Here is a 243793-nt window from a genome sequence, read left to right as displayed (position 1 = left end):
TCTGGGTGGCGCCAGCTCCCTACACTCAGATGGGGCACCCTGCCTGAAGCACCCTGGGCCAGCTCCAGTCCTCCCAGGGACCCTGTGGCCTTGCATCAGGGATGTATTTGTCCCTGGGCTGTCTGCAGGGCAAAAAAGTATGGCCAGGTTGTGCCTACAACCCGGGGATAAGACATTCAGGCCCTCCACCCCCTGAAAAGGTGCATGGTGGGGAATGCCTCTGGAGAGAGGCAGATGGCAGCCGCTCGGGACCTCGGGTTGCAAGGACCAGCGGCTCACTCTTGGCTTGGCATCCCATTCTGCTCCACCCTTGTGATGTCACTGGCGTTGGGTTACAAGGGGGTGACATCACAAGGTGAGGCAGGATGTGTCAGCCGTGCCCCTGGCTCACGTACCAGCTTCTTAGGCACCCCTCACCTGTGCAGTGATGCCTGTTTTCCTATGGGGAGTTTCCAGGTATCTGGGCCTTGCTGGGTATCTGTGTGTCAGGGGGGTTTAAGCCTCCTCCAGAGATGCTGGGTGCTGGTTGCAGATGGGGACCAGGCTATGCCAATGCTCCTGCTGGCACCAACCCCACAGGGTCCTGGATAGAGGGTCTTGCTCCTCCGCCCAGGGTCAGACTGATGTTGCATTCGGAGGCAGGAAGAGATTTCCCCCCCAGTCAGATCAGTATGGATTGGGGGGGTTGCCTCCCTCTGTAGTGGGGGCACAGCGTCTGCAAGGGGGGGGTCTCTTGAGAGTCTACTAACAACCTTTTATAGCAGCAGGATATTGGCTGCCATGGTCCCCCTGGGGCAGGTTGGGGTGCGAGGTCCGCATTGTGCCAGGGTTGATGGTAGTTTTATGCAGAGTTTAGATTATGGATTTGTATAGGATGGTTGGATAGGGATCGAGTCCTAGAGAAGTGGGGCTGGCAGGGACCTCTGGAGGTCACGGCTAGTCCAACTGTCTGCCTGCAGCAGAATCAGCCCAAAAAATCATCCCTAACCACACCTCAGGCAGGGAGTTGGGCTAGAGACCTGGAGAACGTGATTTTTGAGGCAAAGCAGAGGGAACCGGGTTTATTTAGTCTGGAGAAGACTGAGACTGGGATTTGATAGCAGCCTTCAACTATCTACCCAACACCCTCTCCACCTGGGTAGCTCCCCTGCTACTTACGGATTAAAACTAAACAGGATTTGCTCCAGAGCTGGACGCTTTAATGCCACACATTATAAAACTGGCTTTAAAGGACAGTGCCATATGTGTGTGTGGCGATGCACCAGACTGCTGACCACCTGGTCCGGTGATGAACACCTGGCAAGCATCAAGGATAAAGCAGTTGTGTGGCTCCACCACATGAATGATGTGTAAAGGGGGAAATGAAGTATAGGAGAGAAGAACTCCCTGCAGAGGGTTGCAAAGAGGATGGAGCTGGGCTGGTCTCAGTGGGGGCACAAGACAAGGAGCAATGGGCTCCAGCTGCAGCAAGGGAAGTTGAGGTTGGATATTAGGGAAAACTTTCTCTGAAGAGGCTGACAGGCTGCCCGGAGAGGTGGTGGCATCTCCATCCTTGGAGGTGTTAAAGCCTTGGCTGGGCTGATGTAGTTGGGGCTGGTTCTGCTTGGAGATGTGAGCTCCTTCCCAACCCTCCTTCTCTATGGCTGTGTCTAGATGTGACCTCCGGGGGTCCCTTCCAGCCCCGCTTTGAATCACAGAAGAGTGGGGTGGAAGGGATCTCGCATCCAGACCAATGTCATCACCCCCTTGCACAGCTCAGACACAAGCAGGCATGTGCCCGCGGGCAGGGACCGGGAGCGGCGGCCGGGGGAGGGACGGGGCGGGCGGGCCGTCGAGGCGGGGCAGGGCTGGGCTTGCAGCACGCAGAGGAAGTGGAGGGGGGAAAACTTCGTGTCTCGGAGGAGGCTGCGGGGGAAGTCGGCGCAGAAGCTGCCTCGCCCGCTCGCAGCCGCCTCGCTCCCTCCTGCAGCCCGCCCGCAGCGCCTCCAGCCCCCGAGATATGAGCCCAGGTGAGTGCCCGGACCTGGGTGTGCAATGCACCCTGGAAGGGGGGCTGCTGCGAGCTGGGTGTGCAATGCATCCTGGAAGGGGGTCTGCTGGGAGCTGGGTGTGCAATGCACCCTGGAAGGGGGTCTGCTGGGAGCTGGGTGTGCAATGCACCCTGGAAGGGGTTCTGCTGGGAGCTGGGTGTGCAGTGCATCCTGGAAGGGGTTCAGCTGGGAGCTGGGTGTGCAATGCACCCTGGAAAGGGGTCTGCTGGGAGCTGGGTGTGCAATGCACCCTGGAAGGGGTTCAGCTGGGAGCTGGGTGTGCAGTGCATCCTGGAAGGGGTTCAGCTGGGAGCTAGCTGGGTGTGCAATGCACCCTGGAAGGGGGTCTGCTGGGAGCGGGGTATGCAGTGCACCCTGGAAGGGGTTCTGCTGGGAGCTGGGTGTGCAATGCACCCTGGAAGGGGGTCTGCTGGGAGCTGGGTGTGCAATGCATCCTGGAAGGGGTTCTGCTGGGAGCTGGGTGTGCAGTGTACCCTGGAAGGGGGTCTGCTGGGAGCTGGGTGTGTAATGCACCCTGGAAGGGGTTCAGCTGGGAGCTGGGTGTGCAATGCACCCTGGAAGGGGTTCAGCTGGGAGCTGGGTGTGCAATGCACCCTGGAAGGGGTTCAGCTGGGAGCTGGGTGTGCAATGCACCCTGGAAGGGGGTCTGCTGGGAGCTGGGTGTGTGCAATGCACCCCGGAAAGGGATCTGCTGGGAGCTGGGTGTGTGTAGTGCACCCCGGAGCTGGGAGCTGGGTGTGCAGTGCACTCTGGAGAGCAGATCTGGGTGTGTAGTGCACCTTGGAGAGGGGATGTGCTGGGAGCTGGGTGTGCAATGCACCCTGGAGAGGGGAGCTGGGTGTGTAGCACACCTTGGAGAGGGGATCTACTGGGAGCTGGGTATGTGCAGTGCATCCTGGAGTGGTGGGGTCCCATTCAGCAGGATGGGTGCAGTGGTGGAAAGGGGCTCAGGACCCCACCCCGCTCCCCAGGAAAAGCCAGGGAGGGCTTGGGGGATGCTTGGACGGGAAGGAGAGGAGAACTTTTTACCTGGGGCACCCATGGCTGGGCCTAGGGAAGGAGCCAGGCTGGGCTGGGCCTTGCAGAGATACTTGGGATGCGTCTGCTTCTGGGGGTCCTGGGATGGGAGCTCCTTGTTCTGCCCCTAGCCCTTAGCACGGGTTCCCTCCCTCGGGCTCAGCTCGTTGCCTCTCCCCTGGTCCAGTGGTGTTGGGATTTGCCTGGTGGGAACTGTGCTGGGCTGAACCAGGCCAGGCTAACCTACCCCACACTGTCCTGGGTTCAGCTGAGCCTGCTTGACCCGAGCTGGGCTGAGAGTGGCTGGGCCGGCTGGGTCAGTGACAGGCGGCAGGGAGCCCTCCTGACCTTGGGGAGCCCTCCGTGTCCGGCCTCGAGAGCTGGGGCACAGGCTTCCTCTGTTTTGGTTACTGGGGCTGCTCCTCTGCGTCCAGAAAGACCATGTCAGGCTGGCCCCAGGCCTGGCTTTGCTCTGGGTGTGGAGGGAGGAGGGAAGGGAAGCTGCTCTCTCTGGCTGCGGTTGCATTTCTCAGTGTGGTCCCCACCCCAGCCCTTCTGCCTTATTTCAGAGCAGGGGATTTCTTCGGAAAGGAGGTTTTCAGCCTGTGTCGCTCTTGAGCCCCAAACCGCACTGGGTTGCTGTCCCGGGGCAGGAGGGTCCCAGCAGCAGGGAATCGAACAGCCCAGGAGCTGAGCTCACTGCAGGGACAGCGGGGCAGCTCTACCCATCAGGGAGGCCTTAAGCCTCTTCCTCCTGAGCTAAAAGAGAACTGACCGTCTCCTGGTGCAGTACAGGGCATATGACACAGTTTAGAGGTTCTGATTCTCTCCATCAGAGGGCAGTGGGGTGTGTGTCACACGTCTCTGTGCGTGTGCACGCGTGCACGGAGGACTTAGATGCACCGCGATATGATTTATGCATGTGTATCTACCCATGCGTGTGGCATCACAAGCTATTTAAGACCCGGTGCGGGTTTTTTTCAGGCACATTGAACCCCATCAAGTGCATTTTTTAGCAGTTGAAGTTAAGTTTTTAATGTGGGAAAAAAAGAAAAAAAAAGCAAGAAAGGAAGCCAGACCAATTCTCACGGGTCTGGGTGAGTAACTGGCTTTGCAAGCCTTTCCTCCCTGGTTTACATCCAGCAGGGATGGGTGTGCAGGGTTAGGGGTGATCAGAAGAGCGCTGGAGGCAGGCCAGAGGGAGGAGAGCGCCTTTCTGTCAGCTGAAAATGTGGTGAATGCAGCTGAAGGGGAAAAAAAATGAGGCCAACCCCTTTCTCACCTCCCAAGCCCCCATCCTATCCCACAAACAGCTGGGCTGTTTTGTTGCTGAGCCTGTTTGGTTGTTAAAGACGGTGGTCACAGGAAGGTGTCAGTGGGGTAGACAGCGATGAGACGGTTCCCACCATTGGATCATGTCATGTCTCTGTTTGGTGCGGGGGCCAGTCCTGCCTCTGTCCTTTCCCTCCCTTTCCCGCGGGGAGCAAGGACTCGGTGTGTCATAATCAGACCATGTGCAATGTCTAAACAGTCAGAAACAAACTCCTGATACAGCTAATGAGACGTCACACATCTGTGCTCAAAGCTGTGCATACACATCCTGAGCTCAGGAAATCAATCATAGCCGCTTCTCTCCGGTTGCACCGGGCCTCTCACCTGCCGTCTACCTTTCCTAGAATCGTAGATCATCCTTTCCAAGCTTGCAGGGGTTAAAATTGTGACGGGTAAAAAAAAGGTGGAATCTAGTGAATTGTTTCAGCTGGAAAAAAAAAAAAATCCCAGGGCAAAAAACACCCAGAAATGTGGAAATGCCGTGATGGCCTGAAAGTGAAAGAGCAGTAGCTTCACAAGAAGGCTTGGGCATCGTTCATAGGACTGAAGAAGCAGTGCCCCCTCCACAGCTAGTCGTTGAGGCACTTTCCGGGGGTAGGGGATGCTGGGATAGTGCTCTGCAGTGGGTTTCCCTCCATCTCCCCTGCTGTCAAGTCTCCCACTTTGCATGTATATAAATGTTGTTTGAGGCTGGCCCTGCAACCCAGGTGAGCGCCATAACCAGCAACCTCGTTCCCTGGCCCCAGGAATGGAGAATTTGTCATGCACAGTGGACAACCTCCAGCTGGAGGGATTGTGAGAAACCTCCCCCAGTGCCTGCTGGTAGGGAAAAGCCACGTTCAGGTCCTTGAGTAGGGATGAAATAGAGATTTGAACATCATTCACTCCAAAATTTTCTGGTTTTTATCCTTAGGCTGTTGTGTTTCAGCTCGGTCGTCTCCAAACTCACTTCCTTTTAACTACATCCGTTCTCTAACACCGAGCAGTAGCATGTCATGGCAAAAGCCGTGCTCCTAGCCGACTGCACAGTGTTATTAGGCTAATGCACAGTAAATGTCACTAAATAACCGTGCACCAGTGCTACTGCACAATAACTCTAGGTACTGCGCATTGAGTTAGTACTTTATTAAGGAAGTACTAATCTAAATGTTCAGTGTCTAGGGCACATCAATGAACATGTAGATGTGCCCTTTGTAATGTTTTCTTCCTGAGCTTTTTCACCCAAGTGCTCGTCGTCTGGCCCCAGATTGGGGTCGCACTCTAGCATTGTTATGCTTTTATGAAAAGGGCAATGTGGAAACACTGGAGAGACATCAAAGTCAGGTCACAAAAGCTGGCCAGGGCTTGGGAAACAAGGCATTCTGCGCGAGGAACTTGACCCCACCAGACTGGCTTATTGATGAGAGGACCGAGAGGTGTTTTAATTGTTTTGTCTCTGTCCTGGCACACGTGGAAGAGATCTGCTGACGTGGAGAGTGGGCGAGGGCTTTCAGTCTTGCTGGCAGAGACATAGTGAGATCCAGTGGTTGGAAGATGAAGTGAGGCTGATTCAGGCTGGCTAATAAGATGCAGTTTCATAGAATCACAGACATCGAAGGCTGGCAGGGACCTCAGGAGGTCACATCTAGTCCAACCCCCTGCTCAAAGCGGGACCAGCCCCAACTGCACCATCCCAGCCAAGGCTTTGTCTACCAGGGTCTTCAAAACCTCCAAGGATGGAGACTGCACCACCTCTCTGCATAACCTGTTCCAGTGTTTCACCACCCTTCTGGTGAGAAAGTTTGTCCTAATATCCAACCTCAACTTCTCTTGCTGCAACTTGAGCCCATTGCCCCAGCAGACTTCCTGCCTATGGCATGGGGGCTGGACTCCATGATCTGGCAAGGTCCCTTCTAGCCCCTAATATCTATGAATCTATGACTCTGCACCCACTGAGAGCAGCCCAGCCCCATGCTCTTTGCAACCCCCCTACAGGGACTTGAAGGCTGCTATTCGGTCTTCTCTTCTCCAAACTAAATCAGCCCCGTTCCCTCAGCCTCTCCTCACCAGTCCTGTCCCCCAGCCCCACAGCCATTTTCATTGCCCTCCACTGGGCTCTCTGCAATGTGTCTACATCTGTTCTGTAGTGGGGGGCCCACAGCTGGACACACGACTCCAGATGTGGCCTCCCCAGTGCTGAATAGAGGGGAAGAATCACTTCCCTTCATTTGCTGGCATCGCTCCTACCAATGCAGCCCAGGATGCCGATCACTTCATTTCCTAGCACTGAGGGCAATGGAAGAACAGCAGAGCAGGGGAAATGGCAAACTCACCATAGCTTATAGACATTAAGGCAGATGATTACATTACTTTCCAGAGAACAGGCTTTTATCCATCTTCTGGGAGGAGTCCTATAGCCTGTGGGGAGCGCCAGGTGTCAGGCAAGCTACTTGGGGTCGTCTCATCTGGCCTTGGGGTCTGTGCCCCTTTCAATCCCCCTGTTCAGTCGTGGGCCACAGCATGCTCAGGACACTTGCAGCACTGCATTAAGGCAATGGCTCTCATCCTTCAGGGCTTCAGCCTGTCCCCTGCAGGGGTCAGGAAGGACGGTTTTTTCCTACCGATGCACAGTTGGCCAGATTGATGCATTTTGGGTTTTCTTTTGCTTTTCTCTGAAAGATTAGAAATGTTGGCTTCTCCTAGGATGGATACTAGGGTGTGATCCATCTCTCCCCTAATCGATGCCTTGGCATGGCTGAGCCTTTGCATTTGTTTTCTTCACCTTTGTGTCACCACCTTTCAGTCTCCAAAGGCCTGAAATGCTTGAATCTACCCTGAGCAATGGTGCTTAACGGCGGGAGCAGCTATGGGGAGAGTCAGGCTTGGCAGTCTGAAGAGCTCTTCTAAACTTAAACTGGAGATCTTGAATCTAGTCTTACCCACAGATATTGGAAGTGATGTGTCTCACCTATCGCTTAACCTCACTGTGGCTTTGGTCTGCTTTTAACCTTTTGCCTGCCCTTTTCCAAGCGTGTTTGTAACGTGGCTGGGAACACGGGGACTGTGTGAGTAGGTGGTGACTGGCTTCTGGGACCCCCCCGCGAGTAGCAGATCTTGTCTGACGTTTAGTAAGCACTGGGGAGAAGCCTGCACTCGGTGCCATCGTTGATGGCAGTGATGTGGAGGAGGCATAAGTGAGAGTTCCTGGAAGTGCCATGTAGGTCACCGGGTTGGATGTCAGGTGCAGTGCAGGCAGGGCGGCCGGCTCGGCTACAGAGCCCCTTGTGCAGCACCGTCTGGATGGGGAGAAATGACGGGGCTCAATGCCTGGATAAAACAAATTGTGGGGTGGGGAGGAGCAGGGGAGCGCATGCATTTTGAGGAACAGAGGGTTTGTGCAGAAGGGAGAGGCTCCACTTGAACCGCAGCAGATCTAGGCTGCCAGCACTGAAAAGCACCTTAGCTCAGGTGGGTCTGGCAATGGGAGAAGAGAGGAGCCAGCAGGTGTCTGGTAGTGATACCAGTGGAAGAAAGGTGCTTCTGTATCTATCCAGTGAAGATAGGAGAGAAATCTATCTGCATTTATCTATAGCTGTCCAGTGGAGATAGGAGAGATATCTATCTGCATCTATATCTATATCTATCTGCATCTGTATCTATACCTATATCTATCTGCATCTATCTATATCCAGTGGAGATAGGAGAGATATCTATCTGCATCTATATCTATATCTATACCTATATCTATCTGCATCTATCTATACCCAGTGGAGATAGGAGAGATAGCAGGCTGAGAGTGGGGTGATTTCCAGGGCAGCAATAGAGAACCCAACTCAGGATGTATCATCATCATCATCATTGTTATTGTTGTTGCCCAACTCAGGATGTATCATCATCATCATCATCATTATTATTGTTGTTGTTGTTAACAACAGTAATATCATCATTATTATTGTTGTTGTTAACAACAATAATATCATCGTCATTATTACTGTTATTACTATTATTATTATTATTGCTAGTATGATTACTACTATTTGTATTATTGTTGTTATTATGGCATTTCTTTACGTGGGCAGCTGACAGCCTCGGCAGAGGTCAGAGCCGGTGAGCACTGAGAGTCTGTAGTCTAGCTAAAGAGACAAATGACGGGAGGAGAAACAGAGGCACAATGAGGGAGAGTGACTTGCCCATGGCGGTGCACTCAGTCAGTGGCAGGACCAGGAAGAGAAGCTGCCTGTCCTAAGTCCTGGTCTGGTTTCCCAAATTACCAGATCGCCCTGCTTCTGCAGCTGTCTCGTTCCTTAAGTGAGAAGCTTAAGATGAGACATGAATCCCAGCAGTGGGAGAGGAGACTGGTCTAGCAGCAGTGCAGATATCCAGGAGGGTTATTCCACCAGACGCCAGATCAGGACACAGATAGCAGGGGCACAGATTAAACCCAACCCAGCCTAGCACAGCGGTCCGACGGCTCCCATAGAAAGCAATCCAGTGTCACAAGACGACGAGGTTTGCAGAACTGCCTGCGTCTTCGAAGCGCCCGGCAGACCTGGGCCTCAGTACCACCCGGGAGATGCTTGCGAAGGACCTCTAGCAAAGCCGTTAAGTAATAGAGACCACAACAGAATTGAATTCAACATCCTCTGTGTGGGGAGAGGTGACAAAAATAAAACGAGGAAGTTAGTCACAAAGCCGCTGCCGTTGAAACTGAGGAAAATTGAAATCCCAAGGCTCGGTGCAGAAGTTATTTTAGCAGCGAGGACAGCATCCCAGGGGGCCTGCATGCCCCAGAGCATGAAAGGAAGCAGTGGGGCAAGAACAGGAGCCCAGGTGGCTTAACGAAATGTTCGGAGAAGCTACTAAAACGGCTGCGGCATCCTTCAGAAAATGGAGATCCTTTCCATGGGACCCGGGAGGGCGGGAGCAAAAGCTGGGACATATGACATGTGAGGTGGGATAAGAGGAAAAGAGCGCAAGAGGCAGAAATAGATCTCCAGGCATTTTTTGAATTAGTCAGAAGCAGGAAGCACGTGAGAAAAACAGTGAGCCTGCCGGGGGTAATCGCCGGCGCGGCTGGATGGTATCTGTGTGTCTGCCGTCCACGCAAAACCAACAGCCGTGGAGCCGATCACAGAGACTATCCCTCTTGTTAGTGGTTAAAACAGCTGCACGTGGGGTTTTCTTTTTGTGCGTCCTTAGATTGTGTTACTTTCCGCCCTTTCATTCTTTGGTGGGTAGGAGCTGAAGGAGCGTCAGCGTTGCGAGCCTGGTTCCCTGGCTAAAAAGGCCTTCTCAAAGAGAAGGAAAGCTTTGAAACGTTTCCTAGCGGGGGGCAGTCTCTGAAGTTCGCTCCTTGTCCGTGGACGCCGTGTCCGCGGGGCTCGTCTGCTTTGCCCCGTGCACCTTGTCCCAGAGGAGCGCCGCAGTCACAGGGCTCCTAGACCAAAACGGGGGTCTTTATAGCTGCGGCTTGCTTGGTTTGAAAGTTGGGACCGAGTTTCAGAAGCTGGGCTGGGACGAGAGCAAAGGCCTGAGGGACTCCCAGCAGCTTGCGTCACAGGGAAGACAGGCAGGTCTATTTTGGGCCAGCTGGGGTGGGCACGCAGCACGTTCCCATTCGGCTCTAGATGCAGCAAGCCCTGGCAATCCAGCCGTTCACGGGGGCCGAGTCTGAGTCCAGCAAGAGGTTCATCCTGAGCTGGGATTTGGAGGAACCAGTGCTGCTTAACGAGGAATCCTAAAGGACCCCGAACAAGACGACAGGCTGTTTGCCTTCAGTGCAGGCAATGTGCAAGCTTTCCTTGCTTCTGACCAGCACCTGGGTAAAGCATGAGCCAGCTGCTTGCCAACCAAAGACCTGAGCCATCCCGACATGTAGCAGGGCTGGCATCTGCTGGAGAAGGAGATGGACAGGGCAGTGTTAGCAGCAGGCTGCGTCCCCCTTCCACCCCCCACGATCTCAGGCAGATATTGTGGAGAAACAGGGATAGTCCAGATGCCCGTGGGACCCCTCAGGTGAGGGGTTTTGGAGCAGAGGACCAAGTACCCTTCACTAATCTGAGCTATGCCGGCATGAAGCACTTCAAGGCATTGCAGCACCAGTCCATCTATTCCTCTGTGCCATGCAGGCAGCTTCGCAGGACCTGTGGGCTACTGTAAAAGGCAGCAGAGATATCTGGTGTATAAACACAGCAATCCTGATGGTCCTAGGTAGGCTGCCTCTTAGCACTGCCAGACCAGCCTCTGTGCTGCACCCAGATCCCACCCCTGACGGCAGGAGCCTGGCTGACATCGCATTGCAGGGCTTGGGTGGTTGCGCCTTTCTTTAATTGCTGTAAATGGGGGGCCAGAGGCAGGCTGGGCTTCAGGGGTGGGTGTTGGTATTGTGTTTTTCAAGGAGGCGTGCACTGGAAGGTGTTCCTTACTGGGTTTTGCACTTGCTGGTTGTACTGGGTTGGAGACAGCAATGCTCTGGGCCTGCGCGAGCATCCTTCTTCCAGAGCTGGGAAGAAGCTCGGGTTCCCCATCCACTTTTCCGCCTGCAACACGCTCCCTCCCAGTGCCTATCACAGGATTTACTAGTCCTAACTACCAGTTCCCCTTTCGAGCCAGGAGACATCCCACATGGAGAAAGAATCGGCTTCTAGCCATCACAGGCTGCAACTGTCCTGTATGCAGCAGACGTGAGGCACCCGGCACAGAGATCCTGATCTTCAAAGCAGGGCATTGCAATGCTGCTGCAGTTGCAATAGTATTATTAGTAGTATTAGTATTAATATCGTTATTGTTATTCGTATGAGTATTATTAGTACTATTAATATTATTATTAGACAAAGAGTAGTCCTGATCATAGGAATGATGATGATGGAGTATTAATATTATTATCGTTATTATTATTTATTATTATTGCTTCTCGGCCTCTTGAAGAGTCAGCTCAAGTGTAGTATTATTAGCATTAATATTATATAAATAGTAGTAGTCATGATAATATGACTGTTGAGGATGCAGGGGAGGAGGTCTGACACCTCTCGTCCTGGTCTGATGGGTTTCCATTCGAGCAGCTGTTAGCATTCCTGGTGTCCTTTGAAGACGCTTTCTGTGCCCTCCAGGCAGGTGACCTGCAATGAGGGCTTTTGCCCGGTCTTGTCAGCGACATGGGGTGGGTTTTAGTCCTGGCTTTGACACAGAGGGATGGAGGAAGAGCGACTTGCTCTGCAGCTGGCAGCGCTGTTGCCTCCCAGGGGTCTGGCTAGGATTTCATGCTCCCTCGGAGGTGAGACCTTTCGGGGTTTTCAGGCCGAGCGCTGCGCCCATATCCAACCCCTGGCAGCCCCAACAGGTGCTCGGTTGTTGCCGGTCTGTTGTTTGCTGGTGACGTGCCAGCGCTGAACAGCTGGTATCTAACTTTCCCCGTCTCCCCAGTGGAAAAACCCTGCTGGAAAGGGGTGTTTTGGGGGGGGGGAGGGGGAGGAATTTTCTATGCGTGAGAAACAGAGAGAAGGTTTTGCTTCCCTTTTCGGGTGACGGGGAGATGAATCGTTGTCCCTTCTCCGGGGGTGAGGGGCAATTATGAATCATCTGCCAGCCAGGCCCGTGATGTCCCACTCAAGCTTCCTCTTGCTGAAGCAGCAGCGCCGGGTGAGAACCGCTGTTGCACGGACCCAGGGAGGGTCCCCGTGTGCGCCGGTCAGGGATGTAGAGTGGGGGGGGTGCCCTGTCCCAAGGTGGATACCTGGCCCAGCGACTCTTGTGTGCAAGGCCTCTGTTTGGCCCAGCACAATTGTGTGGGCGTGCATGCATTTGTGCAAGGGGTGCGTGCTAGATGTGGGGTAGCGCAGCGCACAGGGAGTTAGCAGGGTGCTTGTGACGGGATGCTGGAGCAGGTGGTGGGTTTTGTGGGAAGGGGCTGGGAGAGGGGATAGCCATGGGGCTGGGGGTGAGGAGGGGCGCAGCGTGGGTGTTGTGTGTGTGTGTGTGTGGAGGGCAGGGTGCTGGGAGCTGGGCCTGGGCTGCATGTGGCAGGGGGTTGTGTGGGGCTCTGGGGGTGTCAGGAGCAGGGTGTGTTGTGAGGAAAGGGGCTGCGTGTGTGTGTCAAGGGATGGCTGTCGGTGACAAAGGCAGTGTGTGTTGTGCGGGGTGGGTGCTATTTGTGCATGTGCGTGTGTGTGCGAGGGGAAGGCAGTGCACAGTGTGGATGGCTGTGAGTGATGGCGGCAGTGTGTTGTCAGAGAAAAGTGGGTGTGTGCATGCGTGCATGTGCATGTGTGTGCGAGGGGAAGGCAGTGCACAGTGTGGATGGCTGTGAGTGATGGCGGCAGTGTGCGTTGTCAGAGAAAAGTGGGTGTGTGCATGTGTGCATGTGTGTGTGTGTGCGAGGGGAAGGCAGTGCACAGTGTGGATGGCTGTGAGTGATGGCGGCAGTGTGTGTTGTCCGAGAAAAGTGGGTGTGGGCATGCGTGCATGTGTGTGTATATGTGTGTGTGCGAGGGGAAGGCCGTGCGAGGTGGGGCAGCCAGCGTGGTGGTGCAGGGAGCTGCATGGGGCCGGCGAGTGCAGGGAAGGAGGGGCAGGATGCATCCCTGGGGCTCGGTTTGTTGGCTTCCTGTCGCTGTCTCAGGCCTTGCAGATGCCATTTCCCCCAAGGCCCGTACGACGCAGCCCTTCCTGATCTCTGCGGGTCTGGCGGCCTCTTTCCTTTGAGGGACTTAGGCCGGAAGGATCTTCCTCAAAACACTGTGGAGCCAGTGGCTAGCAGTCCCCCACTCCCTTCGCCTTGGGAAATGGGCCGGCGAGGGGCAGAGGCGATCAGGGCAGAAGCAAAGCAAAGCAAAGCAAAACCCCTCTGATTTTCAGATGAAGTGCACGGGAATCCCGAGTGCTTGACACGTCCTTCATTTAGAGAAGTTTATTGTGAACAAACCAGGGGGGTCTAAAAAGTTTCTCATCACCATCACGCTCCTGCCCAACTAATCCCACCAAGTCACAGGTCTTTAGCGTGCTTTGCAGCATCAGCCTGGGAACGCCTTAGCTCGTTCGGAGAAGCAGGGTCAATTAGCTCAGCCAGCATGCAGGTGGGCATACAATTTCCAATACCTGAGCTAGCTCAAGTTTCTCTACATGCCACTAGGTTATACCATACAGGCATAACATTATTATTATTAGCAGTAGCATTACTATTCTTATATCTGCATCTATATCCTGCCCTATGCAGAAAGGCTCCGAGTAGCTCCCAATAAATGACAAGAATCCCATAGATAAGAAACTGCAACCCCAAATTTAGCTCTCTTTAAATACAACCTGAGTCTTAGACCGTGTCTGAAGTATTCCATTTTTTATGGGAAGTTCACTAAAATAATAAAATCAAGGCTGTGTCCCTAACTACAGATATGCAGATGAATACAGTCATTCGGTAAACCAAACGATATGCATCTGGCTAGCTGTAGCACTTCTCATATCGTCCCTGATGCTGTAGCATAGCAGCACCACAGCCGGCAGCATCCTTTCCCTCCCTCTATCCAGGATGCAGGGCTCTGTTGTCATCTCCGTAGCATAGATGGGAGCTGAGACCGAGAGCTTGAGGTATTCGCCCAATGTGGCCCAAGGTCTCCCAAGCCCAAGCACCGGTTTGACCTTTTGCAACACGAGGTATATCTCCCTGTGAGCCACTTCCACTCCTGCCCTTTCCCATCAGGCTGGTGAATCTCACCCAACAGGCAACATGAAGGGGTTGCACTTTCCACCTGGTTGTGAGATTGCCACTGGCCGTGGTGAAGCCCACTTTTGCTTCTCTTCACAAACAAACCCCGCTATGCCTATCCTGAAGAGAGGCGAGCGGGCCCATCCCATCCCTGCCCCTCTGTAGTGTCAGTGCCAACAAGAGCAGGGAGTATATAGGGTGCCCCAAACTGGGCACGGAGCTGTATAGAGCGGCCTGAAGAGTCTCAATGGGGGACCTGGGGATGCGAGCGTGCAAAAGTAACTTCAGGAAGCGTTTCCTGGTGCGGACATCCGTTGAGCTGTGGTCTCGCTTCCCAGGGGACAGGCTAGAAACTTTGCTGCTGGAGCAGTTGTTCGGGGCGGACTCCACAAATCCTGGAGGATTGACTTGGAGGGCGAGACGTGATTGCAGGAGGGGCATGGCTTGGCGCATGCAGAATACACCGGGACCCTGGAGAGGCTTGTTTGCATTCCCTAAAGCACCCACCTGCCCCTATTCCCTCCGGCTGGGTCAAGAGGTCTTTACCTCTGAGGGGAAGAGGCAGGGTCTGGAAAACAGCCCGTCAGCTCTTTCCAGGGTCAGGCAGGGAAGAAAGGGCTCTTGTGATGCAAGGGATCTCTATTCATATCCAGGGCATCTGACTGCCTCCGTCCCCTTGCACTGTGGTGTGCATGAGCGTGGGGCAGGTCTGCTTTAGGCCAGACTGGCCAACACGAGGGAGATGTGCACCTTTGTAGACTAACTAAAGGTATACAGATAAAGAGAGAAAGAGATAGCACAAGCTTCTATGAAGCCAAGTTCACTTCAGCGCTGTGCAAGGATGTGCAAAAAGCTGAGTGTGAGAGAGAAGTTAGAATATGAAAGGCAAGGGAGGAGGGGAAAGAGAGACCAACAGGACTGACTACCTCTCTCTGCTCAGGGATAGCACCAAGGAGGCTAAGTGAGCCTAGGCACTATCTTTTATTAGACCAGCTAAATAAAAAACATTTCTTTCTTTGCTACCGAGTGGGCAAGGAGCTCACGGTCTTGGGTGGGTTCCCGGGGGCTCATTGCTGCATCCCTGCCTATTCCTAGACAGATGGCTCTCTGCCCAAGACCTCCCCTAGCACCACCCACATGGTTTAGGGGGTGGCAGGCAGCCCCCCACCCCTGTCTGTAGCATTTCCAGTAACGGGAGCATCTGGGCATGCTCATCGTGGGCAGCCACTGGTTCTGAGCTCGGTTGCAACAGCTCTCCCTGGTCATCGCTGCAACGAGGCCCTTGAAAACCCACAGGCCCTTGTCAGAGCAGCCAGCCTCAGGAGGCCTTGAGCAGAACTGAGAAGGGTTTCTCCCATCCTGCCTAGAAGAAGAGAGACCTGCCCTGCCTCCCACACCTGCTCCTCGTGCTGCTGCCAGGGCCCCTCTGCAAGTCCCTCCTGGGCAAGCAACCGCCTCTGCAGCTGGGCTCGGAGACCAGGACGGTGGGCGGCTCGGTTACGGGGCAAAGAAATCCTTGCGATCCCAAAGTTGGCTCTTAGCAGCCTTGCTTCTGGTCCCCTGCATGCTCTGGGCTGTGCCAATGATCCTGCTGGGACTCAAACCTACAGGGTCTTGCCCCGCCGCTCAGGGTCAGACCGATCGCCAGATTTGGGGTCAGGAAGGAGTTTTGCCCAGTGGCCAGACTCTGGGATGGTTTGGACAGAGATGGTCCCATCTCAGGCAGGGTTAGATGGGCTAGACCTCCAAAGGTCCCTCCCATCTGGACTTCTCCAGGATTGCCACCTATATACCCCATACCAGTGTGCATACAGTGTACACAGAGGTCTCCCATTACTGTGGTCTCCCAGTGCCTCCCAACCTGCCGTGGATTTACCCTCCCAGCACCCTTCCCTGGGAGGAGAGTGTCTTCATCTCAGTTTTGCAGACAGGGAAGTGAAGAACAGAGAGATTAAGTGACTTTCCGCTGTGCTCTGACCACTCTCCAGGCTGAGACGTCCAACCCCAGGGTGCAACGTAGCCAGCGTTTGCAACTGTCTGCCCTTCTCCATTTGCTCTCCAGTGTTTCCAGTTCATAGCAACACCTATTTGAGGTATAAGGGTAGGGTTTAACCCCTGTGCCAGGGACCTGGGCATGAGTACCCCTTTAACAACTGGAGGGAGTTAGCAGAACAAAGCATATCTAATCACCAGGTTGTCTGCAGATTGCCACAGATTTCCACCCGATGAGGAAGGAGCCTGGCCTTGGACCGATATTTTCTGCTGGAAATTGTTTCCATTTTTCTTTGTCTTGGCTTATGGCTGGTATGGCTTAGGCAGAATTAACTTATCAGAGCTTAGTCAAGCCAGGATGAATACTGCCTGCAATTTGCATTGCTCCTCATTTAGGGGCTGGTCAGTCAACAGTACTAAACAACGGCTTATGACTTCTGATGGGGAGTGTATGCTGAAGCCAATCAGAAACCAAGATCTAAATGCAAATATCCTCAGTAGGAAGAGACAGTCCTTGGACAATACAGCCGATAGAAACAGACTTGTTTCTACCTCGAAAGTTTTTGCATAATGCTTTTATAACTTAGGTCTCTGATGGAGGTAGGATATGAACCACAATAGCCAGACCTCACGCCAGAAGGCAAGCCCAGGGACCAGCTGCTGTGCTCTCATTTCGAGCAGGAAGTCAGCAAAACTATAGGTCAGCTCTGCTAGGGAACTTGTTGTCTCATGCTGGCTAAGTCCCCTCACCCCGGGGGGCTCAGTTTCTCCATTTGTTTGTTGAGGATAATGACCCCGAGATCATCCCTTTAAAGTCCTAGCCCCTAATTCTGCAGAGAGTCCCGGGTGCAGCCTCAGTGACAGCCCTGGGCGAGTACCTGGAGCAATCACTACAAGGTGTTATCACTTGAGGGTGGGCATGGATGCTTGCAAGGCTGTCTGGACCCTTTATCAGCCCCCGGTGCAGGGAGATGACAAGGACAATGCAAGTCAACAAGCAATGCTCCACTCCCAGAGTGCAAATAAGCGACTCGCCTTCCCCATCAGAAGGGTGGATTTGGGCAAAGCAGCCTGGGCTGGGTCCTGGATGAATTCCTGTTGTCCCAGCATCCCAAAAGCCCCTGCCAGGCCGTGTTCGGGCGGCTTGGAGAGGCTGCAGCGGCTGCTTTCCCAGTTGTGGGCAGGAGGAAATCGGTGTTGGGTGACTTGCCAAAGTGTGTCAGCTTCCCCCCTCCCTGGGAATTGTGTCTGCACGCGCGCGTGTGTGTGTGTGCCTGTGCATGTGTGTCAGCTCTCCAAGGTTCCTCCTCTGGCCACCCTGGCTGATAGCCTCATGTTTTCCGACGTGGGTTTCCCCGACCGCTGGCTCTGTCATCCCTGCCTGGAGCGTGCTCCTGCTGCCGTTCCAGACAGGCCGACCCAGGCAGCGCTGCACGAGGACAGCTCGGCTTCCCTGCCCCTCCGACATCGCTCCGGCTTGATACCCTGGCCGGCGCCTTCTTTGAGATGCACGTTAAAGGGCCAATACCGCTGCGAGGGAGTCGAATCCCGACTCGGGAGTTCAGTTCCCAGCTCTTGATCCAGAGCCTGGTGAAGTTACAGGGGTGCTGCGCAGTTTCATGGGTTTGGGATTAAGGCCGTTAACCTCTTCTGGGCCAGGGTGTAGTTCCCTTCACCCACCCCTCCTTAACGAGGGTGATAACGCTGATCTTCCTCCCTTGGCAGTACCCTCAGGGCTGCCCAGGCACTGGTGGTGGGCGCTGCAGGAGGAAGCTGAGATAACAGACCAGCATGTCACAAGTCCCTTCATCCTGAGTCTCTCCAAGCACCTGAGAGGTATCAGTGAGCAAAACCCCTCAACAGCTGCAAGCCGTGCCCCTGTCGCTCTTAGGGATGGCTTCAGGACACACCCTGGCACTCTCCCTATGCCTGAAGAAGGGCGTTTGTGCCCAAAAGCTTGCAAAGAACATTTTTTCCCCAAATATTTAGTCGGTCTAAGGCAAGATATCACATTTACCCAATGTGATATCTTAGCCAGCATCTGCCTTCTGGCAGGGGAGACGCTGCTCTCCCCGGAGCAGCGCTTGTGGCTCTGGGCTGGTTGCCTTGGGGTTTGCAAATAGCCCCTGCGCTCCGTCTGTCCTCTGGCATGTCCTTCTCTCCGCCACTGCCTTGCGGAGCCTGCCAGTTTGGATGGCCTGCCTTTGGACCCGGGCCCTGGTCTCAGCCTGCTGGCAGACGGGAAGGAGAGTGTCGCTCTCGGGGCTCGCTCTGCTTCGCGCTGGCCCGGTGCCCTCCCCAGCGCCGCAGCGTCAGGGCTTCCTCCGCTGGGCCGGTCATGCACTGGGCTTTCGGGAAGCAGGAGGGGCCAAGGCAGAAACTGAAGCAAGCTCTTGTTTACTGCAGAGGGTTGGCTTCCTGCATGTGTGCCGGCGCGGGAGACGGGAGAGCGAGCTCTCCGCCGGCCTGGGCACTGCCCCGAGAGGGGTGGCTTTAGACCCGAACCTGTCGAACTCCACTGAAACCTGACTTATTGCTCTTTAGCTTGGGCTTGGTCAAGATAAAAGGTGCAAGCCAGGACTTTAAAGCAGGCGTAGGTCTGAAGGTGGTCTAAGTGTCTGCAGAACTGCGCTGGTGCATCACTGTGATGTGGACCAGTAGCATAACTGGGAAGCGGTGGGGGGAAGTGGGACACCAGCCCTGGGCATTGACTATGAGGGGATTCAAGAAGTCTTCACCATGGCAGGGGCAGGTATAGGAGCCAGGCAGCACAGCCGTGCACCTAGTGGGGTATCTGCAGTGCAGGCGGGTGGGCAAGTGCAATGATGCTCCTGGTCTCACTCAGGTTTTTATCACAGTAGCCTCAGCCCAGTAATGTGTCCAGGTTGAGGAAGAGCAAATGGCATGCCAGGGGCAGCTCTCAGGGAGCCCACGCCACGGGGATACTGTCACTGGACTCCACCGCTTCTGCCCAGGTGCCACATAAGCTCGATCCACCGATGGTGTGGACGCAAGTGGGGAATGAGCCCCTAGATAATCATAAAAGCATTGCACTGGAAAGGACTGGTGCTGACCTTGGTCAGCATGCAAAGGTCAGTCTGCTCTGTTGGGGTATTGGGGGGGCTCCCAAAAGTCCTGGCTTGGCACCGGCTCAGTGGATTTCCTGGGGGATGTCTTTGGTCAGGGACCTCGAGGGGATGTTGCCAAGAGCTCTCCCACCGTTTTTGGGGGAGAAGCAGCATCTCTGAGCTCCGTGTTGGAGACCTCCAGGGCTTGGAGCTGCCACGCTGCTGCCATTTCTGCCGGAAAGGTTCATTCTTGCTACCTTAAAAACCAGGGGCACTAATGGCAGCTTGGCCTCGTTCCCTCCTCTCTGTTACCCCTCTTCGTTACTCCTCCAGTGCTGCAGCCTGCAGCAGAGACCCTCAGTGCTGCTCCCAAGGGCCAGGCAAGTTGGCAGCACGCAGCAGGGCTGCGCTTGGCCTGCTCCGTTTGCTGCGTGGCCAGTGTGGACGTGTGTGCAATGCTAAACAGGCATAGACTTGGCTGGTACTTGGATGGGAACCCCCCTTGGGGTTGTAGGCTCCAGCCTAGGAGCTGTGGGTGAAACTTGGTGGATGCTATTGTGGAAGCTGATGGAGTGTGAATTCAACCTTGCAGATGGGACTAGAAGTGGAGGGGACCTCAGGAGGTCACATCTAGCTCAACCTCCTGCTGCAAGCAGGACCAGCCCCAACTACATCATCCCAGACAAGACTTTGTCTTAAAAACCTCCGAGGATGGAGACTCCCCCACCTCCTTGGGTAACCTGTTCAGTGTTTCACTACCCTCCTAGTGAGGACATTTTTCCTAATATCCAACCTAAACCTCCTTTGTTGCAACTTGAGAGCATTGCTCCTTGCTCTGTCTTGCTCTTCGTTCTGTTGGCGAAATGCAGATCGGTGCCCGTGAGATCCTGGGGGGAGGTGGGGCTCTGTAGACAGGCCAGGTAGCGCCCCTTCCAAGTCCACCTGCACCCCAAGGGGGGGAGTAGGTTCAATCTGTGACCCAGGAGCGTGACCCAAACGCTCCCCAAGCAGGAGACCCATCACCCCAGGCATGGAGGGGATCAGTCTTGCAGAGCTGGGTATAACCAGCCCCTGCAGAGGAGGGGTTTGACGGCAGCTACAGAAGGGCTGGGCTCCCTTCCTACCTGCTCCATCAGCACTGGCCACACACTGCCAGCGTGACCCGATGGGATGGACCCAGCCCACCGGACCGGCCTTCAGGGACCACAAGAAGCCCGGCAGTGCCCCGGGAGAGGGAGAGGCCCCCCACCCTGCTGAGAAACAGGAAACGCTGTAGCGGAAGCTGGAAGTTGCTTGTGACAGGGGAAGGGACTTCCTCTTCCCTGCCCTGCGCCCGGCCCTCTCGGTGCAGCCAGGGTGCAGGAGCCTGCCCTGCACTTACCCCATGGACAGCCTGGCCCGTGGCAGAGAAACTCCTCCTGAAGCCGCGTTGTGTGGCCCCGAGCCACCCTTTTCCCCACCTGTGTCCAGTTGTGTCCACAGAAAGGATGTGGGCACATTGGAGAGAGGCTAGTGGAGGGCCATACAAATGGTTGTGGGGCATGACTTGTGAGGAGAGGGAAATGGGCTGATTTAGACTGCAGAAAAGAAGACCGAGGGGGGGATTTGATAGCAGCCTTCAACTCCCCGCAGGGGGGCTGCAAAGAGGATGGAGCTGGACTGGTCTCAATGGGGGCAGATGACGGGACAAGGAGCAATGGGCTCAAGCTGCAGCAAGGGAAGTCGAGGTTGGATATTGGGAAAAACTTTCTCACCAGGAGGGTGGTGAAACGCTGGAACAGGTCACCCAGAGAGGTGGTGCAGTCTCCATCCTTGGAGGTTTTGAAGACCCAGGTAGACAAAGCCTTGGCTGGGATGATGTAGTTGGGGCTGGTCCTGCTTGGAGCAGGGGGTTGGACTAGATGTGACCTCCTGAGCTCCCTTCCACCCTCATTGTCTGTGAGTCTATGATTGGGTGTGACTCAGTAGTGCACTTGCTATATATAGTGTGCACCGCTCCCCTGTGCTGGGTGGGAGCAGGCCCGCTCAGCCACAGGCCATGGCCCCTCTGCTGCTGCTAGATTCCCCTTCAGCTTCGGTGGTTGGGGCCTGCTTTTGGATCAAGAGGGTCCCATAATAGACCCTTCTTTCTCACACCCAAACACCATCTCTCTCCTGTGCATCCCCCCGTGCCCCAAGCTATGTCTCCTGCAAGCTGGGAAGGCAAAGAGCTTATGGGCTGGCAGACACTGGCACCCTGTGGCGCTGGGTGCCACGAACCCCCAGTTATCCAGGAGTTTGCCCCGGCATTCATGTAGGGTTTGGCATGTTCGTAGCACTGTACAAACCCCCGGTGCAGGGCACCCCCAAAGTTGACGTGAGCCAGCATCGCTCTTGTTCTACAGGTGGGGAAACTGAGGCACGGCAAAGCGGAGGAGGGGAGGCCAGATCAAGCGTGCATCCAGTGAGCCCCCAAACAAGGGCCCTGATTCAGAGGAGTGGAGCATTTGCGGGGTGGGAGGGCTGCCAGGGGCTTCCCATGGAGCTGCGGGCGCCCGAGATGGCACAGGGCCTGGTAACACGTGTCCGGGTAGGTCCTTCGTAAACAAGCTCTGTTGCATCTTGTCGTGGCAGAGCGATCGAGCGTGTGTTTTTCTTGAAGCAAGCGGTAGGACTTCCTCACCAGATCCTATCTGCCTTCAAACATGGGAGCCGTCACGTTACGCGCCCCGATATAGAAACAGGGCTTCCTGGCTCGCTGATTCCCGTCGCCTGCTACCCCCAGGCACCTCGTCCAAAAAGCCCCCTCGCGCACCGGTCGCGCCCCATTGAAAACCGGTCCTGGTTGCTTCCAGGGGCAGCTTCTCCCGTACCGCGTGGCTCTGGGGGTGCAGACACTTTCCTCTCATTTCCAGGCGGGTTTAGCCCCATTTGTTCTCATGCTCAGCTTGTCTTGCAGCTGAAACAGCTCCTCTCCTCCCCAGGGAGCACGGCCTCCATGTATTTATAGGCAGCCTCGGACCCCCTCGCAGGCTTCCTTTTCCCAGGCGAAACAAGCCCGGCTTCCTGTCTCCTCTCCGCCGTCCCCCGGCCATCCCGGCAGCCCTTGTTTGCACCTGCTCAAGTCAAATTCACCCTCGCTCCAATACAGGCAGCCAGGCCTGGACACGCTGCTTTACTTAAGGCCTCGCTAGGGCCTGGCACACTGGCACGGATGCTTTGACACTGGAAATACTTTGCCTCCGAAGACAGCTTCTGCCTTTTTGGAAGATGCATCCTCTTTTTGGCCGCCAGTCACCTTGGGATCAGCTGTTACGGCGAGGTCTTTCCCCCATACTCTGGTTCCCAGCTGATGAGCCTCTAGCTCTTGGCAGACATCCGGGGTAGGACGCCCTAAGTTATGGACAGGAGCCGCTGGCAAGTGCTGCTGGGTCCTGGAGGGGCAGCCCCCGGACCTGCTGTCCCTTGCTTTGTGCTGCCTTTCCCCTCTGGCACCCTCGTCCAGCTAAGGCGTTGCAGATTATCCATGCCAAGGGGAGCTGGGGTCTGTCTGGAGCAGAGAGAGGGGCTGGGAAGAGCCAGGTCAGAGGGGACGCCCCGGAGAAACGTGGCCCAGGAAATCTGCAGCCCCCACGCAGGGAGGGCAGCCCAGGGGTTGGGCTCACGAGAGGCCCCCAGACAGCGCCGACTGCAGCAGATCTGGGATTTTGCAATGCGGGCGTGAAGAGGGAGGGTGCAGGGAGGGTGGGGGGGTGATTTACCAGTAGGCAAATGCCAAACCTTATGCAAATGAGGGTTATGCAAATGAGGGGGACATTTATGAGAGGCTGCGCGTTGCACAACATGCAGCGCCTTGCGCCAGCACCGAGCTGCATCTCCCATCCATTCGGGGCAGCTCGTTGGGCCACGTCTGGTCCCGTTCGCACCGGTGACAGACTCCCGCTGGCCTTGGGGGGAGTGGAGGGGAGCCCCGTCACACCTGCGCCGTACCGTTGCCCCTTGGTGCCCGCCCAGGGGGATGCTTCCCTCCACCCCGAGATCTCTACCATCTGGGTCTTTGCCCTGGCCCCTTGTCTCCGTCCCTGGCGCCTTTCTGCTTCCTGCCTTCCCCTGGATGCCTTGCTCCCGTCTCCTGAGGAGAGCTGAGGCGAGGGGACTTGCCCATGGTCACTCGGGGGGGTTAGTGGCGGAGCCTCATAGCCCAGAGTCCAGGTGACAGGGCCACCCCCCGCCCACAGCTTCCTGGTGGCCCTGGGACGCCGGGCCCCCCTCTCTGCAGGGCGCCGCGGCGGTCTGGTGGCAGTCACGAACGAGGCGTTTGGCGGGAGAGTATTTTTAAACGCGCGTTGCTTGCAAAGGAAACCGGCGCTCCCCTCCGCCCTTCCCCCTCGCGTTGCTGAGCCCCACGAGCTCGCTGCACCTCCTGCGTGCTCAGGCCCCCTTCCCACCGCAGCCCCAGCAGCGTCTGCCTCCCTCGGAGCGGGCTCCCGCCCTCTGCTTCCTGCCTCGAATCACGCAGGCGGGCTGGGGCCGCGGCTTCTCCTCCGGCAGCTTTCACTGCAGGGCCTTGCAGGCCCCCGCGCCCTGCCCGCTTGTCCCACCACGCCCGGCAGGACGAAATCCCGGGTAAACCCTCCGCAGGCACAGCTGCAGATGTGCTTGGCCCCTGCATTCGGCCCCTTGCTCCCAGCTGGGTTGCAGCCTTGCCCCCCGCGCCGCCCGGGTGGCCCCGGACCGGCAAGGCGCCCGAGCAGAGGTCGTGGGAGACGTCCGCAGCCAGAGCCAGAAAGGTTCGGGGGCTCTTCTTCTCGGAGAGGAGACGGACCAAAGGGGACGTCCTCAGAGGCAGCCCTAAATGGACAGGAAATGCCACGCTCTCCCTCCGACATAGTTTCCCCCTCGAAGGGATGCCGCTTTTAGCGTGAAAAAATAAGCATCCGGTTGGAAGCCCAAGGTTGTCCCTTCTCTGCTGCCCCGCATCCAAGCCCCCGTTGCCTTGAGGCCTGCGTGGTCAGCCTGTCCCAGCATTGCCTTGGCCTTTCCCATGCACCTGTAACTCCCTGGGGCTTGTTCGTAGCCCTGTATGAACCCCCAAAGTTGATGCGAGCCAGCATCGCTCCTGGTCTACAGGTGGGGAAACTGAGGCACGGCACAGCGGGGAGGGGAGGCCAGATCAAGCATGCATCCAGTGAGCCTCCAAACAAGCGCCCTGATCCAGGAGAGCAGGGACCAGGTCTTTGCGCTCCGTGTCGGTACAGCGCCTGGCACCGTGGGGCCCCGCTCCCTGCCTGGGACGTCTTCTAATTGCGGCCGTACAGATGAAAAGTGCTGCAAAGCTAGGGAGAAAAGAGCTTTCGATAGCTAGCAATCGCCGTTTCGATGGAAAAGTCAATGGAAGCAAAAAAGTATTTTTAGACAGTCGTCTTTCGAGCCAGAATAGATGAATACGAAGGAGGAAAGCGCAAGGCAGGTTGATCGGGGTCACTTCTTCACTCTGTCTCTCAACAGAAGGGACAAGGAGCTGCTCAAACGGGGGGAAAAGCCAACTCTGATCAAATCGATCTACATCGATTTGGACCTGGGGAACTCACTGCCGCAGGAAACGACCTGGGCTTAGCGCTTAGCAGGATTTCGACGTCTGATCGCTTTACGTGTCCGTCAAAGACGTCCGGAGCGAACAGGGCAGATCAGCTGGAGCCAAGAGCTTCATATCGGGCGGTGGTTTTCAACCTCCTTAGACTCGGGGAACCCCTGGGTGGGCTCACGGCCGCCCTTGGAAGATGCCGACTCTTTGTTTTCACTCTCGGGTTGGCTCCAGAGGAACAGTAGAGCAGGTTTTGCGCTGCAAAGAGCTCGGGGAGACCCGAAATCTCTGGGTAGCGAATCACGTTTGCAAACCTAACATTGCGGGGCAACCTGGCTGAGAATCGCTCGGGTCCTTACCCAGGAGGAATTGGTCCTCCTGGTTCAGGCATAAGCCGATTATTGGTTGGCGATTAGGAGGAAATTTCCCACGATCTCACACCTCTGCCCGCAGGCTTCACGCATGTTCCTGGCCTCGGCCCCTGTGGGCGACGGGACGGAGGGAGGGCGGATCGCAGTCGGGCAAGTCCTCCTTCTCCTTCCTCCAAACGTTAGGCTTGCGTGAGCCCGCATCCAAGGGCACCGCGGGCAGACCCCGACACCGGTTCGTGTGGGAACTTCCCTCCTGGGAGCTCTTCCCCAAAGTGGCATGAGGCAGAAGTGTTGCAAGCGCTGGCTTGCACAGGGGAATTCCTGGTCTCGACGTGCCAGGAGAAGGAGTTTGCTCGGACCTGGCGAGGGCAGGAGGGTGAGAAACGAGCCTACGTCGTACCCTTTGGTCTTTTGGCCCTGCTTTCGTCCAGCACCTGGCACCCTGGGGTGCTACCCTGGGATGCAGAACGCAGACAACAAGAGAAGATAATCAGAAAAAAGGCCCCCAGTTCGCGCCCGCCCAGGCTCTCAGCGGCTGTGAGTAGGACTCTGACCGTCGGCCACGCAGCCAGGCTGGGACGTGAGCTGGTGGTCCCGGGGCGGGAAGACATGGGGGAAAGGGTGGCGAGTGCATCGGGGGCACCGGGGCCCCCAGCTTCCCCGGGACACGCCAGGGGTCCTCCGGAGAAACAGGGCCGGGCAGCAGAGGACGTGACCACGTCCTCCCGGAGGCAGCGCCGGAGCGGATGCGAACGTGTTTCCTGGCCACGTGGGGTGGGGCCCTTCCCAGCCACATCTGTCACCGCAATGGATCTCGTGAGCTCGGCGCGGCGGGGCGGGGAGGGAGAGAGGCCTTCGTGCACGGCATCGTGCAGGGGCTGGTGGGGGTGGCGCTGCCCCATGCCCGCCACATACAGTCGCCCGGAGGTCCAGCGCTGTCTGCACGGGCGGAGGGGTGAGGCCCCGTGTCCCTGCTGGTCCAGTTTGGAGGGCTCTGTGCCTCAGTTTCCTTGCCTAGAAGATAGGCTGGGTGGCACTGGGGGCCTGGAGCGGACACGATCAGATCCCCCCCATGGGATTTCCAGGAGCCGCCGCATGCACCCAGCTCCCGGGCCCGTGGGAAACTGCAGGGCCGATGCTGCAGGCCACCGAGCACGCTTGGCACCCTGCGTGCCCAGGCTGCGTGCCTGGACAGCACGTCCCCCGGCTCGGTGCAAGGGACCTGGTGACGTGCTGGGTGGGCGATTGCGGGAGGGTTCCTGCTAGCTGTGTACCCCGCCAACCCCTGATCCCTGTTTATCCACCGGGTATGCCTGCGGACGGGTCACCCCAAGCAAAAAGACCCTATTTGAACTTGCAGAGCTTAGGAGGAAGCTTCCCCTGTGCTGGCGGGTCGTTGGAGCAGGGCAGGGAGCTGCTGGGCCCTCCCCGTCTTCTGTGTTCATACAGCGCCGAGCGCAGGGATGTCCTTGCCTGGCACCTGGAGCAGTGGCACAAAACCCCCCAGATGCCCCGCCGGGGTGGGGCTGTTTGTCCCTGCATGCAAGGAGGGGCAGGGTGACCCGGGCAAGGTGGATGTCGCTGCGGGGACAGGAAGATGGATTTCCCCACGGGCGTGGGCAGCGGCAGGTTGTTGGCAGTGCCCGGGGAGGCAAAAAAGAGGGTCAAGGGAGGCAAAAGGAGGCCAGGACACCTGGGTACTCCCAGAGGTGCCAGGCTTGGTGCGGCTCCCTCCCGGGTCTCCAGCCGGACCCACTTCGCGTGCAGGTCCCACGACACGGATCGGCAGTGCCCAATGCACGCGGCCGAATCATCTCCATCTTCTCCCGGGCCGGAGGTGGGGGCCGGGTTGTGTCAGCCTGATAAGAGGCCCGTTGCCCGTCCCGGCAGCTCCCGGGGGAGTTTTGCTTCTGCCCTCCGTATCGCCCCAGCGAGAGGCATGTGACGGAGGGCGAGATCCCCCGCCCCAGCCAGCACGATAAGCCTTATCAGCACCAGCGAGCACGGGCTCTCCTGATAACGCTGCGTTTCCCGGGTGTAATGCGGAGCCGGGCGATGCGGCCGCTGCCTCGTCCCGGGGGCTTTCCGCGAGGCGCGGGAGCAGCCGTGCCTGCACGCCGCGGTGCGGGCTTCCCAGGTTGCTGGGCCTTGCTGGCTGTCCTTTCCCTGTTTCTGCTGTACGTGTCAGGGTGGTTTTAAGCCGCCCTCAGAGACGCTGGGGATGGGTACCGTTGCTCTAGGATTTTTGTGATGTTGGATGGGGATAAGTCACTTAGGGATGAGAATGGGCCTTGCTCCTCCACAGATGCAACTTCAGCTCTTGTCCCCTGCAAGCACAGCGCCTGTCTGTCTGCCCAGCATCCAGGGATCGGGTACCATCGCCATCCCCCGCCCAGGCTGAGACTTTCCCCCCGTGGGCTCCTGTCCCAGGGGTGTCTTGGCACCTACGCTTTCCAGTCTGGCCCCGGTGCAGATGTGCTGAGGCCCCTGGGGGCTCAGCTTCCTGCCTGGCAGTTAACCTGCCCTGTATTGTTGTAATTGTTATGCACATTTATCTCCACAAATGCACCCTTGGATCCCCTGGGCTCAGAGGAGACGTGACGATGCCGGGCAGCGATGCCTCCTGAGACCCTCCCGGCTCTGCACGGCAAAGCTGGGGAGAGGGCAGGGGGCAGAGGAGGCGGAAGTAAAACAGCATCATCTTAGTGGTGAGATGCTTCCTCAGGCTTAAACCCTGCCTGACACCTGGAGCAGAAACAGGGAAGGGACAACTAGCAAAGCCCAGAAGTCTGGAAAATCCCCGTAGCAGAGCACAGGCATCGCTGCCCCTAGATCATCCCCGACCCGTGGTTGTCCAGCCTCCGCGGTGATGGAGAGCCCACCGCTGCCCTGGGCGTCCATTCCTCACCCCTCTAATGGGGCAGAAGTTTTTGCTGAGATCTGGTATAAACCCTTGTCCGTCTTGTCCGCAGGCCGCTGAGACTGAAGCGAGGGACGCCGAGCCGCCGGGATGCAGAGCATCAAGTGCGTGGTGGTGGGCGACGGAGCGGTGGGCAAGACCTGCCTGCTGATCTGCTACACGACCAACGCCTTCCCCAAGGAGTACATCCCCACCGTGTTCGACAACTACAGCGCCCAGAACACGGTGGACGGCAGGACTATTAACCTCAACCTGTGGGACACGGCCGGCCAGGAGGAGTACGACCGCCTCCGGACGCTGTCCTACCCCCAGACCAACGTCTTCATCATCTGCTTCTCCATCGCCAGCCCGCCCTCCTACGAGAACGTGAAGCACAAGTGGTACCCGGAGGTGTGCCACCACTGCCCCAACGTGCCCATCCTCCTCGTGGGCACCAAGAAGGATCTGAGGAACAACCCCGAGACCATGAAGAAGCTGAAGGAGCAGAACCAGGCGCCCGTCACCACCCAGCAAGGCATCACCCTCTCCAAGCAGATCCACGCCGTCAAGTACCTGGAGTGCTCCGCTCTCAACCAGGAAGGCATCAAGGACGTCTTCACGGAGGCCGTGCGGGCCGTCCTCAACCCCGCCCCGGCCAAGCCCAAAAAGTCCTGCGTCCTCTTGTGAAGGGGGAGACTTGGGGGGGTGGGGGGGGATCGGAGAGACACCTGAGAAACCTCGTCTTGGCCCCGCTGCCTCTCGCGACGCCAGAATGTACAGCCCCGAGCGCAGGGTGCGGCCAGGACTGCCCGCCTCCCCCTTTCCCGTCCGCCCCCCGCCGCGCGGCCTTCCCGTTCAGGAGCAGCTCCCCGCCCGGGTACCACGAACCCACGGCTGTTAGCGATAATAATAAAGCCCACGTTTGCACTGATGCCGAAGTTGTCTCAGGTCCCGTTTCTCGGGGGGGTCCCGTCCCCTGGCTCCCCCCCTCTCCTCTGGGGTGAAGCCCAGGACAGCCCCTCCATGCCCGAGCCTTGCAGCTCAGCCCGGCCGGAAGGAAACCAGCGCCTTACGACCCCACTGCCCCGCGAAGGCAGCCCTCGAGCCACCTGAGACCAGCTGCCCCGCGTCCCTCGTCTCGTCCCACGCCTTATCGGGACCGCAGGAAAGCAGGATCCGAGTTCGGGCCCGACACCTGGAGAAGCCCTGCCCTGCCGCCGGCTAACGGGTGCGGGTTCGGTGCTGCGGCAGCACTGGTTGGAGAGCGACGGCTCTCGGGCACCTCCGTTCTCGCCGCGTCGGAAAGGCTTTCTCCGAGCGCCGTCTCTGGGGCTTTTTACACACGCGTGGCTTCTTCTGACGGCACTGAAGCGGCCCCTTCCCGAGACACGAGGGCTGGAGTCTGGCCAGCGACCGGTTCCTTGCTGTACCCCGGCGCTTCTGGGCTCGCATGCAGAGACCCTGGACGAGCTCCCGCCGCGGACCCTCCTCCTGGGACCCAATGACTGTCGCAAGCTGCCGGCTTCCCTGCTCCATGCTGTGGTCCTGCTCCTGATTTAAGAGGCCACTGTTGCCCAGCAAAGCGGCTGTGCATCCTGACGTCCGGGGACCAGCGCGGCCCCGCTGCCTCCGGCTGCGTCTCGGGGCGGCCGCCAGCCTCGAGGCTCCCACGGTACTAGCCAGATCCCCGTCTCGCTGCGCCCTTGGATCCCCGCTGCCAGGCTCAGCACGAAGCAGGATCAGGCTCCTGGAGCGTTATCAGCCCCCCCGATACAGAAGGGAAAGGCCTGGTGGGGCGTCCTCGGCTTCGTCCTCTCGGATGACAGGGAGAGGGGAAGCTGTTGTCTGCCTTGGGGTTGGCAGCAGGAGGAGGGAAGAGGTCGTGGCTCCAGCCCCAGGCCCTTCACGTCCATCCTGGTGTGGTGATGGAGGAGGCTGCCTTCCCTGTGATGCCCGCTCCAGGTGGGGCGGAGGGGGCAGCAGGGTGCTGGGGCGCTGAGAAGCCATGCACAATGCCCGTGGGTCAGCCCCGGCGCGGGGCAGCAGGGGTGATGACCAGGAGCTCCCTGTCCCCGTGCCAAGGACGTGGCTGGAGCAGTCGCTCGGGCAGGAGCGATGCGTGCGGCTCCCGATCTCCTCGCCGGTGCTGCGCCGGGAGGAGCTCGCGAGTGGGGCGAGATCGGTGCCTTCCACTTTGCTTGTCCTTAATAAATGGATTTGCCCGGTGTCTCCGTGCCTGGCGGCTCCTTGTTCCTCTCCCCTGACCGCGGAGCATCAGCAAACCCAGCCCTGGGTACGAGCCTGGGGCCTGGTCCTGTGCGGCGCTGAGCAAATCCCCCTCAGTGCCTACCCGTGCCTCGGCCAGATGGGACAGCCTCGGCTCCAGGAGAACCCGGTGGGTGTCAAGACACCCCGCACCCACGTGGCCTCTGCTACTGCCTGGCTGAGCAGCCCTGGCCAGCTCCCTTTGCCTGCAGGCTGCCCTTCCCGCTGCAGCCCTGGGAGTGGGGGGTTAACTGGTGCTGGAGGAGCCCGGAGGCCGGGGCTGGACACCCCTTCCCCAGATCTGCTGAGGAGGCAGCAGCCTTGACCGGCTGGGTTTCCACACACAGGAATTTAATCTGCCTGGGGCTTGGCGCCGTGCCCTGCCCGCCCACGGCCCCTCCGCCAGGCGTGGAGGGATCTCACCCCAGCCTGGCAGAAGATGGCGAGCTGTGGAGACCCAGCTGGGGGTCCCTGGGCTTGCATCTCCCCTGAGGCCGAGCTCAGCTTTGCTAAGCAGGGAGCTGTGGGCAGGACCAAGAGGGGAGACAGGAGTGTGGCATGTCACACTCCCCCAGCTCTGCCACTGACCCGGCAGATGCCCCTGGGTGCATCACTTTGCCCTCCTTCCCCATGCTGGGGGCTGGACTCCAGCCACCCAGCGCCGCGGGCAGGAGCCGTCTCCTGCCCGTGGGCAGGAGGCGCGTGCTGGCTTGGCCTGGCCCCGAGCCAGCTGGGCCTTGCATTGCAGGGGCCTGGCTCCGTCCCGCCCCTGCTCGGCAATGCAAAGAGCCCTTTGTCCGGTGGCTCCGGGCAACAGAACCTCATTGTTCCCGGGGCCGAGGGATTTCACTAGCAAATCGGCCCGGGGAAGTGGGGCTGAGCCGGGGCGGGAGAGCGCTGGATCTGTGTGCAGAGCGGACTGGCGCTCCCTTCCAGCCCAGGGCAGGGCTGGCAGCACCACGTGCCACCCCTCGCTCCCGGCAGCAGGGCTACTGCAGGGTCTGAAGACCTGGATCCATCTCTGCCCGGCCTTGACTCCCTCCGGGATGCCTTGTGCCTCAGTTTCCCCAGTTGTACCTCGGTGCTAGGCTCTCAGGCGAGGGGTGGGGCGGCTGAGACAGGGCTCCTCGTGGATGTCCCAGCTCTGAACCCCTGTCAGCGCAGGAGGAGGGAGGAAAGCCTCAAGGAAGCTACTGCCATGCTGCTGCCCATCACCATGGCCTCTGGGCCCTGCCACACCTGCCCGGAAGCGGCAGGGCTGGGATGCTGGCAAGGGAGGGTGAGGGGGGCCGGCGGGGAGCGGCTCCCATGACCTCACTGGGTTTGCCCATTTCCAGCATCCAGAGATGAGGTCATGGCCAGCTGCGGGGTGGGGGGCTTCAATGCCTCCCAGCCGGCTCAGGCCAAGCCCTGCAGGCACACGCTAGCAGGAAGGGAAACTGAGGCACAGCGCTGGCCAGCCGGTGCGGCCATTGCAACCCAGGAGTCCTGGCTGCCGGGGGCTGGATCCCATCCGGGCAGCCAGGAGAGCCGCCCCTGATGTCCCATCCTGGAGTCAGGCCACGACGGACCCCAGCGCCCATCCCCATCTGGGTATGGGGCCGGGGTGCTTGGGTCCCTGGCAGGACACAGGCCCAGGTGGGAAGCGCTCGCCCTGGGGACCCCATGTCCTGGGCACGTGCTTCCCCCTGCCCTTCGCACCCTCCTTCTCCTCCTCTTCCCTGCCCCGTACCCCCAGTCTGCCCCGTGGGGGGCAGCGAGGCCCCCATCAAGGCGCCAGCCAAGGGAGCCTGCACAATGGGTGTCTGCGGAGGGTGGGACAGAGGCGGCTCCCCAACAAGGCGCCTGTGTGCGAGGCGGTGGCATGGGGCCAAAGGTCCCCCCCCCCACCCTGAGCCATGCTGCCCTCCAGCCCCGGGCCAGGCCAAGTGCCGGGAAGGTTGTGCCCCGGGGCAGCGGGTGGGAGCCACAATGGGGCCAGTGTGGCAGCCTGGAGGGGAGGGAGACCCAGGCAGGGGAGAGCAGGGCGCTGGCACCCAGCCGCGATTAACCCCTTCCTCTGCCCCACGGCATGGGTGGGGGGATGGCTGAGCCACTGAGGGTGCGCACCATCGTTGATGGGAGCCCCACGTGGGACCTCACGGACCCTGGGGCAGGGAGTCACCACCGCCAGCCCAAGCAGCCTGCAAAGGAGCTCACAAAAATACTCAGTGCTTTATTGCATCCTTGCAAAATATACATCTGGCTGTACAAGGGGCACGCGGGCCAGGCACACGCACACACACACACACGCGCGCACGCACACACACATCAACCAGGCAGGGAAAGCAGAGCGCCGACAGGGCTGTGCATGCAGGGTGCGCGCCGCGGTCCAGCGAGCTGCTGGGAGCCCCGGCTGCAATCAGTGCTGGGCAGACAGCTGGGGTGGCCTTGTGCTTGCTGGGCTCGGGAGCGGCCCGGCCCGGTGGGAGTCTCCCCTCTCTCCGAGTGGTCTCAGAGGCTCCCCGGAGTCAGACGGGGCAGGGGGCAGGCACCCATCGACCTGCCGGAGAAGGGGATCGTGTCCTGTCTGTGCTGCAGTCAGTGCTTGGGCCACCTCAATCAGCCCTGGGTCCTCCGAAACGGGTCCTGTGTCTGCCCCTACATGTACCCGGGGTCCCTGCTCCATCTGCTGCTGCCCCGGCCAGACCCCTCCTATCCCCTGGCTGCTGTGCTGAAGGAAGCTTCTCTAGCTTGAGCTTCTCCTGACAGCCCGTGCCCTCACCCAGGGGCTGCCCGCTGGGGTCTGGCCAGGGGGTCTGGCAGTGTGGGTCAAGAGAAGGGTGCATGAGGGGAACCCCCTGCTAGCTCCTAGCCAGCTGGATGCAGCAAACCAGGGGTTTACCTATGCCATGGTTGGCCAACGTGGGCTCCACAGGTGTCTGGACTCATGCCTCGCCACCCCACTGCAGGCCTGCTGCTGGCACGAGGCCTAAACCAGCATGTTTGGTCCCTCAGCTATGCACCCACCGCTCTGGCCCTCTGACCCATCCTTTCCGTGCTCTCCTCCTCGTGCCTGGAAGTCCCTGGAAACCTGGCACCCAGAGCCCGTGGGCAGTAACCGGCTTGGCTCCCAGCCCTCTGCTTTGCTGAGCTGCTGGGGCTAGCTCCGGCCCTTCAGTGCCCTGCCGTAGGGTCACTTTGTCCTGATCAGCAGGGCCCTGGTGGAAAACATCCGAGGGGTGATGTACCTGGGGCGTTCAGCTCCAGGTGATACAGCTGCTGGAGGGAGGCTGGGAGAGGGTGGCCACGCAGGTGGGGCCAGAAGCTGTCGAAATTCAGCAGTGCATTGGTACAGTGTACGCAGACCTCAGGAGCCATCGCCAAGCCCCCGCCTCGCTGCTGGGTGTCAGCCAGACGTGGCCCCACAAGGCACGGTGGTGGGGTAGCCGGAGGGGTCGGCACTGGGGCTCGTGCCCGGCACTTCCCACCTGTGCTGAATTCACAGGAGCAGGGGCGAGGGAGGTGGTCAGGAGGAGGAGCGTCGGTGGTGCTGTAGCTGATTCCCCTCTAAATAGTCCAGCTGCTCCTCCCCTACCAACTGGGCTCCAACCTGGGGCAAGAGCTGCTTCACTCAGCCCGGCAGAGCGAACCCAGGGTGCACGGGGGATCCAGCCCCCGGCTGCCCGTAACTTGGCCTGGAAGCTCAGGAGAGCAGCGAGGGGCATGCGGATGAGGATGTCGGCGAGACCAGGCTGATGCCAAGGTCAGGCCCTTTCCGGTGGTGCCGGCCAGGGCCTTCAGACCCCACAAGCAGATAGTCCTTCCTTGCAGGGGGTTTCCTCCAGCTTTCTTCCCCGCCATGGCCCAGATTGGGGACCTTGGACAGGCTGAGAGCTGGTAGGCAGGCAGCTCCAAGCAGCAAACCATGCTCACGGAGGATTCCCAGCCGGCCACTGGCTCTGCCCTTCAATTGGGGCCGCGATTGTTCCACGCTTGCAATGTTGTTGCAGAGGCTCAGATGCAGCGACGGGTCTGAGCAGCGTCTTTTGGGCAGGCACAACCCCCTGCCCCAGCCGGCTGTTTGGAGGCACCATTCACCATTGCAAACACAGCGGTGCCGCAAGCCTGCCAGAGACTCAGCCTGAATGCCCTCTTTGTTCTCCTGTCACGCCAGGGCTCTCCCCAGACGCCCGCTGCTCAGCACGGCAGTAGGAGTCCCATGGTCATCGTGGGCGCGGACAGTGCGGTTGTTGGGCGGGAAGCGTCAGCTAGAAGCGCTTGTCCTCCGGCACCGAGCTGACCACCAGCTCCTTGTTGCCGAAGTCCCAGAAGGCCGTCATGTGGAAGGCCATGTTGGAGAGGACCACCAGGTACTCCAGGAAGGCAAAGATGGTGTAGGCTGGGGGAGGAAGGAAAGACAAGGGGATGAAGGGGATGTCAGTGCAATGTCGGCTGGGGAGACAGCCTCGTCGCAGGAGGACTCCCTCCTCAGGGTCACAAGGCAAGTAAGACCCTCTCACCGAGGAGCCTGAAGAGGGTAGCAAGACACTCCTTTCCAGAGGGCCTATTTCAAACCCGGGCCGTGCTGGGAAGGGAGCTGTAACTGCCTCCTTCCAGGGCCCGGCAGGAGGCCTACCCGAAATGAATCGGGAGTCTCTGCTCATTGCTTCCACCAGCACCTGCCTCTCACCTGGCAACTTTCACCGAGGCCAGGCCCTGCGAGCAGGGCTCCAGGCTGGGGGCCGGATGCCAGCAGGGCAGGCCAACAGGGTGACCGAGTAAGCCAAGCGCTGCAGGCACAAGGCCAGGGTCAGGGCCATTACCTCCGGGCTGGCAGTACCAGTTGTGGTGGAAGTAGACGCACACGGCCAGGGTGAAAGTGAAGAGGTTGAAGACGAACAACAGCAGCTTCCACCTGTAGGACTTGCGCTCCTGGAAGAGAGCGAGGGAACAGGGTCACTTGCAAGCCTGGAGGCCCAGCCCCTGAGAGCGGTCCATGCCACAGCAGCCACATTGCAACCCATAACCCCAGCCTGTGAGCCTCCAACATCGGGGGAACAGGCCCCGCCGGCTGCTGACACGGCACGGCAGGGAAAGCCCCACGCTCAAAGGCAGCTCCTCCGTGCCAGACAGCTGGCAGATCCCCCCTGCAACCAATGTGCCTTCCCAGCAGCTATTGCCCCACCAGGCCAAAATGCAGGGTTGTCTGTCTCCCCGCTGGCTGCAGTGGGCTCAGAGACGGGGCTGCCCGGGTTCAACCCTGCCCCGACACCTGCTCACCAGGTGACCTTTGACAAGTCACTTATTCTACCCTGCAAAACAGGGATGAAATGCACAGGCTGGCACCGTGACACATGCTCTGTCAGATCTGCTCGGCCATGTGCCCTAGGCCTTCTGCTACCTTGCCCACGTACACACATGCCCGCCACGTGCTGCAGGCCTTCTGCGACCTGCACACACGGACATGCTCAGCCCAGGAGGAAACCACAGGGTTTGCCCCAGCTCAAATCACCCAGCGCAGAACCTGTCGGGCCCTCAATAGCTGCACAGACCCCCTGGCAAGGATGGCCCGTGCCAGGCAGCTGCTGTCTATGGGGCTGCTCCTGGCTTCAGGGAAGCCCAAGGCAGTTCGGGACCTGCCCGTTCTCAGGATCCTGCCTGTCCTATGCCACAGGCCATCGGTGGCTCCTGGACCAGGCTCTCCTGCTTTTCTGCCAACAGAAAGGGTCCCAGAGCCACCAAGCAGAGGCATCCTGGGGTCCATCCAGTGCTCCCTCCACCCCTGTATGGGAGCAAGTGTGCACCTCCTGCCCCCAATGCTCCTGCATCGGATCCCCCCCTTCCCCCTCCCCCCAAAAGCTGCCCACAGGCGCAAAGCCCTAGGCAAACACTTGGGCAGTCACTTCCCCATGGCATCGGCTGGGAGAAGGGATGGGAGCCACAGGCCCCAGGCTGGAGCTGGTTTTGGAGCTACACCCCTGCCCTCTGTGTGGGCAGCAACGCTGGGGCTAGGCAAGGAGCCTGCGTCCCGGGCAGGATGACAAGGGCAGAGGCCAGAGGGGAAAGGCTCCTTCTTACTCCTGCTCCTGGGCAGTGGGAGGGGGGTTTCCCCCAGTCTGACGCTGCAGAAACTTTGCTCCCCCGGGGCCGATGAGAAGGAGGAAGCTGCCAGCCGCCCCAGCAGTTTCCATCACCCCAGCGAAAGCGCGACTGGGTAGGCGCCAAAAGCAGCATGGGAACAGGCTGTCGCTGGAGGAAAACCCGGAGGGGAGGGCCAGCACCATGGCTCACACCCCAGCTGGGGATGCAGGCAGCTGAGGCTCGACCCCCAGCCCTGCCACTGCCTCCCCACATGGCCTTGGGCAAGACACATCACCCTCCTGCACCCTGCCTCCTCCTGCAGGTGGAGGTGAGGAGCGCTTCCCAGCGGGGACGGTCTGATACGGGCCTGCAATGGACACAGCCTGCCCGGCCTGAGAGAGGGGCTGGACCAGCTGGGGCACCGTGGCGGAGCTCAGCCAAGGCCCCTGACGCTCCGTTTCCCCGCCACGAAAGAGAGGAGCAAGCAGCTTAGGAAACCCAGCTCTTAACCCCTGCCCTACCCAAGGCCAGCCTCTGCCCACACCTGGCCGGGGGACACCCATTGGGCCTCCTCTCCAGCTGTTGTGCGGTGAGCGGGCCAGATGGCACCACTGCTGCTCTCCAGCAAGCGGAGGAAACGCTTGCTGGCTTCAGCCTGGCCCCGCCAAAGCCGGCGGGAGGATGCCGTGTCATGGCAAACCTGCCCTGGTGCCTGGGCCTGCGTGGGAAACGAGCCTGGGCGGGAGAGGCTGTTATGTCAGCTCTCGCACAGGAAAAAGCAGATCACCAACCACCTTGTTTTCATGCAGGTGGAAGAGCGCGCGAGAGCAAACAGCAGCGCTGCACTCCCGTGCCGAGGAGACGAGCTGCAGCCCGCGCCCCTTTGATCCCGGCGCCCGCCGGCTGCTCTGCCAGGGGCGCCGGTTGCTCCCCACATCCCTGCAGCAGGTACGGAGGTCTCTGGGAGGATGCAGGAGCCTGTCACGGCCTCCGAGACCTGCTCTGGCTCCGGCTGCAACAAGTGTCAGGGAAAGCTCTAACCCCCGAGACAGCCTGAGCTGCAAAGACCCCTGCCTCCAGCCCCGTCCCCAAGGTCAAGGGCATGCCTACAGAGGGGACTCCAGCCCTGAAGCCGGTGCTGGGACTAGCGCAGCCCGACGCCTCGGGCTCAGTGTGGAGCACGGCCTGCTGAGAAGCCCAGCTGGGCCTGGCTGTCTCCGGCGAGCTGCATGGGGCACATCAGGGGTGTCTGGCCTGGGAAGCCCCAGCCCCTCTATTTAGTCAGGCAGACAGTTGCCAGCCTCGAGGCGATGCATGACCTGTGCACTCGGGATTCAGGCGGCAGCCAGAGCTTCCTCCACAACACCCCCACCCTCCACAGCCAGCCCCTGCAGACTCTTAAGCCTCTCCAGGTATCTTCTACCATCCACTCAGCCATCCAGTTCTCCCCAGCAAGGCTTGGCTCGTACTCCCCCAGGACCAGGGAAGGACCCGACAGCCCGGCTGGGACTCGTGAGACCCTGAGCTGGTCATCCAGCTCCTCCCTGCCTCAGTGAACTGGTCTGTGGAGTGGGCACAGTCCCCACTTTGCCGGGGATGGGAAACTCAGAGAGCATTTGCAAAGCACGTAGTATCTCTGAGTGGGCAGCAGCGATTGCTTTCCCCCCCACGCCAGCCCCAGAGCAGGAAGGAGCCCTCAGAGCCCTGCAGAGGGAAGCTATTAACCCTTTTCCCCCAGACTTTTCAAGGACCTTTTCCTTCAGAGGCTTTCCCCCCAGAAACGTGCTGCTACCAGGAATTGCAGCATCCTGGGACTGTATCTGAGACCTCCACACTGCACAGGGCTGTGTCCCCAGCTCAGCATGTGCGTGCTCTGCTTCAGAGCCACATCTGAGGTTCCCACGCGGGGACAAGCACAGCCCCTGGGCTGAGAACAAAGTTTGTGGATATTTATAGCTGGCTCGTCCGAGTGACCAGCAGCAGCAGCAGCAGCAGAGCTGTGCTCTGCACTCGCAGAGCTCTGTGCATGCTGGAGGCACGAGGGAGGTTAATCTGGGGGAGGGTGTGAGCATGCTCGTGATTTGGGGCAGCCTCTCCTGGCTCCGAAACCAGCTAACAGCTTCAGCCTCGCTAGTGCGAATGGTGCAAACCCGCTTGCTGACGGCGAGCCCAGGGGTGGGGGGCAACAGCCACACACAGACTGCATGGACCGTGCTCCCTGCAAGCGCCAGGTGAGCCGAGGGCCTGATCAAATGTGGAAAAGGGTCACCCAGGACCCCTCGCAATGCAGCTTTGAGGCGAATGATTATCTTACGTGCTGCTGGTCCAAGGCACCAATGCAAACACGAATGCTAGGACCTGCTCTGCCCGCCACCTCTGGGGATGGACATGGTTAAATGCTTAAAAGCAGCGTAGAAATGAGCAAGTCAACGCAACCCCCAAATGCAAAAGCAGGGGGAAGCTCAGCTATGCTGACCTCACAGCAGGGGACCCAAACCCTTGGGAAAGGCCGTGCACCCTGTACATGAGAGGCAGCACCTCCACCCGCCTGCTGCTCTGGAGTCTCCTGTTCACACCACCCCGACCTGCTTCGTCCGAGAGCCCAGGCCGCAGCACGGGGGACAGTGAAATGGGTCTGCTGAGGGAACTGACCCGAGATAACCGTGCGCCCGGAGCTGCCCGGGGATCGGATGGTGGAAAGCGCGGAGCCCAGCGATGCCAGCTGCCACGAGAGTGAGACTGGTGTGTGCACAGGCAGGTTGATGAGACACAAACCCAGTGCCCTTCCTGGTGTTGGCTTCAACTCCCCTCAAGGCTGAGCCTGGGAACAGGGAAACGATAGAAGAGGGGGGGCTTCTGCACAGCCACCCCCAAGCACCTGGGGTCAGAGGGGCCCTGCCCGCCCCCACAATGGAGGCCAAGCTGCTGGCCGTGCCCCTGCTCCTCCGCCCGGCTCTCTCCTGCCCCGTTCTGCCTCTTTGGCCACTGCCCACTTCCTCCCACCCCCCACCCCGCTTTGCTGCAGCGCAGCTGGGTGCTGAACGCCAGTGGCTGGCACTTCTACTTCCCCATTGCGAGCAGACTCCCCAGCGCCTTCCTGCCCTTGCTCAAAGGCGGTTGCAACACACGCCGTGCAGAGTGCAACACTTTTGCAAGACGACAGATTCCTGTCACACACGCAGGCACACGTGTGGTGCAAACGCGGGGACAGCCGACGCGCTGCACCCCCCCTCGAACCAGCACTGCATTGGCCTGGAAACCAGACCCGGGGAGAATCCCTCGTGGCCCGTATGCCAGCCTCCCTGGAGCCCCTTCCCGATGGTCTCTACACACAGCAGACAGCAGCCATCAATGAGACACACGGCCCATCATCTACGGGAACAAACACCTTCTTGGGAGCCCCCTGGACTCGGCTCTGCAAACTTAGCAAAGGCGCAGGTTGCAGGCCCTGGGCTCAGCACTCGATCACGGAGGCCAGGATGAAACCAGGCTCGTTCCCGGTGCATAACACTGGCTAGTAATTAAGATTTCCACCAGTGGGGCTGCATGTTGGGGGTAGGGCTAAACTGGAACCCTTCCCTGGGGCCCCAAATGGGCTTGCTACCCTGCTTCCTTCCTGCTGGGAACTGCCTTCCGCCTCCTCTGCTGGACTCCCCCGCCCGGCTGCAGGGAGGTGGCAGGAAGGCGGCCAGCAAAGCGCCCAGCCCAGGGGCGGGAAAGGAGATAGGGGCGAGCGGTGTGCTGACATCACCCCCCACGACACTTCATTTGCCTCTGCCCCGAAATAATCCCCCCCACCCCCCCAACTCCCACGCTGAGAATTTCCCACCGGGTCAGCAACTGCTGCCCCAGCGTCTCTAATCACTGCTGAGACGGGCAGCCCAGCCTCGACGCTCTGCAGCTCGGCTCTGCAAGGAGGAGGGAGGAAGAGGAGGCGGCGGCAAGGCCACCGCTTGCTGCAGACAGGCAGAGTTCCCCTCCCCTCCCCCTCCGCCGCAAAATGCTCTTGATGCTGTAAGAGATGGGCCCGAGCCCTGGGTGCAGATGCAGCGGGGAACATGCAGGGCGCCGAGCAGCCTGGAGCCATGCTGGGTGCTCAGTCTCCCTCCCGGCTCCTCTCACCTGGGGGTTCGCAACCTCCGGCCTCAGCCCATTGTCCAGAAACCCTGCTGCACTGGATGCCTGAGCCCACCCCCCCATACTTCACCCAGCACAGCTGGGGGCACGTGGCCCTTCTCCAGGGCATCAGCAGGGTGCTGGGCAGAGCCAAGAGCCCTGGATGTCACTGGTGGGGCCTGCTAGGCTGGCGTGCAGGCGGGGGGTCTGTCCCTGCACAAATCAGGCTGCCTTGAGATATCCAAACAATAAGGGAGGGGCAAAAACCCCCCATGAGGTTTTGCCGTGAGGGACCCGTTTGCAGCAGGGCTGGAGGCACGACTGATCGGCGAGGGCAGGAGACTCCACCGCAGCCCCGCTCCCCTTTGCCCCAGATCAACGGCATTGGGCAGAGAAGCACGTGGGTCCCAAGAGACTTCTATCAGGAAAGCGACAGCACCACCTGCCTGCAGCCAGCAGCTCGCAACCCTCAACGCGGTCCAGAGAAATACGGGGACAGTAGAGAAGATGGACCGCAGGTGCTGGCAGGTACAGGAGACCAGCGCCAGGCTGCCCAGGTCCTTGTGCTAGCTCCATAGACCGTGGCCAAGCCACGTAACCACCCGGAGCATCAGTCCCCCCAGCTCTCAGGCAAAGCCGGTGCTGCTCCTCTGCTCCAAAGACGACTCTCAGTGCTTTCCCGCCCTGTGCTGGAAGGGAGCAGAGGGCTCAGCAGAGGCTGGGTCCATCCCTGGCACGCCTCATCCAGGCCCTGATGTGCAGAGCTAGTCAGCAGGATGGTTTCCAAGGCAGGAGGAGGAAGCGGCAGCCGTGACAGCAGCAGGCTCAGCCCAAGCCAACCCGTGGCATCCCCAGGACCCCTGGAGTGGGAACTTGGGGAGGCCAAAGGATGCTCCAGCCTGGCTGATGAGCGCTTGAATCGGCATGGCTAAGTGCAAGGCCTGAATCGACGCTGCAGCTGCTCAGGCACAGGATGACAGCAGCCCCTGCCTTGAACTGGAGGACCAGAGCCAGGCTCCGAGCTATTTAAACTGGTGGGACTTGCACAGCCAGCCAGCCAGGCACAACCAGCACACTGCAGAGGCGATGGGAGCCACTGCAACATGGGCTGGACACCGTGCCAACCCTGAGGAGAAGCAGCCCTTCATGTACCTGAGCCCAGCCATAGCCCAGGGCAGCTCTGGCCTCTCTCCATGTCTAGGCATCTACAAGGGCTCTGGGCTCAGCCTGGCCAAGCAGCCGGCAGCACCCCAATGCCCACTGCAGCAAGGCCCTCTGGGGTGCTGCTGGCTGCTTGGCCAGGTTGAGCCCAGCCCAGGGAGCAAGGCCCTTTGGGACCCGCCTTGTGTCTCCTATGGAGACACCCCAAGGGTCTTGGGTACCGGGAAATTGGGTACCGACCCCAGCCAACAGCACCAAGCACGGCACGCCCTACACTGCGCATGCATCCCAATGGGCCGGGTGAAATGTGAACGAGCCAGGGAAGGGATCAGTCCCGAGAAGGGGCCATTCAGTCACCCCTGTCTATACCCCCACCCCGCAGGGCTCTGAGCACCCTGCAACACAGGCAAGCCCTGCTGTTTACACCTCCCGAAATTCCCCTGCAGGTGGAAGGCGCCCGGCACAGTGCCCTCTATTCTGCAACTGCAGAACAAGCTTCTTGCTATCCACGTGCCTCAACCGCAGCCTGGAGGATGTGGCTGCATTACTGGACATATCTACAGGTCTCCCTGTCCACCCAGCTCTTGAGAATGGGAGCAGGGAACCTCATGGGGGGACTTCTGTCTCAAGGACCACTGCCGCTGCCCACCCCGAGCTCCCTGCATATCCAAATCAACCATCCCACTGGCTGCAGACGGCACAACAGGGCAGAAGCACATCCGGGGGTGAGGGTGAGAAGGAAGTTCTGGGCTCTATTTCTGACTGGACAGAAACCACAGACAAGTCGTGTCCCCTCGGTGCCTCCATTTACCAGCTGGAAAATGAGCTCAGCTCTTCCCCTTTGAAGAGTCCTCTGCAAAGTGAGTACGGATAGTGGGGAACAGCTCCAAGATCCTTAGGAACGGGTTTACGGCAGGACCGGGCACAGGTTGTCGCTTGGCCAACACTGCCCTCAGGTGGCGAGTTCCTTCCCCGCTTCCCCATACAAAACCAGGAGGCTTCACCCTTTCTCCAGACACCAGATCCCTGTCAGCAAAGCCACCAGACTCCCCCGTCAGAGGCAGGCAGACCCCCCCAGACCGAGTGCAGTAGGGGAGGGAAAACAGTTGGACACAGGAGACCTTAACCAGGTGCCGTCTTAAACACCGGCTCTGGTCTGTGGCCCAGAGTTTAGGAGAAGACAGGCCCTGAAAGCCTTCAGCCCTGCCCCGTTGACGTTTGTCAAGTGGGCGGATGCACGATTTTCATTCTCTGTAGTTCCTGCTGTTTTGCCAGCCTGCCCCGGCCCTTTCACACCCACAGAGAGACAGAGACAGAGCCACAAACCCTTCCCTCCACCAGGCAAGCGCCCGTCACCCCGCAGAAGCAGCAGCGATGGAAGTAGAGAAGAGAAAGGTTACTGTACCTCGGGACTTACTGTGTGTTTCTTAGTCATTCGCCACAGTATGCACGTCAGGAGCATATGACCCAAGGCCGAAGCAATAAAGAGGATGAAGGCGTTTTCGTGGACTGCTGCATCGGGGAGACATCAGATTTCCTGTTAGCTCTGAGCATGGGGAGAGGCCAGCAGCCCAGGCGAGCTCCCTGAGGAGCGCTGGCCTGGCGGGGCCGTCTGGCAGCTGAGTCGGACACGCTTCTGAACGTCCGCAGTGTAGCCCGGCGGCGAGCTGGGAACCGAGAGTCTGGGAGCTGGGAGGACTCCCCTGCCCCTCAAGGCTGGGTGCCTCCGGTGACAACCGAGCAGAAGGGAGACTCGGCGCTTGGAGCAGGATAAGGGGCACGGGTCTGAGAGCCTCCCTCTTTGGGGAGCCGTCGGTAACAGCACAGCTTAGTGGGACCAACTCCTAGGCTGGGGGGGTTAAAACAAGGCTGCTAGGCAGTGTCCTTGGATGAAATGGGGACACTGGGAATGGGAGGTCGAATGCCTTTGTGTCTATGGTATGCTCCGGATGCCTTAGTTAGGAGGGGGCAAAGAGTTATCAGCAGATTTTGCCTCCTAAACCCATCTGACTGCTGTATAAGTCTCAGGTCAGGGTCATTATCTCAATACCGCAACTGGGAAAACAGAGGTCTGAAGGGTGGCCTGCACAGATGGCCGGTGGTAGAAACCCACAGAGTCTCTGCTCCCAGTCCTTTGCTTTAACTATCAGACAACAGGTGAGAAGAGTGAAATCTGGTTAACTAGTCACCGGGACAAATCATCATCACTATGGTCTCGCTGGTCAGCACACTGAATTCCACTGATCTGTGCACAAAAAGCTTTGGAAAATTCATCATCTGTTAAAGCATAATTAGCTGTTTCCATACGTGCACACGTGCTAAAACACAATGCAATTTGCGCCTAATTAGTCAGCTGAGAAAGTCCTGACCCATGCCCTTCAGAGCCCCAGTCAAACTGCTCTATAACGAGAACCAGCACATGATTATCTGTATAATCGTATTGTTCTCACCGCAATGCCCAACGTTGACATTTAGCACTTGGTATGGTTGTAATATATGGCTTTTTTCTTCATGATAAATGTCTAACATCACTGTTTGTCACATCTCAACAGGGCAGGCAAAATAACTCTCAAGAAAGTTAAAAATGGAAAACTGCTGATAATTAGGCACCTCACCCAATCCCTAGACCTTGCTGTGCTAGCCTTGCAAACAAGAGCCAGGCTCTCTGGGCTCCTGATGGCATGCGGTTTCCAAGCTAGGCCAGAGAGATGCAGCCGGGTGGTCCTATGCTAGAACCCAGGAACTAAAGGTATTGTCATGCCTAGTAGCGAAGCCCCTGCAATTTTGAGGGTGCCATATTTCAATCTTAAACCTCCCTCACAAACTCACCCACCAGAAACCCGGCGCTCATCAGCAGCTCTATAAGCAGTGCCACCAAAGTACACTTGTTTCACGGAAGGAGAAGCTTGCAAATCTTCTTGACAAGGAACGATAACAAGGAAATAATCCCTTGTGAAAACAGCAGAGACAACTTGCCAGAGGCAATTAAATGAAGCTTTTTTTCGTTTCATGCTCCAATTAGATCCTGGAGCGGTCCCTTTGGCACTGGACCCTGCATTGGGAACAAGGAAGCTGATCAAGGCCAAAAAATCAGCTCGTAAAGAATGGGGCTGGGAGAACCGATGAGTGCTCCGGCGTGTCCCCTTAACTTTGCATGCATGGGCCTGCGATACCCCACTAGCTCTATGCTCTCAGTGCACTCGGGGACCAGCCTGAAGATGCAGCTGCAGGGAAGGTCAGATTTGGGTGGCAGGTGTGACAGAACAGGAACAGACTGTAGCAGCGATGGGGTCATTTGGTGTGATGGGAAAGTTAGTACTGGCCTGTTCCAAGACTTCGGGTACTTCAGGGAAGCAAGTATATCAATGCACTTCCAGTGCCAGCCCCACCCCTGGAGAGCTTCTGTGCAACAGTCACTGTTTTGGGGCATACACCGTCCTGATGCCTCTGAAGTAAGTGCCTCAGTGAGTTGAGGAGGGCACCTCAGATCAGCACACAGCTATTTCGGGGAGGAGCTAGCGAGTTCTGCTCCCCTGTTCCCCTGAGCGTGGTAAGAGTGAGGCGTGTCCATTCCTTCTCACCTTTCTCAACCCTTTCTCCCTCCAGGCTTGGAAAATCACCCACTTCCTATTGACAGCTGACACCTATATAAACTTCCTTCCCCTCCTAAAGAGAGCAGAGCGGTGGACCGCAAGCCCCAGAGCCTCCAGCCCTTTCTCTGGGGACCAGGAACAGCAGTTTCCTCTGTGAGCCTCACACCTGACCTGGAAGGCGTTTCTGGGAGAATTCAGTCTTGATGGCCCAAGCAGTCCCTGGTCCTCTGCCAAAGCTGCTAGCAACAGGGCCAACTCATGCCCTATTTAGGCAGCGTCTTTTGTTACATGGCAACTTGTCCAAAACCCGCAGGAATGAGACCCAACCACCTCATTCACAAAGGCCTCCTAACAAGTATCAGATGGCCACGGGGAGGGGACACTACAAGTGGGCACCAGCTTTTCAGGGCATCTTGGCATGAGCTGGGGAACCTGAATACGTACAGCATGCGAGTTCTGGTGGATTTGCAGAGCTAGGGAGCGGTTGCATGATTGCAGCAATTCGGGAGGTGCCTCCAGTCTGGCTGCCTATGGGAGGTGTCACAATTCTTCCAGAGGTGGCACAATGGAGTCGAATCTACCTACCCCTGTACCCCAGCTGGATAATGGGCAAGCTAAGCAGGGAAGCCATGTCCCTGGCCTGTCTACAAGGAGAGGAGAGAACTGACTAAACAGCATAATACACCCCCAGTGCTGATGGGGAGACGTAAAAGGACTCATAAGGACAAAAGGGGAAGCGTCACAGGGGTGCACAGGCAGTGCTGGGCAAGAGACTTGCACTCCTGCTGCGGTTAGCTGTAGGACCAGGCATGATCAGAGAAGGCAAGCTGGACTGGAAATACTCCCCTGTGCAGAAAGCAAGTTAGGAGCTATTCAGGAAGACTGTGAGCCTCCCCAGGACACCTGCCCGGGCCTGGACACCAATCCCGAGCAGTGAGGAAACTCAAGCTGGGAAACACCTGAAAGGGCATTATTTTTGTCTAGCCCTGTGTACTCAACTGCACGAGGAATGGAGGGCAATGGTGGCTTCACAACCCTCATGCAAAACCCTCAGCGGGACCATGGACTGAAGCTCCCAGAAGCATCTCCATCTGGAGGGCAAGTCGAGAGCCCACACCAGGGGTTGTTGCCAACTCTGTTCAGACTCCACAGCCCTAAAGGCCCATGAGACTGTGGATTGTGATCCCACACTCCCCTGCAGTGACCCAAGCCCAACCCGGAGCTGTTATAAACACGAGCCCACAATCGACATGCCTCTGCCTGACCCAGCACTGAGGTAAGCAGCAGCGTGAGGCTGAAGCAGGGAGGGGGTGTACATAGCACCTACTCAGCAACTGATGCGTGAGCAAAACATGACTCACTGGCATGCTCTGTGCACTGTAGAAGCACAGGTGGGGAAGGGAAAGGCTTGGGAAATAGTAAGAGCTTCTAGGGTGTGTTATTCACACCCTTCCCAAGTCATTTTTCCTGCTGACCCCTCCCCTTTGACACGCAAGGTGCAGTCTTTTCACATGCCCACTCGATAGCAAATGAAGACATGGGCTGCACTGCTCGTACCTGGCACGAAATCCTGCCCCCAACGAAGTCAACTCCAGGCCTTCCACTGAGTTCAGCAGGGCCAAGCTTTCACTTAGGGTGGAGAAGCTAACTCACTGCTTACATCATATATTCTTCCCCACTATGCTGGATGCCAAAAGCCTGGTTCCCTGGCCAGCTGCAGGAATATCACCAGCCCTCACCGGCTGCTTCCCTCACCAGAAAAGCGTAAAGGCAATGTGCTTCTCCCCGCTTCCCTCATCCTTGTCAGAGGAGACAGCATCAGGCTAGCAACCAGGTTGAGCTGCGTGTAGCTGCCTTGTACTCTGCAAAGGTATCTATGCAAAAAAAGGTGCCTTCTCTAACCCTCTGACCGCCCTCCGGCTTTCAATGCTGAGCAAAGACAGCTGTGGGAGAGGGCACGTCCTTCCATTCCCACTCAGGGCCTTCACAAACACCTCCCAACCATCAGGCCAAGCACGCCTGTTCAACCCAGCTGACAACAACGACTGGTTTCATCCCTGGTGGGATCCCAGGGGGATGAACTGGGCTCAGTGGGTTTGCAGTAGGTAGCTGGGGCTGTGAATTTGACTGACACCATCTGTCTAACTGGTGAGGATGTGCAAATGGGAAAGAACTCAGCTCAACCCAGCTTGGCTGGGATGATGGAGCTGGGGCTGGTCCTGCTCGGAGCAGGGGGTTGGACTAGATGTGCCCTCCTGAGGTCCCTCCCACCCTCATTTCTAGGAGTCTAGATTCAATTCTTAGACTCGGCCTGAGTAATGCGGAAAAAACATTCTTTCTCCCAGAACTAAGGAGCCCACTGCACTATCCCTGGACAGTCAGTATTTAGTCTAGATATGCACGTAACTGCTGGGCCTAGATCAGAGAATTAACTGTGTCAGCATAGTTACCACTTCTAAACACTTGTGATGAGAAAAGGCAGAAACACATCCTCAGGCTCAACATGCTTGAAGACTGCACAAAGTGTCTTAACAAAGCTCATTTTAACTCCACCTGAAGACTAACGTGGGAAATTTCATCCCAAAAGGAAACTAGTCAAGCAAAAGTTAAAACGTATGTTAGAACGGCAGCTAGAAGAGAAGACCCCACCTTACCAGCAGCAGGAGCGGGGAATTTTCATTTTCAGAAGTGCATCCCCAAAGGGATAAGATATGGTCTAGATGCAGGGACAGGAGCTAAGAAGCATCAAATTCAAACCCCATCTCTGACACCAGTGTCCTACTATGAGGCTTGACTAATTCATGCTTGCAAAATCCCTTGGTGACAGCTGCCTTCTATACAAGATCCAGATACTCTTATTATGGTGACATGAACCGCTGATTTTAAGGGAACGTGCGTGTGTGCGTGCACGTTTGCTGTGGGAAGGGAGAAACCTACCGTAATTTTCGGTTGAGGACACATATGTCAGAAGGAGGAGAGCAATGTTTTCAAGCAGGTTGAGCCCGAAGTTGAAGCGGCAGAGCCGAAGGTAGCGAGGGTGCGTGCAGTGGCAACTCTGGTAGTGGTTCCAGTACGCGATGGCCACCAAGATGCGTGGAGCCGAGTGCAGGCCGATACACAAACGCCACACATAACGCTGAGGGGTCTCACCTCCGATAGCTGCACTGATGGAGGGCAGGTAATTTGAGACCTAGGGAAGAAACAACAGTTTGTGGATCAGACATCAGGACTCTGTATTAGAAGGTCTCATTTACTGCTCTCTAAACTTTTACAGGCCAGATCCTGTCCTACCTATTAGGTGTCCAGATGGACTTAGGTGCCTAAGTGTGATGCTGTGCCACTGCTCAAATCCCTGAAAAGCTATTATACAAAAGTTGGCTTGTCCTCCTGCTTGCTGTTTTGTGTGACTTGGTCTTGAGGGGAAGAGGAAGTCGTGTTACAAACTTGGGTGCATTAAAGGTTTTTTTTCAGGTGAATGAGGATTGTGCACATAAGCACATAACAGGTGGAAGAGGATGAGTCCCTACCTTTTATAATCATAGAGAAAGACCCCCAGGTCTTCTAGTCCGACCCCCTGCTAAACCAGTGCAGCCAAATGTCAGTCTAACCTGCTGTGGAAAACGACCAGGGATAGAGACTCCACAGCCTCTCTAGGTATCTTATACAATGCTTTGCCACCCTCGTAGTGAGAAAGCTCTTTCTAATCTCTAACCTAAATTTCCCCTGCTGTAATGTGAGACCATTGCTCCTTGTCCTATCCCCTGCAGCCACAAAGAATAGTCCATCCCAATGCTCTGTAAAATCACCCTTTGAGTATCTGAAGGCTTATCACATCTGTTTTCTCCAGACTAAATAATCCCAGTGTTTCCAATTTTTCATACTGTGTTTCCCAGGCCTCTAATCGCTCGTGCTGCTCTCCACTGGATGCTTTCTGATTTGTACCCATCTTTTTTGAAATGCGGTGCCCAAAACCGGACACAATACTCCAAGGGAGGCCGCACCAACGCTGAACAGATGAGAAGTATCACTTCCCTGGACTTGCAAGAAACTATTCCATTAATATGGGCCAGTGTGCTATTGACTGTTTTTTTTCTTTTGCACCCAGAGCACACTGCTGGCTCACATTCAGATTCCAGTCCACAGTGAACCCCAAATCTTTGTCTGCAATCTGTAGCCTAGCCAGTCACTCCCCAGGCTATATCTGTACATGAGAGCCTTCCCTCCTACGTGTGGGACTTTGCACTTGTCCTTAATGGATTTCACTCGATTACTTTCAGACCATTGCTCCAGTCTATCCAGGTCATTCTGGATCCTAAATCCCTCCAAAGTTATGCAGCTCCACCTGACTTGGTGTCAGGTCCAAGGCATGAATGGAGATATCGAGTAATACCAGGCAAGCACAGACCCCTGGGAAACCCCCCTCAAAACCACCTCCCAATTAAAGTGAGTCATCAGGGGCTGCTCTTTGGAGCATGATGATCCAACCACTTATGTATCCACCTTCCAGTCTAGGTTAAACTACTGTATTTCCTTGGCTTACTAATGAGAATGAAAAATGCATAGCACAGAGGACATAATTATTCCTGTTTCACTGACGAGGAAACTGATAGAAGCAGAGAGTGATTTGTCTGAGATTACACGGCAAATCAGCAGGGGAGGCATGACACCAGATGTCCAGCCACCTACTCAAACCAGTAGACCACACCACCAATCCTAGCAGCCATACCTTTAACACACTTCCCTCTATGAGGGATTAGAGGGTCTGTAACTTACGCCACAGTGTGTAGCCGTCGTCTCCTGGAAATGGAACAGCAGAGACCAGATCACGCAGAAAAGAAACCCAAACAGCGGGCAACACACGGTCCCAACCGCCAGGGTGGTAAAGCGAAGTCGAAACAGGATCCCATCTCGATCCAGAGGCAGCGGTAACTGAAACATGTTGCTGGACCTAGAAGCAAAAAGCCAGTGTTTGACGGGTGCCCCTTCTCCCACAGGAGGACTTCCCAGCGCCGATGGCCACAGCAGATCCAAGCGATGCAAAAGGCCAAGGTGTGCAGCAAGTCGGCGCATGACCTTTCACATCCGAAACCCCAGGTTCAAACTCTGCATCGCCGGACTAAATACAAGCAACGTGAGTAACGGCTCAGATCTTCAGGCAGGTTGCAGTTTAGCTTCTGTGGGGGTTGAGGGGGGGAAGCTACAGCAGCGTTGATTCAGACAGACCCCCTAATCTAGGGGCAGGGTCAAGAACGGAGCGAGAAAGAGAGTCCCGCACGGACTAATCCGAAACGGTGCTGCACGTCAGTCGCTTCCATCACAGACAATCCTGAGAGCAACTCTCCGGATCAGGTCCGGAGGCTGCAGAGCTGGGACCCTGAACCAGCAAGGCTCGCCCGACCCTCCGGACCGTCTGGGGAAAACAGCGCAGCAGACGTTTCACAGCACGGATCCGGGCAAGTTCAGATCCTCAGCTTTTATCACCATCAGACGCTGAAATACATCAGAGGACAACGTTATCCCAGCACAATTTGAGCTACAAAAAAATTTGCCGGGTTGTGTCTAGACCCCTCTTTATTAACCAGGGTGCCTTGCCTCTCGCTCGAGCCTCGTGGCCCCCTTTTCCAGCCTGCAGACTAATATAGACTCATAGAAATCATAGAGAAGTGGGGCTGGAAGGCACCTCCAAAGAGTATGTAGTCTAACCCTCGGCCTGAGGCAGGATCATCCCAATCCAAGCCATAATCTAACCTCCTAGTAAAACTACCATCAACCCCGGCACGGCACAAGTCTGCACACCACGCACCTGCCACGAGCGAAGCAGGGCGACCACAACAGTCAGTGTCCTGCTTCTATAAAAGATAGTTAAAATACACTCGGGGCGATCCCACGAAAACGGACATTATCACAGAAAACGAGGGGGGGAAGGGACCTCCGGTCCAACCCCTTGCTCCAAGCAGGACCAGCCCCAATTATATATCATTGCAGGCTTACAAATCCCCTGACATACACAACAGAAGCAGGGGAGGCAACCAGCACGGCCCAGAAACCTGGGAAATCCCCATAGCCGAGCGCAGGCATCGCTACGCCTACTACGTTTTATCGAACCTCTCCTTGCGACGGAGCCCACAGCTTTCCGGAGAGGCGCCCGTCTATCCCGCTCCAACAACGAACACGCTGCCGCGAGATCCGACCGAAACCGAGTTTGCTGCCGCGGGGGGGCCGCGTCCTCCTCTTCGAGCTGGATTTGCCGAGAGCGCTCCCGCAAATCCCTCGGGGTCAGAGGCGGTCACGTGAAGCAGCACGGGCAGGTGTGCATCACGCATTGAACACGCGCGGGCTTGCACGGGGGGGGGGGGGGGGGGGATGACGACTCAGCGGGCATCGTGATTCGCACGCCCCGTCGTAACACCGAATCGCGCCGAATCCCAGCTCCCCCCCCCCCGTCGGCAAATGACAACCGCGCGCTCTCCCGGCGGACTTTGCTCGGAGCCGGCCTTGCCCCGGTTGCAACGCGGACACGCCGCGCCTCAAAGCACCCCCGTGCCCGTCTCCCCTCACCCCTCACACGCGCCTGGCACCAATAACCTGAAGTCTGCTCCCATTTGCACCGCTTTAATCCCCCCCCCCCACACTGCAAACGTGAGGTCACAAGATCTCCCGCACCCCCCCTGCCCCTGGGGACCCCCCCACGGGCCCCAGCACCCCTCCCAGTGCCCCCCACATGCCCCCAGTTGTCGTCAGCGCCCCCCCCCCCGGGACCCCTGAGGGAGGCGGGCGCGGGGGGGGGGACTCACGGCGCGCGGCGGCCGGGCCGGGCGGCGGGGCGGAGCCGGCGGCGCAGTCAGCCCAGCGGGCGGAGCCGGCCCGCCCCTCTGGATGCAGCTGCGCATCCCTCCCGCAAAACGGCTGCGGGGGGAGACTTCCCGTGGCGGGGTGCGGGGAGCCGCGCATGCGCACATCAACCCTGTGCCGGCGTGCGGACGTGTTTGGCGGCTCCCCCCCCCCTCACTATGGGAACCGCAGGCCGCCCCTCTGATTGGCCCCGCCCCGCCTTTCGGGCAGCGGTTCGAAAAGCCCCGGATGTCGGCTGGGCGCGAGGGGATTGCTGGGCCTTCCCCCCCTCGGCCAATCAGAACGCGACCCCGCGGCCCAATCAGCGCGGGGGAAGGCGCTCTTGCCCAATGAGAGCCGGGCAACTTCGGTTTCGAACCGCGGCGGCCAATGGGGCCGCGGCTGCAGGGCGGGCCAATGGGGCCGGGGCGGGGCGTGAGGGGAGTGTGACGCAGTTTCCCTCTCCTGCGAGGCGGCGGTAGCGGCGGCAGCGAGCGTCGTGGCGGCGGCGCTGGGCCCAGGCGCGGCCCAGGCTTCGGTAAGCGGGGCCGGGCCGCGGGGTGGAGGCCGCGCCGGGGTGTCCCCCCGCGGGCACGAGGGGCTGAGCGCGAGCGACCTGCGGGCTTTCCCCCGGCTCCGGCCGCCCGCCCGCCCCGCCGACGGCCCAGGCCTTCCGGGCGGACAGGCCGCATCCTGCTTCCTGGGCTCCATAGCAACCCCCTCCCCCGCCCGCCCTCTGACTCCTCTCCCCACCGCCCTCCTCTCCTTGTTATCCTATCTTATTTTCCTTTATTTATTTTTAGGTCTTGCCCTCATAGATTCATAGATGTTAGGGTCGGAAGGGACCTCAATAGATCATCGAGTCCGACCCCCTGCATAGGCAGGAAAGAGTGCTGGGTCTAGATGACCCCAGCTAGATACTCATCTAACCTCCTCTTGAAGACCCCCAGGGTAGGGGAGAGCACCACCTCCCTTGGGAGCCCGTTCCAGACCTTGGCCACTCGAACTGGGAAGAAGTTCTTCCTAATGTCCAATCTAAATCTGCTCTCTGCTAGCTTGTGGCCATTGTTTCTTGTAACCCCCGGGGGCGCCTTGGTGAATAAATCCTCACCAATTGCCTTCTGTGCCCCCGTGATGAACTTATAGGCAGCCACAAGGTCGCCTCTCAACCTTCTCTTGCGGAGGCTGAAAAGGTCCAGTTTCTCTAGTCTCTCCTCGTAGGGCTTGGTCTGCAGGCCCTTGACCATACGAGTTGCCCTTCTCTGGACCCTCTCCAGGTTATCCACATCCTTCTTGAAGTGTGGCGCCCAGAATTGCACACAGTACTCCAACTGCGGTCTGACCAGCGCCCGATAGAGGGGAAGTATCACCTCCCTGGACCTATTTGTCATGCATCTGCTGATGCACGATAAAGTGCCATTGGCTTTTCTGATGGCTTCGTCACACTGCCGGCTCATGTTCATCTTGGAGTCCACTAGGACTCCGAGATCCCTTTCCACTTCCGTGCCACCCAGCAGGTCATTCCCTAGGCTGTAGGTGTGCTGGACATTTTCAACGTCCACTCCGCGTGCCCGCGTTGTGAGCCATTGACTCCTGTCCCTATCCCCGTTTATTTCTTTTCATCATTATCATCATCATTATTATTATTACTATTATTATTATTAATGCGCACACAAATGTGCATATATGTGTGTGTGTGTGTATAATATATATAGAGAGAGACATATAGCCATGTATACACACACGTGTGAATCCATGAAATCACTTACGATTATAGATGAGTAGTATAGCTACATTGATGTATTTATATCGTAAACAGCGATCCTGTTGTTTTGGAAGGACTTTTTTGAGGTGACTTTAGACTTGTTGAAGGGCTCTTGGCCAGAGTCTCCCCCGGCTGCAGGGTTTTCTCGAGTCTTATCCGCTTTCTTAAAGCGTCCGAGGAAGTTTGGACAGATGTTTTCCAGGGAGGTGGGCGACGCAGCGACCTTGTTTGCTGGCGTGGTGTCGGATCGGGCATCGTAAAGTCGAAACGGGGTGTCGGTTTATAAACGTCGTTAAGTGCCGTTCGTTGCAACTCGAAACGTCATAAGTCGAGGGCTGCCTGTATGGTGAGAGGCCGTCAATAATGAACCCCTCTTGACTTTCTCTTTACCACTTAATATTTTGTAAACCTTTGTCCTGTCACCCCTCGGGTGTCTCTTCCTAAACTGAAGAGGCCTGGCCTCTTTAGTATCTCCTCCCTACCACTTATCTTTCTTGCCCTTCTCTAGACCAGTGTTTCCCAACTGCGTGTGGCACAAAAGTGTGCCATCAGAAACAAACAGGTGTGCCGCCGAACTTTGCCACGGCAATGAGTTACAATAGGCGTGAGGATGGGGGAATGTCTTAACAGGTGTGTCGCAGAAAATTTTTATTAAAGTAAGTGTGCCTTGGGCTGGAAAATGTTGGGAAACGCTGCTCTAGACCTCCTCCGGTTTTTTGGTATCTTGTTTGAGATAGGGAGACCAGAAATGGGCGCAGTATTCAAGGTGCGAATGCCCCAGGGATTTTTAAGGGAGCATCATGATACTTCCAGTTTTGTTTACAATTCCTTTCTTCGTAATCTCTAATGGTTTTGCTTGATGGCTGCTGAGCTCATGTTCTTAGTGAACTGTCACAGGTCGCTTTCCTTTGTGGCGACAGCCAAGGTGGAGCTGTCTCCTATCTAGTAGCAATGGTTCTAGAGCAGATTGCTAGAGAAGCAAGGGTTAGGTAAGAAGAGAGAGGGGAGAAACAGGGAAAGCAATAAACACCAATTATTCCTATTACATGGGGTGAGGAGTTGTCTTTATTTTTCCTAAGGGGTGGCAGTGGAGTCGTCTTCCTCTGACGTCCTGTCACCGTGCTCAAATTTGAGTCCAGAAATGGGCACGTACTATTGCGCTGCCTCGAGCTAATTTTTCACAGGAAAGAGAACTCTTGTCCAGCTCAAGCTTACTTTCAGGGGAGAAAGCCTTCAGTAGTTACCTGAGTGTAAAGCCAGTTGCTAGAGGAAATCCTCAAGGGTTGAATGCTGTTTGAGATTCCCCATCTGAATTTGCAGTCTACAGTAATAGAAGAAGCTCCTCTAATTGGATTGGAGTGAGGGGGATGGGAAATGGCTTGTAAGCCAGCTGTCAAAAGAGACCTCAAAAGTCAGTGGGTTACTTGCACCCTTCAGTAGCACAGGAAAGATGAATAAGGTTACGGAGTTAATTGCGCTATAACTACTTCTAGGAAAATACCTTGGCCATAGGAACTATTAAACTTCTGCATATCAGAACACAAATATACCTTTATCACGTGGATGTACTGCACTGTGAGGGTAGTAGTAGCCTTTGGATCTAGGAACCACGATGAATATTTTAGAATAATACCACAAATCTGTTAATGATATTTGTTTAATTTATTGGAACTTTTGAGGGCATACTTTTGTAATATAGCCTGAAGCAAGAAGTGGGTTTTTTTGTTTTGGCTTTTTTTACTATAAAAGACGTACCTGGAGCAAATAGTTTCGGAGAAAACTTGAATTTGAGTCCTGGCAACACAAGGAGACTTTCTGAAAAATTGCTCTCCTTGCAAACAGCAGTTCCGGTAGATACTGTTAAAAACATCGTAAGTATCTTAATATAGATAAGGCATTGGCTCTAGCCATCGTTCCAGGTATTACATTTACACCCTGGAGAATTACGCACCTGTGCAGTTCTGCGCATAAAAGGCATGACCATGCATAATTGCCTAATTTAACCCTGGCAGGCTCTGTGCCTCCACCTCTGCGGGGCTGCTGGGACTCCAACTGGGAGCCCCATGTGGAGGCACAGACTCATAAGACTGGGTAAATGGGGAGGGGAGCTCCTGCCTGCTGGAGGTGGGTAGGTGTGGGTGTGTGTGGGTGGGCATGGGCTTTGGGCCGAATGGGCTGGGGCTTCCAGCACTTCAGCGGGAAGCTGCATGTGGAGGTTAGGAGCCCACCTGGCTCAATGGCACGCGACTGGCTTCCACATGTGGCTTCTCATTAGAGTTCCTGCCCATCCCTGTGGTGCACGACTCCCAAGTCCACACGCCATCGGGCCAGACCAGACAGCTCCATGCCTCCCTGCGGGGCTTCTAGCACTCCAGCGAGAAGCTGCACGTGGAGGCATGGAACCAGCCCAGGAAGATATAGGTGGGAGCCATGTGTCAACGCTGCGAGCCCCACGTGGTGGCACAGAGCCAGCCCAGCCTGGTCCCAGGGTGTGTGCGGGCAGGCTGGGCTGGCTCTGTGCCAGCATGTGCAGATCCCAGGATTCAGCTGGAGGTGCGTGCCATCAGGGGCTCTGCCTGCTGTGCCGGGAGGGTCCCAAGGCTCACTGCCTGCTGCTGCTGAGCCCTGTGCCCCATGCGAGGGGGAGGTGGGGTGGGTGTAGGTGGGAGAGGCCACACCTACCCACAACACCCCCCACCCCACCCCACCTACAAACTGTTGCTATAAAATGTGTTATACAGTTGTATAAATACAAAATGCCTGCATATATTTCTAAAGACGGTTCAAATAGTGTTATATGTAGTTTAATTTGTTTGTAAAAATTGTAATTAATTTTGAATTTTTCAGTACTTAATTCCCTGGAGAATACTTATTGTATGTTCTGTTGGAGTGCGTCTTGATCAGCCTAGCACTTGAAATAGCAGCAGGAGCTTGCGAGCTGTTCATGCTGGTGGTCCCAATGTTGCTGACACAAGTTAGCAATGTATAGGAAATCTCCCATTAATGACCCTAAATAAATCTGTCAAGCTTCTTGTTGTGTTGTACTAAGCAATTCTCCTGACATTGTAAACTTCAGAAAAGTTACAGAGTAGCTAGCCATGTTAGTCTGAAATCAAGGAGAAGGTAGGGCAAGGCAGCACCATGGAGATTAAGTGGTTTAGGCATGAGTTTTTGTAGCAAGAGTCAACTTTGTCAGATGCTACTGTCACAACATCTGATGAAGTAGGTTGTTGCCTATGGAAGCTCTTGCCTCTAAACCAGTTAGTTTCTAAGGTGCTACCTTGCCCTGCCCTCTTAAGGTAAATTAGGAAGTCACAAGCTCTGATGCTTAAAGTTAGAAAATGAACAATCCTACATGCCAGTTTTTTGTTTTGTTTTTTTTAGAAGAATTTCTTAGTTGAAGGGTTTCTGAAATTTTTTGAGGTAGGATGTGAAGGCAGATTCAGGTATCTAGTCTAATGAAAAATACTTTGAAGCTAAATATGTTGGGATAATTCAGGACAGCATAACTAGACAACTTGAATCAACTAGAATGAAGTTTCTCAGGACTGAAAAGAATAATTTTTGCATGTTCAGAAGTAAGAGCTTGAGCTTGTCTATCTAAAGTACAGGGAGAAAATTTGTTGGAAGGAACCCCAGACCAAACTTAATGATCGACTGTCTCCAAAAGTATATTAAGAGGAAGGAAAAAGTTTGCAAGGAATAAGGACTAAACAGCAAAGAAAGCAAAGGCTTAGTAGCCAGTAAGTGTAGTGATAGCAAGAATGGCCCAAAGTCGAGCTGAGTTAGAACTGACAAAGGTTATTCAATAGTCAAGTTTTTCAGCCATATACATAGAGTGACAGCAATGCAAGCAGTGGAGTTACTGTGCATTAAGAATGTGGTAGAGATTAAAGATAATTTAGATATGGCCCAGAGTACTTGGCCTCTGTTTCCAATAAGGACGAAGTTTACTCATTCTACCGTTGCCCCTGTAATGTTGAGAATGAGGGTGCAGAGATGGAAACTACAGTTTGAAAGTGGATGTCAAAGTTTAGGAGTCTTGCACTTGTAACGTGGGGACTGGATAAGTTCTTCCTCACAACTATGAAAGAACAGGCGCATGAAATCACAGCTCTGAGAGCAGTGATGTCCAACAAATCTGTCACGTGAAGGAAAAGATCATATGACTGGATAATGGCAAATGTATTGCCTATATTTTAAGATGGAAAAAAGTTCTGGAACACTGCATACCTGTTAGACTGATATCACTAGTCTGCAGGTTTTGAAAACGGCTTTTGAAGAAAAGAATAAAGATGCAGCAGTAAACAAAATGGGATAAAATGCAACATGGACTTACAAGTGTAGAGAGTACCGGGTTGACTTGCTTTCATCTTTGATAAGATAAGCTATTGTCAAAATAGATGTGATCTCATCCTTCTGGATTTTGCCTAGAGCCTTTGATACAGTGTCACATGGGGAAATTATTGGTTAAGCTGGAGAAGAGTATAAAAATGGAAGGTGGGTAAGGAACTGGCTGAAGAGGAGACAACAGTGGGTTGTGCTGAAAGGGGAGTTGTTTTACTGGGATGTTAGTGGCACGCTTGTCAAGGTTGGATCTTGGGAGCAGTCTTGTTAGTTATGCTTGTTAATGATCTCAACACATGCAATAAAAGTGCAGATGAATTTTGATGCAAAGTTGGGAGGCACTGGTAACAGAGAATGGATCGGGATGTTACAGAGGAAGAATTGGCTGACCTGGAGGATGAGTAATAGAAATTGGATGAAATTTAATACTAAAATGACTAAACAAGATAAGACAGAGCTGAGTGGTGTTAGTCAATCCTTGGATGATTATGACCCGTCTCTGTGATGCAGTCATGAAAAAGGCATCCTAGGGTCACATTTGCATCAGTTGAGGAGTTTGGGGGTGGGTGGGAAGAGAGGTTTCAATGACATGATACAAAGGCTCTGAGATCTCATGTGAAACACTGCCCACAACTTGGGTCACTTCTGTTCAAGAAAGAAGAAATACCGCTGGAACTGGTGCAGAAAATGTGATTTTTAGTCATCGGACGAATAAGACCGCAGCACGGCCAGGCTAGTGCAGGACAGGCAACAATCCTAACTAGTTTTGAGGTGGATTTTGATCAGTCAGTGGAAGGCATTGTATAATGTTGTGGTCTGCGATAGCAAGGGGCTGGACTCTGACTTGAGGACCTTTCTTATTTCTGAGAGTTTCCTTTTCGGATAGGAGAATCCATATCAGCTGGATTCACGGTGGTAGCAGATTAAGGGAAACCTAGAAAAATTGTCTTTCTAAAATAAACATGTAAGGAGTTACTTTGCAGTAGTTATTCTGCTTTAAACTCATCCAGCCTTATTGCACAAGCCCAGAAAGCCTAAAGAAGTCAGTGAATTGGGAAGGGTTGTGTGCGCTAAGGTAATAAGTTCTTTTGCAGAACGCATTTCTTTACTTCTGCAGATACCGTTTGTTTTGCAAGCGCTTATTGGCATTCCAAATACCTTTCGGATTATGCTTCTTATAGCACTGCTGAATACTGGTTTAGTCTGAGCTGCCTCAACCAACACCAGTTTCAGATAACTGGGGCACAGCTTGTTGTGTAGTCCTCTGGTTGGCTGTTAGAAATCCAGAATTTATGACTTCTGGGGACTCTGGGATTGGTGTGCTTCACAAGGGGCTGTAGCTGAAGCAGTTTAGCATGGAAATACTAACTAAAGGGGACACATTTGGAAGGGGTCAAAACATGTCCAAGTCATGAGCTCACATGTCCTGCTGTACTTAACTGAAGGAGCTTTTGCTGGAAGAGCTCAATTCTCTAAAGCGGTTATGCAACCTTTTATTAGGAGGGCTAAGAAGACTACAGAGAAGCTAATACTTTGTATGCCTTCATCACACAGGATAATAGGAGGCTTGAGGTAAAAGGATGTTATCTGCAAAGAATAACCTGGGGATAGGCAAAGGTGAGACCTTCGGAGTTTATTTAAAGTATTGTGCAACAGCTTGAGAACTTGTCTTGGCAATTTATTGCTGGCTTGGATGCTAATTGCCCGTGGAAGTTTGAGAGAATTAAGGAAGGAAAGGCTGCTGAGTCTCCAACACATAGTTTCTCAAGGCATACCTAATCAGCATCTTGATAGAGTGATGGATGAAACTGTAAATACTAGAGATAATGCACAAATTTGAGGGGTTTCTGTAGGGAAAACAAAGCAGAGACACTGCATCATTATAGCTCAGTTAGCATTACTGTGGTGACTGTAATTTAGACCAGGGTGGCCGACCTGTGTCCTGTGTGCCACAAGTGGTACAGGCACCTTCCGTGTTGGGCACACAGCAGACTAGGGAGAGGACAGGGAGCAGGGTGGCAGATTGTGCAGGGAGCAAAAAGCAGAGCAGCTGATCAGTCGAGGAAGGGGAAGAGTGTCACTCCAGGAGGGTTTAGGGCTAAATTGTGGCATGCCAGCCAAAAAAAAAGCTGCCCCCCAATGATCTAGACCAGTGGTTCTCAACCTGTCTGCCATAGTGGGCTGCACCCACACAACTTAGTTCCTGTCTATCCATTTAAAAATATTTTTAGATGTCACATGAGCCTCAGCAGTGTGCTGATTGGGTCACGTGCGGGCCCTGGGTTGAAAGTCACTGATCTAGACTATATTCAGGCTCTTGGTAACATAGATCAAAACCCTTGCACCTTGTTTGCAGTTGGTACTGCTGATGCAGAAGAAAATTACTAGTAATTCTGCTGTGGATAAGATGGGGCTTGATGAACTTGCAGCAGCATAATAACGCTGAGAAAATGAAAATAATCTAGGGTTATTTTGGTGCTTGGGATAACTTAACCAAATGTATCAGTAAGTAAAAGGTAGGGGTGGCAATGCTAAGCCAGGGCTCTTTCTGTTCAGTGGTGAACACAACCATGTTTCTCATGAAGCTTTCCATAGTTTCTTTTTCCTAGCACCTCAATTTTAATGAAGTGAACTTTGTAAAGTGGGGTGAATAGTAAAAACCAAAACTCTCAGGAGTATCAGGTCTCACATGTCACCTCTGCACGCTGCCTTCCCGTTTTTTTTTTTTTTGTATCTTAAAATATTCAGCAAATTGAATGTTTAGAAATGGAAGAGTCTGGACTTTCTCTAGAATGAAGCTGGGGTGTTGCAAGGATTGGTAATATGACTAACACAAATGCATATTGTTTTGTATTTGGGGGGGTCTTCTCTCGTGGTATGTGGATAGCTGCAAATAAGCATGCTGGATATTGCCACGTCTGGATCTTGTACTTATACAACTAGGTTGGGGTGGGTGGTTAGTGTTGGATGTTAGTAGTGGACACGAACTTTGAAGGACTGAATGCAGGTGAGGTAAATAAATAGCAGAATGTTACTGGGTTAAAGCTGGAGTAAGGTCTTGGTCAAGGCCAAGAGTAATGTCCTGATAAAGTTTTAGTTGTAGCTCCCCTTAGATATAGGGAAAGGAGGTGTTGCCTGCTGGTGGTGGTGGTAGGGGGAGCATTGATCTTTTGGTATCAGTTTCTGAGCAGTGGCTGGAAGCTGAGGAGCTTCTCTTTTGGTTGCTTGAAAGAGAGTGAGGTCCTTCTACCCCCAAAGCTCTGTTACTCTTGTCCTTTCTTAGCCTTCACTTTTTGAGTTGTCTTGTCCTGCAAACTGCGACTGCTGAAGCTTGTGGCATTGACATAATTTGAGTTTTCTCATGCCCAGAGGGAACTAAATTAGATGACTTGTCAAAACTGTTCAGAGTCTTATTATCATTGTTTTCACAACGCTTTGAAGAGCAGCTAAGGCAGCAGGTTTTTGTCTCTAAACCAAGAAAAACACTGCATTAGTTACGCTTGTTTTGCACGTGTAAGGTTATCGGCAATGATAAACTAGAAACTTGATTAGAATTCATCAGCTGGTCTGAACTCCTGGGTTTAAGCTTCTTGGCTCACTGGAAGCTGTACACACAAGGATGGACAGGACCAATATTTAGCAGCTTTGAAATAGTCCTGTTCACTGCACTAACAGGATCAGCTCATGTACTTTCCAGTTTACCATATTTACTCAAATATAAAATGGCCCTGCTTATAAGATGACTGCCCTGTAATCTGATTCTGTATCCGGAAAATTTACAAGTTTGATATAATTTTCCAGATACAGAATCTGATTATTAGAGGTTTTGTCCTGAATTTTTCCCTTTTCCCACTGCCATAACAAGGGAAATAAATGGGGGATGAGGTAGCTCTTTTGCCCTCTGACTCCTCAGCTTCTTCCCCCCTGCAGTTTCTTCCCTCCCTCCTTACCATCAGACCCTGCTGTCCCTGAGCATATGGAAATGAGGAGCAAATCTGAAAAAAAAAAAAAATTACCTTGAAATAAATATAGCTGTAGTAATTTGCATATACTACCCATAGTTCATTCAAAAGAGGTCAAATGCACCAATTCTGGAACTGCTACAAACTTTAACACAGGCACTCCATAAACACTTTTAAAAGAGCATTTCTGTCACCTATTTACACATCATGCAAACTATATGTGATATTAGTCTAAAGCCAAAAGACTTCTGATTTACTATAGAGTTCTTTGGGCTGGGCCCCAGCAGAGTCAACAGCGTTTGAAACCGTGGTGACCCCGCAGCTCGGCAGTGCTTAGTATATATGTGTACTCCCGGCAGCTCGCCATAAAGCGTCCTCGTGTTAATTACTCCCTCCACTGCCCCGCCCCGCGGAAGTCTGCCAGCCTGCAAGGGAAAAGCATGGCTTCTCATGGTTTTCTCCTGTAAAAGAGAATTTATTTTTAAAGTTCGTTCGTGACTTTTCATATATTCTTATGACCCACATTTTGGGTCGTGACCCATGGGTTGAAAAACGCTGCCAATGGGAACCTACCACAAGGATAAGTTAGGGCATGTTTGCCCAGTATGTGCCATGTGTCTTATAGTCATGTTAAGTGTTGGCTGCATTGAATCAGCTTCATAGTTGCTTTCTGTTGCTGAGTGCATGCTGCTTTTAGCAGCAGTTCAAAGATAGATAATGTATTTAGTGAGATTTCCTCGTATGTGTATGTAAGACAAGGGGCTTTTTTCCCTGTGCTCATGGGGGTGGGGGGGAACGGGACAACGACTCGTATTTGAGTAAATACAGCTACTCCTTGCTTAATGTCATAGTTATGTTCTTGAAAAATGCAGCTTTAAGTGAAACAGCGTTAAGGAAATCCAGTTGCGTCACCGTAATTACCTACCAGCAGGCGGCGGCCGAACAAAGTTATAACTGAACATTGCCTGACGTTAAACGAGTATGTTTTCTAATAGATCAGCGACGTAATAACGTTGTCCCGGTTAACGCTGATTCATTAAGTGAGGAGTACCTGTAGTCTCTTTACTGATTTTTTTTTTTTTTGGATTGTATGTTTTGTTTTGTTTTGTTTATAGAGGCTATTTTCTGTAGAATATGCGTGGGGTGTCTTTCTTTTATTGTCTTAGTGAGATGTCTAGCTATACCCTCATGTTTCCTGATGGTAACATAGGTTTTCATTTTGGGCACTCCCAGTGCAAAATTCAGCGTTGGCGCAAATTGTCCGAACATCTAAGAAAACTTAGAAATAACTTCTCAAAGCTTGCTTTGTCCGAATCACTGAACTCTTCCTCTTTGCAGAAAACCTGATACGTCTTGAAAATGTTTAACAAATCATTTGGAACTCCATTTGGAGGCACTGCTGGCTTTGGGACTACTTCAACCTTTGGACAAAGTAAGTAATGCAACTCCCACTGTTATAGAATTAATGGAGATGGCAGTTGAAAGTATATTTGCACATTGGAAATGTCAGTTGCTGATTAAAGAATTGAATGTGGACAGAGATTACCTGGATGTGGTGAAATTTTAGAGTTTGGAGAACCATTGGATCCAGCTGACTTCTCTGCCAATGCTGGAAAATGGAATTTTGAGTCTGGTTCAGTTTAATTTACTTAATGTATACAGCCTTTACTAAGGGGTTCACCTAGTAGTTGTAGTGATTTTAATGCTCAGATGAGTCTGCCTCAGAGGGGCTCAGTTTGTCAGGGTCGAAGGACAGTGAACTAGGGTATACTGCTTTCTGACGCACAGATGTTTTCAGAATTTTTGAGACCTCCAAGAAGGCTGTAAAATACAACTATTATAAACAGGTCATACATCCCTTGAGGACTTCTAATACTTGTGTATTAGTCTAATGGCTAATGTAATTTACTGGTGTTTTTAAACATGTACAGTTAGGCTTCCTGTATTGTTTCCTGTCATTAAACTCTGGTATTCAGTTGTGGAATATAAACAACTTCACATTCAAACGAACAGTGGAAATTTTTTGCTTTCTGATACAGAAGGTTGACACAGGATAGTCTCAGATTTTTTCCCCAAAACTCTGTACAAGTATTCAATCTAGGTAGCAAAACAGGGCCTGAGATTTGTTCATTTTATGTATTAAGTTGGGAGTCCAGTAATAGAGCTTGGTCTACGGAAGTATGCCTAGAGTATGCAGTCTCATCCAAGTTATTTATCTGTCAGATGCCGGCTTTGGTACTACCAGTGGAGGAGCATTTGGAGCATCAGCCTTTGGGTCAAACAATAATACAGGAGGCCTCTTTGGGAGCACACAGACCAAACCAGGTATGGCTATTATAGTTTTTGTGCACTTACATTCTCGGTAGTTAGACTACATCATTCTAACAAGGTGGTTTTAAATAACTGTTTTAGTCTTAATCCTGTTGCATATTTCTTGCTTCAGGGGGATTGTTTGGTTCGACAACATTTAATCAACCAGCCACCTCCTCCACAAGCACTGGTTTTGGGTTTGGGACCTCAACTGGAACTTCAAACAGCTTATTTGGGACAACCAGCACTGGTGGAGGTCTCTTTTCATCCCAGAATAATGCCTTTGCACAGAATAAACCAGCTGGGTTTGGAAGTGAGTAGAAACTACACCATTTCGTACAATTCTGGTTACTTGTATTCCTGCCACCCTGCAAGCTGGGTGAAACTGTTTGGGATTCTCAGTCCATTATGTTCTGCTGTTGCGCTCGTGGCACAGGCTTTCTCTACCAATGCAGCTACCATTTGAGGTTGATATTGGGTTGTTGCATTGGTGCAGTAATTTAGAGCAACAGTCTTACGACACTGGTGCCTCAATATTTTAAAGAACCTTTTGGAACTGTCGTGAGAGATTAGAAACTTTGAAGATGTGAAGAACTTCCTAAACAGGTGATGGTCATTAAAGGCACAAAATGACACTTCTACTAGACCAGATTAAACTTGAAGCCTATATTATAACACTGAGGAATACTGCTGTACCATAGGTTAGGTTGTGACAGGTGCTTGATTGTGTTTGTATTCAATTTACCACAGTAAGAAATGTGCAGCCTTTTGAAAACTGTATATACTAGTAATTTCTCTGTCCATAAATCTTTTAAAACTATTGCTAATTGATCATTCAGTGAGCATTCTGCTTCACAGTGTTTTCTGGCCCCAAAAGTTTAACCTAAGGCTAGACCTAACTTGAACAAGTAACACGACACCAATTAGGAGAGAGTGTAATCAAAATAAATTTAGACTAGACTTTTGCCTTTCTTCACTTTGTTAACCCTGATTCATAGTTCCACCTAATTCATGAAACCCATTCAGACTTGGCTCTTGGAAAGTAAAATTGTCTGTTTCAGACTTGTAGGCAGCTCCTGCAGAGAGGAAAAGGACTCGGAGAACTGAAATTTAAATGCTTGTTTGTAGATATCTAACTTCCTTCTTCCTACCATGTAGTGAGAACAAAGTAACTGTGGGTTATTAAATTGTACTTTTTGAATGATGAATTTCCTGAATTTCAACTTGGTGTTCTTTCTTTCTCTTAGACTTTGGGACAAGTACCAGCAGTGGAGGTCTCTTTGGAACCACTAACACTACCTCCAATCCTTTTGGGAGTACATCTGGCTCTCTCTTTGGCCCAACTAGCTTTACCGCTGCTCCAACTGGCACAACTATTAAATTTAATGTAAGTTTTGTTTTCTTGGCTTAATCTGTTTTACCAGAGAGAATTCTTTTTTGCTGTTCTTGACATCAAATACTAGCTTGGTTAGGCTGCTTAAGTAAAATAACTGGTTTATATGCTGTTGTGGAATGTACTGCATTGGTTTAATCATGCACTCTTAACAAGAACTGTTGAAGTTGAAGCACATTGTGCATTTAATTGTCCAGAAACAATTGATATGGGGAAAGTCTTGAATTTTATAGGAAGTACAGGTGAAGTTCATCCTGGACATGTCAAAAGGTTAGGGCCACAGCAATATTTGAACTCATGGTAGGAGGATCTGTTGCGAGCCTTTAAATAAAATGGAATTTTCAGAGGGCTGACAAATGTTACAAAGTTCTACTATAATTCCTTTTATATAAATGAGACTAAATTATTAGCGATAACTGTGGGGACAAGAGGTGTATTGAAATAAACGATGAAGTGAGCGCAGTCCGCTTGCGAGTCAGTATGGCTGTAAAAGGATTTATTGAAATACTAGGAAGAACATTTTTGGATGAGTCCCCTTTAAGAAATGGATGGAATCGCTAATGCTAAAGGTTCTGTGGCAGTTGAAATGGAAAAATGATCCGAAAGGGGAGAGGCCACGTATATGGGGTAATGAAAAGTTTCACCTGCAGTGCCTGCTGCGGAGGGCAGCTGAGGACGGGAGCTCTGGGTTAGGGCTCTGTGCACTATCCTAATGACTGGAGGCCTATCACTGGAGTGGATTGAGCTTTACAGGATTGGGCTGAACGGTGAAGACTAATATTGCCGCAAGCAATGGTGTGGCATTCGTCGCTCAAAGGGAAGCAGTAGTGGGGATAACTAAACCGTTTGAGACCTTGAACTAATGTTAGAATTTGTTTGAAAGGAAATGTCTCCTAGTTGCATTGAGAAGATCACGTATTGCACTTCTCTGAGCATTACAATCAGGTACTCGCTGTACTGTTTGCTATTGTACACGTTCTGTCACTGAGTAAGACCTTGGCTGTGCATAAGCCAGGCTGCTTCACTTTAGTTTGCATATCAAGTTCATGGTTTTGCAGCATATATCTGAAAAGTAGAAATTCACATAGTTTAAAGGAGTACAGGTGGATGCAAACCTCAGCATCTTGACCTTTTTTCTTGCAGCCACCAACTGGCACAGATACTATGGTAAAATCTGGAGTTAGTACTAACATCAGCACCAAGCACCAATGTATTACTGCTATGAAGGAGTATGAAAGCAAATCCTTAGAGGTGGGTCAAATCAGACATTTAAACTTACTTTGTTTTTTGTTTTTGTCTTGCACGCTAAGTGTTTGGTTACTTCTCTTGTGTGCCCCTTGTGACAGGATATACAAGGATCTAAACTTTCAGATTTTAAGCCCATCTCTCCAAGGGTCTAACTTAGAAATTTCTTTGCTTGAAAAGCATCTTGTTCAAGTTGAAAAAACAAGTCTCTTAGAAAACCTACAAGACTTCTTGAAGTTTTAATGTGAACTATATGGGTGCACTTCGGGCGCCTGTACACGAGCGTGGAGGCTGCTGTGATGCACTGGAATTCGAGACAGAGATTAATCGAGTCTGGAGCATGGCCATTTACCATACTTTTAGCAGCCTCCTACATCTCATGTTACAGCATTCCCATGCTTAAACGTGGTCGGGGGGGTGCTTGAACTAAAGTTTGTTTGACAAGCTTTAGTTCAAGCACCCTGCCACCATTTTTAAGCATGGAAATGCTGAAACAAGACATGGCAGAGCTTTAATTACAGCAGCTCTTGGAGCTGCTCTAATTTGTGCCTCCCCTCCCACCCCCAGAGCACGTGTAAAAGTGCTCTTAGATTCCAGCACTAGAAAGTTGAGATCAAAGTTGAAGGTATTCTTGCATCCAAAACCCTTCTGGACTAGTAGAGTTAACATGCCCATTTCCGTACCCAAAAGCATGCAACAGTGTTGTTGCTAGCACCCTGTTGCGGGGGGCCAGATCAGGTACCTGCTTACAGCTAGGCCAGGTGGGGGAAGTGATAGTCTGTAGCTCTTAAAGCTGCAGTAAACTTCGAATGTGCCTTCGAATGTGTAAATGTTTCTGATCCTGCGTTTCAGCAGTTTACTTATAGCAGTTATTCAAGCTGGATTAATTCTCTCCCATGGAATGACTGGGTAAAGAGACAAGATTTTTTTTCTTAACTAGGAACTCCGTTTGGAAGATTACCAAGCAAACAGGAAAGGGCCCTCGAACCCAGTGGGAGCAGGAGCAACTGCAAGTTTATTTGGATCCTCTGCAGCCACATCAAGTGCTGCTACTGGACTGTTTGGCTCCACCACCACCAACACGGGCTTTTCCTACGGACAGAATAAAACTGGCTTTGGAACCAGTAAGTGCGGTCATTGCTGATATTACTGTTGCTGAACTTTGTTCATTCTTACAACAAAACGTTGTATTGGCTCTTCCTATCTTATTATTCAAATAATGTGAATTTACAACTCGATGACATTAGTTATGGGTTATCAGACTTCAGCTGTTTGCTAGCTATACTGCAAAAGTCTGTTGACTGTCTTCTCTTGTGCTAATGTAACTTGTTTCAACCAGTCTGCGTGGGGAGGATCTGCCTTGTTAAAAGGAAGCTTAATAGTCCTTGCATTTAAGCAGAGTTTTAACAGTGCACAACCTTCTTGTGGTGCTTGTAAAGTAATTTTAGCTCATTCTGTTAAATGGGAACACCCGTTTGCACATGCGTGTGTGTGTCTGCTCAGCAGTGAAAAACAAATGAGTCCCTTAGAAGAACAGGTCAAGGGTAGAATACCTTCTTGCACAGCACTTCCTATATTAGAGTGCACAGACCTAGTGCAGATGTGTATACAACCTACAGCATTGGTGACCATGAGCTAGTGGAGGAAACCTACAGCACAAGGCTCTGTAGGAGCATCCAGGAATGACTGTAACCTCAGGAGTACATCTTCTTTAGGCAAGCTAATACTTTCCTTTTTTTGCGAACATGAACTCGCATGGGAGTTATGTTCCAGGCAGAGTAATGGAATGGTCAGCGGGAGACTATCATGAGTACAAGACATTTTCATTGGTCCTAGAGAATGGAAATGTATCCTTTTATAAGTGATTGTGAACTTCACTGATCTCTGAACTAAGTACAAAACTGTTTTTAGCCTGATAAATTCTATTTTGTACCTACCATAACTCCCCCTTCAGCTACCTGATCGTGCCCAAATGATGCACCACAGTCTGAGAATGTAAAAAATTGATGGATGCGGTTAGATACTACTTTAGTATTGACTGTAAGCTGCTGCATCCTACTACAAGAATTTTCCTGGTTATGCAGCTATACATGCCTTGATATGTCACTTTTCATTGCAGGCATCTTTTTTTAAGATTAGTTTGTCTGTGTATTCCTGGGGATCTTTTCAGTGCCTGCATAAATACTCTAATTTTGACCTCCCATTTCTTTGCTCATCAGGTACAACTGGCTTTGGCACGGGAACAACTGGGGGTCTCTTTGGTCAGCAGCCTCAGACAACTAGTCTGTTCAATAAACCGTTTGGCCAGGCCACGACAACACAGAACACCGGTTTCTCTTTTGGGAACACCAGCACTCTTGGGCAGCCAAACACAAACACAATGGTAAGACAGTGGTAACTTGTCCTAAAACTTGGAGGGGTAGATTGTTTTGTAATGTAAGTGTTGACTTCTGGTTCTTAAAGAACATCAGGCTTACTAGTTCAGGGATTCGTCAACTAGTTGGTGGAAAAACTATATTGTAGGGTGTTGTAGAACTAGGATGTTCAGCTTTGAATGCTGGTGCCTCCCCATGTTTTGAATTGACAATTATTTTTCCTGTCAAAAGCATCACTATTCTGTCCGTTATAAAATGTTTTCTCCCACTCCCTCTTAGGGAGAGGTCAGCCTCCTTTTGAAGATGTTCAGGAATATTTGTGTTGCTGGATTGGATTGGTATTGTTGCTTTTCCTTTATGTGGCATCGCATTGACAAATGAAGTCTGAATTCTTGGAAAGGGTGCCATGCTTTCTGGTGGTACCGTGTAATTCCTTTGGCTGTACAAATGGTGTACTTGTCTGTTGGGTTTGGCTTGTTCAAGCTACACAACTGCAACCGATAATGTGGTTTCTGGCTTCTGAGTCAGTACACTATACAGTCCTTATTTTCATTATGCAAATCCTGGTGTCTGTACACTTAGAGAATGAAGGAAAATGTTCTGTTTTTCCCCTAAAACCTTCTTGAGGAAGAATTTAAGTCTCTTGCGTAAGAATTCTTGTCCCAGGCTTTACCTTTTTTTCAATTTGAGGAATTAAGTTTCTTCAGTCATGACGTAGCGTAGCATTGATCCTCGAACGAGCTGTGTGCCTTGCTTGTGTTTTCTGCTCGCCAGAACTGGAATCTATTTTCCACCCTGGTACTAATGGGTTTGCTTTGGTATCTTATTACTAACTTGAACTTTCAGTGGTGTGTCCTCTTGTAATGGTCTGACAAAACGCTAGAATTGTTCTTCAGCAGAGTAGCTGTTGCAGTGTTCTTCAGACAAGGGTTTATATTGCAGGGTTTATTCGGGGCAACCCAACCCACGCAATCAGGAGGCCTTTTTGGAACAACTGCCAACACAAATGCTGGTACTGGATTTGGAACTGGAACTGGTCTCTTTGGACAAGCCAACACAGGATTCGGTGTTGGGGGTTCGGTATGTCTGTACCTTAGAAAGCTTCTGATGTTAGTCAGATTTTTATTGTCATTTCTTTGAAACTGTAGCTGTTACGAACTGTGCTCTTTTAAAATAATGTTGTGATTTGAATCTTTAGGACAATCGTCATGAATTGGGGCTAGTGTGTGGAGTTTTAAGAACTAAATTCCAGTTAGCTGGAAATACTCGTTGCATGTTTTTATGGCTGTTCTAGAGATGCTTAATTATAGTGTGAAGCACTGATATGGCTAGGTAACTTTCAGTTCTGTCAGGGCCTAGAGTGTGGGTCTGCTAAGATCAAATTTTTATATGTCCTTTTGCATCACATGCCTACTTGTGTGAAACGGACGTGTGATGTTTCCTAAACAGCTTGCTCACATAGTATGTGCAGACTTCCAGCCTTTTTATTTTTTTATTTGGTTTTTAAATGATCCAAAGTGCAGCAGGAGTGATACAAAACATTGGGTTACTGAATGCCAAGTGTTTCTTAAGTGGTTAAAAAAATTTAGGCTGTCAGTACAGGGAGGAATACTCAAAGTGGACAAATACTTCAGCCTGGATACTCCTAGTGTGTGGAGTCTTGTACCTTGCCGACTGTGATCGTTTTAACTTGATTCAGCAGCACAACTGTTTTGTTCCTGGGGTGCTGACCACCTTATGAACCAGCCCCCCCTCCAATCTCGTACTTAATTTACAGCTGTTTATTAAGTGACTGATTTTTAAGGTTCCCTTAGCCTTAGCTCTGGCCTCTTGGGCATATAGGCCTTGTCTTGGTATTTCATTGTAACCCTAATGTGTTTGGAGGCTTTAAAAGTATCTTTCTCTTCTTTCAGACCCTGTTCGGTAACAAGCCTGCCACGTTTGGAACCACCACGACCAGTGCTCCTTCGTTTGGTACAACCACTGGCGGCGGGCTCTTTGGTAACAAACCAACCCTGACTTTAGGAACCAATACAAACACTTCCAATTTTGGTACATATAAAATGGGATTCAATCTCTTAAAGTTACACTGCGTATACCACACACCAGGCTGCTGAAACTCTTATATTTAATGATTGTGAATTATAAAATTGTCAGGTAAGCCATGCTTGATGCATGTTGCTGAAGGGGAAGGCTTAAAGTCTTGGATGCTGCTTTTTTTTTTTTTTTTTTACCTCTGTTGCTAGTAGTACTCTGAATCTATTGAGTACTAGTGTTTACTACCAGAGCAAATACAATGTTGAACACATTTATTTAAACAATATAAAGCTTGCAGAAAGAAAAGACAGGGTATAATTTACTATAAAGTTGTAAGTGTGTAGCAACTGAAAAGAAGTACTAGTGACAAAATGATACTGCTGTCAGTACAACTGATTGGCAAAGTACATGGTAATCTGAGATTTAGCGTAATGGTAGAATTTAACTACTGTGACAAACTAAGGACTCTTTTACCTGAACTAGTATCTTGCTTTGGATTAGCAGATTACAGCTGCCAGACTTTAAAAAGAATTGAGCACTTAACTAATGCTGGACTCAGCAGCAGTCAGTAAGTGAATAAGTGATCAAATTGGGGCATTGTGTACACAAGTCTCTAATCACAGATGTCACTTTTTACAGATTCAGAGAGAACTGCTATTTGGGGGATTTTAGCAGAGTTGAGACCAAAGAGGTTGCATGCCAAAATAGAGCAAAAGGCTGTTTTTAGAATCGTCAATGCTGAGTTTTTTTTCTTCTTGGGCTGAAAATATAATCCCTCTCCTGCTCATACTATCGAAGCGCAGTCAGATGAGCAGTCTAGGGAGCACAAAAGAGGTTTATGGTGGTCAGTCACAAATGAGGGCTCTCTGGCCGAGCTTCCTTTGATAAAGTCGCTCTATGTACTGCGTTCTAGTTTTTGTAGAAAAGTAACCAGCTCTCTGTTTCTGGGCTGTTGCAGTTGGTGTTGAAGAAGCACTTTCATGCTCTTCTACTGAAAGTATGCTCTTTAGTGTTGGCTGTAGCATGTTTTGTTACCTTGTTTGTGGTACTTGCATTGGTGTAACTTGTAGGAAAATTATAGTTCGGTATGGTGATACTTCTAGTGTTGGTCCCTAACTGTAGTTTTCTAGTCTTATTCTGTAGTTGTGTGTACTAACCACCCCCTTTTAATTGGATGATTTCACAATCTTCAATTTAATCACTAATTTGTGTAACATTAGATTTGATTGTATTTGACTTCAATTAGAGTTGGCATTTGAACTGCGCATACCTATGAAATGGAGTTGTGAACTGCTTTGCCAGTAAGCATCAGAGGAGTGTGTGTGGTATAAACAGTGTAAAATGGACTTATTCCTTCCAATCGGGTTTAAGAAGCTTTCATACATCTTATTCTGCTGCCAGGCTGAGGGCTATGAAGTCCCCTATTGTATTTAGTAAAACCTTAAGTCCTTGTATTTTCAACACATTTTAACTTGGAACAGTATTTTCTGCACTGGTGCTTTCACTTGAGTTTACAAACATGTATTGTATATCATTGAAATCCCTCATAGCTCTTAGATTCCAGCTGAATTACTGAAAACAACATGTGAAATTTTAATTTTATCACCATTAGCAAATTTGTCCTTAGCCAGACAGACATCACCTAGTCAGAATCCTCTATAGAAGTTAAATGTTACTTCTGAAATAGTGTACTAATTCTTCTGTATTCCTAGGTTTTGGTACAAACACTGCTGGCACTAGTCTGTTTGGGAATAAGCCTACAACTGGGTCTCTGGGAACTGGACTCGGAACTGGATTTGGGACAGGTAACAATGCTACCGGGGTAGTGTGGACCTGAGTGTTTGCAAAAAGACAGGCCTCTGTACTGGGATTGCTTGCCAATTCTAATACCTCACAGTCTGAAGGGACAGATTTGGAAATCCTGGCTCAGAGCAGAATGAAACTTGAGTTGTACATAATTTCTGTCTCTACATGGAATACTATAAGCTATTTAGTTAGCTACGAGTTTGTTAGGGAAATGACCAGACACGTTGTGCTAAACTTGGTCCTTCAGCATTCCTCTGGTTAATAAAGTTTTTTACTTATTTTTTTAATTTTTAAACCATGCCTAGTGGGGTTAGGCCTTCCTCATGTAAAGAGTGTTGAGTCACAGGCTCTGAATAGTTGTACCAAGAGTTAAGAACAAGCTTTGGTTGATAAAATGCACAGGATTAGATTTTTATAATGTGTTTTATGTGTAATTTTTAAAGGCTTTCTCCAATAGTGTTATCAAAACAGGTCATTATTTTCTTGACTCGTAAGAGTCTGTAGCACAGATTGGTACTATATCTTGCTGTCTAAAACAGTTCTGATAACTTACGGGATGAACTGGTTTGCAAACTCCTGAAGGAGCATCTTGTTGTAAGCTGCTGCTTTTCTCTCTGTAGCTCTTGGTGCAGGTCAGACTTCATTATTTGGGAACACCCAGCCTAAACTAGGTGGGACCCTGGGAACCGGAGCATTTGGAGCACCGGGATTCAACACGTCAACGGCTACTCTGGGCTTTGGAGCTCCTCAGCCTGCTGTGGGTAGGTGCATGCAGCTCACCATGTTTACTTGAATCTAAGGGAAGGAGGGATTAGCATCTAACCTGCTTGAACCAAGTTCAAGAGAGTCCACTCATCCAGTGATGGGAAGAACAAAGTGCTTGAAGCTGTTTACAGCAATGATTGGGAGGTGGTTGTGAAATATTAGTGTACATCCAATTAATGATGTTAACAGTAGTGTTTGTATGTTGAGTACACTGAATATTGTCTTGCAGTAGATTGCATCTTAGAGGTCACAGGTCATTTCTCTCATATGTTGCTATAATTATAAGCCAAGGCCAGTAGCAGTTGTTTACCTAAAAAAGTTAATTGGAAAGGCGTGTATGTCATCATGTCCTGTCCCCCGTCCGCCCCTTGTAACTCAGTATTTCAGAACAAGGGAAACTAGCAACATCTGAGTGGTGTGTAGTCTGTATCTTGGGTCAACAAATGGACTGCAGTTTGGACACCCACTAGGAATTATGAGTTGGGATACGCTTTTTCTGTTGTCTTGTACCTGTCTTTATTCTGCTTTGCAGAATTGGACATTTCAAGGCAGATTAACTAGATCTAATAAGCCATATCTCTAGATTGTGGAGGCTGAGTTCCAGGAAGACTCTTTAAGATTTAAAAACTGGAGTGCTTGTGAAGGAGTTTGATATATTCAAAAGTTTGTCAGTAATACTAGTGACAAAATAAAGCTTTAGGATTAGGAAAGTGTTCCCATAGCAAAGATTAAGACAGATCAAATTCTAGAATGCGTGAGCAGAGTTTTGTTTGACTGCTGTACCTTGTTTTTTGCACTCTGTTTTGTTTTTTTTTTAAAAGCCTTTGACTCCTTTAACCCAGTGCAAGTTGTAGTAGGTAGTAGCTTGGGCCTCATATGAATTTAGGAAGCGTACAAAAGACTTCACAGGTTCAAGCACCTATTCAGTTGAATAAGTGCTTGATCTAGCGTGCATCATTTGATTTAGATGCTGGTTCATAAGAACTCCTGTTTAAGTTTCTTCTGACAAACATGGTATTGCTTTTGATGGATTTTTAGCTTTTTCTGCACAAGTATCTGGTCTTAAAAAAATTTTGCTGTTAGAGAAACGGATTAGCTTTATGAAAGGTTCTTTAAATTTCAGAAAACTAATTAAGTTACAGTACTAACATTTAAATGCTAGCTGAGGTGAGAAGCTAAATGTATATGCGAAGGGGAGGACTTCCCAGTCAGAGCTAGAGGTGGCCTGGAGAAACAGGATGTAAAATTCAAGACTACAAGCTTGAAGACTGTTGCCTGCAGTAGTCTTTACAAGGATAGGAAACTGAGTCTTAAGTAAGTGCAAATTATGAGTAGATTGGTTGGCAGGCCAAAGTAGAGCCTCAGTCTCTGTCTAACTTGCATTTCCTTTAGCTTGGCGATTGATTAGAATTGGGTAACTCATTCTGGACTGACTAGTATCTGTCTTGCTTTCCATATAAGTATTGGTTGTATAGAGTTGGCAGTACCCAGGCTGAAAAAAGCCTGTAATTGAAGTCTGCAGATAATACTAAAAATGGCCCTGAAAAGGCTGGAGTATGGAGGTGTTGCTTTTGAAAATAGACTTGCCCCAAGAATTGTTTGTGTACATGCAGTGTGTATGGAATAGAATTTAACATTTCTTACTTTATGTAGCACTGACTGACCCCAATGCTTCAGCGGCCCAGCAAGCTGTCCTTCAGCAGCACCTCAACAGCTTGACCTATTCACCCTTCGGAGATTCTCCTCTCTTCAGAAACCCCATGTCAGACCCGAAAAAGAAAGAAGAGGTGAGGTTTTGAACACTTACTGTTATGTTTTAAGATGTGCATGTTTAATGTAATGAATTATACGATAATCCATATTATAATGCGGGCTTTGCTGTGATGCCTCGGTTGTTAACGCAGAGTAAAAAACGAAATGAGCGACACGCACACGTGGAAAATAAAGATGGAATAAATTATTGTGCGCTATGCCCAGATTGCTGTTAGGATTGTTTCCGACTTCTGGAGCCTGGCCTTTGGAGGTGCCAATAACCTGGGTGCTCAGAATCTTTAAGGATCAGGCCCTTAGTAATTTATGGTTAGCTTATACTTATAAACAATTTGTGTATCATCTCGTTGCAGCCTTGTTTCAGGGGGAAAGGATTCTGACACCTGTTAGCTTGGGGGAAATATTTCATTTGACTTAAACGCCATGGAAGCTGCACTATTAATTTTGTTCAGTAGTTGAAAATAAGAAACAAAAATGAAATTTTGCAACACACCCATGGAAAGCAGTAACAGGGGCTAAAAGAGCTATGTTTTGCTGATAAATTGAGAATAAAATTGGGCAGCTATCTGTGCTGTTTTAACATCCAGTTCTGAAACCTTTACTGCTGCAGCAGAGAATTTTTGTCCTAACTATGTTGATTCAGTTTATGTGAAAATGTAGAAAACTTAATTCTCTGTAACTGGTTGGCTTTGGAATCTATTCCTTCGGCCCTTTTGAGTTCTATGCTGCTTTTTCTCAGAGATTGAAACCAACCAACCCAGCGGCACAGAAGGCTTTGACTACACCCACTCACTACAAACTGACCCCTCGTCCTGCAACTCGAGTGAGACCCAAAGCTCTGCAGACTTCGGGCTCGGCCAAATCTCACCTCTTTGATGGTCTGGATGATGATGAGCCCTCCCTATCCAACGGTGCTTTCATGCCCAAGTGAGTCTTCTGATGTCCCTTCAGATCGCTTTGTCATCTCTTCCATTATGCTCAAGTGGTTAGCTCAACCGCTTTCACTCTTCTATTTTAATCTAGTGCAGTTACTATGTTGGTAAAGGTTGTGTTTTCTATTTCACATGAAGCTTCTTGTCAAAAATAAGAATATTTTCCTTGGCATCCAAGCTCCCCTTATTATTACATGAATATATTGTCTCAAATAGTATGAAATTAGAAGTTATAATCCCTATTCCATGATGATATCTTTGAGTTTTAACATATCTTAAATTAAAGCTATCTTCATATAGGTTTATTTTTTACAGCATCTTAACAAAAAAAATACAATTAAATTAAAAACAAACAAACCGAGTTTTAAAAAACATCCGGTGAAATTAAAAACAAAATTGTTGACTTGTCCGTGCAGCACTTTGTCAGCAATGAAAATAGCAATCTCCCTTGGCTTGTACTAGCACACCTAATGTGTTTTTTACTGAATGTCATTACTTGTGTCTTGACTTCTTTAATGCATCTAAAAACTAATACAGAGCCATTCACAAATGACCTGAAACTGTGGTGGTAGAAATGTACAGCCTCTTCTGTCTTCCATTCATGTAAGCCTCTCCAGGATACTAGTAATTTACTAATTGGCTTGAATATACAAAAATGCATATAGTAATAAAAGCTTTGGATCGAGGCTTTTGAAATGGTTGTGCTAAAACTTTCAATGATGAAGCATAAGAAATTAAGTTTCCTTTTGGTGTGAAAATTATCTTGTATATGTCCTGAAAATGCCCTCTTCTGCAACGGTGTGTTGATTTGTTCATTCGGAAAGAAAATTCCACCCGAAGGACTTAAGGGAGTTGAAATGTATGTCTTATTCCGCTTCTTATGTGTTGGCACAGATGTAAAGTTTTTAAAGTGCTTTAAAAATGGAAGCCTTATGATCATTTGTACAAGTCTTGACCTCTGCTGTATAGGTGGAAATCAAAACCAGCTCTCAATATTAGGCTAAGGCTGTAATTTTTAGATATAGCAGACTACTTGCATTATCCAAGTGGAAAAATAGCTTAGGTGTTCTCTAGTTCTTTGACCTATGGGATGAAAATGTAGGGCAGATCACTGGATTGTTGCTTTTATTGTCTTTTAGGAAGAGCATCAAGAAGCTGGTTTTGAAAAACCTCAGCAGCAGTAACCTGTTTTCTCCTGTCAGTCGCGAAGCTGAAGACTTGGCCTCTCCATCAGAGTATCCAGAGAACGGAGAGCGGTATGTTCATGCATAAAGGAGCTGAATATGCCTCTGGGAAACACAAATTTAGTTAGGTTCAGATTTACTGTATTTGCTTGACTTGAAGACAGCCCTGAACTTTTTTATGTGACTTTCTAGTAACTAGATGCTATACATGGAAAATTTTATCTAATTACTGGGGAGTCGTCTTAAATTTACCCCCCCTCATTTCCTACTTGCCACCCCCGCCCCCTCCACCTGCTGCATCAGGAAAAACAGAGGCAGGGGGCTTAACTCTGCCCCTTGCCCCCCTGTTGCCTCTGGCCCAAGCTGCTAAGGCACCACTGCTGCTACCATCCTGGGCTGGGGCTGGAGCCGACACCTCCTCTTTGCCCCAGGCTGGAGTGGGGATGGAGCCTGCGGCGCTGGAGCAAGGGTGGTGGGGGTGGTGTCAGGCAGCAGCTGCGGCGCTGGTCCCAACCCCTGTTGGGATGGAGCTGCAGCAGTTGCCTGTCCCACCACCACCTCATTGCAAGACAAGGGGCTTCCCCCTCCATGTTAAATTTGGGGTGGGGGACGGAGGGCCCTTGTCTTTAGAATTGAGTAAATACGGTAATATACTGTCCACAGACTCCCCAAGAACTAAAGCTTTTAAATTCATAAACTCATTGCTTGGAAATAAGTTCAGATGTCTGTATTTTCCATTAAGTCCAGTGGTTTAGGACTTCTGTAGGAGTTATTTTGATATTTTGGCAATGCCAGGTGCTTCTAAGTATCAAAATTATATAATCTGATAATTGAAGTCTTTTTTTTCCGAAAGAGCTTACGAGGATGCATCAGGCAGCTTAAGTTTCCCTGCTCTTATTTTTTTCAAAACACTGGAACAGTCTTTCCTGTTTTCTTATATACGAATAATGGTGCTGAGAGTGCTGCTGCTTTAAAATGGGTTTCTACTTGATTTTTGTTTTTTTTGTTTTTTCAGCTACTAAAACTCCAAAGTAGAAGTAGGCAACGTTTTTGGTCAGAGTGCCAAAAACACCTGCAACCTCCACTCGCACGATGGTGGTGTGCTAGGGGTGGATGGCATGGGAGCCCCAAGGGGTCTGATCTTTGTGACAGCGTAGACCTGGCCTCTTACCCACTGTCCTCCCCTAGGCACGCATGCCAAGCAAAATGCTTTTGTGCGCCACACTGGGACCCATGCCAAGGGTTGCCTATCCCTGCTCTAAACTGTATAAGCAGGTTTGTGTTAGTTGTCTAGAGGCAGAAGTCCTTTAACAATAGTACAGTCTGTGTTGCAAGCTTTCTCACCAGTGATTCTGTTAGTTGTGCAGAACACTATTATTCTGAGATTACAATTTGTCTTTCAAGTTGGGTGAGTCTCTTTAAATCTGACCAGTGATCCAGGAAAAAAAAATCCCCAAAACAAAGAACCAATAAAACCTCCAACTTCAGTGTGGATCAGTTTTGAGCTAGAATTTTTTTTGTTTAAGTTTTGTGTTATCTTGAACTTCTTCAAAGCCTAGTCTCTTTGAACCAAAAAATTGAGAGAAAAAAAAAGCATGTCAAACAAAGTACTTACATACCTTTTCCAATCTTTTTAAAATGAAAAACTATCAAAACTTACCTCTTCTTGCAAAAAACTATATGTTGGTGAATTGGCATTTTTAGGCTGCAAGAGTTTTTATCAAAGGGAAAAAATATTCCTGACCAGCTTAAGTCTTAAGCCTAACCTAAACTTTTCACTCTAAGAAGAATTAAGTGGCTTCACCCACTGAATCTTGACAGCCTATTCTGAGGCTACTAATTGTGGATTAAGCATCCCATAGTGTTCCCAGATTTAGTTTGATTGTGTGGGCTGTGAGGCCTAATCTCCTATGATTTTTTTTGTTGTTGTTTCGGGAAGCAAACGTGAAGTATATTTTGGGCACTAGTGTCTACAGTTATGTGCTTGCATCTTTGTGATGGAAATCTATGTGCTGTTATGGGATGAGAAGCTTGAGTTATGACACGGACATGCAGGATGTTTGACAGTGAGTGATGTTAGACTTTTCGTCTTCTAGGTTCAACTTTCTGTCCCGCTCTATTGATGAGAACCACAGACAGGATGGTGAGCCAGAGGAAGAGGACGATCATCACGAAGTGACTAGGTTTTACACAAACCCCATTGCCAAACCCATCCCACAGACCCCAGAGAACGCTGTGCACAAACACCAGAACAGTGTGGATGATACCATTGTGGCTCTGAATATGCGGGTTGCCTTGCGAAATGGACTGGAAGGCAGCAGTGAAGATGCCTCGTATCATGAAGAGTCTCTGCAGGATGACCGTGAAGATGAGACTGAGAACATGCATCATCTGCACCCAGCAGGTCAGATTAGCACTGCTCTGTGCTGGGGCAGCTCCAGCTCTTTTGGTCTTGATTTTTTTTCTGAACTCTTTCTGCTCCTGATCCTCTTGTTTTGGGCTTATTTCAGATTGCCCCAGAGCTCTGAATGGTCTGTTTTCCTTCCACCAAATGGCACTATTCAGAACCCAAACTTCTGATTTCTTTCACCTAACATGTGTTCTAGTTTTAAGATGCTTGCTCCAGGGGAAGCTTGATGCTCACTACTGAGATCTCTGGATCTTCGTAGGAAATAAGCATGACAATATTTGAGTTACTTTATTTCCTTGTCTGCTTTCTCTGAACTGATTCTGAGCTTCCACTTGGGGTCTGAAATTGTCTTAATCATCTTGTCATGGAAACAAAATTCAAGAATTAAATGCCGGTGTGATGCTTGCCCTCAACCATAATTCTCGTATTTTCTGTTGCAGGAATTGTTCTCACAAAAGTAGGCTACTATACCATCCCGTCTATGGAGGAGCTGGCCAAGCTTACCAATGACAGAGGAGAGTGCATCTTGACAGATTTCACCATAGGTCGTAAAGGTGAGTGGAGACGGTGTTTCTAGTAACATGCTGTCCTGCTCCTGGACCCAGGCTATTTTTATCTTCAGTATAAACGTATCCTAGACCTACATAAATCCATCCACACCCCCACACACAAGCTTTTATGACACTTAGCTGTTTAGATTTAAAACTTGGACTTGTTATTTATGCACACGTGTGCAGTTTGGAGACACAGCAGTCATTTGTGCTGTTCCCAACTCAAACGTAGTACTGTTTAAGAACCAAATTTGCAAGTAAGCTAGCTTTTTTTTTTTTTTTTGTCTAAGCTTGAGTGCTTTTCTTTACTAGTTTACCTTTTGCATTCCCAACTAGACTTATTAAAACTTAATAGTAAAATGTTACTGAAACCAGACTTCCCCCCCCCCCCACTTTACACCTGGTCCCCTTCAAAATGTTATGAAACTATTTGAAACTTGGATGCAACCATATAAGAAGCATGAGAATCCAAGCTGTACTGTTGTAAAACACTTATAGCTGAAGGAGCTGAATGTAAATCTACATTGGGAATGTAACTGCCTGAGATTTATTTTGCTGTTTTAACTGCACCTAAAATATTGCATGGCATTCTAGTTCAGGAAGGGGAGAAACTAATTCCTTCAGCCCTTAATAATCCCAGCGATGACTACTTGGAAAGTGTGACAGTCCAGGAAAATACATAAAAGCCCCAATTTATTTATGAGGAGCATTCATCATGCTGTGAGGTTTTTGTTTTTTTTCACACTATTCCCTTTAGGCAAACCAAGGTAGATGCTAATCCTCCTATAGCAAGCAGCTGAGCTGTGGAGTGTAGAACAATAAGTTTGAATAACAACTTGAGTAAACAGTGGACATTTTACTTTGGAAACTTCCCCACTGTCCGTCTATATCTTTTTTTTTTTTTTTTTTTTTTTAATTACACCATTGGAAAGTACAGGTTGGGTTTATACTATTATTTGGTCTGCTTTTCAGGTTATGGATCAATTTACTTTGAAGGAGAAGTGAACCTAACTAATTTAAATCTGGATGAGATTGTGCACATCCGTCGGAAAGAAGTTATTGTCTACCCTGATGATGAAAGGAAACCACCTGTTGGTGAAGGTTTAAATAGGTAATTTTAAACTTTACATGTGTGAAAGTGGGTCAGGGCTAGCATATGGCTTTTTGTATATCTATTTACAAAACTTACCCTTTTTTTTTGTGGTTCCACCAAACAGTCCACGTATGCCTTCAATTTGTTACTTTTGCTTGACTATATGGCACTTGCATAATTTAGTAACTAAACTTAGTACATTATTTTATTTAATGTTTAATCATATTCTAATAGTTCTTAATTTCATCTGTGGCTTTTTTTCAAAGTCTGGTGGTCTCATGCCTTTCTCTGACTAAATTGTTTTTAACAGGCGAGCAGAGGTTACGTTAGATGGAGTTTGGCCAACAGATAAGACATCTCGTTGCTTGATAAAGAGCCCTGAACGGCTAACGGATATGAATTATGAAGGCAGACTGGAGGCTGTATCTCGGAAACAGGGAGCTCAGTTCAAGGAGTACCGTCCAGAGACTGGTTCTTGGGTGTTTAAGGTAATGCTTACTTATACCTGATGGGTCATAAACATCTGGATGCAACTGAAATTAGAATCCCTTAATAAACCAGTGATTTATGCCAGCATCATAGCACTGTTTCTTCCCTTTGGAGTAATTGGTGTCATTTAGGAATTGTAGCACTACATTCATTGACAACAAAGATCATAAATTAGTACAGACTTTCCAAACCTGGTCAGAAGCATTTATTTGGTCCTTAAAACTTGTGCTTTTAGTTTTTTAATGTGTATGGTTATGCATGTAATCCATACAAGGATTGATCTGAATTTGGCATATGATAACTTGGGTATGCAGCTGTTAATTACGTAGATTTAGAGGGTTTAGACTTAGGCTTTTAAATGAACCAGTGGTTGGCATCCAGTTCCCATATCAAGTCAAGGGCAGCTTGTGTCACCAGCTGTCATTCATCCCTTTGACAATCCTTCCCCAAAATCTGTGGCCTGTTAGTAACAGTCTTGCTTTTGATCTTTGTGTAGGTGGCTCATTTCTCTAAATATGGCCTGCAAGACTCTGACGAGGAGGAAGAGGAAGAGCATTCTGCAAAAGCGGACACAAAGAAGTTAAAAACTGCTCCAGTGCCACCCCAGGGGCAGCCAGTGCCCCAGCAGATGGCCCTGAATGGGAAACCAGCCCCACCGTCTCAGGTAGAAAAAGGATAGAAACTTCGTTTTTTGTGAATTTCCATCAAGCCGGAGGGTAGCTGGCTGTCCTGGAGGCAGTGTTGTCACTATAACAAATGGCTTAGAAAAATGCAGAATCTTTCGAACTAAACTTGTATAAATTGGCAGATACAGCTGACTGCCTGATGGTTATATGTCTGAAAGATCTTGGTACGCTTTCTCCACTCCCCCCCACCCCGTGTACTTTTATTCCAAAACTTGGGCTTTTGTTGAAAAGGGCTTAAAACCAAAAATTAACTTTCCGTCTAGATCCTGGGCTCATAGGATGTGGTAATTTTTTACCTGTTGAAGAAAAGTCTTGGTTTTTTTGTTCGTTTGTTTTTTTCTCAAATGTGTGGTATGATGCTGGTCACTTATGCTGGTTTAAGCATCTGAAAAACAGCTTGTGCATTATTTCGCCTGTATCTTCAAACCTCGCTCTGTATGCAGACTTGTATACTAATATTTTAATGAATTTTTTGTGTATTAAAAAAGTGTATGTTTTTTTTTCCCCCCCAAACGTTGGGTATAAGTGTTTGGGGCGGGGTGGGGTATGAATGTACAAAAAGCTTCAGAATGGGATGCAAGTGTTAATGGATCATTGTATACATCTTGGAGAGAAAATGAAGGTGCAGCTATTTCCTGGCAACAGCCTAAGAAAGCAGTAATAAAATACTGAACTGTCATACTCAAATAAGATAACTGCGTTGTAAAGGAATATTTGTAATTTTTTTCACATAGGTTCAAAGTCTTGTCCCATATTCGGACATAACTTTAAACAAAGTATCTACGCGTGACTACAATGTGAACACTGTTTAAACTTGGATATAGCTTTTCCATAAAAAAAAAAAAAAAGTCACACAAGTAGTTTGGACACTAATGTAGAGCAGCTCTCTTGCAAAGACATGTTCATGGTAGTTAGGCAGTCAGATGCTTCTTTCAGGTGGTGATTGCCTTATTTCTACAAAGTGACCTTGTCATAAGATAGGGCTTGACTGACTTGAATACAAAATGTTGAAGACTTTCCAAAACCAGGGTTTGCAGTGCCCAGTCTTGAAATCTAGTCCTCAGTGTCCAGTTCTGCTTCTCTGTGCTTTTCTAGAGAAGATCATATCTGTATGTGCAGGAGGCTGGAACAAAAGGATGTCTGCTTTCAGCAGCTGGATTGCCTTTGCTAAAGGGGAAAGGCTTTTGTTTCAAGGCATAAGCAAACTTGTTTTTCTACCCTTCAGTAATCTGCAGTGAAAGCGGATCTGTAAGCTTGCAGTTTCCTGAGGCATTAGAGTGCAGTGAGCTTTTGCTTGGACAAGCAGATCAGTGGAAGAGAGCCATATTTAGCCAGTGGCCCAGCATGTCACTTCCCTATCTGTACCCCTTGGTGTAACAAGCATTGATACTGGGTGTTTGGGAAAATGCAGCCGGTGTGGCTCGCTGCTCATGTCAGTACCATTTTTCCCCTCTGATCCTGATGCATTGCTCCCAAGGATGCAGATGCTGGATAAGGAGACAGTGGGAAGGGTGCAGTCTTATTGGCTGTCCCCTGCTTTTGTTTTTTTCCCCCAAAAAAGTCAAAGATAAAGACAATGAAAGCAGTTCATCTGCAAGAGGCCCAAACCAACCCAGTGCACAGCCAGGTTGAGTTGCTCATTTGTATCTAGCTGTTCCTATCAATTCAAATGTAAGTGGCAAAAACTTGCCCACCCTGCTCAGTAGCAGCGACTCTTCGACTAGTAATTGAAATTTGTGTTTCACTATAATTTGAAACTGGAGCTGTATAAATGCCCCTGAAGTTTTTGTCTTTTTTAATGCAGGTAGTCCATGGAAATTGTGTAGTGCAGCTTTGGAGCCATGCAGAACATTGCAGCGGAGAGCCTGGAAACTCAGCTCTCGACTCCAAGGGGGGGATATTGGAAGAGGATGTGGGTTCAGTTTAAATTTTAGGTCACCTTTGCTCGGTCACAAACATGGTGCTTTAACTGCTGCAAAACTGGGATTTGAAAACCAGGTAGTTCTTTCTTTCTGTCTTGTGACTTCATCTCAGCTATTGCCTTCTGTACCCCAAATTTGCAGCTTAATCTGTCTGCAAACTAGGAAGATCCAACTTTTGTTTTTCCTTCCAGTATGGTGTTAATTCAACTGGGCTAGCAGCAGCAAAGGAGTAAAGCTGCATTAGTGAATTAGACAGCTGTGACTTGAAAAGTACAGAAGTAGATCTAGAATACAGATATGCTAGTGCTAGTAACTCTTCTAATTATTGTAAAACGCTTTTAAGGTCTGCAGGTACGTTTTCTATAAACACCAAAAAAAAAATAAAAAAAATCCCTCAACCTGCAGATCGAGCAGCAATACCAGCATTTGGTTTTTGCAGATCTTATTTGCACACTGTAAACTCTTCTTCCTCATTATTGCTGGGAAACTTATCACTAAAATACCTGCGCTGCTGACCTCTCAATCCTTTGCTCGGAAGAGGAATCTCTAAGTGAATTCTGTCAGTTCAACCTGTGACCTTTTTCATCATTTTAACACTTTGCCCCCGTCTGATCCTGATATACCATCAAACAGGTGTGTGGAATTGAACAAAAGTCCAGCCCCTTTGTTTCCCAGTAGCTTGCATAGGATCATGTGAAAATAGGGCTGGAAGAGGACTTCACGAGGTCAGGCATCTAGTTTAACCCCCTGCTCAGGACAGGGTCATCCCTGACTAAACCATCCTACTTGGGTCTGTCTAACATGCTTTTGAAAATACCCAGGGATTGATGTTTCACAGCTTCTCAAAGCAACCTGTTTTAATGCTTGACCCCCTTCCTAGTCATACCTTTCCTCCTAATCTCCAGCTTTAACTTCCCCTGCTGTAGTTTGAGGCCATTGCTCTTAGTCCTGTCCTCAGATAGCATTGCCTTCCATAATTGTAGCTGCTGTATTGCAACAAAAACCACTGCCACAAGTTTAATTGCTGAGGGTCTTAAAAACAGCGAGTTGCATGAACTTGGCAGGACCTTGCTTTTCTTATTTGATTTTGTCACCTTTTAATATAAGCTGATGGCAGCCAGCAAGGATAGCTTCAGACATGACTTGCAGTCTGCAGGCCACGTCTAGCTGCTAAAGGCAATAGCCCCCGTCTTGGAGCTCTAAAGAAAAAATCAGTTACCTGAAGTGTGCTTATAGCATGATGCACGCCAATCACTTCTGGGTGGTGAATAGCCCTGCACAGTTTGGCCATCTATTTAGCTGTGTACAGATGCTCGTGCTCGCTGACTACAAACCCTAAAATGGAAAGAAATAGGCTGCCGTTGCCCGAAAATGGTCTCCTGGCAACAAGATTGCACGCTATGTGCAACTTGCTCATTCTTGGCTACCTGCTAATGCTGGACTAGCTGTCAAGGCCTCCTGTGAACAGCGTGTTCTCTCCTGTGTGCTGTAGCGTGGGATAGAAATCACGATCTGGTCCCTTGCTGTCCTGCTGACCCTGGAATGTTTTTATCTTCCACAAAGGAGTTTAAACTGCAATTTATTCTCCCAGCAAACAGTGGCAGCTTGTAGGGCTAACTTAAAATGCCTAGTTGTTGTTGCAGGACTATTTGGAGACCCTGAATCTGGGTTCTAGTCCAGATGGCCTAAGCAGCTGTTACAGATGTTTCTGGCACTTGAGACCCATGTCAAAGGGTCAAACGATCTTAAAAGGTGACTGGCACTGGAGAAAAAATGAGGCTTGTTGCTGTCTTGGTGGTTTAGTGGGTTTTTACCTAGGAAAAATCAGGAATGTTCCCTCTAATCGTATTTCTCTAGCTGGTTGCTGCCAGGAGGCTGGCAAACTATTAATTCTGGATTGAACAGGGCTTGGCTCTGTTGTATATAGTCTTTATTGTAGCTGCTTAGACATTGAGAGACAGCAGACAGAAATTGCTTCCTCTCAGGTGAAATTGTACAGTTTCTTTTTAGACCAGACTACCTATTAAGCCATCTTGACAGGTCATTTTGAGAGTTCAGCAACCACGTGGATTTTTTGGGATTGTACAGTGTCCATGTGACAGTGCATTTTTTTTTTTTTTTTTATGCAGGCCAGTAACGAAATATTTTTTATTCTTTGCCACTTCAGCAGCTGCAGAAATGGAACTGGTATTAAGTAATTAATAGTCAGCGCAGGACTGATCGTTGGTCCAATAGATCACAGTTTAAGAAGTAGTTTTTTTTATAAACCCCAGTCCCCTTGTATCTGGAAGGAAACAGGATAAATAATGTCCAACTTTTCCACATAAAGTGTTTCTTAAGAAGAAAACTGGGCACACAAACTTTCCGTCTCCCCTTTAGCTGGTCACATTTGAAAATGAAAAGGAGTCCTGATTTGGGGCAGGGGAGTTTTTGCAGACTTTAGAGCAACCCAAATAAAGCCTTTTACTGTTGATGTGAAAGGTGATATGTGCTTAGCTTGTATTCTAACCCATGTTGAAAATAGTTGGTCACTGCTCCATTTTGCCAAAGAAGTGAGACCTGAAGACAATCCCTGAAAAGTCTCTTAATTGCACCCAAACAAGTGGGGAATGCTCCACTTTTATTTTTTTGCAGGTCATTATTGAGGCCATTGAATAATTTTGCTTTTCCTGTGAACTGCCTCAGTCTGGTGTCACCTAATATAGTGCTCCCCTCTTCTGCAGAGCCCAGAAGTGGAACAGCTGGGGAGGGTGGTCGAACTGGACAGCGATATGACCGACATCACCCAGGAACCTGCCCAGGACTCCATGCTAGAAGATGTTGTGACCGAAGATCAGGAACCCGTGCCTGCATCAACACACATTGCATCCTCACTGGGCATAAACCCCCACGTGTTGCAGGTGAATTCCTCAGTCTGTCCATCTAGGTGGGAGGACATGCTCTCACTCTCTGCTCAGCTTCTGTCAGATCTCTCAACCTGCTTCCAGAATTGAGCGTATGTATAGTCCAGCATGCTTAGTGCATCAAGAAACCAGGAGTGTCCCAGACTCTATGAATTCATTCCAGGAGGGGTGAACATTACATACTGTCACTAAAGCATTTTGTTGGGAGGCAGGAAATGCCATCTTTCCTGTTTAAACCAGGAAAAAATAGTCCTGTCACCGAATGGACTGGTATCCAGTCAGGAGGGGGTTTAGTACTCTGCTTTGTGAAAATCTGCAAGACCTCAGCTTCTCTTCTTGGGTGAAAGAACACAACACAAAATAGGGTCTTAGTACTTGGTAAGAGGAAAGCCTGGTGCTGCAGTCTTACTAGCTAGGATACCACCACTCTGATTCTGCAGATGCCTTGCTGATTGTTTTTAGTTCTCTTGCCACTATGCACCCATACTGCCATGAAATGAGGAGTTATCCGTACGTAACCCTTCCAGGGTGTTTTGGTCGATGGGAGGGGGAGCATTGCTAGTTAGATCTTGTAGCTGCCACTAATAAAGTATTACATTTTAGATCATGAAGGCTTCCTTGCTGGCTGATGAAGAGGATTTAGACTTGATCCTAGATCGTCATTTTGGCAAACAGTCTACGAAAATGGATACTTCTCAAGAAATCTGCTCTCCCAGACTTCCAATTTCAGCTTTGCAAGGACAGAAGAAGCGCTCCTCAGGTACCCCAAGGCCCTATGCGTACGGAGTACATGCACCACAGGATCTTGAGTGGGGGTATACTCTAAATGGCTTTTCCCCAATTAACATTAAGGTTTTGTTGGGGCAGCTTATCTCGTGAAGTACCCTGGACTTCTGCATGCTAGTTCTGAGCAGTGTTTGCCCAGGAGTCTTTAACAGTAGCTAAAGATTTTTAAGTGTCTAGCCCTGGGGATATGCACTTGTCTAGCAATGAGTTAGCATCTGTCTTTATTGAGGGACTTGCCAGTCCTTGTTGTCATGGTCTCAGATGCTAAGTTCTGGTCATCCTGCTACGGTCAAACTTTGCTGTTGCATCTTGGTGCAGTCAGCCTTGTGAAAACTGATATACTTAACTGCAAACACTGCTTTGAACGGTTCTGAAATTTCTGCAAACAATCTCATTCCTATCTGCTGTGTTTCATGCAGTTTAATCCGTTTTTTTTCCCCCTCTCAGTTGGTGGATTGCTGCAATCAAAATTTGCCAGTGTCTCTCTCCTTCCAAGTGCCTCTTTACAAGATTCTCGTGGACCAAGAACTTCCTCTTTTGGCAAAGCCCCTCCTCCAGCACCTTGGTCTGTGTTTTCCCCGCTTGCCTCTGTGTTCACCATCCCTGCTGCAGCCCCAGAGCCACAGATGAAGACAGTGGGTACCCGCAGGCAGCAGGGGCTGGTGCCTCTGGAGAAATCCATTACCTATGGAAAAGGAAAACTCTTGATAGACATGGCACTCTTCATGGGACGCTCGTTTCGGGTCGGCTGGGGACCCAGTTGGACTCTTATCAATTGTGGAGACCAAGTGAGCGAGGCAAAGCATCTTCGCAACACATCTATGGAATACGGGTTCTTGCCAGCTCCTGTCGCTCCCAAATCGTGAGTGGTGGCTTTATACCAAGTTTTCCCTTGCAGACAGGTTAAAGTCAAGACATATGTCCTCACCTGTTTTAAAGAGAATCTTGTAAAATAAGGGACTGTATTTGTCTGTTCTTGCCAATCTCGCTTCTCTGTTGCGTGCCAAGGGTACAGGTTGATGCTTACAAGGGGGAACACCGGGATGGCTCCAGTTCCTTTTAAATGATCAGATAATTTCCTGCAGGGTGCACTTCAGCCTTGCCACAGAATACATGGGGACTTGATTTTGGGCTATTGCTTTCTTGACACACCCATGTATATCGATGTGTGTGTTTCTCTAGGCACTGACTCCTTTCCACTCCATAGTTTGAATAGTTGTTTCAGGTGGGAGATTAACAGCTGTATTCAATAAAGGAGCAAGGTGTCTGTGCCCAAAGTACACTCAGCTGCTGCCTAGCCCTGGAGCCAACTAACAGTCCAGTGCCTTGCATGACTTCTACGGTCCATAGGTATCTAAAATACTGTTTCTGCACATGCCCAGGGCTGCACCGGTCTGAGCATCTGAGCACGTCTGCTTATGCAGGCATGTGAATCAAAAACTTGGTGCTCCTCCATGTGAACCTAAGTCCCCTGAAGGGCCTGATCCATTAGACATTCTTGTAGTGGGCCTAACACTCTGACAAGCTTGAGTCACACACTGAGCACAGTTATGCCCACTTCCTTTTAAAACACAGGCAGCGATGCTTGCTGTGTATACGCTAGTGTGGTGGTTAGAGCTGTTGACCAGGAATGGACACCAAGGGTGCCTTCCTTGATCATGCTGAGGGGTTGAAACTCAAGTCTCAGGAGAGAACTGTAACCACTGGACTATAGTCTGATATAGGAAGGGACACTTTCCACCCGTCCTGTTGAACCTGTGTAATAGGGAAGAGAGAATGAGGCAGCCTGACTTAACCAAAGTTGGAGCACTTGCCAGGAAAGGGGTTGGTTGAAGTTCTTATTCCTGCTCCTGGGACTGTCTTAAGCAGTAAGGTGTTTTGTTTTCATAGTAGCTAGGGTCAGGAGGGACCTGCGCAGATCATCTAGCCTGACACCCTGCCACAGTTTTGTTTTGTTTTTGTTTTGTGGGGGGCGGGAAGGGTTGGGATTTTTTTTTTTTTAATGTAGGCATGACAGCCTGTCGGCTAGATGCAGCTGGGTGGAGGGAAGGTAATATATGTCTCCGTTTCCTGGGGTAGCACAGGACCGTGGTATCTGGACTGCTGGGCTGCCTTGAGGGTCAGAAGTTTGGCAGCAGGGCAAGTGGTAGCGGTGTTAATTGTTGTGCATCTGGGAGGTGCAGCTTACGCCACTTCACAGCCAGGTTTCCGGCCCGTGGGCAGCTACACAGGCCAGATCCAGAGCACAGAGCCATGTCATCTGGCCACAAAGCTGTCTGCAGGGCCAGAAATTTGTCAGGGAGGCAAGCAGTGGTTGTTCAGACTCTGGGAGCCACAGCAGTGAACGCTGTTGCTGTTTGTATCACTGCCAAATTTCTGGCCCCTTTGGCACCCCTCCACCCCCCGGCCAGATGACATGGTCCTGTGCTACTCCAGGAAAGGGAGACCTAGGTTATCTTCCCTCCTCAGCTTGAGAGCTTGAAACTCGCCTCTTGCAGGAGAGTATCTTAACCTCCAGACTAGAGTATTTCCTGGAGTAGAGCTGTGCTGTGTCGTCCATGAGCTGGATACCTCTGGCTTCAAGCGAAATACAGGAGCGGTCCAGAGGACAATGGCTTGAATCCTAGACTCCCCCTGTGTGGTAAATGCTACACCTGCTAGGTCTGGATTTATGCTGTCTCTTCTCTTCCCTTCTTTCTGTTTTCATGACTGTTGGATTCATTTCCTGCGCAGCGTCAGTGGGTGTCCAAAAGGGGAGTGTTTGGGATAGCCTTTGAGGAGCATGTCTCTCCCCGTTTGCTGTTCAGGAAGCCTAAGGACATAATATCGGGTTTTGGATTGCATTGTATGGGTCGTGGGGGCAGGTGCCTTTAAAGTCCTGTATCGGTTCCAATCTTTCATTGTTTCTTCGTGTCCCAAGTTTGAGGCACGCTGCCCTTTTTGTAATGCAAACCGTTCTTTAATCACTGTGCCCACAATTTCCCCTTACGTGACATTCAGCTCAGGTCCCTGTTAAAGAAGTAGACATCTCAGCCACGTAGATGGATGGGTTTATTATTCTGGTTTATTATTCCACCAGCAATCAGGAGTGGGGGACCTGTCTTTATACCTAGAACAGGCTAACAGCTGCAGGGAAGATAACTGAGAAGGCTCCGTCCTGTTTTTCCAATACCAATCTTGTTTTCCCCAGGCTTTCAGAATCGTCCTTCAAGGTTCACATAGAGAAGCTGAACTTGGAACAGAAGGAGACGGAGGGTGACAAGCAATTATACCTCCTACCTCTGGAGATAAAACTGAAACACAGCACTGTCCATTTGGATGATTATTGTCCTTTCATCGCCCCCAACCCAGGAGTGGCTGCCATTCACGACTATGCTGACTGGGTTAGAGAGGTCTCTGGAGACCTTGCAGAAATTGAAAGTGAGTATCAAATTGAAAGCGAGTATAAAATTATACGTTCCAAAAGGAATGTAACATTTGGTCTGTAAAATGAGTTGGTAGAAATTCACTGTGTATTGCACCAGCACAGCAAAATCAGAGTACAAGGGCTGTTGGCAATGCCAAAGTACAGTTACCAGCTGTTCTGAAAAGTGGTTCTCCACTACAGAACGCTTATTTCACGTGATGGGAGTGGACAAATGATGCACCGACGGACACCTAAGTCTGTTGCTTGCTCCAGCTGCAGCTCCTTTGGCTTACTGGCTGCAAATGGTATGGCCAGAGGTGCATGTTAGACAGGTGCACTTAACGGGGTCAGGGGGAGCTAAGCAATTTATCACCAGCATAAACAGTTGGACAACCTATAAATGTATTGGTGCCTCTCCTTCTGTGGTGTTCTCCTGAATGTCCTTGTATGTATAAATGGTTCTCCTTTATGACTACTTGAAATTCCTGTCTTGCCAGACGTGGTGAAGCACTGGGGTCTGACGTGGACTCTGTGCGAGGCAATCTGGGGCAACCTGAAAGAGTTGGAAGCCAGTTTGGAGGATCCCAGTGAGTACATCCTGACCCTGGAGCGCAGGAAAGCCTTCTCGCGCTGGCTATCGCAGACCGCAGCCGGGAGGATCGAGGAGGAGGTCTCGCTCTCGCGGCACGATAACCACATTGAGGCTGTGTTTAGCTACCTCACTGGGAAGCGGATCAGCGAGGCTTGTAGGTTGGCACAACAGTCAGGTAAGAAGCTTACCCGTACCAGCTGACCGAGGGGGCGGGCTGGCTACACAAGGACTACAGTGTTGTCTTGCTATTTGCAAGGCACGGACAGAGGAACATCTTATATGAAGTCAAAAGGTGGGGGGTTGCTTTGCATCACTGTCTCTGTACCATTTCGTATGTCTGCTTGTACACTGCCGCAAGTGGGAGCTAAACTCAGCGGGGTAGCTTACCCCTGAGTGAAACAGGACAGAGGTGCAGTTTTATTTTTATCTAACAGTGATCCCATGAAATCGTCAGCCACTGCTCACTAAGTCTTTCCCTTTCCTCAGTATGACTTGTTTGTCCGCACACCAAGACGCGCGTTAGGGCGTGCTTTGCTGCAGGAATCCACGTGTGCTTGCTGAGAGGGGAGGCACGTGCATAAGCAGCGTACTGGATCCTTCTCTGCAAGACTCTTGGGAAGCAGAAAGGGGATGTTGTGCTGTCAGGGTATAATCCCATGTGAGGGAGTGACTGAGGTGACTTGACCTGAAGCGGCCTGCTTGCTTTGGGCTGAATGTCTGTCTGGAGAAATTCCTAGTTGGCTACGTGTTCCTTCGGTGCCACGATATAAGTGTTGTGCTCTTAGCTTGCGTTATCTTAGTGTTGTAGGATCTGCTTTGAATGGTGGAATAGCAAAGCTGTTGCTATTAGGCCAGTTGCTAGCTCTGCTTCTGTTCCAGATCGGTGTAGGTAAGGAAGCAAGGACTCTGCTGCAATCCACTGATTTTTACCCTTCCCTTCTTACAACACTCTAGTGCCTTCTGTGTGAAGGGCCCTGTAAGACGTGCTCTGTTCCTGCGTAGTGCAAATAGCAGTGGGCACTAGTGGCACGGGTTAGTGTTTCTCACTTGCAGTATTTTAAGCTTCTAGACTTGCATCGAAGAGCCTTTCAAATCCATGGTGGTTTGGTTCAGATAAGGGGATGTTTTTTGGAGCCATGCACTTTGATCAGACCGAGGTTTTTCTTGTCTTTCTCCTTGTTTGGGGGAACAGCCTTCTTAACTGGTTGCTTAGGTCACTGCTGGAAGTCCAGTGACTTCAGTTTCCTTTTGACTCAATGTCTTTCTCACGTTGTCTCGCTCTTAAATTCTCTTTGCTCATAACCGAGGTTGTTTTCCCTGAATCTTTAACTAAATGGTTGCAAAAAAGGCATTTTGCAAGCAACAAGGAAAGGACGTAGCTTTTTTTTACAAGCCAGCCTCATGGGGTTTCAGGTTTAGAGGCTGTTTGTTGTGGAGTTACGTCTGGTGGCCTTCCAGATGACTTGGCTGACGTGTCATCCTGTTTCCTGTAGGTGATTACAGGCTCGCTCTACTCCTCTCCCAGCTGGTGGGCAGCCAGGAGGTTCGGGAGCTCCTCACCATGCAGTTAGTGGACTGGCACAGGCTCCAGGCAGACTGCTTCATCCAGGAAGAGAGGTTACGCATCTTTGCTCTGCTTGCTGGAAAGCCGGTATGTCCTGTTCACGTCTTCTGTTTGTACCACTGGCAGTTTACCCTGTGCTAGAGTAAAGACTTAACTAGTACGCTTTGTATAGAAGTATGGCTGCCGCTGTTCAGGTGGGTGTTTATACTAGTAAGATTACAGTGCATAATTTAATATACGGAGACTAGACAGAAATACTTAATGTACTCTTACTAATGCAGCCTTTCAGTGGTGATCATCACTCTTGTGTAAATGTGTGCCTACAAAACCTAGGCTCTGCTAATTATTGCAACATTTGCTATGAATCTGGTCTAAGTTTGGCGATTTTGTTTTGTTCAGGTGTGGCAGTTATCTGAGAGGAAAAGCATTAATGTTTGCTCACAGCTGGACTGGAAGCGCTGTATAGCTATCCATCTCTGGTACCTGCTTCCACCTACAGCTTCCATTTCCAAGGCACTTGGCATGTATGAGGCAGCGTTCCAGGTACGTTATCTACACCTTTTTCTCAAAAGCATTTGTACCATTTAAGTTCATTGCCAGGCAGTGCAGAGAAATGGATGTCCAGTGAGTTAAGCTTTTGGCTGCTTTTGCATACTGGCTGAAAGGGACAAGCCTCTTTTTTTTGTGAGGTTTGATTCAGATGTCATCAGCTAGTGTGCCATGGTTCAGTCATCTATTTTGAGTTAAAGCACACTAGCAGTTACGCCCAAGTAAGAACCCCAGAAAATTGCATCATTGTTCTTACAAAGGCTTTTGCTTGGATTAAATAACAAATCACCCTGCAAGATTTATGATCTGAACACATACGTAGGTTACAGACTTGTACGCAGACTTTCAAACTCGTGACATACCATTTGTCCTGAGATGTTGAAAATATATCCTGTCCAGATGCCAACTTGTATAGTTAAAATTGCCCACGGTTTTCTATGAAGCTGCTGTTTCCCAGTCCCTGTTTGTAATTCGGCTAGGCTTTAACTCTTTAAGCTGAAATGTTTCATGCTCGCTTGTGCTTTTGGTTGAAAGGCTTGAAAACCTCAGGAAAGGGAGCAGTAGTTTTGCAGAATAAGTTTGAGGAGAAAACACACAAATCTGCCTCTGTCCTACCTGCTGGCTCTGAGATAGTGAGGAGGTAGAAGCCATCAGATGTGGATGGGCGAGGGGCAAGTCTTAGGGCTGATAAGTAGGGAGACAAATCAGAGACCAGCGAGTTGGTGGATGAATGGAACTGAGCCAGGGGTGGCTTGGAGCAAGGTCGGCTTCATTAGGGTATGGGGCTGAAAGGTCTCATAATATTTAACTGATGAGTTCGTTGCTTCTATACACAAAGCGCACAAAGGATTTTACATCTCCAGAGTCCAGCTTTTTAAACAAAACGAGCATGCCCCATCGGGATGTGTGCAGGTGTTTGTGGTGGTGTGGTCTTTTGTGTGATGTCATTAAGCTGAGCCAGGGGTCTGATGCTTTCTCTGCAGAACACGCTGGAGTCCGAGAAGTATGCCTGCTGTCCCCTTCCTCCGTATCTAGAGGGCTCAGGCTGCGCACTTGAGGAAGATGACAGCGCAAACAGGCCGCTGCGAGATGTCTGCTTTCATCTGTTAAAGCTCTACAGTGACAGGTACGTGACATTTTGGGGAAGGGTTTGTGGAGTCAGTAACTTGTTGCTGCAAGGAACAATATGGCCCTTGTTGTCTCTTCGTGCATGATCTCTCCTTGCATGCCAGACAATTGGGCAAACACAAGTAGAATTTAACTTGCTTAGAGGTCTCTGGGAAATCAGCTTCTTTCCACGCGTTGGTTTTCCTGTTTCGTAAAAGAAACAAGAGGCTCGGCGCTACCACCTTAGCTCTGTTCCCAAACTGCCCCAGGCTCTTCAAAAAAGGAGATGCTACATCTTCCTTGAGCGGCTTTGTTCTCCTATTGCTCTTACAGTTAGCAATCTTTTCTTTCCTGTGCTTTCACCTGGATCTGTTTTGCTGAAGTTTCAGCCTGTTGCCACGTGTCCTACCCTCTGACAAGGAGGAACAGTATCTCCCACTTCTGTGTCAGCCTTTCGTATATTTGAAGGGCATTGAATTGCTTTTTAATCTCCTTTTCTCCAAACTTTGAACATGTCTAGTTCATTGAACCTTTCCTCACATGGCTTGCATTTCCAATTCCTTATCGTCTTTGCTTGCCTGTGCATCCTCTCCATTTTTTCCCCTACATCCTTCAAAAGGTGCCCAAAACTGGACGCAGTACTCCAGCTAAGGCCCAGCTAGGGCAGAGGAGTTATGTCCTGAAAGGGCATGAGAAAAGGATAAGGCGATTTCACCTGAAGCTTTTCAAGGGGCTAATGAAGTCTTAGCAGGTGCATATCTCACAAAGAGGAAACATGGTCCCTCTGGGTGTGACCTCCTAACCGTGGGAGAAGGTCAACTATTGAACCAATGCTTACACCTGTATATTATACAAATCAGAGAAAGAAAGAGTGGAAGGGACCTACAAGATCATCAAGTCCAGTCCCCTGCCATGGGCAGGGGCTCAAATGAGCTCAGTGGGGTATTTGTCCAGCCTCCCCTTAAAGACTGCCAGAGATGGTGACTGCACACCTCTGCTGGGAGTGTGTCCAGATTCTCATTACGCATACAGAAAATACAGTTTTTCCTTGTGTCCAGCCAGAACTTTTCCCCAACTAGCTTAGCCCATTGGTCTGCGTCTTCCCCGGGGCTTTTCTGAAAAGTTGTTCACCTAGGTCCTGGTGGTCTCCCTTGACATATTTGTAGGTGGCTATCAAGTCACCTCGCAGCCTTTTGCTCATGCTGAACAGTCTCAGATCCCAAAGTCTCTCCCCCAGCCCCTTGATCATGCAGGTGGCCCTTCTCTGCACCTTTCGAGCTTGTCCACATCCTTGTTGAAGTGTGGTGCCCAGAACTGGACGCAGTACTCCAGCTGTACGTTTCCACTGGCATTCAGCAAAGGGCACTTGAGGAATTCATTTTTTATTATGTGAGCACAACCAGTTGCTTATGGTCTAAATGCTTCTCCCTACAGACATTACGATCTCCATCAGCTGCTGGACCCCAGGAGTATAACGTCTGACCCCTTGGACTACCGTCTCAGTTGGCACCTGTGGGAAGTGCTCAGAGCCCTGAATTACACACATTTATCGGGACAGTGTCAGGGAGTGCTGAATGCCAGCTATGCTGCCCAGCTGGAAAGCAAAGGGCTCTGGGAATGGGCCATCTTTGTGCTGTTGCATACCTCTAATGCACAGTAAGTACAATGGGAAGGCAGCTTACAGCAAGCAGATAACTTGATTAAAATGACTAAGCCTACGTTTAGTTTTTATTGTGCCCAAACGAGGTGGTACTATTTTTCCCCTCACATGACAAGGAAGAGGAGATCTGATTTCAGTATGAAATAGAGCAGGATGAGGTCTAAACGGACACTGCCAACTTGAAAATTGACGGTGACCAAACCGTGTGATCAGCTCCAGTTATGACATTCAAGATTATAGTCATCTTAACAGTAACCAGGAATACATGAAGCTTTTTAAAAAAAAGCATCTGGGATAGCTTCACTTTTCCAGAGCTGTTCCAGACAGTGACACCTACTTACTCATGCTTTGTGATTGGCATACTTAGCTGTCCACAGAGCAGCTTCGTTCCCCCCAAAGATGTCTGTGTTAAGAGTTGATGTGCAGTGAGCAGTAGCTGTGGCTAACAGTTGTTTGTGTGAAATTGGGAGACGTGGTGCTCCACTCCACTTCACATCACCTTTGTGGACCTCTTAACTGGGGTCCTAAGTTTCATATCCCAGATCATGCCTCTTCCCAGAGCTCCAGTTTCTCCAGAGCTAGCATGAAACTGTGATTGGTTGATGATTGCTTGCAACTGGAGAGGACTGGACTCCCAATAAACCAGGAGACCTTTCCTAGTCGTGTTCCTTTGAAATTGTTACCTGCCTAAATAGCTGCCTATGCTGTTTCCCACTAGCATGCGTGAAAAGGCAGTGCGTGAGCTCTTAACCCGCCACTGCGTGCTGCCCGAGACGCCAGAATCCTGGACAAAAGAAGCCTTCCTGACGCAAAAGCTCTGTGTTCCCCCAGAGTGGATTCACGAGGCAAAGGCCATTCGGGCAAGGATGGAGGGAGATAAGCATAAAGAGGCTCTCTACTTATTCAGAGCTGGGCACTGGAACCAGTGCCACAAGCTGGTCATCAGGCACTTAGCCTCAGGTGAGACTCTTCTCCTGGGTGTGTAGGCAGCAGTGGTGTGCCAGGGCATGGCCATCAATACCTGGGTACCCTGATACAGTGGTGGTCTCTACCAAGCAGAAAGTACAAGCCCAGCCCTTGGCACTTACCCTGATATGCAGTGTCTGCTTCCAAGGGCAAAGTAAGCAGTGGTCTCTGTTTCATTTGAGCTCATGGGATCTCTGGATGTCCCTTTTTTAGGACCAAAATTGGCACAGCAAACAAGACCACAAATCCAGTGACAGTTTCTGGTCATGGGAGTTTCGAGTTCAGATCCACTCGGGTGGTTAAATTTGCCATTTCTAGTCCTTGAGCCGCACCCTTGGCTTTCTGAAACCTGAGTCTTCCTGTATTGTGTGATCTGTGCTATGCAACGTTCACAGCAAAAGGTGTCTCTGTGTCTTGGCTGTTTTCTTCAGATGCCATTATCAACGAGAACTACAAGTACCTGAAAGGCTTCCTGGAAGATTTGTCCCCCCCAGAACGGAGTACGCTCATCCAGGACTGGGACACGGCAGGGCTGGTTTATTTGGACTATATCCGGGTCATTGAGATGCTCGACAGGATTCAGCAGGTATCAAAGGGTTAATCTCCCGTTTATGGAAGTCTCAATTTTATTAGTACATTTGCTATTTAGCATTATACTTGAGGGTTGATATCTTTTGCAGATACGATCGTGTAAAAAGTCTCTTGTATACTTTAAAACACAAATGTCCGAGGTATTTTACAAAATAAGGCACAGTCTGCCTAGGGGAGCAGGCAGTCTAAAGTCAGCACAGCTGTGAGGGCCGGGGTGAGCGCAGGGGTCAGTGCTTGCTCAGTGAAGCATCTGTTTATTTTCAAGGATGTGGTAATTTGCCTTTTCTCTCTCTGTTTATTGCACATGATGCAGCAAATGTTACTTTCTTCAGTTAATAGCCATTGTTATATGTGTTGAAAACTTAAACTCCTAAATTAACTGATTTTGGCTTGTCCTGTCACAGCAAAGAGCTTTTGATGTCATATTTTTTGCTTAAGATGCTTAGACGTTTTTGTTTGTTTGTCTGTGGTAGGGTAGGGTGGGCGCAAAGGGGTCCCAAACAACCTGTAGATAGTTGCCTTCCTCCCGTGTAACCAGCTCTTGTATTTGCTTTCAGCTGGATTGTTCCACGTATGAGTTGGAGAGATTACATACCAAAGTGACGTCGCTATGCAATAGGATAGAACAGATACAATGCCACAGCGCCAAGGACCGGTTGGCTCAGTCAGGTACGGTTATTTGTAGAGGGTGGAGAGTGCGGCTAACAGCGTGAACTGAGGGGGTTAGGCTTTGCGAGGCTGAGGTCCTACAACCTCGCCGAGCTGAGGCTGGCTTTCTCCAAAAAAGCTACTTCTTGGCTGTATCTTTGGCTTTGGCTCATGTTCTGTACTACAGGGCAGGTAGATGCTGGTAGAGATGATGCACATTCTTGCTCTAGGTCTACAAGGTGCAGAAACACCTTGCCCGGCCCGTGCCAAATTTTTGCCATTGTAGCATTGAGAACATGACCGTAGAAAGGCAGACTGCAGTAAATTACCTTCTTTTTTGGGACTGCAGCTGTGGTCACGGAGTCATTGCAGTGCTTACCATGTCATCTGACATTGCAGCTGCAGCTTCGTCTTCAGGGGTCTGCCTGCTTGGTGTTTGCTAGGGCTGTCAACCAGGAGCTGTCCAGGGCGGGTGGAACCAGCTGGGACAGTGTGCCCTTGTTAGGCCCAGGTCAGGCAGCTCCCTGGAACAGGGACTTGATTGATTCTGGGAGGACTTCAGTGGTATTCAACTTGTGGGAGGGGCGAGGGTGCTCTACAAGTACTTATTGTTCAAAGATAATGGCTCTGAAAGTGCTTTAGACACTGCATAACAACCGGAAGCTAGCTACTGCTGATACAGGGGGTGGGGTGGTCTTACCCTGCGGGGGCCAGTACATCTCGGCTGTCTCGCTGTAGAAGCAGGGTTGAGGAGGCATGTTATTTTAACTGGAAAGATGAGGGCATTGTGCTGAGCTCTTTAAGCTACCTCGTGGTGACCAGCACAAGCACCTTGCCGCTGCTGAATAGTTTCCAATAGAAGCACCATATTTAAGAACACAAAAACTGCCATTTACTGGATCAGACCATAGGTCCATGTTGCCCAGTGTCCTGTGTCACATGGGCAGAGCAGATGCTTAAAGGGAGAGTGAACTTGGTATGACCAAGGTTTGCTTTTTCCCCCCGCTGTTCTTTTCACTTGCAGCCTCCAGCATTAAAGGTGTAGGAAGGTGTGACTGAGAGGCTGTGCCCCTCACTCCCCTGCTCAATAACTACTGATGCCTCTTCCCTCCAGTAACGCATCCAGTCCCTCTTTGAATTTGGCTAACCTGTCAGCTCTCACCGCATCTGATGGCAGTGAGTTGCACACTTTAATGACATGCGGTGTGAGAAAACTTCCTTTTGTTAGTTTTAAATGCACTCCCTACCAGCTTCATTAAAGCTAGTTCCTTGCATAAAGCCCCCTAAGTCTGAAGATGGGGCCCAGACATTTGGCATATCGGTGGGAGAGAGCCTTGTGAAGGGATGAGCTGATTGGAGCAGCGCAGGGCTAAAGGCAGGGTGGGGTTGGGTCAGGACAGCTGCCTGCTTTATTTGTAAACTTGCTCCTCAGTCAAGAGGGGAAACCCTCTACTACCTACAAACCAGACACTGAAACTCAAGTTCTCCTCTTGCTTCCAGACATGGCCAAGCGCATCGCTAACCTGCTGCGGGTGGTGCTGAGCCTGCAGCACTCTCCAGAGCCTGCCTCCGACTCCACGCCCGACGTGCAGCGAGTCCCCCTCCGCCTGCTCGCGCCCCACATTGGCCGGCTCCCCATGCCGGAGGACTATGCCCTGGAGGAGCTGCGCGGCCTCACCCAGTCCTACCTACGGGAACTGACGGTGGTGACGCAGTGAGACAGGCCCGCTTCTGCGAGTAGACTCGTTTTTACCATTTGTGGACCCTGCCAGCGAGGGTCAAGGTTAACATCTCCCTGGGCAGCACCCTCTCCAGCCACACAGCTTTTCCACAAGGGTGCGCTGGGCTAAGTGGGCTGGGGGAGCAGCCGAAGACTCGGACCCCGCTGGCCGGCACCCTCAACTCCACACGCTTTTCTACCGTTAATAAACACCTCTTGTAGACCCCCTCCGCAAGCTGGCTCATATCTGTGGAGGGAGCGTGGCGGGGGCGCACTGGGTCTCTCAGCGGGTATTTGCTACTGACTTGCAGCACAGAAGACAGCAAAGCAGTTTTGGGACAGCTCTTTGGCAGTAGGCACGTTCAGTCTGGCAGGACTGCACCAGTTAGATGAACTCTTGGCATCTGAATTAATTGAAGATGAATCAAGCTTCATTGAAAGGAGTTGCTGGGTGGGAAGGTGGGGGGGGAGGGACGGTAAGGGACTGTAACTTCTCTATAGCAAAGCATCTTTTCCAGCCTGTGTCCAATCGTGCGGTTGGAAACCCGCAAGTGTGTAACGCCCTCCTTCTGAAAGGCAAGAAGCCAAGCTCTTCCTTTGCCTCAGGCCAGAGGGGGTTGGCGCTGGAGTGCATGTGCCTTAAGGTCTGTGCTGCACTGTCCAGGCCTCTGGAGGGAAGATGTCCATGGGTTCCCCATCGTTGTGTGTGCAGTGTGTTGCTACCCTTTGGTAAAACAAAGCATCTTCGTGAATCCAGGCTCGGAGCCTGTAACTCCGTACCGAAACCACCCGGCCAAAGCAGGGGAGGTCCTTGATGGGAGCCAGCAGCCTGCGCTCCAGAGGCTTCGGCAGTGTAAGCTGGCTCCCATGTCGTTTTAAACACTGCATGGTTCAGGGCCCCGGCGCGTGCCAGCACCCTGGGCTGCATTGAAGGGAGGCGCCTGCTCGCTCAGTCCGTTCACGCCTGTGTTTTTAGCCTAGAACATGCTGCCGTGTCTGTGTTTGCTGTGTAGCTGGATCACATCGTCGTCATCGAGCACAAGAACTTTCTGCAAGTGAACAGCTGGTAGCATCCGATTTACTATAGGTTGTACAGGCTTTACTTTTACTGTGTCTAGAAGCTGACTATTTTTGGAAACATAAAGCTTGTCTATTGGCCTACTCTGATTTCGGGGTCACAGTCACGGTGCCACCTGCCCACCGGCAATCGCTGACAAATCCGGCAGCCGACAGGGCCTGTGACCTGTTAGGTGCTGCTGTGGATTGGCTCTTTGAGGGTCCTTTATGCATGAGAATTATGTAAAGGTTTTTATTAAAAGTATAAATAAATGATCTAGATTATTTTCCTGTCTTTCTGAAAATACTTTCTTAAAAATAAATAAATAAAAAGTTTATAGTATTGCTAAGGTTTTCTTTGCTTCTTAACCGTGGATCCTCTTGGCAGGCAGAGGTCTCAGAGGGGCGCCCGCAGTTAGACACGCAGCTGTGTCGTACGCCTGAGGGGTGTGGGGCTCCGAGCTCTGACCTGCCTGCGGTCTCCTGCAAAGCCCAGGAGGAGTCTGCCATTTGGGGGAGGTTGGTTTAACCGGCGGGCAGGGAGCGTGGGGCTGCCCCACAGCAGAGAGCACTGCTGTATCTGCCTGCGACAACCCCAAGCACGGAGATGACAAATGCCGACATAGCCACTATCAGCGCTAATTAGATCCCGAGCCAGGCACATGTAGCTGACTGTCCTGCTTTGGGGGAGGACTCCCATAGTCTGGCCAGGAGCAGCCAGAACCACATCCTTCATCCATGAATTGGGCAGCCAATGTGGAGGGGTGCTGAGGGAAACCTGCCCAAATCCCACAGATCCCTGCTGCTCCTGGGAGCATGAAGACGGCACTGCTTGCTTCCTCAGTGGCAGGGAAGCGTCCGCCCTCTCCATGTAAACAGCACAGGGAGATGGGCAGCTCCTGGAATCGCACCCTTGCCTTTTCCGTTCGGCAGGCCCTGGCTCTTGTGGTGCCTAGAAATGCTTCAGAAGCTGGCCTGGGTGTCGCCTGTGCTGTGACCTCTGCCCGAGTCCGCAGAGAGCCCGAGACCCTGCGGAGAAGCAGGAGCTGCCCTGTGCAGCTCAGCAACACCTGCTGCTCATGGGGCTCCTCACCCACCTTCCCAGTGAGCTCTGGTCAGAAGAGGCAACATGGTTCAAGCAGCATCTCTGCTCCAAGGTAAGTCCTGCGTGGAGGAGTCTGGCTGCGCCGCCGGCCTCTGCCTGGGGGAGGGAGGTTGCAGGGTGCAGTCACTGCCAAAGGCATCTTACTGTGGCTATGGCACAGCGAGGGTCACGGGAGAGGTCGGATGCTGAGCTGTCTCCATCACCAGTACTGCCATAAGCAATGCACCACCCACACCCGTCTCCCTTCCGGCTGCGTGGGAGCACTGGTACTGCCACCTCCCCTGCGGATGTCTGCAACAAACATGAGCTAAGGGAGGGAGGGAGGAAGCCAGCGCCCGAAGCTGGAACAGGCCCCAGCTCAGTAGCAGGTGTTCTGTAAATGGAGACCCCGTCCTTGCTGATTGGGGCTGGGGTCAGTGGCTTCTTTTTAATTAATACCCTGGATAATGTGACGAGGAATTCAATGCTCTTGCCCTCTCTTTGCCTTTGTACAGAGCGAGCGGGGAAACATTGCTTACCTGGACAACCTCGGAGTGAACTCCTGGCGGCGGTGCCAACGGTGGGATCTTCTGCGTTGAAGCCAGCGATCAAAGCTGTTTTCCCCAGTGAAGTTCACACGCACCCCTCCAGTAGCAACACACACTTTAATTTTTCTGATGTTCTTGATTAGCTGGATTCGTGTCCTCAGTGGGCCCCACCCCAGCTGTTTCCTCAGTTCCCTTATGGGGTAAAGGCTTCTCTGGAGCTGCTGCTCTTGCCTTCCTTGTTGTATTATTTCTCTTCACGATGGAGGTTGCAAAGTTTTATAGCAGCCTAAAGCCCATAGCACTCACCCCTTGAGCCATGTGCAGTGTCCATTGTCCAGCCCCTCACCCCTTCAGAGTACAGCAGAAAGGAGAGGATTGCGAGGGAAGAGACACCCCTGGAGAAAAGTAGCAGCAAGAGACAAAGGTGGCAGCAAAGAGACCTGGACAAATTGGAGGATTGGACCCAAATGAATCTCATGAGGTTCAGTAAGGAGAAGTGCAAAGTCCTGCACCGAGGATGGAGCAATCCCACGCACCGGTAGAGGCTGGGGGTGACAGGCTGAGCAGCAGCTCTGCAGAAAGGACCTAGGGGTGATGGGACAAGAAGCTGAACAGGAGCCAGCAGTGTGCCTTTGGTGCCAAGAAGGATACTGGCATCCTGGGCTGCGTTGGTAGGAGTGTTGCCAGCAGATCAAGGGATGTGACTCTTCCCCTCTATTCAGCACAGGCGAAGCCACGTCTGGAGTCCTGTGTCCAGTTGTGGGCCCCCATTACAGAAAAGATGCGGACACAGTGGTGAGAGTCCAGTGGAGGGCAATGGCAGTAGTTGGGGGGCTGGGGGACAGGACTGGTGAGGAGAGGAGGGAAATGGGCTGATTTAATCTGCAGAAGAGAAGACCAAGGGGGGATTTGATAGCAGCCTTCAACTCCCTGCAAGGGGCTTGCAAAGAGGATGGAGCTGGGCTGGTCTCAGTGGGGGCAGATGACAGGATAAGGAGCAATGGGCTCAAGTTGCAGCAAGGGAAATTGAGGTTGCATATTATATTCTCAAGAGAAGGGTGGTGAAGCGCTGGCACAGGTTACCCAGAGAGGTGGTGGAGTCTCCATCTTCAGAGGCTTTTAAGACCCAAGTAGGCAAAGCCTTAGCTGGGATGATGCAGTTGTGGCTGGTCCTGCCTGGAGCAGGGGTTGGACTAGATGTGACTTCCCAAGGTCCCTTCAACCTTCATTTCTATGACTCTATGAAGGTGTTTTATAGAGGAGGCTGGTAGAAAGGTGGTGTGATGGCGTAGGAAATAGCAAATGGGAAGCAGGTGCCTCTAAATACCCATTTAATAATAACCCAGGGGGAAGGCACCGCATCCCAAAATGTAAGGGATGTACCAGGGAAGTCGCTGACCCAAGATGCGGAAGCAGAGGGGTAGCAGGATGCAGGTGGTGGTCACATTTCTGGCGTTACACTCTCCCACGTTGCGTGTTACGGGGAGCATGTCACTTGCAACACGACATTACAAACTGCCTAGCATTGGTGAAGAGTTTCCCCTGCCTGTGAGTTGTTGTGTAATTGTCGGTGCGGGGGCTTGTACGCCCGCGCCGGACCATGTGATCCTCAGGCCCCTGCCACACATCACACTGTTACACCATTGACTGTTGAATGGCTCGATTAAATGTAGACCGAAGACAGGGGTCAAGCAATGCTCATGCCATAAAAGTGGCTATGCAGCTATCAAAATGTCCCTCCAGCTATCTATCAAAAGAGCCAACCTGTGACAAAGTTAGTGCTTGAAAACATGTAGCTGTTTTATAGCTAGTTTCTAGCCAGCTTTCATGGGAATGAGTAGCAGGGCCCTGTGGTCATTACCAGGCTACTGATTAGCCCCGTGCTTGCTAGCTAGAGCCCCTAGGTTAGCCCCGTGTACCTGGAAGCAACTCAGGTTATTCAAAAACAGGTATGCAGAGGTGCCCTGGAAATGTTACGGTCTCTTTAACCCTCACCTCGCGCCTTCTACCGTCTGGCTCCTCCAAAGGGTCACAGGCTCTGTGATCCCAAGGTCGTTGATTAATGGCCAGACCCAGCAGTGCGCGTGGCTTAGCCAGGCCCTTTTCTCCCAAAGGAGCATCTCTCTGGCCAAACGGGTCTTGCTTGTCTTTTGCATGGCATCTGCCCCGGACGATGCCTGCTTAGAGGGGAGGGTCCTTCTCAGCCTCCCCGTGGCAAGGAGCAGCCGTGCCGCAGCGCCTGCCTCCGGCTCTTTTCCTGCAGGGGAGGGTTGTGTTTATATAACCCGTGGTTAAATGTGTCACCTGTACAAACTCTGCGGCTGGTGAAGTTAGATCAGGCAGTGACTTATCCTCTCTCTCTCCCCATTACTTTAATTAGCTTCATGCAAATCCACCTGCTGCTCCGGAGGAGTCGTGCAACGTCGCCGCCCGGACTTCAGGCTTCGGGGATGAATAATTCACCAACCTGTAAGTAAAACCGCATCCAGCTGGGGATTAGCATATGAATGGGCTCGGGGAGCAGTCGTGGCTTGTCTCTAGAGGAGCCGTCCTTCAGGGCCAGCCCATCTCCAGCCACCTCCTAGAGTCCCTGCATCCTGGCTGGGCGCTGCCTGGGGCTGTCCTGCTGCAACCATGGCCGTGGGACGGTAGCTTTTAAATGATGCTTCCCTTGGTCTCTTCCCACTTTGGGTTCCCCCACCTGGGGCAGCAAAGGCAAGGGAGTGCGCTCTGTTCCCCCTTGTCCTCCAGGCCCCCAAACCTTTTGCTCGCACTCACTAGGCTAGGGGCAGCTGCACCGTGGACCAGCATCTTGGCGCTGAGGCTTCGCCATGCCTCATTGGAAAGAGGGTGGTCTTGCTACTGAGGGGCATTCAACTCCTGGCTCCATCTCTCAGGCCTGGTGTTTTTCTGCCTCTCCAGTTGCATCGGAGGCCGCTCGGGGCGGGGGACGTCTCTTGCTGGGCAGGCCCAGAGCCTGGGAGATATGGGGGTCTCCTAGCTCAGGTCCATCCACAGCAGTGGGCTCGGGAAGGGGGCTTCCCGAGGCTGCGTCCTTCGGGACAGTCGGCACTTTATTCCACAAAGGAGGGTTGCAAAGCTGAGACTCCAGGCAGCTCCTGGGGATCATCTGCACTGGGATGGCAGAGAGAGGGAGTGATGCCTCCTCCTCCTCCTCCTTCTTTTCTTTCTTCATTGTGCCATTGCCATCAGTGCCATGTGCTGCCTGGCAAGATCTGCGCCCCACACCCTGGCTGTTCCCCTGAGAAGAGAGACTTGCTTGCTTGGGGGGTTAGTCCTAAATCAAGCTCCCCAGTGATGGGCTGGGGGTCCATCCTTGGAAATCTCTAGGTGGGCTGGGCTGAGTCTGCCCCGAGATGTGGGCTGGATGCACTGGGCTGTCCTGAGGGCCCTGCCGTCCCACGGAGCCCCTGCTGTGCTGCATGGGAGGGGCTGGGGGACACGACCAAGGCCGTGCAGGGAGTCTTTGGCAGAGTCAAAGCCCCATTTAGTGCCTTCTCTGCAGTTCTGGGTTTCCCCTTGCACTGGGGCACATCCCAAGCATGAGTGAGAGCCAGCCTTGAGAGATGGGGTTGTTTTCTGTGAGTCCTGGGATCGTCTGACTGTGCGTGGCGTGGTGTCACCCATGGCCGGAGGTGCCAGGTGGGGGCGTGTCGCCGGGGGGGGGAGTGGTGCTTTCCTCTGCCCCAGTTGCAGCCTCACGCTCATTCTCCTGGCAGTGTGGCAGCTCCTCCGTGCTGTCTCTGTCCCCTGGGGGACCCTCCCTCCCTTCCTCCCTCCCTTTCCCCTGTTCTTCCAGGCTCAGTTTTCACCCGCCTGCCTCTCCCCTGCTCTCTCCAGACGGCTGCAAGCTTCCCTCTGCCCGGAGGCGACGGAGCGCTCTTTCACAGAGGAAGACTCTGCTCCATGGAGAAGGAAATCCCCGGGTGATTCTGCGACCCCAGAGGAGCCGACCCATGCCCTGCCTCTGCCTTCCTGCTCACGGGTGCTACCAGGCTGGCCGTGCCCTCCCTCCAGCATCATCAAGGCTGCCGGCAGCACAGATGCACCCCTGACCTGCGTTGGAGCTCCTTGTTGGACTGCAAACTTCCCCCCACGCCGGCCGGGCGTCCGTCGTGGGGGCATGAGCATGAAACCCAGGGCAGGCCTCGGCTCCCTCCTGCTCTCCCTGTGCTTCTCAGGACTCCCCCTGCTACCAGGTAAGACGCCATCGATGCCTCCGCACCCCTCGTTGAGCAAGGTCCCGGGACCTGAGCAGCCAGCACTTACCGAGCTCCTCGGGGCATGCCGCCCCTGCCCCTTTGCAGGGTTACATCTGACCCCCAGCCGGTGGAGCTGCACCCCGGGCAGCCTGCAATTCAATCAAGCGTGCAGGGGTCCAGGGGTCCCCTGGAAACATGGCCGGCTTGGCCCCATGCTGTAAACGAGCCCGTCTCATGCCCACCCCTGAAACACAACACCTGGCATTAAACTTTCAAGCGCAGGATGGGGCGCTTCTCTCCCAGCCGCCTCCCTCCGTCCCTCCCGCGGCCCCCACGGGCAGGGGGGTGCGGTGTTGGGTTGGGCAGAGATCAAGCTGGGTCCTGCATTTCAGAGCTGAGCTGGCCTGGCATCTCCTGCCTGGCTCTGGGACCCAAAGCTCAAGCACCCAAGTGGCACCCATGGGAGTCAGAAGTCAGGATGGGGGTCCTGTCTCCATGGCCTGTGCTGGGGGGGAGCTCCCTCCTTTCCAGACCCACCTTGCTGATGCTCTTGTTGGCATCTGACTCCATGCATGGAGGGTCTGGGTCCCACGCTGGCCTGCAGAGACCATGGGACAGGCGGCAGGGCAGGGATCTGCAGCACAGATCAGCTGGGTCCAGGGGAGAGGCTTTCCTGTCATCCCTGCTCAATGCTACCAGCCTCCTGGAATAGCCTCAGCATAGCCCCAGAGGGTCCTGGCTAGAGGGTCTTGTCCCTCCACTCAGGGTCAGACTGATGCTGCATTTGGGATTCAACAGGGATTTGCACCCTGGTCAGATTGGTATGCACTGGGGGGGAGGGCAGTGGGGAGCCATGAGCCCGAGGCTACGTCTGCAGTCGGTGACAGAGCTGGGCCCAGCTCTCCTGAGCCTCTGCTGAGCGTTTCAGCTTCAAACCTGCCTTTCCCCTTGGCACAAGTCTTGGGAGCAGAGAGAAAGGAGCCTCCTGCCCCGGGCGCTTCCCCGGCTTCAGTTGGGATGTGCAGGGAGACATTGCGGCAGCCTTCAAATGCTTTGTGACCCTTCTTGTGCCAGCCCCAGCACCTGCCCAAGGCGTCTCCCTCCAAGTGGTCACCCGGCTCGGGGCTCCTAAACCTCTCCGGCCACTTGCATGCAGTGCAGCCTGCCCGGCCACCCTTGACCATGAGCTGTCAGCATCTCCCCCAGAGCAGCGGGGCTGGCAGAGAGCTGCAGAGGTCACATCTAGTCCAACCCCTGCCTGAGTCTGGATCAGCCCCGTCCAAACCAGCCCAGACAAACCATCATCTAAGCGCTACACAAGACTATCCTCGACTCTGACGCAGCACCAGACGTCGCACTTGAACCTGCCCCAGGGAAAGCAGAGGGACCGCGGCCGCCGACATCCTGCTCCTATAAAAGGTTGTTCGTAGACGCTCAAGAGATCCCAAGCAGAGACCGTGCCCCCACTACAGAGGAAGGCAAACCCTCCTCAGTCCATACCAATTTGACCGGGGTGGGGGAAAAAAACCCTTCCTGACCCCAAATGTGGCATCGAGCGGAGGGGCAAGACCCTCTTGCGAGTCTCAGGGTCTTTCTTAGCTGCTGCACGTGGAGTCTGTCAGTGTTGGGGTTAGCTGGTTGCAGCTGGGGGCTGTGCCTTCTCCCTCCTCTTCCTCTCCCCTTTCCCTCCTGACTCAGGCTGCCTGGGCGCCCAGGGGAGACTGGCCTACAAGCTGCTCAACGACCTGTTTGCCAACTACTCCAGCGCCCTGCGGCCCGTGGAGGACACGGACCGGGCTCTGAACGTCACCCTGCAGATCACGCTCTCCCAGATCATCGACATGGTGAGTCGGGGGCCCGCCGAGCCCGTCTCCCCAGCAAAGCTGGCTGCCGGGGATTGCTCCAGCTGGGGTGTTGGCGCAGCAGGGCTACCCTGTTGCACCTGCCAGCACGTAGGAAACCGCGGGTCCTGGCTGGAGGGGTTTTCTCTTCTAATTGGGGCCGGAGGGTTGTAGAAATTTGGGTTGGGTCACCATGCTTTTGGGGCGACAGCTGCCTCGGGACGTGGGGGCTGGCTGTTGCTGCTGTCCGGCAGATGAGCAGCCCCCCGAACTTTGCTGGGACGAGCTACATGGTGCAAGCTAATGAGTACCAAGGGGCCAGATCAGGGCTGAGTCCCTCTTGATGGGCAGTTCATGGTGGCGAAAGGGTGAGGCGCTCCGTGCTACTCCAACGTTGCACAGCGGTCCATGCATCTGCTTGCTCCCTCCTCGTGTCTCTCTCCCCCTCGGCTACAGGATGAGAGGAACCAGATCCTGACGTCTTACCTGTGGATCCGGCAGGTGTGGGTGGACGCTTACCTGACCTGGAGCAAGGACGATTACGACGGGATCGACATCCTCCACATCCCCAGCAGCTACGTGTGGCGCCCCGACATCGTCCTCTACAATAAGTGGGTTTATCGTCCTTTTGTAAGTGGGTGTACGGGGGGCTGGGAGGCGGCGTTCCCCCCCTGCCCTGCTTCTGCACGCGGCTCCTGCCGGCAGGGCTCTGGGGATGGGGAGGGCCTGGTGTTCGGCCCCGATCCTGTCGGCAGGAGTTGGCTTCCACGGGCTCATAACAGTTGCAAAGAAGCGGGGCTGGAAGGGACTTCTATAAGCCATTTAATCCCATCCTCTGCCTAAGGCAGGATCAGCCCTGTCCAAAGCACCCCAGGCAAATCCGTTGTCCAACCTCTGAGCAAAACGACAGCGAGCCCGTCCTGCTGGGGGGAGTTTAAGCCTCCCCCAGACGCAGGGTCTTAGCAGCAGGCTGGGGACGGGGTCTGGGCTGTGCCAATGCTCCTGCTGGGACCAAACCTGGAGGGTCCTGGCTATGGGGTCTTGCCCCTGCACTCGGGGTCAGACCGATGCTGCATTTGGGGTCCCCCCCCCGGTCAGTTTGGTAGGGACGGGGCGCTGTTTGCCTTCCTCTGTCGCAGGGGCACGGCCTCTGCCTGGGGTCTCTGGAGCTATTGAATACATTGCAATGAAGCAGGACGTTGGCTGCCGTTTCCCCCCCGCTTCCCCAGGTTCAGGTGTGATGTGTTGCGTCAGGGTTGACGGTAGTTATGCTCAGAAGTTGGATGGTGGGTTTGTCTGGGCTGGTTGGGACAGAGCTGATCCTGCCTCCTCCATGGTTTTGAGAGGGCTACAGAAGCTGGCTCCTGAGCCGGACGTTCACGCTGGCCCCGATCCTGGCGGGCAAAGGAGCTCTGCAGCATGAGGGAGATGCACCAAACTTAAATTGCTCATGTATTTTGGCGCTGTGTGTGTTTGCGTGTTGCCGCGAGGCATGGGAGTGGCTCATGGTGACCCCAGTTAGCCCCTAGGAAATTTGCTCAGAGCTTATTTAGTGGCTTTGAGCAAGAGACTTCAAGCCCTAGCGAAAGACTATTGATGGGGCCTGGGTTTCAGCTGCGACTGGGCAGGGCCCTGGTTAACTGGGGTGAAGACGGGGTCTGCTGGGGGCACACGGCTGTGGTTACCTGCCCCACGAGCTGGGCTTGGACCTGGGGAGGGAGGCCAGAGCGGCTCCCACTCATCCCCGTGACCCCTTCCTTCCTTGTCCAGTGCCGACGACCAGTTCACGGGCTCCATGGAGACCAACGTGGTGATCCGCCACGACGGCAAGGTGATGTGGGACTCGCCGGCCATCACCAAGAGCTCGTGCAAGGTGGACGTGTCCTACTTCCCCTTCGACGGGCAGCAGTGCCGCCTCACTTTCGGCTCCTGGACCTACAACGGGAACCAGATCGACCTCCGCAACGGGATGGACACGGGCGACCTCACCGACTTCGTGGAGAACGTGGAGTGGCAGGTGCTGGGCATGCCGGCCCGGCGCAACGTGGTCACCTACGGCTGCTGCTCGGAGCCCTACCCCGACGTCACCTACACGCTCATCCTCCAGCGCCGCGCCTCCTTCTACATCTTCAACCTGCTGCTGCCTTGTATCATGATCTCCTTCCTGGCCCCGCTGGGCTTCTACCTCCCGGCCGACTCCGGGGAGAAGGTGTCCCTGGGCGTGACCGTCCTGCTGGCCCTCACCGTCTTCCAGCTGCTGGTGGCGGAGAGCATGCCGCCCTCCGAGAACGTGCCCCTCATCGGTGAGTTGCCTGTGCTAAGTCACCCTGCCTCGGCTCCGGGCTTTTCCCCAGTGCACGCAGCAGGATTTTGGGTACCCTCCAAAACCCCTTGCCTTCAGAGGCTCTTAAGTGGAGCTTGGTACCGTGCTTGGCCACCCTACCTCAGCAGGCTAATTGCAACCCTATTCCACCCGGCTCACGTTCATGAATCCTTCCCTTTGCTTCTCTTGGGACTCAATCTTGAGGCTCGGATGTGCCCTAACCATCGGGGCGTGTCTGGGTTTTGACGAGACAGGGTTCACCCAGATGGGGTAGGCAGGATGTAGCTCTCAGCCAAGACCGTTCATCTTTGTAGCCCCTTATAAAGCCTTTAATCTACCAAGGATTTTGCTCTCCTACTGGGAGGTTGCTCCAGCCCCCTCTCCCCACCCTGCTCCAATAGTTCGATGCCGGCTCCTTCTCTCCAGCATGCATTTATTCATGGGCAGTGCCTATCCATCCGGTTCAACGTGAGCTCATCTTTCTTCAGTGCAGGTGAGCAGAAGGGCACGGGAATCTTCTCGCTGCTGGGTACGATGGCATACATACCGTCCTGCCCCGTCTCACCTGGGAACATGTGGCCTCAAGTTGCATTTGTCCCATCCATGACTGCTTGCACGGTGACGTGTTGCCCTTGGGGATGGACTCGGGCTCCCGGGTCTTTCTTTTCCTCCAACTTGGCAGGAACTTTTGCTGCTGGTCTCCTGGTGCGTGATCTTGTTTTGGGCCCCCACTACAGAAAACATGTGGGCACATTGGAGAGAGTCCAGTCGAGGGCAACGAAAATGGTTGTGGGTCTGGGGGACAGGACTGGTGAGGAGAGACTGAGGGAAATGGGCTGATTCAATCTGCAGAAGAGACGACCGAGGGGGGATTTGATAGCAGCCTTCACCTCCCTGCAGGGGGTTGCGAAGAGGATGGAGCTGGACTGTTCTCAATGGGAGCAGATGGCAGGACAAGGAGCAATGGGCTCAAGTTGCAGCAAGGGAAGTTGAGGTTAGATATTAAGAAAAACTTTCTCAGGAGGAGGGTGGTGAAGCACTGGGACAGGCTCCCCTGAGAGGTGCTGGGGTCTCCATCCTTGGAGGTGTTGAAGCCCCGGCTACACAAAGCCTTGTCTGGGATGATGCAGTTGGGGCTGGTCCTGCTTGGAGCAAAGGTTGGACTAGATGTGACCTCCTGAGCTCCCTTCAACCCTCATTTTCTATGATGGATGGAGCCTCTCCACTCTTGTCAGTGGATTTCAGCAGCCTGTACCCCCGTCCCTCTCTTATTTTTAAATGAGGCTGGTCCCAAGACCAGTGCTTGAGTGTTGCCCTGCAAGACCCCTCCCTCCCCCTGATAACTCCTCCAGGACATCCTGCTGCCCTGTCCCCTACAGCCAGTCCCTTGTTTCTCGGAGCATCCTTGCACGGATCCCCGTCTCTTTTGGATGAAGTTATAACTTTCCAGGCAGCAGCGTATCAAGTGTCCGGAGGCTCTCACCTCTACTATCTAGCATTCAGGACCATGGTATCCAACCCACAGGGGCTCACCACGGGTCCAGAAATGTGACCGCACGGGAGCGGCTATTAACGCTGCCTCTGCTCCCTTACCACCAGATTTCCGGAGCCGTGGGGAGCACCGTGGGCTGGGCAATGTGGCTCCAAAGGTCAGATTTGGCCCATGGGCTGAGGGCCAAGCACCCCTGCCCTAGACAACCTGTTAGCAGAGAAAGATATCGGCTTGGGGGGATTGGAGCACAGTCTTCAAATCCCTGAAGGGCGATGAGAGGGAGGCTGGAGATGGGCTTTTCTCTGTGGCCGGAGGGACAGGGCTAGGAGCAGGGGAAATGGAGGTTGGAGATGAGGAGGAGCTTGCTGGCTCTGAGGGTGGGGAAGCACTGGAACAGGCCCGTAGAGAGATGGTGGAGTCTCCATCCCTGGAAAGTTTCAAGAGTAGGTTGGACAGACACGTGTCTGGGATGGTTTAGTCAGCAATGACCTTGCCCTGAGCAGGGGCTGGACTAGATGCGACCTTGCAAAGTCCTTTCCAGCCTAACTTTCCGATGAGCCTTTAAAGCATCATTTACTGACAGTCCATTTTTTCCAGCCTGGTGTTTTCTGGGGCTTATTTTGAATGCAGCGTTCATGAACATCAGCACAGCTCAGGCCAAGTCGGGCTGAATTCACTGCGTACAAAGGCTCGTGCACCCGTGACTCTTTTGCTCTGGTGGCCCAAAGCAAGCTTGAGGGCTGAACCCTTGCTGTGAGCAAAGGCAATCTCACCAGGATGCTCTAGATTAGGGGAGCTCAACCCCTGGAGCCATGCAGTCCAGCTCTTGGGTGTCCACGCCACAGGGGTCCAGACATTTAGCAGCGAGTGACTGGTAGCAATCGAAGCTGCAAGATTTCCAAGCCCCCTGCAGCTGAATTGGCTCCGGTCCCATGCAAAAGGGTGAGGCCCCAGGCTTGGACCCTGGTTGTGCCACTGAGAGAGCTTGCGATGGGAGCACTGGTCCAGTCTCCCCAAGGCGTGGCTGCCTTTCACTCCGGTTGAATTGCTCCCATCACTCCAGGGCCAAAGGGCAGAAGGCTGGAGCGGGGGGGGATCCCTTCCCTGCCCTGCAAGGCTCTGTCTGTCCCCATGACCTCCCCTTCTCTCCCCGCAGGGAAGTATTACATCGCCACCATGACCATGATCACGGCCTCCACCGCGCTGACCATCTTCATCATGAACATCCACCACTGCGGCCCGGGGGCCCGGCCCGTGCCCCACTGGGCTCGGAAGCTCATCCTGCACTACATGGCCCGCGCTTTCTTCGTCTACGAGGTGGGCGAGAGATGCAAGAGCCCCTCGCGGGAGCCGGACGCCCTGCCCAGGGTGCAGGTGGGGAATGGCCAGGACAGGGCGCTGCCGTCCGAGCCCGGCGGCCCCTCGGGCTGGCAGGAGACGGGCAAGTACGTGAACTTGGAGAAGGGTGGCAGGGCGGAGGGGCCCGTGCCGCGGTGTCTGTGCCACCAGGACAGCTTGCTGCGCAACGTGGAGTACATTGCCAACTGCTTTCGGGACCAGAAGGCCTCTCAGCGGCGGGCTGGGGAGTGGAAAAAAGTGGCGAAGGTGATGGACCGCTTCTTCATGTGGGTCTTCTTCCTCATGGTCTTCTTCATGAGCGTGCTCATCATGGCGAAAGCTGCCTGAAGGGCCCCTGCAGCACCTAGGACTGCTGCCCTGCCTTGTCCGCCCACCCCCTTGCAAACCTTGCGCTCCTTTTTCCTGGTGGAGACTGATCCTTGGGAGGACTGTAGACTGATTGCAAGCAGCAGGTCCTGCCTCCAGGTGCTGTGCAAGGCGAGGCCAAGTCCCAGGTGTGTGCAGAAGCCCCTGAGGGCAAAGCCATGTACCTGCTCGCAGGTACCCCCATTCCCCTCTGGATGGGGAGCACCTAGCTCTGGCTTGGGTACCAGGGCTGAGCCTGAGATCCCACAGCGTTGTCCTGCACCTGGGGCAGCTACTGGGAAGTAAGGCATCAAAATAAATCCCCTGGAAGCTCCATGCAGGGCCCCATGGGGGTTTGCAACCCGAAACAAGTAAGCATCTTGCAAATGCTTCCAGGCTTAAGAAGTGTTTAGAGACTGAATGGGAAGTGCTGCGTCTTCCTCAGTGCCCCCATCCCCAGGGTGCTGTTTGCCATCTCCGCGAGCAAGGGCCCGGGTGTGTTTGCACGGGCGTTGCTTATGCCTGTTCGGTCTCTATGGCCCTTGCATCCAGAGTGGACAGGCCGCAGCTCTGCCGGGGTAAGTGCATGCAGGTGCCGTGGTACCGTCTTACATTACACAATGCTGTGTGCCTCGAGCACACAGTTACCCTGGGCAAGCTGCAGACATGCGCCATCTACCCCAGGGCAGTCTCCCTCCTCCTTTCTCCTGGGTAAGCTGATGCTGCGTGCGAGCGACTCATGGCTTCATGTCGGGCATCTGCTCCTGCCTCAGGCAGGCACAAAGATCAGTTACCCTGGGGTAAGTGCGTTGTGTGTCCAGGCCCCCCATAGCCTGGCTGTGGGGCGAGGAGCTGAGCTCTCTTCCCTCTTGTGCCTCCTTCAAGAGGGACCAGAGCCCTCCCATCAGATAGCTCTTAACCCTGCCGTGCTGGGTGGGCAGGAGGCTGGCAGGGGTCTTGCAGCTGAAGCCATGGGGGACCTCCCTGCATCTCATGATGTATCTGCAGAGCCAGCACCCTCTCCCCATCGGCCAGGACCTCTCCGTCTGGCTGCAGCATATCTCGCTTTGCACCTGGAGCGTGCAGCGATCTGGAGCAACCATGCAGCTCTTGCTGCGGTCCAGCAGCCTGGGCCTGCAAGCCAGGGATTACCCAGGCTTTGCCTCGCTGTGCTAGGCCAGGAGACCTTCCAGGAGACATGTCTGCTGCCCCATGCCTGGGCTGCGTGCCACAGCTACTAGTCCCACGTGTGCCAGGCATCGGCTCCTACAGTGCCGAGAGTCATCCCCCGGCCCCAGCACCTTTCTTATCCCACGCCTTCGTGTCCCACCTTTCCTCTGCCCGTTCCTCTCCCCACCAGCATGGACAAAGCTGATGCTTTGATAAAATCCCCAGTTGCTGGCTCAACTTTGCAGGACACAAGCCTTGCTGGAGTGGACTCGGGTCTGTTAGGGTTAGTGAGCTGTGCCTGGGGCACATCCGCCTGCCTGTGTTTGCATCCCGTTGTCCTTCCCCACCAGGCCCTGGTGCATGGTGCTGTGGGCCTGCTAGGGCACGTGGTCAGAGGCAGGCACGTGGGTGATGCCTGGCCAGCGTTCAGGTCAGCACAGAGCTCCTGGCACGGAGGGGACCCCGGGTTAGGATGGAGCGAGGCTTTGGGCTTCGTGATAAGTTCCCCCCAGCAGATACCACAACCACATGAAGGCACATTCACTCCTGCCCTGCAGAGAGCAGAGCGGACCCAGGCTGTGTCCTGAGCATGCTGGTGCTGTGTTTCTGGGAGACACAGCCCACCCAGACACCCCTCTGCACCCTTGGCCTCTGTCCTGTGCTGGCTGCAGAAACCAACTCTGCTCTGGTGCTGCCCCTTAAGGATGCTAGAAAGGGGAGAGCTTGGCCAATCGCCCCTAGTCCCACTGAACCAGCCACAGAGACCGTCCTCCCACCCCCAGGCTTATTACTGCATCACAAGGGGCAGAGGCCGGCAGCTCCAAACCACCCCACCCCAGCATGGGCTTCACAAGGGGAAGGCCACTGTCCTCCAGGTCATGAAGTGGTCCTCAACCGGGGTTACACGGCACTCTGGGAGGCCACGAGATCCTTTCAAGGGTGCTGCGGGATACCGTGCAACACAAGCATGTCTGCAGATGAGCAACCTGCCCAGATGAACCCGGAGCTTTCAGAGGGTGCGATTCCTCCTGCCCTGCGCTGAGCTTGCCGGGCTCTTTGCAATAGCAGAATTGCTCGTCTTATTTTTATTATTTTTTTGTAGGCAGAAAAAGGAGTGAAAGCTCAGCACTGGCAGCTCCTGAATGGGGGTCTTGAGGCTGCAGAGGTGGGGAAGCACGCTGCCTTTGAGTCACGGACGAACAGGGCTGGCAGGGTCAAACCCCTGCTTAGGGCAGGACCACCCCTGTGCGAACCACCCCATGCACTGCACCAGCTTGGAAACACCCCCTGGTCCCCCCTGCTCCATCACCCAGTTGCCCCGGGGTCACCGGCACCTCCAAGGCTGATGTGAGCATATAGGTTGTAGCCGCGTTGGCCTAAGGGCATAGGCAGACCAGGATCTTTGGGTAAATCCAGTCTATCTTAGTTATCTTTTTTTAGTTAGTCTAATAAAAGAGATCGGATTTACCCAAAGATCCTGGTCTGCCTAGGGGTGCAGTGAGACTCCCGTGTGTCACTGGTCTCACGGCTTTACCAGCTGAGAGAGCTCATTTCAGAGCCGACGCGTGTCCAAGGCAGCATGTGTGAAAGCCCTGCCCCATCGTGGATGCTGGACGTGGGAGGGGAGGGGGATATCGCAGCCAGGGAGCTCGTAGCGGAGGCCTGTATGCAATGCACCACGCAGAAACGGGGGAGAAAGCTGGCTTTCCTGCCAGCCTGTTGCGCTGCTCAGCCAATGCCGGGGGTCTCAGCTCTTTCCAGCTGAGGTGTAGCCCAGGCCCCCTGGGTGGGCATGAAGCTGGAGCAGCGTTGGTGTCCTGCGCCATGCACGAATCTACACGGGGCACATTGCACCTGGCCATGGGGTCCAGCTCCATGTGGGAGTCTCCCACCCCCCCCGGAGCTGCCCCCATGCCAGGCGCCAGCAGTTTTGGGGTTAGCAGTTTTGCCCTGCACGTTCGCGGCCTCGTCGCCGGCGTCGTGTCAGCCGTCCTCGCTCGTGGGTGCTGGTTAAGACGGCAGAGCGACCTGGGTGCTGGCCGCCACGAGGAAGCCCCAGAGGAGGAACAGGCTCCAGGATGCACTGCTCGCCCCTGCTGCTGCAAAGACAGAGGGGATGGTGAGGGCCAGGATCAGCAGGGACATCAGCCTTGTACCACGTGGATCGCTGGTGGGCTTGCAGTACCACTTATTCCTTACCTGAGCTGAACGTGCATCTCTGGGTCTTGCATCTTTTCTCTGCCAAAGAAACCCACAGCAGTTAAGCATCAGCCAGCAGCCCCCTCTTCCCTCCTCACCCCTTTGGGGTAAGGCCTGCAGGTGATTTCTACCCTGCTCAAAGCTGCAGGCCAGATCCAGGTGCCCCCGGTGCTGGGGGCTTCTCAGACAGACCCAGGGAGCCAGCAAGACATCAGGACTCGCACTCGGCTCTGCAGCCACCACCTCTGTCCCCTTGCAGCCTCCCTGCCCATCCTGGCCGGGACCATGGCACCCCCACTGTGCCTGGCAAAGAAACAGGCAGCTTCCCTCCCTCGATCACCGGCTTGGGGCAAGGGAGGTTTCCAGGTGGCTGTCCTAGGCTCCTCTTCCACGCCCCCATCCAGCCCTTCTGTTTGGCACGGAGCAACCAGGCAGTGGCTTTGAATTGTTTTTGGCCACATTGCAAAGCTGAGGGGGTAGCTAAGCTCTTCTGGGCAGGCTCCTTTGCGAGCGGAGCTGCCACCACCCAGCCATTTGGCCCTGAGGTAGACATGAGGGTCCTATTTTGGGTCATCTCTGAACCCTCATGATACAAAAACAGCTCCTTTCATATCACTGAGGATTGCTAAGAAGGGAACTATGACCACAATGAGCAGTATCGTGATGCCCCCTTTAAAAACCCATGGTGCATCAATGCCTTGAATGCTGCACCCAGGCCTCCACAAGGAGCTAGCAGAGCTAGGGAAGGTGCAGAGAAGGGCAGCAAGGATGATGAGCGATACGGAGGGGCTTTCCTAGGAAGAGAGAGACTAATGAGGCCAAGTCTGATCAGTTTAGAAAAGAGATGCTTGAGTGGGAGCAAGAGAAGGGTTTGCACAACACTAAACGGGGAAAAGGAAGTCAGTCGGGATTTATGATTGACGTTCTCTCACCAGACAAGAACAAGGGGTCACCAAATGAAACTAGGAGGCCCCCAGTTTAAAATGAACAGCAGGAAGCTCTTCTGCACACAGCGTTTAATTAAAACGTGCAACTCGTTGCCACCAGCTGTTGCAAAAGCTGGCTGCTTAAGCAGGTTCACCGAGGGACTGGACACGCTCTTGGAGGAAAGGGGCATCAGGAGCTATTGAGTGTGGCAGTGAGGGGCATGGCCTCTGCATCCAAGCTCCCTGGCCCTTGCTAAGGAGGCTGCAAAGGAGAGAGGAACAGGGGAGAAAACCCTGATCAGACCCATCAGTCTTGCTTCTAGCCTCTGCTTTTTACCCCTGTGTGATGCAGAGTTAGGGGTTAGGGTTATGGCTAGGGTTAAGGCCAGGGTTAGTTTTATGGTTAGGGTTAGGATTAGGGTTAGGGATATGGCTAGGGTTAGGGTTAAGGCTAGGGTTAATGTTAGGGTTAAGACCAGGGTTAGGGTTAAGGTGAGGGTTAGTGTTATGGTGAGAACTAGGGTAAGGGATATAGCTAGGGTTCAGGTTAAAGCTAGGGTTAGTTTTAGGGTTAGGGTTAGGGATATGGCTAGGATTAGGGTTAAGGCCAGGGTTAGTGTTGTGGTTAGGATTAGAGTTAGGGATTTGGCTAGTGTTAATGCTAAGTTTAAGTTTAGGGTTAGTTTTATTGTTAGGATTAGGTTTAAGGCTCAGTTTAGCCATAAGGCTTGATTTAGGGTTAAGGCTAGGCTTAGGTTTTGGTTTAGGATCGTGGTGTGACATAAGAGGCTGGGCAAGAGAAACCTATGACGTGTCCCAGTGAAGTGCAGCTTTGTTCCCCAAACGCAGAGAGGTTTGGGAAGGGGTCCCTGTCCCAGGCAATCCCCCAGGTCTGTGCCACCTGTGAGCTGTGCCGTGACGGGCCATTACCTTTGACGAACTCGCAGTTGTAGGAGCTGGACTTGTCCAGGGAGCCGAGCTCGATCAGGGTCCTGTCTCCGGCCCGGGTGAAGTTCTTGACCGTGAAGGTCTCGAAGGGCGGGATGAGCACCTCATCCTCGGTGGGGAATATGGAGAAGTTCCTGATGCCGGCGCCGTGGCAGGTCTGGATGCAGAAGAAGGTGTCCTGCCCAAACTGCAGGGCGCTAGTGTTCCTCAGGGACGACGACGTGAAGTGGCCAAACCGCACGGTCTGGCGCCGCTCGGACAGGAACCGCACCCCCTTCACGCCCCGGTACACCTTGCGGCACCGGGGGTGCTGCGCGTTCCCCAGGGCTTGCAGGCCCCGCGTGAGAAGGAAATGCAAGGTTTTGAAGTTGAAGCTGCCCAGGTAGTTTTCCCGCGTGCGGCCTGCCTCCCTCACGGCCGCGTTGAAGTCCCTGTGGAGGGGTCCCTGCATGGTGTAGGCCATGATGGCAATGGCATGCTCTGCCTTGAGGTCCGGAGGCACCGGGGTCTCCGCCTGCTTCTCCTTCCACTTAGCGGCAGCCTCCGTCCAGGCCTCGGCGTAGACCCGGTTGCTGGAGAACTCCGAGCGGTTCAGCGCCCCGAGCTCGGCCTCCATCATGGCAACGCAGCCCTTGTACTGGTCATCGAAGGCGCTGGGTGCCATGTCCAGCCTCACGTCCTTGATGGGGAAGAGGTCTCTCCTGTGGAGGGGGAAGGCCAGGACCTGAGGGCAAAGGGAGGATGCAGTGAGGGGAGCTGCGGGCACATCTTGAGCGGTCAGCACAATGCAGGTATGAGGATTTGGTAGCGCGGATGCACGTGCGGCAATCCAGGCCCGTCTTTTGCAAAGGCGTCGGACACCTGGATTAACTGCAACAGGGGTGAATGCAAGGGCAAGACGTGGGAGGGCTGCTGGTTTCATGCTAGCCGCAGGCAGACAAAAGAGGGAAGGAAGTCAGGAATGCGGAAGCAGAAGCGGCTGCTGAGCAAGCCCGAGGGCTTGGAGGTGAGTTCCCAAATCACAACATCACGTCAACCAGGGAGCTTGGGAGAGCATGCCTTCCCGCCCCAGGCTGCTCACACGGCCCGGGGGCTCTGCACAGGACCTTCCTCCATGGGAGCAGGGTGCAGTCAGAGCAGGGCGAGGATGTGGTGATGTGACCAGCTGCAGCGACATGTGTAGGCATGCATGTGCACACACATACTATACATTTAAAAGTAAAATTATAGAGTCCTAGGGCTGGAAGGGACCTCCGGAGCTCGCATCCAGTCCAACCTGTCCAAAATACCCCATATATGTGTGTGCGTGCGCGCGTGTGTGTGTGTGTGTGTGTATACATACATGCACACACACGTAAGTCTAAAATAAACATATGGGAATGTGTGCATGTGTGTTGCATGTCTATATAGCATGTGCATGCATCGTGTGTGTATGGGCACACTATCACGCTATATCTATTTGTGTGTGTGTGTGCTTATGCAAACATTTTAGGCTTACGTATCTATCTGTACGTTTGTGTATAATGTTTACCTCTATATTGTGTGTGTGCGCACACATGCACACCTGTGTAGGAAAGCCCATAGTGGAGCCCCATGGGCAAGTTGCGGGTGTTTCCTGCAGGAGGGGCGGGTCAGAGGCTGGCTCTGTGGAGCTCCAGGCTGGTGCACAGCCTCGGAGAGGCATTACCTCCATATGAGTTTCCTTGCCTGCACGTGCCTCAGCTCCCCACCTGGGCTCTGGGATAGCTGCTCTGCCCCGTGCACGGAGAGGCTGGGAGCAAGGGCAAAGGGCCCATAAACGCCTCGCAGGCAGGTGGGAGGCCTAGCTCGAGGGACCCTCTGGCTCCTCTGCAATGATGCCGGAGCCGACAGGAGCCGGCCTCAGAACGAGACGTGGCACCGGTTTTCCTGCCATCTCAGCCACGCGGGCGCCAGAGCAAGTTTAATTAACATCACAAACCGCAGGCAGCACCAACAATCCCAGATGAGCATCTGTTGCAGCCTCGGGGTTTTATCTTCCATGCACAGCCAGCCCGAGTCAATAGCCGGTGGGGATGCATTGAGTGTTGACCCTGAAACCTAATGACGGCACCATTCGCTCTTTAGCTACTGCTCGTTTCTAGCGGGGCTGGGCAAAGCCCGAAGGCATTTTAGAGCAAAGCACTGCTGTTGATGCTCCTTCTGTTGGTGACGGGACTGGGTTCAGAGCCCGGCACCAGTACCTGAGGGCGGTCTGCCAGGATCCCAGCCAGCAGCAGGATAAAGACCGGCCTACAGACATCCATCTTCACCGTGTGCATCTGAAAAAACAGGGTCTGCCTGGAGAGATCAGCCAGTGACTGGTGAGTAACAAGCCACGACCCACCACCGAAGCCCTGGGGAGCCCTGTACCTGTAGGCTCCAGCTCCCCTTGTGCCCGGTGCTGTACGTCTGTAAAGCAAGGGATGGTGCCTGCCCTGGAGAACCGGAAGTCAACCTAGGCAAGAGTAGAGTCAATTACCTGCATCTTCCAGGCGGAAAAAAGCAGTCATGCTGGGAGAGCTGGGCTTAGCAGGGCCAAGCATGAAGGGGACCCGTGGACCCCTCCAGCTTCCTGGGGCGTCCCAGTTCTCTGCTGCATTAGCCAGGGCAGGGGGCTGGTATAACTGGGGCATGGGCATTGCCATCAGCCGGTGGAGGTGACGTGGGAGCGGGGATACCAGCTCTGGCTGGGGCTGTCTGCAGTGGTGGGCAGTTTCCAGGAGCAGCCCCCCCATATCGTGCTCCACCCACCTCGGGGTCTGGTGCCAGTGCACTGGGGGCACCACCCCAGCTATCCCCACCTTGGGGCCGGCCCCGGGGTCTGGCGGGTTGATAGCAAAATGAATGGGTTTGATGACCAAGTGGTTTCCTCCTGGGTCTCTCCCCCTTTTTCCTGCCCTTCAGGCTGCACAGAAAGGTTGCGCACTCGGTACAAGCGTCCTATCCATCCACATGCCACGGTCCCAGGTTGACGGGGGCTCTGTAGGCCGAGCTCACGGCCCAGGCATGTGACTGGCTGCCAGGACACCCGTCTTCAAAGCTCAGCTCCCCTGAAGCCTCTCTGTGCCTGCCAGAGCTGTAGCTCAGATGCCAACCCATGCCGCAGGGATGCCGTGACCCCCAGAGCTGGCAACTCCCCAGCGCTGCTCCTGGAAGCACCAAGCGCCACGAGTTTTAGTAAGAGCCGACGGGCGATAGCGGTAGCATTGCTGCACCCCACTGCACTTGTGTGCAATTCCCCAGCCAGCCCCCGAAGGCCGAGAGCCCCAGTTTTAGGAGGGTGTTCAAGGCTTTGATGGACTCCAGGTCCTCGCAGGCTAGACTCCTTCATGAACAGGCAAACGGGGTTGTCAGCTCCTTGCATGAGCCTGCCCACATCCCAGCCTGCCAGGAGCCTGTGTTATAGCAACACCCCACATCAGCTTGTCACAAACCCTGGCAGGGAGGGGAAGCAGCTGCTTTCGGGGCTCCTGGCATGGAGAGAGCTGCAAAAACCCTTATCAGGTTGCATCCTCCAAATAAACAACCCCCACCCCACGCACATCCCCGGAGGCAACAGGTCGGCGGTTTGGAGGCTCCAGATGCTGTTGTCTGTCTTGCCGCGGCCTGGGAAACTCTCAGTACAACATCGTTAGCAAGAGGCCTGATAAACCCCAGATCCAGCTTCAGCAGCCCCTGTCCCCACATCCCGTTAACCAGGCTGGGGGCCTTTCAGGTAGACCAGGTGGATCTGAGAGGGATGGGGTCCGGCGAGGGTTTTTACCTTGTTCCCGAGCCGGGGCTGGGGTGCGGGGCAGCGACCGCGGCTTCTGCGGTGGGTCGGCTCCGGCAGCTGCGCTCGGTGCAGGGGCACAGCTGACATGCCAGCGCAGAGGCGTCCGGCTTGGCTTTTTATAGCTTTAGACACCCTGGGCCAGAGCACTTCCCCTCCCTCCAGCCTATTTATACCCTGGCTTTGGCAGGGGCTCTGGCAAATGTGTTGCACCACATCTCCCTCTCCATGGGGGATGTCAGGAAAGCCTCTTTCAACTGCATGCACCCTGGGCACCGAGCGTGTCTCTTCTCTTGGTGCCTCCCATGGGAGACGGGAAGGGGCACAACCAGGTGTGTTTCCCACCCAGCAATGGCTCACGGCCCGATGCAATCCATAACAGGATCGCCCGCCCACCCCGTCGCCAGCCGTGGCGGTCACGTCCCAGTGGTGTCTGGCGGTCACCTGCAAAGTCGGGGCCCTGCTGCAATGGGGGCTGCGCATCCCCACAACCAGGGACGGCCCCTGGCTCCCAGACTTTGTCACGGTGGCTTGAAGTTGCAGCAAAGCAAGTTTAAGTTGGATCTCAGGAAAACCTTCTTCACTGTCAGAGCAAGGTGGCCGGGGAATAGATGCCCAGGGAAGGGGCGAGGTCTCCATTGCTGGAGGGGTTCAAGGAGAGCCACAGGTCTGGGATGATCTAGGTGCAGCGATGCCTGTGTGCTACTATGGGGATTTCCCAGGTTTTGGGCCTTTGCTGGTTGCTCCTGTTCTTTCTGCTCCACGTGTCAGGGGGTTTGTAAGCCTCCTTCAGAGACGCTGGGTGCAGGCTGCAGCCCAGCTGGGGATGGGGACTGGGCTGTGCCAATGCTTGTGCTGGGATCAACCCCACAGGGTCCTGGTTAGAGGGTCTTGCCCCTCTGCTTAGGGTCAGATTGACGGTGCATTTGGGGTCAAGAGGGGTTTTTCCCCCCTGGTCACATTGGTATGGACTGGGGGTAGGGGGGTTGCCTTCCTCTGCAGTGGGAGCACAGCCTCTGCCTGGGATCTCTAGCATCTACTTTATAGCAGCAGGACGTTGGTGGCCGCGTCCCCCTGCTTTCCCTGTGGCAGGGTGGGATGATGCCTGGTGCTGTGGGTGCACCCTCCCCACCTGCGGGGTGCTCTGGCTGGGATCTGCTCGGGGCTGTGTAGCTGTGGGGGGCTGGAGGGGGCTTCTAGGTCAGGTTGTTGTCTGCAAACTCAGGGGACTTGCCTGTAGTCTGGGCAATGCTTCCCTGTCCCATGCTCCCACCCCTCTCACCCGAATTCGGTGCTGAGCACCACCCGATCACACGGGCAACTTTGGTCCCTCCAAAACGCTGTTTTGGGGTGAATTTAGCACATCCAAAGGCCAAAACATTGCTTCTGGCACCACCTTTGCCATCCAGTCCATCTCATCCCAGCTCCTTGGGTGTTAATCCAGCTAGAGGCGTGGTGCACCCCAGCCTCACCCTGCCCTGCTGTGCAGCACATCTGCCTGCAGCTGGGCTTGCGCTGGCGTGAAGTGGGTGACAGCTGGACTCCATGCCCACGGCTCCATGGGGGTGTGGGTGGCACCTCCTGCCCGCTGCCCCCTCTGCACAGCAAAGCAGATCTGCGAGCTCCTGGCCACTGGTCCCGGCAGAGAGAGACCAGCTGAGCCCCAGGGCGAGCCAGCCATCGTGCCACCCTTTATTGGAAAAGTAGAGAGACTATTTTACAGAGCCCAGAGGAGCCCGGAGTGGGTGGTCAATGTCCAGGTGCCCACGTGGATCAGGACGACGAGGCCCCCCAGCCGCCACGGACGCATCTCACCGCACAGCCAGCAGCAGCTTCCTGTCCCAAAGGAAGGGAAACACGTGAGCCCCTTGTCACCTGGATGAACGCGTGGTGCCTAAACCCACTAGCAGGCCCAAACACCTTGCCCTGAGCTCCAGCCCCCAAGTTGCATCCAGGAAGCAATGGCATTGGAAAGGGTACAGAGATGGGCAACCCCGATGCTCGGCCATATGGAGTGGTGGCTAGACCAGGGGACACTGGCAATGCCCAGGGCTCTTCATTTAGGATTGGGATGATGGAGTTGGGGCCGGTCCTGCTTGAAGCAGGGGGTTGCACTAGATGTGACCTCTTGGGGTCCCTTCCAACCCTCGCTGTCTATGAGGTGTGAAGCAAGAGAGGAGGAACTGGTGCTCACCACATCCCGGAGCAGAGGGAGAGGGATGGAGAGGGGAGCATCTTACCTGAGTGATCAGTGCAGGATGGGGACTTCTCTCCTGAAAGGCAAAGAAAGATGATGTTGGTTACCCATGGGACCTTTTCATGCCCTAGGCCGTGCACCCTGGGACCGGGGCAGCCCCGCGGATCTTCCCTTGCCCTGGCTGGTTTGTTCTGAGCTCCGGGCCAGGCTTGTCTTCAAAAGCAAGCCAGGCCTGGTGCTCAAAGTCATCAGGCTCTGAACTCCCATTGGAGACCTCAAAAACGAGGTGCCTAAATCCCCTGTGTGGGTCTGGCTGCTGGCACCTAAGTCTCTTCTGAAAGTCCTCCCAGACACCCCCTGCATGTCCAGGTGTCGGAGCGCCCGTTGAGATGTCAGGTCCCCGCAGTGCATGGGGAGGATCCTAGAGAAGTGGGGCTGGCAGGGAGCTGCAGACCTCACATCGAGTGCAACCCCTGCTTGAGGCAGGATCAGCCCCGTCCAAACAAGAGCCAGTCCTAGAAGGGAGAGTCCCAGTCCTAGAAGGGAGAGTGTACTTCTGCTGTGCGTGAAACCACATGGATGCAATGCACGCTTCCTGATACAGATGGCGTGTCACGAGGCAAGCATGAAGCTGGGAAGGGTCAGCCTTGCTGCCTGGAGCCTGGTGTGGGCACCGCTGGCCGTGTGGACGGGAGTGTCACGTAATCACAGAAAATGAGGGTTGGAAGGGACCTCACGCGGTCACATCGTGTCCACCCCCCTGCTCAAAGCAGGACCAGCCCCAACTGCATCATCCCAGCCAAGGCTTTGTCTACCCAGGTCTTAAACACCTCCAAGGATGGAGACTCCACCACCTCTCTGGGTAACCTGTTCCAGTGCTTCACCACCCTCCTGGTGAGACAGTTTTTCCTAATATCCAACTTCAACTTCCCTTGCTGCACCTTGATCCCATTGCTCCTTGTCCCGTCACCTGCCACCACTGAGTCTAGCCCCATCCTTTTTGCAACCACCCTTCAGAGAGTCAAAAGCTGCTATCAGTGGAGTAGCACTGATACGAATTCTCGTTTCACATGCTCGTGTGACTGTTTTCCACCCCCGGCCCCGTGCCTTGTGCAGAACATGGTGGGCATGACTGGCCGGAGCACGTTGCCAGCTAGCCTGGCTGTCACGAGGGCAAAACCTGGTGCATGACCGGCTTCATTTGTAGTATATTAAATGTGCATCCCTGCTGCTGCTGCTCTGTACAGCCCAGGAGGTGCACGTGCTTGTTCTGCAATACAGGTAATGGAGGGTGCAACACATGTCCTGGTCTGAACCCATGTATGCAATCGTGCCCAGCTGCTCCAGTGCCATCCTGATGGCTAATGGGATTAGAGTCTGCTCCTTTCTGTAGTCCCTGCTTCCCTTTGCAAAGTGGCTGGTGCAAACCCCAGGGCTCCAGCTTCAACCTTGGGGCCTCAGGATGAGCAGGGATGGATGAGCACAATGATCTCGTCTTGATGGGGGCAGGGCAGGGGACCTGGAGTTGGCCCATTGCTCAGAGCTGAATTTCACCCTCGGTCCATAAATGAGATGAACCAGACCCAGGTCCCGGTGGGAGCCTCCTGCTCAGGGCAAGGCTTAATGCATTACTCTCTCCTTGGTCTGGACCACTTTCAGGATCACCTCCCAGTTTGCACCAGTTCTGCTGACCCTGTGCAGGGGGCTGGGGGCTCAAGCCTGACTACAGGGGGGAAGGAGGGGAGATCATAGGATCCTAGAGCAGTGGGGCTGGAAGGGACTAATTCAACCCCCTGCCCGAGGCAGGATCCCTGTGGCAGGGTGGGGTGTGATGCCTGGTGCTGTGCCGGGGGTGCCTATAGTTTTGCTCAGAGGTTGGACAATGGGTTTGCCTGGGGGATGGTTTGGACGGGGCTGAAAAGCTTTCTGCAATCGCTGCCTCCTCCCTCACCAGCGTCCCCGGCTCCTCGCTCCCCGAGGCAACCCCGGGCGCGGGTCCCAGCCCGCCAGGCACTCACCGCCCAGGTAGGCGCAGTTGAAGTGGCTGCAGGTGCGGTTGGTGCTGCGCAGCACCAAGACGTTGCCGTCTCCCTGCCGGGTGACGTTGGACACAGCGAACACCTCGCTGGGGGGGATCAGCACCTCCTTCTCGAAGGGGAAGCTGGAGAGTGCCTCGATGTGGGCCCCGAAGCAGGAGTGCAGGATGAAGAACGTGGCGTTGCCGTAGCCCCGAGAGACCGCGGCGTCCAGGGACGAGGAGGTGAACTGTCCGAACCGGACCGGGCCTGCCCCGGGTGGGCTGAAGCGGATGGAGCGGACCCCCCGGTAGAGCTGGTTGAGGTACGTGCGCCCACAGTCCTCCCGCAGCAGCTGCAAGGCTCTGCTCAGGTAATAGTGCAGGGCCTTGAAGGGGAAGGTGCGCAGGTAGGTGTCTCGGGACACCCCCGCCTCTCGCACCGCTGTATTCAGTTCCCGGTAAAGCGGCTGGACGGAGTCCGTGTAGACCAGGATGGCGATGCCGTGCACGTCCCGAAACCCCGCAGGCAGATGCAGCCCTTTTCTCTTTTCAGTCCAGACGGCCGACAGGTTCGTCCACATCCCGTCCAGCAGCGGATGTCTGGCTCTTTCCTCCTGCAGCAGCCGCGGAGCCACGGACGCCTCCATTTCCTCCGTGCACCCGATGTACTGGTCATCGAAGGAGTCGGGCGCCATCCCCATCTGCAGGGACTTCTGGCTTCTCACCTGTGAGGGGGACAAGAGCAGCCGTTGGCTTTGGTTGACCGCAGCATCGCCTTCACCTCCAGGAAAACGAGAGGCCTCCTTTCCTTGGGAAGAGCTGTGCTTGGTCCCTCACCCACCCCACCCACCCCCTCTTTGGAGAGCAGATGTGGCCACAACCCACCAGAAGCACAAAGGAGCCAGACAGTGGCTTCAGAAGCAAGAATGGTTTAATATTCACCGACAGGAGCTTTGTCTGGTGCAAAGTGAAGGCCGATCGACAGCTCCCCCTGCTTTCCCACCCTGCAAACCTCACTTGTATCTAAACCCCTGGAAACCAGGACATAAAGGGTGCATCTACACATGTTGATTTAAGACACATTAGCCATTTTTAAAGTGCATTAACAACAAAGGTCTACATGTGCACGCCCTTAATGTTCCTTAAAAATGGCAATTATAGACTATTCATGCCTAAATTAGATCTCTGCAAAAGCAGAGATCAAATTTAGGTGCAAGTAGCTGAAGTGCCTTAATGCACGTGTCAGTGGGTTAAGGCACATTAGCGCTGTGTATGTTGACTGACGTTGGACTAACTTGAGTCCGAAGTTGGTTCGCACACTGCGTTAATGAGCCTTAGTGAGTGCATGTGTAGACACGCGCCTAAATTGCCTTAATGCTCATTAAGTTTAGGTGCGCATAAAAGAACTTGTAGATGCGTCAAAGAGTTCAAATCCATGGCAGCACCTTGAACTCTACCCCTGCGGGCGGGGGAAGCTGAGGGTACATTTAAGGCACATCTCAGCCAGAGCTATCCTGAAATGGGAAGGGACTGACAAGAATCTGCTATGGGAGGCTTGCTGTTTTCCCTGAAGGCACTATCCAACTTGAGCTGGCACGGGGACTTTAAAGCACTTTAAACACTGCTTAAAGTGTCTTGAGCCTATTTTAACAAACGACTTCCTGTCCGTGGAGTGGCAGGACGTTGGCCATGCCATCGCCCCACTTTGATGTTTCAGGCACTGGTCCTGGTAGTTGTGGGGGAAGTTTCAGTCCCGAAGTGTTTCAGACCAGGGGTCCGAATGTTTTTACCCCTCCGGACTCCTATTTGAAGTCTCCGGGTTTATCTTGCGACTCATGTTTGCCCACCCAGCAGGGCTGACACTGCATGGGACCCCATGGCACCCTCGATGTGGTGTAACATGATGCTCTGTGACTGTAGGATGTTGTGAACTACTTGCTCAAAACATGGGTCTCTCACCCGATGCCAGGCTGCCGGGAGACAGAGCAGCTCCCAGGACTATTTGAGCCAGAGCGTGGTGTTTCAAAGGGCTTGGGAAAATCAGCTCGTCACCAAAATGCTTCTAAGAAAGGCATTGGGGGTTGGATTACCGACTCTGAATAATAAAGAATCATCCACCTCTTTGCAGGGATGTCGTCCCAAGCGCTAATGAGTTTGGCTGGATTAACACAGTAGGGAAACCTCTTGCTGGGGGCATTGCTACAGAGACTGGGTTTCAAAACTGTGTTGAACCCAGCCAGCCAGCTTATGCAAGTCTCTGACTTTAAAGATTGTGCTTTGCTGGAAATCTTCTGGTTTCAGGAGGTCGCAGGCATGTGTTTGTGGGATGGGGCTTGCCTGTTCCCACACAGCACCTGCTAGTGCCATTTATTGCTCTGGCAGCTGTCTGCAGAGTCCGGCGTCCTTTCCCTTGGCACCTCAACCGCTGTGACTGTGTCTGTCACCTTGCGTGCAAACTCTGTGCAGGGAACAAGACGTCCAGAAACCCGCAGACCTCGACCCGCGGCTGAGCCGGCCGGGCACTAAGAGTGCAAGCGAGGGTGGAGGGACACGAGCTAAGAGCATGAAAGCTGCTATGGACTGGCTCAGACCATGGGTCCGTCTTGCCCAGTCTCCTGTGTCACACGGTTGCAGAGAGCGGAGGCTGGAAGAGAGGGACCGGGGCGAACCTTTAAATAAACTACACTGGTCCTGGTGGCAGCCCAATTATGGCAGCGCACAGCTTGCCACGGGCTAATGGAGCTGGCTCTGGGACAGAGGAGCAGGAGTGGGCACCTGGAAGGGGACATGACCAGAGCTGCAGTGGAGCAAATGCATTCAAGCCCGGGGACCTGCGAACCTCTCTGCCCCCGAAGGAACCAGTGCATGAAACGGCAGGCCCTGCAGCAAGACATCTCTCCAGGCAGGGGCGAAATCCGGGGACTGGTGAACGGCAAATGCCGCTGCTCTATTTGTAAATGGGAAAAAGTGACCGGGCAGCTGGAGTCCTGTGACTCTGACTCAGGAGCAGGGGAGGTGGCAAACGATTGAAGACGCGGAGGCCAAGGGAAACGGGGCTGTTGCAGGGGGAGGGGTTTCCCTGGGGCACAAAGCACCGGACTCACCCGCTAGCAACCTCGACCAGAGGCTCTCATTTATCTGGGCTCTAATGCTTCCACTAATGGACTTAGTGCAAATAGGAGGAGGTGCGGGTGCAAGGGGGGTGAGATGCCCTTGTCTGTCACAGCAGGGGACTGGGTTTGAGCTTCCCTCAGCTTGGCTAGGGTGGGATATGGGACAGACACAGGGAAGTGCTGGGTAAATCCAGTTACCTGAGGCATCTGTGAGCAGCTCAGCACCCAGAGAAACGTCGCGGCCAGCGCCACCCTCTTCATTTCCCCGTCCACCTGCAAGGGCCGGAGGCAGAGCCAGCAAGTGGACGAGTGCAACAGAGGAAACAGCCTCGCTGGGGCTTTCTGGGATCTGCAGAAGGTGGAGGAGTGATTATTGTTTTTAAAAATTTAATTAGCGGATGCAAATCTGCAAAGCCAAGCAATAGCAAGAAAGAGATTGCAAACATCTTGCTCTGAGCACAGATGCGTCTGATTAGCGGCAGGCCCCCAGGGCTGACTGGACACCAGCAATGAGCAGTTCATGACTTTCCTGACCCCCTAACAGAGCCTCTGCAAGCTCAGGCAGGAAACCAGCCATTTCAGGGTGGTCTGAGCTTTGCTTGCAGGGAAAGGGAGGTGGGAGGGGGTGCCTGGCTTTCTCCGGACAGCTGCATGCTCCCGGCAAGCTGGGATCTGACGACTGAGCTGCGTGTCTGGTACCGGGGTGGTGGGGGGACTCTGAGCCCCCGCGGGAGCTGCTTTGCCTGCTTCTGTTACCTTCCTCCGGGAAAAAACAAGCCTGAGTTTTCCAAGCATTGTGGGCCCCTGCAAATGGGCCCTTCTTGGCCACAGCCGGGGTGCTGTTACGTCCAGGAGCATGGGGGGCATCTCTGGAGATGCCACAGTGGCAAATTTGGGCACCAGCAACGGGCAGGGGACAGAGCCCACCTGGAGAGCAGGGTGAACGAGCCTGCCCTGACCTCTCCGGCTCAGCGTCCCGGCTGGCACGCGGACAGCCAGCCCAGACCCGATCTCTCCCCAGGGCTGCGGGAAACACGTACCCGTAATGCTGCCGGTGCCTGGCTTCTCCGACATGCAGCTCTCCCCCCCACTTCGCAGATCAGTGTGCAGCTTGCTTTCCCAGCTGCAGTCGGACTCTGGACTCTCCGCGTCTCGACACAAACAGCTGGCAGAGAGTCGAGGAAGTAGCCGGCGGGGCGGAGAGGGGGCGGCTGAGGTTTCCCTTCAAGGCTTGGGACCCATCCTGACTCACTGCGGGGCTGGTGGTGGGGCTGGGCAGCCCGGACATGCCTCTTTTTGTGGTCTGCCTGCCAGGCTTTGAAGCCCGTTGACCCAGCCCTGCATGCTCCTCTCCCAGGGGACAGAGCGATCACGCATTGCATGCGGAGAAGAGGCCGCTCTCTATCCCGTTGCTCCACCGCCGGGATCTGCTGATCGCTGAAGGATCCCCCTCCTTGTCACCATGCGTGGGCAGCGCTGGCAGCTTGGCTTGCAGCTCTGGAGGGCCTGCACCCCCTTCACCCCCACGCTGGCAGTCCTGCCTGCGCTCCCTCTCTGCAGACACGGCTCTAGCTTCCCACGGCACCTGCCAGCACCTTCCAGCCCTTGCCCAGCGTCCCGGGGGAAAAGGCACCGCCAAGGGTGGAACTAGTATTTTGGAAAGGGAGGCGGGGTGCAGAGGATTTAGCACATCATCACATGCAACACAACACCTATTTTCTCCAGTTAAAGAGAAACTAGAAGATTTACTGACGTGCTGGAGGGGGGCAAGTGCTGGATTATTCAATTCAAGATTAAAGCAACAACCAGTATAACTATTGGATTGCGCATTAATATACTAGAGTCTGTCTGCCTGTCTGTCTCTCTTTCTAAAAACCCACAAAAAAGGCAAAAAATAGCCAAGGGCTCTTGTCTCATTAGTCCTGTAGTCATTATAGTTAAACACACTTCTGTTATTCATTTTCCTAAAGCTAAACCCAGCCTTCTTGAGCATCTTCTCCAATACCTCAGCGGCAGTCATGTCTACACCTGAGTTACTATGGCTGCGTCTGAGTTAAGGTTTTTCGCTAGAGCTAAAAACAGACGGCAGGGCTGTGAAATAGAGGAGGGATGTTCCCAGGCATGGTGAACAGATAGCAACATTGCCGAAGAAATGATGACTGGTGAAACAACAAGACCATGAAGAAGGAGAGAGGGTGGCGTGGAGAGAGAGATTAGCAGGAATCAGGGAAATGATAACAAGCTCTGAAGTCAGTTGACTCCGTCAGCACCGCCCAGGTCGATGTGCCCTTCCCAGGTTGTTGTTTTTAACCTTTGGGTGAAGCAGGAATCAAAGCGGGGTGTGACTTTACCTCTGCATGGACCCACCCCTGGGCACTGCATTGACCCTAGCGAGGCGAGGGGTGGGGGGGGCACCGGGCTGGGGACTGAGAGCCACTGTGTGTGCAAGGGGCACACGCTCGCACTGCTGAAGCCCTCCAGCATCTTGGAGGGGGACAGTGGCTTCACACCCACGCTCTCCAAGCTGCTGTCTGTGGGCACCTATGCACACGATGGACCTCTGCTCGGATGCATGCTAATTGCAGAAGCAATTAATTGAGTCGGCTGGACCGTGGTAATTAGCACGCTCTAGCAGCCTCCGCATCCTGTGCATTCAGTGTCCCTGCATTTCAAAATGGTCGTTCCTCAAGGGAGCGATCCTACGGGTGCAGAAGGAGACGATCCCATTGCAAAGGAAAGGGGGCAAAGGGGCCAAGAAGCCCTCTTGGCTGAAAAGGGAAATCCAGGAAAGCCTAAAGGCAAAGAAGGAGGCATACAGGCTGTGGAAACAAGGGGTAGCTACCAAGGAGGAGTATACCTTCCTGGCTCACACTTGCAGGGAGGCAGTCAGAAAGGCCAAAGCAGCAATGGAAGTTAGGCTGGTGACCAAAATTAAAGACAACCAAAAGTCCTTCAGGTCCATAGGGAGCAAAAAGAAGGCGCAGCGTACCATAGGACCCTTACAGGACTGTCTAGGGCAATTGGTGACAGATAGGAGGGACAAGTCTGAACTCTTCAATGAGTTTTTTTGCCTCTGTATTCCTGTACACGGAGCAAGACAAATCTCCTAATTGCAGACAGGCACAGGAGGAACACCAGCCAAGTAAAGGGACACTTGGAGGGGCTGAATGTCAGCAGGCCTGGATGATCTTCGTCCCAGGGTGCTGAAGGAACTGGCTGTCATAGCAGAGCCGCTGGCACGGCTGTTTGAGCTCTCGTGGTGCTCAGGTCAGGTCCCCGAGGACTGGAAAAGGGCCATAGTAGTCCCTATTTTCAAGAAGGAGAGGAAGGAGAATCTAGGTAATTATAGGCTGGCTATTCTCACTTCTATGCTTGGGAAAACCTTTGAAGAAATTATCAAGGATCACATTTGTGGGAGCCCAGCAGGAAAAATAATGCTGAAGGGCAACCAGCACGGACTCATAGCAGGTAGATCCTGCCTGACTGACCTTGTTTCTTTTTATAACCAGGTACAAAATGCTTAGATGCAGGAGTTGAGGTAGATGTCACCTACCTGGATTTTAGGAAGGCCTTCGATACAGTATCTCATCCTATTTTCATAAATAAACTGAGAGGCTGTGAGGTAGATGATTACATGGTCAAGTGGGTGGCAAATTGTCTTAAGGGTTGCACCCAGTGAGCGATGGTGGATGGGTAGGTATTGAGCTGGAAAGATGTGGGCAGTGGGGTCCCGCAGGGCTCGGTCCTTGGACTGGTGCTATTCAAGGTTTTCATCAGCGACTTGGATGAGGGCATGGAGAGCACCCTGTCCAAATTCGTGGATGACACCAAATGATGGGGTAAAGTTAACATGCTATTGGGAAGGGATTGAGTCCAGGCAGACCTGGACAGGTTGGAGAAGCGGGCAGAAAAAGAGTAGGATGCAGCTCAACAAAGACAAGTGCAAAGTGCGGCACCTGGGGAGAAGGACTCACCAACACACCTGTAGGATGAGGGAGGACCTTCTCAGCAGCACAGCAGCAGAAAGGGATCCTGGAGCCAATGCTGACTCCTAGATGAACATGTGTCATCTATGTGATGAAGCGATCAGTAAAGCTAACCGCACTTTATCATGCATTAGCAAGTGCATGATGAACAGGTCCAGGGAGGTGATGCTTCCCCTCTATGCGACACTGGTCAGGCCGCAGGTGGAGTACTGCGTCCAGGTCTGGGTGCTGCACTTCAGGAGGGATGTGGACAACATGGAGAGGGTCCAGAGAAGGCCACTCGTATGGTCGGGGGCCATGAGGAGAGATTGAGGGGCCTGACTCTCTTCAGACTCTGCAAGAGAAGGCGGAGAGGGGATCTGGTGGCTGTCTACAAATTCATCAAGGGGGCAGCAAGGAATAGGAGATGCTTTATTTACCAGGGCACGCCCTGGAGTAACTAGGAACAATGGCCACACTGACGGAGAGCAGATTGAGGTTGGACATCCAGAAGAACTTCATGGGTAGGGTTGCCAAAATCTGGACTGGGCTCCCAAGGGTGGCTCTCCCCTACCTGGGGGTCTGTAAGAGGAGGCTGGACATGCACCTGGCTGGGGTCATCTGACCCCAGCGCTCTTTCCTGCCCGGGGCAGGGGGTTGGACTCAATGTCTAGTGAGGTCCCTTCCGACCCAGACATCTGTGAAGGAGAAGCCAGGAGGACAGAGTGAGAATGGCGTTTCAGGAATTTAAGGAATGACTGCTTTCCAGGTTGCAACCTGATCTCAGAGAGTGCCTGAGGTCAGTGCTTTAAAGAAGGGCAGTGCTGTGGTCTGTTTGTGCTGAGTAAAATAACCATCCTGGGTGCAATAGGAAGCCAGCAGCAGGGAGAATTAACCATTGTGCTAGACACTGTGAATGTTTGCCACGGAAGTAGAGCCTAATGAGTGGGCTGCTTTGCAGGGGCTGGTCATGTGCTTGTGCAACACAGTGTGTCAGAAGCAGTGGTGCGTGTTTGCTCTGTGCCTGTGGTGCAAGGCAGCGAGACTGTTGGAAGTGGGAGTGTGTGCACTCTCATTGGTGACGGGGGTGAGAAATGTCTTTGCTACCCTCCCTCTCCCCGCTGTCTAGGAGTAGTGTGGATTTCCTAGAAAGGAAAGTGTTAATAGCTTGTTAAGGCAAAAAAAAAAAGTGTTGATAAGTGTGCAGCTATTAAGGTTTTTGCTGTAATCGATAGGGTTAATCAAGACAAGTGAACAAAGGCGTTTCCTGAGGTTTGGGCAGAGAAAGAGTTCAAACGTGGCAAGATCCAGGTGGGTGTCTTGTTTGAGGGACCGAGCCCTCCTCCACCAAGGCAGTGTAAACATTCACTAGAGGATGAAATCGGATTATAACCCACAACAGATAGTTTGGTTTGCTAGGGAGCGGCAACACAGATGCCAAGGGTGCAACTAACTCCCTGATCTGGTCTCTCTGAAGGCAGACGGGAAAACCTGGAAACTACAGTGGGCTTTGAAGCTTTGAATGCAATAACAAGGGTTGTAGCAGAGTACCCTGAATTTCTAGCTATAGCAGGAGGGCTAAAATGGTTTTCAATGGCCAATGTCATTTCTATTTATTTTTTGCTACGTCCTTGGCACAAAAAGTGCCGGTATCACTTTGAGTTTATATTCAGGGAACAACAGTATTGTTTTATCCAAGTATCCTAAAGAGTTCACAATGCCCAGCAATAAGAATGGGAAAAAGCTTTCTAGGCAGAAATTCTGAAGGAGAAATTGTCCCGCTAAAGGAAAAACTCATCTTTAAAATGGCAATGTGGTTAAAATTGTAGGAAGGGTATTGGCATTCCACAATCCCACATTTAAAACAATTGTAAAGGTCCCAATTGCAATTGCCAAAATGGTGCAATGGGCCATTGAAAACAGTAAAATAAATATGGATGATCCTTGACGTTCAATATGTATAAAAAGCACCCCCCGCCAAAAATTGCAGTGATGTGTACATTGCCATTGCACATGTTAGCACTGAGGTATGAATCATATTTCACTGAATAATGTGAATAATGAAAAATATGAATAATATTTCACTGAATAATGAAAAATATGAATAATATTTCACTGCGAGGAGTTTTCCTTGAATGGTTTGTATGTCGGTAGCAAAGATGACTGATAGACCATGAGGCCTCGTTACCATCCACAGACTCAACAGCATCTTCCTCACCGAAGCAATAGCTTTATTACTACAACAAAAAATTATCTTGTCTGTTTTGTGTTGTTTGGTTTGGTTGGTTTATTTAAGTTGTCAAGAGCTTAAATGCATATGAATATCATGAAGATGTGATAAAACCTGTTGGTAATTCCCCCTCTAAAAATTGAATTTATGTGTGGATCCCAGACCAGGACACTTGGGTCCAGCTTGGACTGGAAAGTTGTCCTAATATTTGAAACGAAGGGCAGCAATTCATACGAAAGTCTCAAGTTGTAGATAAGGTTCCTTGGGTGAATTTGATATCTTTTATTAGACCAACCCAAATGGTTGGAGAATAGTTGTAGATGCCACTTGTTTAGCAAAATGGCATCTATTAAAAAGTAGGGTGTGTATTTTTAGCAAACAACTTGATGAAATGTTTTCAAGGCTATTAAAAGAATCTCATTGATATTGAAATGCTATTTATAATACCAACATACCAGGATTTGTGTGGAAAGCTGCATTAACTTATTGTTTAAAAAAAGAAAAACAAGAACCTGCAGAGTTGATGGTTCCCTAAACCTTGGACCTCTGTGTTTAAAAGATGGTTAAAAACAAAGCTAAATTTGGCTCGGCAATGGCGTAGTGTTACCTGGGTAGCCGTGACAGATTGAAAGGTAGCTCCGCCTGTTGCAGTCTGAATTATCGAAGGATTTATTTACTATCGATTGGCCAACACAAGGGAAAAAAAAACCCCTTGGTCGTACATATGCCATCTGAAAAGGCACACAGGTTCTGTGGTACATGACAAATGCAATCATGCAACCCCCCCCGGGCCTTGAGTCTCATGTGAGAGATTAACGAGCGTCTGTCTGATGCCACCGTATTTCAGGGAACAAGGAGGGAAGTGTAGCGGGCAAACTGAGTTGTGCTAAGGCTCTTAGCCACAGTCCAGGCTTTGCAGGAACTAAGCAATAAAACTGAACAGAGTGCCTTCTGTGGCACTGGGAGATGCGAGTGCTGTGACTGGTGTGCTAGGTGAGCAAGGCACAACCGTCTCCTTATCAGAAATGTGCTTGGCACCGTGCCAGGGGACTGGACAATTTGGGATGAGGAAGTTAGAAAAGTAATGAAAAACAAAGAAAAAGGGTGTTAGCATGCAGTGATCTGGGAGGACAGACACCGCTGCTTGCAGCCCTGCTTGAGCAGGCCTGGTACCACCCAAAGGTTACCACTGCAATGTCTAAAGAGCCACTTGCCAGGTTGTATTATGGGGAGGAAACGTGTAATAGTATTAGGGGTTACTATTCAATTATTGGACGAGTTGCCATGTCAACCCTTGGCGGGCTCTGGCAAAAAGAAATCCTATTCATCACACAGTGACATGCAAAAAGCCAGTATTTCTCTCTGGATCCAGCTCTGGTGCTGGTAGACCCCGTTTCTGTATTGCACAGGCTGATTCAGTAGAAGAGCAGCAAAGTCCTGATGAGTTATTACCGCATAGACAGGTTTACGCACCACCTCAATGTGGTTATCTTAAGCAAAGCTGGATACAAGCATTCACCTTTGCTCGGACCTTCTCAACGTGTGTTTTAAAGGCAAGAGCCAGATCCGAAGTAATATTCAGGCCTGCTGGGTCCACACATTGAGTCATCTTTGACTCCAGCAGCTGTTGAGCCCGCGCTTCACCGCTCAGTTCCTGAGACGAAACGGGCCGACTAGTGTGCGTTGCCTGGCCTCCGAAAAGCATCCATCCCAGTTTTGTGAAGAACGTTCCCTTCTCCAATGGGACCTGGGTCATCTTCGTGAAGTGCTAGTTCTTCACCATCCTCAGTCGCAAGGCGGCATGGCGATTAACCGTGCCATTGGCAGTTAAGAGATCAACACTCATGATTAAGTCTCTTTGGTAGCCAACTTCAGCAGGTTGCATCGAATTGAATGCCTGCCTGGCTCGTGACCACCTGGTTCTGCGATCAGCGCTGGCTTGTTCCCTGGCGGAGTATGAAAAGTTCCCACCGTGGAAGTGTATGGCGCAGAAGTGAAATAGGTCTAGAGCTCACTGGACATGACAGTTTTCCTCTTGGTGTCCTGAGGGGGGCTATGTGAGTCTCTTGCCAGATGTTCAGCATCCTCATCCGAGTGCTGGTGCTGATGTTGCCCAGATGTTCCAGTGCTGGGAGCCGTATGAGGACCTGGATACACACAGACAGCAAACAGTTAACTCTCCTTGTTTCATGGTGTTTGTCTGGTCAAGCCGCTTCCCCCTGGAGGAAAGGGACTTTTCCTAGCAATGAAAACACAAAGGATCCTACCAGAGCGGTGAATGCATTCTGCCTTCTTCTCGTCTGCAAGGGAAACAGAGGGTTTTAGTTTAATGAATGGCAACTGTCCATCCCATGAGGACTATTCCACACACACGGACCAACGATGTGGATCTGGTCCATGGCCTGTGTGTCTCTACCAGCCCCGGTGACTATGTCTGTCTCTATCAACAAAGTTCTCTGCGGTTGCTTTTTTCAAATGCAACCAGACACACAACCCCCTGCAAGCGTTATGCACGCGCGGCCCAGTACTCACGCCCCAGGTAGGCACAGTTAAAGTGGCTGCAGGTCCGGTTGGTGCTTCGGAGGACAAAGCTGTTGTTCCTGTCTCCTGCATCCACACTGAAGATCTCATGGGTGGGGATGAGCACTTCCTCCTCTTCCTTATAATGCGAGAAGCGCACAATATTAACCCCGAAGCAGGTGTGGATGGTGAAGAAGGAATCGTCTCCAAATGCCTCAGCTATGTCTTTTTCCAACGAGGAGGAGGCAAAGTACCCAAACCTGATGGGACCAGCACCACTGCTCTGAAATATAACATCACGAATGCCCCTGTACACCGGCATGCTGTACATCACCTCACACTCCTCTCTCAGGAGCTGTAAAGCTCTTGTCAGGTAGTAATGAAAGGCTTTGAAATGGAAACCGGTGTTGTAGGCCATGGGAGAGGCACCGGCGGACCTCACGGCCTCATTAAACTCTTTGTGAAATTCATTGTCCGTGTAGGCTATGATCGCTCTCCCATGCTCTTCCTTAAAGTCACTGGGGAGAGTGGCGATCACATTTTTCTTTCTCTTCACTTTTTTCCATTTGCTTTCTGTTTTCTCCCAGGTGGTTTTCAATATCTTGGATATTTTCATCTCTCTCTCCATCAGGGCTGGTGCAATTTCTTCCATTTCCTCAGTGCACTCCATGTACTGGTCGTCAAAAGCATCGGGCATCATGTCCATCACTAACTCGCTTTTCATCTAGGGGAATAAAGCCAAGACAGATTTATTTCTGAGTGTGTGGCTGTAGAGCCCAGAGGGCCCAGCTAGGCTCTGGGGCCCACAGATGGCAAAATATAGCTTCTGCTCCATCAAAAGCACACAGTTTAAATAGGAAAAGTCTGGCTCCTTGGGAGGCCTTGGCCTGTCTACTATAGGCCTCACTGGAGCACAGATTGGTGCAACCATTAAGCAGTGCATATAGGAATCATACAGAGGCCCACTAGCAGCATGAACCAAAGTAGGCTTCACTGACAGCTTGGATCTTGGTGACTTGAAGGCAGACTATATAGGACCAAAGCAGAAATGACAGGCAAGTGAGGAATATTAGCATCCAGGCATATCAGAAGGCCAGTGGATGGAAAGCAAAGGATAAGATGGGTAGAAGACACCAAAACAGAGCTCACAGTGTCCTGGTAAGCAGGTCTCCCCATCTGGCATGAAGGTCCCAATGTTTGGTGAAAACTGGATGTGAATGAAGTCACCTAAACACACGTGGTGATCGGTGAGAAAGAGGAGCTGTTTGCTGCAAACAGAAAGTTGTTCTGATGGATACATGCAAGAGGACCTGGGAACCCTAAATACTTTGCCCTGAGCTAGGGGCCTGCTTTATACTGGTACCACGCTCAACAGCTAAACCTGGGTAGCGCCAGACCTGAATAGGGACATGAAGTTAGTGTCTAGTCTTGTGTGTGAGCAAGCAAACTCAAGGGAGCCCTTGTTGCTAAGAAATGGAGCTCATGGTCTCTGTATTACAACTAATGAGGTTATTAGGAGAAGCTGTAGTATAACATTAGGAAGAACTTCTTCACAGTTCGAGTGGCCAAGGTCTGGAACAGGCTCCCAAGGGAGGTGGTGCTCTCCCCTACCCTGGGGGTCTTCAAGAGGAGGTTAGACGAGTATCTAGCTGGGGTCATCTAGACCCAGCACTCTTTCCTGCTTATGCAGGGGGTCGGACTCGATGATCTATTGAGGTCCCTTCCGACCCTAACATCTACAAATCTATGAATCTATGAATCCCCAATGGTACCCTGAGGGCATGTCTACATGTGCATTAATGCACTTTTCCTAATGTGCATTAAATACCTCCACTATAAGTGCCTCATATTGGAATATAAATTAAGTACCTCCAGTATGAGGTACTAAATAAATGAGCACTAGGCTGCAATAATGCGCAGTAGCACAAGCACGTGCTTTTTAGGTGATGCTTAATGCACAGCAGCCTGTTCCACTGCATTTTAGTGTATTAGCACGGTTTTTTACTAGTCGCTGTAATGCAAAGTAGAATAGGCTAATGCACATTAAAGTGCATGTGTAGACACTCCCTGAGAGGCCACCCAAGCAGAGGGAGCCTGACATAACCAGTACTACTCCACCCCTCACCACACTCAATGGAGTCCAACACCAGTGGGGACCCTGGAGGAGCTGGGGACAGAACTCATGACTTCCCTGGGTCAGTGGGCATTGATCGGGTGCCAGACAGGCTGGCTGGGTACCCACTTTCTAATGGAAACCTAAGGAAGGTGGACTTCGTGCCAGCTGTATAATGGGAGCCTATGGGAGGTTGACCTGGTGCCCACTTTATACTGGAAGTCTATGGGAGGCTGACCTGGCTCCAGCTGTATAATGAAGGCCTAAATCATGTAGGGGATCCCACCTTCACTTCTCCTGGGCCTGGCCCCCCTTGGTAAAATGGGCTGAGCCAGATTGATGCACCAGCCATGGATATGGGCAGGAAAGGAAGGGGAAGAGGAAGATGGTGGAGCAGAAGGGATGTTGAAGGTCTGGGGTGGAAATGAGCTGGGGAAAGGGGCTGCGTACAGGGAGAGATGGAAGGGGACAAAAAAGATGTTGCGCGGGTGGAGAGGAGGGCTTGGGGGCATGGACAACAATTGGTGATAGACAGACAGACAATGGCTTGAGGAGGTCACATGTAATACTGGGGGCTGAGGTGGGGACAGAATTGAGGCTGTGGGCTTGGAAGGGCCAAGAGAAGGGGCCGTGGCCATGCTGAATCCCTGCTGGGGGCTGCGGCATAGAGAGGCAGGGCTGGCGGGGTTGGGGAAGACGATCAGCAAGCGGAGGATGGCTGGAGCGGCCCGGGGCAATCGAGGCAGACCCTGGTGTTGGGAGTGGTAGGTACGAGGGCATCGTTGCCTATGAGAGTGCATGCCTCTCTGACCCAGTTAGTCTCTAAGGTGCCATCCTGCCCTGCCAGTTGCCTGATTTCACATGGATGCTAGACGGCGTCCTGTGCTTAACAGAGCTCAGCCGCAGGCAAAGTGAAGGGGATGGCGTGTGCGCTGCATCAGGGAAGGTCGCACGTCAGCGGGGCGAGAGGGACCCGACAACGAGAAGGAAACAAGGAGCAGTTTCGTTGCACGGTGTTGTTCGCTGCTACTTTTGCAAGTGAACAAGAGCGGTGGAGATTCAGCGCCGTCCACTTCCCCGCCTTGGCGTCAGGTGGGGGTTGAATGGGAGACTCTCCCCCCTTGCTCCTGGGATCCAGTCACCCTCTCTGTCCCACCGGGTCAGCCTCGTGCTCCCCGTGTAGGGATGGCTGGAAGGGACACGACATATATACCGAAATGGCGAGGCCCGTCTCGCAGGGCTTGGCCTGGGGACCTCTTCCTCCTTAACACTGTCCTTATTGCAAGACCCAGCCGTGCGCTGGCAGCGTCTGCAGAGGACACGGAGCTGGGGGTCCCGCAGCTGAAGGGACGGGGTTGTTGCGTGGCAGGAGTCTGATAACAGTCGTGCTTTTTGGGGTCGATCCTGGGGACTTTGGCTATAAGCCAGGGACTTAGGGAAGGGATTCAGGTGTTTGATGTCCCTGTGATGGGGCTGAAAGGACATTCAACCTGAGCGTGGGAGCTGTAGAGATCCTGCCGCCTGCCCTGCAGAGGCCAGGAAGGGATTTTCCACCCCCCCGTAAATGCTGTATGTGACTTCTGGACTCCTGTTTGTATTCGTTTCCTCCATCCTGTGAAGGCCTGGGCACTGCTCACAACTGCTCCAGAGCCAGAAGTCAGTCTCACAGGGCTCAAACTGCAGAAAAGAGCTACTTGGAGAACATTTTACCTGTGGGCTCTCCAGGAGGGTTTGAAGATACAGCCATATTGCAACAGGCAGGAGCATCAAAACCGTTGCCGCTGTCATTGTGGAGCTGTAGAAAAATCCAACCGTCATGTGAGTGGAGGTTTTGGGGAAGGACAAAAACCTGTGCCCTTTCCATGACTTCACTGTCCGGCAGGAAATTGCTACCTCGTTATTTAGGTCTCGTGGGCCGTGGCCACGATTTCCCGCATGCTAAAACTGTGGTAGAGTTTCAAATTTAGATTTAAAAATAGGAACCAAATCTAACCAAGTATGAAAAATAGGAAACAAAAAAGCCTTGCCACCCTCCCACCCCATTGCTGCCTGGCTCTGCTCACAGTGAACGCAGCTGTTTGCCTACAGACATGCGTCAGGAAACCGTTCTGAATGCTACATGCCGATAAAGCCACGACCTTTTCCTGTTCGATCTGCAAACAGACAGTAGAAAGAGGCGATGCTTTGCATGTGGGATATGTAGCTGCAGTACTGTCTCCTTTGCTGTCTTTGCATGCGTTTGAAATGACAAGTCTCCCTTGGGAGTGAAGGGGCATCACACATCAGCAGAAGGAAGCAGTGAATTGCAGGGGCATCACAAGGGCGGGTCTAGGATTTTTTGCAAATGATGCGGTCACATCTAACACAACACATGTTTTCCTCCAAGAAAAGAAGGAACTGGGAAGTTTAGCCAGGGGCCTATGGCTAGATGATTCTGTTTAAAATGCAAACAAATACAAATCACTTTTCTTGGCAGGGACATTGCTTTGCTGTAGCATGTGTTAAATATTAAAACAACCACGACAGACTAGGCAAACACTACTCAAAAGATGCTGTTTCTCTAGTCCCGTTGTCTTTAGCATCAAAGGCACATCTCTTTCAGGTTCACAAAACAAAATGTAGCCTCCTAAGTGTCTTCATTTCTCCAGGCCTCATTTCCCCATTGGTAAAAGGGGACAGGTCTGTGTCTGTCCACTTCCCTTCTCCCCAGCCTGCTTGTGTTAATCTGGGAGCGCTGCAAGCTCGGCACGTTCCCCTCACTCACTGTTTGCACGGCCCCCAGCGCAATTCAACCCCCCATCTATAGCAAAGAGCCCTTCCTCAAATCTTGTCCAATGTCTCTCCTGACCGTACAGCTGGTCCAATAATAGATATCATCAAAAAAGCCCTTTTTTCTTGCATCTGTCCTGGACCAGCACAGCTACTATAACACTCTGATGCTACCAAAGACGTGGGAACTTAGGTGTGGATCCCACTGAAGCATGCACAAGAGCCCAGTGCCAGGCATCCTGGGATATTTTTCAGCTAAAATGGTGATTCTCAGCCAGTTTTGCAGCAGCTGGTTTGGGTCGGGGCTCTACATTGTGCCTCAGTCCTGGTTAGGGATTTACAGGGCTGATCTGCTTCTAACCCCGCTCTGAACATAATGCAAGTGTCACCTGATACTTAATGGATAGCAAAGAAATCAGCTATTTCGGGTTGCCCAAGATTTGCAACAGAAGGAAATAACAGCAGCGTTCCAGCGAGCTTCGGACACGTGGGGAGATTCAGCGTGCAAAAGCCATTGCAGAGGGAACCAACTTCCTCGCTGAGCAATGGACGGAGACAAAACTTTCCAGGAGGAAACCTCCCTGCAGCCCTCGGTTGACGTCATGCTGCTGTTGGCCACATCTGCTTAGCAGGAGAACATTGTTTAGGACTTACTGGAAATACTTAACTTGAAAAGGGCGTCTGTTGAAACAGCCCAGGCACTTGATTTGACTTGTGATAGCCCTCTTTGTTGATGGGCTTTCTATCAACTGCAGGCCATTTGGTCTCATTCAGGAAACAAAGAGCAAGGGGAATAAACACTTGGAGCCACATGCCAATACCCTGGGATCCTGCTGCCCTGCTTAATTAAATTATGTTAACAGAGCGCAGGGTAAAAGGAATGAGGAACTATGCAGAGAGGAGAGGACAATGCCTGGCACTGATATGAGAGGTTATCAGGAGGGAGGGAGGTAATTCCTCAAGGACGGGTCTTGGGATCAATCTTCCTCAACATTTGATCAAATACTTTGGCACAGAAAGTGGGGCGTAGGCTGGTGGAGCGAGCTGGGAGACACGAAGGAGGTTGAGAGAGGGACCTGGAAAAAGCAGATGCTCTTGAAGACAGGAAACCGTCTTTGTACTCCTTAAAAACAAACTATCTATCTAGCACTTGCAACCAGAATTTCTTTTGTAAGAGGAAGGGGATCAACGGGTAGCAAGAGAGAAGCCCGACCTGGGGTTTCTGGTTGATCTGGGCCTCCAGCGTGACGCAGCCACAAAAACCCCACTAATGCATGCACGTAGGAGTCGAATTATGGAGGAGCTCGGGGGGCTGAGCCTCCCGCAAAAGACAAGAGCCCCCCTGTAGGATTAAAAAATCATAACTGGGGGGGTCTCCAATTTTAGTCAGGCATTGCTCAACTTTTTTGGCAGAAACAACGTCATTCGAACCCGGCATGCACCAGGCGATGCGTTTCCAGCAGAGACAGGTACAGGTGAATGCTGTTGTACGATGACCCGGGGAGAGCTCGTCTGGACCAGGGCATGCCCTTCTGGGCGAGGAGGATGAACTCGCAGTGCGGCAGGTGCGGAGAAGGGCCTGGGCACTCCTCTCCGGCGATGGTCGCTCTGTTTTGGGGAGGAATTGGGGCCATGGCTCTGCAGCCCCTCAGCCTCTGCCGTGGGTCTGCCCGGGCTCTCATCTATTGCCTTGTTCTGTGGCTTTTAAATCCTGGGCTTTAAACCTGAGACAACTCTCTGCCCACACCCTGAGCTGCAGGCAGGGCGTGCAACTGTTCATGCAAATCGCTGGCTGCAGGGAGCCTGGTTTGAATAGACAGACAAGGGTCTTTGGGTAAAAATGTGATATCTTTGACTAGACCAACTAAATAGTTGGGAAAATGGTTCTTTGCAAGCTTTTGGGTACAAATGCCCTTCTTCAGGCATAAGGAGACCCCCAAAGCAGGTCCCTACTTAGCTTGGTCCTGCCCTCCCGTCCCCTCTCCCCCTCCCATAGCACCCTCCTGCCGCCTTTCACAAGGGACCCCGAGGCCACGATCCTTTCCTCAGTGATGGGCTTAGGATATAACCATGCCCACATGCCGGCTGGCTCCCTGGGGAAGCCGCTGAACCCAGCACCGGGGACGAGGAGCCAGGCCAGTGGCACAGCTCTTAATAGGAAAACTCACCAGTTTCCAGCCATGGGACCTTGTGACCAGTCGGCTGCAATGCAGCTGCAACCCAGGGCAGGGTTTCTCTCCTGTGCGTTCCCTTGTCGAGGCACAAATGCAACAGAAATGCCGACAGGGTGGGGCAAACCTTTATGGGGGCTGCAAGACCTGACTTCCCAGTGCCCGAGGTCCCCAGCAGGCTGCTGAGCAGAACAAAGGCGGCGAGGATTTCATACAAGAGCATATCGCAGGGAGCAGCCAGAGTTTGCATAAAGGACTTCTTTGCTCACTTTCGTTTTCGGGATGGCTGGGGCTGTTGAACAAAAAGGGCACGATCCAAACCCCACGGCCGTCCAGGGAGGCCTCTCTGGTTTCAGTTGACCTTGGCATCAGGCCCGTTCAGTGTGATGCTGACGGCAGGCAGGGGCGTGTGGGCACAGCTCCCAGGCCTCCAGCCGCCCCCACAAAACCACCCATTTCTAACCTTTGCTTCCAGCTCACAACTTGATATCTCCCTGTCCCAAAATCCTTTGCAATGACACAGCCAAATCAGAAACACCCTGGGCTGGGTGCCGACCTCAAATCCCAGTTAAACACCATCTTACTACAACTTTGGATCCTGCAGCTTTCTGCTTTTAATGCTCAGCAGCTGCACTGAGCTCTGAGCTAATGACCTGGACCAAACAGCCGGCGCCCCAGAACGGGGGTGTTGAAACAAATGAGATTTTTCAATTGCTTCAACACATGCCTTTTGTTTCTGGAGAAGTGTTTGCCACGGTCGAGTCTGTCTTGCCAAGCTATTCTGTCCTCCCTGTGTTTGGCGTGTGAGCAAACCCACCCCTCTGGTTAATACTTACGGCATTTGGTGACCAGGATGCCGTCGGCTGCTCTCTCCCCACTTGGCTTTGACTCCTGTTTCGCACCAGGTCTGCAAGCACGGTTCAGGGGATGCTCCCTAGGAACCGCTGAAGGTATACGGGACCTCGGCGTATTCCAGTCTAAAGTACAGCCAGGGATGGGTTTGACCTTCTTCCCCTTCGACTTGGCTTCTCTTGTCCTCTCTTTTTCTTTCTGTATCACTCCCTCTCCTCCGGTCTTCCGGCTCCGCGGCTGCATTATCACATGTGGCCTTTCCTCTACCATCGTGCTCTTTCCGCTGTCATTTTGCTTGCAAACCCCAAGCCTCCCAAGCAGAGCACCCTCTGAAACACTGATCATTCCTCTCCGGGGAGCTGCTGGGGCTTTGCGTGCCCCGCTGATCCGTAAGCCATGCTTTGCCCCCCCCGAGAGCAGCCTTTAGGCTACTGTACCAGGTCCCCAGACTGAGTTATCCCAAAGCAGGAGCATGCCTCTCCTCAAGCTGCACCAAAGGTCCCAAAGCCAAAGGCTGGCCTTGCAGGGTACCCGTGGCAGGAAAGGCAGCAAAGCAGGCGATTCATGGGAAGGTCAGAGCCAGGCAATAGCTAAACAAGCCCAGCAAAGTTGGAGAGAGGAGAAACAAAGGAAAAGCCCCATGCAGATGTCCAGGAAGCCTGGGGTGTGACTTTGAAGGGGTAAGGGGAAGCTGTAGTCAGCAGTGTCGACCGCACCAGTCACGAACACCCAGCGACAGGAACACCATCGCCGTACAACCGTGAAGCTAGCACAGCTGCAGGCGCAGGGGAGGAGGGTGTTTGCTGCAGGTTCAAGACAAGGCGCGGAGCCACAGTGGGGAGGAGACCCCAAAATGGGGATGTTGGCTCATTTCCACTCGCTGGAGAAACCCCAAGCACTGTCCCCTGCTCTGCATCTCTCCCTCGAAGCAGGCTGTGAGAAGCAAAGGGTGCTGGCTTGTTTGTCCTGCCTTCCGCTCCATGGCTTTCTCCTTCCTGCAATGACCTCTTTCCCGCTGCAACATGCAGGAAGCCTGCAGAGCTCAAGCACAAACTATTTGCATCAGGCTACACGATCTATTAATGTGGGGAACATCCGTCAGGGCAGCTGGGCACTGAGATGGTGCTGGAAAGACACGGGTCAAAAAACCAACACGCAACAAAGAGCTCCTTGCATCGCTTTCTAGTTTCCCCTGAACTCCTAGGTGCAACTCACACAGAGGAGGAGCCGGGGTGGGGATGCTCCCAACCCAGATGCTGAGGTGGGAGCCAGGTACAGCCATCGCTCAGGGAGCACAGCCCCACCATGCCACATAGCCTGGCTCCCAGCTCCAGGCTGGAAGGAGGCCCCGATCCCTGCTCAGGGACTGCAGCCAGGCCTCCTTTGGAGTGGGCGGCTGAGCCAGGTCAGCCGTGCAAGAGACAGACCTCCTCCCACCATGCCGTGTTGCCTACCTGAGGTCAGGGATGGAGCCTGGGTCACCTCTCCCATAGGATGGCAGGGCTGGAAGGAGCCTTCTGTCCCCTGCATTTGCCATGACCCGTCTTGACTCCTTGAACCCCACAGCCATGGAGCACCCTATCGCTCTCGGATGCCCTCGGGGTAAGGAGCAGGGGTGATATGAGTTGCCTGCTCCTGCAGGGCTGGGAATTTGGGGGGTGAAATGCTGCTGCAATGATTGCAGGAACAGGAGCACACCCAGTGCTTGCAGGAAAGCCACCCCAGGAGAGGGTGCCAAGGAGTAGTAAGGGCACCAGTCCAAACCCCTCCAAAGAAAGGGAGAGGGGAGAGACACAGACATCAAGTAAGCATTGATTCTCCGTCCAGGAGTGACCAGAGCCGTACGCCATCCTCCATACAGGGCCTTACCAGCGCCTTGTACAGTGGTGCTGGGATTTCCCTGCCACTAATGACTACTGGCTACCCAACACTACTGACCTATGGTCTGACTACTGGCCATCAGGCCTCGGGTCAGACCATAGGTCCATGCTGCCCAGAGTCCTGCATCACACAGCAGTAGGGAACACAGGCTGGAAGAGGGTGATCCGGGTCTGACTGGGGCTTTTGCCCCTGCTCTTCGCTGCCTTGCAGTCCTTGCATGGGGGTGCATGCAGGTGTTTGCACCACTGATCAGCAGAGCACGTTTAGGGATCGTTAAAGCACAAGTAACCCTTAAATGGAACGTGAAAGACAAACGCAGACCACCCAGTGCCCGAAAATCAAAGTTTAACTTTATTCGTACAACAAGTATTGTCTCAGCAGTTTCTCTATTCAGAGAGAGAAAAACACTTAGTACAATGATCTCACCCAATCCCTCATGTTCCTTTGCTTCACAGAAGAGACGGCCTCTCAGCTCCTGAAGCAAAGGGTGCGTCGTTGCCTGGGATGATCCAGACAGGTGTTGAAAGCTGGATTCGTGATGGAAATGATGATGATGACGATGACACACTTCACTTTCTTGCTTCCTCCTTTGATGCTTTGCTTTAACTTGACTGCTTTGGTGACTCCTTGCTTTTGGATTAGTCTTTCTGCAGTCAGCATATTGTTCCTATTTTATCCTGTCAACATAGTCCTTTGTTCAACATCCCCATTACGAGCACACCTTACTTTAAGCATTGTCCATTGGTCTCCTTTATCACCTTTCATTAACATAGCAAATCGTTTCCTCCCTCTGATTCAACTGGTTCGTGCCAAGTTCGGTTAATTTGAGCTAGTAACACAACTATTACTATGTTGTGTTAGAAAAAGTCTCACAGTGACAAGAAAAGGAAAGAAACAGCATGCGGGCAAGCTCAAGGCCGTAAGCTGCTTGCAAGAAACAAGGCCAGCTGATATTGCCAACGCCAGCAAAACGAAAAGTTCAGATACCAATGAGGCCATACAGAACTGTAGGCTGAATTTAAAAGAAAACTTTAAACGATGCTATAATTCACCACTCTATAAACAGGTGCAACTTAAAGCATAAAATGTGACAAGCTACCCTAGCACAGGTGCACTTGCACCCCTTGAGATCGGGCGTGCACCCCCTGGAAGCGCCAGCCGTCAAGCTGGAAGTGCACTGTCGGTGATCTGGTGCCCCCCGCCAGACTCAGGAGGCACCAGTCGCCCATGCTTGCCGCCTCCAGCATTGAGGGTCCAAGATATTCTGATGCAGAAGCCGTGCCCTTCACTCCCAGGTGCAATGGCTGCGGAGGCCTCTTTCCTCCAGGCATGTGAAATAGCCCTTGGGGCTAAACGATCAGCTTCCACCACATCCGGTGGCAATGAACTTCCCCCTTGATGCACACCGGGTGATACACAACTTCCTGCCGTTCGTTTTGAACTGATGACCCGGTCGTTTCATGCCTGGTGAGAGAGAGTCGGTCGTAAATCCCTAGTGACTTTTTCTTCACCGCTTTGTGAACCTTACTCGGGTCCCCCCGCAAGCATCTCCAGTTCCCTCCTCACATGGACGCCCCTAGCTCCCTGTGTGCGGCTTTGGCACGCCGTCTGTGCGGGATGGAAAGCTGTGAGCCTCCTCACGCTCGCTGGGCTAAGAGTGATCCCAGGGCAGTAATGCAGAGTGGCTGCGGTGCTGCTGGCTTCACAGCCCCTTCCTGGCATGCACCAGCTCTTCATCGTCTCAGCTACCCAGGGCCAGGTCGTTAGCTCAGGGGAACATATCTTAATCATAAAATCATAGAAAATGAGGGTTGGAAGGGCGCTCAGGAGGTCACATCTAGTCCACCCCCCTGCTCCAAGCAGGACCAACCCCAACAACATCATCCCAGCCCAGGCTTTGTCTACCCTTCAAAACCTCCAAGGATGCAGAGTCCACCACATCTCTGGGGATCCTGTTTCAATGCTAAATTCTTCCGGATATCTCATCTCAACTTCCCTTGCTGCACCTTGAGGGAAAGTTTAGGCTCATGATCTACTCTTCTTCCTCAGCCCTGACTCACAGGGCTCCCACGGGGCAGGTCCCAGACAGGCTGGACAGGGCAGTCGGCTGCCGATGAAATCACACTGGCCTCCACCCACTGTGCAAAGCAGGTGCTGAAAGGTGCCGCCCGTTCAGCTCCTTCCCTGAGGTCTGACGAAAGGAGGCTGGCGGGCTGCGATAAGGCTCTAAGAGCAGGGGCCGCCTTCAGACGAGCGGGACACAACCCCGGGGCCTCCCAGCAGCTGCTGCAAGAGAAGATCGGTGCAAAACAAACCGAAGGTGGGTTCCTCTTCCCTGCTGCTCCGGGGGAGCAGAGGGTGCACACGGTGCTCCCTGGGAAGATCTGTCAGGTGCAGCGAAGGCGAAAAACTCACCGCAGGGCTGGGGACGTGGCACTGCTGTGTGCACGGCTGTGCTCCCCAAAGCTTGGGCTTGCCTAGCTTCAGAGCTGCCCGTGTCACCTCTTTGCAGGGCCTTCTAGGAGCTGCGCTGACCTGGGAAAGGTGCCGTTACCTCCCTTGAGACTGGGGTTTGCGCTGCTGGTTGTGTCCGTGTAGGACAACATGGACCATTTGGGGCGTTTTCTGCTGTAAAATTGAAGTGCTGAAATGTAAGCCAGTAGATTTGGGGCCTCTGAAATGGGTTACTACGCTGCTATGAGCCCTGGCTCGTCGGCAGCTGATGTCCTAGAGCTGGGTGCTGGTGCTGGCTGGAGAGCCCCTCGGGACCTGCCTGGACTTCCCGGTCTCTGTATCCCAGCCAGGGATTTTGCACAAGCCAGGGATATTTTGCACAAGCTGTCACGCCTCCTGGAAAGGCTACTTTCTGCTTGAGCTCTGACTACAACGGCTAACTACGCCTCTCTGAGTATAACCAAGAGGAGAGCTTGGGGCTTGTGTGTGTGTGCTTATGGGGGGCAGGTTGTGCGTGCACGTGCATCTAGTTGTATAGATATGTAGCTGGACACATTTGTGTGTCTATGTACCTGCGTGTGTTTGTGTGTGCATAAGGGTGGATGTGTGTGCAATTATTATTTAAGTGAATGCAAACTGAAAATGAATCCAACGTTTCTATGATGCTGGATTAATTTTCAGTTTGTATTCATTTAAAAATAATTAAAAAAAAAAAAAGAAAGAATCAGCAAACGTCCTGGAAAATGGAGATTTGCACTAGACATTATTCCTGTATTTTTGCCCCGCTCAGCCCTCTGGCCAAGCCCCCGCTCTCTGTGAAGGGGTCACGGTGGGGGTGGAGATCGTCTCAGTCCTAAAGCCCGGGACGGTTGCACACTCCGAACTCAGAGCTTCCTCCTTGGCAGAGGCGGCAAAGGCTCTGCAGGAGCACAGTTTGTTGTCCTGGGTCACTAGCTGTTTGCTCTCGGGAGATGATATCGCACCCATAGAAACTGGACCTGTTCCCACTAACCTGCTTGCTGCATTTCCCTTCCTCCTGCAGGTGCGCCGGGTGATGGAGATGAGGCCCCTGGCCCTCGCCGTGACTTACCTGTGGGTGCAGACCTGGCTGAGCACCCCCCAGGTAGCTGACTCCATGCAAACGAAGCACAAAAGCCATTCCCAGCCCTGGCAAGCTCCCAGCCCCAGCCCTCCCCGGGATCGGGGTGTCTTGCCCTATCAATCAGGGACTATCCTGCACCGGCTGGCAGTTCCCCGGGGCAAGGAGATGGAGCCTGTGCTTAGGTGAAACCTAGTCCTGGCTCACTCATGATCCTGCTGCCTGCTCCCCTCACAGGGTCACGTCTCTTGCTTTTTCCAGGGGCCCAAGCCCCTGGAGGTGCTGCATCCTGGCTCCTCTGGGCTGTCCTCTGGCCTAGTGGGTTTGTAATCCCTTAGGGTGAAGTGGGCCTAGAGCCTGGGGTCCTGCTTGCAGGGCAAGTGCTCTACCCATCGGCATGGTATGGACCCCCATCCTGGTGCGCACGAGCAATGCAGCCACCCACAAATGATGCAGCAGCTTAGGGGTTGCAAATCCAGGCAGGCCTGGGAGCCACGTCCAGCTCTTGCACCGTTCCTGGGGATCTGGGACTTGGCCAGGTTTGCACAGGTGTCACTGGTGCCAGGCGGAGCTGGTGCGATGGGGTCTCTGTTCCTTCCCCCACCTCCAGGTGTGGTGCCAGGTGCCCAGGCAGCTGGGGATGGCACCCGACTCCTTCGATGACCAGTACATCGGGTGCACGGAGGAAATGGAGGCGTCCGTGGCTCCGCGGCTGCTGCAGGAGGAAAGAGCCAGACATCCGCTGCTGGACGGGATGTGGACGAACCTGTCGGCTGTCTGGGCCGAGAAGAAAAAAGGGCTGCATCTGCCTGCGGGGTTTCGGGACGTGCACGGCATTGCCCTCCTGGTCTACACGGACTCCGTCCAGCCGCTTTACCGGGATCTGAATACAGCGGTGCGAGAGGCGGGGGTGTCCCGAGACACCTACCTGCGCACCTTCCCCTTCAAGGCCCTGCACTATTACCTGAGCAGAGCCTTGCAGCTGCTGCGGGAGGACTGCGGGCGCATGTACCGCAACCAGCTCTACCGCGGAGGTGGCTCCCGGCGCGTCGAGGTCCAGGGGAAAGGCCCGGTCCGGTTCGGACAGTTCACCTCCTCGTCCCTGGAGGCCTCCATCTCGCAGGGCTACAAGAGCGCCACGTTCTTCATGCTGCGCTCCTGCTTCGGGGCCCACATCGAGAACTTCTCCTTCTTGGGCTTCGAGAAGGAGGTGCTGATCCCCCCCGGCGAGGTGTTCGCCGTGTCCAACGTCACCCGGCAGGGAAACAGCAGTGTCATTGTGCTGCACAGCACCAACCGCACCTGCAGCCACTTCAACTGCGCCTACCTGGGCGGTGAGTGCCTGGCGGGCTGGGACCCGCGCCCGGGCTGCCTCGGGGAGGGGGGAGCAGGGGACACTGGTGAGGGAGGACATAGAGGAAAATGGGATCTCCATGCTCATTCTGTTTCCTTTCAGCCTTTAGCAATGCTTCCCCGTAGCTTTAGCCCCAGACCCCTGCAGAACGGGGTGGACGCTGGCAGGTGAGACTGCAACTGGTTTACAAGTCCTCAGGGTTCGGTGACAGTGAAGGTTGTTTCCAGATGACAGGTCACTTTGCAGGTTGCCTATAGATAAAAGATGCAGATACAACACCCCCGGCCTGACCTTTTAGCCGCTTGCAGTTCAAAATACAAAAGGCAAACATTTATCCCAAAGTTTATCCGTATCCCTGAGATTACCCCAGGCTGGGGACACTCAGGATGGGGGAGACTGGCATCAGGACTTCTTGAATATGCTGAGTTCCCCCCCAAATTTCCCATCACCTTATCCCCCCTATTTAGAGATGGTTCATTTGAAATATTCTAATGATATTCACTGCTTGGTTTTATTTAAGTGTCTTTGTTTCCCTGAAACTTTGGGAACTGGACTGAACCGGGGCTCTTGTGGACTTGGAAGGTGTCGATTAGTTGGGATTTACATCCCTGGGAAAGTAAAAGGGAAGGTTTCTTCTCTCCTTTCCTTCCCCACTGTGGAATACGGTTCAACCCTGGCCTGTTTCTTTCCCTTCGTTCATGGTCTTCTCTGATAAGGCCGTTTCATTTTTAAACTGATCTACTTATTTTTAAACTTACCTACAGCTTAGCTAAAAACCTTCACAAAAATATATCTGTTAGAGCAAAATAGACTCTAAGACATTTGGTTCCATCCATGACTACAAACTACAGCTATGCTACAGTATATTTGGATTATTTAATGTATGGATCTTCCCTTATGATGTCTTCTTTCAGGCCTTGTGCTTCGTGTAAATGGAGCTCATGGCTGGTTTAGTCAGACATGGTCGTGGCTTGCTCTCCTTTGCTGCCCAAGCTGGTTGTCACATCTTCAAAGGTTCACACGATGGCCACTCAGAAACAGGCTTTGGGGGCTTCTGCTGGACCCGCACATCTGCAGCTTGATCTAGGCCCCTTGAAAATGGCCAGGGCTTTCAGTTGGCCTAATAAAAGAGATTGGATTTACCCAAAGAACCTTGTCTGCCTGTGTCCCTAGACCAACACGGCTACAACCTACACCCCTAGCACCTGACAGGTGTTTAACGCCGGCTGTTTGTCTTGCAGGAGAGAAGAACCACGTCTGTGTGGAGAACTCTGGTAAGTCTGTCCCGTTGGGTCTGTTGCACGGGGTGGTGGGGGAGTGTACATCATCCAGACACATTGGGTACATCTACATGTGCGCCATTACTGCAAAGTAATTTAGGTTACTGCACAGTAACCGAATTTACTGCACAGTACAGGCACGTGTCTACACGTGCATGCAGGTGTTGTGCAGTAACTATGGTGACTTATGCTGACTTGAGTATAAATTTGCTAACTTTTGTCCCAAGTCAGTCCACACACAGCATTACTGAGCTGTAACGCTTGCATGTGTAGAGGCTGGCCTAAAAACCGCTCACTGTGCAGTAATTTACTGAGCAGTAAATTATTGCGCAGTAAATGCACGTGTAGAAATGCCCATTCAGTAGATTAAATCTGCTCCTGGCCTGACTTCCAGCACGCACAGCTGGGAGAGCCCTACCCAGCTGCCTTTGCAAACCCAGAGCTCCTGTTGTATGGTGTAAACAAGTGATTTAATGCTCATGACCAGGAAGCACAGAAATATGCCAGAGCATCAGTTATTAGTGGGCAGAGGAAAGCACTTCACCCCCAGCAGACCAGTAGAACAAACTCCAGGCTAGCGTGACAACTCGAAAACAGCAGGTCAAAATCTGTCCTGGGTTTCAGGGGAGCTTAATCGCACTAGGCACCTCTCAGCCCTTCTTTGGGAAACCAAGCAATGCCTGCGGTCTGTGATCCAGCCCATCAGAGGATGGGCCAGAGTAAGGCCTTGGATGTGCACTCATTACCTGGTGACAACGATCCTTAAGTTGAGAGATCACCTTGACCTGCCGTGGCACGCAAAGCTTCTTTCCCACTGTCTCAGCTTCCCTGCGTGTATAACAGGGACTAATAGCACCTCCCCGGAGTGGGGCTCAGGATTCGCAGCCTAGGGCTAGAAGGGACACACGCCGGGGAAACCCAGGCAGACACCCATGTACTGAAAACATTGCTTGTCTGGAGGAAGCTGGTCGCCCAGGAAAGCATCCCACCCTGGGCACAAGACATCAAGGGAGGGATGAGAACCTGCGGTTCAGTGCTGCATGCCAATGGCTAATGGCCTTCACTGGAAGAAACACCAGCCTCACTGGACCCGGTCCAGATGTGCATGGCGCTGGGCCTGTCTCTAAATTGATGAGGTGGCTGCATCCCTTGTTTGCTCCCTAACTTAGTGTTAAATTCCCTTTCCCTGAGATGTGGGCGACTGCCACAAGTACAGCCCTCCTCTGCCTAGTCCATGGCAGGGACTGGGACCCAAGTGTCCTGTCCTGCCCTGGGTGTTTGCCTGAACCACATTGAGGTGTGTGGGTAGGAGTCTCCCTGTTGCAAGAATAACTCATCACCGACACTGCCATGGGTGGCTGGTCTCCCCGACACTGCTAGCATCTTTGCAAGGGCTACCCCAGCAGAAACCCCCTTCCCCAAAGGCCGGATCTCCCCAAGGATGCTGCACACAGCTGCCCTGTGGTGCAGACATGCTGTAAGGGAGAAGAAATGGTGGAGGGGAAGCATATGTCCCCTTGCAGGGAGGTGAAGGTTGGTGGGCCCACCGTGCTTTGGCATGGGCAGAGGGATAAAGAAGGGCAAGCAAAGCCCCAGCTGGGTGGGCTTGGGGGGGGTGCTGCAGGGAGTTGCATGGGGTTGGTAGGAAGCCCTTGGTGCATACAGAGCTTGGCTGCACAGAGGTGATGCAGTAGGTGACTGCCCATGCACAGGAAATCCCAGTTCGGTGCAGAACCAGGCACCAACCCCCCAGGTGGTATGAAAGCTGCCCCTTCCAGCTGCCTCTGAGCTGTGCCTTGTGCAGGACAACCCACAGCATCCTGTCCCTGGGCCCCGAGCTCCGCCAGCCCCCCCACCAGAGCCCTTTTTGTGGGTGTTGTTCTGCAGGTCTCTTTTGCCCACAGCTTCATGGTTTTCCTTTGCAGAGGCTGGTGCAAAGAAAATACACAGCTTATCAGCAACACCTTCCCCTTCCCCCGGTTCCTTTTAACCCCTTGTGATGCAGCAGATGCTTTCATGGGTCCCTGCTTCTGAGACGCTGGCAGGGGTGAAAGCAAAGCCAGGGGGTGTGGGAGTGATTTGCCTTTCACAGCCATTGCCATAGGGTCCTAGGCCCACCTGAGCTCGGCAGCCCAGCAGCCCGCTGTGGATGCAGAAGGCCAGCTTCTGTAGCTGCCTGTGACTCTCCGGCCCAAGGGTCCAGGTGTTCGCACAGCTGGGTCACCCAGGGGCAGGCTCTGGACCCCTTAACCACTCCATGGCCCCCACATCCTGCTAGCTATATCTCATTTCCCTCAGCTCGATGTCTGCTGTAGCACAGGCTGGGCTGGAGCTGGGCTGTTACACCTCTCTGACCCCCACAGTAAGCAAGGCTTTGTTGCCTACCTATTTCATGCAGCCGCCCGTGAAGGTGGGTGGCACAGACGGGCACCCTACCGCGCCCGAAGAACCAGAGCCACCGTCCCCTGGGCCTCAAAGGAGCGGAGGACGGTGTTTGGGCATGGCCAGCCAGTGAAGCTCATCCCTGGGGAGGAAGAGATGATTCTCCCCACGCGCAGACCAGCAACGTAACCGTGGGGCTCAGACCCCAGCCGGACCATGGGGCATGGGCACCGCTTCTCTGATAAAGATGCCTTGTGCCCCAGCCAGGCCATGCAGGGCTGCAATGCCCCATGCACAGAAACTGGGCTCACCTTGCTGCCTCGGGCTGCGGTGGGAATGGGCACTGTCGACCAAGGCACGATGCTGTCACCCGCGGTGGGTTAATAAAGCCATTTGGAGGCCCTGCTCCTGCTCTGGCTGTTTTCAGTGCAGGATAGAAGGCAAACTCTGACTTCATTTTGGGGGGTTCAAGCCAGGGAAGGTGGGAGGGAAGGGGAAGAGCTGGCAGCATTGCCCTGTCTGCCCGCTGAGGCTGGTCCTGGGTGTGGGGCAGCAGCCGGCTCTCCGGGGCAGCGTGGTTCGACACCGTCATCCCCACCCGGACTCGGCTTGTTGCAAAGCTCAAGGGCTCCCTGCTCGGCGAGGGTCTCCTCCTGCGGTCGGGCTCCTGCTGGAGCCCCCTGATAAAGGATCGCAGCATGGGGGAGGCTCTAGGCATCCATCCTGTTCCCCCCTGGTGGCACTGGAGACCCCTACCACAGCCTGGCCCTGGTTCTTGCCCTGCTTATACCCACAAACCTGCATGCCCTGCACATGCATTGGGTTTTTTTAAGCCTCCCTTGGATGTGCTGGATGCTGGCTGCAGCCCAGCTGGGGATGGGGACTGGGTTGTGCCAAAGCTCCTGCAGGGACCAAACCCAGAGGGTCCTGGTTAGAGGGGCTTGCCCCTCCGCTCACGGTCAGACCAATGCTGCATTTGGGGCCAGGAAGGAATTTTCTTCCCCGGTCAGACTGCTTTGCCTTCCTCTATGGTGGGGGCACAGCCTCTGCCTGGATCTCTGGTTATCTATTAACCTTTGCAGCAGCAGGATGTTGGCCGCCACGGTCCCCCTGCTTGCCCTGCGGCAGGGTGGGGTGTGATGCCTGCGGCATGTCAGAGGTGACAGTAGTTTTATGAAGAGTTTAAACTAGGGATTTGTCTGGGCTGGTTTGCACAGGGCTGGTCCTGCCTCAGGCAGGGGATGGACTAGATGTGACCTCTGCAGCTCCCTTCCAGTGTAAGCCATGCTGGTCTGTTTGCACACATGCGCTGGCGGGCTGGAGAGTTTTGCATAACACTGAGCATTTTTAAAGAGGCATCAATCATCCAGTCATTTGGTGGCGAAGACAGCTTAAAGCCCCATGCAGAGAGAACAACAAGGAGCATTGTGGGATTGTGGCTGGAGGACTGCTGAAGCAGACAGAAGCAAGGGACTGCCCGTACAGGCTTTGTCAGCACTGATCGGCAGCTGGCCTGCATCGCACGGCACGGGCTGCTCTGCTGACAAAAAGCCAGGGGTTTATTGCCTTAAAGGCCACGTGTGTGTGTGTGCACACACGTGTGTGGGTGCACTCAGGCTTCTGACAGCAAACCGTGCAGTGCAGACCACTGAGCAGTGTGCATGGACTTTAGGCTGCTGTTCGGATCAGGGCTGAATTGCACACGCTGACAGCCGTGCATCTGAGAGCACACCTGCGTGAAACAGCCCTGCAGCAAATGGCCCAGGAGAGCCAGACCACTACAGAGCCTTGGTTAGGACCTTTCAGCTGGACGGATGAGGCAGCACCTGAAGCAGGGACCCGCAGCACACAGGGAAACCAGAGCCCTCTTCCAAAGCCAGCTACAGAGTCAGGCCCAGGGGCTGCGACCTTTAGGGTCACTCAGATCTAGGCACAGTCAGTGGAGAGCCCTGAATGCACCAAGGGGAGGGTCTGAGACGCCATCCGAGCCCAGGAAGTAAGGCAGGGCCCTGGCCGGGGATTGAACGGTCTGTCACGTTACTGGGCAGCATTGTGCGATGACCGGGTCCGTGCTGGAAGCGGGGGAGGGCACGTGCGTGTGTGACAGCACGAAGTGACTCTAGAAAGTCATTTGTTTCCTGTCTTTGTATTACAGGAGGCAGCATCAGGGTCGCCAGCAAGCAGAGCCCCGGGCTGTTCGGAGGACTCCTTTTGGCAATCCATGCTCCTGCTCTGATGCTCTTTCTGCACTTCTAGCTTTGGTTTTCCCCAATGCCTTCCCCCAAATCCTGCCAGAAGCAACTGCCAGACCCGGGTCCTCTCTGCTACTCACTCTCCCTGCACGTTTGGTTGTGTAGGTGTCCATAAGGAAACTGTGACATTTAATTGCTTTTTAAGGGGCAAGACTATATATTTTGAATCGTTTCACCATGCTGAATTGCAGATTTAGCTCTGGATGCATGGGTGGGGTGGTGAGGGGATGGGGAGCGGGGTTTAGAGCTATTGTTCCTCTCGGGCACTTTAAATTCAGGTTGCTGCAGTACATCTGCGAAGACCACGGGAGCCATCTGGTTTCAATGCGATGGTGTTGCAACCTGGTGGACGTTTCAGCCTCCAGATCGTGGGATGAAACCTTAATCTACACAAACGCATAGTGCAAGGAGGGACCCCTGCCTTTGTGTTTTAAGTCTCTTCCAGAAGGGATTTGCAGGTGAATGTTGGCTGGAGGGAAGTGATTCCACGTGTGACTTGAAGGGCTGATGTTTCAAGACTGGATTTGGGGCTGCTTTGATCAGGGACACGGCTTAGATAAAGGCACGGCCGTGGCTCTTGGTTACGTGTTACCTGCTGAGTTCTGGACCGGCTGAGCCCTTGGCACGTGTCAGACCAGGAGATGCTTGACTGTGTGTTGCTGTAGGCAAAGCATCATGGGAAGCAGGTAGGAAGGCAGTAAGAAACCCAGTTCTGCCTCTATGGTCTCAGGCATAGGGGCTGTAGGGATGGCCCCAGACCCAGCTGGCCAGTGGGTTGCAATGTCACAAGAGCCCACATGGGAGGGACATCGGGGTCAGAGTCCAGTCACCCCCATCACATCATCCCCTCTCTATACCCGTCCCTCACATCAGGTGCCTGAACTGGGATCCTCATGGACCAATACCCAGCATAAAATGAAGTTACCAAGCAGCTGGGTAACTGGAGCTGCCCAGGGTTACCAGCCCCAGAGATAAGAAGGGTGAGTGGCCTCAGTCCGGGCAGATTACCTCTTCTGCTGGGAGCTGGCAGCGATACACCAACCCAGGAGCTGGCTGGGAGGGAGGGAGAGGAGGGAGAGGAGGGCAGGATACAGTTCAGCTTCAGATTTCTGTACTGAAGTTTCTCCTGGCAGGTTCAGTAGGGAGCAGGGAAACTGAGTCACGACCTGTGACCATTGTTATTTCCTGGAGGTCCCCTTATGGGTATGGGGTGTGAGCCCTGGCCTGCGCAGCTCATTGGCAACTCCATCATCGTGGGTCTTCTCTCACCTGGGAATCACTGTGGACCAGACTGACCTGCTTCTGGGGTCAGAGGGTCTGGGAGAGGGGTGTAGTGCCACCCCCGGCACAGCAAAGAAAAGGGGCGAGGGGTGTTCAGGACTCCCCCACACAGTCAGGCAGCCTGGGCAGGGAGCTCCTACCCTCTGCCAGTGCACCCGGGGCAGCTTGACCCGTATTTAGACTCCAGTGGAGGGAGCAATAAATTCCTTGCTTGCTCTAGCAACGAAGCTGAGAGAGAACGAATGTCGAGCCCAAGAGCTACGAGTGTGGTTCACTGCAGGGCACAACCAAGGCCATGGAGGTGAGTGCTATCTGCCTCTGTTTCTGCAGATTTTTGTGGATATCTGCAATCAGGATCTGGTGCAAAGCCAGCAGATGACGAGCGGTTTACAGGTGAGGCAAAGACAAGTGTGAGGGAGATGTTGGCCAGGTGAAGGTAAATGCATTCAGCTACGGGTGAGAGAGAAATAACAGCAGAGCCAGATCAGGACAAGGTTTCATCTTAAATTCAGAGTCAGCTTGGATGTGGGTAAATACGGTAACCCTTCTGGCTGCAATCTGACTTGAGGCTCGGGGCAGGCCCCTCCCAAAGGGCTCCTTGCAATTCTAGTTCTTGACAGGAAGGTTTGCAACCACTGCTGGACACCATGCATTTCCATGGCTGGGCTGGCCACCAGCTCGATGGCATCTTCTTGGCCAGGTCTCTCATTGGCCTCTGTTTTCCTGTCTATTGATCCCCTGCTGCCACCGCAGCCATGAGTCCTGCTACATGCCTGACAGTGCACATCCATTATATTGTATTTCAATTTTTTTTCAACCATCTGCCCAATCGCCTGGTCCAACACATGGACACCTGGGCTATAGTCAGTGAAAGCTCCTACTATGGATCCACATCTCCTCCACTCCTAACTGAACTTGCTGGGGTGTGCTCAGCAGCAGGAAGGACTTCCAGCCCTGCAAGGTGCAGACCCAGGAAAGGAGCAGGGATGCCCAATCCTTTCTTTGTGCCTTACTCCCTTTCCTTATATGATTGCCATGGTCAGAAGAACTCAGAGAAGGAGGGAGATCTGTGGGTGAGGAGAAGGCTCCAAGGTCTCTGGACAAAGATCACTGCACTTTGGATTGAGCAGCCTTGGTCCAAAAGGTTTTCCATCATGTGCACGACAACTGGGCTCCCAAAAGTAGAGATGTGTCAGAGTCTGCTGGAGCTGCCTGCATCTGGGGAGAGATGCCCCCCGGGAAGGACACCCTCACCATCTGGCCATCATAGCCCAACCCAGAGGAGTTGGCTCCCTGCCTGTTCCTATTCCATCCCAGCCTGGTGGCTCTCAGGACAGGGCTACAGCAAGATCACCTCATCAAGGAAAGGGTGGTGGTGGCAGCAATATTCCCCTGCCAAGAGGACTGCCATGCAATGGAGGACAGTGCCCAGTCCTGCGCAGCCCCGGCATCAGTGGGTAGCCCTACCTGGGGACCTGGGTCAGAAGGTGCCCTATGAGCATGCAAAGCTGACATCAGACATCTCATTGTTGGGGCATGTTTGGCATGAAAGTGTGAAAGAGATGAAATGACTGAATAAATCCAGGACAGCACAGTACTGCTGCCCTTGACCACGGGCCATCACATCACTGCATAAGGAGACGACTCATCTGGCTCTCCCAGCTTTGCAATCTTTTAATGAGGTCATCCAGAGCTGCATGTGTGATTACAGCACACATGGTGCATTCAGCACCCATGCAGCCACGGCTCATGCCCTGTCAGGTAAGATGCATTCAGAACAAAAGGTCTTTTCCTTTGCCTCCCTTCATAGCAACATGTCATCAAAGCTGGTGCAAGGAAGTATCAGTGCCATGCTTTTACTTTTCTCCTGTCCCTTTGGACGGCTGACTAGCCCCGTGCATGGTGAATGCTCTGTTTGAGGGATGAAAAGTGAAGGATAACTGAATGCTTAGGCTCCAGCAAACAGCCTGAGAGTGGCAGCATTGAGCAGGAGAACGGCTCCTCCCAGCAGCGAAGGCCTCATCTGGCCGGGGAAGGTGATGCCTCCGCTTGAACCTGTGAACCAGAGAAAAGCGTGTCAGGGAAATCCTCACAGACATTTCATACTGACAACCCTCCCCGAGGCTGAACATGAATCCTGCCCACATTCAATGGCACAGGATAAGGATGGAGGGGAATCATAGTCCATTTTTTAGCAAAACTGCCAAGGATTGATTAACAAAACATCAAGACGAGTAAAAAGGCTCATTTACACTTGTTAAGTGAAGAGCAATGATCGGGAGTCGAATAGATTCAAATCTGGCACGTGCTGGAGAAGCTGGTTACGGAAGGGGCTCGGATGGGGGTCATCACCCATGGATAGCGCAGGGCTAGCTCTCAGAGGAGGGAGGTGTGGATAAGCAGCTTGTGTGGGGTGCCCGGCAGCCGGCTCAGGTCTGTGAAAACAGAAAGGCACCTACCTGCAGTGTAACGACAAGCCTGAGACTTGGGCTTTGAAATGGAAAGAGAGGGTTTGGGTCAGAGGCTGCAGTGACTGGTGATCTGCCAGCCAGCGGTTTCACCTCCTTTCTCCCAGTGCCATTAAACAGCCTGCCATCTAGTCCGGCCTCCTTTCCCTGACTGATATCAGCCCCAGGCGCTTCACAAGCAGACACAAGCCACCCCATCCCGGGACACTTCTGGAATGACCTGGCCGAAGGGGGAGTTTCTCTCCATGCCACTGAGGGCTAGTGATGGCTTCAGACTCCAGATCCAAAATTTATGGTTGTGTATGTGTGATGGTGTAGCCTTGATGGTTCAGAAATTGTCCCTGAGGCAAGGATTTCTTGGAACGATCTCTTTTATTGGAACGACTGTGCCGCTGGATAGAGTTAGACAAGCTTTGCAGAGCAAGATATTCTTCATCGGGCAAGAACAATGTCTTGCAGTTGAAAGTGTGTCTAGCTCTATCCCAACTATACAGTCGGTGTAATAAAAGAGATCACCCCGTGAAGTCCTTGCCTTTCAGAGCTAAAGAAATGGATTCTCTTTAGACAGAAATTCTTCTCTCCCGTAAGGGATAACTGGGTGTTTTCATAATTTCTATATAAAGGGCTAATATATATAAAGATTTGAATCTCCATGAGATCCTGGCATTGTGGGTCCCAGAAGCAAACCATATGTTTTGCGATAGAGCGTTCCTACGTATAACTATATATGTGTTATCTTTGCTGCTCTTGGATGCCTTTAAGAGAAATGGAAAAGAGAAGTGTCTAGTTTCCCTTCTCTTCTCCATTCATTATTTTTTTATGTTTCTCTTATTTAGTTTCTCTGCTAATTAGAATAACCAATTATTTTCCTCTCTTCTCCAGCTGAAAATCTCTTGATAGACCTCACCATTTAAACTCTACCCAGTACTCACTGTATGCGCAGTTCAGATGGTTGTAGGTCCGGCCGGTGCTCTTAAGGACATATCTATTGCTCCCCTGTTTTGGGAACACAGTGAACACCTCATTCACAGGAATTAGCACTTCTTTTTGAGAGGCATTATATGACAGCTTCATGATGTTCACCCCTAAGGTCGTGTGGATGGTATAAAACGTGGTTGTGCCAAATTCCTTAGCGATGCTTTCACTTGAAGATGTGGCGGTAAAGTGCCCAAACCTGATTTCCTCACCTTCTTTGTACTGATAGATATCCTTAGTTCCCCTGTACACCACATCTGTGTACCTCCACTCTGCCTTCTCTCTGAGGAGGTGTAAAGCTCTTGTCAAGTAGTAATGGACGGCTTTGAACTTGAAATTTGCTTTGTAATAGGCTGAAGATTTGCCATTCTTCTTCACTGCATTCATGAAGTCCGTGTGAAATTTCTTGTCAGTATACACTATTACTGCTCTCCCGTGGGATTCAGTGAAGTCTGGGGGGAATTGGATAGAATGATCTGCCGTCACTTTCTCCCATTTCGTGGCTGTATTCTCCCATTGCTTCCTAAATTGTTTACTTCCATTCAACTCTTGCTCCAGCAGGGCTGGTGCTTTACGTTCCATGTCATCAGTGCACCCATAGTATTGGTCATCCACAGCATCAGGCATCATATTCGGTGTTATTTCCCTTGCATCTGAGGGAATAAAGCCAAGAGTGATTTCCTAGTGCATGTGTTGCTGTAGGAATAGAAAGCTCAGCCAGTGAGACCCACTTTGTGCTGCCCCCAGTGCCCCCATATGTGGAAGGACAGGCCCAGCCCCAACCAGGTAACATGGTATAAAAGTACAGGACAGGGAAATGGGGAGAGAGAGGGGTGGAACCAGGAGGACTGCAATGCCGGTCGTGTACCAGGGGTCATGCACAATGTTTAGCCTTCCTGGGCACAGCATGGAACCGACCCGCAGAGACGTCTTCCCTGCTCACAGCCCCACCGACCTGTGGTTAGTCTGGCTGCCCCAGCCCCCCGGCCGGCCCTCTAGGCTTCCCCCATGGTGCACACCAGTGCCTCAGTGCAGCGTGTGTGAGCTGAGTTTCAGTGCTGCTGACCCCAGCTGCGTGCACACACGAGTGCACACACACACGCCCTGGCCAAACACAACAGTCAACTCAAAACCCTCTGGCCAGGCTGTTTACATGCCTGACTGGCCTGTCCCTGTGTCCAGGGGGACGACACACAAACACCAAATGACAGAATAGAGAAAAGGCTGCTGTTGTCTCAGCCCCCCAGCTCCACAAAGAGCATTAGGACCTCCAGCTCCTGGCACACATCAGCCCCTGGGAGGACTGAGCAGTTACCAGGCAGGGATCCCTAGGCTTTGAAAGGACCCCAGGGCCATCTCATCAACCCCTACAGAGATGCAAGGGGCTCTCAGAGGAAAGCTCATCCAGCTCCTGGCTGCAACCTCCAGCAAAGCACTTCCCACCTCCTCCCTGGGCAGCCTGTTCTGTTAGTCCATTGCTCTTGCAATTAGGAAGATTTTTCTGGGGTTTAATTTAATCTGCTCTGCTGCAGTTTTAGCCTATTAGCTCTTGTCCTGCTCTGCATTGTCCTTCCTCTTCCTCATGACTGCCTCTAAGATAGGAGACAAGAGGCAACCCCAGCTTCTCTCTGACAGGGACTAAGACTTTGGTTGAGGTGCAGGGACATTGTAGTGTCTCCTGGCCCCGGGTGCTTGTGTGCAACCCCCAGCCCGTGTTATCTCTGAACACAGAGCGTTGGAAGGTCTGCTCCAGCAGCCTTCACACTCGGGACCAAGTATCTTCCTGGTTTTAAAGATGGTAGAAAAGTCCAATGGGACAATGTTACCTGCTAGATTTTGATCCAGACTTGAGAACCAAAGGCACACCAGGAGGAGGATCCCTCGAGTCCACAGCATTTCCCCTGCTAGGTGCCTGGAAGGAAACACAGCGGTGATGTTAATGGAAGTGAGGGGAGGCAAACACAAATCCCCCATCACTGTTTCACTTTGCTGCATCTGGCAGGCTCAGTACCCAGAATACCCCATCTCCAAGATGTCAGAAGTTTGTTGGCTCCCCCGTGCCCTTCTTGTCTTCCATCGTGGGGCACTCCCAGAGCAGGAGGTCACTCGTCCCCCTCCCCGTCAGCTTTGAGGAGACCTCTGGTCTTTCCACCCCTGCCTGCCCATGGGAAGATGGCCAAGCACAAAGCCGGTGGCTCTGTGTTTCTACATGCAGAGCAAGATCATCACTAGGTCCATGGCTGTCTGTTTATCCGGTGTTGTGCTGTGAATGAAATTATTTGCATGTGTTCCTGTATCTCAATATATTATCTGTGTCTTGCTCTTCTGTAAATATCTCTCTGTCTTCTTCCACTGTGATTTTTTTTTCTATATTCTGGGTCTGTGTGTGTGTGCACACAAGCAAGCAACCTGTGCCTCTCTGCAGTGATACATCACACTGGCTGGGAAAACACACCTTTCTTTTTGCAAAGTTTCCAAAAAAAAAAAGAGCAAATATAAATTCAAACAAATAAATTGAATTGTAATACTACTAATAATTGAATTGAATAGCTAAACTAAGCTAAGCTAAGCTAAGCTAAATCCTAACCACTCCTTTATAGCACAAAAAAGCAGCAGACAGGTCTCAGTTGCAGCGCTCCTCTCTCACACAGCTGTGAGCTGCAAAAGGCACAGAAGGGCTGGAAACAGGGGCTTTTATACTTTTTTTAGTCTCACCCTACAGACACTGCCATTGGAAAGATAGCCAGGGAGAAATCCTTCTCCCGGGCCAACTACAGACGTCGGTCTTCCCCCACCCTGCTCCCCCTCCCTCCGCGACTCCCCCTCCCTCTTCCAATGCCCTCAAAATGGCCGGAGCAGCTCCGGAGCATCTGAAGTGGGTCTGAAGTGCTTTGGATGTCCCCAACCCGCTCCGGACACCATTGCTTGTATCCCGCTTCGACCTGGAAGTGCCACTTTGAACGCCAGATCATCCAAAGCAGGTCTGGATCCAAAGCAGGATCCAAAGCCTTGCAGAGCCCTAGTGTCTTCTCCTAATAGTAATGTAGCAACTGGGATCCACTGATGGTCTTCAATCACACACGTTTCTCATGTTAACATGTCCTTTTGTTTCTTTCCCCTGTGCCCTGGGTTCTGGTTTACTCACAAAGTTATTTTTGCCCTTGCCTTTAAAAGCTTTTTGCTCACACTTCTCACAGCCATTTCACCCCAGAACCCCGGACCTTCTGGTCCGAGCGTTTCAATGCAACGTCCTGTTTGTGTCCAGAGAGTCAGAAAACATAGGTAAGCTTTTTATCCAGAGCTGGAGGTTGGTGTGTGAGAAGATGAGAAGAGAGCTGGGCTTGGCCAGCCTGGGTAAGTGAAGGCTGGGAGGGGAGAGGGCTTTCTTTGCCCGTACCTTCCAGTGGCTAAAATTGGGGGTGGGAGGACAGCCAGGGAAGCTGGAGGGCAGTGTTGGAACATGAAGAAATGGGGAGAGACTGAACCTGAATACATTTAAACTGGAAATGAGGAACAAGCTCCTAACCAGCAGGGCAGGGAAATCCTGGAAGACCCTCCCAATAGGGGCAAAGAGCCAAGTGGGGTTCAGATAGAGCTTGGTCCATTCATGAATAAGATCACGTGACGGGGAGCCCTGAGTGGGTAAATGCATACAGGAACTTTTCTGCTGTTGTGTTTGGTGTGTGGACTGACGCTCACGTTCCCGCTCATTGATCATCTGTTTCTTACTAATGTAAACTGTTCTGGAGCCAGGAAGAGACAGTGCCATGCAAATGCCAGGGCTCCTTGGGCAGTTGGTCGATTTGGTTTTATTCAGGGCCTGTCTGGGCACTCTTTCACAGGAACTTTGCAGACAGGGATATTTGTGGCCCAGCAGTCTGGGCACTGGCCTGGGATTCTGGAAATACAGGGTCCTTGTCCTGCCTCGTTTGTGTCCATGGGGCTCGGGAACCTCGTGCCAACATCCAGGCTGCTGGGACCCTCAGGGCCCTTTCAGCTGCTGGCTGACACCAAGACAAGGCTCTCCTGGTCAGCCCATGGGAGTGTCTCTTGTTGAAGCTGTTCCCCTCTGTATAAACAAAGCTTCTATAGTTGTTTTTTACCAGGAGTAAAATGTATTCTTTCCTATGTGCTGATGCACTGCACCACTTGCACGCTGCTTTTCAAAATCCTAGCTCTGCCCATGTGTTACCTCTCAGCTCCATGTTCTTGGGGAACCCTGGAGCAACGCAGCCTGTTTGATGGCCAGAACCAGAAGGGTTAACAAGCAACTTATAGCAAAAAGAAAATGCTTTTTGAAGATATCTGAAATGAAGCTTATGAAACTGTTTCCTGTCTGTCTCGAGTATAACCCGTAAGAATTATATATAGCTGTTTGGACTAGTTAGTCTTGAGACAGCATGAGCTTTAAAAAGCAGAACTAAAGAATATAACCACAGACTTAGCTGATTTAATAATTTTTTTCTGCTTAGAATCAGTAAAATAAACTTAGGCGAGAACATGTTAATCTCAGACCCCAAAGTAATGTGGTGTGATTTGCTTATTGGGTAAACCCAAGCTTAGGCAGTAACTTATTATAATGATTTCTAACACCTTTTAACCCTATAGGATAACAGCCATAGAATAAGGTTATGAATGGCTATATAGCCAACAAATTAGCATAGACAAGATATAAAAGAACACACATGCTAAGTAACCCGCAGGAAGGATGAAACAGAGAGGTCATTGCTGTCCCATGCCCCCAGATCTCTCTTACTCCCTGTGTGAGCGAGGACCAGATCCTGACTGAGGGATCTTCCTCTGGTTCTCCCTCTGATAGCGTGGATCAGGGATGCCTGACTTCACTGAATCGGATTAACGTGTACCTGACACTGAGGGACTATCGATAAGTTACGAACCAAGTGAGAACGCTTGGTTGATGTCTCTGTCTGTTTTTATTATCACTGCCAATTTTAACTTGTAGTGTTATGTTATCTGTTTATTAACTTAACCTTTTTACTAACTGTCATATGTGCAACCTATATCTTTTGCTGTTATGAGTAAAATTCATTCTTTTTTATAAATGAAATGTCGTTGTTTTCCTCCCAACATCACCTCCTCGATCCTGAACCAAAAAGCTCAGGGGCTAATAAAGTTGCAGTGCTCAGTCTCACAGTGCCTAGCTGGCTTGTGACAAGCCTGTCTGACTCACAAAGGACTCACCCCCTCCCCACCTCCGCCTGAACCACAACTGATTGGAGAAAGGCCTTACAAACGACAATGAAGATGAAGTGGGAGACACACCTAAAGCCCTCCAGACAAGGGTGAAAGGAGTGAAGCAACTGCCCGGTCTCGTTTGCATCAGAGGTGGAACCAGATGACAACTCGCTTTCATGGGAGATGGGGCAGGAACGCACCTTCATTAGCATTCAGGATGGAGAACAGAGAGTCCAAGGCAAGGACCGCATTGAATTCTGGGACCAGAGAAGCAAGGGAGTACTGCATGATGGGGGAGCCCTGCTCCAAATGCTAATCAACCCACACTTACACACACCCAGGTCAGCATTTCTCAGACCAGTTCTAGCCATGACTCCTTTATTGGTACCCAAGCACTGAACCTGCCTGTCTGTATTGTGAGCTCCTTCAGAGCAATGCCACCCACAGCCAGGAGTGACCAGCTCCTATTATGCAGCAGGAGCCATCCTTTACCCATAAACACACCTCGTGTTCTCCCTTGAGCCTTTGTTAGTTCTCTATGAAAACCCCGACCCAAGCTCAAGTTTCTGTCCTGGGGCTTGGATCCAAGAGCTGCACCAGCCCCACTCCTTTTTCTGCCTGGATCCCTCCACTGATCGTGCTCACAACTCTGCCTGTCTGCCGGCTCCAACAACACCTGGGAACCGCGGCTGGTTCAAGCGTCGCTGAGTGGTGAGACCCCCCAACTCTCTCGCTCTCTCCCTCTCTCTCTGACTCCAGGAACCTGCCTTTTGCTTTCTTACTCCAGGCACAGCTTTCTAAACCTGACTTTTGCTAATCAAACTTGAGCTAGACTTCCCCAAATACTTAACTGAAACTATGTAATCCTGTAAGTGTTTTATTTGTCTCTCTTGTATGACTATTACTACTGGTATCATCATAAATCCATATACCTGGCAATAAATAACTTTCATGGTCAAGATGGTTGCTGTACTCTCTCTCTGAACCTCGCTTACTCTTCCTTCCCCTTGACCTCCCCATTTGCTCTAGAGCAACATTTCTTTTACCCAAGCCGAAGAGCCCTGTAATACCCAATACTATGGTGGGGTCTGCTCATCGGCACCTAATTCACCCAAGCCGTCTCACAAACAGAATGTGTTTGCCACGGCCACATACATGCTCACCCACTGCTCCACTCGTAGCCATTCAAAGAGTGGTAGTGCTGACACCACCCACAGTGGTTATAGTGAATACTTGCACTTTGTACATTGTCCCGCACGACCCGCCTTCCCCCCCTCCACTCCCCCTGCTTGCCAGCATGGGTGTGTTGCAAGAGAGGATTGCAAGAAGTGCAGGCAGGCAAGGGAGATGCAGGTGGGCCACCCACTGGTTTGTGGGTTTATAAAGCACTCATTGAAAGTCAATATGAAAAATTTAGAAAAAAATATTCCCAATTACCACATGCCTGGAAGCGGACTGGGGTTTTGGAGTCTTCTCTTCTGCTGGGACCTTGGTGGTCCTCTGGCCACCACCCAAAGTCCCCAGAGTGGCCCAGTGTTGTGTGCTAACAGGAAGTACTAACTGCAAATTGCTTGAAGCCCAAGGTCTGGGGAGCAGAGCTGTGCATGTGGCAGGGAATTTCCCCAGCTCCCGGCAGCTGTGCACAAGGAAACACAAGGAAATGACCTCCCCCACCCCAGATACAGCACCCAGTGTGACTTTTCCGAGCCCTCACTGTCCCAGCAGATTAAGACCTTTGGTACATGTTACTAGCCTGAAAACACCGATGGGGCTAGATGGGGGCTGCTGTCCCCAACCTCTGAGCCTCCCGGCCTGGCTGGGTGCACGCACAGGCAGGGAAGCAGCAGGGCTGGAGCCACAAGCAGCATCCAGGAGAAGAGGAAACCGTTGCATGGTCCCATCCGGAGGCAGGCTTCTGCACTGATCCAGGAGAAGTGCAGCAAGTGCCCGGACCCTGTCACTGCCTCTCTGCTCTGAATGCAGCCCCTGCTCTCACCTTTGGGGTTTCCAAGGCAAAGCCAGGCCAGAGAGACAGATGCTCTGAGCAGGCTGGTGCACAGGTTGGAAGTGATCTGGGAGGTTTGATCACAACTTAACAGCCCCGTGAGACTGCCTTTTGGCCTGTGCTTTCACTTTTGCCTGCCAGGGTGCACCGCCCTCTCCCCCAGCAGCTGTGGGCAGGGAAGTGAAGAGCAGCTGCAGGATTATACCTAGGCCCAGTGCACAGGGCCATCCTGCCCAGGCACCGAGGAGCCCAGGAACAGGGAGGTCTGATGGCTGTGCAGTAGTCAGTGAGGGCAGCAGGGCTCCAGCCATGGAGCACACGCCTCGGGATTGGGGCCAGCTGCAGCACCCCAGCTACATTGCAAGAGGGACTGGAGGTTTCTGGTTGATTTGGGACTCCAGCGTGATGCAGCCACAAAAAAAACAAACGAGAGAGCTCGTCTGGACCAGGGCATGCCCTTCTGGGCAAGGAAGATGAACTCGCAGTGAGGCAGGCGCAGAGAAGGGCTGGGTGGGAAGGAGCAGCCTGCCCGTGGAGAGGAGGCTGAGAGTTGGGTTTGCATAGCTGGACAGAGCGAAGGGAAGGAAATGCCTGGAAGGCTGAGGAGCCATGTAAGCTCAAGAGCAAGGTTGGCTCAACATCACCCGGGGACAAAGAGGCCGTGAATACACCGAGTCTGGAAGCGGAAGAAGCCGGTTTCCAAGAAGACAGGCTGGGAACATGCTGCCAGGCGGGGGAAAGAAACCAAACTGCTTTAAGACGGAGCTCGGGGAACTATTGCATGCTGCGGTGTCTGAGGGAGCCGGGGCCTGGGCACTCCTCTCCGGCGATGGTTGCTCTGTTTTGGGGAGGAATTGGGGCCATGGCTCTGCAGCCCCTCAGCCTCTGCCGTGGGTCTGCCCGGGCTCTCATCTATTGCCTTGTTCTGTGGCTTTTAAATCCTGGGCTTTAAACCTGAGACAACTCTCTGCCCACACCCTGAGCTGCAGGCAGGGCGTGCAACTGTTCATGCAAATCGCTGGCTGCAGGGAGCCTGGTTTGAATAGACAGACAAGTGTCTTTGGGTAAACATGTGATATCTTTGACTGGACCAACTAAGTAGTTGGGAAAATGGTTCTTTGCAAGCTTTTGGGTACAAATGCCCTTCTTCAGGCATAGGGAGACCCCCAAAGCAGGTCCCTACTTAGCTTGGTCCTGCCCTCCCGTCCCCTCTCCCCCTCCCATAGCACCCTCCTGCCGCCTTTCATAAGAGACTTCGAGGCCACGATCCTTTCCTCAGTGATGGGCTTAGGATATAACCATGCCCACATGCCGGCTGGCTCCCTGGGGAAGCCGCTGAACCCAGCACTGGGGACGAGGAGCCAGGCCAGTGGCACAGCTCTTAATAGGAAAACTCACCAGTTTCCAGCCATGGGACCTTGTGACCAGTCGGCTGCAATGCAGCTGCAACCCAGGGCAGGGTTTCTGTCCTGTGCGTTCCCTTGTCGAGGCACAAATGCAACAGAAATGCCGACAGGGTGGAGGAAACCTTTATGGGGGCTGCAAGACCTGACTTCCCAGTGCCCGAGGTCCCCAGCAGGCTGCTGAGCAGAACAAAGGCGGCGAGGATTTCATACAAGAGCATATAGCAGGGAGCAGCCAGAGTTTGCATAAAGGACTTCTTTGCTCACTTTCGTTTTCAGGATGGCTGGGGCTGTTGAACAAAAAGGGCACGATCCAAACCCCACGGCCGTCCAGGGAGGCCTCTCTGGTTTCAGTTGACCTTGGCATCAGGCCCGTTCAGTGTGATGCTGACGGCAGGCAGGGGCATGTGGGCACAGCTCCCAGGCCTCCAGCCGCCCCCACAAAACCACCCATTTCTAACCTTTGCTTCCAGCTCACAACTTGATATCTCCCTGTCCCCAAATCCTGTGCAATGACACAAGCAAATCAGAAACACCCTGGGCTGGGTGCCGACCTCAAATCCCAGTTAAACACCATCTTACTACAACTTTGGATCCTGCAGCTTTCTGCTTTTAATGCTCAGCAGCTGCACTGAGCTCTGAGCTAATGACCTGGACCAAACAGCCGGCGCCCCAGAACGGGGGTGTTGAAACAAATGAGATTTTTCAATTGCTTCAGCTGGTAAGGCCCTGTATGGAGGATGGTGTACGGCTCTGGTCACCCCTGGGCAGAGAATCAATGATTACTTGATGTCTGTGTCTCTGAGCAGTATGCATGGACTTTAGGCTGCTGTTCGGATCAGGGCTGAATTGCACACGCTGACAGCCGTGTATCTGAGAGCACACCTGTGTGAAACAGCCCTGCAGCAAATGGCCCAGGAGAGACAGACAGCTACAGAGCCTTGGTTAGGACCTTTCAGCTGGACTGGAAAAGGGCCAATGTGATTCCCATTTTCAAAAAAGGGAGGAAGGAGGACCCAGGAAACTACAGGCCAGTCAGTCTTACCTCGATCCCGGGTAAGCCTTTTGAGAGAATTATCCTGGCGCATGTCCGTGAGGGGCCGGCAGGGGAGATCATGCTTAGGGTCAACCAACACGGGTTCATTTGAGGCAGGTCCTGTCAGACCAACCTGGCGGCCTTCTATGACCAGGTCACAAAATCCTTGGATGCAGATGTCGCAGTGGACATAGTCTTTCTAGACTTCAGGAAGGCCTTTGACACTGTCTCTCACCCCGTTCTCATTAAAAAACTAGGGGACTGTGGCATCGACACCTACACAGTCAAATGGGTCACTAACCAGCTGGAGGGCCGCACCCAGAGAGCGGTGGTGGACGGGTCTTATTTGACCTGAAGGGACGTGGGCAGTGGGGTCCCCCAGGGCTTGGTCCTTTGACCCGCGCTGTTCAACATCTTCATCAGTGACTTGGACGTGGGGGTGAGAAGCACCCTGTTCAAATTTACTGATGACACTAAGAAGTGGGGGGATGTGAGCATGCTAGAAGGGAGGAATAGGTGGCAATTGGACCTAGACAGGTTACAGGGGTGGGCAGATGAGAACAGGATGGGTTTCAACTCTGACAAGTGCAACGTGCTGTACCTGAGGAGGAAGAACCAGCAGCAGACCTACAGGCTGGGGAACTCCCTTCTCGTCAGTGCAGAGGTAGAAAAGGATCTTGGAGTCATTATTGGTGCCAAAATGAACCTGGGCCGGCAGTGTGGGGATGCGGTCAGGAAGGCCAACCGCACCTTATCGTGCATCACAGATGCGTCACAAGCAGGTCCAAGGAGGTGAGCCTCCCCCTCTATGTGACACCGGTCAGGCCGCAGTTGGAGTACTGCGTCCAGTTCTGAGCACTGCACTTCAGGAGGGATGTGGACAGTGTGACTAGGAATACCGGTCACAAGCTGGCAGAGGGGAGATTCAGACTAGACATGAGGAGGCGCTACTTCACTGTCAGGGCGGCTAGGATCTGGAACCAACTTCCAAGGGAAGTGGTGCTGGCTCCTACCCTGGGGGTCTTTAAGAGAAGGCTAGACGAACACCTCGCTGGGTTCGTTTGACCCCAGTACTCTTTCCTGCCATGGCAGGGGATCGGATTTGATGATCTGCTCAGGTCCCTTCTGACCCGATCAACTATGAAACTATGAAATTATCTGCCGGGCTCAGTAGCCGGAATTCCCCATCTCCAAGACGTCAGAAGTTTGTTGGCTCCCCCATGCCCTTCTTGTCTTGCATCGTGGGACACTCCCAGAGCAGCAGGTCACTCAGTGCCCCCAGCTTTGAAGCGGCCTTTGCTGTTTCCACTCCTGCCTGCCCCAAGGGAGATGGCCAAGAACAAAGCCCATGGCTCTGGGTTTCTGCAGGCAGAGCAAGATCATCACTAGGCCCATGACTGTCTGCACAGTCTCTGGGCACAACCAGTGGGCAGTGTGTTCCCAAATTGTAGGCCAGTGCACGCATGTAGGAAGTTGCATGGGATAAGCCACTTAATTCTCAATTGGTGGTGAGATGCCAGACCAGGACCCTGCCCTCCTCCCCAGGCCACTGGACCACGGTGCCTGCCACTTCCTTGGGCTTCTCTTGCCTGTCTCATTTTGCTCCTTTTTTCTTACATCTAGCCCATTGAGGTCTGCTTTGGGTACGAATGCAAAGGTCTCCAAATACCCAGTGTGCAATGCCATAATGGCTCTGTCTTCTCCTAATAGTAACGCAGCAACCATGATCCACTGATGGTCTTCAGTCACACACGTGTGCCACGCTAACATTTCCTCTTGTTCCTTCTGGTCCAGGTTCTGACACCTCCTGCCTCTGTTTGTCCCCATGGAGTCAGAAAATGTAGGTGGAGCTTGTTATCCAGATAGCAACAAAAATTAAAAAGGGGGAAACTCATTGCATGTGCTGCTGCTGGTGAAATGAAACTTCTTCACTGTGATTTAAGGAGTCTCTTGTGTGGCTTGAAGGGGGTGGTTGCAGTAGGAGTACTTAAAGCATTAAGGAAGGATGGCTGTTCAAGGACTGGACTGACGACTATACACAGTAGGTATAGGCTCAGTTCCCTGCTGTATCTCAGACATCCCACCTAACTGTGGAGAAGTGCCTTCATTTTTCTGGGCCTCATTTCCACGCAGGTATCAAGGGATCTGCCTCTAGAAGTACCATACTGCCAACCTCAGTCAAATGCAGCTGTGCTTTGATTTTTATTAGAAAGATTTCCCAGGCAGAAGGAACCGGCTTGAGTCTTGCTCTGGCACGATGCAGCTAACCAAGATGAGCGCTGTCGTTTGTGCATCCTCTGTCCCTTCACTCTCATAGCACTTATAAAGGGCCTGTGAAATGCTATACATGTTACATCTGTCCATGCCGCATGCTAAACTGTGAAAATGCCTTTATTGGTCCCGACCAGACAGCAGGGCTCCCCCTTCCCGGGGACTGTGCTCCTCACTGAATGTGTAAGGATATGTGTCGATGGACCCTCCGACTACTTTAGGAGGGGAGGGATGCTGGTGCTGGGGAGTGTGCATGAGCTGCCAGGAGGTGATTATGACATCTGCAGGCTCCTCTATCAATACAACCATGCTAAATTGTTGTACCAGTAACCCCGAATGGGTATAGAGCTGAAATAGTTTTGCTACACTTACATCGCTGTGGGGGCAGGAAGAAGTCAAGGTACATTGTAGCAGCTTTTCCGGTATGGTTTGATATTGCTACAATTGTCTTCATTAAAGAACTGTAGATCTTGAAATGGCTTCTGTTGAAAACTTCACAATCGTGGAACTGAGATAAGTGTCCTGCTGATCTTTCCTTTAAATGTTCTTATTCAGGATAAAAGGAGACCCCCCAAAATGAAGGAACAACCTGGAAACCAGAGGTCCTTTCCCGTAAGTTCTGGTTTATGCTGTAATGGTTGTTGATGTCAGAATAACCCAGGGTAGAGCTGTCTAGAGGAGAGGTGGCAAAGTGCAAAGCTGGCAGGGAGGTGTCAGTGTGCAGGTGGCTGCTAGTGGAGTTCCTCTTGGCACCGGCCTTGTTCACTAGTTTTATTACGGACCTTTGTACAAGAAGTGGGGAGTGCTGTGGGGAAATGCATACAGAGACATATCAGGACACTACTGGAGGAATGACTGGAGTCTGTACCATTAAAAACCAAAAAAGTTTTTCATGTGGGTCCTAGTAACAAAACAATAGTCTTGAAGAAGGGTTATCAGCTTGGCAAACACAACAGAAAGCAGAGCTGTGTGTGCAGGTGATGAGAGGACGCTGATGAGATATTCCAACTCAGTACAGCCCTGGCAAAGATACCTGCACCAGGAGGAGTATTTCCCATGGACATGGGGATGGAGCAGTGCCATTGCCCAGGCCCTGGGGAGACCCCATCTGCACGGGGGTGTCCAGTTGTGGTCCCCCGTGTGCAAGGAAGATGCACTCACGCTGGAGCAGTTGCAGCCAGGGGCTGCCCAGATGGGGAGGTTGTTGTGTGAGAAGAGAGCTGGGCTTCGCCAGCCTGGGGAAGTGAAGGCTGGGAGGGGAGAGGGTTTTGTCAATACCTCCTGGGGGCTAAAAACAAGGGGGGAAACAGCCAAAGAAGCTGGAGGGCAGTGTTGGCACAAGAAGAAATGGAGAAAGACTGAGCCTGAATACATTTAAGCTGGAAATGAGAAACAAGCTCCCAACCAGCAGGGCAGGGAAGTCCTGGAAGACCCTCCCAATAGGGGCAAGGGCCAGACCGGGGGTTCGGATGGAGTTTGGTCCACTCATGAATAGGATTGCATGATGGGGAGCCTGTGATCCCTGAGAACAGCCCAGCCCCCTGCCCTCCCTCACCTTGTGCCCTTGGGGACCCGGGCAGGCCCCAGAGCCATGCCCCATTCCTGTAGTGTGCCCAGGCTCATGTGCTGCCCTGGATCATCCTGCAGGTCCTCCCAGGGCAGCGTGCCCAGAGCCTGCAGGGCTGAGTGGGGAGATAACCCTCCCGTGCCCAGGGCTTTCCCTCTGGGAGCATCCCCAGCTTCTGGGGCTGAGGCACCTCATTGCGGTGCTGGAGCACAGGAAACTTTTTCTCGAGTATCTTCCCTGACTGCTTTCATGTTGAAGATGACTGGAATTGTTGAGGATAGAAAGGCCCAATCCAAATACTACCAAGGGAAGGTCCCATTGAGTGCTGTGAGCTTCAGAAGAGCAAGTGAAGAGCACTGGGTCTTGCTATGCAGAACCCAGTGTTACCCTGGTGTGAGGCAGGAGCATGCAGCTGCTACCCCCAGGCCTCCAACTGCACCCACAAAATGTCCCTCCTTATTGCCCCCTTCACCCCAGTGCCAGCATTCATTCCCTCCCCAGCCCTGTTGCAAGAAGAACCAAACGCGGCAGTGCCGTAGGGCCAGGAGCTGCCTTCGAAACCAAGATGAACAATGTGAGAATGCATTCTCACTGTCGATACAAGGCTGATGTCTTCCTGCCTTGTTTTCCCCCCTGATTCAGTCACAAAAGGATGCAAATTCCAGTGAGACCCCAGCACTGGGCATGATAAAACCCAACAGAGCTTCTCAAATGCTTCAACTGCTTCTGCTGCAAACTCTGTGCGTGGAGTGAGAACGAGGGGAAGTCGTACGGCTCGTACTTACATGGTTTGCAAGGCTGCTGCCTTCTCTCCCCCTCTCCCTGTTTGCTCCCCTTTCCTGGTTGCAGCTGCGGTGGGGAACAGTGCTCAGGTGTCTGACTGTATCTCTGCAGATGCACTCACGTCTCTGTCTTTGCTCACCAAGAAGTGATAAATAACCTATAAAGAGCCGCACCCTGCACGTCTCTCTCATTTGCTTCGCTGCCGTTGTCCACGGCTCTCACAAGGCTGTTCCTGGCTTCTCCTGTAAGCCTGTCAGGCTGTGCTCTTCCCCCCACCTCTGTGTCCAGCCCCCCAAGCCTTCTCTCTGTGCAGCTTCTCTAGTAACAACACCTCTTTGTCAGCCCCAAGTGCATAAACATGTCCTGGAAGTTTCCTGCCAGGGTGTTTGGGGTGTGGGCCAATGCTCACATTCCCCCATCATTGATCTGCCATTTCATACCAATGCAAACTGTGCTGGAGCCAGGAAGAGAGAGCACCCTGCAAATCCAGGGGCTCCCTGGGCAGTTGGTTGATTTGGTTTTATTCAGGGGCTGTCTGGGCACTCTTTCACAGAAACTTTGCAAACAGGAATACTTGTGGTCCAGCAGTTTGGGCACTGGCCTGGGACTCTGGATATGCAGGGTCCTTTTCCTGCCTCCCTTGTGTCCATGGGGCTCAGGCACCCCATGCCAACATCCAGATCACAGGGAACAATGAGGACCAGAGGGCCAATGTTGTGCCCATCCACAAGAAGGGCAGGAGGGAGGACACGAGTAACTATAGGCCCATCAGCCTATAGGGAAAATCCTAGAAAAGTTCATCAAGGAGTCTATGTGTGATAAACTTGCAGAAGGTAAGATCCTGAATGATAGCCAGCATGGCTTCATTGCGAGCAGGTTTTGCCTTTCCAACCTCATCTCCCTCTATGACCAGGTAACTTCCCATGTGGGCACGAGAGAACAGGTTGACATTATATATGCTGACTTCCAAAAGGCTTTTGATCTAGTATTCCGCAATGTCCTCGCAAGAAAATTGGAGGATTGTGGGCTTAACTCTGAGACAGTCAGGTGGGTGAGAAACTGGCTGCAGGATAGGACCCAGAGAGTCGTAGTGAACAGATCTGTGTCATCCTGGTGAGAAGTGGGCAGCAGAGCCCCACAGGGGTTGATACTTGGTCCAGTACTTTTCAGTATCTTTATTAATTATTTGGACATGGGGATGAAGAGCTCACTGGCCATCCCAGCCACCTGCGGAGGGTTTGGGATTGAGAGTATGGTCGGGGTAGAAAGGTAAGAAAGATTTATTGACTGAACAAAACCACAACTACGCGTAGTAACAAGATAAACAATAACAGACAAAAGCAATTCGCGTCGGCAACTCATCGGCAGTCCCCTCTGATGCCTGATACACAGCAACCTTCTTTTCCTCAAAGTTCAGCAAAGTCAGGCATTCCCGAACGACACTGTCCAAAGGGGTACCGTGAAGAACCCTGGGATGCAGTTCTTGGGCTCTTCGAGGTCCACGGGCCCACTGATCCAGGCAACAGCTATCATCCCATTTACAAGGCTCGGGCACCTTGACAGTCAGACTGATGATTCGTCCACCTTCTCGAGCAAGGAGAGCCAAATGAGTGTCTTGTCAAGCCTTTGCCTTAAGGCTTTGCAGCTTATTTTTTACTTCATTTTAGTTTTCTAACAGTGGCATGTTTACATCTGATACCCATGAAGTGGGTATCATAAAGTTGACAGGCATAGTCATAGAGGAAATTTTTGGCCATTTTAGGGCAATAGTATGGTTACTTAATTGCAGTAGAGCAATGGCTTTACTTTTAGCTCTTAAGCAACACTAATGGCATAAAGTCCAGGTGGTACTATTTTTATGCAGCAAACGACTTGGTCCTTCCCAACGAACACGTTGCTCTGTTGTTACATATGACACATTAGGTAACTCGTATATGCAGGTCATGTTAGGTGGGCTGGGATTTTAACTTGTGACCTCCACCAGGGTGTGGAGTTATACACAGGTGGTGTCCGGGCCTCCCGTGGGGGAACGGCCAGAGATAGTAGTGAGCACCCTGTTTTCTTACTGATTACATTTATCCTTCCTTTTTTGGGAGCCTGTAACCATGCTTCACTTTTCAGAGAGCGAAAGAGCTCGCACTGTCGCTCATGGGGACCATGTTGTATCGGGTTAATGAAATGGCAGTGCTGTGGCAGAATTATAGCACTGATTTGCTTTAGTAACTTACTGGTATAAAAGGATGAAGACAAGTGTTGGAGACTTGCGGATACAGCCTATTTCTGATTGTATTGAAGTGGGTACCATTTCACCACACCTCTGTATAGGTATGATTCACAAACCATGTAATAACTTTGTTCCAACCTGTAATGCGCTCTCCTACCTGGTGGGCCTCACACCATCGCTGGAGAGTGTTGTCAGCCATAGGGATGGGAGGGGGCAGATTCTCCCATAAGCACAGTGGCTCAAGAGGCTGAACAGATGCAGAATGCACTATTGGGGACACAAACTCAGGGGTGTTCAGCTCAACAGGGTTTCCCTCAGGAAGTATGTAACAACAAACTCCCAAACGAGCAGAGCTACAACAATCACCTTCCCTCCCACAGTTAGCCATTCCAGCCTTCAGGTAGGGAATGAACCCAAGATAATAACTGGTGCCACAGGTGCACCGACAGTTACCACCTTGCCAGTCAACTATTCTGTTTCTTCTGCTCAGAGACCAGGACTTTACTTGCTTTGGGGTGGCAGGTTTCTTCCAGTATGGATACTGCAGCTGGACCACGTGAAGGCCATCTGAACACGTTTCCAGGGAATGCTTTTCAGGGTCAGGCCACTCCTTGAGGTCTTCAGGAGCAAGTTCATTAATATCTGGGTAATAAGAAGGATAGTAGACATGCCCTACCCAGGAAACACAACAAGGCATTAATAAAAAGAGTACATTTATAACAGTCTACCACTTCATGATGCCAGTCAAGTCAGACTGGTGACAGAGCAGGACTCGTCTTCAGTGGCAGACTCGATTAGAAATGGCTATGGCTGCACTTGTGGACAGAGCCAATCCATGGGAACAAGACAACAAGGAGCTTGGCTCCCGTTAGATAAATCTAACTTAAATACCCACCATGAATTATGCATACCTTTTGCTAATAGTTTCCCCTCTCATTTATTTCCTTGAGGATGCTTCACTACTACTCAATCTCCTGCCTGGAGCTTTCCCGGGTCACCACCCTTAGGTCGCTCTACTGCCGGCTCATGGGGACTACCCAATCCAAAGGCCTGCCGCATAGGGCTACCTCCCGGACAGGGTCGGTTATTGGCCCAGTTGATAGCTCAATCCAGGTGCAAGTCCCAGTCTTTAAGAGTCAGGCCAGAGGCTACCTGCAAATTGCATTTGAGGATGCCATTGGCTCACTCTATTGATCCATTAGACTGCGGATGATATGGGATGTGATTTGTCCATAACATGCTATGTTTCGCAGTCCAGTTATATACAGGATGATTGTGGAAATGAGAGCCATTATCGCTCTGTAGTTCTATAGGTGGTGGATACACAGCTAGCAGAGTTTCCAGTGCTGCACAAGTGTCCTGGGCTGTAGCTCTTGCTGAGGCACGGGCAAACGTTATTTTTGTGGCAACTTCTACAGCCACAGATGCATACTGTCACTTTTGGGAAGTCCGAGGGAGGGGGCCCACGAAATCACATTACCATACCTGCCATGCTACCTTTCCTTCACGTAATGACAACGGGACAGTCAGGCAGGGTTTTAATCACATTTTTACCTCACGGCAAGTGATGCATGAGTCGACTATTTCTTGGGCTTTTCTCTTAGTTACATGAATGCCCCAAGATGCGGCCAGGCGGGCGGTTCCGTCACGCCCGGGGTGTCCATGTTGTTGATGTAGCCATTCTGCGGCTAATTCCCCAGGTGTACAGTGGGAGGAGGAATTGGATAACGATGGATTAGCCACTTTATCTTTTTCTTCAACATACAAGGTTTCAGCGCTCTCCTCTCTTGTTAGCTGATCGACTCACCTATTCCACTTTGCCTCTGGGCCTTTTCCTGCTTTATGTCCACGTGCTGCACTCACATGTTGGATGTGTAGAGGAAGTTTATTTTGGGCTAACTCCCATAAGGCTTTCCACTCTTCATGGCTCCAAATGTTTTGTCCTCGTCTTTTAAAGTCCTCCTTATTCCATAGGGGTAGCCATTTAGTACCTCCTTCTACTACCATCCAGGAGTCGCTAGAAATATAGATGGGCCTTCTATTAATTCCCACATAGCCACACCGAGCACTGCTTGGAGCTCGGCATACTGCGTGCTTTTTCCAAGGCCATGTGATACTAGTTGCTTGCCATCTCAAATCCTCAAGGCAGCTGCTTTCCAGACACAACCTCAAGCAGACCCATCTATGAACCAGACTTCAACATCGGCTGAGGTCTCCATTTCAGGCAAGAAAGGAGGTGCTTCTTTGATGGGTGAAGGTTCACTGCAGCTTGTTTGATCAGGATAAAATCAAATCACAGCAAAATCTGAGCGGTCGCAAAGCTTCCTCTCGTGCGTGGATGACCTCTACCTGACTCAAGAAGTCTATGGGCCAACGAGAGGCAAAGCGCTGCTTGACCTGGTATTGGCTACTGGGGATGACCTAGTCGGCGACCTAGTGATCGATAGGAAGCTGGGTGACAGCGACCACGAGCTGATCACCTTCACCATCCGCCGAAAAGCTGGCTAGTCAGTCAGCAACACGCAAGTCCTTGACTTCAGGAAAGCCGACTTTGACAAGCTCAGGAGGCTTGTCAGTGAGGTCCTAAGGGACCGTGACCACAGGGAGAGGGGAGTTCAAGAAGAGTGGTTGCTCCTCAAGGGAGCGATCCTAAATGCACAAACTAAGTCTATTCCATCTCGGAGGAAAGGCAGCAAGAGGGCACAGCAACCCCCCTGGCTCTCCAGGGGCCTAGCAGACCTACTGAGGCTAAAAAGAAAGGCCTACAAAGGATGGAGGATGGGAGTCACCTCCAAGGAGGATTATTCTGCACTGGTCCGGTCCTGTAGGGAGCAGACCAGGAAAGCCAAGGCTGCAACTGAACTCCAGCTAGCTTTGAGCATCAAGGACAGTAAAAAGTCCTTTTTCAGATATGTGGGGAGCCAGAGGAAAAGCAGGGGCAACATTGGACCCCTGCTGAACCAGATGGGGCAACTGACAACTGACGCCCAGGAAAAAGCCAACCTATTAAATAGGTACTTTGCATCAGTCTTTCATCAGCCCCATGGGATGCCCATGCCTGCTACGGGACAGGGAAGTCCGGGTGAGGGTGATCCCCTGCCCTCCATTAATGCTGACTTCGTGAAGGCACATCTTGAGAAGCTGGATACCTTCAAGTCAGCCGGCCCTGACAATCTTCACCCCAGGGTACTCAAGGAGCTGGCGAGCATCATAGCCCAGCCTCTAGCACGGATCTTTGAAAACTCTTGGCGCTCTGGTGTAGTGCCCGAAGACTGGAAGAAGGCCAATGTGGTGCCTATCTTCAAAAAAGGGAGGAAAGTGGATCCGGCTAACTATAGGCCCATCAGCCTGACTTCTATCCCGGGGAAGATCTTAGAAAAGTTTATTAAAGAGGCCATCCTTAATGGACTGGCCGACGCCAACATCTTAAGGGATAGCCAGCACGGGTTTGTTGCGGGTAGGTCTTGCTTGACCAATCTCATTTCCTTCTACGACCAGGTGACCTATCACCTGGACAAGGGAGAAGAGATTGATGTCATATATCTTGACTTCAAAAAAGCCTTCGATCTGGTGTCCCATGATCGCCTCTTGGAGAAACTGGCCAATTGTCGCCTTGGGTCCCCCACGATCCACTGGCTGGAAAATTGGCTCCGGGGTCGGACCCAGAGGGTAGTAATTGATGGAAGTCACTCATCGTGGTGTCCTGTGACCAGTGGGGTCCCCCAAGGCTCTGTCCTTGGACCCATACTGTTCAACATCTTCATTAATGATGTGGACACTGGAGTCAGAAGCGGACTGGCCAAGTTCGCCGATGACACCAAACTTTGGGGCAAAGCATCCACACCAGAAGACAGGCGGGTGATCCAGGCTGACCTGGACAGGCTCAGCAAGTGGGCAGGCGAGAATCTGATGGTGTTCAACGCCGAGAAATGCAAGGTTCTCCACCTTGGGAAGAAAAACCCGCAGCATCCTTATAGGCTCAGCAGTGCTATGTTGGTTAGCACTATGCAAGAAAGATAATTGGGGGTCATCATTGACCACAAGATGAACGTGAGCCTGCAGTGCGATGCTGCGGCTAGTAAAGCGACCAAAACGCTGGCTTGCATCCACAGATGCTTCTCAAGCAAATCCCGGGACGTCATTCTCCCCCTTTACTCGGCCTTAGTGAGGCCGCAGCTGGAGTACTGCGTCCAGTTTTGGGCTCCACAATTCAAAAAGGATGTGGAGAAGCTTGAGAGAGTGCAGAGAAGAGCCACGCGCATGATCAGAGGTCAGGGAAGCAGACCCTACGATGACAGGCTGAGAGCCCTGGGGCTCTTTAGCCTGGAAAAGCGCAGGCTCAGGGGTGATCTGGTGGCCACCTACAAGTTTATCAGGGGTGACCACCAGTATCTGGGGGAACGTTTGTTCACCAGAGCGCCCCAAGGGATGACGAGGACGAATGGTCACAAACTACTACAAGATCGTTTCAGGCTGGACATAAGGAAGAATTTCTTTCTGTCCGAGCCCCCAAGGTCTGGAACAGCCTGCCACCGGAGGTGGTTCAAGCGCCTTCATTGAACACCTTCAAGACGAAACTGGATGCTTATCTTGCTGGGATCCTATGACCCCAGCTGAGTTCCTGCCCTTTGGGCGGGGGGCTGGACTCGATGATCTTCCGAGGTCCCTTCCAGCCCTAATGTCTGTGTGAAATCTGTGTAAACATGAATTGTACTTTCAGTAACTCTTTCAACTAATGCAGGGCATCCCTGTGGGGTTACGTGTTGGACTTGGCTCAAAATGTAATAAATCCACCTTTGGACCATGGTGTCTTGGGCTGTCCCCCCAGGTGGTAGCTGGCAGTCTGACAGAGCCATTCTGAGGATTGGTATTGGAGTAGTGATAACTGTGGATAATTCCCCTCAGTGCTTCTGTGGCTTCCAGGGCTGCTGTTGCTGCACACAACATCTGGTCTAAGAGAGCATACCTTGCTTCTGCCCCTCTCCAGCCTCGGCTCCAGAATCCAAGGGATTTTCCTTCTGCTTCTGAGGACTCCCGCCACAGGCTCCAGTGTGGTCCTCCTTCCGAGACACCTATATGGAGTCAAAGCTCTCCTTCGGGACGTCGTGCTGCTAGAGAGGCATGAACAGTTATTGCTTCTTTAAGGGCTTGCAAGGCATATTTATGCTCAGGACCCCATTCCCATTTAGTTCTCTTTTTACATAGATTATACAAGGGACCAGCCAATACGCTAAACTCAGGAACATGCATACGCCAAAAACTGAGTGCTCCCAATTGGGCTTGCAGTTCTTTCACATTAGTGGGAGTCAGGGTCTCTACTATATTTCGCAGCTCCTCAGCTGGTATTGGGGGCCCCCCATTCTGCCATTTTATTCCTAGAAATTCACACTGGGGCCCGACCTCTTGGATTTTTTGTTCAGACAGTGTGAATCCAAAGGTAAGCACTTTTTCTTTCAATGATTCAAAGGCCTTAATGGCAGCCTCTTTGTCTTGACTGCCTACCATGACATCATTTATGTACTGCCACATGCGTACATCAGGGTACTTTTCTTGAACTTCATTAACTATTGTAGCTAAAACTCCATGAGCCAGGGTGGGGCTGTGTATCCATCCCTGGGGCAACACGGTGTAGGTATACTGCTGCCCTATCCATGTAAAAGCAAATACTGGCCAGTGGCTCTCCTGGATGGGAATAGCAAAAAACATGTCTTTGATATCAATGGATCCCATCCACACGGGTCCATAGCATCGGATGCTTTCTGTCAAGGCTGGTAGTGATGGAACAGCAGCTGTTAAGGGGTCAGTATTAGCATTCAAAGTTCGAAAGTCAATAGTCAATCGCCACCCTCCATTTGGCTTGCGCACTGGCCACACTGGATAGTTATATGGGGTGTGGGTTCGGATAATAGTCCCATCTTCTAACTGCTGATTTATGATACACTGAATAGGTTCAGCGGCCTGGGGAGGAGTTCAGTACTGGGGTCTGTGTTCTCCTTTCATGGGAGGCAGGGTTAGTGGGATCATGCTACATTGAGTTACAGCTGTTACAACTGTTTCTTCTGTTTCTCTGTGAGGCACTGCACACCCAAACTGCCGGTTCTTTTGTTCAAGGACAAACTGCTGTCCTCTTAGTACATTAAGTCCCAGTAAGCTTGGTCCCCCTTTCAGTATTACTGTGGCTGTTGTTACCTTAGAGCCATTAGGTAATGCGAAGGTTGCTCGGACTAGATGTCCTGGTCGTCTGGTGCCTCCGACTCCAATTACTTGATAAGGGGTTCCTTTCTCCCCCTTCCAATCTGCGGAATCTAAAATACAAATCTGGGCACCAGTGTCTATTCATAGATTCATAGATTCATAGATGTTAGGGTCGGAAGGGACCTCAATAGACCATTGAGTCTGACCCCCTGCATAGGCAGGAAAGAGTGCTGGGTCTAGATGACCCCAGCTAGATACTCATCTAACCTCCTCTTGAAGACCCCCAGGGTAGGGGAGAGCACCACCTCCCTTGGGAGCCTGTTCCAGACCTTGGCCACTCGAACTGTGAAGAAGTTCTTCCTAATGTCCAGTCTAAATCTGCTCTCTGCTAGCTTGTGGCCATTGTTTCTTGTAACCCCCGGGGGCGCCTTGGTGAATAAAACCTCACCAATTGCCTTCTGTGCCCCCGTGATGAACTTATAGGCAGCCACAAGGTCACCTCTCAACCTTCTCTTGCGGAGGCTGAAAAGGTCCAGGTGCTCTAGTCTCTCCTCGTAGGGCTTGGTCTGCAGGCCCTTAACCATATGAGTTGCCCTTCTCTGGACCCTCTCCAGGTTATCCGCATCCCTCTTGAAGTGTGGCGCCCAAAACTGCATGCAGTACTCCAACTGCGGTCTGACCAGCGCCCAATAGAGGGGAAGTATCACCTCCCTGGATCTGTTCATCGTGCATCTGCTGATGCACGATAAAGTGCTGTTAGCTTTTCTGATGGCTTCGTCACACTGCCGGCTCATGTTCAACTTGGAGTCCACTAGGACTCCAAGATCCCTTTCCACTTCCGTGCCACCCAGCAGGTCATTCCCTAGGCTGTAGGTGTGCTGGACATTTTTCCTCCCTAGGTGCAGCACTTTGTATTTCTCCTTGTTGAACTGCATCCTGTTGTTTTCTGCCCACTTGTCCAACCTATCCAGGTCTGCCTGCAGCTGTTCCCTGTCCTCCGGCATGTCCACTTCTCCCCATAGCTTTGTGTCATCTGCAAACTTGGACAGAGTACATTTGACTCCCGCGTCCAAGTCACTGATGAAGACATTAAAGAGTATCGGTCCAAGGACCGAACCCTGTGGGACCCCACTGCCCACACCCTTCCAGGTCGAGACCGACCCATCCACCACGACTCTCTGGGTGTGACCCTCCAGCCAATTCGCCACCCACCGGACTGTGCAGTCATCCACATCACAGCCTCTTAACTTGTTCACTAGTATGGGGTAGGATACCGTATCGAAGGCCTTCCTGAAGTCTAAGTATACGACATCCACCCCTCCTCCTGCGTCCAGGCGTTTCGTAACCTGGTCATAGAAAGAGACTAGATTGGTCAGCACGATCTGCCCGCCACAAACCCGTGCTGGTTTCCCCTCAGCATTATTTGCCCTGCCGGGCTCTCACAAATGTGAGCCTTGATAATTTTTTCAAAGACTTTACCAAGGATGGAGGTGAGACTAACTGGCCTATAGTTGCCCGGGTCCTCCTTCCTCCCCTTTTTGAAAATGGGGACCACGTTAGCCCTTTTCCAGTCCTCTTGGATTTGGCCCGTGTGCCACGAGTGTTTGAATATTCCTACCAGTGGCTCTGCAATGACGTCGGCCAGTGCCTTCAGCACCCTGGGATGGAGCCCATCCGGGCCTGCCGACTTAGAGGCATCCAGTTCTTCCAAGTGACTCTGCACCATCTCAGGGTCTACGCATGGCAGTCTGGCACCTTGCTGCTGCCTCTCTACAACCCCAGTGAGAGACTTGTCCTGCCCCTCACTTAGGAACACTGAGGCAAAGAACTCGTTGAGGAGTTCAGCCTTGTCCCCCCTGTCTGTCACCAATTGTTTCTGCCCATTTAGCAGGGGTCCTATTCCTCCCTGGGCCTTCCTTTTACTCCCTATATATCTAAAAAACAATTTCTTGTTGTCCTTTTCTTGGGATGCCATCCTCAGCTCCATGGTAGCTTTGGCCTGTCTAACTGCCTCCCTACAAGCACGAGCAGAGGATTTATACCCCTCTTTGGTAATCTCTCCCTGTTTCCACTTTTTTTATGCCCCCCTTTTAGCCTATAGGCTGCTCTGCATTTCTCTGGTCAGCCAGGGAAGCCTCCTGGCCCCTTTCCCTCTTTTTCCTTGCATCAGGATCGTCTCCCTCTGTGCCCGAAGGATCATTTCCTTATGGCACAGCCACCCTTCCTGGGCTCCCATCCCTTCAAAACTCCTACTCTGCAGTGCATCCTTGACTAATCGCCTGAGTTTGTTGAGATCAGCTTTCCTAAATACTAGCACTTGCACCCTACTAGTTACCTTACCCACTCGACGTCTTATGTTGAATTCTATTATTTGTTGATCACTGTCCCCCAAATGACCACCGATCTGTAGGTCTAATAGCATATCAATTGACTTTTTACCTTTACTTTATTGCATTTGTACAGGTACCCGAATTAAGGGGCCAATATTAACTTTAGATACTGGTCCTTGGCTTGCTACTGCCCCCATTGTGGCCCCTTTTTTGGGGGTTGGGCCAGCCAGACTCCCTAGGCCACAGGATCAGGCAGGGTAAAGGCTGGCGGCCCCACAGGTGCCTGGGAAAATGTTGACAGTTCTGCTCTCAGGGCAGAAAATCCCTTTGGTGACTCTGCTGGTGGTGTTGACGGCTCTGCTTTTGGGTTTGCTTTTTCACTTGCTTTTTTGTTGTAGTGTTTAGCCCACAGTCCTCGGAAAACATTGGTGGGCACTCCATCAGTTTGCACTTTATTAAAACCGGCAGCTAACAAGTCTTTCCACAATTTTGCTCACGGGGTCCTGGATCCACCTTCTCCTACTTTTCCCAACAATTCAGGGGGATCGGGGGTTTGTCTTTTGCAGAGGCCACCGCCATGGCCTTAGTAGTTTTTGTCGGCTTAACCAGCCCTGGCTCCTGCAAAATGGGTAGAAACTGCACTAATCGCTGTATTGCATCTCTTACCGGGTGACCTACTGCGTCTGGCTCCAAGGCCAGCAAGGCCAAGGTGCACTCTGTTGGTGCTCGTCGGCAAACCCTCCTCCACAGCGGTGCTGTCACAACCTCTGTATCTGGCGTGCAAGTCCAAACCACTGCATGAATAATTTCAGTTAATGCCAATTGATATAAGCAGCAGCCAGCCTCCTCTAAATTATTCCATGCCCGAGGAGCAGGGCTAAGCTCTTCTTCCATATTACCATAGCTGGCTGCAGTGGCTTGAAGTGCATCAGAAAACAAAGTAACATTTTCATCACCTCCTGCAAACTGATTTAACTGGAGCTCGGGACGCAGCATGATTTGGGCTGCTTTGGCCCTGCTCCCTGAAATTGCAGAAGCTCCTTCACTATGCATTCGAACTAGCCAGTCTATCGCTGGTTCTCCTGACTTGGACTTATGTTGTTCCTGTATATCTCTTATTTCCCTCCAGGTAAACGATCGTAACTCTGTTCGGGGATTCCCTCCTTGAGGCTCCCAACGGGTTACTACCACAGGGAAGGCCTGGCTAGGTTCCTCCCTCTGGGCAGGGACATACCGGGGCGGTTCAACACCAGACTTGTCATCAGTCTCCTCCTCTCCATCTTCCCAGAGCTCAACTTCCAGTCTCTGCTCATAAAGACATTGTCTGATCTTGTGGAAGGATGGCTGCACAGTCTGCGCTAACTGCTCCCTCTTCTGGAGGGAAGCGGCCACGCGTGCGATCAGGATTTTTCCCTCCCTCCTTTCTAAAGTCTCCAAGCGGCTCACACGCCACGCTGTTGGAATCTCTCACGTCTTCTCTTTACTCAGCCGGGTAACCTTTTCCCGGAGCTGGGCGACTTCTTCAGCCCCTAACTGCAGGCATGTTGCCAGCAGCCATGACAGGCACCCCTTTTTGGGCTTACCCCGGGCAGCAGCAGCAAGCCTAGCCCAATGATCGGGTACGGTTCCCGGGTCACTCCAGGCAGATCTCGACCTCTCCTTATCCCACCCGGGATTCTCCATCCCCGTCACCTCCTTAAGCAAAGCCACTAACGGGGCCCACACAACTCCCGTCATTCCGACCTTTCTCTCTGGACCAGAGCCTTTCAATCCTGTTTGTGACGCCAATTTATGTCCCAGCCGCAGCCTGTGGAGGGTTCAGGATTGAGAGTATGGTTGGTGGTAGAAAGGTAAGAAAGATTTAACAAAAACACAACTACGCATAGTAACAAGACAATGACACACAAAAGCAATTAGCCTTGGCAACTTATCAGCAGTCCTCTCTGATGCCTGATACACAGCAACCTTCTTTTCCTCAAAGATCAGCGAAGTCAGGCGTCCCCGAACGACACTGTCCAAAGGGGTACCAGAAAGGACCCTAGGATGCAGTTCTTGGGCTCTTCGAGGTCCACAGGCCCACTGATCCAGGCAACAGCTACTAATTCTTTTACAGAGCTGTCTCTTCCTTCTGAATGGTTTCCAGATATTCCAGCTCATTTATAGCTTCTGAATGATACTGATAATGAACGACCACTCAGATTCCCTTTACTTCAACTGTCCTTAGACTGACCAATAGCAGTACAAGCTTTGCATTCCTTTGATAAGGTAATTTTAACCGAGCCACAGGGCCTTACTACTTCTAGGCTTTGCTAAATTTACTATACCTTACTTTGTACAAGGCCTCATTACATCCTAAACTTTAATTAGGCTTTTAGCAACAACATATAGCTTAATATCTAAACAAATACAAAAAAACCCACTTGATATAATCTTCATAGAGTCTTCAGCAAGCACCTTTATCACACAGGCACACTTTTCAGCTGTCACAGAAGGGAGCTCAGGATCTAGTCCAACCCCCTGCTTAAAGCAGGAACAGCCCCATATAGGTCATCCCAGCCAAGGCTTTACTAAGCTAGGTCTTCAAAACATCCAAGGATGCAGATCTCACCATCTCTCTGGGTAGTCTGTTCCAGTGCTTTACAACCCTTCTAGTAAGAAAACTCTTCCTAATATCTAACCTAAACTTCCCTTGCTGAAACTGGAGCTTGTTGCTCCTTGTCCTGTCATCTGCCCCCACTGAGAACAGTCCAGCACCATCCTCTTTGCAACCCCCTGCAGGGAGGTGAAGGCTGTTATCAAATCCTGCCTTGGTCTTCTCTTTTCCAGACTAAATAAGACCAGTTCTCTCAGCCTCTCCTCACAAGTCATGTCCCTCAGACTCCCAACCATTTTCACTGCCCTCTGATGGACTCCTCTAACATGTCCACATCCTTTCTGTAGTGGGGGGCCTAAAATTGGACACAGGACTCCAGATGTGGCCTCCCCAGTGCCGAATAGGGGAAGAATCACCAGGGATCCTAGTTTTCTCTGAAAAAAAAAATCTCTAATTTTTGGATTAAAAAAAGGAACCCAAAATCCACATTTTCCTATGATTAAAATGAAACACCTTTCTCTATACATATCTCTATATTAGTGGTGTTTCATTTTAATCATGGAAAAATGTGGATTTTGGGTTCCTTTTTTTAATCCGAAAATTGGAGATTTTTTTTCTTATCAGAGAAAACCAGGACCCCCTGATAATCACTTCCCTTGACCTGCTGGCAATTCACCTACCAATGTAGCCCAGGATGCCATTCACCTTCTTGGCAACAAGGACACACTGCTGGCTCCTGTTCAGCTTCTTGTGCAGTGTCACCCCCATGTCCTTTTCTGCAGAGCTGCTCCCCAGCCACTCACCCCCAGCCTGTACCGGTGCATGGGATTGTACTGTCCTAAGTGCAGGACTTTGCACTTGTCCTTGTTGAACCTCATGAGATTTCTTTTGGCCCAATCCTTCAATTTGTCAAGGTCTCTCTGAATCCTAGCCCTACTCTCCAGTGTATCTACTACTTCCTGCAGATTGGAGTCATCTGCAAACTTGCTGAGGGTGCACTCTGTGCCATCTTCCAGGTCATTGATGAAGACATTGAACAAAACCAGCCCCAGGACTGACCCCTGGGGCACTCCACTTGATAATGGCTGCCAACTAGATATTGAGCCATTGACTACTGCTCTCTGAGCCCAATGCTCCAGCCAGTTTTCAATCCACCTTACAGTCCATTCATCCAGCCTGTACTTCTTTAGCTTGCCTGTGAGAATGTTGTGGGAAACTATCAAAAGCCTTGCTAAAATCAAAGTACACCACGTCCACTGGTCTCCTCACATCCACAGAGCCAGACATTTTGTCATAGAGGGCAATCAGGTTGGTCTGGCTTGACTTGCCCCTGGTGAATCCATACTGACTGTTCCTAATTACCTTCTTCTCAAAGTGATCTGTAGTTCTCTGGATCCTCCTTTTTCCCTTTCTTAAATATGGGCACTATGTTTGCCCTTTTCCAATCATCCAGGACCTCCCCTGATCATTTTTCAAAGATGATGGCAATCACATCAGCCAACTTCCTCAGCACCCTTGGATGCATCCTATCTGACCCCATGGACTTGTACACGTTCAGCTTTTCTAAGTAGTCCCTAAATCTTCAAGCAAAAGATGAATGACTGTATGAACAAGATGACATTCAGCAATGTACCTTTGATTTAGTAAATGAAAATTGCTCTGCTATGTTTATAGGAGATGCATTTACTTACATACTTATATATATTGCTGAACCAAGACATTATACATATATATATATATATATATATATATATATATCTCAATGTTTTTTGTAATGTTTCATTTATTAAGGGCTGAGATTTTATGTATTTTGTGCCTCATTAGGCAATACAATCTATCCAAGCTAAACCTTCATTGTACCATGAAATAATTCTGGAACAACTAGGGTAAAATTTTCCCCTTCTGCAACAAATCCTGTCACACTCTAAGTTACAGACCATGCTCCGATCTATATTAAAAAATAGTCCAAAGTCCTGGACAGCACTCTTAATAGCATGGAGCCCCACTGAAACCAGAATTTTTAATTTGGCCCTACACCTAATAATTGTTACAGTTGTATTACAAATAATCTTATTCTTTGTTATGAATGGTATATGCTCTTATGTTAAAAAAAAAAGAGACATTCAATGCTTTTCCAGAAAACCAGTGCCTGCATGGTGCCTGTGTGTGCATACTCCAAGAGTGACACTGAAAACTTTTCCATTGTCAAGTGGGGGAGTGTGGAGACAGTTCAGCCTCTTGACACTTGACAGGACCGAAATGGTCCTTTAGGCCTGGAAGGCCCAGAGAAGACTTGACACAAGTAGGCTAAGAGTGCATTCATAGAGTTTAGTGATTGTATGACCTGCTCCCTACAGAGCAAAGGTTTGATGCAGCTTGCTTTTCTTATGTAGAGGCCTGTTGTGAATACAAGGGTTTGTTATGGTGCATTCCACCCAGATCTGGAGTGGATGGCTCCTGGTACCAAGGAAAGAAAGAAGCAGCGATAAGGGGGAGACATAAAGCGATAAAGGGGAGGACTGGAAAAGGGCCAATGTGGTCCCCATCTTCAAAAAAGGGAGGGAGGAGGATCCAGGAAACTATAGGCCCGTGAGTCTTACCTCAGTCCTGGGGAAGCTTTTCGAAAGAATTATCTTGGCACATGTCCAGGAAGGGCCAGCAGGGGAAGTCATCTCAGGGGCAACCAGCATGGGTTCATTAGGGGCAGGTCTTGTCAAACCAACCTGGTGGCCTTCTATGACCAGGTCACCAAGTCCTTGGATGCAGGTGTCGCAGTGGATATAGTCTTTCTGGACTTCAGGAAGGCCTTTGACATGGTCTCTCACCCCATTCTCAGTAAGAAACTAGAAGACAGTGGTGTTGATGCCTACATGGTCAGATGGGTCACTAACTGGCTGGAGGGCCAAACCCAGAGGGTGGTGGCAGATGGGTCTTATTCGACTTGGAGGGATGTGGGCAGTGGGGATCCCCAGGGCTCGGTCCTCAGGCTTGCGCTATTCAACATCTTCATCAGTGACTTGGGCAAGAGGGTAGAAAGCACCCTGTTCAAATTCGCAGATGACACTAAGATGTGGGGTGGAGTGGGTACGCTAGTAGGAAGGAAGAGGCTGCAAGTGGATCTAGACAGGTTACAGGGGTGGGCCGATGAGAACAGGATGGGGTTCAACACTGACAAGTGTACCTGCGGAGGAAGAGCCAGCGGTACACCTACAGGCTGGGGAACTCCCTTCTCACCACTGTCGAGACAGAAAAGGATCTTGGAGTCATCACTGATGCCACAATAAACATGGGCTGACAAAGTGGGGAAGCGGTCAGGAAGGCCAACTGTACCTTGTCATGCATCCACAGATGCATCACAAGCAGGTCCAAGGAGGTGATCCTCCCCCTCTATGTGACACTGGTCAGGCCAGAGTTGCAGTACTGCGACCAGTTCTGGGCGCCGCACTTCAGGAGGGATGTGGCCAATATGGAGAGGGTCCAGAGGAGGCCATTCACATGATCAGGGGGCAGCAGGGCAGGCCCTACGAGGAGAGGCTGTGGGACCTGAGCCTGTTCAGCCTCCAAAAGAGAAGGCTGAAAGGGGATCTAGTGGCAGTCTACAAACTAGTCAAGGGGGACCAGCAGGCATTGGGAGAGTCCCATCCTTAATGGTCTGGCCAATGCCAACATCCTAAGGGATAGCCATCACGGGTTTGTTGCGGGTAGGTATTGCTTGACCAATCTAATTTCCTTTTATGATCAGATGACCTATCACCTCGACAAGGGAGAAAAGATTGATGTCATATATCTTGACTTCAAAAAAGCCTTTGATCTGGTATCCCATGATCACCTCTTGGCGAAACTGGCCAATTGTGGCTTTGGGTCCACCATGTTCCACTGGCTGGGAAATTGGCTCCGTGGTCGGACCCAGATGGTGGTGGTTGATGGAAGTCAATCGTCATGGTGTGCTGTGACCAGTGGGGTCCCCCAAGGCTCTGTCCTTGGACCCATACTGTTCAACATCTTCAATAATGATGTGGACACTGGAGTCTAAAGCAATCTGGAAAAGTTCGCCGATGACACCAAACTTGGGAGCAAAGCATCCACACCTGAGGACAGGAGGGCAATCCAGGCTTACCTGGACAGGCTCAGCAAATGGGCGGACAAGAACCTGATGGTGTTTAACACTGAAAAATGAAAGGTTCTCCACCTTGGGAGGAAAAACCTGCAGCATCCTTATAGGCTCGGCAGTGCTACACTGGCTAGCACTATGGAAGAAAGACACTTGGGGGTCATCATTGACCAGAAGATGAACATGAGCCTGTGGTGCAATGCTGCGGCTAGTAAAGCGACCAAAACGCTGGCTTGCATCCATAGATGCTTCTCAAGCAAATCCTGGGACATCATTCTCCTCTTGTACCCAGCCTTGGTGAGGCCACAGCTAGAGTACTGCATCCATTTTTGGGCCCCACAATTCAAGGAGGAAGTGGAGAAGCTTGAGAGAGTCCAGAGAAGAGCCACGTGCATGATCAGAGGTCAGGGAAGCAGACCCTACGATGACAGGCTGAGAGCCCTGGGGCTCTTTAGCCTGGAAAAGCGCAGGCTCAGGGGTGATCTGGTGGCCAACTATAAATTTATCAGGGGTGACCACCAGTATCTGGGGGAAAGTTTGTTCACCAGAGCGCCCCAAGGGATGATGAGGTCAAACAGTTATAAACTGCTGCAAGACCATTTCAGGCTGGGCACAAGGAAGAATTTCTTTACTGTCCGAGCCCCCAAGGTCTGGAACAGCCTGCCGCCGAAGGTGTTTCAAGCGCCTACATTGAACACCTTCAAGAGTAAATTGGATGCTTATCTTGCTGGGATCCTAAGACACCAGCTGACTTCCGCCCCTGAGGCAGGGGGCTGGACTTGAGGTCCCTTTCTAGGTCCCTTCCAGCCCTAATGTCTATGAAATCTATGAGCCTGGAACCATGGGCTTCTCCTGGGTGGAGGCCTCTGAGGTGCCAGAGGGGGTGGCCATAGGCCCTGAAGGGACCCTTGGGGTGTGGTGCGTGCCCCTCCACGGCATGCTGCTGGTGGGCCGGCTATGGCTGGGACTGGCTTCCCTAGGGCGGGGGTGCACAGGTAGGGTCTCGGGCCCTCCTGTTCACCCTCCTGCCCAAACTCTGCGCTAACTCACGTGCTGGGCAGACAAGTGTGCCTGTTTGCATGGCCTGTTCATGAGGCTCTGGTTGCACGGCTTCCTGGGGGGCTGGGCGAAGTAGGAGCCAGGCAGGGTGTGACTCTCCGTGGCCCCACTCAGCCGCCTCCTCCCACTGCCTGGGGCTAACCCCCTCCCACCACGGGCCCCACTTACCTGTGCTGGGGGTCGGCAGGGTGCTCCACGGCTGCTAGGGGCCACTGGGGGGCTTCGGGGGAGCAGGGGCGCAATGGGCTTTCACCTGGGCGCCTCTCGCCACTCCCAGAGCCTGACTGTAATACAAGGTATGCCTTTACTTTAAAGAAAAATACATTTGTTAAAAGTTAAAAGATATAAAATATAAAATATTGAATTCCAGGGTAAAGATGAGACAGATGAAATAGAAAAATGCACTGTGAGAAATACATAAAAATGCAGTGTGAGATAGTGAGGATCAAAGGCTACTGGGGACAGTAAGTGAGTTAGGTTAGCACCAGGATATTTTTACAGTCTTTGAAGTGGATATTTTAGTTCTTTTGTTTTCTTGACTGCCACTGAGCTTAATTGAGATGAAGATATAGTTTCTAGGTTTCTCCTACAGAAAGCCACATCAGCCTTCCGGCTTGCTCCAAGCCTTGTCACACCCATGCAAGGAGTGTGCGAGATCTCCGCCAATATTCAGAAGGAAAAAGAAATGCACAAAATGGCGGGGCTGGATGCAGGGAAGAAAGGGCTTCTTGTTACAGCTCCGCTGCTCGTCTCATGGCGCTGCAAGGGGAACGCTGGATCGGAGACAGAGCACTGCTGATACCTGCTTGTGCTGGTTTTGATAACATGCCATTATATATGAAAGCACAACAAAAGGCTCACTTTACTTCAGATGGGTTTTACTTGAACTGCCAGAGCAGGAATTGTACGGGTCCTAAACCACTTATTGGATCCCAAATCACTGGTGCTGGAATTACACGGGTGGCTTTTGATGGCATTAAAATGCCGCAAAGCACTGAAAGGCAGCAGGGTGTTGTCATTAATACCATGATGCGACTGCCTGTGCCCAAGGGAATCTGTAACCCCAGAGCTGTGGCAGCCCGTATTATTGTCTCCGACACTCCCACCTTGCACACTCGGAGGGCACTTCTGGCCTCGTTGGCCACCTGCACAGGGCCGGAGGGGGAGCAGGGCAATGAGGGGCCAAGAAAGGATGCCAGGAATCCAGAGGGGTGTGAAGGCAATGAGAGCCCCAGCCTGAAACTGTTGTTCTGCTTTGCTGGCGACTCGATTAAATAGGAAGCATGACATCATAGCCAGAATTCTGTCTACACTAAGTTTCTGCTTTTACTGGACTAGGACAGGATTGTTCCAGTTTGCGCTATCCGAGCGGTTTTGGGTCATGTCCCTTAACTTCCTCATAGCTTAAGCTGCGAACGTGTTCTGCTCGCTTACACATAATGGTGATTCGACTCCATTTTGTTCCCCTTCACTGCATCCCCCACACAGACATGGACGCGACTCATTGAAGAGAATTCATCGCCGGCTCAGAGGTGAATTTAGCTCGCGGAGCCCCAAGGTGCTCCGGTTCTTCCATTGCAGTCAGAGGTAATGGCAGCATGTGTAGATGCCCGAGATGGCTTGCATCGAGTTTGCTTGGGTGCCAGGAACAGCTCACGAGCTGCAGAGCTGCAGCTTCTGACTTCCCTGAAACCTGGGGAGTTCTTGGCTGCCCCGATCCGGGGTGCGCAGCTCCCATCGGGACGAGTTGTAGCTGTAAGGGCCCAACATTTGTGCACCTCAGACCCAGGGGCGGATTTAGATTCATTGGGGCCCTGGGCAAACGGAAAATTGGAGGCCCCCACACTCCATTACAAACATGAATTATCAAAAGGCATTAATAATAGAGCCATTAACTGTTTACACGGTGCATTAATAAATAAAGCACAACACACAGTGTCAAAATGAACTACTCAGTTTTGCCACACACAAAACCAGATACAACAACTGCCTTAGGAAAATTACTCAGATGCATGGGGTCACCGTAAATGTATACCACCATGAAAGGAATGACGTTTTAGTTTAGCGGTCATGCAGACTCTTGTTTCACTGTTTGTCCTTTTTTTTAATACACATTTTACATTGTGCCCACACTACAGTAAACTACTACAAGAAAAATACAGGCCATACCAACAGCATCGAGTACGAGTCTAAGAATACCATTAGTGAGTCTTGCAATTAAAATAAGACAGTCAGCCTACACAATACAACTCAAATTGTAATGATCCCTGAAACATTAAACATGTGCTGAACTTCATATACTGTAAATCTCTCTCTTTTATATACCCATTACACCTGGGTTTAATGCTACCATCACAAAATGACATAATCAAGATGTTTTAAAAAAATAATAACACATAAAATGTCATGAAAATGGATGTCTTAACTTTTAAATGATTGGTTTCCTCCAAGCTTTGAGAGAGGAAAAATCTCTCACCATTTTTTATTTCTTTTTTTTTTTTTTTTGCCTGAGAGAGGATGTGGGTGTCCAAAAGCTTGTAAATAAAAACTTTTTTTGCAACTATTTCGTGGGTCTAATAAAAGATATCACATCTACCCAGCCTGCAGCTACAGGCCCCCAGCCCCTCCCTCTACCCCTACTTGTTTCTCACCCATTGCAGGAAGCAACTGTGACCACCTGGAACCCAAGATCCTGCTCCTGCCTTGGTTCAAGGTAATTTGTATCTTAACAAAACCTCACAAGAGACCTGAGAAACGACTTTTTTTGCAAAAATCTTGTTGGTCTAATAAAAGATATCATCTCTACTGAGTCCTGATTGCTTTTTCCACTAGACCAATATGGCTAGAACCTGGACACCTTTTCATTGACTGGCATTCTTGCATATTGGCTTCTGGGATAAGCCATCCTGAAAGATTAAACTGGCCAGGAGCCATGCTCCATTGCTTGTAGCTCAGTACATAGCAAATGCAGTCAGATTGGTAAAACCACCACAAGCTAGCTTTTATTAGACCAACTAAAATAGTTGGAGAGATTCTTTTTTGCAAGCTTTTGGGCACAAACACCCTTGTTCAGGCAAAGAGAGTATCTGCAGATGCTTTGTGCTCTTCCTGAGTGATCCAGGAAGGTGGAGGAATGGGGATGTTGACCTGTAGCTGGAGTCTTCGGGTAGATGTGATCTTTACAGGCTTTGGGTATCTAGGTACGTGGCCTGAAGACTTCTCAAGTATGCTAAGCACCCCATTCGCTTAGAAGCCTAGCTTCAGATATGAAATGCAAAAATTTAACACTCTTGGTTCAGAAACGATACCTTTTATTAGACCAAGTAGGAAACTGCCAAAAAAAAAATAAATCTCATTTTCTGCAAGCTTTTGGGCTCTAAGGCCCTTCATCAGGCTTCGGGAAAATTAAAGATGGTAAAAAGTCCCCATACATAGGAAATCAACTTCATTTTTGCACAGAGGGAGCTGGAGATGGGAAATCTGTCCCTCTGAGTCCATGAGTATGGACCAAGAGTTCTAGATGTTTGCATTTCTTTTTGTCTCAGGCCAACACAGCTATCAAGTACATCCCTGAAACATGGAAGGTACCAAATTTTAGCCGATTTTGGATTTTAAATTTTGCAGAACAACAAGAAAGATTTTTTAAACCTCCCAGCTTGCCATTGGACATGTCCAGGGAAGGAATCCTACCTGATCTACACAACAAAGACAAACTCAGAACAACTCAGAGACACTTTCACAGAGACACTCTCATCCATTTAGGAGCCTAGCTCCAGATATAGAGCTTTTAAAATAATTTGTCCAACTGCTTGGACTAGTATTTTGGGGGGGTCTCTCTGCACAGGGGGGCCTGCACCTTGCTAGGCAGGACAGGGAGGGGACCCAGGGCCCAAGCAAAGGCAGCGGGCACAGACCCGAGCAAATGCTGTGCAACCTGCCTCTGCCCCATGCACCAATCTGGGGGGCACATGCCCCCCCCATACTTCCCCTGACCTGGAGTGCATGCAGCAACATGGAGTTGCCCCTTCTACCACCACCGGTCCCCTGGACAAGCTGCCTGCTGGCGCCTCCACCCTCCTCCCTGCCCCAGATGTGCTGCCCTAGCCCTAGGCCCCTCCCTTATCATGGGGGCTTCAATTTGCCCCCCACCCGAACCCCCCCTTCTCCTTTCCACAAACTTTCCTCCATGCAGTAACTGGGCTGTGGAGGTCTGCTGGGCTCCTCTGCTTCCTGCTCTCTGCTGGCCGGCTGGCCAGAAGGGCAGGTTCCTAGTCAGGAACATGCTGCCCACACTGCCTGACTCTCCCTCCTGGGGCTCCCATTTGCTGAAGGGCACCTGGGCTACTGCCCACCTGGCCCAGGCCTTAGTCCGCCTATGCTCAGACCTCCAGGGTTTTAAACAGAGACCCCAGAAGAAGGAGGAGCATGTCTGGAAAGCAGGTTTGTGGCTTTGCTCAGCACGGGGCAGGGACAGATAAGATTCATAGATTCATATATTCATAGACTGTAGAGTTGGAAGGGACCACAATGGATCGTTGTGTCCGACCCCCTGCCCCTGGCAGGAAAGAGGACCGAGGTCAGATGATCCCAGCCAGGTGACTATCTAGCCTCCTCTTGAAGACCTCCAAGCTAGGTGATAGCACTAGCTCTCTTGGAAGCCCATTCCAGATCCTGGCCACCCTTACTGTGAAAAATTTCTTCCTAATATCTAACCTAAATCCACCCTCAACTAGTTTACACCCATTATTCCTCGTCACTCCCTGGGGTGCCCTAGTAAACAGCGCATCACCTATTCCTCGTTCACCTCCCCTAATAAATTTATAGGTGGCCACAAGATCTCCCCTCAGCCGTCTCTTGTGAAGGCTGAAGAGATTCAGCTCTCTCAACCTCCCCCCCGTAGGGTCTTTCCCAAAGGCCACTAATCATGTTAGTGGCCCTCCTCTGGACCCTCTCCAGATTCCCTGCATCCCTCTTGAAGTGTGGCGCCCAAAACTGGACACAGTACTCCAACTGCGGCCTGACCAGTGCCGCATAGAGGGGAAGCATCACCTCCTTTGATCTATTAGTCATGCACCCGCTCATGCACGACAAGGTGCGATTGGCCTTGTTGACGGCCTCGTTACACTGCCGGCTCATGTTCATCTTGGAGTCAATTATGACTCCAAGATCCCTCTCTGCCTCCGAACTGCTGAGAAGGACACTCCCCAACCTATAGGTGTGCTGGGGGTTCCTCCTTCCCAGGTGGAGTACCTTACATTTACCTTTATTAAATTGCATCCAATTCTCTCTGCCCATTGATCCAACCTGCCCAGGTCAGCCTGAATCTGCTCCCTGCCCTCCGGTGTACTAACTTTGCCCCATAACTTGGTATCATCAGTGAACTTGGAGAGGGTGCTCTCCTCGTCCTTGTCCAAATTGCTGATGAAGATATTAAATAATACCGGTCCGAGGACCAAACCCTGTGGGACCCCACTGCCCACCTCCCTCCAGGCCAAGAAGGAACCGTCCACCACCACTCTCTGGGTGCGGTCCCTAAGCCAGTTGGCCACCCACCTGACCATGCAGGCGTCCACGCCACAGTCTGCTAGGACTTAACCCAGTTCTCCAAGGCCACGTTCAGCTACCTTAGACCTTTCCCTCTGTAATGCTCACCCTCATTCACTGCTCACTTTCCAGTTTCTGCAGTGCATGAGGCAGGCACCCCAGAGCAAGGGCTCTCCCCGACCGCACAGCCCCATCATCCCCCCCCAGCACTGTCATTTAATGTGTGAATGAGCCCAGGGTCCTGTGGAAAAAAAAATGGCATGTGAGCATCTAAGTACCAGGTGTTTCATGAAGCCTGGGTACAAGCATGCCGCATTAAGGCTTGAGTTCCTTCTGAGCACTTGGCTTTGCACCTTATCCTTCCTTTTAGCGCGGGGGTCCTCCTTATAGCAGACTACAGTACTAGAAAAGCATCAGTGATCCAGAGCAGAACGGCCCCACTACAGGGAATGGATAGACACGCACATGTAGTGGCTTCAAGGAGGAAGAGATGGGGCTGTTGCTTCAGTCCATGAGCATGAGCTTGTAGCCAGCCGTGCTGGATCCATGTCACTGTGACAAACAGGGGTGGGGGAGGCATGGCACAACCCCTGGATGAGGGACCAGGGCAGCCTCAGGGCCCAGTTCTGAGTCAACACCACTACCCCGTAACAGGGACTCTATGCCACATGTTTGCCAGCTTGGGCGATTTTTCTGCATTGCTCAGGATATGGGTGTTTTGTTGGTAACCTGCGTCAGGATAACAGGACACGCAGACTGGCAAGGGGTCAGTTTTTCCTTATTCAAAGCAGCCATCATCACCCAGGGCTGAAGCCAGCAAGACGGCTGGCAGGTCCCAACTGCATCTGCACTGGACAGTGAAGCTGCCACTAATAAAGATGGCAACCACTTCCCATCACCCTCCCCTTTGGACTGCAGCCCTGCCCGTGGGGGAATGGCAACTGCTGGCTAGTTAAGGGGATGGGAATTGAGACTGCCAGGACATGGGCTGAGATGCAGGGGAGGGCTGGGGAGCAGGACATAGGAAAGGGGAGGCCTCTATTCAGCACTGGGGAGGCCACATCTGGAGTCCTGTGTCCAGTTTTGGGCCCCCCACTACAGAAAGGATGTGGCTAAGGTGGAAAGAGTGCAGTGGAGGGCAAGAAAAATGGTTTGGAGGCTGGGGGACATGCCTTGTGAGGTGAGGCTGAGGGAACTGGGCTGGTTGAGTCTGCAGAAGAGAAGACCGAGGGGGATTGAATAGCAGCCTTCACCTCCCTGCAGGGGGGCTGCAAAGAGGATGGAGCTAGTCAGGCTGGTTGTGCAAATCCGGTGAATCCCAAAGGGTCTGAGAAGTTTTCATCCCATGTACTCATGTCCCTTTGATCTCTGCCTCTTGGTTTCCATTCCTCTGAGGGCCCACATCCTCTCTTGGGGGCTGCGATACCCCGCAAGGCAAGGACTGTGGGGAAGCTGCTGTGTCAGAGTTGGCGTCCCCATGGTTTGGGAGAGAGATCTGCTGGGGCAGAGAGAAGGGAATGGGCAGGACATGCCATGGTCCAGTCTGCAAGAGGGACATGGGCCCTGGACCCCCAGAGGACTTCCCCTTGCAGCAGGCCCAGGATCTGGCCCCCCTCCAGCTGGGAAAGTTGCTCTCCCATCCCAGGTTTCCTTTCGCTTGATCTCCTAGGGCTGTGCAAAACAGCACTGTTCCGCTTCGACTTCCATTTTGACATTTTGATGGAACAGTGTTTCATTTTGAGTTTCATTTCATTTCAAAAGCCCTGTTCTGTTTCTTTTTGTCGAATCCGTTTTGCCGTTTCAACTCTGTTTTGCCGTTTCACCCATAGGCTAGAATGGGGAAGCACAAAACTGCCTATAACATTGTCACTTCTTCCCTGATGCAGATGAAACCTGCAGGCTTGCTAGCCCCTTCTCAGTGCATGAATCTTGCCAAATTTCTAGGAGATAGGTGCAGGGGACTCTGGGAAACTGCACCTCAAGGTGTTGACAAGCAGCAGCCAGGGAGCAGGAGGATCCTCCTGTGATCCGGCAGGCAGATCGGGGCCCCGCACCCGCGGGAGGAGTGCGGCAGAGACCTACAGCCCTCCCAGGGGTGTGGGGGGGCCCCCAACCTGCCTGCCAGATCACAGGATGCTGCTCCTGCCACCTGGGACGGGCAGCAGTAACAACCTTCTGGGAGCTGGGTGTGGGCTACGCTACACTTAGCACCGTCCCAGGCTGGGGGCTGTGCCAGAATCCGCCTGGGGGCCACGGCCCCTGGATCTGCACAGGATGACAGGAAGCTGCTGCTGTCAGCTGGGACCAGCGCTGAAGCCAAGCCCGGCTCAAAAACTTGAAACATTTCTAAACTTTCAAAAGGTTTTGAGTGCCCTCATTTCCTTTCGAAGCTGTTTCAAAGGCTTTTCTTTCATTTTGCTGTCACTGTTTTGGCCTCAAAACAACTTCTAAATGAAACACTCGGCAAAATGTTGCACAGCCCTAAGGGTGCCTGGGCTGTCTGCAGAGAGTGAATGAACTCCCACTTGCAGAAGGGCATGGGCCCTGGAGACTCCCCTTTGAGGGCCTGCGCTGAGCAATATCCAGGTCGGGGGGCTCTGCCCCATGCCCCCACTCCGCACATGAGCAGAGCTCCTGGCTCTGGCCCACCCAGCGTCAGTGCTGTTTGGAAAAGCCATCAGGACCAAGGCAGCTGCAGCCCCGTGCAGGAAACCCTGCCCTGACTTCTTATCCGGGAGACCATTTCCACTCAGGGTTCATAAGTTGCTAGGAGCTTCCATAAACAATGGAGCTTGGCACTGTAGGGAAATGTAGGAAAAAACACTTCCTGGAAAAATCAAAAACAACTTTGGGAGAGAAATGAAACCGGTGTAGAGAAAAAGGAAAGTAAATCCAAATAAAAAATAAAAGACGGTGACCCGGGAGGAAGGGGTGGGCTTGTAGATGTTAACTTAACATTGGAAGCTAGTTTGTTCTCGGTCAGAAATGAAAGCAGCATCGCAGCACCTTCAGCGACTCGTTTGGACATCGAAGCCCTGAAAGAGAAGCCAGCCCGCTCCTGAGCACAGAAAACGTATGTATTATGAAAAGCAGTTGCCTCCACTCACGGGGTGCACACAGCGATTATGGAAGAAGCAGAAAAGCTGCTTGAACACCAAAGAGCTGCACCAAAAGGGGGTCACTGAAGCATGGGTGCAAAAGAAACTGTAGATTCAGCATGTGCACGAATGAGTACCACGTGCTTTACTGAGTGCATTGGGTCCATATGTATTAAAGCCGCTAGGAATAAAAATACAGTAAAAATATGATTATTTCACAAGCAGAGCTCGGCCAGTTTTGCCGAGTCTGCTTTGTTTTTTCTTCATTTTTGTTTTATGTTTTTCTGAAAGATGCATTACTCTTTCCAGTCTTCTTGGCTTTTGCGGGGGTTGTTAAACAGAGTCAGGCTCCGAGGGAGCAAAACCCAGAGTCCTCATTGAAAAAATTGGTTTCCTGATTATGATGATTTTTGCTAAAAAAGAAAGAAGGAAACAATGAGCTTCCTAATGAGACTGCTGTAAAGTTTCCACGTCAGCTCTCAGCCCCAGAGGGTTTCAGCATCTCTGTGTCTTTGGAGGAGGATTCAGGCTTGGAGCAGACGTGGATTCTAGAATCCGAATCAAAGGAGGGTCAAACAAGGAGTGGTTTTGTGTGTGCACCCCTGCCACACATCAATGTAATGTTGTTGCTCTGAGGAGGGCTGGTCCACAAGCTGCTGAAATCAGTGGGGGATCCCCTGGACTGCAGCAGGATTTGGATCAAGCTCTTATTGCTCAGCATTCCCTGACGTCCTGACAATGCAACACAATGGGGAACGGTCTGTATGAAATTCAGGCTCTTTCCTGTAACCTGTTCTTGTATGAAAGCTGCAGACAGCCCTTCCTCAGCTCAGAAGCCTGCCTGGGCAGCACAGGCACTGGAGAAGTTCAGGCACTTGATCTGTTTAGCCTCGGCTGTGGGCACTTCTGTTGCATTTTTGCTCTTGACAAGGGGTGCATGGGGGGAGACCCTGCGCGCGTCACATCTGTGCAGCTCCAGTACAATCGGCAGGCAGCAGGGTCCTGTACACGGGTCCTGGGATGCAAACCAAGTGGCTTTTCTTATTTCTAACTTTCCCACAGACCTGGGATCTCACCCACTATTCCTGGTCCAGCTGTTTCCCCAGGAGCTGGCCTGTATGTAGCTCCCAGGATTTGTGGGCACTCCCTGTCTGTTGGTTGTAGTTACAGCAGGGAAGGTGCATGCCAGCAAGATGCTGGCATTCATAAGGTTTTGATCACTGCAATCAGGGCATAAATCATGAAACCGAACAGGAAATTCTGTTTCCTGGGCCTGGCTCAGTGAAGCCAAGTGAAACGGTTACACGGGTTTTGTGGTTTCTTTGCCTCCCAATCCAGTCATGTTCCTGTTGTGTTTCCCTCCAGCCCCACCTGGCAGCAGACATGACGTGGCCCCGAGGGATCTTCCTTCTCTGCTGTTTTTGGCCTTCAGACCTGGCCCAACAGCCACCAGGTAAAGTTTTCCCATTGAGCTCCTCCCCACTCCCAGCCCAGAAGGACGGTTTGTCACACGTGCGACGGTTGCTGGAATGGCACCCTTTGATGCTGCATGCGAACTCGAGCCTATGTGTTCACCCTCCATGATCATCCTTGCTGTCATCTTGGTGCCTTTCCTATTCCTACTGCATCCTGGTGGAGGGGGGGACCAGAATGGCACGCAGTATTCAAGTTGTCAACGTACAGGGGCAGAACAGCGTTTTCTCCTTGCTTCTCAATTCCTTTCTTAGTCATTCCCAGCATCCTGTTGGCCTTTTTTATTGCTGCCTCCCACTGCTGTTCACCTCCCCTCTCTGCGCTGGGCTCCTCTGTTCAGAAGAGCAGGACTTTGTACATGACCCTCCTGCAAGCAAGCAGAATTTCACCACCCACTGCTCTGACTCCATCCCCAAATTGTCCTCCTCACAGGAATCAGCTTTGAGACCCCTGTTATCATTAGGGGCTGAGGACAGAATAGGGAAGCCCAGTAGCAATGCATTTCACCCCCTCTCTCCGCATTTCTCTCTCCTGTATATGTGGATGCTCCTAGAGAAGGAGTGCCTTTTACCATGTGTGTGCACTGGGTGTGACACACGGTGCTAGAGCAACACATAATCATCCATCTGTCTTGGCTTTATTCCCACAGCCCGACAGACAGTCATGATGAGCATGATGCCTGATGCTTTTGATGACCAGTACATTGGGTGTGCCAAAGAAATGGAAACAGAAGCACCAGCCCTGATGAAGAACGAGTTGGAAAAGTCCACGCTATTGAAACGTGCGTGGAAAAATTCATCAATACATTGGGAAGAAGTGAGGGAATACCTTTACACAGATCTTCCCAAAGGCTTTAAGGAAGAGCATGGAAGAGCAATTATAGCCTACACTGACAATTTTCTACGCAGGCAGTTGAATAAGGCAGTGCAGGAGTCTGGTGCCTCTTCAGATGCCTACCACACCCATTTCCACTTCAAAGCCTTTCATTACTACCTGACAAGAGCTTTACAGCTCCTAAGAATGGACTGCAACCTGATGTATGAAATACCAGTGTACAGGGGAGTTCACCACATTAGATACCAGCACAATGGCTGTGCTCCCATCAGGTTTGGATACTTTGCCTCTTCGTCTTTTGAAATCAAAAAGGCTGAAGAATTTGGCAAGGACACGTTCTTCACCATCCACACCTGCTTCGGGGTGCCAATCCTGTACTTTTCCTACATTTTGAACGAAAACGAAGCACTAATCCCTGTTAATGAGATATTCAGTGTGTTCCCAGGAGACAGTGGGGACAACAGCTTTGTTCTCCGGAGCACCAACCGGACCTGCAGCTATTTCAACTGTGCCTTCTTGGGTTGTGAGTACTGGACTGAGTGTGTGCGGGTGTTGGTAGGCGCTCTGATATGTGTACTGTGAGCTGGTGGGGTAGAGAGAAAGAGACACCCTTGCTGCTAGAGGAGGCATCAAGTTAGGGGTAGCAGGGGCAAACCATATGAGAAAAGGCTGAGGGACTCAGGACTCTTTAGCCTTCTCTTTTTTAGGCTGAAGAGGCCCAAGTCTCTCAACTTTTCCTCGTATGCTCTGCCTTGCAAGTCTCTGATCATATGGGTGGCTCTTCTCTGGACTCTCTAACAGTTTTTCACATCCTTGTTGAAGTGAGGTGCCCAGAAGAGGACACAGTACTCCAGTTGGGGTCTCACCAATGCTGAGTAAAGCAGAAGAATCGCTTCTTTGGTTTTGCTTGAGATGCATCAGTTGATGCATGCCAGACTATTGTTTGCCCTGCTGGCTACAGCATCGCTCTGATGGCTCATGTTCATGCCATGGTTGATGATTACCCCTAGGTCCCTTTCGGTCATGAAGCAAGTCAAACTGGTGCCATCTAGCCTGTAGGTAAGTTGAGGATTATTTTCCCCCAGATGGACACTTCACACTTCTGAGTGTTGAACTTCATCTGGTTCTGAGTCACCCAACTCTCCAGCCTGACTATGTCCGCCTGTATCTACAGCCTATCTTCACGCATGGCCACACTTCCCCATAACTTGGTGTCATCCACAATCTTGGTCAATGAGCTCTTCACCCTCACATCCAAATCATTGATAAAGATGTTGAAAAGTACTGGACCAACCACGGACCCCTGAGGAACACCACTGGCAACTTCTCGCCAGGACAACACAGATCAATTTATAAGAACTCTCTGGCTCCCATCTCACACCCAGTTTCCTACCCACTTAACTGTCGAGCAGTTAAGCCTGCAATCCTCCAATTTGCCTGTGAGATTATCATGGGATACCGGATTAAAGGCATTCCGGAAGTCTAGATATATATTGTTGACCTCCTCTCCTTTGTCCAGGTGGTGAGATACCTGGTCACAGAAGGAGATGAGATCGGTGACACAAGACCTGTCCACGACAAAGCCATGTTGGCTGTCATTCAGAATCCTACCTTTTGGAAGCACATCACACATAGATTCCTTGCTGAGTTTTTCTAGGATTTTCCCTGGAATAGAAGTTTGGCTAATTGGTCTATATTTGCCTGGGTCCTCCTTCTTCCCCTTCTTAAAGATGGGCACAATATTGGCCCTCTTCCAATCCTCAGGGACCTCCCCTGAGTGCCATGAGTTTTGAAAGAGTTTCACCAAAGGTCCCACAATGACCTCAGCCGGCTCCTTCAGCACTCTTGGGTAAAGCTCATCTGGTCCTGATGACTTATAAATGTCTAGCTTTTCTAGTTGGTTATGCACCAGCTCAGCATCTACATTAGGAAGGCGGTCATTCCCACCGTGCCCCCTCTGAGCCTTATCTCGCATGATTTCCCCCTCGGTCTGGTGAAATACCAAAGCAGAGTGATCATTCAGGAGTTCAGTTTTTTTCCTGAGTGTTGGTTACCAACTGTCCTGAGGTGTTAAGCAAGAGTCCCACACTTCCATTTGTTTCCCTTCTATTCCCAGCATACCTAAAGAAGGACTTCTTATTGTCCTTGATTCCCATTGCTAATGATTCACATTCAGTGACTGCCTTAGCTTTTCTAATCCTCTCCCTACAAGTGCAGGCCACTGTTGAGTAGTCCTCCTTGAGAACTGTCCCAAGCTTCCATTGTCTGTAGGCCTCTTTCTTCTTTTTCAAGAGGACCGTGATATCTCTGTTAAGCCAAGGGGGCTTGCTAGCCATTTTGCTACCTTTCTTCTGCATGGGAATCATCTTCTTTTGTGCCTTGAGGATTTTGTCCTTGAGGAACAACCTCTTTTCATGTACTCTATTCTCCTTTGGTCACTGGTCCTGCATTGCTTCCCCTATTATTGCCCTGAGCCTGCTGAAATTAGCATTTTTTGAAGTCCAGGACTTCAATCCTGCTAGTTGATTTGTCTGTCTTGTGACAGACAGTGAACATGATTATCTCATGGTTTCTGTCACTCAGGCGATCCTCTATATTCAAGTTGCTCACCAGATCATCATCTTTGGCCAAGACCAAGTCTAGGAGAGCATTACCTCTGGTTTGCCCTTGCACTTCCTGGGTCAGATAGAGTTCTTTGATACAGGTTTTTTAGATATATAGGGAATAAAAGGAAGGCCCAGGGAGGAATAGGACCCCTGCTAAATGGGCAGAAACAATTGGTGACGGACAGGGGGGACAAGGCTGAACTCCTCAACGAGTTCTTTGCCTCAGTGTTCCTAAGCGAGGGGCACGACAAGTCTCTCACTGGGGTTGTAGAGAGGCAGCAGCAAGGCACCAGACTGCCATGCGTAGACCCTGAGATGGTGTAGAGTCACTTGGAGGAACTGGATGCCTCTAAGTCAGCAGGCCCGGATGAGCTCCATCCGAGGGTGCTGAAGGCACTGGCTGATGTCATTGCACAGCCACTGGCGGGAATATTTGAATGCTCGTGGCGCACGGGCTAAGTCCCGGAGGACTGGAAAAGGGCCAATGTGGTCCCCATTTTCAAGAAGGGGACGAAGGAGGACCCGAGCAACTATAGGCCAGTCAGTCTCACCTCCATCCTTGGCAAAGTCTTTGAAAAAATTATTAAGGCTCACATTTGTGAGAGCCCGGCAGGACAAATTATGCTGAAGGAAAACCAGCACGGGTTCATAGCAGGCAGATCGTGCCTGACCAATCTAGTCTCTTTTTATGACGAGGTTACAAAACGCCTGGACACAGGAGGAGGGGTGATGTCGTATACTTAGACTTCAGGAAGGCCTTCGATATGGTATCCCACCCCATACTGGTGAACAAGTTAAGAGGCTGTGACTTGGATGACTACACAGTCCGGTGGGTGGCAAATTGGCTGGAGGGTCGCACCCAGAGAGTCGTAGTGGATGGGTCAGTATTGACCTGGAAGGGTATGGGCAGTGGGGTCCCGCAGGGCTTGGCCCAGGGACCGATACTCTTTAATGTCTTCATCAGTGACTTGGACGAGGGAGTGAAATGTACTCTGTCCAAGTTTGCAGATGACACAAAGCTATGGGGAGAAGTGGACATGCCGGAGGGCAGGGAACAGCTGCAGGCAGACCTGGACAGGTTGGACAAGTGGGCAGAAAACAACAGGGTGCAGTTCAACAAGGAGAAATGCAAAGTGCTGCACCTAGGGAGGAAAAATGTCCAGCACACCTACTGCCTAGGGAATGACCTGCTGGGTGGCACAGAGGTGGAAAGGGATCTTGGAGTCCTAGTGGACTCCAAGATGAACATGAGCCGGCAGTGTGACGAAGCCATCAGAAAAGCCAATGGCACTTTATCGTGCATCAGCAGATGCATGACGAATAGGTCCAAGGAGGTGATACTTCCCCTCTATCGGGCGCTGGTCAGACTGCAGTTGGAGTACTGCGTGCAATTCTGGGTGCCACACTTCAAGAAGGATGCGGATAACCTGGAGAGGGTCCAGAGAAGGGCCACTCGTATGGTTAAGGGCCTGCAGACCAAGCCCTACGAGGAGAGACTAGAGAACCTGGACCTTTTCAGCCTCCGCAGGAGAAGGTTGAGAGGCGACCTTGTGGCTGCCTATAAGTTCATCACGGTGGCACAGAAGGGAATTGGTGAGTATTTATTCACCAAGGTGCCCCCGGTGTTACCAAATTTGCCCATTACCTTGGTCTTGGTGATTCTGTCAATGTGCTACTTGTGTTACTATACGGAGCTGTATTTCTCCCTTCTGCAAGCCCTCACCCCCAGTGGAGCTATTTTGCAGGACTCAATCTCAATGGGACTGGGTTCCTCCAGTCACTAAATCAGTCATACACACAAACACACACAATTTAACGTGACACGCCTGACCTGGCTGGGCTGATCAGCATGGACAGGCTGACACCCTCATGCCAAGGATCAGTTCATAAGAGCAACAATAAAATGCAGTCAGACACAAGCACACAGGTGAACAGAATCCCTCTGAATCCGGCTGGGTGTCCAGCTGACACCCTCATGGGCCAGCATTCAGTTCATAAGGGCACGTCTGAGTCAAACTGGTCAATCAGCCTGTACAAGCTGATTCCCTTATGTGTTTCAAACTCAGCACGTCCCAATCTTTGGCCTCCTGATGAGCAGACCCCACAATAATTTGGGCTTCACAGGGATCTTTAGCATAGGTAAAAGAAGCGTTGCTGCAGAGCACGGGAGGAAAGAGAAGCAGAGAAGGAAAAATATACCCAATTACTACCAGTTTGCCTATAAAAGTTATTTATTGCTAAGCATATGAAATATATAATAGTACTAGTAGTAATAGCCATGCTAAAGAAAAACAAACACAAACAATAACAATACTACCCTGGTTTCACTAAGTATTTGGGGAAACTTAGCTCAAGCTTAACTGATACAGTTCAGGTTCAGAAGTTTATGCCTAGACAGAAGAGAGAGTGCTGGGATCTCACCGAGTCCACGGTACCCAGGCTGCAAAGCTGACAGGCACAGTCCGTAGCACAGTCCTTGAAGAGAGAGATGATCTGTTCTTCCAGCGTCCCAAGAACGACAGGGGATGGTGTCAGCACAGGAGTTTTCTTCTTCTTTCCTTTTCTCCCTCTTTCCTCCTGCTGCTTCTTTTTTTCTTTCTTTTTCAGCGCACACACTTACAGATTTTTATACCCTCAGTTCAGCTGCTTCGAAGCACCCTCAGTAGTGTAAATCATTGTCTTTTCTATTAACAAGGGGTTATCTGGTTTGGACCATCTCAGGAAACTGATTGATAATCAGGAAACACTTAAGATTAGGGAGTAACCCAAATACTTGGGAGTCAGCTTGAATTTCCTATGGATGGCACATATACTGATGGGATATCTCATGGTTTCTTCAGGAACAATAGATAGCTTACAGCATTAGGATTTTGGATTTTTACTTGTTGTGCACAAGCCTCAGCTTAGCATGACTTTTCCAGATTTAAAGCAATTATTGGGGTGCTCATAACCTTTTGTGGAGAGGACTCCCACCAGTCGTCTCGGGAAAGATATGACAACACCTGGGATTAGGGCTCCAGCAGGCTGGATGTTGTGATGAACCCTTAACCATTGTTCAAATGTTGCCCATACCCCCTCGGACTCAGTCTCTTGCCTCAGCACTCCCTAACCCGGCAACCGAGTTTTAGTCAATCGAGTTTAAATAGGCCTCCCATAGTGGGACCGGGGAATGTACGGCCCGAGATGCCTATTAAACTTAGAGCTGTGTGTGTGTGTCTGGGGGGGGAGGGGGGAAGTCCTTAGCAAATCCAGATTAGGACTGGTCTGATAAATGCTGAGCTGGGTGTGTGTGAACATGGGTTGATTAACATTGGAAGCACAGATTCCCCATCATGCAGCGCTCTCCTGCTTCTCTGGTCCCAGAATTCACTGCAGTCTCTGCTTCAGGCTTTCTGTTTTCCATCTCTCAAGTAAATAAATGGTCATCTGGTTCCATCTCAGATGTAAATGAGACCTAGGGCAGTTGTTCACTCTTATCACCCTTATCTAGAGAGTTTTAGGTGCGTCTCTCACTGCATCTTAATCAGTTTTGTTTAGGTAGAGGAAGGGAGGGGGGGGTGAGGCCTTTGTGAGTCAGACAGACTGCATCCTGTGCCAGGGTTGCCCAAGAACACAGAGCTGAGACATAACACGTGGGGTTACAAGAAATAATGGCCACAAGCTAGCAGAGAGCAGATTTAGACTGGACATTAGGAAGAACTTCTTCACAGTTCGAGTGGCCAAGGTCTGGAACGGGCTCCCAAGGGAGGTGGTGCTCTCCCCTACCCTGGGGGTCTTCAAGAGGAAGTTAGATAAGCATCTAGCTGGGGTCATCTGAACCCAGCACTCTTTCCTGCCTATGCAGGGGGTCAGACTCGATGATCTATTGAGGTCCCTTCCAACCCTAACATCTATGAATCTATGAATCTAGGTCAAAAAGCTATGTGACCGATCCAACTTAGCCAAGCGTTCCTCCCAATCTATGTGTGGGTAATTGAAGTTGCCCATGATGACCATGTCCCATCTGTGCACGGCCTCTGTCAGTTCTTGGGCAGACCCAGAAGCCTCAGACTGACCATGATCATTTTATTCAATAATAGTTTAATTTTATTGATACACAGTGACAGCAGAGAAGAATAATATAAACAGTTATATAGTTACCAGTCCTAAAGCTGCCACAGAGAGAAGATACATCTGACCGGTATGCGAGCTTGACCCTGAGCTTCTTTTTAGGTTGAAAGTTAAGGTCTACTGTCACCCAGTGGGGTGGATGAGATGGGTCGGTGGTATGCCTTCTGTTCATGGTGGTCTTGGGTTTCCACCTCGGGGACCCTTTGCTGCTCTGAAATTTTGTATTTGCTTTTGTATTCATTGTCCTCTGATGATTCTTCATCTCTGGGCACCATTGATTGGCCTCCCTGTGGTCTTCATGTTATCCATGTTCTATCCTGCCAGCATATTCCTTTATTTCACAAACCCAACACATGCACACATTGTAATTTGGTTGCTTCCAGTTTCTCTTAATTTGGTCCATCTACCAAAACCAGAAATCTTAAGGGCCCTGCAGTTGGACCCTGTGACCTGGCCAATTTGGCAGAGTCCCTCATCTCTGTTACGGAACAGCATGGTACATGTCTTCAATTCCCCAGCCTGTGTGTCTACTTGCTGGTTCTCTGTGTCAGACACAGTGGGCCTTGAAGGAAACTTTTGTCTCAAATAGGTTTTTTAGAAATCAGTTAACTCTTGCCATTAACCTGGACCATTATTTTAATGCAATACCTACTTTACCTACAAGCCAGTTCCCCAAAGCAAATATCTAAATGCCATCTTCTAGCCATCACAGAGGGCACCCAGGGATTGAAGGTACCCAACCCAGGAGATGCCTGTATGGAAATGCAGGGTGTGGCTGAGTTAAGAAAGAAACTCCTTATGACAAGCCCAAGGCCATGTCCGCTGGAGGAACAGTTTGAGGGACCTGTACTGCTCCGCTGGTCCTTGATGAACTTATGGGGGCAGAGATGTAATGTACCTGGAGATGTTTCACCAAGGAACCCTTTCAGCCAGGAGACATACACATGTGCTTGTGCTGTTCCTGGCCTGAAATTTTCAGGAAGCTGCACCCTCCTCTAGCACAGGCCAGAGGGGCACTAGAGGAGGTGGCAGTGGCAGTGACCTGTGGCTTACTTCTCAGCTTCCACATCTCATCCCCCTCACCATACAGCAGTGGGGGTATAGGGGAAGGAGAGCAGAGAGTCAGAGTAGGGAGGTAAGGAGCATGGGGTAGGAGTGGTGTTGGTGGTCAGGCTATCTGCCTCCATCATGCCTGTGGAAACAAAAGTAGACTGCTCAAAAGAGGAGCTATTTTAGAGGTGTTCAGCTGCTGGGAGAACATTTCCAAGGGCATGCGTGTGTGTCCAGCTGCCTTTGGAAGTAGCTCAATATCTTCATTGCTCCATCTGCAACAAGCTTATGCTTGAGAAGCAATGGCCTGTGCAGCACTGCGGACAGCTCAGTGCAAAAGCAAAACCAAATGGAACAGGCTACAAAGAGATGGTGCATTTCTCCTGGGAAAAAATGACGGTATTCAGATGTCCATGTCCATCATCTGGGAACAAACCCTAAATAGGCTTATGATATAAGAAGGGCTAACAGTTTGTCCTGGGATAGCACCCTGGGCAGCTGAACAAGATGGTCAGTGACAAAAGAGTGGCACTGCACTCAGTTGCTCACTAAACCCTGATTGGCAGGGCCATGTATTTCCATGCCAGGTCTGTCCCAGGACAAACACAAGCACACCTGGTCCAGGACAAATGCAATGTCTGATCCTAACCAGAGAAACAAAGAAGATGAGGTGGATAGTAACATCTGCATCACAGACGTGGTGAAAATATTCACATCTGGGATTTTTGTGTACAACTCTGACCCCCTCAAATCTTAGGAAGTCACAAGAATTAAAGGAATTTAGGGATTTGGCTTGTAGAGAGATTTCAGCATGAAGAGAGATGGTCAGTTCAGGCTGTTTTGATAATAGGAACGTCAAACAAGAGGGACAAGAAGAATTATAAATAGGGTAGAGAAGGGATAATACACTGTTTTCAGTTTGTCAGGAGAGAGCCCAGGAAAGCAAAGTTAACATTGTGTGAAGTAGAGAAAGGACTGCCCTGTTACAGAATGCAGGATTCACTGGTTGTAGTTACAGATACAAGATTGTGCTGAGATCAAAATCTTAGTGTTATCCACAAGGCACTGATTATTTTATACGCATAGTGAGTGTGTCCACAGTTATGTCTGACAGAACAGATGAATTGTTTAAAAGGGCTACAGTTCTGCAGGCTGGAGGATGTAAAGCTATATCTAATGGGGAAGAAACTCTCTACTCTCCTCCTTCCTGGCTGTGGTTCCCAGCTTGGGGTGGGATCAGTGGCTCAGACCATCACTTTCCACTGGTTGCAATCCACTACATCCTGTGGTCAGATGCTTGAAGTTGTCACAACGTCCCTGATCTTGTCATCTCCCCTCAGTCTTGGTTGCTCTAACAGGTGGCTGCCAGTCAGGCCCGTCTCCTACATCGGCATGTCAGGCATACGGCCTATCAACCGGATGTGGCTCATGGACATATGTCTTTTCATCTTTTGGAGCAGTTGTCAATTCTTGTACTCCTTCTGTGAGATCTCTTGACATTTCAGGTGACTCAGTTTAGCATAAGTCTCTCTGCATTGGCCATAACCTAGACCTCTTCCTTTCTTTACCCACATCTGTCCACTTTGTGTTACCCATTGCCAATTTTTCACAGTTCTGTCTTGTCATGAGGAAAGCTCTGGCTTTATTTAATTCACAGGATCCAAGATACTTTTGTGCAGCAGTAGTAGTTTTTTTTACAGCTGGGTGCCCTTCCTGACATGAGCTATCACCCTGGCAGAAGGACCCTCTGATGCTCAGCCAAGACCTAGTGACAAGGCAGTGACAATTGGTTTCATGGCTAGCTGTGTCCAGGGTTATCACCAAGCCTGTCCATATTGTGTGCTAGTGAAGGGGGTACCTCAGCAGTGAGCCTTGACTAATGATGGGTGTGCAAGAGTGATATTGTAGTGGGGATGGCCCATAAATGGCCCCAGAAAGTGCTAAGGGCAATAGCTTTGTCCTCCAAAGCACCAACCAGGCCTGCAGCCATTTTAACTGAGGCTATCTGGGAAGTGAGTACTGTGTGTGTGGGTGTTGAAGGTGACTATGATATGGGGCCTGTCACTAGGATGGGTAGAGACATAATGACACTCTTGCTGCTGGAGGGGGTCTCAGACGAGGGAGCGTGCAGAGCCTTTGGTCCATAAAGACTCAGAGAGGAAGAGGCACTCTCCCCCAGCATGCAGTGATGGGTACAAGACACAACATCACCAGTGGGAATCTCCTTGGCCTGTTGAGCGCTGTACTACATTCAACCCTCAATGGAGTCATAGTTTCATAGTTGTAGGGTGGGAAGGGACCTGAGCAGATCATCAAGTCCAACCCCCTGCCATTGCAGGGAAAAGTACTGGGGTCAAATGACCCCAGTGAGGTGTTCATCTAGCCTCCTTTTAAAGACCCCCAAGGTAGGAGACAGCACCACTTCGCTTGGAAGTTGGTTCCAGATTGTAGCCTCCCCGACTGTGAAGTAGCGCCTCCTGATGTCTAGTCTGAATCTACCCTCTGCCAGCTTGTGACCGGTATTACTAGTCACTCCCGGTAGTGCTCGGGGGAACAGGGACTCCCCCAATACCTGCTGGTCCCTTCTGACTAGTTTGTAAATGGCCAATAGATCCCCCTCAGCCTTCTCTTGTGGAGGCTGAACAGGTTCAGGTCCCTTAGCCTCTCCTCATAGGGCCTGCCCTGCTGCCCCCCATCATGTGAGTGGCCTCCTCTGGACCCTCTCCATGCAGTCCACATCCCTCCTGAAGTGCGGCGCCCAGAACTGGACGCAGTACTGGATGAGTCACCAGACTGATGTTGCCAACCCTGGCTGAACCAACTGCTATCCTCTGCTTCCTTTTCAGATGAGAAGAGAAAGAGCTGTGAATACAACGCTGGTAGGAATGAGTTTGTTTTCCTTGATACAAAAATGGCTTTCCCTTTTCCTCAAGGCTGAGACCACCCTGACCAGGCAGACCTGCCACGCGCAGCAAAACAAGTGGGGTTCAGTGCAGTCCTGTGGCAGGATCCAGGGATTCTTGTGTCCCTCATCCCTGTAGCATCTGAATGCCTCCGTGTCTGCAGAACCTCTACTTGCAATTAGTTTCAGTGAAGAAGTCTGGAGGGGAATTATCCCCACAAGCACTAAAGACTCACGTGCCCAGTTCTGCCTTGATGTCACTGTAAATGCATGTCCCCATGCCCTAGACCAGCTGCCTATCTCCCATCTCCTGTTCCCATGACTAGACTCCCTTCCCTGTCACTGTCCAACCACAACCTGACACACTTCTCTTTGGTTCACAGCTGAGAGACAAGGAATTGCCTTCCAGCTCCAGATGAGCCCCGCGCTGTTTGGAGGATCCATTGTCCTGGTCAATGCTGCTGCTCTCCAGCTGTTTGCTGCTTTCTAAGTGTTCAGACCCTTCCTTTTTCCTCCTTGAAACAAGTCTTTCTGAGAGAGCCAGGAGGCACGTGCCTCCTCTGCTTCCATCTCAGGGCTTCAAGGGGATGTCGGGGGAGAATGACGGATACCTGCTCACACCAGCTTTGATTATATTCTGCTCTTAATGACACCGTATTGAGAAGCGTGCTTGCTTAGGTGGGACCTGCCCACAGGGCAAAGGCAAGGCCATATGGAAGCTAAACAAATCACTTCTTGTAATCCCATATGCAGTTTGATGACCGCATTAAAAGACTGTGAAACAGTGAAACCTTCTGAGCATTTTGGTTCATACCATGATGTAACTGCCTGTAGTCCAGTGAATCTGTAACCACGATATTGGAGAAACAGTTCTCTCCATCATGTTCATGTCAAGTTTTCTCCAAAGATGAGATGTCTAATGAGCATCTCTTTAGGCCATACGTGGACCACAGCCCATGTGCAGCTTGGGCCACAGATCACGTAGGCTGCGTTGTGAGTTGGGCCTAGGTAGCACGTCAGCTGAGCATGGGCCATAAACAGTGAAGAGGTGCACTGACATAATACAATGAAGTGGAGCAGGGTTGGTGTAGCTCCAATGCATAGCCCAATATGAGAAACCCTGTGTTAAGGCTATAATTGTGGTTAAACCATGTGACGTTGGACTTGGCTGAAGCTCAGTCAAAAAAGGGTTCTAAATCAGGAAGAGTCAGCAAAATGTTTCATCTATGCAGATGACCTGTGAATAATAGTCCAAAACAGTGCCTTTGATCATGATGAAAAAACCCTAAAAAGGCAGGAATTGACCTAACCTCATACTACATTGATAACCAATTACGCACCAACTCAGAGAAAACACAAGCATGCGCCTTTCATCTGAGGCCAATTGCCAGCTCAACATTACATGGTCTGGGACCCCACTATCCCACTGTTCCCATACAGTTTAGTCTTGGAGTCACTCTCGATCGAACTATCTTATGCAAAGAACACATCCTGAAGACAAAAGCAAAGGGGAGCACTTGAAACAGTAATCTGTATCAGCTCTCCAACTCCAAATGGAGAACTATCCCTCAACCACCTGATCCACTGCTCTGGCTCTCAGCTTCTCCTCTGCAGAGTATGCATGTCTTATATGGGAGAGAGATGTGCATGCTAAGTACCGTGACCAGCTTCTTAATGTTAGCTGCTGACGCATCACAGGATGTCTGAAGCCGACCAGCCTAAGCAGCGTAAACCTTCTGGCTCTGGCTGGCATGAGGACAGCAGTGGCCAGCAGGATAGAAATGTCAAGACAAGCTGAAGATGTGAGATACCCACTGTACGAGCATCCCACAGCACACAAATGTCTGATGTTTCATAGTTTCATAGTTGGTAGGGTCGGAAGGGATCTGAGCAGATCATCAAGTCTGACCCCTTGCCATGGGCAGAAAAGGATCCTGGGGTCAGGTGATTATCTAGCCTCCTTTTGAAGACCCCTAGGGTAGGAGCCAGCACCACTTCCCTTGGAAGTTGGTTCCAGATCCTAGCTGCCCTGACAGTGAAGTAGCGCCTCCTCATGTCTAGCCTGAATCTACACTCAGTCAATTTATGGGCATTATTCCTTGTTAATCCCGGTAGTGCTCGGGGGAACAGGGACTCTCCCAATGCCTGCTGGTCCCCCTGGGCCAGTTTATAGATGACCACCAAATCCCCTCTCAGCCTTCTCTTGTGGAGGCTGAACAGGTTCCCGTAGCCTCTCCTCATAGGGCCTGCCCTGCTGCCCCCTGACCATGCAAGTGACCCTCCTCTGGACCCTCTCCATGCTGGCCACGTCCGTCCTGAAGCACGGCACCCAGAACTGGACACAGTACTCCAACTGCAGCCTGACCAGTGTTGCACAGAGAGGGAGGATCACCTCCTTGGACCTGCTTGTGACGCATCTGTGGATGCACGACAAGGTGTGATTAGCTTTCCTGACCGCATCCCTACATTGGCGGCCCATGTTCATTTTGGAATCAATAATGACTCCAAGATCATTTTCTGCCTCTGTGCTGAGGAGAAGGAGGCTTCCCAGCCTGTAGGTATGCTGCTGGTTCTTCTACCCCAGGCGCAGCACCTTGCACTTGTCAGTATTGAAGCCCATCCTATTCTCATCCCCCTGTAACCTGTCCAGATCTAGTTGTAGGCTGTCTCTCTCTTCTAGCGTGCTCACTTCTCCCCACATCTTGGTGTCATCTGCGAACTTGAACCAAGGTGCTTTTCACCCCCTCGTCCAAGTCACTGATGAAGAAGTTGAACACTGCAGGCCCGAGAACTGCTCCCTGGGGGACGCCTCTGCCCGTGACTCTCCAGGTCAAAATTCGTCTGTCCACCACCACTCTCTGGGTGAGGTCCTCCAGCCAATTTGTGACCCATCTGACTGTGTAGTCATCAACACCAGTCACCTAATTTTTTTTAATGAGGATGGGGTGAGAGACAGTGTCGAAGGCGTTCCTAAAGTCCAGAAAGACTATGTCCACCATGACACCTGCATCCAAGGATTTTGTGACCTGGTCGTAGAAGGCCACCAGGTTGGTCTGACAGGACCTGCCTCTAATGAACCCGTGTTGGTTGCTCCTAAGCATGATCTCCCCTGCTGGTCCCTCGCAGATGTGCTCCTGGATAATTTTCTCAAAGAGCTTCCCCAGGATCAAAGTAAGACTAATGGGCCTGTAGTTTCCTGGGTCCTCCTTCCTCCCTTTTAGAAAATGGGAACCACATTGGCCCTTTTCCAGTCCTCTGGCACCTCACCAGAGCACCATGAGTGCTCGTAAAGCCATGCCAGGGGGCCCGCAATGACCTCTGCCAATTCCCTAAGCACTCTGGGGTGGAGATCGGCAGGATCTGCTGAGTTGAACATGTCCAGTCCCACCAGAAGTTCCCTGACTAGGTCCTCACTGACCTTGGGCCTGGCTGTGCCTCTCCTGGCTCTGTTGGGGATCCTGGTGCAGGGGATGCCCCAGTCCCTGCTCAAAAAAATGGAGACAAATAAATTGTTAAAGGGGGTAGCTTTGTCATCTGGTGTAACCACCAGATTTCCTAGCCTGTTCTGCAGAGGCCCTACATTACCCAGTACCTTCTTTTTATCCCCTATGTATTTCAGAAAGGTCTTCTTGTTATCTGTGATTGGGGTCGCTAGTCCGAGTTCCATCTCCGCCTCAGCCTTCCTGACAGCCCTCCCCCCACCCCCATGCACACAGTCTTGAGCAATGGAGATATAATCCTCCCTGGTGATGGCCCCTCCCTTCCATTGGGTGCACACCTCCTTTTTAGCTTGGAGACATTCCTGGATGCTTTTGGTGAGCCATGGGGGCTTTTGAGTATTCTTGTCCCCTTTGATCTGCATTGGGATTGTCACCCTTTGGTCTTGGAGGATCATCTACTTAAGGAACGACGACTCTTCCTGGTCTCCCAACTCCCCTCCGGGACCTCAGTGCCTCCCTGACTAGTCTCCTTACCTCATTTAAATCTGTCCTCCAGATGAGGTCTTCTAGGGCTGCTACCTTGCTGCAGGCCTTTGACACCCTGTGCTGAAGTCATGCAGGAGACTCTGCACCTGCACCCAGCCTCTCGATACCACACCCAAGGAAACACAACAACAAATGTGGAATGAGAGGCTGAAGAAAATACCTGGCAGTGAAAAAAGGGACATTCCAGCAGCCGAGTCCTTGCCAACAGAGGCTGATGGACCCTGGTAAAGGTGTTGATGTGTCTGTCACCTACGTATTGGATTCAGACACTCCAAGGCACCAGTGAAGTCGTGGGGCTATACCTTTGGTTCAACAACCTGTGACTAGAGCACAGAGCCCATACTATGCAATACCTGCTGCAATGCCCATTGTTTGAAGGTGCGTGTACAACAAAAGATCTTGCAGAGTACAATAAACAACCACACGCATGTCACAGAATCATAGAGTCACAGAAAATGAGGGCTGGCAGGGACCTCAGAAGGTTACACTTAATCCAACCTCATGCTCAAAGCAGGACCATCCCCGACCACATCATCCCAGCCAGGGCTTTGTCTAGTTGGGCCTTAAACAACTCCAAGGATGGAGACTCCACCTCCTCTCTGGGAAGCCTGTTCCCATACTTCACCACCTACCTAATGAGAAAGTTTTTCTTTATATCCAACTTCAACTTCCCTTGCTGCAACTTGAGCCCTTTGCTCCTTGTCCTGTCATCTGCCTGAGAGCAGTCCAGTCCCATCCTCTTTGCAACCCCCCTGCAGAGAGCTGAAGGGTGCTATTCAGTCCCTGCTCAGTCTACTCTTCTCCAGACTCAATAAGTCCAGTTGTTTCAGCCTTTTCTCACCAGCCATGTCCACCAGTCTTCCAACCATTTTGACCTCTCCTGGACTCTCCCCCACTTGTCCACATCCTTTCCATAGTGGGGGGCCCAAAACTGAAGACAGGACTCCAGATGTGGCCTCAGCAGTGCTGAATAGAGGGGATGAATCACTTTCCTGGATCTGCTGTCAACGCTCCTACCAATGCAGCCCAGGATACCATTAGACTTCTTGGCAACACGGGCATGCTGCTGATGGAGCGAGGAGGGTGGCACTCAGTCCATCTGCGGCTGGAGCTTGGGGAACCCCAGCAGTGGGAGGTTCACCTTCAGGAACACCAGCTGCTCCACCACTCCAAGCAGGTGCAGTGGGGCGTCACAACATCCCCAGAAATGCTGAACACCCTCTCGCTTGGAACACTGGTCGGTGGACAGGACAGGTGTTGCCAGGCAACCATGGCCAGATCCTGCCACATCCGGCTGTAGCTTGCCCAGCAGGCCAAGGGGTGACATTCCAGTGGCTCCACATCCTCAGCGAGACAGACAGCCACTGAAGCCTCAGTGCTACCTGCCTGAGGCTAGCGTCTGGTACATTTGGACACCAGCATTGAAGCCATGCCCATGGCCAACATTGGCAGTGGCTGGCGTGGAGGAGACGGCTGGTGCAGCTGCTGGCACTGGTGCTGGGAGTGCTGGCAGGGGAAAGTGGATCCCCCTCTTCCCCCTTGGATCGCACATGCCCACCATCATGTGGACCATACTGGATGGCAAGAGATACAGGCGTCTCCTGATACCCTCCTTCAGCCGCCTCACCAGTGCCTACACGTCTGGTGACAGTGGCCTGCCCCAGCCAGGAACATTGACCCCCTGAAACTTCTCCATTTGGTTCTTCAGTTCCCTCACTAAGGGGATCACCTGGCTGAGGACAGCATCGCCAGTGCTAAGGGTCTCGGTGGCCTTGAGGAAAGGCTTGAGGACCAGCAAGATCTGGGAGATGGTACCCCACTCAGCTCTGTTTAAGGGGCACTGATCCCAATCTCCCCAAGCAAGGCCATCTCATGGAGGGTCTTCTGTTGCTCCACCAGCCTCTCAAGCATCAGGTATGTGGAGTTCCACCGAGTCGCCACATCCTGCACGATTCTGTGCTACAGGACACTCAGCTCTGCCTGTTTCTCCAGTAGCATCTTGCCCCACTTGATGCTGTGGTGGAAGTAGCCCTCCACCTTCCTGCATTTCAAAATCAGCTGGATTGTAGCAGTACTTGTGGCAGCGCCATCACTGGCAGCCCTCTCCCCCTCCAAGGCATCCCTCACTATTAGATGCAGCCTGTGTGCCACACAGTGGATGCCAACAAAGGTGCCATCACAGACAGACTTCATCATAGTGGCCCCATTGTCAGTGACCTTGAACCCGCAGGTGAGCTCAGCCTGCCCAACAAGTCACCCCTGCACCATGCAGATCATGGCCCCCATGGTCTCCCTTGCCGTGTGGGACTCATGCAGCCCCTCAGCTTGCAGTAGAGCCCACTGACAGCCTGACAGTGCCCCGTGAGGGAGAGGTAGGTGTGATCGCCACCCCGGCTGCTCCAGATGTTGGAGGTGAAGTGCAAGGCTACCTGCAGCTCTGCATTGTGCAGCTCCTCCTTCAAGTACTCCCTGCATGCCCGATACACCGAGGGTACCACCAGCCTGCTAAAGGAGATGTGATTGTAAAGTGGGGCCAGAAGTGCTATGAACCACCTGAACCCTGGCCACTCAACTAGGGAGAAGGGCTGGCTGTGCAAAGGAAGCATTTCCCCAATGCTCTGGGTGATCTTGCTTGCCTTGGGAATATGCATCCCTTTCTGTCCACCTTTCCCCTCTGGTCCAGGGTGGAATGCCCCTGGTTTGGGGGTAAGGGGGCTTTGCAGTGAGCGGGGGACTTCCCTTTCGGCACACTCGCAGTGGTGCCAGGCTGAGCAGCAGGAAGAAGGGCAAGGGGGTAGTGCCTCCTCAGATGCAGCAGCATGGCCGTGGTGGAGAAGTATCTTATGTCCCTGCCATGGCTCATGTGTCTTTGGCGGTGATGGCAGATGGCAAACCTGGGATCATGTGCCACCTCAAAATGCTCCCACACTACACTACTCCCCTGCTTCTGGGTTGAGGGTGAGTATCCTGCCTTCCCCCTTCTCAGCAGGCTGAGGCTGAACAGCAGGAGGAGCTGTGTCAGCTGAGCCATTTGCCTCCACAACCTCAGCCTCCTCTGAGGTGCTGCTTTCTGGAGGAGACCAGGGTCTAGGGGAAACTTGAGGGGTGTGGAGCACAAACTCTGATTCCCCCTCAGTCCCCAGAGTTGCCTGAGCCAGCGTGCTCAGCATCCCTGGTTCCAGCCTCAGCTCCTCCTCTGGCAGTGGGAGGCTCACGCTGAGAGCTGAAATTGGGGTGGAGGAGACAGTGATTCCACTGCTGGTGCCCACTTCTGGACTGAGTGGAGGTGGTGCAGGTGCAGGGACATCAGGTGCAGACACTGATCCCACACCTCGCTTCCACTGGCAGCACCGATGTCATGGCTGCTCGGGAAGGGAATACATCTGTGTTTGGGACGGTGGGGCCTTCAGCTCTAGCTCTCCCCAGACCTCCTCTCCCTCCCCTGCCAGAAGACCTGGCACCTGCCTTTCCAGCACGCTTCATATTGATCTTTCCTGTGCTGCAAAAGGTCTGTGTGTGTGTGAATCCTTTTGTATATCTGTCTGTCTTGTTCTCCTGTGAATATCTGTGTCTTGTTCTGCTCTGGATAACATTATTTGTGTGTCTTCGTGTATCTTAATATATTGTCTGTCTTCTGCTGTGAATATTGTCTGTGTGTCCTTGTGTGTCTCAATATATTATCTGTGTCTTCTTCTTCTGTAAATATCTGTCTGTCTTCTTCCGCTGTGATTTTTTTTCTGTATTCTGGGTCTCTGTGTATGTGCGTGCATGCGTGCGTGCATGTGTGCATGCGTGTATGCAAGCAATCCGTGCCTCCCTGCACAGTGACAGATAACACTAGCTGGGAAAACACAACTTTCTTTTTGCAAAGTTTCCAAAAAAATAATTAAAAGAAATAAATTGAATTGTAATACTACTAATCATTAAATAGACTAGCTAAGATGAACTAAGCTAAATCCTAATCACTCCTTCATAACAAGAAAAAGCAGCAGACAGATCTCAGTGGCAGTGCTCCTCTCTCTCAGTCGCTGACAGGGAATGAGCTGGAAAAGGCACGGAAGGGCTGGAAATGGACTTTTATGCTTTTTTTATTCCCACCCCACAGACACTGCCATTGGATAGGGAGCCAAAGAGAAATCCTTCTCACTGGCTGCCTACAGACATCTGTCTTCCCCCTCACCCCGCTCCCTCTCCCTCCTAGCCGCCCACTCTCTGTCCCTCCCCCACTCCTCCTCCCTCTTCTAATTGCCTCAAAATGGTCGAAGTGGGTCCAAAGCACCCAAAGTGGATCCAAAGTGCTTTGGATGCCCCCGACCCACTCTGGACACCATTGCTGAGACCCAGCTTTGATCCAGAAGTGGCGTTTTGGATGCCGAAGCATCTGCAGCGGGATCCGAAGACTCATACAGCTCTAACAAATACTAAGCAGAAAAACTACGCAGATCTGGCAAAATGGACCAGAGCTCTGGTTGTGAAATCATTGTATTGTATTCCAGTAGCTTTAATACATACAGAGCCAGGGCACTTGGTAAAACACACAGCACTCACCAATGCAGGTCCTAAAGCTATAGTTTCTTTCCGTACTTGCTTCAGTGACCCGCTTCTGGTGCAGCTCTTTGGTGTTCAAGCATGCTTCCTGTTTCTTCCACAAGCCCTTGGTGTGGCCTGTGGGTGAAGACCACCTGCTTGGAGAATACACACATTTTTCAGGGTTAAGGAGTGGATTGGCTTCTCTTTCTCGGCTTCAGTGTCCCAATGCATTGCTGAAGGTGCTGTGATGTTGCTTTCTTTTCCAACCAAGAAGAGAAAAGCTTCCAAAGCTAAGTTAGCATCTGTGATCACAACCTTTCCCAGTCAGTGTTTTTTCTATATGTTTGCCTGTCGCATGGGTGAGGGAAGTGAGAAGAGCCCAGAGGTGATCCCTGGCTCTGATAAAAGCAGGGCCCTGAGGGGAAAGCAGCCTCAGCCAGTGAGCATGCAGCTGAGGACAACAGGAGAGGGAATCCTGCTAGAGAAGCCCTAACCCTGCATGTCAGAGAGGGCCCTGGGAGTGAGCAACCAGGAAAGTAGACCCACCAGCCCTGTCTGAGGGGCAGAAAGGGGTGTCATGTGGAAGAAGTCATGCATGTGTTACAGGAGGCCGAGCAAGGGCACCGGCTGTCGTCAGGAGTAGAGTCCCGAGGCCATGGAGGGAGCCCCCATCCCACCCACCCTGACTGATCATGCTTGCCACACCTCAGGTGACTTCAAGGCAACAGTAGTTAATGGAAAGACTTTTATTCTGGGTGTCTATGACAGACCTAGCTGGACTGTATCATTGCACACACAGAGGGGATGGCCCGGTTTTGTTTCTTTCCAGTGTTGGATGCACATAACGTTGCCTTCTGGGATGGGGAACAGACCTACTGCTGCTCTACCGGGGGTGTGCTCACCTACCTAAACGTGTATATATGTTGTTACAAAGTTACATATTTATAAGTGTTGATGTGCATTAGTACTACTCCATTAGTTAATTGACTTATAAATTAAACCTTAGAATAAACAGCAGTGTATGTATACAAATATAAATATATGTGTGTATACATGTAACCAGATGCCCGGTGCATTAAGGCTGGGTGATGAGCTGGATTTTGGGTCCTCAGGGTGCCAGGAGCCCCAGAGCTCTTCAGGAAGACAACCAATTGAGGTGCCCGGTGGAGACGTGTGCCCCTCGCCCTCCCCACCCAGGAAGTCACTCTGAGCCTTATGAGCACACTACTCTTTATTATACACAACCAATTTAAATAAGAGAAAAATGAAAAAGAAAAAAAAAGATTAAAACGATAGTTTGATAACAAAAACTATCGACCTGGATAAAATTGCAACTACAGATTAGGTGGATAACTAAGTGTTCCCTCGTGTTAAACAAACAAAAAACCTGACTACCTGAATACACCTTGTTATAACCCTTTAAAACAGTTTCCCCACCATAATCCAATTGATTACCTCCTGGTCACAATCCATTTCCCATACCACTAAATAGCAGCACAGCTGTAACTGTGACCCACCGCTAGATGGGGAGGCGAGACAGCTGATGATCCTGGAGCGGGGCTCTTTCAAGCAGTCTGGTAAAGCAGCAAAACAGGCGGTGGAAAAGAAAACTGCTGCAGACAAAACTAGTGCTCCATTTGTTTCCTTTGCTGCCAGGGTGTTATAGTAGCTAGGTAGCTAGGGTAAGGAGGGACCTGAACAGATCACCTGCCTGACCTCCTGCCACAGGCAGCAATGAATGCTGGGTTCACAAGACCCCAGACAGGTGATCATCTAACCTCTTTTTGAATTTGCCCAAGGTAGGGGCGAGGACCACTTCGCTAGGAAGTGGGCTCCAGATTCTGGCCACCCTAACTGTAAAATATTGCTTCCTGATCTCTAACCTAAACCTGTTCTCCATCAGCTTATGACCATTGTTCCTCGTCACCCCAGGTGGTGCTGGGGAGAAAAGGGCTCTGCCTATTTACTGATCATCTCCCTGATGAGTTTGTAGGCAGCCACCAGGTCCCCCCTCAGCCTCCTCTTGCTGAGGCTGAACAGGTTCTCCCTTTGTACTCGGCCTTGGTGCGGCCGCAGCTGGAGTACTGCGTCCAGTTTTGGGCTCCACAATCCAAAAAGGATGTGGAGAAGCTTGAGAGAGTCCAGAGAAGAGCCACGCACATGATCAGAGGTCAGGGAAGCAGATCCTACGACGACAGGCTGAGAGCCCTGGGGCTATTCAGCCTGGAAAAGTGCAGGCTCAGGGGTGATCTGATGGCCACCTACAAGTTTATCAGGGGTGACCACCAGTATCTGGGGGAACGTTTGTTCACCAGAGCGCCCCAAGGGATGACGAGTAGGTTGAACGGTTATAAACTACTACAAGACCGTTTCAGGCTGGACATAAGGAAGAATTTCTTTACTGTCCGAGCCCCCAAGGTCTGGAACAGCCTGCCACCGGAGGTGGTTCAAGCGCTGTCATTGAACACCTTCAAGAACAAACTGGATACTTATCTTGCTGGGATCCTATGATGCCAGCTGACTTCCTGCCCTTTGGCAGGGAGCTGGACTCGATGATCTTCCGAGGTCCCTTCCAGACCTAATGTCTATGAAATCTATGAAGGTTCAGGTCCCTCAGTCTCTCCTCGTAGGACCTGTCCTGCTGCCCTCTCACCAAGTGGGTGGCCCTCCTCTGAACCCTCTCCAGGCTGGCCACAGCCCTTTTGAAGTGCGGCGCCCAGTACTGGATGCAGTACTCTAACTGCAGCCTGACCAAAGTTGCATAGAGGGGGAGGATCACCTCTCTGGACTGGCTTAAGATGCACCTCTGGCAGCATGACACGGTATGGCTGGCTTTGCTGGCTGCAGTCTGACATTGTGGTCAATAAGGACTTCGAGATCCCTTTCCGCCTCTGTGCTTTCAAGCAGGGAACTCCCCAGCCTGTATGTGTGCTGTGGATTCCCTCTCCCCAGGTGCAGCACCCTGCATTTGTCTACGTTGAACCCTATCCTATTCTCGTCTGCCCACTTTTGAAGTCTGTCTAAATCTAGTTGCAGCCTCTCTCTCCCTTCAAGTGTGTCCACCTCGCCCCACATCTTAGTGTCATCAGCAAACTTGGACAGCGTGCTTTCCACCCTCTCATCCAAGTCGCTGATGAAGATATTAAACAGTGTAGGCACAAGGACTGAGCCCTGGGGTACCCCACTGCTCACATCTCGCCAGGTTGAGTACAACCCGTCCACCACTACTGTCTGGGTGTGCCCCATCAGCCAAGTTTTTACCCATCCAACTGTGCAGACATCAATAACACAGTCACTTAATTTATTGACGAGGATGGGGTGAGAGACAGTGTCAAAGGCCTACTTAAAGTCTAGAAAGACTACATCCACAGCAACACCCTTATCCAAGGATTTAGTTACTTGGTCATAAAAGGCAATCAGGTTGGTCTGGCAGGACCTGCCTTTGGTGAACCCATGCTGATTGCCCCTGAGCATGATCTCCCCTGCAGGCCCCCCACAGATGTGCTCCTTGATGGTTCTCTCCAAGATCTTCCCGAGCACCGAGGTGAGGCTTACAGGCCTATAGTTACTTGGGTCCTCCTTCCTCCCCTTCTTGATAATTGGGACCACATTAGCCAGTTTCCCATCCCCCAGCACCTGGCCAGATGACCACAAATGCTCATATAGCTGGGCCAAGCGCTCTGTGACGACCCCTGCCAGCTCCCTCAAGACCCTTGGGTGGAGGGCATCTGGACCTGCAGATTTAAAAATGTCTAGCCCTGCCCAGAAGATCCCTAACTACATCTGCACTGACTGAAGGCCTGATAGACCACATTTTGGGTCAGGAAGGGATTTTCCCTCAAGATCAGATGGGCAATGACTGGGTGGTGGTGGTGGTGCTTTTCTAAGTAGTGGGGACACAGCCACTACCTGTTGTCTCTTGAGCATATTTTACCAACCTTTTATAGAAACAGAGCGTTGGATGTCATGGCTGCCCAGTCTTGCCTTGGCAGGTTCGAATGCAATGTCTCCTGTTGCATCAGGGGTGACTGTGTGGTTTGACTAAGAGGTTAGATTATGGGTTGTACAGGATGTTTTGGATAGGGATGATTCAGCATCAGGAAGGGGTTGGAATAGATTTAACCTCTGGACATGCATTTCAGGCCAGCTGCTCTATCAGCGACCCACTATGACTCTGTGGCTCCACCTCATTCAATAAAGTTAAACTTCCTGCATCTCCAGTGCACACAGCAGGATTGTGGGGTGGGGGGTGTTCTAGGCCAGGATGTCCCATTTGAATGTGCAGGGCTGCTGCTCTAAGGTTTAACTGGTGTTGAGAGTGAGACTGGTGACCAGTGAGACTACTCAGGTAATCACTCACAAACGTTATTGAGATGTACAACAGCAAAGATTTAGTTGTGTTAATAAAGATAACACTTAGGTAGCGTTGGATTCAAGGGTAAACAGGGCCCATAGCTCTGTTCCCTTGGGGAAGCTTGCTGATTTGGATCCTCTGATCCTTTTGGTTGAGCTTCAGAGGAGTTCAGAGTTGCATGACTTAACCACAATTATAGACTTAACACAGAGTTTTCATATTTGGTTATGCTTTGGAGCTACACCAACCCTTTTCCATTCCCTGGTATTATGTTAGTGCACCGTATCATGGTCTACAGCACATGCTCAGTTTAGGTCTCCAACTGGCTACTAGTATCAAGGATAAGAAAAAATCCCTTCTGGTCAGCTGACCTTCTTTGGTTGCCCTGGCAACCCACAGCTGGACTCCTTATTCCCTGCTAGGGCTTCCTCCCTAGTAGTTTTCCCCTTTTTAGGAGCAGGGCACCTCAGTACTCTGCCACTGGGAGATTCCTTGCCCTCCATCAATGCTGACCTTATGGAGGAACACCTTGAGAGGCTAGACACCTTCAAGTCAGCCAGCCCTGACAATCTACACCCCAGGGTACTCAAGGAGCTGGCTAGCATCATAGCTCAGCCCCTGGCATGGGTCTTCAAGAACTCCTGGTGCTCTGGTGAAGTGCCCGAAGATTGGAAGAAGGCCAATGTGGTGCCTATCTTCAAGAAAGGGAAGAAAGTGGATTCGGCCAACTACAGTCCCATCAGTCTGACTTCTATTCTGAGAAGGTCTTAGAAAAGATTGTCAAAGAGGCTATTCTTAACCAACTGGTCAATGGCAACATCCTTAGGGATAGCCAGCATGGGTTTGTTGTGGGTAGGTCTTGTTTGACCTATCTTATTTCCTTTTATGACCAGGTGACCTATCACCCAGACAAGGGGGAAGAGATTTATGGGGTATATCTTGGCTTTAAAAAAGCCTTCTATCTGGTATCCCATGATCACCTCTTGGCAAAACTGGCCAACTGGGGCCTCAGGTCCACCACAATCCACTGGTTGGGGAATTGGCTCTATGGTCAGACCCAGAGGGAGTTGATTGAAGGAAGTCAATTGTCATGGTGTGCTGTGTCCAGTGGGGTCCCTCAAGGCTCTGTTCTTGGACCTATATTGTTCAACATCTTCATTAAGGATGTGGACATTGGAGTAAGAAGCAGACTGGCCAAATACGCCAATGATACCAAACTTTGGGGTAAAGCATCCATGTCTGAGGACAGGAGGGCGATCCAGGCTGACCTTGACAAGCTCAGGAAATGGGTGGATGAGAACCTGTTGGTGTTTAACACTAAAAAATGCAAGGTTCTCCACATTGGGAGGAAAAACCTGCAGCATGCTTATAGGCTGTTCTATATATGTATATAGAACATTGGCTACATATATATGGTGGAGGCCCAGGCTGTGTGTGATGTGTGCAGAGTGATAATGCACATCTACCTGCTTCGAAATGCACTTCAGATGAAAGGGACTTGGGAGTTATGATTGACCACAAGATGAACATGAACCTTCAATGTGATGCTGCGGCTAGTACAACAGGCAAAATGATGTTTTGCATCTATAGATGCTTCTCAAGCAAATCCCAGGATGCCATTCTCCCCTTGTACTTGGCCTCGGTGAGGCTCAGCTGGAGTACTGCATCCAGTTTTGGGCTCCTCAGTTCAAAAAGGATGCGGAGAAGCTTGAGAAAGGCCAGAGAAGAGTCGTGCACATGATCAGAGGTCAGGAAAACAGACCTTATGACGACAGGCTGAGAGCCATGGGGCTCTTTAGCCTGGAAAAACGCAGGCTCAGGGGCGATCTGGTGGCCACTGTTAAGTTTATCAGGCGTGACTACCAGGATCTTGGGGAACGTTTGTTCACCAGAGCGCCCCAAGGAATGACAAGGTGTAACTGTTATAAACTCCTGCAAGACCATTTCAGGCTGAACATAAGGAAGAATTTCTTTACTGTCCGAGCCCCCAAGGTCTGGAATAGGCTGCCATCGGAGGTGGTTCAAGCACCTATTTTGAACCCCTTCAAGAGAAATTTGGATGTTTATCTTGCTGGGATCCTATGACCCCAACTGACTTCCTGCCCTGGGGCAGGGGCCTGGACTCCATGATCTTCCGAGGTCTGTTCCAGCCCTAATGTCTATGAAATCTATGAAATCTATGAAGACAGGGGAGGGGTGTGGGTGGAGGAACAAGGGAAGGTAGTACAGGAAATTACAGTTTTACACAGTATAATATGAAGCAAAGCAGACATATAAGAAGGAAATGAAAAGTTTTGTGGGAAAGTTGGAGGTGGAGGTGGAAGAAGGAGATAGAGCCACCCTGGAAAGAGACATCACAGAGCAGGAAATAAAAGAAACCTTACAATGAATGAAGAAAAATAAAACACCAGGGCTGCATGGGATACCAGTCGAATTTTATGGAAAGTTTTGGGCATAGGTGGGGAAAGATTTGGTGGAAGCACTGTATATATGGAAACGGGACTAGTAGGGGTAGATTTTGCAGTGGGAGGTGTGGTACTGATTTATAAGAAATGGGGGAGGGAAGCTCTTAAGAACTGGAGACTTATTACACTGCTTGAAAGTTAATTACAAATATTTGCAAAGGTGTTAGCACACAGGATGGGAGGGGTGTTGTCACAGGTGGGGGGTGGGGGGACCAGACATGTACCGTACCATGGAGAAGAATCATGGAAACACAGTGGGTCTTGAGCAGTGGTCAAAAACCAATTGATCGTGATTGACTAGTCTATCCTGGAGCCAGGATCTGGAGTGGTAGGATGCACATGGCTGCACTAAGCCACGCCGCCTAACACCTGGGCTAGTCTGGGTGAATGAGTTTAGAGCCCCAGTGGCTTGTCTGGGACTCAGGAAGGGGCAGGGTGGGGCCAGCAGGGACAGGGCGGGGGGGGGGGGAGTGATAGATCCTGGGGTGTCAAAAAGTGATCTCCACCATAAAAAGGTTGGAGACCACTGGTCTTGAGGGATGTACTGAAGTGTGTAGGTGACAGGAGGTGGACGATGGTGGTGGAGAGCAGTGATATGGAGAAAACATATGCTAATATTTCACACGGTTTGTTTGCAGTGCTAGAGAAGATGAGATTGCCAGGGAAATTTACAGGATGGATAAAGGCATTATACATGGGGTGGAAAGCAAAGTACATGTGATAGGGTGTTTGAGAGAAGGGTTTCTTATTGGGCAGGAGTTAGGCAAGGGTGCCCACTGTCGCCAGGACTTTTTGTCTGTGCAATTGAGCCAGTGGCACAGCACATTTGGAAGAATGAAGCAATTTTAGGGGTGATGGTACCGAGGGGAAGGAACATGAAGTGCTTATTGTATATGAATGATGTCATAGTGGTAGTAAGAAATGATAGATCACTTGGGTGAGTATTGAGATTGTGGAAATAAGTTTAACCAGGCCTCTTACTTCATAGATTTAATAGATTTCATAGACATTAGGGCTGGAAGGGACCTCGGAAATCATCGAGTCCAGCCCCCCGCCCAAAGGGCAGGAACTCAGCTGGGGTCATAGGATCCCAGCAAGATAAGCATCCAGTTTCGTCTTGAAGGTGTTCAATGACGGTGCTTGAACAACCTCCAGTGGCAGGCTGTTCCAGACCTTGGGGGCTCGGACAATAAGGAAATTCTTCCTTATGTCCAGCCTGAAACGATCTTGTAGTAGTTTGTGACCATTCGACCTTGTCATCCCTTGGGGCGCTCTGGTGAACAAACGTTCCCCCAGATACTGGTGGTCACCCCTGACAAACTTGTAGGTGGCCATCAGATCACCCCTGAGCCTGCGCTTTTCCAGGCTAAAGAGCCCCAGGGCTCTCAGCCTGTCCTGGTAGGGTCTGCTTCCCTGCCCTCTGATCATGTGCATGGCTCTTCTCTGGACTCTCTCAAGCTTCTCCACATCCTTTTTGAATTGTGGAGCCCAAAACTGGACGCAGTACTCCAGCTGCGGCCGCACCAAGGCCGAGTACAGGGGGAGAATGACGTCCCGGGATTTGCTTGAGAAGCATCTATGGATGCAAGCCAGCGTTTTGGTCGCTTTACTAGCCGCAGCATCGCACTGCAGGCTCATGTTCATCTTGTGGTCATTGATGACCCCCAAGTCTCTTTCTTCCATAGTGCTTGCCAACATAGCAGTGCCGAGCCTATAAGGATGCTGCGGGTTTTTTTTCCCAAGGTGGAGAACCTTGCATTTATCGGCGTTGAACACCATCAGATTCTCATCCGCCCACTTGCTGGGCCTGTCCAGGTCAGCCTGGATCACCCGCCTGTCTTCTGGTGTGGATGCTTTGCCCCAAAGTTTGGTGTCATCGGCGAACTTGGCCAGCCCACTTCTGACTCCAGTGTCCACATCATTATTGAAGATGTTGAACAGTATGGGTCCAAGGACAGAGCCTTGGGGGACCCCACTGGTCACAGGACACCATGATGAGTGACTTCTATTAATTACTACCCTCTGGGTCTGACCATGGAGCCTGTACTTCAGCCAGTGGATCGTGGAGGACCCAAGGCGACAATTGGCCAGTTTCTCCAAGAGGCGATCATGGGACACCAGATCGAAGGCTTTTTTGAAGTCAAGATATATGACATCAATCTCATCTCCCTTGTCCAGGTGATAGGTCACCTGGTCGTAGAAGGAAATGAGATTGGTCAAGCAAGACCTACCTGCAACAAACTCGTGCTGGCTATGCCTTAAGATGTTGGCGTCGGCCTGTCCATTAAGGATGGCCTCTTTAATAAACTTTTCTAAGATCTTCCCTGGGATAGAAGTCAGGCTGATGGGCCTATAGTTAGCCGGATCCACTTTCCTCCCTTTCTTGAAGATAGGCACCACGTTGGCCTTCTTCCAGTCTTCGGGCACTACACCAGAGCGCCAAGAGTTTTCAAAGATCCGTGCTAGAGGCTGGGCTATGATGCTCGCCAGCTCCTTGAGTACCCTGGGGTGAAGATTGGCCGGCTGACTTGAAGGTATCCAGCTTCTCAAGATGTTCCTTCACAAAGTCAGCATTAATGGAGGGCAGGGGATCACCCTCACCCGGACTTCCCTGCCCATAGCGGGCATGGGCGTCCCATGGGGCTGATGAAAGACCGACGCAAAGTACCTATTTAATAGGTTGGCTTTTTCCTGGGTGTCAGTTGTCAGTTGCCCCATCTGGTTCAGCAGGGGTCCAATGTTGCCCCTGCTTTTCCTCTGGCTCCCCACATATCTGAAAAAGGACTTTTTATTGTCCTTGATGCTCAAAGCTAGCTGGAGTTCAGTTGAAGCCTTGGCTTTCCTGGTCTGCTCCCTACAGGACCGGACCAGTGCAGAATAATCCTCCTTGGAGGTGACTCCCATCCTCCATCCTTTGTAGGCCTTTCTTTTTAGCCTCAGGAGGTCTGCTAGGTCCCTGGAGAGCCAGGGGGGCTGCTGTGCCCTCTTGCTGCCTTTCCTCCGAGGTGGAATAGACTTAGTTTGTGCATTGAGGATCGCTCCCTTGAGGAGCAGCCACTCTTCTTGAACTCCCCTCTCCCTGTGGTCACGCTCCTTTAGGGCCTCACTGACAAGCCTCCTGAGCTTGTCAAGGTTGGCTTTCCTGAAGTCAAGGACTTCCGTGTTGCTGACTGACTTGACAGCTTTTCGGCGGATGGTGAAGGTGATCAGCTCGTGGTCGCTGTCACCCAGCTTCCCATCGATCACTAGGTCACCGACTAGGTCATCCCCAGTAGCCAGTACCAGGTTGAGCAGCGCTTTGCCTCTCGTTGGCCCATAGACTTCTTGAGTCAGGTAGAGGTCATCCACGCACGAGAGGAAGCTTAGCGACCGCTCAGATTTTCCTGACTGATCCTCCCATGAGATGTCCAGGTAATTGAAGTCACCCATGACAACCATGGTCCTGGAGCAGGCTGCCTCAGCCAGTTCCCTGGCAAACTCCTGGTCAAGCTCAGGACTTTGGGTGGGAGGTCTGTAATAGATTCCCACCATTGTGTCCCCTGTGCCGTGTTCCCCATGGATTTTAACCCAGAGGGTCTCCAGTCATCCACCCTGGTCGCCAATATCGGCTTGCAGGGACGCATAGCTTTCCTTAACATAGAGAGCTACACCCCCGCCCCTTTTCTCTACACGATCCCTCCTGTACAGGGTATAGCCATCTATCCCCATGGTCCAGTTATGGGTGGAGTCCCACCAGGTCTCCGTTATCCCTATGACATCATAATTGTTTGCACTGAGCAGGAAGATGAGCTCCTCCTGCTTATTCCTCAAGCTTCCCCTGGCTTTGCAAGGATTGCTTAGCGGGCCAGCAGTGACGGTAGTCCCCCTGTCCCCCAGCGGGCTTAGTTTAAAGCCCAGTGGAGCAGGTCAGCCAGTCCGGCTGAGAAGAGCCTCCTCCCTAGGGGAGAGAGGTGGAGGCCATCTCTTCCCAGAAGCTCACTGCCTCTCTCGCCAAAGAGCGGGCTGTGGTCGTGAAAGCCAAAGCCTTCCCGACGACACCAGCACTGCAGTCTTTGGTTGACCATGTAGATCCTCCTGTCCTTCCTTGGCTAAGAGGAGAGACAAAGAGAGAGAAAGATAAGAGAAAAAGATGCTGATGCTGATGCCATGTGTTTCAAAATGTTCTAAGATAAGGGAAAACCTTCATGCCTTGTTTTGTCTGTGCGCAGATGTTAACCTGCTCCTTTCCTCTCAACCAGAAGCTGATAACTGTTCCCAAAACACAGTGTTTGGTTTTTTTTCTGAATAAGTAAACTGCTTATGTGTGACAAATGAATGATCAACTTCTTCCTGTTTCTTTCAAGGTTGCTTTGTCTGAACCCTGCATCTTTTCTCACTGTCTAAAGTATAAATGCACTTGTAAACTTGTAGAGGTCATAGTTCCTTTGAGAACCCTCCTTGTGATCACTTGTATAGCTTTAAATAAACCTAGATGGCTCGGCCAGTTCTGATACAACCACAACGTGAAGTTTGATTTCTTCCACAAGGTACATTATAGGATATAGGGACACAGCAGGAGCATGGAGTAACAAAGGGAAAAGTATGCTTTTGGTGGTGGGGGATTGGGGAGAGTTGAAGACACATGGTTATGAGTGATTCAGGATGGTTTGAAAGTCTTGGGGGTTGTGATGGACATGAAAGGGAAAGGGGATATAGCATGGGAGAAATTGATGTCATGGGTCAAACAGGTGTTGGGGTTGTGGAGCACTAGGGGCCTTTCTTTCAGGGGAAGGTTTGTCTTGTAAAGCAGGTTCTGTTGCCTATGATTTTGTTTATAGGTGTGGTATACCCACAGTGCTGGCTACAAGCCAGGACAATACAAAGGGACGTGTCCTGGGGACACTGGGGCTATGGGGAAACCCTGGGCCAAAACCAAAGGGGAAGAAATCTCATACTTACCCCTCACAGGAGCAGGAATTAACAGAGGAGTGCACACCGGGAAACCGCCCTCGTGATTCATTAGCCACGCTCATATTCAGCTGCAGCCGTGTGACATCAGCGGGAGACGCCACCCGGTGAAAATAAAGTTCAGCCCTAGGGGCACAGGCAGGGGACAGAAGACCCAGAAGTCCATTGGGAAACCCAAAGTCGGGAGCCTGAACCCGTGGGGTCTTTCTGCCCAAGGCGATGAGAGTTGCTGCCACTGCGGAAGCGGCAAGAGCTGCAAATACAGAGGAGCCGGCAGAGAAGCTGGGCTAAACACCAGCAGAGAAGCCGGTGAAAGAACCGGGAGCTGAACCTGCGTGAGAGCTGGCAGAGAAGCTGGTGAAGGAACTGGCAACCGTACCGGCGTGAGAAGCCGTGCCAGAAGAGAAGCTGGCAGCAGAACCAGTGTGAGAGCTGGCAGGGAATCCAGTGAGGAAGCCGGCAGCAGAACCAGTGAGAGAGTCAGTGAAGGAACTGGCAGAGGAGCCGGGGAGAAACCTGGTGAGAGAGCCGGCAAAGGAGCTGCCAGAGGTACCGGTGGGGGAACACTGACAAAGGAGACACCGGAGGAGCTGGCTGGGGCTACAGGACTTCAGGGGGTCTCTGAGGCACCGGGTAGTCGCAGAGCTCCTTGAGCTAGGGTGCTATTTCCCTCAGGCTTTCTTGCCCGGGGGGCTATACCTCCCTGGCAGGCACAGTGGTGGGGTTTCGTTTTTTACCCGTGGTGGCACCATGGGTGTTCGAATAGGATAGGTTCAGCAGGTTTCAAGGGCCTCTTCACCCTCATGCCAGAGCCTAGCCTAAGCCGCCAGGTTCCGTTCAGCTGGGGCTACAGGAAGTCAAGGGAAGAGACGAGGAGGGGCCAGTAGGAAAGAAGACCGGGAGACCCGCAGCAGAAGGTGGCATCTGGCCAGGGTGTAGGGAAGGTCGGAGCCCTGTAAGTGCCCGCCAAAGATGTGACGACCCTGAAGGCTACTTCGAAGGGGACCCCCACCACTGAAGATCCATTCAATGTCATGGCAGGAGAGTTTAGGGGGTCTTCCAATGTCATCCGAGGCATCCTCTGGGGTCGTCTTGCAGGACCGGGGCCAACCTGGTCAACTGCCTGGGTGAAAGCGGCTCGAGAACGCCTAGTGGAGCAGAGGCGGGCACAGGAACTTTACTTATTTTGTGGGGAGGGAAGACAGAGTGGATGGCAGGGAGGGAGTTTTATAAAGAGGATCAATTAGGGGGATGGGGATTGCCAGAGATAGAGGTTTTTGGTTTTGTGCACTTTTGGAAATTACTGGTGAGAGAGGGAAGGGGTGGGGAAAGTAGCAAGTGTTTGTAAACACTGGGCAGGGAGATTTTTTTAACAACTGGGATTATATGGAAATCAGTGGATGGGATTGTGGGCATGGAAAGCAGCATTATGGACTGACAAACTGGGAGGGGAAGGGGTGAGTGGGTTATCAGATAAGAGTTGGTGCTGAAGACTGTTAGGGGAAGGGATAAAAAGATGGATAGAGGGGAATTATCTTGGGCAAAGGTGAGATGGGGATGGAAGGGATTAGTGGGGAAACAGTGGAAAGGGAAGCACAAAGATTTATCATGGAGGGTGGATATTGCTGGTGAGGAAAACTCAGCGTAGATGGGTCTTAATTAGATCAGTGAAATGTCCAAGGGAGTGATGTCAGCAGGAGAAAATGGTATAGCATGTTTTATGGGAATGCATGTTCACACGTAAGGTATGGGGATGGGTGGGCAGTTTTCTTAGGGTGATGGGATGGGCACAGGATATCAGTTTTGAAGATGTAATGTATGGGTTGGTAGAAGAAGGGGAAAGGGAATGGGAAGTGAAGGTGATGTTAGGGTGTGTTAAAACGGCGATCTGGAAAGTGCGGTGTCTACTTGCTACGGAGGGGTTATGTTTTTCTGTGGAGGACTGTCTGCAACTCGCACGCTCAGAACTACGGTTCGATACAAAGGAAGGGAGCACAGGCACTGGTGCGGGGAAGGCAATGAGTATATGAGCACAAATACATTGGAATCTGTTTTTTTGAACCTGATGGTTTTGGATTGAAGAGACGAAGGTAGAAAAATGGAGGAAGGACAAAGGATAAAAAGGAAATGTAAATGTACTGATGCAAAAGATGAGTATCTAGTATGGAGTGACAAATAAGGAACAGATGAAATATGTTAGGTTTTTGTGAAAGATTTGGAAATCTGGATTGTATTATAGATGGACTCCAATGTGAAAGATGTAATATATTTTGGTTGTACATAGAGTTTCAAAATGCTGTATTTAAGGTGTATATATGTATGACCTATATAGAAAAGGGTAAATAAGAAGTAATGTCATTGCTGGGGGGTGATATCAATTTGATGCATGTTATCAAAAGAAAAATATGTACTCCTAATGCTTATGCAGATGTATGATCTGTGTTTATTTTAAACTTAATAAAAAAAGAAAGAACCCTGCCCAGGGGAGCCCAGGATGCTGGGTTAATGAAGGTTTATACTCTCGCAGGGGTGGAAGGCTGCTACATGCTGGTATTTATGTTATAGCCCAGGGGCTTGTACTTACGTTGTGATTACTGGTGATTTGGAGATGAGGCTATAGGGGAGGTGGAGACCTCGTTAGTGTTCAGGGGGGCACTTGACTGCCTTGAGCACTTAGGGAGGCATTGAGGGGCCAGGGGCCTGGCACCAGCAAGGGCACAGCCACAGAGTGGCTAGGGGCCTGGCATGTAAAAGTCAGGAGCTCAGTGACTAAAAGGGACAAAGGAAGCTAGTGCCTCGAAGCCAGGTCTTATCCGATGTGCCCAGGCTAGTAGGCCTAGCTAAATTAAAGGGGCAAAATCCAAGGATCCCGAGACCCCAAAAGAGGGACAATATACCGATAACACCCG

General features: G+C 51.8%; 10 protein-coding genes and 1 long non-coding RNA gene across 22 annotated transcripts; 5 read left to right on the top strand and 6 right to left on the bottom strand.

Moving 5' to 3' along the window:
- Positions 1-1865: 1865 nt before the first annotated feature.
- On the top strand, positions 1866-30196 carry RHOG (ras homolog family member G). The gene is made up of 2 exons (XM_014609536.3): positions 1866-2009; positions 28043-30196. Exon 2 carries the CDS (start codon positions 28081-28083, stop codon positions 28654-28656), a length of 576 nt encoding a protein of 191 aa, XP_014465022.1. The 5' UTR covers positions 1866-2009; positions 28043-28080; the 3' UTR covers positions 28657-30196.
- A 2233-nt stretch (positions 30197-32429) lies between these two features.
- Positions 32430-52167, bottom strand: PGAP2 (post-GPI attachment to proteins 2). 5 transcript variants are annotated; one of them, XM_059723454.1, is made up of 6 exons: positions 51962-52167; positions 49941-50657; positions 48105-48357; positions 42992-43086; positions 35040-35148; positions 32430-34615 (listed from the first exon to the last, which is right to left on the bottom strand). In XM_059723454.1, exons 2-6 carry the CDS (start codon positions 50235-50237, stop codon positions 34485-34487), a joined length of 885 nt encoding a protein of 294 aa, XP_059579437.1. In that variant the 5' UTR covers positions 50238-50657; positions 51962-52167; the 3' UTR covers positions 32430-34484. The 5 variants fall into 5 exon arrangements, with proteins under 5 accessions (XP_059579437.1, XP_059579436.1, XP_059579438.1 ...); XM_059723453.1 differs by having other exon boundaries at positions 42980-43086; positions 51962-52164; XM_059723455.1 differs by having other exon boundaries at positions 42980-43086; positions 49941-50115; positions 51962-52164.
- A 266-nt stretch (positions 52168-52433) lies between these two features.
- NUP98 (nucleoporin 98 and 96 precursor) lies at positions 52434-102931 on the top strand. Of its 3 annotated transcripts, none has more exons than XM_059723451.1 (33): positions 52434-52536; positions 63411-63504; positions 64296-64397; positions 64516-64695; positions 65630-65769; positions 66919-67026; positions 67961-68144; positions 69240-69403; positions 70338-70475; positions 71309-71396; positions 73145-73237; positions 73859-73999; positions 75657-75790; positions 76513-76700; positions 77845-77961; positions 79986-80293; positions 80740-80853; positions 81823-81961; positions 82254-82431; positions 82929-83096; positions 87764-87940; positions 88547-88703; positions 89177-89591; positions 91920-92149; positions 92633-92902; positions 94221-94378; positions 94691-94834; positions 95824-95966; positions 97382-97603; positions 98326-98567; positions 99005-99159; positions 99722-99833; positions 101313-102931. In XM_059723451.1, the coding sequence occupies exons 2-33, from the start codon at positions 63432-63434 to the stop codon at positions 101528-101530; spliced, it is 5400 nt and encodes a 1799-aa protein (XP_059579434.1). In that variant the 5' UTR covers positions 52434-52536; positions 63411-63431; the 3' UTR covers positions 101531-102931. The 3 variants fall into 3 exon arrangements, with proteins under 3 accessions (XP_059579434.1, XP_059579433.1, XP_059579435.1); XM_059723450.1 differs by having other exon boundaries at positions 71309-71447; XM_059723452.1 differs by lacking the exon at positions 70338-70475 and having other exon boundaries at positions 71309-71447.
- Positions 102932-107974: 5043 nt separating this feature from the next.
- Positions 107975-116224, top strand: CHRNA10 (cholinergic receptor nicotinic alpha 10 subunit). The gene is made up of 5 exons (XM_019480143.2): positions 107975-108440; positions 110142-110287; positions 110741-110895; positions 112055-112587; positions 115256-116224. Exons 1-5 carry the CDS (start codon positions 108365-108367, stop codon positions 115783-115785), a joined length of 1440 nt encoding a protein of 479 aa, XP_019335688.1. The 5' UTR covers positions 107975-108364; the 3' UTR covers positions 115786-116224.
- A 1721-nt stretch (positions 116225-117945) lies between these two features.
- ART1 (ADP-ribosyltransferase 1) lies at positions 117946-123933 on the bottom strand. Of its 4 annotated transcripts, XM_019480157.2 has the most exons (5): positions 123438-123933; positions 123269-123361; positions 121029-121770; positions 119173-119211; positions 117946-119072 (listed from the first exon to the last, which is right to left on the bottom strand). In XM_019480157.2, exons 2-5 carry the CDS (start codon positions 123344-123346, stop codon positions 118984-118986), a joined length of 948 nt encoding a protein of 315 aa, XP_019335702.1. In that variant the 5' UTR covers positions 123347-123361; positions 123438-123933; the 3' UTR covers positions 117946-118983. The 4 variants fall into 4 exon arrangements, with proteins under 4 accessions (XP_019335702.1, XP_059579427.1, XP_019335698.2 ...); XM_059723444.1 differs by lacking the exon at positions 123438-123933 and having other exon boundaries at positions 123269-123390; XM_019480153.2 differs by lacking the exons at positions 123269-123361; positions 123438-123933 and having other exon boundaries at positions 117946-119069; positions 121029-122125.
- A 2536-nt stretch (positions 123934-126469) lies between these two features.
- Positions 126470-133794, bottom strand: LOC102568293 (ecto-ADP-ribosyltransferase 5). Its single transcript, XM_006259528.4, has 5 exons — positions 133207-133794; positions 132365-132515; positions 129055-129778; positions 127080-127112; positions 126470-126675 (listed from the first exon to the last, which is right to left on the bottom strand). Exons 2-5 carry the CDS (start codon positions 132425-132427, stop codon positions 126557-126559), a joined length of 939 nt encoding a protein of 312 aa, XP_006259590.1. The 5' UTR covers positions 132428-132515; positions 133207-133794; the 3' UTR covers positions 126470-126556.
- Positions 133795-138341: 4547 nt separating this feature from the next.
- LOC102570296 (ecto-ADP-ribosyltransferase 5) lies at positions 138342-149671 on the bottom strand. Of its 2 annotated transcripts, none has more exons than XM_006259537.4 (5): positions 148771-149671; positions 144705-144789; positions 140894-141605; positions 140629-140661; positions 138342-140508 (listed from the first exon to the last, which is right to left on the bottom strand). In XM_006259537.4, the coding sequence occupies exons 1-5, from the start codon at positions 148773-148775 to the stop codon at positions 140366-140368; spliced, it is 978 nt and encodes a 325-aa protein (XP_006259599.2). In that variant the 5' UTR covers positions 148776-149671; the 3' UTR covers positions 138342-140365. The 2 variants fall into 2 exon arrangements, with proteins under 2 accessions (XP_006259599.2, XP_019335708.1); XM_019480163.2 differs by lacking the exon at positions 148771-149671 and adding an exon at positions 147932-148426.
- A 1324-nt stretch (positions 149672-150995) lies between these two features.
- On the bottom strand, positions 150996-152826 carry LOC132248884 (uncharacterized). Its single transcript, XR_009460341.1, has 2 exons — positions 152573-152826; positions 150996-152131 (listed from the first exon to the last, which is right to left on the bottom strand). It is a non-coding gene; the product is annotated as an uncharacterized LOC132248884 (long non-coding RNA).
- An 8-nt stretch (positions 152827-152834) lies between these two features.
- On the top strand, positions 152835-162068 carry LOC102567976 (ecto-ADP-ribosyltransferase 5). Of its 2 annotated transcripts, none has more exons than XM_006259527.4 (5): positions 152835-152987; positions 154164-154244; positions 154831-155554; positions 156816-156848; positions 161392-162068. In XM_006259527.4, exons 2-5 carry the CDS (start codon positions 154176-154178, stop codon positions 161490-161492), a joined length of 927 nt encoding a protein of 308 aa, XP_006259589.1. In that variant the 5' UTR covers positions 152835-152987; positions 154164-154175; the 3' UTR covers positions 161493-162068. The 2 variants fall into 2 exon arrangements, with proteins under 2 accessions (XP_006259589.1, XP_014465578.1); XM_014610092.3 differs by lacking the exon at positions 161392-162068 and adding an exon at positions 159253-159634.
- A 2360-nt stretch (positions 162069-164428) lies between these two features.
- Positions 164429-175161, bottom strand: LOC102570065 (T-cell ecto-ADP-ribosyltransferase 1). Its single transcript, XM_059723425.1, has 4 exons — positions 174812-175161; positions 168039-168124; positions 166170-166865; positions 164429-164824 (listed from the first exon to the last, which is right to left on the bottom strand). The coding sequence occupies exons 1-4, from the start codon at positions 174823-174825 to the stop codon at positions 164718-164720; spliced, it is 903 nt and encodes a 300-aa protein (XP_059579408.1). The 5' UTR covers positions 174826-175161; the 3' UTR covers positions 164429-164717.
- Positions 175162-207407: 32246 nt separating this feature from the next.
- On the top strand, positions 207408-221392 carry LOC102575738 (ecto-ADP-ribosyltransferase 5). The gene is made up of 5 exons (XM_059723412.1): positions 207408-207602; positions 208993-209080; positions 209750-210457; positions 220547-220579; positions 220986-221392. Exons 2-5 carry the CDS (start codon positions 209011-209013, stop codon positions 221090-221092), a joined length of 918 nt encoding a protein of 305 aa, XP_059579395.1. The 5' UTR covers positions 207408-207602; positions 208993-209010; the 3' UTR covers positions 221093-221392.
- The last annotated feature ends 22401 nt before the right edge of the window (positions 221393-243793 follow it).

This window comes from Alligator mississippiensis, chromosome 1, assembly GCF_030867095.1.
Source record: "Alligator mississippiensis isolate rAllMis1 chromosome 1, rAllMis1, whole genome shotgun sequence".
NCBI lineage: Eukaryota > Metazoa > Chordata > Crocodylia > Alligatoridae > Alligator > Alligator mississippiensis.
The sequence above is the reverse complement of the archived record's forward strand: the minus strand, read 5'-3'. Positions and strand labels throughout refer to the sequence as shown.

Bases quoted from the DNA above. Each gene is read 5' to 3' on its own strand.
- LOC102570296 (XM_019480163.2), bottom strand. The intron at 141,606-144,704 runs GTAAAATGTTCT...TTATTCCCCTAG, and splicing joins CCCTCCTGGAGAGCCCACAG to ATGAAAAGCGAGTTAGTGAT. The intron at 140,662-140,893 runs GTGAGTACTGGG...TTTCCCTTGCAG, and splicing joins TAACTGTGCCTACCTGGGGC to ACGAGAAGAAGGCAGAATGC.
- NUP98 (XM_059723450.1), top strand. From the start codon at position 63,432: ATGTTTAACAAATCATTTGGAACTCCATTTGGAGGCACTGCTGGCTTT. The intron at 80,854-81,822 runs GTGAGTGGAGAC...TCTGCTTTTCAG, and splicing joins TTTCACCATAGGTCGTAAAG to GTTATGGATCAATTTACTTT. The intron at 99,834-101,312 runs GTACGGTTATTT...TCTTGCTTCCAG, and splicing joins GGACCGGTTGGCTCAGTCAG to ACATGGCCAAGCGCATCGCT.
- ART1 (XM_019480155.2), bottom strand. From the start codon at position 121,968: ATGAAACCAGCAGCCCTCCCACGTCTTGCCCTTGCATTCACCCCTGTT. The intron at 119,212-121,028 runs GTAATGGCCCGT...TTTCTTTGGCAG, and splicing joins CAACTGCGAGTTCGTCAAAG to AGAAAAGATGCAAGACCCAG. The intron at 119,073-119,172 runs GTAAGGAATAAG...CTGTCTTTGCAG, and splicing joins GAGATGCACGTTCAGCTCAG to CAGCAGGGGCGAGCAGTGCA.
- PGAP2 (XM_059723453.1), bottom strand. From the start codon at position 50,237: ATGCGCCGACTTGCTGCACACCTTGGCCTTTTGCATCGCTTGGATCTG. The intron at 43,087-48,104 runs GTAGGTTTCTCC...TCCCCGATGCAG, and splicing joins GTCCTCAACCGAAAATTACG to CAGTCCACGAAAACGCCTTC. The intron at 34,616-35,039 runs GTAATGGCCCTG...TTCCTCCCCCAG, and splicing joins CTGGTACTGCCAGCCCGGAG to CCTACACCATCTTTGCCTTC.
- LOC102568293 (XM_006259528.4), bottom strand. From the start codon at position 132,427: ATGAAGAGGGTGGCGCTGGCCGCGACGTTTCTCTGGGTGCTGAGCTGC. The intron at 129,779-132,364 runs GTAACTGGATTT...TCCCCCTCACAG, and splicing joins GCTGCTCACAGATGCCTCAG to GTGAGAAGCCAGAAGTCCCT. The intron at 127,113-129,054 runs GTGAGTGCCTGG...TTTGCCTTTCAG, and splicing joins CAACTGCGCCTACCTGGGCG to GAGAGAAGTCCCCATCCTGC.
- LOC102567976 (XM_014610092.3), top strand. From the start codon at position 154,176: ATGGAGATGAGGCCCCTGGCCCTCGCCGTGACTTACCTGTGGGTGCAG. The intron at 154,245-154,830 runs GTAGCTGACTCC...CCCCACCTCCAG, and splicing joins CCTGGCTGAGCACCCCCCAG to GTGTGGTGCCAGGTGCCCAG. The intron at 155,555-156,815 runs GTGAGTGCCTGG...TTTGTCTTGCAG, and splicing joins CAACTGCGCCTACCTGGGCG to GAGAGAAGAACCACGTCTGT.
- LOC102575738 (XM_059723412.1), top strand. From the start codon at position 209,011: ATGACGTGGCCCCGAGGGATCTTCCTTCTCTGCTGTTTTTGGCCTTCA. The intron at 209,081-209,749 runs GTAAAGTTTTCC...TTATTCCCACAG, and splicing joins CCTGGCCCAACAGCCACCAG to CCCGACAGACAGTCATGATG. The intron at 210,458-220,546 runs GTGAGTACTGGA...CTTCCTTTTCAG, and splicing joins CAACTGTGCCTTCTTGGGTT to ATGAGAAGAGAAAGAGCTGT.
- RHOG (XM_014609536.3), top strand. From the start codon at position 28,081: ATGCAGAGCATCAAGTGCGTGGTGGTGGGCGACGGAGCGGTGGGCAAG.
- CHRNA10 (XM_019480143.2), top strand. From the start codon at position 108,365: ATGAGCATGAAACCCAGGGCAGGCCTCGGCTCCCTCCTGCTCTCCCTG. The intron at 108,441-110,141 runs GTAAGACGCCAT...CTCCTGACTCAG, and splicing joins AGGACTCCCCCTGCTACCAG to GCTGCCTGGGCGCCCAGGGG. The intron at 112,588-115,255 runs GTGAGTTGCCTG...CTCTCCCCGCAG, and splicing joins CGAGAACGTGCCCCTCATCG to GGAAGTATTACATCGCCACC.
- LOC102570065 (XM_059723425.1), bottom strand. The intron at 166,866-168,038 runs GTAACATTGTCC...TTATTCCCTCAG, and splicing joins TCTGGATCAAAATCTAGCAG to ATGCAAGGGAAATAACACCG. The intron at 164,825-166,169 runs GTGAGTACTGGG...TCTGGTTCACAG, and splicing joins CCATCTGAACTGCGCATACA to GTTCAAGCGGAGGCATCACC.